General features: G+C 38.8%; 1 protein-coding gene across 5 annotated transcripts; it reads right to left on the minus strand.

The window, feature by feature from the left end:
* Positions 1-20,041: 20,041 nt before the first annotated feature.
* Positions 20,042-230,150, minus strand: LOC136877760 (aminopeptidase N). Of its 5 annotated transcripts, none has more exons than XM_068228637.1 (16): positions 230,023-230,150; positions 205,027-205,170; positions 188,238-188,660; positions 179,389-179,547; positions 173,138-173,446; positions 164,514-164,697; positions 150,368-150,515; positions 150,213-150,294; positions 127,676-127,865; positions 120,523-120,700; positions 118,029-118,279; positions 113,409-113,602; positions 76,097-76,261; positions 39,396-39,624; positions 32,712-32,778; positions 20,042-20,251 (listed from the first exon to the last, which is right to left on the minus strand). In XM_068228637.1, the coding sequence occupies exons 1-15, from the start codon at positions 230,037-230,039 to the stop codon at positions 32,719-32,721; spliced, it is 2,733 nt and encodes a 910-aa protein (XP_068084738.1). In that variant the 5' UTR covers positions 230,040-230,150; the 3' UTR covers positions 20,042-20,251; positions 32,712-32,718. The 5 variants fall into 5 exon arrangements, 3 of the variants coding, with proteins under 3 accessions (XP_068084738.1, XP_068084740.1, XP_068084739.1); XR_011018591.1 differs by lacking the exons at positions 20,042-20,251; positions 32,712-32,778 and adding exons at positions 56,593-56,717; positions 56,809-57,164 and having other exon boundaries at positions 39,522-39,624; XM_068228639.1 differs by lacking the exons at positions 118,029-118,279; positions 120,523-120,700.
* Positions 230,151-259,330: the final 29,180 nt, after the last annotated feature.

The following is a 259,330-nucleotide window of genomic DNA, read 5'->3' on the forward strand; positions in this document are numbered from 1 at the left end:
AAGAAACTATAATTCAAGTATTTATAGTATGTACCGGTAACATTGTTTTATTGACGAAAGTTATGCTACGAGCAGGTTTCTTACCGAATTCATAAAAATATCTCGTTATTTAAGATATACGTTACCTAGCATGACACTGATTTGTTAAGTGCAAATTGAATTTTGTAAAAATACCTTACTCCATTGATTAAGTAATTGTTATTGTTAATAAGTCTTAAGGAAAATAACAGTAGCAATAATAATTGTAGCCCAGTTCCTTGGCTGAATGGTTAGCGTGCTGGCCTTTGGTCCTAGGTTCGATTCCCGGAACGGTCGGGAATTTTAACCATAATTGGTTAATTCCGCCGGCACGGGGGTTGGGTGTATGTCGTTTTCATCATCCTCATCACGACGCGGAGGTTGCCTACGGGCATTAAATCATCTGGCGAGCCCGATCTTGTCCTCGGACACACCCGGCACTAAAAGCCATACATCACTTCATTTTTTTCAGAGGTCTCAGATTCGATTACTGGCTGAGTTTGGGATTTTAGTTAAATCTATAGCACAACACATACATACTACCAGACACTACAGAAACATGCAATAAACAATGCATTCCTCCACATACAGTTGGCGGCAGAAGGGCATCCGGCTGTAAAGCAAGGCTAAGTCCACGTGTGATACAGTTCACACCTAAAATCCCAGCAGAGAATGGTAAAGCAGCAAAAGAAGATGATACAAGAACAGAAGAGAACAAGCCTAGTTCAAGCTGAGGAACTTGCCTACATCTCCAGACACCAGCCTAAACCCGATGCATTGATGTTACCAGCTGGCACGCACGAGCTTCCTAGCATTCATGTTAGGAAATAAGCAAGCCCAGCGGTTCAAAAGGTCAAGTCATGATGAGCTCAAAGATCTTGGGCCACATTAGTGATGAATCCAGAACATCTGTGTTCAGTTCAACGCAGTTAGATGCTCATTGAACATGGATATTCTAAGTGAAGTTGAGAGTAAAATAAGAAATAAATCAAATGCATTAAAAAGTAATGGTGGGAAGAGTGAAGTATAGGAATGTTTTTATGTTGTTATTGATGACAAGAAACAGAAAACAGAATGTGTGTAAACCAAAATAGGACAGTAGCTCTTACAAAGCTCAAATACCAGCACATTAGCAAGCAGGGGATTAGCCAGGGGGGAGGGAGGGGGATTATTGGGGGTTAGAACCCTCCCCTCATGGAATTCTTACAAAAAGAAAATAAACAGAAACTGACAATGAACAATAACCAACACATCTGTAATTCACTTATATCAGTGTCATTAAAATGACAAGTCAGATATGCACCTTCATTGTGTTCTACCATAATTTTGTAACTATAACCACCCCACCCCATCGTCCGATTCTGGCTACGCTACTGATTAGCAAGGCATAATTGCACTCATTCTCTTTCGAGTCAGATGAGTGCTACATGCAGTTGAGTTACTCCTAGCTCTTGTTTGTTTGTCCAATCCTTGTTCCGTTTCTCTACGGGGTTGAGTAGGAGGTGAGGTGAGATGAATCTGTCATGGTAGGTTTTTATGACCGGAGATGAAATGAATGACGTGATATATGATACTAGAAAGGGAGAGGATGAAACCTGGTGCTGGCACGTAGCCTACTGTTGAATAGCACCAAGGGTTCTGCTCAAGGCTTAACGTCACCATCCGACGGACGAATCACCATCAACAGCGTCATATGCCCTCACTCCATATGAGCATTGCGGAGAGGTTTGGAATTTGATCCAGGCTTTTGGCACGCAATCTAGTGACTAGAAATTGTATAGCACCACCACCACCTCCCCTACCTTACCAGCCAACATTCTGATGGTGAAATTTTTTCGACCAACGGGATTCGAACCGGGTAACCTCGGTGTCAATCCGTTCAGACTTCAAATGAGCATGGCCACCTAGTTCTATAAAACATAAAATAACAGAGGCTTATGTTAAAATGTGTGCCTTAGATCTACGTCCTTTTAATGTTGTCTCAGATACATGCTTTCAAATGGGGCACAAGAATTAATGTAGGAAATTACTTTGGTAAAGTAAATGCGTCTGAGGTGCTACCGCACCAGACAACTCTTTTCCGGTAAAGTCATGAAGTGGCCGATGAGATTCGTTGCTCTGTAATATCGGAGTTTTGTGATGCAAGGCAATGTTGTTGTTGTGCTGTTACTACAGACATGTAGATGGATGATTACAAAAATAATCATTTTATTTCCCATATAGTTCACTACATTACTGTAGTGCCTTTGCTGGCAGGACCTAGTGTTTACAGTGCACTATGTCTTCTGGTATGGGCTAGAGCAATTTTGTTACTTTCATTGATCTGTCTCAGCTTTATCCTTAGCTTTGACAAAATGAAAGTGACTGAGGTATGAGTAATGCTAGTAATGCCATTCCTTCTGCAGCCAGTCCCTGCTATGAATGGTGTGAAAATATTGCTCATAGGGCCAGTTGGTGCATGCATTTCAGTGGGCTTGGCAGACTGATGTGTAATAGCAACTTCTGGCTCGGTGAGGAAAGCAACGGGAAACTACCTCACTCCTCATTTCCCTAGTACGCCTCTTCAGTGATGCCTAGGCCATCTATGACAGCTGATGGCGGAACTGTTGAGGATCCAACCAGCCTTCGGGCTGAGGACTAAACATACATACACATACACATTACTGTAATCAATGGGCAATAGGAAACAGAGTTCTTGTAATCTGCTTTTTCCCCAATACTCTGAAGTCTGGTGAAAACATTATGAAAGTATTTGCCACCCAATATACAGCATTATGAATTCAGCTGCCAGATTTACAAAGGGTTACATTTGAAACAGATCAAGGCATGAATATAAGAAAGGCCTTAACAATTCATGGAGTATTTATGCAAATACTTTGTGTAGGTCATTGCTTTAAATACAGTTTTGTGGCATAAATTCCAAGGTGATTTTCTTCATTCTCAGGTACAGAACGTATAATACATAATTAAGGAAACACAGAAAGCTGTGGCCTATTTAGTTAGTCGGGTCGAACATACTCTGTATCAGAATGTAGAAACAAGATGGAATACTAAGCTGATGATGCTAGAATCTGTACATAACAAATACTGCAAAATGATTGAGGTCCCACTGGCTGCAATTGTAGGCAAAATAAAAGAGAAAGTAAACAAAATGAGAAATAAACTGGAAGCAATCGATAAAGAACTCACGAGTGACTTGATTTACTTCCTTGAACCTTTCAAAGAAGCCACATGTGATTTAGAAGGAGACAGCAGACAGCAGTCCAAAAATACAAAATGTGCTCGTTTGGTTCCATCATCTAGTACCGGGAATTGCTTCAGGACAAGCATGAGGAACTAGAACACTATCCGGAGATTATGGTGGTGGTTAGTCTTGGTTATTAGAACATTATTTACAAAATTGTGACCTGAGTTGGGACAGCAAAGGCTTGAAGTCATCAAAATCTTATTTTGTTTTGTAAAATATTCATTAATTGTTTATTTGAGAATTGGACCTTTTGAACTGGAAAATTAGTTGAGTGTGAAATTATTTGTGTGGTATTTAATATTATCGTTTGGACTGGTGAAGAAGAAAATTATTTATTATTTGTACCTATAAATGAACATTGCAAGAATTATGTTCAAAGAAATGTTGGCTTATGTTGTTGGAAATCATGAACTGTAATGGACAATTTATATTGAAATTTTTTCTGGAACTTTGTTTCTACTATATCGCTCAGTTTTTTGTCTATGACTTTCACCATTATTTTTAGCCCATGTGATAATAGGGTTATATGTCTATAATTTTCACATTTCTTCCTTTTTCCTTTTTTGAACAGTGGTACAATGCTTCCTTGTTGCCAATCTTCAGGCATTCTTTCATCCTTCCATATGGCATTGAGGGCTCTGTATAGCCACTGTAGTCCAATGCTTTCTGCTGCCTTAATCATAACAGTATTGAATTCGTCTTTTCCACTTGCTTTACCTTTGATCATTGCTTTCACTGCCCTTTCAAGTTCCAACCATGTTATCGGGTTCTCTTCTTTTTCTCCATCTATTATTTCCATTTTCTTATCTCCTTCTTCCTCCGAGCAGTCATCCTCATTATAAAGTTTATCAAAATACTGTACTTTGCCATCACCTTCGAAGACCCTTTTCGTCACGTACTATGAATCCGTCTTCTCTCTCTAATGCCTTGATTTTTTCTTGATTTGTTCTTTTTGATTTTATTACTCTGCATAATAGTTTCTGATTTCCTCGACTATCTTGCTCAATTTTGTTGGTAAACTCTCCCCAACATTTCTCCTTTTCTTCTTTGATACTCCTCTTTATTGTAGTTTCAATCTTTTGTATTCCACGTGAACTTTTCTATCTTATTCTCATCCCTCTGGTACATTTTTTGCTTTTCCTTATCCATTTCTTTCTTCATCTTGTACCTTTCTTTTATTTCTTTTTTTATTTTCTCTGTCCAACATCGTGTCTCCTTTCCCTTAACATGTGCTTTTGTTTTCCTACATACCTCAATTGCTGCTTCCACAAATGTCTGCCTTAAATTGTCCCACTCTTCTTTTCCACTTCGTATTTCCGTGTTACGCAACTTCCTTTTTATACAATCTTGGAATGCCATTCTTTTAATCCTCCTCCAATTCCCAAATCCTGGTTTTTGGTTTCTTCTTCAATACAATTTTAGGGATTTTTACTTGTTTTAATTCCACAATTAATAACACTAGCCTGAAAAAAAAAAAAAAAAAAAAAAAGTGTGCGGTAAAAAGGAAAATAGGTGGGTTTTATGAATTTCTTAACGCAGAATTCCAGAAAAAAATTAGTTTTGGCGTATCGCGTCTGGTTTAGTGGCAATTTTACAAAATGTTATTTTGTTCTTACATAAAATTGTTGATACTTAGTATTAAATTTGATATATTAATGTAAATTTCAGCTTGCAAAATGTAATCATATTTTGCATGCATTATATGCACATAAATGCTGCTTTGTAAGCAAGTACATGGTTTGTATTATATTTTTAATGTATATTGAAATTCGTGAAACTGAAGCATAAAGCGCCTATTTAGTTTCAACTGTACATTTGCTTTTAAATTAATATAACCATACCTTGAATAAAAATGATATGGTTAAACATACATAGTTTTGTTACTTATGTTATGTGCGGGTTAGATTCACACCTTCGTCTTTTTCCATTTTCCGTGGAATTTCCGGGTTTTTTAAGTTCTTGAATGATCTCTAGAAGGGTCGTCTCGTGCAATCGTCCAACAGTAATCGGTCATCATATTCACATCCTAACGTCCCTGATAGCGTCGTTCTGCATCTTTGGGAAGCTGGTGAAACCTTTCACCTTGTTCTTCATTGACAGCTCCTAAATTTGGAGGGAAATAATTCAGATGCGAAGCTAAGAAATGAAGCTTTAAGGCTCATATTATAACCGAGTTCCTTAAACTTTACCAACATTTTCCTTACAATTTCTTTGTATTGAGGGTCCTTAATGTTGCCAAGGAATTTAGTCACTACATCTTTGAATGTGTTCCATGCCTCTTTCTCAATTTTGGTCATCGTGTCTGTGAAATTTTTATCCTTCATCAGTTTACGAATCTGTGGTCCATCAGATACGCCTTCTTTGATTTTTGCATCTGATAATGAGGGAAATTTAGTGGATAAATATTGGAAGCATAGGCTACTTTTATCTAATGCCTTGACATACTGTTTCATCAATCCTCATTTGATGTGCAAGGGTGGAAGTAGAATTTTTTCACGGTCAACAAGACTTACATTCAAGACATTTTTGGTTCCTAGTTGTAGTTGTTTCCTTTCTGACCAATTCACTGTATCCCAATGTTTATCCTGTGCCCTGCTATCCCACTCGCATAGGAAACAGGGAATTTTTTATAGGGCTTATAGCCTTTTTGTTGTCCCTGCAACAATCCAATGATCTTCAAATCACCGCAAATTTGCCACCCATGCTCGTGATATTTAATTTTTTCAACCGCCAACTTTAAAGTCTCGTATGTTTCAGACATTTTTGTGGAGTGTGCAAGTGGTACGGATGCCAGAACATTTGTATTATGAAGCAAAACAGCCTTTAAACTTATTTTGGAAGAGTCAATAAAAACACGCTGGTTGAAATGGCGTATGGCTTTTAGTGCCGGGAGTGTCCGAAGACATGGTCGGCTCGCCAGGTGCAGTTCTTGCGAGTTGACACCCGTAGGCGACCTGCGCGTCGTGATGAGGATGAAATGAAGATGAAGACAACACATACACCCAGCCCCCGTGCCATTGGAATTAACCAATTAAGGTTAAAATCCCCGACCCGGCCGGGAATCGAACCCGGGACCCTCTGAACCGAAGGCCAGTACGCTGACCGTTCAGCCAACGAGTCGGACAAACACGCTGGTTACTAGGATCATACTCTTTCTCTCCCAATTGAGGTAGATGATTTGAAACATCCGTACAAAATACAAGTTCATCTTCTGGAGCATAATACTTTTGGAATTCTTTGTCACGATTTCAGTACCAGGAAAATATAACACTGTGTGCCAACATATTCTTTTCACGCAATCTTGAACCAATTAGAAATAGGAAAGGATCTCCACCTATCAATACTTGTTTATTGCACTTATTATGCTACACGACCGGTTTCGACACTTTACATAAGGTCATCCTCAGCTGAACCGTGCATACATATCTATGTGATGAAGCTATGATTAAGATAGTATTGTCAAAGGAATGCCATACGATAAAAAAACATTAGGTGACATCCAAATGGGGCATGTCATAACGTGAACTGGCATATATGTCACTACGTACAACAATGCATTGTATGTCCAAAATAATATGTTTAAGATCTTAAAATTAGTTGATAAAACATATCTCACTTAAAACTAACATATATATGTGTACAAGATGAATACAATATATGGGAGCACTTCATGCACATGAACGTTCATGTCTTGCTTGTTGGCTAACTCCCGTGTTCAAGTCTTGTTTACACAGTTGTACACTCAGCTGCTGTTCCTGGAGTTTAGATGATATGGTTTGCTTGTAAAATTATATGAGTAAAACATTTTGTCTTCATGTATATACATGGAGTAAAACACTTTCCAATTTTAAAAAGGTGCCAGACGTATGGTTAAAATTAGGCTAAAATATGTTCAGCTCTGCTGTGTGTGTTGCCTTATGTTAAAATCAAATATGTTGTCCTGTGACGTCCATAAAATTTGAGTGACATTGGGTTCAAAGTAGTGGCTCCTTTCCCATTTGTAGCTGTGCAGTGATGTTATATTTATCTGTGGAAGATAAGATTGAACTATGAGTGATATTTATGTTGGAGGAATGTCTAAGGGTTGTGTGTGCTAATTTGAATATGTACTTACTGTTGTTGGTGTGGCTGAGATGTGTTTGATATGCGAGCTTGTTGTGTACTGCTTCGTGTTCTTCTTGGGCTCATACTAGCTGCTGTGAGGGGAAGGGAAGGAGGGGTAGGGAGAGTTGCTGTTGTGGGGATAGGGGTGGAGCTGGGTGTGTTGTTAGATGTTTTTCTGTCGCGTGTCGCGTTCTGTTTATCGATTATCTTAAGGTAAGAGTTTTTTAGGGCGGGGATAACTGTATTGAAGATGATGATAGTTTTTTCTGTGATTTCACATATGTTTTAATTTGGATTGGTATACTGATCTAGAGTGATGTAAAATTCTTCTGTTATGTTCTGTTCTGTTCTGTTATGGAACAGCAGCTGAGTGTACAACAGTGTAAACAAGACTTGAACATGGGAGTCAGCCAACAAGCAAGACACGAACGTTCATGTGCAGTGCTTCCATATATTGTATTCATCTTGTACACATATGTATGTTAGTTTTAAGTGAGATATGTTTTATCAACTAATTTTAAGATCTTAGACATATTATTTTGGACATACAATGCATTGTTGTACGTAGTGACATATATGCCAGTTCACGTTACGACATGCCCCATTTGGATGTCACCTAATGTTTATTATCGTATGGCATTCCTTTGACAATACTATCTTAATCATAGCTTCATCACATGGATATGTATGCATGGTTCAGCTGAGGATGACCTTATGTAAAGTGTCGAAACCGGTCCTGTAGCATAATAAGTGCAATAAACAAGTATTGATAGGTGGAAATCCTTTCCTATTTCTAATTGTGTAGTTCATCAATACGGAAATGAAGATTATAGATTACGATCTTGAACCAAGTAATTCACTTTTTTCTTTGGTTAGCTCTAAGTCCCTTATCAGATCATTAAATTCGGATTGCGTGAATTTGTCTGAAGGTGTGTCATATTGATGTGGCTTGAAATCTATTTCTTCATCGTCAGATCACAATGAACTGCTACTTTCCTCACTCAAGTGAGTAGGTGGAGTAGGTACAGGAAAGTCAGGTCCATGAGGAACTGGTCGAAGTGCTGACTTGAGATTCGGATATTTAATTTTGTTTTTACTTTCCTTATTGTAACTGACCACATGGGTCATACAAAAATAGCAGTCGTCTTGATGGTTCTTTTGCTCTCGCCATTGCATGGGTATAGCAAACGGCATTGAGTTTCGTTTGCCCTCACACCAGCAACGTAGTCCCTCGACACAGGTATTGCATGCAATATGAGGTGTGAAAGATTTGTCTTGATTCCCTACTTTCAATTTGAAGTAAGAAAAATAAAGTTTCTTTACAAACGAGTCTATTTGACGCACCTTGAAATCAAACACATAAACTCCCCAAATGTAACAAAACTTTTGAGGACTTTGTTTACACTGTCTTCTGTGCACCCCTGAAACACTAGCCATGATGGTGTTAAAACACTAGAACTTCACATATTAGTGATCAATTTGAAATTAAATTACATTAAATCTCGCGCACACGATAGGCCTACAATTAAATGAATGTGAACTTTACAAGACGCACTAAACACGTACCGGTACTTCTTGAAGCCCTTCTCAAGCAACGCTGTTATCTTTGGAAGGAAACTGCTTTATCAGTCCATCATAAACATTGCATAAGGGCTGGGGGCTTTTAACACGTCTGTTTATTCAAGTGGTCTAAGATGAAAGACAAATGTTCAACTGATTGTAGTTGTTTCCTTTCTGTCCAATTCACAGTATCCCAATGTTTATCCCATGCCCTGCTATCCCTTTCGCATAGGAAACAGGGAAGTTTTGTATAGCCTTTTTGTTGTCCCAGCAACAATCCAATGATCTTCAAATCACCGCAAATTTGCCACCCATGCTCATGATATTTAATTTTTTCAAGCACCAACTTTAAGGTCTCGTATGTTTCAGACATTTTTGTGGAGTGTGCAAGTGGGCGGATGCCAGAACATTTGTATTATGAAGCAAAACAGCCTTTAAACTTATTTTGGAAGAGTCAATAAAAACACGTCACTTACTAGGATCATACTCTTTCTCTCCCAATCGATGTAGAAGATTTGAAACATCCATACAAAATACAAGTTCATCTTCTTGAGTATAATACTTTTGGACTGTTATCTTTGAAAGGAAACTGCTTTATCAGTCCATCATAAACATTGCATAAGGGCTGGGGCTTTTAACACATTTGCTTATTCAAGTGGTCTAAGATGAAAGACAAACTCTCAACTGTCTTATCTTCAATCCTACATGCCTCGCGGTCTATTGTGTATCTGGGGGAGTTTGTTATGATTTACCAGGAAATCCCTAACTACAAAATGAAAATTTAGACAGCAATAAACCTATAATAAAATGCAAACAATAACAAATCAAATCACATAATTGTACTCTAAAAAATGTTGCGCGAGAACATCCCTCAACATTACATCTCACGAATTTATGCAGGTACTAAAACACCGAATTGCATCAAAACTAGACGTGATAGGAAAAAAATAGCATCAGGGCAGCGATTTCCATAAGAATTACATATTTTCTATTTTACCGCAAAATCATGTTGGCTAGTGTAATTACTACTGATGCAAATAAACTCAAGTTAACATTTTAATTTACCATTACGATATTACTTCACATACACATAATCAGCTGTTTCACTAACACATAAAATAAACAATCACTTTGTAGTGAAGGGACCTAAACTAATTTGAATTCCCACCAAAAACTTAATCTACACTGAATCTATGACAATAGGACAGAACTTTATTGCCTCAAACACACAAGCACATGAAATGATTTCACAACATCAAACACAAAGGTTGCAAATCAAAATTTGCATTGCCAAATGCACAGTAAAATACAAATCACATATGCAATAAAACAAAACCAGTCATATTCATAATTACAAGGAAAATCATGTTCATTGACCTGGTCGGGAATCAAACTACCGACCACCTGGATCGCAACATTACAATGACCTATAATTTCCTATCTTACAATGGACTATCATGAAATATTATTAAATCTTTAAACCTCAGTGTGCTGTTCCTAAATCATTCAATTGGAATTATATAACCAATGACATTTATTCTTTCATTTTATGACCCAAATCAATGCAGTTTAAGATTTTCCTTTAATATACATGCAGAGCAAGTAAGAACATCTTATCTGAGAACACGTCACTTTCATTTTTTTAACATGCACGGCAATCTTTCTGTCACCACAGACTGATATCTCTCCGTTCTAATTAACTTCATATGTTCCTTTCAAAAATTGTCTTCCATATAACCTAGCTCCCTTTGGGCTACAATATCAATTATTCATGAGCATACAACGCTTTCAATACACAATATTTATCTCACACTTCACATGTCTACTGGTGCAATTCTTACCAGGATTTATCATAACATATCGAGAAACATTTTACTTCATTTGCCGGCACTATATTCAAATATCTCATTCCATAATATCACCGGTTCATTACCTGCTATTAACGTTCGTATGTTAAAGGTCTTACTTCAAAACTAATCTTAACCAAATCACAAAAATGAATTATATGACAGAATATCTACTTCCTCATAGCACATTTTCATTTACTGGTCAAATGCATGTTACTTATTGATGAAACAGACTCTAACTATCCACTATAATGTGCATGACTGGTCACTGGTTCATATCTTCATGATGTCAATTAATTTTTTCTCGATGATTAAAATCATCCATGCAGCATGCCAAAAACTATCACTATCCTATTTCAATGACCATAAAACACATACTGATTGCCATCTATTCTTGATTAACATATTTACACACACGAATATCATGTTAGAAGACCACACGTTATATAACATCATAACACACGTTTCTTATTATTACAGAAGATCATATCTCAACACACGTTTCTTATTGTTATAGAAGATCATATCTCAACACACGTTTCTTATCCTACACATGTTCACTCCACAAGGCATCAGTATTGAAATTTATTCCCTATATCTAGCTAACCCTTGTTACGCTGAAAAATGAAATTGAACTTAATCATTTAATGCAAGAAAATTATTTACAAGTTTAATTTCAGCTAATCATGCATAGGTGAAAATAATATAAATCAGGAGGTACTTATCGAGTCCGATGTTGTTGCCTGGTCAGCCGTACAGCATTTTTGTTCTCAGGTAGGCCCCGTGATGTGATTCACACCATCATATCTATAGCATTAACGTGTGCATAAATGCCTTCCTCGATAACCATTTTTTTCGCTAGCGATGGTGCATTATCCCTAGTGAATGTGTATTGTTTGGCAAAACTGGTACCATATAATCCACTTTCACTGAAGGGGTCAGTGAAGGTGCACCATCACCAGTAAAGGTATACCTTCACGGAAACTACCGCTTCCACTAAAATATGTATAAGAAAACATAAAGGTACAATACTACTGTCTTGAGGAATTCCCCACTTAATTATTACAAGATCAGATAATGCTTCACCTTCTCTAATTCTCATAGTTCTATTTTCGAGAAATTTAACCACCCACTATAACCACTATAAAATTAATTATATTGAAATTGTCACATAGTACAATCATAATACATCTGAACAACCAACCTCAACAGTTTTACTACTTTCTCGTATACTTTATTGTAATCTATATGCATTTTAAATAGCTGTAATCATATCCCTCATATCATGTATGTAAGTCTGTCATATTTGTAAGTATAGACAAGAAATGTGTTTTTCCACCTGTTACGGAGTAACGCAATTTAAAACCTCCCCCGAGAACCTATTTTGAACTGGCAATATCACCATAGAAAATCTTAATCTTTCTATATGTCTAAGCGGATGGTTTCCCTCGTACTACTACGTGCTTTGGTGATACTCGTCAAACTTATTTATATTTCTTATTGAGGACTGATGGCAACGTCTTTGGATTATCACATTTCTGTATTGTACGGACTGTTTCATTTCTCTTCTAATAAGTGCTGCAATCTTCCACCAGACACCCACAATAAGTTTCCCCTCCCCAAGCGCTCTTCTACCTATCAGAGCGCGGCTACTTCCTGATGGAGCAAACCTCGCAATTTTGACTGCTGACAGTACGCGTGGGGAAGTCATGGCATGCGGTTGTGTTAATTGGATTCTTAAGATGTTGGCGTCATGTTGGAGTATAGACCCCGGCTGAGGGTCGTGAGATGTGGGTTTTAAACCCAAATTACTTTGTTTCCTGCATCGTCCTATTATGATACTTTTCAACTAATTCTGACCAGGGAAACCAAACTCATCAGCAAGCATCTGTAAGTATGTGAGGAATTAGCTCATCATGCCTGAGCGTCAGCTTCACCCAAGTAAGTGGCTTCATCATTTGGCAAGTTATATCCTGTGATTATGAAACTGCAAGGAAATTTGTGTGATTCGTGTCTTGAAAATTAACTCTTTCAAGGTGGAATTTCGTGAAAATAATTATTTTGGAAATTACTAAGCGGACGGACGTGTGGCTAATTCTAATAATATATCAAAATTATTGGTATGTAAAGACTACGAAAATAAACTTGCTTCTTCTATTTTTCTGGTATTTTATACTTTTGTGTTCCCTGATTTTATTTTTTTGTTTCTTGCCTTTGTTGTGCCTTGTACCATGATTGGTTTGCGGGCGTATGTTTTCGTTGCTATGGTAACAATTTGCCTTTGGGGGCGTGATGGTGATTGTTGCCTGTGGGTTTTGCGTGTTTATTGTGGAGCCTGAGTTTACTTAAGAATTTTCGATTTATGTGGAAGATTTCTTTGCTCCTCACTTGATCTCTTACGGTTTTCTTCCTTTTCCCCCTGTTTAACTGTGTGTGTTTTCCGTTCGCTAATCTTATTTGACCCCTCGTAGTTTATTAATTGGGCTAGAGTTCTATGCTCCTGCGAAGCCTCCTCTTATTAAGAAAGTTCAATGAAACTCGTTAATTGAGTGGCTTTCCCTAGGTTTAATATGTTAGTTTTAATTTCATTTTAGTAAGTCTAACAAACGGGCCCGTTTAAACCTTCTGTAAACAATTTAAGTTTTAATTCAAATCATTTTCTGTTATTATGGTAATGTTATCAAAGTGTACTATTTCTGGTAATGGATTTAGTGTCTTTAATTAGTACAATTTTCTGTTTTTAAGTTAATGATTTCCATCAGTATCATTTTCTGAAAAGGACTACGTTTTTCAGTTTCATCCGTGTATCTTCTATTATTCACTAATTGTTTTTTGAACTACTTAAAATACTTTTATTCCCTCAGATAGGACGATGTTCTTTTGGTTTCATGTTAAGTTTTCATTCTTTAATTAAAAGTTTATTTGATTGAAACCAGTGTCTCCTTTCATTGTCTGTGTGGTTCAGCGCCGAAACAAGGAATTTTTATCCATTTCCTCTGGGAGTTTTATTTGGGCCTTGCTGGGTAAGTAACTGTTGGATGTAATTTTCCTATTCTTGTGACTGATTTCCTTAATTTGTTTAATAAACATTGTTTATTTAACACCGGTTTATAGGTAGTACCGGCCAGTGCATGTTTGCTAACCGCTAGTGTGGTGAGTTAACTACGCTGGCGTTTTACACCAATCTATACTTAATTTATTGTAAATAGATTACACTAGTACCAGTTTCGGCCTTAACGGCCCTTAACGGCCCTTAACGGCCATCATCAGCTTGTCTAATGGCTGGAAACTAATCATGTACTAGCTGGTGATTGCCATTAAGGGCCGAAACCGGTACTAGTGTAATCTATTTACAATAAATTAAGTATTGATTGGTGGAAAAACACATTTCTTGTCTATACATTGAATCTATCAATACAGAAAAGGAAATTTATAAATAATAATATTTGTAAATAGCTATGTACTGTTCCCCTTGACATAGCTTAAGCTCCTGGGAACCTTTTCGATAGACAAATAAATTTTAATCAATTCTAGCTGTTATTTTTGTTTCTTTTTTGTTGTTTTTGCTTTCAACTCTTGCATCCAACAGTGGTACTAAGCATCAGAATGAATGTAATTGTCGTCAATTGGTGATTGTCATTGTACGATAAAAAAATGTTCATTATGATTTGTATTGACAGTAGTTGCTATTGGTTACATTGAATAGGTGGACCCTTTTTACCTACCAGTTGGTTATTGTTATGTTATACAGCACTGCTGTTATGGTTGAATCAGTGAAGTTGTATTTTTTGTGGGGCGGGGAAACCCCAATTATAATTGTGTCATCATGGACAGAGAAAAGTACAAGATTTATCTGCAAGGTTAAATCACTTAAATCCTGACAAAAGAGGGACGGCAACAACTACAAGTTTTTGAAGAGATATAATGTGCTGGAGGTGAATAGAATAATCAAATTAATACAACCTGTCACTCAAGATTAAGTACTATGTTTATGATGAAGAACTGTACGATATCATGAATGATGCTCATGTAATGACTGGCCATGGTGAATGCGACCAAATGATAAATTGCTTAAAGCCAAAGTACCATAATATAACATACAGAGATGTTCAGATTTATCTTAAGCTTATGCCGTACAAAGAGTTAAATTCCAGATGTCAAGTTGATCTCATTGACTTCCAATCGCAACCAGATGGAGACTATAAATTTGTAATGGTTTATTAGGACCATCTCACTAAATTCATTGTTCTCAGGCCACTGAAGTCCAAAACAGCCGAGGAGGTATGCAATAACATTACTGACATTTTTACGTTGTTAGGCGCTCCCTCAATGTTGCAGGCAGACAATGGTCAGGAGTTCATTAACAAAATAATCAGCAGCTTAACTGATCTATGGCCGAATTTTAAGATCGTACACGGTAAACCTAGATACAGCCAGAGCCAAGGCAGCATAGAGCGTGCAAATCAAGACAAGGAAAATATGCTAATTACATGGATGCAAGAGCACAACACCGCGAAGTGGAACCGTGCACTGAAGTTTGTCCAGTTAAAGAAGAACAGCATTGTACATTTTAGAATTAATAGGTCCCGTATAAAGCAATGTTTTGATGCCGTCCTAAACATGGATTTTTTTCCATTAAGTTTACCTCCTGAAGCATTGGCAAATGTTCACTCTGAGGACGACTTTGAAAATATACCGTAATTAATCAAGTGTGTGTTAGCAGTGAGAAATGGACTGAAATGTTGTAAGATAACGATCATAACAAATCTCCAGTGCAAGAGGATAACATATTAACAGGAACACAGGTTGAGAACAGAGAGAAATAATGTTTTTCAGACCATAATGATGAGTTAACTCATGCTATTAAAAAACACAGAACTGAGGTGTACAAATGTTTAGAAGAACAAGCACAAAGAATGCAGCAGTGTTCAGATCGTCGTTTGCCTACAGTGGAAAATGGATGTACAGTGAGAGTTCCAGTTACCGACTTCGGTCGAAGAGGAGGAGATGCAAGATCGATCCTGGGTGTCGTCCTTGAAACAATAGCTGATGGCTTCTATTTAATCGGGATGAGAGGTGGTGTGCTGAGTCAGCTTTATGCAAGGTAATAAACTGTTTTCAAACATTTGGGAAGGGATGATATGATATGCGACTATGACTGAGACAATATTTTGTTTCAGGCCCCAGTTCAGTACTTGCCCTCTTAGAATAATCTCAGAGGAAGAAGTTCCAACAGAGAAAACTGGTGCCTTGAGGGCAGTTGCGACGTCCCAGTCGATGGGAAGCGGCCAGGGATTCTTCAAATGCATCTGCCAGCACAAATGTCAGTCTGAGATGCTTTTGCAAAAAGAAAAATGTGTTGTGCAACTCTAAGTGCCATGCAGTAAATGAATGTTTAATTCTGTTCTTTTTTCCATAAACTAAAATGCAACTTTCAGTGCAGCAAATCATATTTTTCTGTTCATATCTCATACTTTTCATTTTATTTTATATAGCCATGACTATGTTTTCAAATTGCAGCTCATAAAATGCAACTTTTGAAATATGACTATATTTTGTTATTGCAACACCATACCTTACCTCTTGGGCGTGAAGGTATACCATCGCTAGCGATGGTGCACTATCCCTAGTGAATATGTATTGTTTGGCAAAACTGGTACCATATAATCCACTTTCACTAAAGGGGTCAGTGAAGGTGCACCATCACCAGTGATAGTATACCTTCACGGAAACTACCGCTTCCACTATAACATGTATAAGAAAACATAAAGGTCCAATAATACTGTCTTGAGGAATTCCCCACTTAATTATTACTGGATCAGATAATGCTTCACCTTCTCTGATTCTCATAGTTCTATTTTCGAGAAGTTTAAGCACCCATTCACTCACCATCAAATTAATTATATTGAAATTGTCACATAGTACAATCATAATACATCTGAACAACCAACCTCAACAGTTTTACTACTTTCTCGTATACTCTATTGTAATCTGTATGCATTTTAAATAGCTGTAATCATATCCCTCATATCATGTATGTAAGTCTGTCATATTTGTAAGTAGTTATGTACTGTTCCCCTTGAAATAGCTTAAGCTCTTGGGAATCTTCTTGATAGACAAATAAATTTTAATCAATTCTAGCTGTTATTTTTGGTTTGTTTTTTTGTTGTTTTCTTCTCTCAACTCTTGTATCTTTTTATAAATATCCTTATTATCGTAGGTAAATATCAGTACTTGCTTCTATAACTGCTCTACCTGGTTATGACCCGTATGCCAAACAACCTTACATACTGCTGACTAAATACTAATGCCTTCTCTAAATGCTCACATATATACTTCCCTTTTCCATTAACAATTCCAGGAATGTCCTTCCTGGAACCTGCTTTTGAAAGTTCCTGTATATACCTGTCTATTTTTCACTAAATTCATATGACGGCCAATTACGTTTGCTGTCATATTATGTTTAGCTGATTTTTTTGCTAAATTAACTTCCTAGCAAGTTTCCACAATAATTCCTAATTTTTCCTAACATGCCTTAATTTCTTTATTTCTGTGTTATAATTTAGTGGGTTTTGACCTTTACTTACCATCTCTAAAGTTACATACTTCATTTCACACTCCTGAACAATTGCTTTAAACCCATCCCATAGGTTGTTTACATTTTATTTATAAGTTTTTACTTATCATTCTTTTAAAAATGTGCTCATGCCTCTCTTATCAGCCATACAGTACTGCTTAACAGTCCCATTTTCATAACCTTCCATTCTATCCCATTTGTTTTTAACTACCACTAAAACAGCCTCCTGGTAACTTATACCGTGTTTTATTTTAGTTTCTCTACAGTGTTCCTCCAGTTTTGTCAGTGCCACGTCTAGAATATTTTTCCCTAACAGCCTCCTGGTAACTTATACCGTGTTTTATTTTAGTTTCTCTACAGTGTTCCTCCAGTTTTGTCAGTGCCACGTCTAGAATATTTTTCCCTCTAGTTGGTGCCATCACTTTCTGCTGATTCAGTGATTCGGGAGATAGTAGGTTCGAACCCCACTGTCGGCAGCCCTGAAAATAGTTTTCCGTGGTTTCCCATTTTCACACCAGGTAAATGCTGGGGCTGTACCTTAGTCAAGGCCACGGCCACTTCCTTCGCACTCCTAGCCCTTTCCTGTCCCATCGTCGCCGTAAGACGTATCTGTGTCGGTGCGACGTAAAGCAAAAAAAAAAAAAAAGCTGATTCAGTTGTCCTTTCCAGGTTAACCTATTTACCAAATGTTGGTCCTGCCTTCTGTCATTTTCATTGCCTTCCCAGTTAACAATTTATAAACTGAGATGTCCCACAAAAGTCACATTCCTTTCTGTGTTGCTCTCCCCCATAGCTGATTATCTTATCAAATAATTCCTCATCATTGTTACCCATTCCACGTCTGTACACCCCAAAAAATACCAAGTCGCCTATTACCTTTAGGGATGAACTTTCTCCTTGAATTTTTCATAGCTTAAAAATTCTTTCACCAGTATGAATACTCCCTATCCCTTTGGTCTGTCCTATATCTGTGATAAACACTCCAATTCTGAGAGAAATTTTCTTCATCTTTTATATCATTCTCAGCCATGATTTAATTCCTACGTCTTGTATCTGATAAATATATAATATCTCTTAAGTTACTTTATTCTATTCCATTCCTTACAATACTTCTACAGCTTAACAGTAAGAACTTCATCATCCTTTCTTGACTTCCAGCTCTGTACTTTCATCACTGGTCTGTAGTCCACCCCATTTCCCTGAATGTAGCTCCTTATAATACTTCTCAACAAACCTCCTAACTTATATAGTACGCGAACTTTTTCTTGAGCCCTAGTTCCCATTATGCACTATGGAGTTCAGGCCTCAAGAAAAGGTTCGCGTACTAACTATACATACCCTTGTGGTTCAAGAGTAAGCCATCTTGGCACAGATTGCTATCTCGTACTCACCCATTAGGATCTACAAATCTCACTCCCAGTTTCCCACATATGCACTCTAGTTCTATTCAAATCTCCAATCAACCTCCAGTCAGTATTCCTCCTACACAGCATCCCATTGATAACAATCTTTGCTCTCTTAAATTTCTCTTCTGTTGTTATAAGCAGATCTCATATATCTCTATGTTGCTTGTGTTTTGTTGTTGGTACCAACCCTCCTCTTTACATCAATTTTTGCTTTAACCTAATTCCTGGAAAACACTCTACCCTAGTTCCATTTCTTCCACACAGTTTCCCCCATGCCTAACAATAAAGTCTCCCATAACCAAAGCCTCAACCCCATCCACCCTCTGGTTTCCCTAATCTTCACTGATGGGCAGGCTTGGTAGCTCAGACAGTAGAGCGCTGGCCTTCTGAACCCATCTTGCCAGTTTTAACCTGGCTTAGTCCGATTTTATTTGAAGGTGCTCAAATACGTCAGCCTTATGTCAGTAGATTTAATGGCACTAAAAAGAACTCCTGTGGTATAAAATTCCGGCACCTCAAAGTCTCTGAAACTCGTGAAGATGTAGATGTAGTTAGTGGGACCTCAAACCAATAACATCATTATTATATCTGCGATAGCTACAAAACCTACTTTCTCCTCCCTTCTGTTTCTCTCATGCCTATTCTTCCTCTCTCTTCCTACCCACTACTCTAGTCTTCTCTTTACGTATACACTCCGCTACCTACCTGTTACACTTCCCTGTTTGCTATCTTCATTCTGCTGTTCTACAAGCAGTGACAAGCAATGAACTGCTGAACTTTCCCACCCTGGCTGTATCCTGTACATTGTTTGAGTGAGACCAACCTTCATCCGTGTTCTCTGTTAGAATCCTAATTATATTCCTCAAACTTTCCAACTCTTCCCTCATACTCCTTAATGCCCTCTCACACCTGCATCCTGAGCCATTCTTAACCCTTTTCACTGAAAGAAGAGTCGTTCTTCTTGGCAAATTTCTGTATTTGTATTTAATCTGGAATATGGTATTAAATTTCTGTATTGATGTAAAGTAAAAAGTTTTATTCCAGTTGTTACTTTTAAAAACTTTTCTATATTTCTGATAGATATAAAACCGACAGCTGTTTCTTCTTTTTTCTTTTACTATTCCACAGATTTATAAATCTGAATGAAACTGACAGTAAGAAGCATTGGAAACATGATCAGATATATTTTCTTTAACACTTTCCAAACTGGTAAACCTCTGGTTGGTTGGATATGGTACAATCAATAAGTAAAAATAGTAACAGCAGACTTCATTGAAAATATTTTAATATATACTTCAAAAGGCTGTAAACAAACATTTGCAGTACATATATAACTTGAACACCTAAAAGCATACAATAGCACCACTGTTAATGTTTCTTTCCATTTGAAGTTTTCTTCTGTAGTTGTGTTCAGTAAATCATAGGATGACACTGAAACAGGGTGTACTGTACAAATGTATGTCGAGTGAACTTCATAATTGGATGTAATTACCTGAAACAGAATGAAATAATCTTATAATTCACTTTCAAGTAGCTTCTTTTAATGGAGAGATTGTCTAAGGTGAAAGAATTAAATATATAATTGAACCTGAATCCTCTCATCTTCAGATGAATGGATTAACCAATTTTGCAAGATGTACACATATGAGGAAATCAGATAAACTCTCTGAAGTTGAATAGTTGTCTGTGAAGCAATCTGGTTAATAAAGACCAAAATATTGTGGCTCACTGCATTCTTTGAATTAAATATTAAGAAATAAGTGGACACAAAAGACATATGAATCCATTATCTCATAGCATCCTCCTCATATGAGGACACCTAGATTTTTTGGTAGAAGAAACTGTATTTGAGTTTTTATGACTGTTATTATGGAAATACATTAGGGCAACCTTTATTTCAATCATTATGAAGTAAACTATCAAGATATATTAAGTTTAAACACTTAAAATTATAAGCAAAGTTTCCTCATGACCTGTATAAAAGTGTTTTGTATGTTCTCATAAATTGTGGCATTTTTTCTTTGATTTATGTGTGCGACTTCTATACTACTAGAATATTGCAGACAAAGCCTGTAGTTTGTTAAGAAGGAAGCAATGTTTTCCAGCGTCGACTTAGTAAAAAGTAACATAAAAATTTTCCAGTCTGTCAAACACACAAATTTCAATATAAATTATAACACTATAAACATACCTGTAAAAATACACACTATTATACAAAGAATGACATGTTTTGTTCTACAAGAACATCCTCAGATTCCAACAAATAACTTAAATCTTGCGTATATATGTACAGTAATGTTTATGTTGCATAAACTTGTCAATGATAGAGAGTTAGGTGATAATATGAACAAGTATTAACAAATAATGATTGTATAAGTATTCAACAATAACTGTATAAATATAATGAAAAACTTCTGTACTTATCTGGACTGCCGAGGCATGGTTCGCTGTCTCCAAACACTGTTTTAGGACTGGTCATGGAGAGGCTAGTGGAAAGTTTTGTGGGCATAGCATACTGTTCCGCAGAGAGGAGAGGGGAGGCAGGGGAGAAGCGAGTGGAACGTTGTGGATTCTTCCTATTGGATAGGGGAGAGTAGGTTATTTCCTTCTTCATGTTATAATCTAGCATGCTGTACCGTGGAGAGGGGATGGGGAAGTAGGGGCGGAGCGTGGGGAGCATTGTGGAACCTTTTTTCTATCTACTGTATTTTATGTATCATTGATAAATGCAAGTTAATGATTTCGGGTTAAATAAAGTACGGAATTGAAATAGTATCTATTAAGGTGTTATTTTTATAATAAACCATATTCTAAAAGCTGTTAAGCACTAATTTAAAGAGTAAATGTTGACCAGATGTTAAGTAAGTAGAGCGAAGAGATGGAGAATTTTTTAAATGTGTATGGGAGTTTAGGTTGGTATTGTTAGCTTTTTTTTGAGATGTAAATTTCAATTGCTTCCGTGATATTCAGAGATTTACTTTTATTTTCTATGTGCAATATTTTTAGATCTGTGATGATGTCTGTGAAGTGGTGAGAACTGTCATATATGTGCTCTGCGAAGGCTGAATGCCGATTGTATCTGATCGCGTTTTTGTGCTCTTTATATCTTGTGTAGAAGGTATGTCTTGTTGGCCTGTCCCTTTCAGATCATGCACACACAATTGTGTGGGTTGTTATTTTATTTATGTCTGAGCATATTTGACGTTTATAAAAATATGTCTAGAGATGAAGCTCATTCCTAAGTGCATATCTATAAAAACTAAACCCAGAACAACTTCGGCTAAAATATCAACATCCCAGTCACAGTTATTATGGATCAGAAACAAAATTAAAGTTGTGCATTTGAAGAAACAGGAAAATAAACAAACACATTCTACACATTCATTTAAACCTAAGCGATTTCTGGCACCACACTCAATGGAAATCCTACTTCAACTTCTTACACGATTACATTAAAAAAGAATCAATCAGGAAACAGAAAGTCATTGACAATAAAATATGTAACCTAATCAATAAACAGAAAAAAAACAGAGAACAATAACCACGACAAACTCACTAATTTTCACCCTAGATTAATTAACAGATCAGACACTACCTTTTCAAAGAATGAAATAAATCTCCTAGAGAAGGGACTGAAATTCAATTGCCAGGAATGTCATAACGAAAATAACATAAAACAGCTAATCACTGACATAGAAATTACTTGCGACAAAATCCCCTTACCACAGAGAGAAATAATAAAAAACACAGCCATCGACGAAGCCCTAAAAATACTTAATCACACAAGAAAATTCCACCAAACAACCGAATTGTGTCACTCAGTACCCGGCACTAAAATCAATTAAGAACAAAATAAAAAACTACAACCTAATCATGACAAAAGCAGGTCACAACAGTCATAAAGAAAGACGAGTACATAAGGAAAGCAATAGAATTCATCAACAGCTGCAGAATTTAAGAACTACAACACGACCCAAGAAATAAATTTCAAAACAAAATTAAATAAGCTAACAAGGAAACAGACTTTATTCCCACAAAATAAGAAAAGAAAGCCTTACCATCAAAAATCCCAAACTCCCCACACTAAGAGCCCTTCCCAAAATACACAAAAACTTGTGTCCCATTAGACCAATAGTAAATTTTAAAGATCACTAAGTTACAATTTAAACAAACAACTCAACCAAATTCTAAAGGAGAAAATCACACGTAAAGAAGATTGATCAATTAAAAACAGCCTAGAACTAATTAAAGAACTAAATAAATTAAAAATAACAGAGAGCACACGTATGATATCCTTTGACATTACCAACATGTGCACCAATATATGGTAGATGAATCCATTAAATTTATAGCAAAACTTCTAAAAGAAAATACTTCAGTACAAGATTTCAAATAAATTATTAGCCTTCTTAGAACAATGTTAAACCAAAATTGCTTTACATTCAATGACAAAATCTATTGTCGAAAAGAAAGGTTAGCCCTAGTCTCACCATTGGCAGGTATAATAGCACATTCTTCTAAATAACTTTGAAAACATCTCCTTAACCGGCCAGCGTTCTAAAGGAGTCTTACACTGGAGCAAATTCGTAGATGACATATTGTGCAAATATGATAATGACATCACTAAAGCACACCAGTTATTAAACACACTAAATTCTTTACACAAGTCCATCAGGTTCACAATGGAACCAGAAACTAACAAGAAAATAAACTATTTAGACATCACAATCAGTAGGAATAATGACAACCTGTCATACAAAGTATACAGAAAGCCCACTCAGACGTCACACACTTGACGAGTCGAACCCCCCATACACACACAAAATAGCAGGACTGAATACAATGATACACAGAACTACAGTATTTCCATATCAATAAGCACAACAGATTTCAGTGAAGAGATACAAATAATTAAATAAATTGCAAAAGAAAACAACCATCCTCCAGGCACATTAGATAAACTATTAAATAAACATAAGAAAAATGCCCGGAAAACCACTACACGTGACGAGGAAAAGTACGTGGTTCTCAGCTACGTTAACAAGAACACATATAAAGTAGCTAATATTTTCAAAAAACAAAGTCTAAAAATAGCCTTTAGAATGAATAACACAGTGCAAAGATACATCAGCAAATGCAACCTAAACAAACAAACCTTCTCCAATGAACTAATAACCTTCTCTTCCATCTCCAGTAGATAGAAGGAAGCTTCCACAATGCTCCCCTCGCTGTGCCCCTACTTCCCCACATCCCCTCTCCATGGTAAAGTATGCTAGATTATAACATGAAGAAGGAAATAACCTGCTCTCCCCTATCCAATAGGATGGGTCTGCAACGAACCACTCGCTCCTACGCTGTCTCCCCTCCCCTCTATGCGGAACAGTATGCTATGCCCACAAAACTTTCCACTAACCTCTCCATGACTACAGTCCTGAAATAGTGTTTGGGGACAACGAACCACATTTCAGCAGTCTAGATAAGTACAGAAGTTTCTCATTATGTTAAAATGTGACGTTTGAATACTTTCACAATCATTATTTGTTAATACTTCTTCATATTATCACCTAACTTTCTATTATTGAAAAGTTTATGCAACATAAACAATACTGTACATATATATTGTACTGGGTAATTATCAGGGATCTGGACTTGAGAATCTTCACTTAGGGGTGGACAGCTCTTATGGAGCAGGTACATAGAGGCTTATGCAGAACAAATTAATAGTTGGGATTAAAACTCAATTTATTTAACATCATGAATTTATGGGCAATGTTTCCTATTATTCCTGCTCCTTTTGACAAAATATTTGTTTCGTTGGCAAATTATTTAAACATTATAGCAAGTTATTTTACAAAATTTTCATAATGAAAATATAAATAAAGTTCACCTTGATGTTTGCCTGATTAAATAACGTGATATCAGCAAAAGATTGTCTTTCTGTTGATGTTTTGAAATATATATTTTTTAAATCACCCTAAATTAATTGAAATGAGTGTATTTTGCTTGAAGATCAAATTCGAAGTTCAAAATATCAGAATTGTTTTCCCTACAGTCTTTTTAAATAATAAATTTCACTTGTTTCCTACAGTCTTTTTGAATAAAAATGAAAACCTACAACCTGTTTTCCAGTCATTGACCGGCTCAGGGATGGAATGAATGAAGCATGAATACTGTTAGTACGATGGGGTCACCACTCCCAAAGTGATTTATTAATGACTGATAGATGCTATGAAATGAGAATGGAGAGTGTTGCTGGAATGAAAGATGACAGGGAAAACCGGAGTACCCGGAGAAAAACCTGTCCCGACTCCGCTTTGTCCAGCACAAATCTCACATGGAGTGACTGGGATTTGAACCATGGTATCCAGCGGTGAGAGGTTGACGTGCTGGCGTCTGAGCCATGGAGGATCCCAGTCTTTTTAAATAATAATAAATATTCCTTCACTTTAAAATAGATGTTCTTTCACTTTCAAAGTTTGTGAAGTTCTTCCTAAAAGTTTTTATAAGTATGGAAAATTTAACACTTTGAAAATAACACAAACTAGAATAGTAAAAGTCTAATTTCCAATGAGTGTTGTAGTAATTGTTCGTAAAGCTGCTAAACGAAGTCACTGATTTTACTATTCCACTTGGCAAGGAAAAAGTTAGTTCTTGTGGAATTTTAAGCACTTATTTTAAAAGTGGTTTGAAATGCACTTCATATCACCTGTTTTTTACTGGAACTCAGGACTGGAATGTAGACAGCTGCTGGTCAGCGAACAGCAAGTTATTACCATAGGCAGCCGCTGTCATGAAGTAATCACCATAGCACCACGCTCCATATCCCACATTGATACCACGGTTCCGTTCCCTCGTTGACACATCACACGTCAACTCGAGATTCAGCTTGTGTAGCGGCAGGCCGATATGATAATTACGAGAAGTAAGCACTCGTCAGGATTTCACGCATCATTGGGTAATGCAGCGAACACGAAAAAGTTCAACTGCCTATCATTGCTTAATAGTGTCCTATTCAAAATAACTCATATTTGCCAGCTACATCTTATATTACTAATTCCAAGTTACCTTGATAAATAATATTAAATACTGCAAATATATCTACTATTTAAGCACAAGCTTATATTCACAAAAATTCAAACTGAATATCTTGAGAATCCTTTATATTGTGAATTAATGAACCACCACATATAAATAAAAGTGCCTAGCGGAAGCCAAGGCTTGGGCTAAGAAGTATTTTAAGGAGGCTTCTGTCGATATAAGATTCTTTGTATCATAAAAGTATGCATGGTATTTTGTTATGTGCACTTGTTCACTGTTCTTAACACTGCCAGCAAAATTATGAAAGCTCATTTATCGGAATAACAGTTCAGAGGAAAAACACAGTTCTAATATAATCATTGGTTCGAAACATGAAGAAAAGGTCTATTTACAACAGTAGAAGTGTTCTAAACTCATGAATGTTTGTATGTTCAAATAGTGTTACGAAGAAAAAATTGTCTAATGAGACACTGTCTTGTTCACCCGCAATGAATGTTTTAATGCTGTTTAGAGTTAATCACACTTTTATTAATTACGAATCTTTAAGCACTTTTATTGCGTTATTTGCTTTAACAGACTAAGTATACACACTTTTAAATTACAGATGTTCCAAGTTAAAAATAAATCTGGTGTGAGTACAAATTCTGCACACTCGCTTTCAACTGAGTTGAAGTTCAAATACATTATTCCACAGTTTAAGTTACTGTCACACGTTCTCAAAATACTCCTAGTAGTTTGTAAAGACTTAAGTTCGTATTTTAATTTTTGAAAAATTTCTAAGTCCAAAAGTAGCACTTTGAATACAAGTCATTTGACGACAATCACAGTAGAGTTCTTACTGGTGAACCTCACTTGCGGCGGCTATGTTTGAAGCTCGGCGTAGTCACTCATGAACAACATCGTGTTGTTCCTTCAGCTGCGAGTTATGAACTGATTTTTACTTGGCGAATCACTGTTCTTTTATACTATTCTGCCGAGTCAGACTCAGTCTCCTCATGGCAGAATTGATCTCCTTTGAGGTGGAAATACTCATAAATCCCTGGGCCGATTTACTTGAAATTTGGATATGTTTACCTTTGAATGATAGGCTACAAAATGACGTATTCCATTATTTGATAGCGCGACACAGCAAGGTCAGTTCCTTGCGTGGAGCTCATGATGTAGTTACTCGCTCTCTCAACACAAGTTCCAGCTGTGACTTTGTTTACGTTGCAATACCTCTCGCTGAATTAAATTATGTTCCTGACACTAGCGGTTCCTGGTACAATATGCACAATTAAAGTTATTTGTTAGAATCTGAAGATGTTCTTGTAGAACAAAACATGTCATTCTTTGTATAATAGTGCGTGTCTTTACAGGTATGTTTATAGTGTTACAATTTATATTGAAATTTGTGTGTTTGACAACCTAGAAGTTTTTATGTTACAGCCTCTATTTTGATGATGAACTGTTGTTTGCTTTTATTTTCTGCTTCTTTCTTGAGTCATAGTGATAAAAATATGAGTGTACTCAAATGAGGACACGGAATGCTCGGACAATCTTGGGCATTCTTTAGCACTGATGAGTGCTTGCTCATGCTGCAAATGTAAACTAGTTACTGCTTAGATTATCGCGTGTACACTAATACAGGTCTTTCTAACTGTCTTGGTTTGTAGTATAGTGAATTTGTAGGGACCTATGCGAGATTTCTCGCATGTTCATAAAGTATGTATTGGAGTGGCCCCCTGATGAGCTACTGGTGAACTAAGGAATACACAAATCAATACAGTATTAGACAGTCTTACTTATAGCACTTAATGTAACCTTTGATTTTTTAACATTTATGGTATCCACTTGAATAGAATAGAAGCAAATTCAAGTGCATTATTATACTGATGATTGTTCCGGAAGCAATTTTTGGTTTTACTATCTTTTCTTAACTGATAATTACAGCATATTAGAATGACATAAAACAGGCCTCCCAGCGGCCACAATGTGAAGTGGACAGCAATGATGGCGCATATTTTTCTGTAGCAACACTGTTTGCAAATTGCACACTTCGTACAATTTTTTTTAAACTCATTTTTTAAAGGAATGGTTGATCTATATGAAATGAGTGTGCAATTTGTCACTGCTAATGTCTATTCTCTTTCTTTTGAACGCTCATTTTTCTCGATCGATTACTTGTGAGCGCTGCTAAAGGGATCTATACTACTGAAATAATATACAAGGTGTCCGGGTTAAAGGAATAATAATATAAAATTTAATAACTTGAGGAGTAGTGGAGATTTTTACTCGCTGTTTGTTTCTACAAGTAGGGTATCTCAAAATGTTTGTTTACATACCTCATAAACCTCGATATGCACACCATTAGTTGCGTGACAGACATCTAATCGGTATTCCACTTCCCTCCAAGTGTTCTGCAGCATTGTAGGTGTAACATTTGTGATAGCTGCACGAATGCGATGGTGCAGATCTGGTTGATCACGAACTGGTGTCTGGTACACTTGATTCTTGACAAACCTCCACAGGAAAAAATCAAGTGGCGTAATGTCAGGGCTTCTAGGGGACCAAGCAATTGATGGACTACCTCTCCCAATCCAGCGATCTGGGAACTCACGATTCACGAAATCCCTCACAACTTCCGCATAATGGCATGATGCACCATCTTGCTGAAATATCATGTCACGAGGAAGTTGTGGCACAACATACAGGTCCAACATATCTAGGTAACGTGTTCCATTAACTGTAGGCTCCGCGAAGAAGAATTATCCACACCACACATTCACTTTTGAAGAGTCCCGTTCCAACTCTATCACTACGTGGGGGGGGTTCAGATCCCCATATGCGGCAATTGTGCTTGTTTACCGTGCCGGAAATATTGAATGCAGCCTCGTCCGAGAAACAGACCGAATCGAGGAATGCCTTGTTTCCACCAATTTTTGCCAGAATTGTCTCCGCAAATGCCTTCCGTAGCGGTCTGTCCTGAGGTTTGATTTTCTGACGAAGCTGCAGTTTGTACACTCGTAGGTGCAACCTTTTGTGGACGATATCATGTACTGTCAAACGAGGTAACTGTAACTGCCTACTTGCTTGTCGAATTGACTTGTGGGAACATCATCAGTTGGTAACAGTCCATACTCACGCCGAAATCTACGTTGTACTAGTGTAATGGATTTTATCTCCACGAGCAAAAACACACAGAACTCCTTCTGCTGTGGAGTCCACATGGTTTCTGGCGTGCTTCTCGTGAACAACGCAGTTATACGCATGTGGTACCATCGCCACTGCAAGCGAACACAGAAAACATTTTGAGTTACCCTAGTTGTAGAAACAAACTGCCAATAAATATCTCCATTATTTCTCAAGTTACTAAATTTTATATTATTATACCTTTAACCCAGACACCTTGTATATGATATTTCCATTCTGCATTTGTGAAGGACATTGTGATTCAATATATGCAGTGTGGTACTCTTGATATCAAATACTAGGATTTTTTTTTCATTTTAGTGAGTATTAAATTTTAATTATTTTAATTTTTTAATTAAATCCATTGCATTGAGTGAACAGGCTTTCTCTTTCTTTCTAGGACCGGATGGCTTGCTGAAGTTACCACTCAGTGATTGTGACAGAAGTAGACGATATGCTAAATGATCATAAATTCCACAGATATTGAGCTGTAATGAAGACCAAATAGATGTTATTTGTGCACGGGATGACATTGATTCTGTAACTGATGAAGATAAGGGACTGAATGATGTAATTGGAGTAGGATGTGCCAAGTCTTGTTGAATATTATTTTATTCTTTCTATGGAAATATGCTGTGAAAGAGAAGAAGAGTTGGTGGGTTCAAATCCCACTGTCGGCAGACCTGAAGATGGTTTTCTGTGGCTTCCCATTTTCACACCTGGTAAATACTGGGGCTGTACCTTAATTAAGGCCATCAAGGAAATACTCAGGACATGAAGTCAAAATCCTTGATGAGTCTTAATGTCTTTGGATCAAGTCCTTGTTCTTCTAAGATGTTAAAGAGAGGTGTAAGACAGGATGACCCCACCAGTGGACTCTTTTTCAACTTAGTGCTTGACAAATTCATTCGTCAAGTAGCTGAGAGGGAGTGATGATAATAATAATAATACCATGATTTGAGTATAGAACTGGAATCACAGATAAGGCTTTTTGCAGATTATATTATAGGCCTACTGTAAATAGTAATTAATAAGATACAGGATTATGAGCAACTTCGAAATGACTTCGTGAAAGTTATGAGTTTGACAGCAGACAGTGGTATGATGGTAAACAAAATGAAAAGTCAGGTTGTAAGCTTCTTTTTCAGTTTTGATGGAGTCAATATGCCTCATGGGGACTGCTGTAAGTACTTAGGTGTTAATATAAGGAAAGATCTTCATTGCAGTAATCACATTAACAAGTTGTACATAAAGGTTACAGAACTCTTCACATGGTTATGAGAGTATTTATGGTTTGTATTAAGGATGAAAAGGATGTAAAGAAGAAGGCATATAAGTTGGCAAGATCACAATGTATGGTTCCAGTGTGCTGGAACCTCACCATGATTTCTTGATTCGAGAACTGGAAAAGATCCTAAAGAAAGCAGAACAGTTTGTTCTGGGTGATTTAAGACGAAGGAGTAGTGTTATGAAAATGTTATGATCTTTGGACTGGAAAAATTTGGGAACAAGGAGATGAGCTGCTCAACTAAGCGGCATGTCAAATCAAATCGAGAAGAGTCCACCTTTTCAATACTACTATATTGTGCTATCTCTCAGAAAAAATGCACTTTTCTATCTAATTATAAGAACAGGTTTATTCCTCTTATATGGGAGATCTTCAGCTTGGAGAAGATATAAAATGTACAAAATACATACAAAATTGACAACAGACACACTAAAAAATAAAATAAATATTTAAAGTAAGTTTTTTAAAAATATTGTGCATTGGTAACACTGATCTTCTTTCTTGATTATACAGTTATTTTAATGCTATGTCCTTACAGTGGTAATGTTCAGTCATATAGAATGATGTTTATGTTATCATTAATAAATGGGTAATTAAACTTGACTCAAAATCTCTCCTATAAGCTGTCAACTTGTGCTTGATGTTGTGGTCATATTTGACCTAGCCAGAGAAACTCCTCTCAGTATTAAGGTGTTGTAAAATGGATGTTAGATAATGTTCCTTAAGGTACCTGTATTTAACGTTCATAAAATAGTGCACCCATTAGTAGATGAATAAGCTTGTGTGGGATCTTAATAAGTAGGACAGATAAAGTTGATTAAGTTGGAATTCAAAAGGAAATAATGGAGTACGTATACGTTCATAGGAAGAGGAATTAGGGATTGGAATAATTTACCGATGGTGATGTTAGATAAATTTCCAGCTTCTTTAAAATTATTTAAGAAAAGACTAAGTAAACAATAGATAAGGAATCTGCCACGTGAGCAACAGACCTAAATGCAGATATGGAAGAACTAGAAATAACTCTGGATGATTTGCAAAGCAAAACAGAAAATTTAAAGAAACTGAAAAACAAAAAAATTACATTTAAACCAAAAATAGGCAAATGGCACGCAATGAAAAGGGTATTTACAGATGAGGAAGAACAGAAAAGATCAGAACAAATGAAAATCTACAGGGCAATTCAGAAAGAAAATGTATCGAAGAAGGTGACCAGAAAATGATTGACTGAAGTTGTCCAATGAGGCTATAAAAATAATAATCGTATGGCTTCAGCTACCATGTGCAGACATTTCAATTTGACGCCATCTGGCTGTCTGCTTGTCAATTTTGACGTTCTGTTTTACTCTAGGCCCACTAGATGGCAAATAGAGTAAACCGGATCTCTCTTGGGCGTCTGTGGTTGAAATTTTAATAAATTTTGTCGGGTAAACACCAAATGTGTCACCAGAGATCTTTTACATGCCGACATCGTACGACATGGAGTGTCGAATGGACTTTTCTCCGCCCTTCAAAAATCCGACTACCTCTGCCGGGTATGAACCCGCTATCTTGGGATTCGGAGGCCGACACTCTACCACTGCTCCACAGAGGCAGCTAATGAGGCTGTAAAATAATCATAAGAAGAAGAAATCAATCAAAGCACTCCATGTCATAGTTGTTAGTATGCTATGAATCTCTGGTGACACAATTTGTGTCCATCTTACCAAAAAAATCAGCCCTAGGAGCTGTCAAGTAGAGTTCCAGTTTACTGTTACATGGCAGAAAATAGGAATGTCATAATTGGTATGCCAGAAAACCATCAGTCAGGTAGGTGAAATGATGTTGTTATTGTCATCATCATCATCATCATCATCATCATCATCATCATCATCATCATCATCATCATCATCATCATCAGGGGCCAAGATATGACATAAGGGGTTTGACCATCTAAATGGGACCTCAAAAGGGGAGCAGAGTATTAGATAAGTTAATCCACTTAATAATAATAATAATAATAATAATAATAATAATAATAATAATAATAATAATAATAATAATAATAATAATAATAATAATAATAATAATAATAATAATTGAAAACTGTAAAATAAAATAACCTTCTACAACCCTTATCTGAACTCTTTGGAAATCCACATTCCTAGAGCGTGACGAGACATTATAATTATAATAATTATAATTATTATTATTATTCAGGCCCTGAATTCTGATGACACATCATTGTTTAACTGGTGCATCATAAACATTGCTAACTTACATATAAATCCTGACCATGGTCTCCTGATTACAGAAATGTATATTTATTAGTCATTTTTCATCATTTCTACTTCTTTTTTAGATCTTTTTTTCAATTGTCCTCATCATTTTGTCCTATTAAGCAATTAATCACACAAAATTATTTTATTATAAGTATCGTAATTTTCTTTTGCCAAATAATGGCACATTTTCTCACCTGCTCTTCATTCGGGAGGGACAAATGGGGTTCCAGTAAGCCAGCTCAAAGTTAAGGTACACCATACCTGAAACACACATTTATTAAAAAATTAGGGCCTAATTATGGTATGATGAACCTTCCTAGTAGTTAAAGTGTTTCTTATTACTGACAAAATCAAAACTTACTTTAAATTACACTACTATTCATTGTCGTCATCGTCATCATCATCATCATCATCATTTCATAATTACTACTTAATCAACTGCCAAGCACAGTTCCACTTAACACCTTTGCAGTATATTCTTTGGTTCCCCTTTTTCGGTGGCCATAATCGTTAAGGCATCAATATTCTCTATGGTCTGACACTGTGTTTAGAGTCCTGTTGGTGGAAAAAATTCTCACCATTTGAATGTTGTCTGGCAGGGTAAGAGAGTTGGTGGTATACAATTTCTAATCACTAGATTCCTTGCTGAAAGTATGGATGCAATTCCATACCTCTGTGCAGTGTTCATATGGAATGAAGACATACGATACTGTTGATAGTGATTCCTTCATTGGATGGGGGCATTAAGCCTTGAGCAGACCTCTTAGAAGGAGAGATGTGAGTAGTGCTGACATCATCTAAACATGAAGATGAAATCTGTTTGCTCTCTTTGCAAGAAAATAATACGTGTATGTAGAGAAAGATTTAGGAATTGAAAAGCATGTGAACCATGCACACAAATTTAATATTTTGATGTAGAATATATCTATAGTTTCAGAATCATACTAGGGCCGGTAAGCATTGCAAAAACATGAAAGTTTTCAAATAAAAATAATTTCTAGACAGCAGGTGCAATGGCAGTGTTCAATAGTTCATTACAAGGAAGTAGGGCAAGTGTACCCAGCAACAAGCGTCTGACCTCAATATGACGTTATCGGATGATGCAATAGTGCCATACTTTTAACAATTAGTGTAGCTATGGACTCCGATGTGTTAGCACATTGTGTGAGGTGTCATTTGATTTGTCTCAGTAAGCAAACTAAAATGAAATAGTGACAATTTGAGAAAATTGTGGTGCAAAATGTTGCAACATATGGACAATAAACTGCTTTAAAATGATCAAAAATGCATTTAAGAAGATAGATTGGCTTGTCAGAATTCCATAAAGTCCAACATTACCAATTTTGAGTATCAAAAGGCTTATCAGGAGCATCTCGAAGTTTAGGAAGCTGAGCGTCATGAGGTAAGTTCCACACTACTGGAGATTCAGCTGAATACATCTACTGTCCCAGCAGTGAAAATGATTCAAACTCATTGTCTTAAAGGTGTGTATATCTGTTTATAATTAAGAAATAAAATGTCATCAATAAAATTTCACACCCATACTGACAAGATACCTTATATAGACAATATTTATCATGCAGTATGTATTCTATTTCAAAACTTACACCCATGACCATGACATTCAATTTTTTTTTGTGTGTGTGTGTGTTTGGCTCTTCTATTTTGTTTACTGTTTTAACAGTGTGAAAAACCCAACCTTATTTCACAGTTAATACAATTACTATGAATATGTAAGAGTATATAAAAACTAACATAAATGGTTTAGTTTATTTTCCGGGATGAACCGTGTTGTTGTTTTCTGTACATTACGTACAGTTTGCCGATGTTTCAAATACATTGCAGTATTCTTTGTCATGGCGACTGAAATACCCCTACTCGATCCGAGGTAATCAGTCTCCCAGGCAGCAATCACACGACAAAGAGTGGTTCCTGACCTTAGTCTATATATCCTGGCCTTTCTGGTTGATGTAAGCCCTCTGGCTGTCTTGTGAGAATTCTGGAAGGTATGTGTCACAGCTGGGTCGTGGGGCTTGCCCGCGCTGTTATGTAATAGGAGGTTTGACCTGCGTGTTTATGTTGCGGTCTGTAGTGTTTTTAATGTATGGAAGTATTGGTGTTTTCTGGCGGGTCAGTTCTGGTTTCCCGTTGTTTTCTCCTACGGTGGCTTTTTCTTTGTTTTCTTCTGATTTTCTAAAGACTCGTCAGATGTTATTGAGCGAGTAGCCATTTCTCGTATTTTTTGATTGATTGGTCCTTATTAGTAAGTTTTGACGTCACGTCACTTTTCACCAAGGTTTTGCTAACATAAGTATTTCTGCTATTAGACCAGAAACTTCCAGAAGACCTGTCAACACTAGCTAAAGAATGCCTAAATGCCACTTATTTCTACTTCAGTGGGGAGCTCTACAATCAGACAGAAGGGGCCACGATGGAGTCGCCGCTCTCTCCAATAATAGTAAACATGTACAGTATATGGAAAACTTTGAACAGATAGCCTTAGTCATATCCACCCTGAAACCAAAGTGTTTTCTCCGTTATGTGGATGACACATTCAAGATCTGGCCTCACGCAAGCAACAACCTGCAGCTATTTCTCGACCATCTCAACTCCATTTCACGTAAATATTCAGTTCACCATGGAAATCGAAGTAAATGGAAAACTACTGTTCCTGGACGTCCTAGTAAAACACAACATCAATGGGTCTCTGAGTCACGCAGTATACAGGAAACCCACACACACAGACAGGTACCTGCACGCCTCTTCTCATCACCACCCATCACAAAAGCAGGCTGTTCTAACAACACTGGTTAACAGGGCCATAGTGATATCAGATGCAGGATACATCAAAGAAGAGAAAGAACACCTCACGAGAACCCTCAAGAGAAATGGCTACTCGCTCAATAAAATCCGACGAGTCTTTACAAAATCAGAAGAAAACAAAGAAAAGGCCGCCGTAGGAGAAATCAATGGGAAACAAGAACTGACCCGCCAGAAAACAGTGATACTTCCATACATTAAAAACACTACAGACAGGATCGGCAAGATACTGGACAAATACGACATAAAAACTGTCGCCTGTGGTGGGACGGAGAACTGGAAATAAGCATTGTATTTCGTGAAATGATATTACTGAGTTCGTAAATGTAAACTATTTACCTTTTATTTTAAGAAACCTGAAGAATTTGGGACTCATGAACTTTTGAAAATCATTGATTATAGTATTTCTTAATATGTTGTTTTACCATTTTATTTTTCTGGACAGATCAAGATATTATTTGAAACTGTAAATGAACATTGCAAGATGCGAGAATTATTTTTGAAGTGACCTTTGTATTTAAACTTCATGTAGTTGTGTTTGATTGAATTTGGAAAAAAAGGTTGTGTATCATGTAAATTAATTTCAAGAAGATTCAAGAAAGATATTCTGAACTTGAAGAAAATTAATACTGTGTTTTGGTAAAACGCGTGCAGTACATAATTTTTGAACCAACAGGTACTGGCACGTGGAGGAAGTAGGTGATGAGTGTGACACGTACCTTTCAGAATTCTCATGAGACAGCCGGGGGGCTTATGTCAGACCAAGGTCAGGAACCACTCTTTGTCGTGTGATTGCTGCCTGGGAGACTATCAAGTAGGGGTATTTCAGTTGCCTTGACAAAGAATACTGCAAAGTATTTGAAACGTTGGCAAACTGTACTTAATGTACAGAAAACAACAACATGGTTTAACCCGGAACATAAACTAAATGGGCCGATTGCAGAAACGATGACTAGTTTTAAGCCTTAGACATCGTCTACCTAAACAACGTCTAAATCATTCACGATCTTCCATTGCATAAACAATGTTCAGTCGATGTTTAACTAGACATCCCTTAAAGTTTCAATTTTGGTTTGAAAATGGAGACAGAAGTATCTTTCATGTAACTCTTTGCTTGTCGCAACCAATGAAATTCGCCGGTGCGCGCCGAACGCCAGTCAGCTGTTTGTCTTCCTACACATTACTCAAATATGGCTGAGCATGACTTGCCCACAGATAAGAGTATCGCTTTCGGTGCAAATAAAATCTCATAATATTATCGACACTAAAGCGACACACCACGGTACAGGGAAGTGTAGCGTTCATTATAATGTTGTTACAGTGAGTGTAATCTACTCATATATACGGTAGCTTCGACGAAGGGAAGATGAAGCAATAGTAATGTGTAACCGAGTGTGTTGTACGGGCCATATAGATGTAGCTTGCATTCTGGAGATCGTAGATTCGAAACGCATCATCGACAGCCGTGAAGATTGTTTTCCGTAGTTTCCCTATTTTTACACCAGGCAAATACTAGGGCTATTATTATGGCCACGGCTCTTCTTCCCCAGTCCTCTTTAAACGATAATCACCACCACTTGCCTTTTCCTATCTGATAGTTGCCGAAAACCTATGCGATTATATATATAAAAATCCCATACAACCTACTTTTTAGTTTTCACTATTATGTGTGTTTACTTGGCAGTAAATATAAGTGAATCTCTCCCGGTTGATGTATGTGACAGCCCTCAGACGATCGGGACACGTAATTGTGATATGTATGTAGTCGAAGTGACCTATAAATCCATGGAAATTACCCCATGTATATAATAAAATATATCGATTGCCAAGAATTGTTCAAGTTGACAGTTACCGGACTGTCACTTTGTCAGTCTCAAGAAACAAGTCTCTCGTAAAGCGGAACCTTATTTTTTGATTATCTCCCTGTGCATGTCAAACGAATTGCTGCGATTTAGCAGCGGGTGACCCACAGAGAGGCCGTCGGACTAACCTTTCTTCCCGGAATCGTCTCAACATGATAATACAAATTACATATTTCACGGTACATAACCTCTGATTGTGATTCACTCCTGTCATTTGAGGTTAAACAGTGCTCTCGGCAGTGCTTAAACATGACCGGTTGAACATCGGTTTTAGACAGTGTCTAAGTGATAAATAACGTCTCTGCAATGCGGCAGTCATACTTAGGCATTGTTTAACCGTAGACATCGTCTAAATGCCGTTTCTGCAATCAGCCCAATAATTCTACACACCATGGAAGCTTCACCTCTAAACATGAATGGTCATTGAGTGTGTGAACCCTGGTTTAGTTGTAGTAAATATAATAAAAAGATGCATTTCTGTGCTTATTCATTTGCTTCCATAGACTGCACAGTTACGTATTATGAAATATGCCAACAGTATAGGAATTGTCAAGTGATTTCATAAAATTAACAATAATCTAGGTAGAATGATGATAAAAACTTTGTAAATAAATAAATAAATAAATAAATAAATAAATAAATAAATAAATAAATAAATAAATACCTTGGTATTAGAACAGCACATATTAACTAATAGTAATAAATAATAATTTTAATTATTAATCTGGTTAAGCAGAGCCATCAAGAAACCATATTGTTACTTTGAGCTAGAAAGTGTTCTATTCCTCAATGCTTCCTTGGTCCAAATCCAAGTGCAGAATGAATTTTTGAATTTTGAAGTCCATATAGCAATGAAAATTTTGATAATTTTTCATTTGCTATGCATGGCAAATCTGACGACCCTGCAGTCTAGGCGTAACAAGCCTGTCTCTTACCCAGAGGCTCCGGGTTCGCATTCCGACTACGACAGGAATTTTTACCTGGATCTGAAGGCTGGTTAAAGGTGCATTCAGCCTACATGAGAATAAACAAGGACCTATTTGATGGTAAGTTGCTGGCCCCCATCTAGAAAACCAAGAATAACTGAGAGGATTAATTGCGCTGACCATGTATCACGTCGCAATCTGTATGCCATTGGGCTGAGCAGAGGTCGCTTTCTAGGCCAAGGCCCATCAGGGCAGTAGTGTCGTGGGATTCGGGTTATGCATGGCAAATCCAACTTATTTTACAAATGAAAGAGCAAAGAAGAGCAAAAGGAAAAGTAAGATGCTTCAAGGAAAAGAAGTACATTCAGTTACAAACTATGGACTGTATAGTGTAAAACTGAACTCTAGATGTATATTTCTGTGGTAATAAGGTAATATACATAAATGTATAGTAAACAAAATTGATCATAAATTATCTTCACAATAAACAGAAACAGTAGAAGAAAATACCACGAGAGGATTTCTTCTTTGAGGCCTTGGATCACTCGTGCAGGAATCCTAGTTACCTTTGTGAAAATTTGAGTAATCTAGGGGTTTATAAAATCGTAATCAATTGGAATTCTCAAGGCACTTAGCTGAAGTGAATTTCAAGTCATTCTCTTTAGGAAATATCAGTAAAGGAAAATGATCATAATTGAAAATTTGTGAATACTGTATATGGCAATTGCATTCTAAGTGGAGTCTCAGTTTGCCAAAAAACAATACTTGATTGAAATCTTGCTTTGGTTCACACAGAAACTCTTGGTGTGTTTCAGCAATCACATCATGAGTCTTAAGGAACTAAAAACACAGGATTTAAAATGTAAATTAGAAAGTACTGATTTTTCTGAATTAAATTTTAATTGTATGTTTTACTCTGTGTTTTTCATGGAATGGAGAACCAAGTTCTTATGAAGATAAATGACCAGTATACGTCACTGGTTAGGGAACAGTGTTAATTCATATTAGAGGTTTGGAACATTTTCGGTCATCAGGCTTTCATTGGAGTTAAGAGTAGTATTACTGCTTTTCTCAGATTCAAAGTATCACATGTTAGGTTCTGGTTCATTTGGGTTTACTAATAATGAAATTAAATCCTTATTTAGGTTTGCATTGGTGACTTCCTCTTTGTTTAAAGAGGATTTGTTTTGTTCATGAATCTCTTTGCCTGAAATTCTGTAGAATTAATTTTCATTTAATTTTCCTTTTTGGGTTACCTATATTTTCATACCTCTGATATCTCGTTCTTGATACTGGGGATGATATTGATAGCAGAGGTGACAGTATGAAGGAGGTAGAGGTCTGCTGGTGGATAAGAGCCAGTGTACTTATTCTTCAGGAGCATCAGAATCTCTTCCAAAATATTCGTACTCACACGTCGTATACAGGTAGACCTGATAATTTGTGACCGCTCTGAAGAAGTCAGCCAATCACCATCGGTAACTACAGCTTCCATCAAGCTGTAAAATGAGGAAAATATTCTTAACAATTTATGGCAAGTCTTGGTTTAATTCTCTCCCATAAAACCATGTTTGGACATGTTATGAGGAAGGACAGAACGAGAACAGCAAAGAATTACTTTCATAGAGAAGTCAAAGGGGAGAGACCAAGGAATCGATGGATAGACACAGTGAAATCGCAGGTCAGCAAGAGGTACGTCAAGTGGAACAACATAGAGGAATAGAAATTATACTTTGGCAGGAAGAAGCGGTGAGCGCTTGTACACCAAATCTGGAAAATTGGAGCTGGAAAATGATGATGATGATGATGATTAAAACCACAACAACAAAAGTATTAGCACAGAAATGGGTGAGAAAAGAGTCCATCTACTTGAAATTGCCAGTGTATGGATATTTCGATATCGTGCTTGTCATTTTGTGTTTTCATGTTTATTCTTGTCTATTCTTTCTGATACTCCCTCTTCCTATACTGACCTATCACTTTGTTTATCCTATTATGGATTCATGTTTTTATCTCTCTATGTATGACTGGATTGAAATGTTTTGTTCCTATCCATAACTTATATATTCACACAGGGATCTTCTTCTCTTTCTGTGTTTGATAAAGAAGTGAAAGGGGAGAGGCCAGTAGGGAGGCCAAGGAATCGATGGATAGACACAGTGAAATCGGAGATCGGAGATCGGCAAGAGGAGTATATTCATCTTAAACTTGCGTCTCTTTTTTTATCCTGTGTTTTCCAGCGTTCTTCTTCTTATTATCCTACACTTCCCGCCTCTAGACCAAAGATCTGCCATGATGAACCTTCAAAAGGGTGTTGATGCCCACCTTCCTGATGAAGCAGAAATGAGGTCACCAGGAACAGAGAAGAAATGGATGTGCAAGGACTAGGTTTGATAAGGAGAGAGCCCATCAGTTTGATGTTGGCATCATATGATGAGGTGGAGTTTGTCTTTGTCCTTTTGTATTTTCATGTTTGTCCTTGTCTCCTCTTTCTAATGCACTCTCTTCCCACCCTGACTGCATTATGTTTTTCCCATTATGAGTACCTCTTCATGTTCCTGTCTCTCTCTGTATGACTTGATTTGACTTGTGTTTGTTCTTTCCCATTTTCAATACACTGCCTGACAAAAAAGTTAGGCATCCAGAAGGAGTGGTTGAAAGTGAATGGAACTACATATGCTGAAAGACCATATGCCTTTACTGAACTGATTACAATATGGGATGAAAGAGACAAGGCCGTTGGCTGTTACAGGTGGAATGTTGGCACCAGGTCAGTAGGGTGTCGCATCTCCTCTGCCCCCGGCCACAATGCATGTTCTTATGTGGTTTGGAATGGTGTCAAACAGCCTTTGGATCTTCTCCTGAGGTAAGTTCGTCCAGAGTTGTTGCAGCTATCCTTCCAGATCCCACAGGTTTATACTGGGACGGAGCCCCCTTCTAATGTCATCCCACAGGTGTTCAATGATGGAGACATCCAGGGATCTTGCTGGCTATGGGAGGACCTCAACATACTCTAGGCAGTCCATCACATGTGCTGTGTTTGGACGTGCGTTATGTTGTAGGAACACTGTTCCAGGGTGCTGTGCTATAAGGGATTGGACATGCAGACACAGAATGCCGTCAAAGTCTTCCGAAGTACTATTAGAGGTGAACACATATCCTATGGCTCCCCACACCATGATGCCAGGGATTGCACCTGTGTGTCTTTCCACAATATGGGCAGGATCTGCCCTCGACGCCATCAAACCTGCACATGATGGTCATCGGAGGTTATGGAGAAGCGGGACTCATCACTGAACATGATGCGATGCCAGTCGTCCTTTGTCCATGCCTCCCGAGCAAGGCACCACTCCAAATGCAGGCATTAGTGTTCTGGCGTCAATGGCAACTGACGTATGGGGTGGTAGGACCCCAATCCGGCGGATGCGAGTTGTCGAGGCACTGCAGGAACTCGTAGGATGTTATAAAGTCTCCAGTACTTGTTCACAGATGGCAGGTGCCGAGGTTATGGGATCCCACAATTCTTGGCACACCATACGACTGTCCTCCCTCGGTGTGGTATTTCTTGGTCAACCTGAACCTGCACGACGTGATTGGTTGCCGTCATGTACCCACTGAGTCCAATGTCGGGCCACTGTGACATCTGAATGGTCCGCATGCCTGGCAATTGCACAATACGACCAACCAGCTTCATGCAGTCCCACAATGCGACCTCTGTCAAATGCTATCAAGTGGTGGATAGGCTGTGTAACACGTCTGCGAGACATTGCGGGTGCTTCGTATTGTACGTAGTCCTCTCTGCCCCTTGCTCTTTAACATTTACACTAATGATCAGCCCATAATGGAACATACCAGGCTTTTCATCTATGCCAACAATACTGCAGTGGCTGCCCAAGGAAAGACATTTGAAGAGGTGGAGGAAAAGTTGACTTCTGCACTACATACTCCTGGCTCTTACTATGAAGGCAATCATCTAAAGCCAAATCCCAACAAGACTCAGGTGTGTGCATTTCACTTAAGGAATGGAGAAGCTCGGTGGGAACTGGACATTATATGGCAAGGCAAACGACTGGAACATTGTCCAACACCTGTGAATCTAGGTGTTACTCTTGACCGAACACTGTCCTTCAAGAAACATTGCCACAACACCAGGCTGAAAGTTAGTTCATGGAACAATATTTTGAGAAAGCTCACAGCCACCACCTGGGGAGCAAGCCCTCACGTCCTGAGAACCTCTGCTCTTGCTTTGTGTGTGTCTGCTGCAGAGTACGCTTCACCTGTGTGGAGTGCATCCACTCACACCAAGGAGGTTGACATTGCAATCAACGAGACCGTACGTATCTTATCGGGATGTCTGAAGCCAACCCCAGTTGACAAACTCTACCCGATTGTTGGAATAGCTCCCCCTGCTATCAGAAGGGCTGTTGCTGCTGATGCAGAGAGGACAAAGCAGACTAATGATTCTCGCTACCCACTGCATGATCACCAGGCTGTAGTCTGACGACTGAAGTCGAGAAAGAGCTTCATCACCAGGACTCAACCACTGGTTGAGTCTAACCGCATCACCAGGTGGAAGAGCATGCTGCCGCCTGATACTCCTGCAAAGGAAGAGCTAACTCCAGGAAATGACCTGCCCTGCCCTACCCTATTTGGAGATCACTTAATCGTCTTAGGATGGGCGTACCTCTTTGCAAGACCAACATGCAAAAATGGGCCATACTTCCAGCTGATGGAGACGCATCCTGCGAGTGTGGTGTAACACAAGATCCGAACCACCTGCTCATCTGTCCCCTACTAGAACATCCCTGCACTACACAGGACCTGATTGAGGCAAACAACAAGGCCATCGGAGTTGCTACATTTTGGAAATGCTGACTGGACACGGAATGATGATGACTTAACTGTCTGACTCACAGCAGTTGACTGGTAACAACTTATCAACAACAGGATGGTGCCACCACGAATGCCCTCTGGTGGATGTTCCACACATTGCAGATCCTTGTAAATCTGGTCATTTACTCACACATCAATGGTATGCATGTATACCGAATGGGATAACATTGGACCACTCCTTCTGGGTGCTTAACTTCTTTTGTCAGGCAGTGTATATTAACCCTCGAACTGGTATTCAGCTATCCTGTAGTGATAGGAATATTTTACCGGCATTGCAGTTTTTAAGTATAAATTCTGCCAAAAATAGTTCACTCACAATACAGTACATCATTTTATTCAGGAAATTACAAGGAACAAGAAGATAGCGCTATTAAACCAGTTATTTATGATCCAAATAGTTTAGACTAAAAAACTATTTACTTTGTTTAAATTATTTATTTTTGCAGAACTTTCACTGTAGTTTATGCAGGAGTGAAGCATGAGGGGAGACAGGGTCAACAGCGTGTACCCTTATTATTTTGTGAACGAAATATTGTCTAGTTAATTCAATTTTTCTTTTAGAACATTAATTCTATCCACATTTGTGACATTATTGTATTCCCCGCTTTACTTATTTTCATCTCACTGTGGCAATGCTAGCGCTCGCGTCATTTACACGAAGCACATTGGCAAAAGTAGACGCTGTCCATTCTGTGTATGTTCCCTTTGATTTTCAAAGCTTTCAGATAGAGCAACACTAACGCTATCTGTAGGTGCTGACTGTGGAACTATGACTTTCCTACAGCGAGATTTCTCCGTCCAGTAGACAGACTTAACAGCGTCTCTTCTTGCTCTCATTGGCTAGTATTTGGATGTCAGTTATACAGGTGCTCTTATTGACTACCATTCCAGACATGCTTATAATGTAATTAATTTGAATGTACTTTATTATAAGACACGTCTAATAATAAAATAATATTCAGATACAAAGCATAGCAAACTTACACCTAATAAATGAATGACAGCATCAAAACTCTTCAAGTACAAGCATTTTCTTGCCCGCCAATATTAGTTATGGTATTATAACCCCAACAAATATTGGCTTACATTCTTAATAATGAACTCCAGAGGGTGTGTACGGAGACAACAAAATTGCTTAACTTGATGCTGTCTATTCCGTTAATGTCAGTTTCTAGTGAACGTGCTGCCAGGCTACATGGCTAAATGGTTAGTGCCATGGCCTTTGGTCCAGAGGGTCCCGAGTTCGATTCCGGGCCAGGTCGGGGATTTTAATCTTAATTCCAATGGCTCGGGTGCTGGATGTGCGTGCTATCTTTATCATTAGAATTCATCATAGGTAGGGCCCCATCCTCACAGATGCACAAGTCACATATACGGAGTCAAATTGAAAGACCTGCACCAGATCTCCCCAGAGGCCACATGCCGCCATTATTATTATTATTATTATTATTATTATTATTATTATTATTATTATTATTATTATTATTATTATTATTATTATTATTATTACCTTAAAATGAATTAAAACCTATTTAAGGAATCCGATGACCAACCAGAGACTGTCTAACATGGGAACTCTAGTATAGAGAAGCAACTGCTGTGGCATCTTAGTAAGACGCCTGACTTCAAGACGAGAGTAATAGATATGTTTGCTGAAATGAAGGACAGGCGGGTTTAACTCATTTACAAGAATATTGTTTATGGTGACTTGTACGAAAATCGATTTATTTCTTATTTCTTCTATTAAATCTACGTAACAATGAAATACGAGGGTTGGAACTTAAATAGTGGCAACACTGCTGTGGAGACTCTATGCAATGGAATCTAATATTGTTGCTGATAGCACACATTGGTTACATACCTACCGGTACCTTACCTCGGAGCAAATGGACTCGCCCTTTCCACATAACCTGCGTGCGCACAAGCGAGAGAAACGCAGTCACGTGTTTGCTAGCGATCTAACGTAATGTTGTCATTATGTTTTCCAAACAGGAACAACGGAGTTGGTCTAAGATTGAATGTGCCAGAGGTCGTACAGCACGACAGTGTCATTGAGATCTTCAAGAGGCTTGCGGGGAATCTGCATTCCTTACAGAGCAGTGGCACATTGGGTAAAAGCCTCAACGATGGTCGGCAAACTGTGGCGGACATTCATTGGGCAGGTCGCCCTACGAGTGAAGAAGAAGTGCATGCTCTTGCCGCGTTACTGGACAGTGATCGAAACCAGGCGATTGTCGAGCATTCGCTTCAGAACGGTTTCAGAGATTCGACAGGCAGTAGACCGCTCCATTCGCACCATCAACAGAACAGGCTCTGCTAAAGGTATACTAAGACTTCCACATCGCTGGCAACAGGTTATACACAATGCTGGTGACTACATTGAAAGACAGTAAAGGTTGCTAACATGTAACTCTTTTGTATCTGTTGTAAATAAATAGTTGCCACTATTTAAGTTCCAACCTTCATATGCCATATTGCTATTTTTAATTCTGAAAGTATGTTGTTATTTTACAATGACCCGCTGCCTATTTGGTCTATGTTTAAAAATTAAACGAGTGAACATGGGGTTATAGGTTGTTATAGGGTTTGTCTTAGTTTCAGAGTCATTAATATAATATTGAATATAGATCTGCATTCGTTGAAAACAAAATTCCATATACAATATGATTAAAATAGTTTAAATAAAAAAATCTCTGTCTACTTCCTTACTTAGTTCACGCTTCGCCATTGACTGTATGTAACATTTTTACATTTAGGCAAAATTTAAAAGAATGAGATATACAAAAGGAGCATTGTTTTAAAGCAAATAAAAATATTTATATAGTTTATTGCACTGTTCACAATTGAAACATGAGCAGTTCATTAACCAATTGTATATCATAACTTGTGCACTTCACTCAGAGTTGCTTGGGTAGATCTTACATTTTCCTCCATGATTGTCAGGCCTCTGGAAGTGTACTAGTTTATGATGATTGAATCCTGTAACTGAGATGGATTACACGACACAAGAAACAGTAATAATAATAATAATAATAATAATAATAATAATAATAATAATAATAATAATAATAATAATAATAATAATAATAATAATAATAATAAAAGGATTTAAACTTCATGAGATTTGGAACACTTTATGGTAAACGAAACACACACACTATTAAAACTCCAGAAATAGCGTAGAAACATAAATACCAGGTTAACCAACATGACGACTATAGGAAAGGAAATGGAAAACAGGCTGGAAGCCCTACAAGGTTCGTAAAAGGTAGTGCGTTGCAGGGAAAACGAAATCAACGGTGATCACTTTCTGAACACTTACATTTACTGGTTTACAAAAGTAGATTTAAGGTACAAACAAATTAATTAGCAAAACAGCCAAAATACCATATCGAAGAGAAATCAGGTAATTTTTTTTTAACCATGAGGTTCACATCAGTAACATTCAGATCTTACAATTACGTACAATAAATCGTGACAGTCAGTCATCGGGATTCCAGCTGATGTTTTCTGAAAATTATACTTAAGAAAATGAAATCAACATGAAAATTATACAGTTTACCAAGGGTTTGAAATTACATTTAAGAAAATGAAATCAATGTGAAATTATACAGTTCACCAAGGAGTATTCACATATGATAAATGAAATTAAGACAGGGCATGTTGGAACATTTACTAAGAGAAAGATAGTTGCAAGAATAATAGAATTTAATGCAGAGGCCAATTAAGTTGCTGCCTTTCCTAAAACACTTCAGTAAAAGGCACATAGCTTCAACTGGTGTACGTTAAATTGATGCTGAACTAGATTTAGAATTATATGTATTGAACCTCACAGGTTTCCACCCAATGCATGGTTCAAATTTGGTATAGCCTGAACAACATACAACGAAAAACCATCCAAATAAAATAAACTGACAATAAAGGGCAATCATTCCCCATATGCACTGCCATATGGCCATGATCAACCCTTATTAGTGATCCATAAACCTTGGTGTGCAATGGGCATAAACGATTAAAAAAAAAAACCAGGGTAAATAACCAAAACAAAATAATAATAATTGTTACCGTGGTTGGTGGATCAGCAGAGGTGAAAGAAGGTGCCGGGGTGAATGGGTCTAACTACTTTGTCAAGAAAGAATTTAAACTGAATTGGAAGGTTATATTTTCGAAAAGCAACAAGTTAACAAATTCTCACTTAGTGAGATAACAATTACATAGCAAATTAAAAACAAGATTTTAGAAAAATCCAAGACTTCAAATCCTTAACACGCTTGGGCTACAAGCCCTTAGTTTTACAATTTTTGAGCTTCCAGATCAAACTTTACAGAGGAGCATAAATTTACAAGGGGCAGAAATCCCCTAATATCTGGAGCACTTGCTCCCTAATTTACAATATCAAGCCTCCTAGAGGCACTTTTCCAACACTTGAAAAGAGCTGACACGCTCTCAGTTTTTTCAAGCCTATTTAAGGCAATATCAGACGTTACAATGCTTGCAGTCAAGGCACAACTCACAAAAATGAAACAGGGGTATCTCGTACCCAACCTACAGGGCCTTCGTGTAAAAGAATTAACAGTTAAATAAATGGCCCAAACAAAAAATGAAAGGAGGCGAATGCTTGCACTCCTCTATGTAGTTTCTTAAAACCTAAAAGGCACTAGACCGAAGAAACAGGGGCTATTCCCAAACTATGGTGGTGACCCGTATAAGAAAGAAATAAGGAAGAGAAGAAAATCAGTTACCAAAACGTAGTCACCTCAAACCAAAATGAAGGGGAGCTCGAGAGGGTAAATCACTCTCTATCCCCGAATTACAGTTACAGATTTTATGAAGTTTTTATATAAACCAGCAGAGAATTACATGTTTAGAAAAGTAGGTTGCATTGTAAAGGTTTTGGACCTTTCCCGCGGGTTAAACTGCTGAGCTAGCAAGAAATAAAGATGTTAAACGGCCATTACCTTGCTGAAGACCTGCTGCTTGATGAAAGAGGTGCCTCCCGCCTCCTGCTTCACGTACACGCACTTAGTTAGCTGTTGATCAAGTGGCCAAGAGACGTGAAAATCAGCAGTGTATAAACCCTCGGGGAAAGTTCGAGACCTTTCATGAATAATCAAGCCACACCCTCTTACTTTTATTGGTTAGCTTAAAGTTACACACCAAATCGAAGAAGCCTGTGATATGTTGAAAATTAATTACAGAAATTCTGAATTGGCTGAATTCAAAACTGGCAGAAAGGAAAGGTCAATATTGCCAACCCAAAACTGAATGAATGAAATTTAGTAAAGAAAAAAACTTACGAGTACAAAATTTCTTCAAAAAAGTTCCTTAACTTCACACCAGGGTGCATGATCATAGTTTTTTTTAGCAGAGACATCTATGAGAGAATGTCCACACTTGTTGAAGAACAAAACAAGTTGAAATTTACACAGTACTCGCAACTTCATAATCACAAAATTAAGGTAGTGACATCTTCTGAGCAAAAGTTTAAGGAGGTCTAGTTTTAAGTTCAGAGTTTCTCATGTAGAGGAGTTTTATTTTACTTTACAATGGCGAAAAATGAGAGTATCCTCCTATTCAATACGTCATATATTCCGTCATTAGACGGAGCAAACAAATTCAGACATGTTTCAGCTCGCTTGAGCCATCTTCAGTGAAAAAAATTAGGGGGGTTTTCTCATTCCCTTGTTTCTTAGGTTAACGCAGTTTTTAGTATCAATTATTATTTCAAATTAACACCTGTATCACTGAATTTTGTCGCAATAAGTTGTTTTTTGCTCTGCATATTGATGTAAATATTGTATATTTGTGCTAATTTTGTTTCCATCTAGGCTCTCTTTTGTTTGTTTTTTCATTTGCTCTTTCATTATGTTTTTTAGCATTTTTTCAACTTATATTATGTAAATTATTCCAACCCCCCTAATTTTTTTCACTGAAGATGGCTCAAGCGAGCCGAAACATGTCTGAATTTGTTTGCTCCGTCTAATGACGGAATATATGATGTATTGAATAGGAGGATACTCTCATTTTTCGCCATTGTAAAGTGAAAACCGTCAATACGGAATGATTCTAATATCTTGTAATAGAGGAGTTTTATTGGCGCAAGATTTAAATGTGTGGCGTAGAGGTGTACCTCCCGGTACAATAATAATAATAATAATAATAATAATAATAATAATAATCAAGGAAAAGGAAACATGATTCTCCTTGGACATACCATGAGGTCCTTCGGATACTCCGGAAACATAACCCCCAAGATGCAGGTCACCACAGTAGTCATCTTCCGCCCCTCATGGCATGTCCAATGTCAGCGACCTTCTTGTCCCTCCTGTCTTGTCACGCAAACCTTTGCGCATTTCATTCCTCACTTGACCCACTCTGTCTAGCTGATTCAAGCCTTACATCACCAGCCGCTTATGTTGCAATTTAATCCTTACACTACTACACTCTGTTACAGTTATCATATCTCATCATGCTTAATCTCATTTAAATACTCAGCCATTCTCCACCTTATATTTGACATTACCAACTCCATAAAATAAACACAATCACACTTCCTATAAACAAGCACCACTTATCAAATCTCCTCCCTCTCAGCACTTAAATTCTGCCATTGTATTCCACCACTTCTCCATAAACATTTCAACGTATTCCCTCCATACAGATAACGTTATATCACTAACATACTCTCTCCAACATTTACCGACTCAATAATATATACCTTCCGTTCCACCTCATCCTCACCCTCTCTCTCACAATGACACACCTCCAAAACACATTTCACCAATACTTTCACCTGGTAACAATTTCATCATACTTCCCAGACACATTTAATCCATATTTTCACCATAAACCACCGATCACTTATCAAATACAGCTTACTGAAAATACCAACACCTACTTCCATAAATCATCAGTTCTGCCTCATTCTCATCCTCTCTCTAACCATAAACACATTTCACCAACAATTTCATCATATCCACTATACTCAAAATACAAACACCTACCTCCACCTCACTAATATCATCAATTCACCATTACTTCGAAATCACAATTACCATCCATGTGCCACTCTAAACACACCTCCAGAGCACATTTTACCAACAAATTATCATCACCTCATCCTACTTTCACCATAAACCATCGATCACTTACATACCATAGTCACACCATCATATTCACTATAACCTCTCCTCCAAACATATTAACTACAACTACTTTCTAACATTATTAGAGTTTTTGCTTCTTGTTACACCAAGCTCGATAGCTGCAGTTGCTTAAGTGTGGCCAATATCCAGTAATCGGGAGATAGTGGGTTCAAGCCCCACTGTCGGCAGCCCTGAAGATGGTTTTCCGTGGTTTCCCATTTTCACACCAGGCAAATGCCGGGCCTGTACCTTAATTAAGGCCACGGCCGCTTCCTTCCAATTCCTGGGCCATTCCTATCCCATCGTCGCCATAAGACATATTTGTGTCGGTGCGACGTAAAGCAAAATAGCTTCTTGTTACAATGCCCTCATCATTTCTTTTTTTTTCCCGTAGGTCCCTTAAGCTCTTGTTCCTTCCTAAGCCCGACTTGCTTCCTCTGCTCAAACACAGTTCAGTTCTCTGCCTGAGTACCTCTGCATTGTCCTTTTCACTCTGCACATCCCTTACTTCAGTGTATTCACTTCTCTGATTTTCCTCTTCACTTGCTGTGCCCGTAGCTGTATCCCTAAACCTTCCTCTTCCTACCCCATTGTCCACCCCTCTTCCCTTTTCACTATTCACGATCACACTTTCACTAGGCTCCACTCTCTGTCTTTCTTCATTCACCTTCCTGTTTTCCTTGGTATTTTCCTAATAACTTTGTCCGTCTTCTCCAACACTGCTGTGTATAACTTGCCTTTCTACCACTCTCTTCCCCGTACTTATCTTCTTATCTTCCTCCTGTGTCATCTTTTCCTCCAGGTCCAGTAATTTGGTCACGGTCCAAATCCTTTTCCAGCAGCCATTTGTCACTACAAGTTCCTGTCCCCTGATAGAAGCTCCCAAACCTTGGTGTCTGGCCCAAATCATATGCTTCTTAAGAATTTTGACATTCCTGATCCCTTCACTTCCCATGTCTCTCCTGATCCATATTTTTTCCCTCTGTATATTACCCGCATTTTCCATCAATATATCGGCCATCAAAGTAGAAAACAGTTGCACTTTAATCAGCCTATTTCCTTTTACTTTCCCTATTCTCACCACATCGTCTATGTCTACTTCACTGAAATTAGTTTTCATTTTTCCCTGAACTAGGTCTACCACTTTATAAATTGTAACCAGTTTGTCCTCCCTCTTCTCCTCGGGCACACCTTATATAAATAGGCATTTCTTTCTCTGATTTTGTGTACTGATTTCTACTTCTGATTTCAGCTTCAGCATTTCCTCTTCTAATCTTCTTATTTTCTCTTTTAATGATGCCACTTCTTTGTTGTTGTTTCTCACTTTGGCTGTTGTATCATCTGCCTTTTCTCGAAACCATTTCTTCATTTTCTCGAATTCCTTTGTTTGCTCTTGAATCAAATTTTTAAGTTGCTCAAATGGGCACACCTCTTCAACCACCTCTTTTACAACTCTTTTGATTAGCTCCACGTCTTCCAACTCATACTTCCGCTGGAGTTCGGCCCGGGGTTCAATTCAACTCCTCTGATCCATCACATTACTACAATCACCGCCGCTGTCAGCATCATCTCTCCCTTCATTCCCAATACCATTCTACTCCCTCCTAATTTCACTTCTTCTTTCTTCTTGCTCCCCAGCCATCTTCCTATTACTGCCCTGTATTGTTCAACACCAATCATCTTCTTAAAACTCCTCACTTCTTTCTTACACTCCCCTTCAGCACTCCCCTCCTTCACTACCGGGACCATCTACTCAATACGTCCTCGCTTGTCGAGCGCTTAGGCTATACTGATGCTGAACTACCAGAGGCTACCCCATGGTAAATTAAAACTTTACACATTACTTACAAGACGTGAAAACATTACATTTACATTTGATTAGAATTTTCAAATCAAGAAAAGGGAATTGCCTCTGAAGATAAAACTGTTATGACTAGCTGAAAGGGCTAAGTCATTTTGAAGTAAAAAATTGGCGAATGCGGAGTACTGTGGGCAAACTCCGGTGCACAAATTAAAATTTACATTAAAGTTAAAAGCCAAAAAGATAAACAGAAACAGTGCACACCTAGAGGGCCAGTGATACCATCACAGGACAGACGGCAAAGACGTCTGCTCCCTTCGCCGGTCAGAAATATATACTGTATATATTTTTTTGGTAGTTGCTTTATGTTGCACTGACACAGATAGGTCTTATGGCGATGATGGGACAGGAGAGGGCTAGGAGTGGGAAGGAAGCGTCCATGGCGTTAATTAAGGTACGGCCCCAGCATTTGCCCAGTGTGAAAATGGGAAACCACGGAAAACCATCTTCAGGGCTGCCGACAGTGGGGTTCGAACCCACTATCTCCCGAATACTGGATCCTGGCCGGACTTAAGTGACTGCAGCTATCGAGCTCGGTGGTCAGAAATCAAAGACACACAAACTAGAGACGCTCTCACAGAGCTGCTTGTAGTCGAAAATGGGGCAATCAGGAGATAACCAATTAAGGCACGGGAGTACTCTTGCGATTCTTGTATTCACCAATAAGAAAGTTCATTCTTCTAACCTATCACAGAGTTTTACTAGACTGTTCATTCTGCTGAACCAGCAACTTACCGGAAATTACAAGAAAGAAGCTTTTAAAAATAACACATGACAGTTCACACTGCCAAAGAAGTTAGTTACCAATATTAAATGCACCGTTACACAACATTACAAAATACCTTCAAACCATCATCCATCAAAATCAAATTGCACCTTCTTCATAGGTCGAAACTTCTTCATAATTAATAGTTCATATTGTCTCTTTACATTTCCAAATTTAGAAAAATATATAGATGTCAAAGATTTTAATGTCCTTAATGTCTTTCTTGAGGCTTCCAAAATTAAATAAAATGATACACAACATCTTTCAGAATACAATGAAACAATAAAACGCAACTGTTTGGACTGGTGACAAATCCCACCATAATGCCCTGGACACCAGTACGTAGACTTTTTCTTCATCTTCTTTTCTTCCAAGCGGACAACACACAGGCGATTGTTATCTCTGGCAAATTTTGGAGGAATGAGATGGGTATCCTGCTTGACCTGCTGGCCCCACGACTGGTATAGGAATTGGGATGGGTTCATTTATCAATCCTCTAACTATGCTGACCATGAAGTCTCATCTTGGTAAAGGCTTATTGGTGTTATTTGTTTAATAGTATGTTTGCATGAAATAATGCCATATTAAAAAAATATTTAAAAAATTGCTCTCTGTCTTCTAATCTGTCTGGAACAGGTGTGGCAATTGGTAAATGCATTTATTTTTGTTCTCTTTCGATTGACACGTAATTGACATCTTTCAGTGACTAATAGTTCGACTATTGCGATAAAATAAAGAGCATGTCCAAATGCCTGATATGCCACAGGAGGAACAGACAAAATGCCTGATATCGGGTGTTTACCAGTTTGAGGGTTAACTCATAGGAAGTTGTTAGGTTACTTCACGTTTATCACTGTAAATAACTGTCCATGTTTCCCAAGTTGCTCAGGAAGTGCATGTTAATGTATGGAAGCTCTGGATTCTTCATATATGATACCAGGTACATGTACAATATTCTAGAGGTTTCTAGAGATCTTAGGTTATGTACCATAGTAACAAATTTGTTTCAAGACAATTTTAGAACAGGTAGTTACAAAGGATTCTTCAATGTTAGTGTAGAATCTTCCAGGCATCTTGTAGTAATACTATGTTGTAAGAAAGCAGAATTATCTAGAATCATAGCCTGTGTGTATATAAAGAGTGTTGAGTTCAGTTAGGTTAGTTGAGTTAGGGGAGTGAGTGAGTTGTTGAAGGAGAGTTGTGGAGTTGTGTTGCTGATACTGCTGTGGCAGATCAATTGTGGTTTAGTAGAGTGATGTGTTAATAATGTGTTGCATACTGACACTGCAATGGCAGGTCTTTCATAAACTACTGTGTATTTGATATGTGATCAGTTCAGTGAACAGCTTATAAATTCAGACAGTCAGTTCTTCATATGGCATGTTATCACAGATCAATTGTACCATACTGATACCGTACTGTTTTGCAGATCGATTGTAATTAATTGTGTATATATTTCAAGTGTAATCTTATTGTATTTGTGTTGAGTGAGTATTTATGTATATAAATAAATACATGTAGTCAGTGATAGTAGTAGTGTTATTATTTTTTCTATATCACTGCACTTATGTCAAACACTTGTTATTCATATCTTTCTTTAGCAGACATAGACGTGACTGTCACACAACGCGAAAGATTTTGGTTGCAAGATGAGTGATCCATAAGACTCCAGGGAAAACAGTGCTGACTCTCTGTTGTTGCACTGGAAGTATGTTGATTTGTGTTGTCTTGGAGCACAAGCACTTTTTATGACAGATTACCTGGACCACCTTCTTTGCACAATTATTGAATCACGCCATGTTGTATTAATTTGGATGTTGTAACAATTAAAACACAAATCTTGCATCGAAGTTTTCCTCTATTTAGTGGACAGACTTCACATTCTGAGCTTTTACTATAAACACCAAACCATGCAGTGCTAGCACCTCTTGGCTGTCTTGTCAGTTATTTACAGTATTGCCAGCTCTGTCTATGTTTCAATTGAACAACACGTGGATTCTTAATAAACAGCTATGGTGGTTGTTAGCCTACTGTCGTAGTATGTAGGGTAATGAGAATTTTTAGTTATAGTAATAGTAGATAGATAGATTAAGCATACAAGTGGTAGAAGAAGAAGCACAATAAATAATAATAATAATAATAATAATAATAATAATAATAATAATAATAATAATAATAATAATAATAATTGACCAATAACGACAGAAATGTGCAGTGTAAAGGAACTAGGTCAAGAGAAAACAAAAAGTTAACAGTGTAAATAACATATATATTTAACGATAAATAAATGAGTAATTAAACATTTCTCAACAAGATAGTAAATGCCAGACAAGAGATTGTTAGACAATAAAATATATATCAGAAGACAAGAAAAATGTGCCACATTTACAATATAGAATACCATAAGTACATTAAGAGCTGTATGAATAAGTATTAAGTGTACAATAAAGAGTGATAAAACTCCAATAAAAGGAAGCAACCTAAAGATGAAAAGAAAAGCAGATACAAAAAGAAAGGAAAGGGGAAATGGAAGTAGGGATTGAAATGGGGAAAGGATTCTCTTTGCCGGGTGTAGTTACGCTTCAAGGTGTCTTACGATTGCAGTAAGTAGCATTAGTCCTAAGAAGCAGACGATGTGAGATCAAGGTTCCATTGTCCGAAGTACAGTTTGCGTTTAAAAAATTTGAGTAAGAATAAAGTCTTGCATATTTAAGTTTGATGCCAGAATAAGCTGGTGAAAACAAAGTTCAACCGGGGCAGTTGGCCCAATGAAGAATCTAATGTCAAAATAACATTATAATGGTCTTGCTCACCAAATAATCTGAAGAATTATAGTCCAGATGGTAATGACTATATAAACGTAGCACAGTTGTTCGGTGCTCCACCACTCTGAGATGAAGGCAGACTCAATTTAGAGAGGTGGAGCCTGGGAATATAAAGCAGTATAGAAGTGTTGAGAAGAATAGAGAAGTTGAAAGCCAGCATGTTCCAGAAATAAGAAGGTCATAATCACGTGTCCGATAGAGGTTAGCACAAGCACACACAGCAAGAGGAGAAGGCCGATGCGTGGAGGAGATGACGACGTCAGGTCACGTGATGAGCGGAGTAGCAGATGGCAAGTAAGCAGAGCAGTAGAGTAAGTGAAGCAGCAGCAGCGTGGTCGGAGAAAACGCAGCATGCGAAGGTAGGAGATATACGTAGTAGAGGTCTGCATTATCTCTGATTTTTACCGGTGAGTCTCGCTCGCCTCTCTGACTCTCGGGAGTATGCGGTCGAGCGTCCTATGCAACCGGTTGCAAGCTACCGATCGCCAGCGACTGGCCGAGTGCGCCAAACGCTCGGCCGGTCTCCAGTAACTGGCGGACGCAGTGCCAGCCAGCCAGCGAGCTGCGCCACACCGGACTCCTTGAGATCATAGGCCACTACTTTACATTAACCCTCACCTATTTCTTTTACAAATTTCTTTCATTTTTTACTATTAGTTTTATAACCTAAATATTAAAATTGTATATGTTACATTTGAAGTGTGTTAATATGTTGCAGATTATTGGATTTTAGTCTTTGAGGTAATCATGTATTCCAGTAATTGTAAAGTTATGAACTGTAATGTCTTCATATAGTATTTTGTTCCGTTCGCTAGAAAAACGGCGACACAGTAATAGTGTAGCCTATCTCCAGACTCGGCCACATATGCATTGTACTAATATCGAATGCAGGATCAAGAAGGAATGCAAGATTGTTTTTAAACGTAATACTCACCAATTTTCTTTTTACAAGAGTTAATTTATAAACAAATCATGACCTGTAAATAATGTTGCATGTGGATCATAACTATACAATTCATTTTTCGTCACTGGTGCTCCCTGATACACAGGAGTCATTTGTGTTCCTGGAGCTACTACTACATCTGGCGGTTTGTAATTCTTCCTGTGAAGTAAATGAAAGTGGAATCATACATTTATAGAGTTTGAGGAATGTTTCCTTTCTTGTGATTACGTGGTATGTTCGGAATACTTACGAAATTGTGATGGATCAATAAGAGATCATCCACCTTGTCTGATTCCAAGCACGATCTTTTGCTAGACAGCAGGTGACCGGCCTGGCTAAAATTTCTCTCTCTGGCAGCACTAGCAGCAGGAATGCAGAGAACTTTTCTGGCTGCTACCGACAGCCTTGAAAATAACTCCGCGTGCATTTTTCACCACTTCAAAATTTGTCCTTAGGCACAGTTTCAGCCGGATGTGGAGAGTGAAAGGTACCTGTCGAATTTATTAGCAGTAATTGTATGTCCATCTTCGTCGTCCTCATCCGAACTCCAGTCCACCTTGGACATTTTCATGGGAAGAACTTGGTCACTGTTCGCCTGAATGGGCTCTAAAAATAAATGAAAATATCCGTAATGTATTCCTGTCACTTTTAAATGTGTATAAATCTTAGTTGGGATTATTGGTAACTAAAAACTATATTTCCAGTAAATTCCCACATATATCGCAAAAATTACATTAAAACGCATTGTGGAATGTTTAGTCTGCGATACCCTTCCCAAATATTGTACATTTTAGACGACATATCTGTTGATCTAACGAAAGGTGGAAGATTAGGCAAACAAACATTCATTACTAATTTGTTTCAGGCAGTTCGGAGCACAATCGTCGAACTTCAGCATACGCAACTTGCTTTTCTTCTGCTGTGAGTTTCTTCAAATGACGCCGTGATGGCTATAGAACCGTTACAATGTAATGGATAGCCTCTGATTTGTACTTCTCTCTGATGAAGTATGCTGCTCTTTTTTACTTTCATCCTGCACTGAAAAGGATAAACAATATATATATATAATTTCATTCTGCAGTTTTATAAATTATCATACCTTATAAAAAATTTCTTACTTCGTTGTCACTGTCTTCTAGTTCTCAATGATGTAACAGACGCGTGTACCAAGGCAGCACACGTACCAGCTCTGTTATTTTTGCACTTTCCAAATCCAAACTCGCTTCTTTAAAGAGGGTTAGAAAAACGAAAACTTCTCATATGCACTCTTCATGGAAAGTTTCTAAGAGTTTCGATTGCCTGCGGGAATCTTGTAGATCTCGAATATTGCCGATTTGACTTATGATGGAATTGAGCATTAACAGTATACAGTTCCACCGCGTTACAGCTTCTTGCTTCACGGAGTGCTGTAGACGCCCCGAGTGACCCGATCTCTTCAGATAGCCTACTATAGCTCTTGCTGATAGCTAATACGACAGGATTTCAGGAGTTATGTCTTCTAAACATATGTCTTGAAATGTGTGATGAAGCGCAGTCATCAGGCAGTGATCAAAGCAAGGCAAACGGTCGTAAGATTCAAGTGCCTTCTTCAAATTAGCTCCTTGGTCGATGACAAAGTAACATTTTGTAACATCATTCTTGTTAATTGCTAACTCAAGCAAAAACGTTCTTCAATTTCGAGCCGAATGTTCTCTCCTGTCTTAGATATGTCCGGAAACTCAGTTGTTAGCAAAACAAGCGTTTCTAGCTGCCACTCTTTGTTGACATAATGTGACGTCACAGTCAAAAAATTTCTCTTCTTGTAGTTATTAGACCACAGATCAGCGTCTAAAGCGCACATTTTGTCATTTAGGGCACATATTTGCTTGGGCACCATTGTCGCCCGCATTTTGCCTGCCTTTTCTTTAACATGCCGTGATACAGTGGTAGGGTGCGGAAGAACATCTTCTATATTGACTTTGCCGTAAGTGTCGCCAACACTGATGAGCTCCTGCGAATAATTCTTGAAGCCAATCTTACTACAAGTATTTAACGGTAGCAAATCTATTCCACTCATATCGACCAACTTATCAACAACAACTTTCTTTATGCTGGCTAGGTACTGCACGTGTTCGGTGGAATTCTGATCCGCAATTACTTTTGCAGTGACTGGTAAGAAGGTACAATGTCACATGTGGCACACTCCACGAAACCAGAAGAAGCCTGCGTGACAGGATCTTCAAGTGCAAATGATTTCCAAGCTTCGCTCTTCGCCTCCTCTTCCGACATATCTTTCTTCTACTTCAGGACTAACGAGCCGCTCCTAATTCTCTCCAGAATACTTCTCTTCGTTTCTTGAATGCAGCATTTACAACCTATACTTGGTTGATCCATAACGCTGTCTGCACTGCTCAAAGCCCAGTCACCAACTGATTTTACACACGATTTCTAATGCAAATCCGCACTGTTAAGCATGCGGCGGTTTTACTGTCACCAACCGAGATTATGATTACGCTTGATCGCTGGGCAGTGCTCGACAGTTCTACTGATCACTGAGAGGTGAAGGACGGCCGGGCACATAGACAGCCACAGCCTTATCGCAGCGTGGGCTTTTCCCAGCCGTCGAGCAGCGGCACGAACTGGGCAATGCTCGAGCGGTTGTTTTCTTCCAAATGCAGAGCTCTAATACGTAGCATGTAGAGGAAATTGTACCATGGTGGGGGCCATGCGACTCAAATGAAGGAGGATAGGTCACCTGATAGGATATGGTGGGCCTCCTAGTTGGTAATGCCATCTCTTGGGCCAGGGAGATTTGTATTAGTGATGTAATTTTCAGGGAAGGGTGGTGGGTGCAGCTATGGCCTATAACAGGAACTGTCCTGGCATTCCCAGTAATTTTACTAGCCTTGCAGCTCTACATTCAGGAGGTGGAGAGGCTGGTCCTATCATCGGCTGTCTCAAGACTGGTTTTCCATGGTTTTTCAAACAGAAGCTGCTGTTGAGCCAGAGTCCACTCTACTTAGAAAAAAAAAGTATGGGTAAAGGCCTAAATATCTTGAACAGAATGTTATGATAGGACATATTCAGCTATTGCCAATTTTTCTTGCTGGTTGAGATATCTTTTCTGCTCCTTGATGCAAATCCCAAAGGAGTAGTATGTTTGCCAGGGAAAATCTTGCTACAAATATATGGAATTTCATACACCTTAGGATGCAGTAATGGGGTCAGTCTTTTTTTATTTGAAACCATACTTAAACTCATTTTGAGAAAAGGTAAAAAGAAATAGCTTTCCTGCTGTGCTCATGGAGTGTTTCAGTAATTTCATCTGTGGGAGATCTCAGCCTATATAGAAGATGTGGTTTTAGTAGAGCAATAAGTGCAGTAAAGAAAACATACATAGCTCTGCAGACAACAGTGTTGAGGATGAGATTTTGTATAAACTAGCTGTCATACCCACTGTTGATAAGTTAGTGTTTGGATAATGGCAGCAGCAATGCCATCTAGCAATCACTAGCAGCAGAAGAGGCAGAACACACCTCAACTAAAAAGTTTTAGGGATTCAGGACACTGTAAGCCATTGCTTATTAAAGTCTGTGAACCTTAGGCTTCCAACCCTGCTGTTTTATGATCCCTTTACCCTCATTCTTCGAGTAATTGTCTCTTCACGTTGTACTCTACTCTTTTCGATAGTCTGCTCACCTTTGTTGACCTTGGTAATGAAAACATAAAATCAATTTACTTCCATTATTAAGCTTGTACAATGAAGCTGTATCAGACATAAAAGACACTGCAAAATAGATTTTCTATAATTGTTGTTATGTACTGCTAGAACTAATATTTCTGAATATATTTGGAAGTTTGTGAATACAGTGAATCCTCTCTAACATGGACACTGCTCAGATGCAAAAATTTGTACTTCCTTACCTTTGAGGTGTCCATTAATGGGTGGGGATGCTTACATAAGCAAAATTTATTCCTTGCAATGTATGTACAATACTATCTAACTGATATTTTAGAAGATAATTTAGTACAATATGTAGTTTTATTGTATGTTAACAGTTGAAAAACCTTTCATTGGAGTGAACTGAAATTACTGCTGTATACGGTTGAACTTCAGTTACATGAAAAGGGAAGAGAAGACTTTTAGTGTACAACTAAGAATTACTTATAAATCAGCTTTAGGCTTAATGTCATATAATTATTGTCCACTACTTGCATACATTTTAGCGTACAACTAAGAATTACTTTTAAATCAGTTTTAGGCATTATGTCATATAATTATTGTCCACTTCATGCATACATTTTACTTTCTCATCTAGCGTGTAACTTTTCTCTTTCCCTTTTCCATGGCTGACTGATAGCAACAAACAATAAACTTCTACTGATAGAACCACAGTTTTTCTAACTCTCAGCATCATTTTAATGTGTCTTATTTTCATAACTTGCTTACAGTTAAAACGGAAGCATATCCTATTTCCCAAACACGTATCTTGTAATCTTTCTATTTTAATTTATGCCATGTGGTCCTCATAACCTTCGCTTCACCACCGCACCACTCTGACATCTGCAGCTTAAGTCCCACCGCCATCAATCCCAACTCTTATGTATTACGTTTCTAATTCTCCTGTATTTCAGTAACAATAGGAATTTCATATGTTTATGGCATTATTTTAACTATGTTACATACAAATCCACTGAATTTTCATCTTTCTCTTTTAGTTAAATGTCATGCGGTCATCTTCCATGACCTTTGTTACACTATTGCACCATATCCCGCCAACATCTGCAGCTTAAGTTCCACCTGCAACAATGCCAACTGTAATGTATCATGTTTTTAACTCACCTATGTTTTGATCAGAGGACATTGGCGACATTATCTTAACTTTGTTACGTACAAATAAACTGGATTTAATGAAAATTAACATGCATAACACCAATAGGTTATGCACAACTGAAGTTTAATGAACATGATTTTTTTTTTTAAGGTTATATTTTGCCCAGTGGCATCTGCTGGGATCAAGACGCGGGCTGCCACTAGACTTAAGTTACCCTTTTTCGACTGTTGATTTAGTGAAGGTCAAGCCTTAAGCATTTTGAGCTGTAGTCAACAGCCAACGGAGAAGCCTGCTGTGTTGTCAAGGCTGCTTCACAAGCTACTGCCCTGGTCTCTGCTACTGTCAAAACTCAACACCTGATCAGTGGAGTCCAGCTCCATGGCTAAATGGTTAGCGTGCTGGCCTTTTATCACAGGGGTTCCGGGTTCGATTCCTGGCAGGGTCAGGAATTTTATCCATAATTGGTTAATTTTGCTGGCACGGGGGCTGGGTATATGTGTCGTATTCATCCTCATATCATCCTCATCACGGCGCGCAGGTTGCCTACAGGAGTTAAATCAAAAGACCTGCATCTGGCGAGCCGAACTTGTCTTTGGACACTCCCAGCACTAAAAGCCATTCGCCATTTCATTTTTTTACCTGATCAGTGGAGATGGTAGCCTAAGGTTTAGCAAATTAAAGTCCAGCTTTGTGGCCAAATGGATAGAATGCTTGCCTTTTGTCTGATGGCCCCGATTCAATTCTCAGAATCAACCCCGTCGTGCTGTTAATTCCCCTGTCTTGGGAACTTGGTGTTTATGACACCAATGCCACTCATTTCGTCCTCATTATGTCACCACCAAACCTATGCAGATATCATGCACCATTATTATTATTATTATTATTATTATTGATGATGATGATGATAATGCTTGTTGTTTAAAGGGGCCTAACATCGAAGGTCATTGCCCCTTATTATTATTATTATTATTATTATTATTATTATTATTATTATTATTATTATTATTATTATTATTATTATTATTATTATTATTATTATTATTATTATTATTATTATTATTATTATTATTATTATTATTATTATTATTATTATTATTATTATTATTATTATTATTATTATTATTATTATTATTATTATTATTATTATTATTATTATTGAAGCTGTTCTTTCAGGATGCTGAACAGAGATTGACGATTAATTGAATCATAAGCCTTCTTGAAATCTACAAAGGTACAGATGATAGGAAGGTTTCTGAGGGCCCTGAATTTTAGAGTGGTTTTGAGGTTGAAGATCTGTTCAATGCATGATCTGTGAGGGTAGAACCCAGCTTGATTTTCACCAATCTTATGCTCTAGTTGTTCTTGTATTCTTTTCAACAGGCATGCAGAGAAAAGTTTGTAGCCGACTTCAAGGAGGGAGATTCCCCTATAGTTGTTGACATCAGTTTTGTCTCCTTTTTTGTGAAGTGGGTGAATCAAGGCACATTTCCAGTCTTCTGGGAGTTTTTCGTTTTTCCAGATTTTCTGTATGATTTTTGTAAGTTCCTTGAGTGAAATTGGACCAAGATTCTTAAGGAATTCTGCAACAATCCCATCTCTTCCCGAGGTTTTGTTGTTCTTTAGTCGTTTAATGTGGCTCTGAATTTTTTCCTGCTTTGGTGGAAGTGATTCTGGGTGAGTGAAACTGGATGCTTCTTCAAGAAATCTTTCAGTGGGTTTGGGGCAGTTAAGAAGTTCTGAGAAATACCGTGCAAGTTCTTGGCAGTTTTCTTTATTAGTAAGCGCCAATTTTCCATCTTGTTTCCTGAAACATAAGTTCTGTGGAATGTATCCTCGGATTTTTTCTGTGAATGCTCTGTAGAAATCCCTTGTGTTGTGGTTTCTAAAGTTTTCTTCAATTGAGTCCAGTTGTTCTTTCACGTGCTTTCTTTTTTCTTGCCTGATGGTTTTGGATACTTGTTTTCTGGTCTCATAAAATTCTCGTTGAGTTTTCGGGGATTTTCTACTGTTGTATTTCTGAAATGCAGATTTTCTTATCTCTAGGGCTTGATTGCATGTTGAGTTCCACCAGGGGTGTTTTGTATTCCTTTTTAAGGGTACCATTTCTCGTGCCTTCTGTATGATTTTTGTATGGAATTCTTCCCATGTTTTTGCTGGTTGATTTTCCCATGCTTCTTTTAGATCCATAACAGGAATTCTTTTATATGTCAAATTTCTGTTGTTGGATTTTCTTGGGGTGGTATTTTCTTGGAGTAAATTTTACTTTAACTCTTGTGAGATAGTGATTAGAGTCGATGTTTGTTCCTCTTCTCACTTGTACATCATGTACCTCTTTCTGTAGCGGATATGAGATAGCTACGTGATCGATCTGAAATTCGCCAATGGATTCATTGGGGGACCTCCAGGTTTTTTGTTTCTTGGGATGCTTCCTGAGGGATGTGGACATGATTTTGAGGTTGCACTGTTGACATAGTTGAATGAGTCTTGAACTGTTTTTGTTGGTAAATTTGTGCGCCGGGTAGAGTCCGACAGTTTTCCTGTGTTCCTTTTCTCGACCGATTTGTGCATTGAAATCGCCTAAGAGGATTTTGACATCATCCTTTGGAATTTTTGACATTACCTTTTCAAGTTTGTTCCAAAATTTGTCTACGTTTTGGGGATTCTTCTTGTTGACTATATTTGTAGGGGCGTGTGCACACTGAATCCTCGTGGTCATTAGGCGATTATTGATGGAATTAACTTCTTGGATTGAGTTCAGTATACTTTTATGTACTACGAAGCTCATACCAAATAAAGGGGTCCTATTTCAAATCTTTTGGTCTGTTTTACTTTCGAATATATGGTAATTTCCATTATCCAAGGTGGCATCATCAGCAAATCGAGTTTACTGCAGGGCAAGGATAAGAATTTTTTGCCGATCAAGTTCTGTGACTAAATTTAGTAATTTTCCTGGTTGTATCAAAGTGTTGATATTGAATGTACCGATGTATGTGGGGGTTTTATGGGATAGTTTACCAGAGAGCTCCGACTCTCTCCCATGTTTTCGTGGTTGCCCAGGCTCCCCAGAATCCGAAAGCCTGGTTCCCGTCTCAATGCGACGGGTGGATTGGGTACCACCTAGGGTAATGTTGTTACAACGCTCACGAATCATGTTTGGCTTGTAATAGGAGATCCAACAGTGCTGGGTGCTTAGAACCAGGGATTGTTAGTTCCTGAAGCTTGGTATTGCTGCCGTACCCACAAGGTGTCAGACGCGGACCAGGAAGCCGGTGGATACCACTCAGACGCACTTGGATTTTAAACAGGCTTTTTATTACTGTACCAAAAAGCAAGGGTGCCTCTTCCACCAGTTCTGCCATACCAATGATCTTCATCTCCGCCTTCACTGCCGTTGAGGTCTTCACTCGTAACCCTGAGCTGGGACCCTTACCAGATGATACACACCGGGTCAGTGTGCTCTAAGACTCACATAGGCAGGAGCGCCATTCCCTGGGCAGGGCTGCCTCCGAAGAGGGTCCCTACCTGCTACCTAGTTATTATTATTATTATTATTATTATTATTATTATTATTATTATTATTATTATTATTATTATTATTATTATTATTATTATTATTATTATTATTATTATTATTGAATATGGGATTGTTGCATGATGGAAAGATGGGTGCATATGTGTGTGTACTTCTTATGTTGAATTCATAAGTAATTAATGATATGCGTCACTAGAAGTTGAGCTAGAATATTCTTCTAGTACCTGTAGTATTGTTTTACAACTTCATCAAATTATTTTGTCGACTTGTAGACAAATTAATTGTGGATAAGTGTTTCATCATTCAGGATTTAGGTTATAAGTTGCTTTCAAGGAATATACGACATCAAAGAAAGGATCCTTCGCCGCCGCAGCTCAGTCACGGCCAGTTAGATTCCTTTCTTGCATGATGACGGAGGCAGAAGTTCAGAGAGATTCGGTAGAGCTCTCTCTTTCGTGTCAGAATAGGAGTGCAAACGTACATGAATGTGCCAGTATTGGGACACAGGATATGACGAAAGTGTCTAATGGGAGGAGTGAGGAAATAATAATGGAGGAACAGCGTAAAGAGGAGGAACATCTTGAGATCGCTAGGGCATTGGTGAAAAGCATTCTAACTATTCCACTTAAGAACCTTAAGTTGGAAATCCAGAATGGATTGCGAAAATTGGAGGAAGCTCTCAATGCTGGAGCAGCATGCAGGACATCCTGGAAGAGAGCTAGGGAAAATCTAAAACGGGAACAAACCACCGTAGAGATAAATGAATTGCCTATGACACCATTAGTGACGAACGGGGAGGAGAAAGATAAGGAGAAATGGGTTGAGATTTCCTATAAGAAAAAATCAAGAAGAAGGAAATGAAGGAGGATAAAGATATCCAACCTTTAACAGATAAGGTAGATTCTGGCAGAATGGAGGTCATTGATAGTGGGAAAAAACAAGATAAACGGACCCATTTAAAATCAAGGGATCGTTCTGATGCTGTCCTTATCAAACCAACAAATGGCAAGACTTTTGCAGATGTTTTGAAGGGTATTCAGAGTAAAATAAAACTGGAAGACAGAGGTGTGAGTATTCAATCTATTCATAAAACTCAGACCAGGGCGATTCTTCTCGCTTTTAATAAAGACACACAAAACGAGAACAGGGACAATTTTAATAAATCTTTAAGGCATGTCCTTGGAACGGATGGCGATGTGAAGACTTTAACTCCCCGCACTACCTTGGAAATTTGGGACATGGACAGTATCACCACTGCTTTAGATGTAGAAGAAGCTGTAAGACAGGATCTTCAGAATTTCGAAGGAGAATTGAAAGTCTCAATTAATAATCCGAACAGCAGAGGGCAAAAACTTGCTATCATTGAGATAGAAGATAAGGAGGCCCAGAAACTTTTAGATTATGGGTAAAATTAAAATAGGATGGTTGGATTGTAGAATCCGAAAAAGGATCGTGGTATCTCGCTGCTTTCAATGTCTTTCGTATGGACACCATGCACGAAACTGCATAGGTGCAGATAGAAGCAAAATTTGTTTTAAGTGCGGAGAAGCCGGGCATAGGGCGGTAGGTTGCAAAGCAAATCCGAGATGCATAATTTGCACAGACATTAACATTGACGAAGCTAATCGAAGTCATGTACTTGGCTCAAAAGCCTGCACAGCGTTTTGTGAAGCTCTCGAAAATGCTAAAAATAGCAGTAAATGATGAAGGTTATTCAGGGAAATTTGCACAGGAGTAGAACTGCCAATGATCTTTTGACGCAGATGACCTTTGAGATAGGAGTAGACGTATTTCTTCTTAGTGAACCTTATCAAGACAGAGACCACCCAGGACGGTTCGTGGATAATTGTGGGACAGCTGCAATTTGGATACCAGATTTGGGTGGATGCCCAGTATCAAACCAAGGATGCGTAGATGGCTTTGTTTGGGTCTGCACTGGTAGTTATACTTTAGTGAGCTGTTACTTTACGCCAAATGAGTCAGTATTTGAATTTCAGGCTAAGCTGGACGGCCTAGAGGACATATTACAAGGTTTTGACAACGGTTTAATCGTGGCTGGTGATTTCAATGCCCAAGCACTAGAATGGGGTATGCCACAGTATGACTCTAGAGGGCGCCGAACTATGGAGATGGCCGCTAGGCTGGGTTTGACAGTCATTAATATTGGAAATGTGCCAACTTTTCGACAACTGGGCTGTAGAGGAACCATACCGGACATGACTTTTGTATCTGAGGACATCATGTCGAATATCAATGACTGGTGGGTGAAACTTCACAGATTAATATTACATCGTATGAACCAACGCAGTGGAATATAGAAAGTATGGACAAAGAAAAATTTCTTGCTATCCTAAGAAATGAATATTACATCGTATGAACCAACGCAGTGGAATATAGAAAGTATGGACAAAGAAAAATTTCTTGCTATCCTAAGAAATGAAATGGATAGTATAGCAGAACAAATATGTTATTATAAAAGGAAAGAAGCCGCTGAGAAATGTGTTGAGCTCACCTTGGAGCTTATTCGGAGAGCATGTGATCTTTCCATGTCTCGTAAAACATCACGAAACAAGAAGCGTTCAGCATACTGGTGGAGCAAAGATATTGCTGATCAGAGAAGACGTTGTCTGCAACTTAGACGGAAGCCAAGAAGACACCTCACTCACAGCTGAGTATAAGTCGGTGAAGAAAGAATTGAGAAATGCTGTCAAAAAGAGTAAAGTCGACAAATGGTGGAAAATGGCTAAAGAAGTGGATGACGATCCATGGGGTTTAGGATACAAGATCATTATGAAGAAACTTGGAAGTTTCTCGAATCTGATCATGGACTCAAATGCAATGAAGGATATTGTGGATACATTATTCCTAGATCATCCTGAGAGGTCTGCTGATGATGATGATGATGACTTCATAGATGATGTGCCACTTTTTACATGAGAAGAATTGACGAGAGCGATTAAGTCCCTTAGAAATAAAAAGGCCCCAGAACCAGATAGTATTCCAGCAGAGATATTAAAGCTGTTAGCGGATTTCTGTCCACAACTACTGCTGAAAATGTACAATAGCTGCCTGCTATCGGGGGTGTTCAGTGTTCGCTGGAAAACAGCTTGGCTAGTTTTAATAAGCAAAGGAAAATCTGGGGGCTATAGGCCTTTATGTATGCTGGATACTGCTGGTAAAGGATTAGAGAAACTTCTGCAGTCAAGAATACTTTCAGCAGTTCAACTAGCTGGGGACCTCTCTGATCGTCAACATGGTTTTCAAGGAGGGCATTCGACAATCGATGCAGTATAGGAAGTGTTGAATACAGCTAAAAGGGCACAAATGGGTAATCGTCACTCTCGAAAAGTGACACTCCTTGTGGCCCTTGATGTTAAGAACGCTTTCAACTCGATCAGTTGGAATGACATATTGAAAGCACTTCAAAATACTTTCAAACTACGGGAGTATCTCGTGCGCATAATGAGAAATTATTTGAAAGATCGTACTCTAGTATATCATACAGAAGATGGGCAGAGAGTGAAATGGCTCACAGCTGGTGCAGCACAAGGGTCCATCCTTGGCCCAAATCTGTGGAACATAGTGTATGATGGATTGTTGAGGTTAGAGATGCTGGAAGACACAATGCTAGTGGGCTATGCTGATGATATAGCTGTTTTGATAGTTGCTCGAAATTTGGAGTTGGCTCAGTTTAAGCTAAATCAAGTAATGCGACGGGTGAAAGATTGGATGGCGAATCACAGATTACAGCTTGCAGATCATAAAACAGAGATTGTTCTCTTGACAAGAAAAAGGACCACGACCGTCATTCCAATGTATATTGGACAAACAAAAATCGAAACATCTAGAAGTATAAAGTATCTCGGAGTGACACTTGATACCAAACTTACTTTTTGGGATCATATCAAACGGGTGACAGATAAGGCGGTGAAAACAACGATTGCGCTGAGTAGATTAATGAGCAACGTTAAAGGTCTGAAGTCTAGCAAACGACGACTTTTGATGTCGATAGTTCACTCGACACTTCTATATGGTGCCGAAGTCTGGGCTGATTCTCTGAAGTTTGAAAAATACCGGCGAAGGATAGCTGCGGTACAGCGGAGATCAGCTTTGCGTATTACAAGCGCATATCGCACAGTATCCAAACCTGCGGTCCTTACGATAGCAGCGGTTTACTTGCCTTAGAGAGACAGGAAGTCTGGCGAACTCAAGGAGAGCTCGGAAAGAAACGCACTAAGGAGCTAGCTTATAGGCAACAAATGGACCGGTGGCAGCAAAGATGGGAGGAAGATCCTCGAGGAAAATGGACTAAGCAGCTAATACCGCACCTAGCTGATTGGGTTGCCTGAGCTCATGGCGAGGTTAACTTTTACATTACGCAACTATTGATGGGTCACGGATACTTCTGGAAATTTCTACATACGAAGTGTGTTCAAAAAAAGACCGAACTTTGTAAATTGCGCGCAAACCGCAACATTGAGCGAGTTGTGACTGTGGCGGCGCCTAGAGGCAACTTCTGACAACAGACCGCTGCTTTCCGCATTCCATTGCCTGAATTATCAGTTGAGTTAGAGCCACTGAAGTGATTGCGTGTGTCACATGTTCGTCGAATTCTATAATGAAACAGCTTGAGGAACAACGCGTGTGCGTGAAGTTCTGCTTCAAAGTTGGGAAAACGTTTGTGGAAACATTTGAAATGTTGAAGCTAGCATACGGGGAGGAATGCATGAGTACGGTTACGATGTCGAAACCAAAAGGCAATCATCACAGTGGGTGGGGAAAGGTTCTCCTCGACTGAAAAAAGCATGAATGAGTCGTTCAAACATCAAGGTGATGCTGAGTGTGTTTTTTGATTGGAAAGGCATTGTCCATCACGAGTTTGTACCCCGAGGCCAGACAGTGAACAAAGAACTGTACCAGAATGTTTTAACGCATTTGAGAGATGCTGTGCACAGGAAGAGGCCTGAACTGTGGGAAAACAAATCCTGGATGTTGCACCATGACAATGCGCCAGCACATGCCTCTCTCTCAGTCCGCAGTTATCTGGCAAAACACCAAATTCCTGTTGTGCCCCATCCGCCCTATTGTCCTGACTTGGCTCCAGCAGACTTTTTCTTATTCCCCAAATTGAAAACCACCTTGAAAGGACATCGTTTCCAAGACATTGAAGAGATCAAGGAGAATGCGACGAGGCAACTTCGCGCCATCAAAGAAAGTGCATTCCAGGAAGCATTCCAAAAGTGGAAGAAACGTTGGCAACACGCTGTTGATAGTGCAGGGGACTATTTTGAAGGGGACAGTCTGTGAAATGATGTAAGCTACATAATAAAGTTTTTCTAGCCACAGTTCGGTCTTATTTTGAACACACCTCGTAGAGTAGGTAGAGTGAGCAACTCGGCGTGTATTTATTGCAATGATATAGATGATGTATTTCACACATTTTTCGTATGCTATCATTGGTCAACTCAGAGAAGATATTTATATACTGAGCAAGGAGAGTTGACGCCAGAAACTATTGTGCAGGCGATGCTACGAAACCAAGAATCTTGGGATCAGATAGCAGTATATGTAGAAGGCATCCTGCGTCAGAAAAAGAGAGATATGAATGTTCATGAACGGCAGTAAGGAGAAATAAGGAAGAAGAAACCTGAGAAATTAGCACGACACCACCCTAAAGTAATGCGAGAGCGGTTCCGGGGCGGAGATATACGTCGTGGGAAAAGGGTGTGTGGGTTTTAGTGAGTAGGAATCTCACACGCTTGTGGAGTGTGGACCCCCACAAGTGTCTAATGAAAGATTTCCCACACTTCCCTCGAAAAAAAAAAATAAAAATATTATTATTATTATTATTATTATTATTATTATTATTATTATTATTATTATTATTATTATTATTATTATTATTATTAATATGATTATTAAATGTAAATTTTGAATTTTACAGCATTACCAGCTGTTGTACCCATCATTCACTGGTTTATTAGCTTCCTCGGGAGATCAGTGGTGCTGTCCTACCCATGATCACGGGTTTGATTCCAACCAACAAAAGAGAACACTAAATATGAAATATTGTGTTTCATTTTAGAAGATCTACCTATAAAATGAAAGCTATATTACTCCTATAACAGCAGCCCTGCAGTGTCTTCCTAGAAGGATGTAGAAGTAAATGGGAGTGAAATATCAGCACTCTGTTATTTATGAGTATGAGGTGAGGAAGTATATATGATGAGGAATGCATGGCTGTTAGTTAGCAGTGGTGATCTGACAGAGCGAAGCCTAGCTCAAGTAGCCCCCCTGACCCCGCACCTATCAGACATACATCAGCAAGCCACGCAAGATGGGTTGAAGGGAGAGGGGTGCAGAGCCTGGGCTGCAAGATCTGTCTCCAATGCCTTGCTGTCAGAAATACGTGCAACGATTTTTCTCATTGCTTTGAACTTTTGTAAATGGAACAATGTTTCAGATGCTTACATTATAATGTGCTTTAGATTTCCATCATTCTCATCTGGGGTTTGGGCTTCACTGATAGCCTTGGTAGCCCTCAGTATATGCTACTGATTTTGCCAGGACCTACAGAAATGTATGTATAAGACAGAATTGCGTAGAACTGAGTTACGTATAAATCAGTCTCAATTATATTGCATTTCAGATCACCAACTCTCGCTGTTTTATGATGCATTTCACTTACAAAACTCATCAAGGCTGGTTTGTCGAGAACATTTCATGTTGAATATTTTTTCTCCAGAATGGCCTGCAGTTGTATTGGCTGAAGGCTTTCAGCATCTCTGCAATGAAGAGCAAATGCCTTCATTTGTTCTATCATTTAATAAGCTGAAGCATAATCGACGTATCTAAACTGGACTTTTCTTCTTTACCATCTTCTTCCTCACTTTCGCTACAAGCACCAGCTTCCAGTTCTGTTGCTTGCACATCCTTTACCATTTTACTAATATCCCATGTATTTTCCTCAAACATTACACTCCTATTAAACAAGGATAATTTCACTGGCATCAATATTTTCATACTGTGCTTGGTTCAAAAGACACTGGATCAAATCTTGTAGTTCTTTTTCCTCTTGGTTTTCCAAGTTCTCTTCAGTCCCATTAGCACAAAATTCTGCCTTGAAGAAACAGTTCTGAATTGTGTCCTTTGTTACAACTTTTCAAGCCAAGTCAATTCATCCTACTGCACCCAGTATGGTGACAGATATGGTAAGATCACTGGCAGAAGATGCATAGTCAAGGTTTGCCTATGAACCATCTCAATATTTGCTGTCTTTACTGGTCTTTGAAAATGTGAATGATGCCTTGATCAACTGGACATTTTTCTCAGGATGGGAGGTCAGATTGGCTAGAAAAGTAAAACTTATTTTGCTAGTGATTCAATGTCAAACTAACACATTGAAGGTTTTCGGTGATACAAGGATGGGAAAGGGCTAGGATTGGAAAGGTAGTGACCATGGTCTTAATTAAAGTACAGCCCCACAATTTGCCCGGTATGAAAATAGGAAACCATGGAAAACCATCTTCAGGGCTGCCGACAGTGGAATTTGAGCCCACCATCACCCAAATGCAAGCTCATAGCTACGTGACCCTAATCGCACAGCCAACTCGCTCGGTAAGTAAAACTTTCCTCTGTTTTGGTTCTTCATTTTCTTATCAAAAGAAACAAGGCACTCAGGCATAATTTCTCACATCATCTAAGCTTTTCTATTAACTCTTCATTCCCTTCCCAACTTCCTTATATCCAGTCCTTTAAAACAACAAGGATTTGGAGCCTTTCTAATAACAAGAGGTTGTGATGTTTCCCCTGCCATATTTGAGCAGAGTAGCACACTAACATGCTCTTTAGAAATATTTCCTCTACCATATTTTTCTCTCCAAGAGCACAAAAAATTAGACCAGTTCTGTCCACATTATAAACATAATCTTCCTTATAACCTGCAATAATGGAGGACACTTTCTCTTTCCACTGTTAAGTTTGTGGGCCAGTGACATCAGGAGAATCCTCACACACAACTAATGTTGTGTCTAACTCAAAATTGTTGCAGTCAACCATTCAAAGCTTTAAAATCTTCATGGCAAAGTTCTCTTGTTACTTCCTTAGCCTTTTCTTAAATAATAGAACTGGAGGTGGAATGCTTTTGCTTCTTGCAGCTGAAACCACTCAAAAATATTAGCAAGATCTTGATTTTTAGGAAATTTGTTTTTTCCATTGTCATTACCGTTCTTGTAACACTGTTTTAATATGCCATCTTATTGTTGGAGAGTTGAATTTATTTGTGTTTTTCCCATATTGAATTTATCTGCAAGCACATGCACACTAAGCTCGTTTTCTTTCCCATGCACTCGAGAACTTCAACCTTTCCCCAAACTGTTAAAATTTTCCCTTTCGATGACATAGCTACGTACCGAAAGAAAGCAACTATACATTTTTTTCTATTTGCTTTACGTCGCACCAACACAGATAAGTCTTATGGCGATGATGGGATAGGGAAGGGCTAGGAGTGGGAAGGAAGTGGCTGTGGCCTTAATTAAGGTACAGCCCCAGCATTCGCCTGGTGTGAAAATGGGAAACCACGGAAAACCATCTTCAGGGCAGCTGACAGTGGGGTTCGAACCTACTATCTCCCGAATACTGGATACTGGCCGCACTTAAACGACTTCAGCTATCGAGCTCGGTGGCAACTATACAGAACTACTGGGCTGCTTTGTTGTCTAGCCTCAGTACTCCACTGTCAACACTAAGAGAGGACTTTCTTGTGTTGAAATGAAGTGTAACAGATTTATCATACACCTTTCCAATCCCTACTAATGTCACTGTAATTACTGAGGTTCAGAAGGCTGCCACATAGAGTCTAGGTACACAAACATTTCCAGAAAATACCTGTAGTGCACTGCATTTATTTGTATTCACAAATCTTTTGATATGTATAAACCTATTCTATCGTGCAGTTCAATCTTCACTCTGTTTGCGTCCGTAGTGAAGAGGTAAAAGCATAATTTGGGACTGTAGAATAGTGTCCGAGTCAGTACCAGGGAGTGTCCTCAAAGGAGAGATAATGCTATTGTAGGATGTATGTTGGAACACAAAATTCTGTCCAGATTTTAGAGGTGTCCATAAGGAGAGGTTTCACTCTAATCTCAAAAATCTCTGTTATTGCCCTTCATATAGTAAAGAGGCATGAAACATTATAAAATCTTAATTATTAATTACATTTTTCACAACTTTTATTATGTACAGTATTCACATGCAGCTACAGTAATTTAGCATTTGTCATTTTGGTCCCGTGAAAGTGCTACACCACTAATAATATATAGCCTAATGTACACTCCGACTATCCCTGAATCTATTGTGAATTAGAACAATTATTTAAAGAACGTGAGATGTGATCTCCTTTTTAAAGATACATTGGCTGGGATGTGCACAACATGTTATTTGAATGGAGGAAAATAATTGTGAGAAAAAATGACCTTTCAAAAACCTATGGATTAGGAAAAAGGAAAGACTTCAGCTATGCTGGTTAGATGATGTAGAGGGAGATCTGAATGTTCTGGGAGTGAAAGGATGGAACAAGATAGCATCAAGGAGAGATACGTGGAAGAACGTTCGTGAGGAGGCTGAGACTATAAGGCTGTAATGCCACACATTGTGAAAATGAAGGCAGAGAATATAGGGGACTTGCAGAAGGTGGCAATGTGGGCAAGGCTAAGCAGTGAGCAAAACAACAGCTCTGACAAATTGTTGGCCGAAATCCTATGAAGATGAAGGAGGCTGGCTAGTATTGGAAAGGTGCCAGGAATGATTTGGAAACAGAAACTGTGGGATACTTTCTCGAGAATCTTCTGCAGGCCTATATAAGTGCAAAACTAAGAGAGCGCAAGACAGTCTTAACTCAGTCGCGAGTGAATACGAGTCTGTAATAAAACAGCCACGAGTTGGTGACGAGTCATTCGGGAATGTGTTGGTGAAGAGTAAGACAGTTTTGATTACACCTAGTGCGGAGAGTTGTGGAGTGAATTTTTCTGAAGATGACACTGCATTGTGAGAGCCTGTGATGGAAAGCAGGAGTTCGACGCAACAGAGGGCTCTGTGGTGAATGAAACGTGTGAAGACATACTGCGTGAAGTGGAAACCTCAAACTCGAGTACATGTATAAATAACTGTAAACAGCATTGAAATAAATTTAGTTACTAGTGAAACACGCTACCTCTCTGAGTTTGTCATTCTAGATTTAATGACCCTGACAACTCGTCTCAGTATAATATTTACAGGAAAACATTAATTAGCTAGGGATGAAATTCCGTTATCATACAATCAGTTCACACATGCTGATGACCTGAATGTGATAAAAGTCTTTTGTGTTAAAGACTGATAAGAAATGTACATCATGCGATTGAAAATTAGTAGGATGGAAATTATTTCATACAATACAGTATTCTTCCTCGAAGATTGATGTTTAATTTAGCTATGCTTAGCTCTATAAGCTGTGGTGAGCTTTGTTAAGACAAGAATGAGTTTCAGAGCATTAATTATACAACTTCCTGGTCTAGAAAGCCAAGAATAATGGCCGAGAGGATTCGTCACGCTAACCACATGACACCTCATAATCTGCAGGCCTTCAGGCTGAACAGTGGTCACTTGGTAGGTCACGGCCCTTCAGGGATGTTGCGCCATGGGGTTTGGTTGTATACAACTTATTTTTAATTTGTACTTGGAAAGTGAAGTTGCAATGGTATGTTGTGAGTAATGACTTGTGGATTAAACTATTGGCTGGCACATGTATATAGCTTGAAGTGAGTTGGTAGGATTTTGCTTTTTAACAGGTCTAGGAAAACAGATGCTTAGCTTTTTTTTTTATGTAACTATTTATAAATTATGACCTAAGAGACTTAATTATTTTACATGGAACATAACAACACAGATGTGGTATATGGTGAAAAAACTGTTCCTGAGAGGTTTAGCTACAGATCATGCAATATGTTGTAAAATTTATGCTGTGTATAGAATAAAAGAATCATGAGGTGTTACTTGAAGAGTCATAGGATCATAAGCTATAGTTCGAAGCGTATGTGTGGAGTACAGAAATACAGGGTGAAACAGGAAAGAAACATGTTTTAGATATTATGTGGTGTAATGGTCTAACACTTTCTGAAAGCAAGGAGCATATTATAAATTGTGTTATCACCCACCTGCGTATTAACTCTCTGTGCCCTGGACACGACTGCAGATCAGATAAAAATTCTTGACGATACTGGTTCTTCTTTGCTTCATTCCAGATGAACATTAAATCTTCTCCCTTGGATTGTTTATATTGTAGAGCATAGCAGATGATGTGTCCCAGTCTGCTATCAATGCTGTTAATAGTAAAGCAATGACACCATCATCAGAAAATTTGTGTTACAAGGAAATATTTTTAACAAGTTCTGGTTTTATGAGAAAAAAATAATCAGTGTTCAAAACAAATTGCATTAGGGTTCTTCAAATAAAACATAAACAAAGCTGTCAACACTGGTAGTGTTCAACTGGGCAGCCAAGAGGTGATAACACTGCATGGCTTAGTGTTTGTTGTAGCAGCACAGATTGTGGTCAGAGCAATTTAGGTGTCTGCTGAGAAGAGGAAACAGTTGAACCAACAGTGGTGTGTAATACATATGTTCAGTCTAGAACAACAGAGAATGTTTCAATTCTTATAAAAAGAAGGTGCTTTGGCAAGTGAAATATTTGGTTAAATGCAAGCCATGCACGGGAACTCATATATCATATGAAGCAGTGTGTCCAAGTGGTATGTCAAGTTTTAAGGTGGGCGGGTATGCACTGCAGACCTCCCACAACCTGAAAGGTGCCTGTACTGATGCAGGAGAAGGTTGCTGCTGTGGACATGGTGACGAAAGATACTCACCATATCATCAAATAGGAGCTGTCAATGGCTGTCAGCCTCAGTGTAGGGTCCATGCACAGAGAAGTGAAGTATTGAGAAGTATATTCTGAGTGAGTATCCAGACATCTCACCAATGAACAGAAAGCCTTATGGATGGAGTAATGCTCAAATCATCTCGTTACCGGGCGAGTTGGCCGTGCGCGTAGAGGCGCGCGGCTGTGAGCTTGCATCCGGGAGATAGTAGGTTCGAATCCCACTATCGGCAGCCCTGAAGATGGTTTTCCGTGGTTTCCCATTTTCACACCAGGAAAATGCTGGGGCTGTACCTTAATTAAAGCCACGACCGCTTCCTTCCAACTCCTAGGCCTTTCCTATCCCATCGTCGCCATAAGACCTACCTGTGTCGGTGCGACGTAAAGCCCCTAGCAAAAAAAAAAAAAAAAAAAAAAATCATCTCGGCCGATGCCCCACATACAGACAGCATTTCTTCAAGCAAGTTACAAGTTACAATGATGACAAAACAGGATGCCACCATTTCGAGCTGGCAACAAAGACGATAAAACAGGAATGGATACATCCTTCATCACCAAGACCAAAGAAGACAAATTTATCTGCTGCGTTTGACAAGGTCCTTTGATGTTAAGGGAGGATGTTTGAGTGGCTACCAGTTGATGCCACAATCACTGCTCAAAGTTACTGCAACATCTTATAGAAACTCAGAAGGGCCATCCAAAAGAGAGAGGTGTGCATATGCTCCACAATAACACATGCCCACATGCTACCAAAGCACCACTGGATACACTGCGTTGCTTTTTTTTTTTTTTTTCTGTTGGGATCTTGGGATCATCTGCCTTACAGCCTAGATCTTTCTTCCTTGGTCTGTTGATGTAGACCTTGGAGGGTAAGTGTATAACCACTGATCAAGTAGTTTGTGAAGCTGCAGAAGAATGGTTCCACTAGCAATCAACATCCTTCTTTGTGGAGGATATAGAGAAACTTGTTCAGCATTAGGACAGGGCCTGACTTGGGTACACATTGTTGATTATCTGTAGACTCTCGGCGATATAGTGTATGTTGTCCAATATATACAGTGTTTGTTTCTTAACATCAGCCCATATTTCATTTGAACAACCGAGCGAGTTGGCTGTGCGGTTAGAGGCGCACAGCTGTGAGCTTGCATTTGGAAGATAGTGGGTTTGAACCCAACTATCGGCAGCCCTGAAGATGGTTTTTGATTATTTCCCATTTACACACCAGGCTGGCGCTATACCTTAATTAAGACCATGGCCACTTCCTTTCCACTCCAATCCCTTTTCTATCCCATCATCGCCATAAGACTTATCTGTGTTGGTGCAATGTAAAGCAACTTAAAAATTAATTCTTTTCCATTTTCTTGGTGTCACTTTGTTGCACTAGAGATGATTAATTAGTACACCCCCTTCCTATGTATTAAATGAAAATCCCTTATTAAGCACATTAAAAGAGAACAGAAAACAAAATACAACACAAGGCTCTTTTTCAAGAAGATATCTCACACTGTGCTACTTGTCCTTTCATATATATTATTAGGGACATATCTCTTTATCAATGCACAGAAGTAAACTCACATAAAACGTATGATTTATTTTTTTATTTCTATCAGGTAGTTCATAAAAATGAGCAATTTTTGAAGGAAAGCATAAAAGAGGATAATAGTATTATAGAGTACATAATATTGTTTTACACAAAATGGACTACTTCAGCATCTATATATTACTGTCTAGGTTTTATAAGTGATTCAGTACTAGTTCAGAAGATGTCTGGATCCCTGGAAGAAAGGAAGTTCCACAGCCTACATACCATTTTTTCCTGAGAATCTTGCTTTTTGGGTTATTTTATGGATGCATGAATAGGACAAGAGGTCAACATAATATTATGGATATAGGAATATTTCATACCTGAATTTGGCTTTAATCCAATCAAATAGGGGATCTAAATTTTGTATTGAAGTAGAAGGCGGTTGTATCTAATGCTCCCTCCCAATGGATTGGAGTTCTAGAACATGTTCTTGATATGCTCTCCTGTACTAACAGGTGTCTAAAAGGAACAACAACAATGACTACTTCTTCCTGGCCTTTTTTCCAATTTATTTGGGTTAACTTACTGTAGATTTGGCCCAGTTTCATGGCCAGATGCCCATCCCGATGCCAACCCTATATGGAGGGATGTATTCACTATTGAGTATTTTTTTTTTAATAGTTGGTAGCGTAGTGCATTGTATGTAGATTAACTGCCCTGTGGGTGCAGGTGGTAGAATAATATCCATGGTATCTCCTGCCTGTCATAAGAGGTGACTAAAATGATTCCCAGGGTCACTCAACTTAGGAGTGTAGGTTGGCGACTACCAGGTCCTTAGTTGAGTCCTAACACTGCTTCCACTTACTCAGTGTCAGGTCCCTCACTCTTGCTAAATCTTAACTGTGCAGATTTACAAGGGCCCATTGTTTTGAAAACCTGGTGATCCAGTAATATGGGTGCGATATTTTCAGTGGTATCTTTCATCGGTCCATGATAGTTTAATTGACCCACTCTGTTTTCATCTTACTGACTGTCTAAACAGTCATAACTCTCACTACTGGAATGCAGAAAATCCTCTTGGTTTCTATGAAATTGCTCACTATGATAAGGAAGGTTGGGGTGTCGTGTGCTGTTAATGTAAGAGTAAGAATAGTGTCAATCTTTTACAAGATGGCAGTAAATGCACAGAGGTACTGAAATTACATTTTGATGCCATTCTTTCATTAGTTGACGTAAGAAGAAAAATCACTAGGATGGTTTCAATAAGATTCAGCCACTGTGTATACAGTGTAAGAATCCCTTCATACAATCTCAGAAGTGTTTGCAGACTGAGTGATCAGTGTTGGTCTCTTTCTCCCCCTCGCTCCCCAGATCTAACAATGTGTGATTTTTCACTTGTGGGGTAGACTGAAAGAAAAGGCTTATCTGACAAATCCTCATACATAGGAGGAAATGAAAACCTGCAACCTGTTTTCCAGTCATTGACCGGTCAGGGATGGAATGAATGAAGCCCCCATTTTGCAGCGAGGATAGGAATTGTGCCAGCTGCCGAAGCATGTCGCACTCCTCTGGGGCAATGATTAATGACTGACAGATGAAATGATATTGGAGAGTGTTGCTGGAAAAAAAGACGACAGGTAAAAGCGGAGTACTCGGAGAAAAAGCTGTCCCACCTCTACTTTGTCCAGTACAAATCTCACATGGAGGGACTGGGATTTGAACCACAGAACCCAGCGGTGAGAGGCCAACGTACTGCTGCCTAAGCCATGGAGGCTTCTACATTGGAGGAACTAAAATAAAACATTGCAAACAAGATCAGAAACATTACAGTGGAAGAACTCGCTCATGTCAGTCAGAATATGCTTTCCAGATGCAATGCCTATATAACCCAATTCAGTCCCTACTTGAATTGTGATGCTGGAAGTGTCATCTTTCGTGGGTGATAGATGAAAATTTGCATGAATTTTGTCTAGCTTTTGTCTCCTTAAAATTGTTCATTTACACTTGCATTTCTTGTTTTCCCCTGAGCCAGTACTGTCAAATTTATTTACAATATTGTAAATTGCTGTTCTAGAAGGTGGCACTTCACCAAGAAAGTTCCAAAGAAATTTAACACGCACCCAACTACCTAATTCATATTTTAAATATCTTTTACACACAAAGATGTCTTGCTGTAATGAAAGCATCTTTGCTAATGATCAGTCCAGGGCTTCAATCTTTGACTGAGCACTCACCATTGCATGCTACAGACCGGCTTTCAAGGACAGAACCAGTGCTATCATATGCCTGATAGTGGAGAAGGAAAATGCTCTGGCATTGGTCAAGAGTTAAAAAATAAAGCCCTGTATGAAAAATTGATAAAGCACTTCCCTGTTGAACTCCTAAATTTGTATAAACCAATTTGGTCTTCCATTCCCTATTTGGACACAGCTGCAGCATTTCTGGTAAAGTATGTTCACTTTGGAAATTATGGAATGTGGCACATTCGTATCTTCTAGGTATTTTCATATCCTCTTTTTCTTTATCTTCAGCATTTCCAGATCTTCTTCATTGCGATATTGTTATAGGGTTTTTCGATGTCTGTAAGTACCATTACCAGGTTCTTCCCATATTTCCAGTATTTCTCTTCTAGCATTCTCATGGCCATAATCAGGTCAGTAGTGCTTTGGTCCTTCCTGAATTCATGTCTTTCTTTTTGTAAGAGTCATTCAGCTCTGTTTCTCAGGTGTTTCTTAAATATCCTTTTCAGCAATTTCATTGTGTGTGATAGAAACACGATTACTTGTACGTTGGTGCATGCATCCAGCTCCATGGCTAAATGGTTACCATGCTGGCCTTTGGTCACAGAGGTCCCGGGTTCGATTCCTGGCAGGGTTGGGAATTTTAACCATCATTGGTTAATTTCGCTGGCACAGGGGCTTCATCATCATCCTCATTTCATCCTCATCACAACGTGCAGGTCGCCTACGGGGGTCACATCGAAAGACCTGCACCTGGCAAGCCGAACATGTCCTCGGACACTCCCGGCACTAAAAGCCATATGCCATTTCATTTCATTTTCTTATTTCTTGTTTTGTACTGGGAGAAGATGACACCTCTTGTCTAATCTTATGGAATTCTGTTCTCCTTTCAGTTGATAGAGAGTTCCCTGGACAGCTAATTTAGACCTGCTACTGTTGCTCCTGCTTTTATCATATCCACTGTGAGACCATCAAATTGTGGGGACTTCTCAATTTTCATATTCTTTCATGTTGTCTACTACCAGCCATGTTAACAGATGTTGTATCTCATGGTTTACATCATTGCTGTTATTGCTGTGGTTGATTTTATCTTTTTATTTAATAATCCACTGAAATAGTTCTTCATTTCACCTCTGATTCCTTTCTCTGCCCTCACCAGGTTTCCATCTTCTGTTACTAAAGCAAGGATATTGCCATGTTCATTTCTTCCAATTTTCACTACCTACCTTATACAATAGCTTCTTGTTGTCTGTACAATCTTCCTGCTACTTTGTAGTGAATTCATCCCAACACTTATCTCTTTGTTCCTGGATCAGCCGTTTTACGAATAGCTTCTTGCTCCTGTATTCCTGGTCCATCCTGTTGTCTTCTTGTTCTTCATGATCTAGCTACATTTTCAACATATTACTTTATTTCACAGCATTCTTGACCCTCTCATGGCATGTTCATATTATTTTGCACACCAAAGTCTATCAGTTTTCCCCCTCAGATTTCTACTGCCATAACTGTGGAGGATATCTTCTCACCTTTTCCTCTCTGTTCCTACTTGAGCATTCAGGTCACCCATAATAGTGTTTTCTTCGGCAGGTCACCCATAATAGTGGTTTGTTCGGATATCAGGTCCTCTAGGTCTATGAGAACTCCTCTTTCTCTTCAGTAGGATAACCTACTTTCAGTGCATACACTTGAAAGAAGGTATACAGTAGTTCTTCTGTTTAACACGTATTCTCATCTTGATGATTCTGTCACTCACGTAGCTAATGTCCTCGTATCTATATTTTTGTGGAGAAGGAAAGCATTTCCATTCTTGGCTTTCCGCACCTTTCTGTTTCAGTAAAGAACATAACCACTGCAGAGAGTCTTTTTCTATGATCGTTTTTACTTGGTCTCAACCCTAAAATCCCAAGTTTGTTCCTGTCCATAAAGTCTGCAAATTCTTCAAATTTGCTTATTAGGGTGAGGATATTGAGTGTTTCAATTCTTGGTTGTTTCTCCTTGGGTGATTTTTGTCTCCACCTGCATCTCCAATGAGTTTTGGGATGTTAGCTGACATAAATTTTGGAGTTATTTGTGGGAATGTCATGTTCAGTATTTGTATTTCTTTTATGTATGAGCCATATTTTAGGTTTCAAAGCAACACAAAAGTACTCTTCAATTATTTTAGGGTTGATTGAGAGCAAATTGTAAGGATCAGGGAAAAAGTACACCTAAATAGAAACATAAACAGATCCTACAGAATAAATAATGGACTGCTACAGGGTTCAGTTTTCATTCCACTTCCCTTCAATCTTTACCGTGCAAATCTTCCATATACTGCTTGTAGAAAGTTTATATAATATAGCTCCGATAGCTCAGTACACAGACTTTGAGATCGCTGAAGCTACTTTCATGCAAGATTTCCTAAAATTGGATAGATACTTCAACACCTAGTGATTGAAATCCAATGCAAACAAAACAGAGGTTAGTACGTTACAGGAGGGCCCATTACATTCTCCAAGTTTAATTCAGTGGCCAACAGCTAGTTTAATTCAGAGGCCAACACCTAAAGGCCTGTGCTCATCTAAAATTCTTGGGTATTGTGCTGGACCGTTCTTTGACGTATAAATAACACCTCTGTAGAACAGCAGCAAAGGTTAGAACACGTAACAGCATCTCTCACAAACTCAGTGGCACAAGTTGGACAACAAATGCTACTGTCCTCCAGACGACAGCTCTTGCCTTAGTATACCTAGTTGCAGAATATTACAGGCCTGTATGGATCAACAGTGCACACGCAGGAAGAGTTAAGGTTCAGCTGAATGATTCTATGAGGACAGTGTCTGGCACTCTCAAATCCATGCCTCTTAAATGAGTACCAGTATTAACTAACACATATCCTTCTGCATCAAAGAAGGAATGGTTAAAATGCACTGCAAATGAACTCTTACTGATTCATCAAGACTGCAGTCCACAGAAGCAAAGGAGATTCAAATCCCTCGTGCTAACTAGGTAAGAGGCTCATTGAATCCTAATACAACATGGATGACACTGGCAGAGAGAGTGTGCTGCATGAAACCCTGGAGAGCAAGGGTTGATCTCCAACCCTCGTAAGAACTAGATTCAGCTTGGCAAGAAGCATGAGGGATGTCAAGATTTTTAATCTTCCTTGATTCTGTGGACTGCAGTCTTGCATGAAACAGCAAGAGTTCATTTGCAGTGCATTTTAACCTTTAACCATTCATTGTTTGGTGCAAAATGATAGATATTAGTTAATACTGGCAGTGATTTAAGAAGTATGGATTTGAGAGTGCCAGATACTGTCCTCATAGAATCATTCAGCTGAATGCCTAACAGTCCGGACTGGTTTTGGAAGATGAAAATTCTGGCTCCACAAGTAGGGAAAACTTCCTGTACTCTCATAACTCACAAACTCATTTCATGTCACTACAACAGCTGACTAACTGACACTATTACACACTGACTTCAACTAGACTCAATATTCTTTATATGTATTTGCTGGCTATGATTCTGAATAATTCTGCTTTCTTGCAACAGAGTATTAATACAAGATACCTGGAAGGTTCTACAATTAACATCCAAAAATCCTTAATAAGTTCCTGTTCTAGAATTTTCTTGAAACAAGTTAGTCATTACAGTGTATTACCTAATGATTGCTAGAAACACCTAGAATACTATACAGATGACCTTTGTGGATCAAGGTTCCAGAGTTTACTTTTAAGTCAACACACATACCACTAGCAGTAGCGGCGATTGGGAATTAAAAGTGCGGGGTCAAAAAATATACAGACAACAAACAGTACCCCGGTTTGTGGGATATAGCGGGGGAGGGTGTGTGTGTGTGTGTACATCAAAACTTAAAAAAAAAAAAAGGCCACAAAATGGTAAGTTTATCATGCTCTCTCAGCGAATTTCGACAGAGAGGTAAAGATTGACAGTTTACCAACTTAAATGCAGTAATAACTTTTTTTGAGATTTGGATTCAATACTATACTATAAAACTTTCACCAAAGCAACAATATTACACATTTCTTACAATTAAAAAGAAATACGGCATCATTATACAATTAAAATCATTTAGTATTTGACTATACACTAAAAAAACTAACAGACACAAAAGAGAGTGCCAGACTGACGAATGCACGTGGCAAGGTTGCTGAATCATACCTCATTGTCTATGACCTTAGCAACAAAATATAGCCCTGGTACACTTCCTCCTAGCACAGGCAAAGTCTCCACTATTTGCTGTGGCGCTATACATATTGGTTAGCCGGGACGAAGGACATTTTTTGAGTATTTCCACTAATAATTTTAGTAATGTTTAAGGAAAATAAAGAAAAAAACTGATAAGACAACAGGGCTTGTACAAATGGCTTTTCCTTTTAAATACCGACAATCCCTATAATTCCTAGTTTCAGCCAGCTAAAATGGAATAAAAATGTAATATTATCTTCAAAAAGTGTGGGGCATTGCCTCGCCCCCCCCCCCCCCCCCCACTCGCCCCTCCTTATCGCCAATACTGATCACTAGAAGTTTCCTGGGCAACTTGTAACATGAGAACAATTATTTTACAAGTGATAAGCATGGCATAACCATAATTCAGAGTTCTCAGTCAACACATATACAACTAGAAGTTTCCTGAACAACTTAGATTACATGAAAAATGATCTAAACTTGATAAACATAGTCTAAGGCTATAATATATGAGCTAAATACACATGATCTCAGTCTATCCTGTTTATCATCAGAGTCTATTTCTGTTTTCCTACTATATTCTGTTGCTGAATGACACTACATTACTCCTCCTATATTTTCTCAAATATGACTGTTACCATTATAATGTTCATCATTTCCCTTTTCCCTCCTTAGATTTTCTCCTAACTACCTAAAGGATTTTCTGCTGTCTGATCTAACATTAGCCAGTTATTTTGTAAATCCTTTCACAGTTTCCTTTTGGACTATTGTTTAGGTCTCTTTCTTTCCTCTGAATAATATTACTTATCTACAATGCCTCTGTACCGTATATGCCTAATAATGCTTTTTTTTTTTTTTTCGTCAACACACAGCTCGATAGCTGCAGTTGCTTAAGTGTGGCCAGTGTCCGTTATTCGAGAGATGGTGGATTCAAACCCCACTGTCGGCAGCCGTGAAGATGTTTTTCCGTGCCTTTCTTTCACTCTGGTTAGTGTTAAGAGAGGATGGTTCCCCAGGTTTACTCCCTCTTAAAACAATAACCCCCTACCTACCAAATTAGCACTAATACAATAGTTCCTGAATATAAAGAAGGCCTTGAATTGGAAAATATTCTTGATGCCTACTCTTGTTCCATAGTAATCAGTATCCATACTCTTAGAACATTTTATTAAGCCTCTTGATGTTATCCATTGTCAATGAACTCACTGCCCTTATGGATATGTTTAAATTTTGACTGAAGAATAGCAGATATCCTCAAGACAAAAGACAAAACTGTCTAGGATTTAGAAGGCTGCAGTGCCATTTCAAATAAATACAACTGAGAAGTTTGCTTCTTTGACTAAAAATGACATTCCATACATAGAGTAATATCTCAAAGTTGTTGTTAGGGTCATAAGTTGATAAACAGGTTTGATGCAGGTGACCATGCCACCCTCACCTGTGCTAAACTCTTTCTTTCTCAATACAATTTCATCCTTCATCCACTCTAATATATTGGTCCTATTCATGCCTCAAGGATTCCTCTATCATCCCTATGTGCTATACTGCCATCCAAAGATAACAGAACAAGTCCTGGGTGTCTCAAGATGTGTCCAATCGATCTTCCTTAAATTTTGCCAAATTGTTATCCTCTTACCAACTTAATTCAGTATCCTTTATTTTGGATGTAATGGGAGGTAATGTGTTCTCCTAAGACTATATCTATATGTTCTTTTATTCTAGATTAAAACCCTGGCATGATTTTTAAAAGTGTTAGAATTTTCCCCATCATTCTCTGTCCTGGGCTGCTTCAATATTAACTTTTTTTTTCTGTCAGGTCTTCTCACTACAGGTCCATTTACCTTTTCCCCTCATCTTGCATGCATGAAATTGTTTTGACAATGTAGTCATTGTGCCTCCATATTAGTTCGCCAAACCAGCTTAATCTTGTCTTGTTAATCTTTGCCCTGAAGTTAGTAGTTTTCAGAGTGCCCAGTACATGGTCATTGTGAAATTGATCCTTTCTGGTGAAACCACACGTCCATGGAAGCATCCTCATCTCTGCTACTTCTAACCTGTTGCTATTGCTCTTCCTTAGAGGCACCATTTCAATGGCATAGAGGATAGCTGGTCTCATAGCTGTCCCATAAATCTTTTAAGTTTTACCAGCACCTTCCTATCACAGAGCATTCCTGACATCTCTCTCCAGTTTCTCCATTCTGTCTGGGTTCTGGAAGATACTTCCATTGATATATCTGCAGCCTATTCTATAACTGATCCCAAGTAACAAAACTCAGTAATTGACTTGATACTTGCAATTCCAGAGCTTGCATTTGTTCTTCTAGCTTACAGTACAGATATAGTAGGCAAAACTTTTCTTGAGCCCTGAGCTCCATAGTGCTGAATGGGAACTAGGGCTCAAGAAAAGGTTTGCGTACTATACTTGGTTTTATGTTGGTTCAACTTCATGACAAATAGGAAGGAAATTAGGGCTGACCCTTAATGCATTCCAATCTTTACCTCTAGGCTATACTGAACAGCTTCTGAGTTCGATTTGACCATTCCTGTACATTTCTTGAGTCAATCGAATGTACTTCACTGGCACCATTTCGTCGTCGGCCGCTACTCGTTTCTGAGAATATGTTTTTCTCTTGCAGTTCCTCTTAGTCTGTTGGCTCTGTGGAGATGTTGCTGATAATGGATCAAGCCAATCTTTGCATGAAACATGCGGCCATACAAGTCACATCTAAAGGTGGGTGGAGGATGAGGTTGGATCTTACGTAGTTTCCACTTTTCATGTGTTTCAATTTCTTGTCTGTGATGTGCCTGCTCAAACAGTAAGACGCCTTCTGCAGTAGCTTTGCGCCAGAGAACACAGTTTTGTCTAGTTGTTGCCCAGGTGTTAGCATTTATGTTGGTGCTATTCATAGTCTTCTTAAGCTGGTCTTTATAATGTTTCAAAGTAGCACCTTGAGGCCTTTTGCCATGACTAATCTCACCGTAGAGAAGTTGTTTAGGCAGTCTGCTATAATTCATATGCGGGATGTGACCAACCCATCTAAGCCGATGAGTGATGATGAAGGCTTCTATGCTGTTCTTATGTGCCTTGTCAAGAACTGCTGCATTGCTTATGTAGTTATCCCATTTGATGTTCATGATGGATCTAAGTTTCTGCTGATGGAAGCATTCCAGTTTCTTTATGTCATGACGATAAAGTGTCCAGGTTTCACATACATATAGTAATGTTGGTATGACTACAGCTTGGTACACCATTATATTTTGAGATCCTTATTAAAGAAAACTTGGTGGGAGAGGCAACCGTAAGCTGCATGGGCAGAGTGTATTCTATTTTTCACATCCCTTTCTTTGTTGCAGTGTGTAGTTAGAATATTACCAAGGTAGGTGAATTGGTCTACTTGTTCAAGAGGTGTTCCTGCTATGGTGATATTTAGTTCAGGGACTGTACCACCTGGTGCCGGCTGTGCAAATACTTTAGTCGTATGGGTGTCGATAGTCAGACCAAGTTGTTCATAAGCTTCCTTAAAACAGTTGATGGATGTTTTTTTTATGTTGCACCGACACAGATAGGCCTTATGGTGACAATGGGATAGGGAAGGGTGAGGAATGGGAAGGTAGCAGCCATAGCCTTAATTAAGCATTTGCCTGGTGCAAAAATGTGAAACAATGCAAAACCATCTTCAGGGCTGCCGAGAGTGGGGCTCAAACCCACTATCTCTCAAATGCAAGCTTACAGCTGCCACCTCTTAACTGCATGGCCAACTCACCCAGTGATGGATGTTTGAAGCTCCTCAGGTGTTGCATTGTCATCAGCATATTGAAGCTCCATTATCCTAGTGTTATGAGTCAATCTCTGAGAATGGAGTCCGGTTTGGTTGAAAAGGGTAAGGGCAAGCACGCAGCCTTGCTTGAGCTCATTTGTGATAGGAAATTCTTCTGATAGCTCATTCTGGTGAAGAACTCATCCAACCATTCCATTATAAAGAGGCTGGATTAAGCCAACAAAATGGTCAGAACAGCCAAAGTGCTGTAATACCATCCACATAGCTTCTCTAGGAACAGAATCAAAGGTCTTTTCCAGACTGTAAAATAATAAAATAAGCAGGATTTGCTGTTCTCTGCATTTCTCTTGGATTTGTCTAGCATAAAAGATCATGTCAGTGGTATCTCTTGAGGCCTGAAACCCAGATTGGGACTCACAAGAGAACATTGGCTATGGTTAAGTCGCCGATTGTGATGAAACTTGGAAAACACATTGAGGTACATGTAAAGAAGATGTCGGCATCAATTTTGGGTGCCAACATTCATTAGGGCGTTAACTAAGGGGCCTAAAAGTTGCGACATTTCAAATTCTGCGCGAACAGCGATGAATACCTGCTGGCCAATGCTTAGCCGGCACACTGTCTGCTTTGTGCTGCACCTCTGCACCTCCTCCCCTACACACATCCGTCCCTCCTTCTGGTTCGCGATCACACGTTTCCCTTCTCCCCGCACCTGCCCGTCTTCTTAGCTGTCGAAGAGAACTGGTGCTACACTTTGCGTAATCTATCAGCCTTCTTCATATCTCTCCTTTGCAATTTCCACATTGTATTAGTCAGTTTACGTTTTCTGAAATGTTTATGAAAACGTTTGCACCGGGCGAGTTGGCTGTGCGGTTAGAAGCGTGCGGCTGTGAGCTTGCATCTGGGAGATAGTGGGTTTGAATCCCACTGTCGGCAGCCCTGAAGATGTTTTTGCGTGCTTTCCCATTTTCACACCAGGCAAATGCTGGGGCTGTACCTTAATTAAGGCCATGGCCGCTTCCTTGCAACTCCTAGGCCTTTCTTATCCCACTGTCGCCATAAGACCTATCTGTGTCGGTGTGGCGTAAAGCAATTAGCAAAAAAAGTATGGTGCCTGTTGTTAATTGTGTTTTGTTTTGGTTTTCTTTTCACTATTTTTTAATGTTTCGAATAGACCAAAGATTGTTGGGAGTTTGCCTGATGTAATGTATACAGAGTCATTTATTGTGTTGCCTTGTAACTGTTTGTTGTTGTACCAGTTCGTACAATAGCCATTTAACTTTTTGCGTATGTGATTGCCATTATACCCAAAAGACTGTAGTGTGATATTTTAATATCGGTACTGGTTGAATACATAGACCTTCGTCAGCTATAACGCAAAAGTACCGGTAAAGTAAGACTACAGGTCTTCCTGTGATTACTGTATATCTACTGGATATATAAATGCACATCTTCTTTATTTTTCAAGGCTTTTCTTATTACGTCAAACTTTACTACATTCCATGTCATACTCATATCAAAATTGCCTATGCATTACATTTATTTATATTCGACAACCATTGCTGCAATTGAAATGTGTTGTGCCTGTCACTGCAAAACATAAATAAATCGTTCAATACAAGCACAAATAAAAACATTCTACCAATAGGCCTATTCCTTATACCAGAGTACACAATACGGAAAATACCAGTAGTTTCAAACTCGGAGTTTATAATTGTTGTTGTTGTCGTCGTCTGCGATGGCGTTTTGTTATGACACAACTGATAGCGGACACAAAGTGGGTGGAGAGGTGGGGGAAGGGGACATAAAAAGAAGATCTGGACCTATAACCAGGTTTTGATATTCCAAGATACCGCATCTCATTATATTCATTGAGATCCTCTGCCCGAGCACGTAATTTCTTTACATAAAAAGGTATTTAACTTTGTTTAAAGGTGGGAGATTTATTTAGTGGTGGGTGATTTAATTTAATTAATTTCATATGTATGTCCACTCTAAAAGACACTACCGACAGCATTAAGGTGTTTTAGAAGTAAATAATAATTTAAGCGTAGGTAGGACGCGGTACCCCATCCCACGTTTGACCATGCCCGGTGCTACTTAACTTGGAGTTGTACCCACGAATGTGACAACTCACTGGAATTAGCAGGAATGAAAATATAACATTTGAATAAAATATGGATATATTATTTTAGATTATTTTTTATTATTATGTGTGAAACAGAACGTTATTTAAAGGATTTCAATAATTATAGTACGAAAAGAAGCAAAGTATAGAGCTGGTCCTGTTCAACAGCTAAGCAGCCGGCAAGTGCGGGGAGAAGGGAAACGTGCGGTGGTGAACCAGTTGGAATGGGAAGGGGAGGAGGTGCAGAGGCATGTCTCCAGGCACGCAGTGTGCCGGCTTAGCATTGGCCAGCAGGTATTCATCGCTAATCACGTGTAATTTGAAATGTCGCAACTTTGAGGTCCCTTAGTTAATGCCCTAATGAATGTTGGCACCCAAAATTGATGCCGACATCTTTTTTGTGTGTACCCCAATGAGTTTTCCAAGTTTCATCGCGATCGGCGACTTAACCATTGCCGATGTTCCCTTGTCAGGGAGTACCATTTCAGAGATAGTCTGAAGACGGTTCAACAAAATCCTTGTCAGAACTTTTCCTGCTATGGATAGTAGGGAAATATCATGATAATTGCCACAGATACCTTGATCACCTTTTTCATGTCAGCAGGCACCTTCTGTGTTTTCCAAATTACTAGAATTAGGGAGAAAATCCTGGTCTTCAAAGATAGTACTCCGCTTTGAATAAGTTCTAGAGGGATGTTATCTGGTCTGGGAGATTTTCTTGCTTTCATACTTTTGAGGGCTTTGGTGAATTCATGAAAGGTTGGTTGGACTGCCATCCACAGTTACAGAGGATGTTGTGGCACATATTGGAGGAAGTCTTCGGCAGTAAGTTGAGCTTAGATTTAAAAGTAGGCTGAAGTGCTCCTTCCAGCGTCTTAATATGTCTTGACTGTCTGTAAGGATGGTGTTATTGTCAATGGCTTCCGGCGCACCTGATGAAGAGCGAGAGGGCCCAAAAATTTATTTTAATTTTTCATACAAATTCCGAAGGTCTCTGGTATCGGACAAAGTCTGGAATTCCTTGGCTTGCTGCTACCACCATTCATTTTTCATCTGTCTTCTATCAGCCTGATATTTCATCTTAAGCTCTTGGAAATGTGCTTTCTTCACTACACAGGATGGGTCTTGTGTAAGGGGTAAGTAGGCTTTCCTTTTTTTTTTTACTAATTAGTTTCAGAATGTTTTCATTATTATCATCAATCCAGTCATTTTTCTTTCTTTTCTCGTAGCCTTTTCTTTTTCTGCCGAATCTTTGATGATAATTTGAAGTGTGGCTCATTCCAGCTCCACATCCTTGATATAGATTGGATTGGAAGTCAGCTGCTCTGTTATGGCATTTTTGAATTCTTTAGCAAAGACTTCATTTTGAAGTTTGGAGGTATTAAATTTCTTTCTTGAAGGGTTCGTGAAACGAGTATGTGGTTTTCAGCGCACCAAAATTCTAAGTCAGCTGATAAGAAGTCTATAATCCGTCCAACTGTCATCGTTGTTTCTAGCTGTCTTTGTGATGAGGCCATCTTTCTAGTCGCGTTGTCAGGTTATGACATAATCAATGAGGTGCCAGTGTTTTGAACGTGGGTGCATCCATGTAGTCTTGTACCTGGTTGGTAAACGGAATTGTGCGTTGGTGATGAAGAGTTCACACTCAGCACAGAGGCCAAGAAGAAGTAATCCATTTGCATTACATTTTCCTATGCCTTGATTAGCCATGGCATTACCCCATAGCCGATTATCTCTACCCACTCTAGCATTGAAGTCACCAACAAGTAATAATAATTTATCCATGGTGGGTACTTAGTAAAGAATTGTATTCAGTTGATGGTAGAATTGATTCTTAGAATTTTCAGAGCTGTAATGAATTTATCTCCAGAGAGTGGTATGCGGATGGTCATGAGTCTTTCATTATTAATTGCAGTAGGTCTTAACCTAAGCATGTTTACCAGTTTAGTTTTCACTGCAAATCCAACACCATGAATTTGATTTTCACCTTAATTTTTCCCTTTCCAGAGGATGGTGTAGCCTGAACTAGATTCATTAAGTTTTCTCTCATTCAGTAATGAAATTTCACTCAATGCGGCAATGCTAGGACATGAGTGACAAGAGCCATTCATCTTTCAGGTTTGGTATCACTGTGTAGATGTGGTGCTGGTAAAACTAGATGTACTCTATAGACAAACTGAAGTAATAGATGGTATACGTGATCATGAAGCAGTTTTTGTCATAGTTAAAAATAAATGAGATAGAAATGAAGGTTGTAAAAGTAAGACTATTATGAAGTACCACATGATTGATAAGACAGGAATGAGGGAGTTTTTTACAAATTAATTAAGATTGGTGGCCATGATCGTTATGGCATTGAAGTCTAAATGGTTTGACACCGTGGTTAGGCAGAATGAGTCCCGTTGGTTGAAAAATATTTCATCATCAGAATGTTGGCTAGCAGGGTAGGGGAGGTGGTGGTATACAATTTATAATCACTAGATTGCGTGCCAAAAGCCTAGATTAAATTCCAAACCTCTTTGCAGTGCTCATATGGTGTGAAGGCATATGATGCTATTGATGGTGATTCATCTGTCAGATGGGGGCATTAAGCCTTGAGCAGACCCCTTGATGCTATTCGACAGGAGTAGGCTATGTGCCGGCAGCAGGTTTCACCCTCTCCTCTCCTACTGTCATATATCACATCATTCATTTCATTTCATTAACTCCTCTTGAGGTTGACATCAGGAAGGGCATCTGGTCATAAAAACCCTCCACAACAGATTCATTTCATCTCATACCTGACCTGTAGAGAAACGGGACAGGAGTTGGACAAACAAAAACAATTAAGGTTGGTGGAAAACGGTCAATAAAAAAGTAAACAGTGTGTGGGATGGATTTAAAGCAATTTTTAAGGAATGCGAAACCAGTATGTACCTTTAAAGGCAGTAAGGAATGGTAAAGATCTTCCAATTTATGAGAGAGAAGTAAAGAGACTAAAAGGTGTAGGTTGGAAAGAAATAGTGTTAGAAATGGTTGAGGATAAGGAGAAATTGAAGGAACTTAATAGGAATATGAATCTAGCAAAGAAGTGAGCTAAGGAGAACATGATGGTAAGCATAATTGGAAGTCACAGAAATTGTAGTGAAAAGCTGGAAGAGCATATATACCTAAGTACTTTAAGGCAGAAATGGGTTCCATGAAAGACATTCCAGGAACCATTAATGAACAAGGGAAGTGTATACATGAGGGTTTACAGAAGGCAGAAATATTCAGTCAGCAGTATATAAGATTGTTGGTTACAAGGATAATGTCCAGGTAGAGCAGTCAGTGGAAGCAATTTTCTGCTCCTGTTCATGTAAAAACTTCTGTTGCTCTGTAGAATGGACCAGAAAATAAAGATCAAGGAGGAACCAGTTTGGCCTGAAGGAACAGCAAGTACATCCAACATGAAATATCAGGAATTTTTTGACCAGAAGATCTGTGAAATTTATTTAATATTCTATTTAGAGAGTTGTGATGACATGAGAAACATTGAAAGATAAGAATTTCATTATGGTCCTTATTGAACTGAGATCACAATTAAAATTAATAAAATTATGTAATGGTTCCACATTTTCAATACATTTAAATTTAGTAATGTAAGGTTACATCATTTGTTAATCATGAACGGTACAGGTTTTGACCCAAATTCTGGGTCATCATCAGCCGATCACTTAAAAACCGGAAAAAAAAAACCAATGCACAGGTAAATAACCAGTAATGTGTAGTTTTTTCACCAGATGTAAGTTTGTGTGGAGCAGTGTAACACATGTGACTGTGGCACTGTGTTTTAAAAGTTTTTATAATCTTGAATAGAAGAATAAATATCTCAAGGAAACAATCTAGTAATCGTTACCAGACATAAGTTCGTGTGGAGCAATATAACACCTATAAATATAGCACTGTTTTTAAAAAGTTTTTAAATCTTGAAGAGGAGAAGAATAAATAGTTCAAGGATCAATCTTGTAATCGTTGCCAGACGTAAGTTTGTGAGGAGCAGTATAACACGTGTGACAGTAGCACTATGTTTTAAAAGTTTTTAAAACCTTGGAGAGAAGAAGAAAAATAAATAGCTCCAGATTTTCTGGATGTATATATTCAAATTGGAATTTTATGTTTTTATATATATATATATATAAATGATATGAGCAAAGTACTGGAATCAGTGGATGATGTTTTACTGTATAGCATAATAAATACAGTAAATTAAAGATTGTGAGCAACATGAAAAAAGACCTAGACAAAGTCGTGAGATGGAGAGCAGCTATGGTATGACAATAAGCAGGGTGAAAAGTCAGGTTGTAAGTTTCACAAAGAATAAAAGTCCTCTCACTTTTAATTACTGTAGTGCACTGATGGGGTGAAAGTTCCTCATTGGGATCACTAAGTATGTAAGTGTTAATATAATGAATGTTCTTCACTGGGGTAATCACATATACAAGATTGTAACTTAAGGGTACTGATCTCTTCAAATGGTTATGAGGTTATTTAGGTGTTGTAGTAAGAATGTGAAGGTGAGGACAATTAAGTCTCTCATAAGACCACAATTACGGTATGGCTCCAGTATATGAGACCATCATTAGGATTACTTAATTCTTGAACTGGAAAAAATCCTAAGAAAAGCAACTTGATTTGTTCTGGGAAATTTCAAAAAAAAAAAAAAAAAAAAAAAGTGCTATGAATTTTTTTTACAAACTTTGGGCTGGGAGGACTCGGGAGAAAGGAAACAAGCTGCTTAACTAAGCACATGTTCCGAGCTGTTAATGGAGAGATGGTGTGAAATGACAATTTTTAGTGACATTTTTAAAAGTAGGAAAGAAGATGATGATAACGTTGGAGTTCAAGATGACAAATTGGGGCAAATATTCATGTATAGGAAGAGAGTTAGTGATTGGAATAATTTTCCAAGGGAGATGTTTGATAAATTTCCAAATTCTTTGAAATTATTTAGAAAAGCCTAGGTAAATAACTGATCAGGAATCTATCACCTAGGTGACTGGCCTATATGCAGATCAGTGGTGATCAAGACAGCAGGAGAGTTGTTTCATAATACTGTCAGACTATTCACCTCTCCTTCTAACAATGCCAGGACTCTATTCAGGAGTGACTATGAAACATTTACTCTTCGTGATGGTAGTGGTGTTTATTGTTTTGAGGAGATCACAATCCTCCCTGTGGAGTCTACCAAGGAGATCCCATATCACCTAAGCTACTCGTTTGTCTACTGGAGGATGTATTTCAAAGATTTAGACTGTGTTAAAAAATACAGCATTAACATTAATGCAGAAAACTTCTCAACTTGTAATTTGTAGGTGATATCCTGTTTTGAGAGCATCACTTGGAGATTCAGTTTATGTTCAGTAGCTTGAATGATTTAAAGTTAAAAACTTCATCACTGATCCGTATTGAACTAATAGTTACAATGCTAAAAAGAGAAAGATGTTCCACCTATTCAATACAATAACACTGTTGCACGAATCAATGTAGCAACATATTTCATTTGTTATGGGACCGGTTTCGACATATGTCCATGTCATCATCAGCCTACACGAAAATGGCAAGAAGTCAACACAATTGTAACACTTATGACACTTTTCTTGAATTAAAAATAGTTCATGTAGAGGTTCTTGAGCTCTCTTGCTGATCTTTTTTAACCTAAAGATCTACTATTCATGATGGTAGTGGTGTTTATTGTTTTGAGGAGATCATAATCCTCCCTGTGGTGTCTACCAAGGAGATCCCATATCACCTAAGCTACTCGTTTGTCTACTGGAGGATGTGTTTCAAAGATTTTTAACCTAAAAATCAGCACCACGATCATATCAGATTCTCCTCAAATGTTGAAGTCGCTCCAGTATGAAGCAGATACTTTAGCCTTGTTATTGACTGTATCAACATTTTCACACTGAGTTTCTGCAGGGCAATTTTGGCAATGGTACTGATGCTCCAGGTCTTGGAAAGCACTTAAGTCACAGGCACCATTTAGGGTATAGCCCCAATTTTTAGGGTGGCCATACCAACTCTCATCCTATTATGCATTCTCCATACTGGCCATGGTTACGAAGTATGAGTTAGAATTGCCTCTATTGGCTTATTCCGGTCCAATAGAGTTCAGTACTCTTTCCTGAGAATGCCTGGCTTAGCTGTTGCAGGCTTGATGTTCATAAAACTCTTCTGTGATCTGAGACGTCTTACTGCTTGGTGGCCATGCAGAGAATGCCGACTGTCCGTCTCTTGTTTCAGGTTTTCAGTTTCAGCTGCTCTTGAGATTGAATAGAGGGTGTTGCTGTACCACATGTGTTGTATACCTTCTTGAAATTAGTTGATCTGAGGCATCCAGAGACAATACGACACATTTCATTCAAGGCAGTATCCATTTTCTTGGAATACACAGAGCTGGTTTTGCACAGTTGCTGGATGTGTTCCCCAGGTGGACCCTGTTAATATCCCTAGTAAGCATTTTTTTTTTTTTTTTTTTGGCTAGTGGCTTTACGTCGCACCGACACAGATAGGTCTTATGGTGACAGTGGGATAAGAAAGGCCTAGGAGTTGCAAGAAAGCGGCCATGGCCTTAATTAAGGTACAGCCCCAGCATTTGCCTGGTGTGAAAATGGGAAACCACGGAAAAACATCTACAGGGTTGCCGACAGTAGGATTCAATCCACTATCTCTCGGATGCAAGCTCACAGCCCCACCCCCCTCATAAGCTGTTCCTTGCTCTAACCTTCATGCCAACAGAAAGGTAGAGTCCTCTGCATGTGAGTGACTGATAAAGTTTAACTCCAAGGTACTTGATGGCTGGGAAGAACTCATGTTGTCTTCCTTCTCAACAGATATTCGGTTTATAGTTTGCAGCATGGTTGTGAAGATGAAAGAGTGTGACCTGTGTTTTACTAGGATTTTATTTTAGAAAGTTATCCTTTTAGTACTTAGACAGATCACTGAGGCAAGCCTGCAAGTCTTTGTCCTCAAATGACTTGGACTCTGCTCCAACAATACAATCTTCAGTGTGTTATGTTCTGCCTGATAGGTTAATCATTTTTGTATGCATCGAAAAGGATTGGTGGAGGGACACTACCATGTGGGAGGCCATTCTTATGGTCCCTCCAATGGCTCCCCTTATCTTGGAGTGTCACCTGTTACTTTTATTCTGCAGGAAGCATTGAAGGATTCTTCTGAGTGTAAAATCTTCTGTCAATTTAAACAGTTTGTGTACAAGGACTTGATGGTTAGTGGTATCATAAGCAGTAGTCATATCTATAAAAGTAGCACCAGTTACAAGGCCTCTCTAAAATCCATCCTCAGTATACTGGGTATGGTTCAGTACTTGCTCAGTACATTAACATCATGGTCTGAAACCCACCTGTTGTTTAATCAATTTAGTCTCCACAAATGAAACAATCCTTTAAAAATGAGGTGTTTGAAAAGCTTGAAAAATGTGATTCAGAAAGGAGAATGGACTGAAATTTGTTGATTGATCTGGTGTGTTACCTAGTTTCAAGTGTGCTACAATTTTGGCCTGATGCCAATTCTGAGGGATCCTCTCAGATCGAATACAGCAATTAAAGTTGGTAACCCATGCCAGGGCCTTGAAACCAAAGTTCTTGATCTGTTCATTTCTGATACTCTCCATACCAGCAAACTTCCCTGTTTTAAGCTGTTTGATGGTATTGGCAACTTCCACAGAGGTAGGAAGTTTGAGAACTTGCTGGTTGGATTAGATGAATTCTTAACAACAAGGATTTGTTGTGCTTCTCAATCTGGATGAGCGGATTGTCCGCTTGATTTGACGTAACATTATAGTGGCCTCAGTAGTGTTTACTGGTATTACTGTAGATAAGCAGTGAAATGTGGTCCATGATATCTGGCTGTTTTGTGACATATTGATCTTGGAGACAGTCTTCTGTCACTGTTCTCTATTTCTTTTACCAGTGAGCTCATTGAGATTATTGAAGAACCTTGTAACTTCTTCAGAGAAAGAGTTTATGCAGTAAGCAGCTTGAAGTTCATAACACACCGATTCTTCCCCCTAAATTAGGTCAGGAATGTAAATTTTCTATGTACCCGTGGTTATCGTCTTCTTTGAGATTTCACAAAAGACATCTATGAATCCTTTGTCTCCTTCACAGGTGACTGGGATATTTTCAAAGCTGAGCCAGCTGCACTCGGAAATCCTCCCAGTTAGATTTATTAGGTTTGTTCCAACATGATTTCAAATCGATTCTGAACTGTCTGCTCATGCGCAGTAACTTGATGGACATTCCAACATAAATGAGAATCGGTTCTGAACGGTTCTGAATTCCCAGCTTGCTGTTCCAACATAATTCGGTACTGATTCGTAATGGTTCCAAACCGGTGAAAACGATTCTTGGTCTAGAGCGAGAACTAGATGTTCTGGTCATCCGCACTAAAGGGTTTGTTCTAATAAGGGTTTGGAAGGCAATATGAGCACTTAAACCCTCATGGCGGAGATAACCCTACATTTCTTGAGATATTGGAAAGTAAGGAAAATGCATGATTTTTTTTTTTTTGCTAGGGGCTTTACGTCGCACCGACACAGATAGGTCTTATGGCGACGATGGGATAGGAAAGGCCTAGGAGTTGGAAGGAAGCGGCCGTGGCCTTAATTAAGGTACAGCCCCAGCATTTGCCTGGTGTGAAAATGGGAAACCACGGAAAACCATCTTCAGGGCTGCCGATAGTGGGATTCGAACCTACTATCTCCCGGATGCAAGCTCACAGCCGCGCGCCTCTACGCGCACGGCCAACTCGCCCGGTAAATGCATGATTTAGATGGTGCCCGTGACCTCTATGAGGTAAGCTTAAGTGATGAGGGTGAGTTGGATATGAACATACTGAGGAAAAAGAATGAAAATTATTTAGGTACGGTAACTAACAATTCAAGCTTTATAATTAGGTTAGGCCTATAATATTAAAGCCGAGGCTACAAATAGTGGAAGCCTTCACCTTCCACCATTCCAAGGGCCTTCATGGAATGGCCTAGATGACTTTGCTATAATACTGAATATTTTAACTTGATTGCACAATGGTTTTTTCTTTTTCAGGAGATTTTAATCCTAATGTAAACATATCAGTATAGGTACCTTCGTCCAGGCAAGTATTGCGATTTTCTGAGCTCCGATAAATGTCTCGCTTTCAGCCAGATTACGATCACGCATCTATGAGTTTGCATTCAGAAGTTAGTGGGTTCGAACCCGCACTGTCAGCAGCCCTGAAGATGGTTGTCTGTGTCTCCCATTTTCACACCAGGCAAATGTAACTTACTTTCATTAAGGCCATGGCTGGTACCGGTACCTTTAAAAAAATAAAGAAATTCTGCCTTCTGTAAATACTCTCATGTAAACTTGCCTTGTCCATTAATGTTCCCTGGAATGTCCTTAGAACCCGTTTATGGAGGCCCACCAAGATAAGATCTCAGATCGCTGGATTCAGAGTCCAGAGTGCTAACCATAGTCGCTTACCCAATCAACTATATCTATGCCCACTTTCAAGCGCTAGATGCTCTGGTAATGTGGGTTGGACCCTGTCTTGAATTTTCTTTTTGAATTGCCCAATTGTGATGCTGAGGGGATGTTTTTCCAAAAGTGTATGATATTTATAGGAGGAATAGGGGAAGCAGGGGTGCTGGGGTTTTCTTATTAGATATAAATAATTTTACAAGTCATTAAATATTAAAATGTAATAAAAATGAAATTTTATGTATTAGAATTCATATCAACAACACAAGATTTTCTTGAGAGTAAGCTAGTGAAAGGGGGACAGCATTGAGAAATATGTACAGCTATATTAAAACACAGAAGGGGGTGAAAAAAAAAATCCAGACCTAAAATGGGAGACAGGAGAGCTCAGGATGTGTCAGAGGTATTAGACAAGAGTGAACAGTTGGGTTGTATAGCAATAGACTTATTTAAAGCTTTTCACAGAGTATACCATGGTACTCATCAAGAAAATGAGAAAAATAAGACTGGATAGGAGGCAAATGGGTCATTAACAGAACCTCAGAAAGTGGGGAGGGGTATAGGAGAGGGCAGTAAACTGGCGCCTTTACATTTTTGTAATTTTTTTGAACAGTATGCAAGAAGGATTGAACTTGCAAATTGTATACAGAAAAGTGAACTGTTTAGATGAGTTTAAAATATTGCAGGAGGTCCTGGACAAAATATATACTGTATCTGGACTCAGAAAAATGGGATGAAAATCAATGTTGAAAGGAGTCAAGCAGTTAGTTTCAGGAACAAGACATACAGAATAGTGCATAATTGCTAAATTGGAGGGGGAGGGGGAGGTGGATTTTGAAGATAATTCTAGATAATTACGGGTCACACCAGGCAGTGGTAAATCTCAATAGGGAAGACATATAAGGTATGTAGTCAATAAAGCATTTAGGTCACTGCACACTGCAATGCAGATATTAAAAGGAACAAGCAGGGGTATAAAAAAGATGGCATACTTAATACTTGTAAGACCTCAACTGAAGTATGCTTTGCGGGTAAGGGATCCTTATCAAGAATTTTTGGTAAAAGAATTGGAATGGGTACAGAAGAAAGCACGTTAGGTATGTGATGAGGACCACAGAATAACCAGCAGTGTTAGTATCATGCCAAGGAAACTTGGGAGGGAAAGTTTGAGAGAAAGGAGCTTGAGAGCAAGAATGGAGGGTATGTACCTGGCATATACAGGGGAAAGTGCTTAGGAGGATAATGGAAAGATTAAAGACTGAAGGTGTTTATAGAGGTAGGTTCGATAAAGAGTTCAAAATAAGGTTATGCCAATGGCATAATAACCGGGGGAAATATTAATCTGTAGGAAGGGCGGAAAATAATGGAACAGCTGAGGAAAGGACATTTTAATCATTTCCAAAAATATGTGCATTCATTCAAATGTAGAATGAGGTCATAGCAGAAGGAAGTAAGAAAATACCCCATTTGAAAATAAATTTTCTAATTCTTATGTGTTTACACCATGATTAAATTCTGGTGAAAAAGGATCATAGACTTATTGCTTATACCTTCATATTTTCAGAACAAACAGTCCCTCAGTATGAAGATGATTAATTTTTATAACATTTTTGGGTCACTCGAGCAGTTGCTGAGAAGATTGCTGAGCAGATTCAGCAAACTCCTCAGTTTAAAAGGCACTAAAAAAATGGGCAGTATGGAAAACTATCAGCTCTAAGTCAGGTCAGCAGTGGTAATTTATAGTTGGCTACACTTCGTGCATTCATTTCTCAGCAAAATGCCTATACATATTATCTTTGGCATTATACATGTGCATTGCTAATTTCAGGTTCTCATATTTCTGTGGTTCATAGGGCATCAAACTGCAAGTTCCAAATATGTTACTGACAGATTTGATGTTACCATCAGCTCCTTACACAGGGTGCTCCAAAGAGTTGTTCCATTTTTGAGCTATCTATCTATCTATCTATCTATCTATCTATCTATCTGCCCAAATAATCACCAGCCTACAGAAGTTGAAAAAGGGACAAAGAACTACATTTCAGAAAAAGAGGGTGTCCAGGTGTTATTGGAGTCATCGATGGTTCTCACATAAAAATTGACAAACCAAGAAATGACCCAGATTTCTATATAAATACCTACAGGTATTTTGTGTTCCATCCATGGCTGTATTGGAGGAGAATGGCATCGACATTATTGTGGAAAGGGCCTTGCCTCAACAGGAAATAGGCGAATTTGAGGACGATGACGATGATGACAATAAAGGATTCGGAATGACATTGTCAGTACATCAAGAATGTAAACATAATTCATTCCTTATCTCCTCATTACAGTAATCAAGTACCCACCAAATAAATGATTTGTTTCTCCTGCTGTCACTAGATGATGTTGATTTCGCACGGAACGGTTCTATTTGTGTTCTAACACACTGCAATAACGAACCGGTTCTGAACGGTAATCAGTATGCGCTTGCGCATTCACAGTTGTTGGTATCGGTTCTGGACGCGTTCCGAACTCATTCCGAACTGTGTGTTGGAAGAAACCTATTGAAGTTAAAATGAGTAGATGAGTACAAGGGCTGAATGCCAGGCGTAATTTCAATCATATAATGGAAACAAGAGAGGTCCACCTATTCAATACCATATAATGTTATAAGAAAAATTATAACATTTTATTACACACGGTACCGGTTTCGATGCTGGTGTGCATCATCATCAGCCAAAAATAAGAAAAATGTACATAGACAAAGTCACAATAAACAATGCATAAAGTACATACAAATTTTACAAAACTGGCAAGATCTAATTAAAAACGGGATACATAAATATTAACCTATGACCTAAACTTAAAAAATAGCACCAAGTGTCTTAAAAATTTGAATGTACGTCCTCTTGATAAAAGTCCTCTGAATCTAAAAACATTAAACCATGTGCAGACAAAGACCAATGTTTCACTATCATAAAAGTCCAAGAACATAATTTTAATTTTGTTAGAACATATGTGTAAAAGGTTTACTTGCTAAACATTCACGGAGTATAAGAGTAACCAGTGCAAGAATTAAGAAACCATTTTTCCATTGGTTAAAAATGGCTGTCATTAAAATAACACAACCAGTCAAAAGACGTAACTTCCTATTTTGCATGATAAAACATATGTCTTCTCTAACATAGCCGCTTTCTTTAAGTATTAGATAACAAGATCTTTTTAATGAAAAATTTTTGGTGGACGCCATGTTTCCAGGGTACTGTTCTCGGTTCAAACTAGGACCTGAAGCAAAATAAAAAAGAAAAGAATATCAAGAAAGGCTTTTTAAAAAATCTTGTCGTAAATTTTTTTCGTGAATAAGAGACTCACCTCTGGGAGCGTATATATTATGTGTTATTAGACGTTAGGGAAGACACTGAGAGCCGCAAGACACCATGACCAATGCACTCGCATTGGAGGGGAAGGGAGGGGGAAGCAAAACAAGGGAGGCACTGAGAAGGAGTAGGAGGGGCCCGGAGCCAATGGCAATGAAGGAAGGAGAGAAGAGGGAGGGAAATTATGCAGGGCAATGCGGCGAGAGGGCGTGGCGTGAGAACGTTTTTTGTATGCTATGAAAAACTAATTTGCTATTAGAAGCTTTTCTAAGTCTGAAAAACGCTATCAAAAAATCTTGGTTTGTCAGAAATATCATTAAGATTCAAACCAGCATTAAAGTATTGGTCCAGGTGAATAAATACGGAATAAACATGAAGTTTTTAAACTTGAATGAAACAGCCAACCAGGCAAAAGTAACAGCCCATCAATATATGGGTTTAAAGATTAAAATTGGAAAAATAGGCAAGGACATTGGATTTATTAAGCAATGTATAAGGCTTAATCTTACCCCTAATTTTTTAAGGAATACATTAAAACCAAGCTTCCTACCCTTTCATCGGCGTAATCTTTACTTTAGGACTAATAAACTTTGGTTAAGAAACAAACTAAAATTTTTGTATCGGAAAAAATCTTTCCTCAATTACCGTTTATATGAGTCTCACCTCAGAGCTACTGTTTTACTTACTGAAGCCCAGTGGAATTTATTTCAAGAACAAGTTTTTGCTAAGTTATCAGATATACTAGCCACAAAACAGTCCACACTGGACAAAAAACTTGAAGTACTTTTAGACAAAGCTAATTCAGTCAAACAGACTGGAAATCGGGAACCAAAAAACGGTCTCTTGGCTCAGTTCCATCCTCCTTTGATCAATCTCTCCAACATAACCTTGGATGAGGATGAAAGGGCTATTCTCGAAAAAGGTCCTAAGCACAACTGGCCATGTCTAAATTCCGTCAATACAGTTACAAAACTTGTCATTGAGTCAGAGATGGCTATTAGTAAAATGCCACATGACCTCCAAGGGGAAGTCAGATTTGATGTTAAAAAGCAACTTGAAAAAACTTTTCTTTCTGATAAACGTGCATTAGCCCCTAATAATAATAATAATAATAATAATAATAATAATAATAATAATAATAATAATAATAATAATAATAATAATAATAATACGGATCCTTATACAGTAAATAAGAAAATTCAGGACCTCAAGAGGAAGGTATCTGCTAATAACCTTATCATCACAAAGGCTGATAAGGGCAATACTACCGTAGTTATGGATAAAACGGAGTATACACAGAAAACCAAAGCCTTTTTTAATAATGGTTCTTTTTCAATTATAAAGAAGGACCCTACACAAATCATTCAAAGACAGCTAAAACAAATCCTGAAGGATTCTTCCTTCCTTTTTACGGAACAAGAAAAACAAAAGTTAATAACCATGAACCCGAGTTTGCCGACAGCGAGATCACTTCCCAAGATTCACAAAGCCGGTGTCCCCATTCGGCCTATTATAAATTACAGGCCTAGTCCTCTTTACAAGCTAGCGCAGTTTATTCAAACGTTTCTTGCTAAAAATTACAAGTTTTCTTCGAACAACTCGATTAAGAACACCACGGAATCAATTAATAGATTGGATAATTTAGTTCTTCGTCCCTATCACACTATGCATTCTTTCGATATAGTTAACATGTATCCCAGTATAAGTACCAAGGAGCTTCTTCCTATCATCAAGAAGAATCTTCTTGCCAATAGTCAGCTAAGTAAACTGGAAGTTTTAAATTTTATGAGTCTTCTTAACTTGCTAATTAATAATAATTACTTTACTTTTGATAATACCATTTATAAGCAGAATGGTCTGGCAATGGGGTCACCGGCCTCCGGGATTTTGGCAGAGATTTACTTAGACCACTTAGAAAATAATGCTATAAGTAAAAATTTAACCTTCAGTAATATTTATTTCTGGGCCAGATTTGTGGACGATACCTTTGTAATTCTAGATGAACGGTCCACAGATGCAAAAGCTACTCTTGACAATCTTAACAGTTTAGATCAGAATATAAAGTTTACCTTAGAATCCGAGAATAATAATCGTTTAAATTTTTTGGACCTAACGGTTACTCGTTCACTTTCTTCCTTTTCATATAATATCTATAGAAAGCCTACTCAGACTGCTATCACCATCAGGAACGATTCTTCCCATCCGCAGGCCCATAAGAATGCCACATATAATAGTCTGGCTGACAGAGCCTTTAGAGTTCCTATGTCAAAAAAGAATCTGAATAAAGAACTAAATTTAATCCGGGCGATAGCTAGAAACAATGGTTTTAAGAATGCTTTCATTGATAGAATTGTTAACAAGTTTAAGTACCGTCCTAATACCACCCTTTCGAGAGAAAAACCCAAAGTTAATAATTTTTCGACTTTTACCTTCACAAATAAAATACACAGCATCACCAACATCTTCAGAAAACATAACACTAAGATTTCTTACAGAACTAATAATAGAAGTATTGACACCCTGCATAACTCCACTTCATTAAATAGAAATAATGTTTTTCATAGTTCTGGAGTATACAGATTATGCTGCCATGACTGCAGCAGTTCTTACCTTGGACAGACAGGGCGTAACTTTAAAATTAGATACGCGGAACACGTTAATGCCGTTAGGTACAATAAGTTTTCAGCAATGGGGCAGCATATGAAAGATTTTCAACATAATTTTACTAGCATTGATCAGGATCTCACAGTTTTACAGGTTATTAATAAAGGTACTTTACTTGACATCACTGAGAGCTGTTTTATTCACCTGGACCAATACTTTAATACTGGTTTGAATCTTAATGATATTTCTGAGAAACCAAGAGTATTGTTTGATTTTTTGATAGCGTTTTTCAGACTTAGAAAAGCTTCTAATAGCAAATTAGTTTTTCGTAGCATACAAAAAAGTTCTCACGCCATGCCCTCTCGCCGCATTGCCCTGCATAATTCCCCTCCCTCTTCCCTCCTTCCTTCATTGCCATTGGCTCCGGGCCCCTCCTACTCCTTCTCAGTGCCTCCCTTGTTTTGCTTCCCCCTCCCTTCCCCTCCAACGCGAGTGCATTGGTCATGGTGTCTTGCGGCTCTCAGTGTCTTCCCTAACGTCTAATAACACATAATATATACGCTCCCAGAGGTGAGTCTCTTATTCACGAAAAAATTTTACGACAAGATTTTTTAAAAAGCCTTTCTTGATATTCTTTTCTTTTTTATTTTGCTTCAGGTCCTAGTTTGAACCGAGAACAGTACCCTGGAAACACGGCGTCCGCCAAAAATTTTTCATTAAAAAGATCTTGTTATCTAATACTTAAAGAAAGCGGCTATGTTAGAGAAGACATATGTTTTATCATGCAAAATAGGAAGTTACGTCTTTTGACTGGTTGTGTTATTTTAATGACAGCCATTTTTAACCAATGGAAAAACGGTTTCTTAATTCTTGCACTGGTTACTCTTATACTCCGTGAATGTTTAGCAAGTAAACCTTTTACACATATGTTCTAACAAAATTAAAATTATGTTCTTGGACTTTTATGATAGTGAAACATTGGTCTTTGTCTGCACATGGTTTAATGTTTTTAGATTCAGAGGACTTTTATCAAGAGGACGTACATTCATATTTTTAAGACACTTGGTGCTATTTTTTAAGTTTAGGTCATAGGTTAATATTTATGTATCCCGTTTTTAATTAGATCTTGCCAGTTTTGTAAAATTTGTATGTACTTTATGCATTGTTTATTGTGACTTTGTCTATGTATATTTTCTTATTTTTGGCTGATGATGATGCACACTAGCATCGAAACCGGTACATGTATAATAAAATGTTATAATTTTTCTTATAACATTATATGGTATTGAATAGGTGGACCTCTCTTGTTTCCATTATATTCTCGGTTCAATACGGAATAAACATGAAGTTTTTAAACTTGAAAGTAATTTCAATCAATCAATCAATCAATCAATCAATCAATCAATCAATCAATCAATCAATCAATCAATCAATCATAATTGATATGCATTGAGTGCTGTCAATCAATTATTTTACTAGTTTCTTCTTTAAAAAATTTAAAAGGACTTGGAAGTTTACCAAAAATTTCCCTTGATATATAATTCCAATCCCTAATTCTTCACCCTGTAAATTAATATTTGCCCCAATTTGTCCCTTTAAATTCAAATATTATCTTCATATTTCCTTCCCACCTTTAAAAGATTTACTCAAGCTTATTCATCTACTAATGTTATTCCACACCATATCTCCACCTGGAACATACCACTTAGTAGAGCAGCTCATCTCCTTATTCCCAAGCCTTCCCAGCTCAAAGTTTGGAACATTTTTCTAACACTACTCTTTTGTCAGAAATCATCCAGAACAAATCATGCTGCATCTTTTTGGATATCTTGCAGCTCTCATATCAAGTAATCCTAGTGTGGGTCCCATTCACTGGAACCATACTCTAATTGGGGTCTTACCAAGGGCTTACACACTCTCTCCTTTATATCCTTACTACAACCCCTAAATACCGTAAAGAGATTCAATTCTTAAAAAAGAATTTATTAAATAGATCCACCTATTCAATACTTGTCGTGCTAATTATATTAACAGTTCATTTAAAATACTAGAAATTTTGGCCTTTAATTTTGGCCATCTCCAGCTCTAATAAAAATTGATACAAACACTTAAAGAAGTGAAACATTATTTACAAAGATACCCTATTAAAAACATGCATAATAAAAAACATGCATAAATTTTACAATTCTTTCAATTTTTGAAGTGTTTATATCAATTTTGATTAGACCTGACGATGGCCAAAAGTAAAGGTCAAAAGATGTCCTAGTACTTTAAAAGAACTGTTAATATAATTAGCACAACAAGTATTGAATAGGTAAATCTATTTAATCCCAGAGTACTAACATTATTCACAAGCTGCCCCATACTAACATACATCAAATATACATGCATGTCCATATCTACACTAAAACAACAAAAAAACTCCACATTGTTGCTAGAAGTAATATATTATTTAAGAATTACAAAGTATAGTTTGCATTATGTTGTTAGTAAAGAATATTTCTAAACATCTAAGTGGATGAGCTTCTTCTTTCAACGTAGGTCTTTGACAGATATGAATTATGTTCTTTTTTTTTGTTTTTTTTTGTGTATATTCCTGTGTTTGAATCAGTTGTTTCCAATATATGCCCATCCTTACCAAAGAGTTTATCCATGTCACAGTCAACAAAAAGCTGTTCTAGAGGTTTAGAGGCTTAGGCTGAGTTGTTTGAAGTAGTCGCTTCTGTTATTCTCTTCCTAGTTCCCTTTTGAGATTTCTCTTTCGATGGCCACTCAATTTGTTGTATTTCAACAGAAACTCGTAAATCTGGGCCACAGTCGAGATTATTTTTAGAACCATAGTCACTGGGTGAATAGTTTGGCTCATCATCAGTGAGTCATCGTTCTCAGATTTGGTTTCTAAACGGTTGTTTTCCCCACTTTCATCTTTATCCAGCTCATCAAGAATACATCAGATGAACTCGTCCTATTTCACTCTTTGTTTATCCATTGTGCCCAATAACTATAAAGCAACCATCTGGAATGAGCAACTTACCTGAATATGACAACATCCAAGTATCTAATAATACATACATTTTATGTACCAACGATAATGCATTAATACTAACAATACATAAAAAAAGCACAGTGACTTACCATAAATGAACTCTCCTGGTATTTGCTGCTCGTGCAGTTATATAACGAATAGATGTTAATTTTATGTATGTAATAAATTCTTTTTTTTTTTTTAAAGAATTGAATCTCTTTATGTTATATTGTCAATATGGAACCATTATGATATTTTTGAGTTGTAACCCCTAAATACCCTTATAACCATGTGAAGAGATCTGTTACCATTCTTTACAACCTCGTTAATGTGATTACCCCAACAAAGATCATTCCTTGTATTAACACCTACGTACTTACGGTGATTCTCATGAGGTACTATCACCCCATTAACAGAGTAATTAAAACTGAGAGGACTTTTCCTCTTGATAAAACTTACAATATGATTTTTCATCCTGTTTATCATCATGCCATTGTCTGCTGTCCATCTTACAACAAAATAGCCTTATTTGTGATTCTAGTCCAATAGCCACCGGGCGAGTTGGCCGTGCGCGTAGAGGCGCGCGGCTGTGAGCTTGCATCCAGGAGATAGTAGGTTCGAATCCCACTATCGGCAGCCCTGAAGATGGTTTCCCGTGGTTTCCCATTTTCACACCAGGCAAATGCTGGGGCTGTACCTTAATTAAGGCCACGGCCGCTTCCTTCCAACTCCTAGGCCTTTCCTATCCTATCGTTGCCATAAGACCTATCTGTGTCGGTGCGACGTAAAGCCCATAGCAAAAAAAAAAAAAGTCCAATAGCCCTCATTTTAATCATTAAACTCCCATAAAAAACCCTATTGAAAGACTTGAACAGGTCAACAGCGATACAGTCCATTTCACCTTCTGAATCTAAAATATCTGCTATATCTTGCTGGAATCCTACAAGTTCAGCCTCACTGGAATAACCTTTCCTAAACCCAAACTGCCTTCTATCAAATCAGTTAGTTACTGTGCAAATGTGTCTAATACAATCAGGAACAATGCTCTCCCAGAGCTTACAAACAACACATGTCAAGCTGACCAGTCTGTAATTATCTGCTTTATATCTATCGCCCCTTTCCTTGTACAATGGGACTACCCTCCATTCATTTATTATTGCTCCTTCATGCAAATAGTAATCAAATAAGTATTTCAGGTATGGCACTGTATTCCAAACCATTATCTTTAATATACCCCCAGAAATCTTATCAATCCCAGATGCTTTTCTAGCTTTCAACTTTTGTATCTTTTTGTAAATATATTTATTATCCTAGCTAAACTTCAGTAATTCACCAGTGCCAGGCTGAGTGGCTCAGGCAGTTGAGGCATTGGCCTTCTGACCTGAACTTGACAGATTCGATCTTGGCTCAGTTGGGTGGTATTTGAAGGTGCCCAAATACATCAGCCTCATGTCGGTAGATTTATAGGCACATAAAAGAACTCCTGCAGAAAAAAAATTTGGCACCTCGACATCTCCACAAACCATCAAAAAGTAGTTAGTGGAACGTAAAAGAACAATAAAATTATTATTTAATTCATCAGTATTAGTTGCCTGCTCTATCTGGACATTATTGCAACCCAGTTACTCATGAACGGGAAGATTAAAGGTCGGAGTACACGGGAGCAACTGGAACGAACCCCAGGAAGTGAGAACCATAATCTCCAAGAACCCTTCACCTTGAATGAACTAGAGTCTGTCATCTCCACCTTGAAATTAAATAAGGCTGCTGGCATCGATGATATCAGAGTAGAACAGATCAATAAATTCGGCAGGACTACTCTGCAATGGCTGCTTACAATGATTAATGAGTGTGTATATAAGCTTTATATTCCCAAGCTCTGGAGGAAAGCTCGAGTGGTTGCACTACTTAAGCCTGGTAAGGAGCCAAACGATCCTAAAAACTTTCGCCCAGTATCATTGTTATGTCATTGTTTCAAGATCTTCGAGCGCCTTATCCTTTACCGAATTAGTGGCATCCTCGAAGGAAAGTTCATTCCTCAACAAGCTGGTTTTCGACCTGGAAAGTCATGCTGCAGTCAAATCCTGAACCTTACTCAACACATCGAGGATGGTTTCGAACAGCGTAAGGTAACTGGAGTTGCCTTTGTTGACTTAACAGCTGCCTATGACACCATCAACCACAGGAAGTTAATGAGGAAAATTTACCAGCTCACTAAAGATTATCAACTAACATCTCTTATTGGCATTCTTCTGCAGAATAGAAGATTCCAAGTCTCTCTCCATGGTAAGAAGAGCAGATGGTGCGTACAAAAGAACGGTTTACCTCAAGGCAGTGTGCTAGCCCCTGTGCTCTTTAACATTTACACTAATGATCAGCCCATAATGGAACATACCAGGCTTTTCATCTATGCCGACGATACTGCAGTGGCTGCCCAAGGAAAGACTTTTGAAGAGGTGGAGGAAAAGTTGACTTCTGCACTAGATACTCTTGGCTCTTACTATGAAGGCAATCATCTAAAGCCAAATCCCAACAAGACTCAGGTGTGCGCATTTCACTTAAGGAATAGAGAAGCTCGGCGGGAACTGGACATTATATGGCAAGGCAAACGACTAGAACATTGTCCAACACCTGTGTACCTAGGTGTTACTCTTGACCGAACACTGTCCTTCAAGAAACATTGCCACAACACCAGGCTGAAAGTTAGTTCACGGAACAATCTTTTGAGAAAGCTCACAGCCACCACCTGGGGAGCAAGCCCTCACGTCCTGAGAACCTCTGCTCTTGCTTTGTGTGTGTCTGCTGCAGAGTACGCTTCACCTGTGTGGAGTGCATCCACTCACACCAAGGAGGTTGACATTGCAATCAACGAGACTGTACGTATCTTGTCGGGATGTCTGAAGCCAACCCCAGTTGACAAACTCTACCCGATTGTTGGAATAGCTCCCCCCACTATCAGAAGGGCTGTTGCTGCTGATGCAGAGAGGACAAAGAAGACTAATGATTCTCGCCAGCCACTGCATGATCACCAGGCTGTAGTCTGTCGACTGAAGTCGAGAAAGAGCTTCATCACCAGGACTCAACCACTGGTAGGAACACCTGAGTCTAACCGCATCACCAGGTGGAAGAGCGTGCTGCCGCCTGATACTCCTGCAAAGGAAGAGCTAGCTCCAGGAAATGACCTGCCCTACCCTATTTGGAGATCACTTAATCGTCTTAGGGTGGGCGTACCTCTTTGCAAGACCAACATGCAAAAATGGGCCATACTTCCAGCTGATGGAGACGCATCCTGCAAGTGTGGTATAACACAACATCCGAACCACCTGCTCATCTGTCCCCTACTAGAACATCCCTGCACTACACAGGACCTGATCGAGGTGAACAACAAGGCCATTGGAGTCGCTACATTTTGGAAATGCTGACCGGACACGGAATGATGATGATGATGATCCTTATATCCAACTACCTTTACATACTGCTGACTGAATACTTCTGCCTACTGTAAGTCCTCACATATACACTCCCCTTGTTCATTAGTGATCCCTGGAATGTCTTTTCTGGAATCTGTTTCTGTCTGAAAGTATCCTTTCAGTCCTCTCTAAAATTCACAGAGCTGCCAATTATGTTTGCCATCATGTTATCCTCTAAATTATCTTCTAAATTAAATTATCTACCACTGATCCACAGAGGGAACTTTGTTGAAAATTGATGTTTCTTTATGTATCTTAGCTGATTTGTTAAGAGACAGGTCTAGTTTTTCCAACTCCCCGAGTATATGATGCCAGAAAAACTTCTTTCCTAAGCAGCTTATCATTACACCAACTCATACAGGTTTTGGTGACAATGGAACTGGAAAGGCTGGGACTGGGGAGAAGGTGGCTGTGGCCATGGTCTTAATTAAGGTACACTAGCTTCTACCTCATCTGAAAACAGAAAACCATGGAATCTTCAGTGTGGTGGGGTTCAAACCCATAATCTCTTGAATGCAAGCTGACAGTTGCACAACCCATACTACATAGCCAACTTGCACAGTTGTATGGTTTTTATTTTCATCTTATCTGCTTGTACTGAATAAACTGAGATGGGCTGCAGGAAAGTGTTTAGAAAATTTATTTTCTTTCCATGTTCCTTTCAATCTCGCTGGATCATCAATTGTTGTTCAGTATTGTTGCGTAGTATTGAGTTTGTAATATTGAGAGTGCATTTGGCGTTATGTGAACCAAGTTTCAAAAGCACTTACCTGATATTTGAAGAGTTTGTTTGATATGTTTTGAAGTGGTTGTATGCATCTTCAATGCAATCAGGTGACACTGAATAATCGCATGCATAACTGATAACCCTTTCCCATACTGGTGGTGCATTCTTCGATAGGATGTCTAACGGAAAACCTTTTATCAATTTGTAAAAGGATTTTGACAACTCCATGAAGAAATTCTGGAAAGAAAGAGTACAAGTGTTGATAAAGTGAGTCATGAATACTAAATCTGTGGACTGGAATTGTGGGTAAAGTACTGATGAAATATGAGATAACAACCTTTGAAACTAGATTATAATTGAAGGGTACAATATAAATTAGTAGGTCTGAATTTTGGATATCTTAATTCTGGATGAAGAATATGCTCTCATTTATTATTACAGTAGCATGCAAGTTAATCTGAACAAGATACTGAAACAAAAGTCATAAGAACTACTGAAAATCAGTTCTGCAATTACATAAAGTCATGTGACCTTTGTTCTTCAAAACAGCATTGATGTGTTTTGGCATGGATTAGACCAATTTTTCACAAATATTCTTGATCTCTTCATAGTGAAACCACACCTTGATAAGAAAGCATATCATGCTATCTTTCATTGATCTATACAGTTTTTCCATTCTCTTTTTACAAATGACCCATGAATTTTTGATGGGATTGATATCAAGTGAGTTGCTGGGCTAAGGGAGCACTTCAGTGTTTTTTCTTCAAAGAATTTCTTGACCTTTTTGGATGTGCAGCATGTTGCAAGATCTTGTTGAAAAATATTTTCACTATCAGGAGAGAGTTTTTGTAACTCAGGCACTACCATCTTTCAAACGATTTCTATCTTACAAGTGACAATGTCTATGTACTGGTCATTGTTCACCATACCCTTAAAAGGGGATTAAATGTCCTGGCTTTTGTAGGTAAAATAACAGTTCTGGAGGATGTGTAGCAGCTTGTTGAATAAGTGATGTTTTCTCTGATGTTTCTTTACGCACATAAAGAACATGCTGACCACAAACTTTTAAATAGCTTTCATCTAAAAATACAATCTTACACAGTCCATTCTTTATGTAGTTTAGTTTTGCACATAGTATCCATCATAACCTGTTTCTTTGCTGGTGTGCGCACTCTTCTTCCTGGCTCCTATTGTCTGCAGTGAACTTTTGTAATGTGAACATTTTGCCCATTCTGACTTAAATCTCAGTTTAGGTCAACAGCTGAGAGCCTGGGGTTTATTTTATTCTTCCTAATGACTAAATGGTTTTCTTTTGGTGTAGTCTTGCATTTCCAAACACAGTGATAAAAAGGACCCAGGTTCTCGGTATTACTTCAAATTGAATTTACTATAGCCACACCAACGAACCAATTTGTCTTTGTGTCATAGAATATGCTCAGCTTCTTCTTCTTTTTCTGCACCTTGTTCCTTATGTGGGGTCAGCAACACAACTGTGCTGATTCTAGAGCACCCTGTCCCATGTATCCTCAGCAGTGAGCTTGAGTTCTGTTATATCCAATTGATCTTCTGATCCAAAGTTAGTTTGGGTCTTCCGCGGCCTCTTTTTCTTCCCCTCTGCTACCCCATTACTCCCTTGAGCAAGTGCCCTTCTTTGTACATGGCCGTACCAGAAGAGTCTCCTGTCTCTTAAGAGGTATGTACAGCTAATGTTACAATTTTTTAATGTATCAATAATAATAATAATAATAATAATAATAATAATAATAATAATAATAATAATAATAACAACAACAACAACAACAACAACAACAACCATCATCATCATCATCATCATCATCATCATCATCATCAAAAACTCGTGTCCTCATCCTGAGGTTGTGGAGCTCTTTTCAGGCACACCCCCGTTGGAGGTGAGCTGCATGTACCATTTTAACCACATACCAACCCTCCTGCCATTCTTAAATTCCTGGCAGTACCGGGAATCGAACCCGGGCCCCCGAGGACGGCAGCTAATAACACTAACCGTTACGCTACGGAGGCGGAAATAATAATAATAATAATAATAATAATAATAATAATAATAATAATAATAATAATAATAATAATAATGTTATTGGCTTAAAGTCCCACTAACTACTTTTATGGTTTTTGGAGACTCCGAGGTGCCAGAATTTAGTCCTGCAGGAGTTCTTTTACGTGACAGTAAATCTACCGACATGAGGCTGATGTATTTGAGCACCTTCATATACTACCAGACTGAGCCAGGATCAAACCTGCCAAGTTGGGGTCAGAAGGTCAGCGCCTCAACTGTCTGGGCCTCTCAGCCCGAATTTTAATGTTTCTATTGTTTCAATTTGCAGTCAATAACACAGCACAATACTGAAAACGTATATGATCATACCCAGAGATATTTCATTTAATTACTGCATTCCAATAATGTTAATACTAATACCACCATACACCTGCAATGGAATTAGCCTGAAAGTGGAAACAGTATTTAGTCGGAATGCATGATTTTTCAAATCAAATAGAGTTCCGTTAATCCGAACCCCGTTAATCCGAAAGTCCGGTAAATCCGAACTGAAATATGCATTTTAAAAGATATCTTTATTGAAATGAAGGAACTTATTATAGAATGAAGATTTACTTGCATTTTGTTACTCATATTTTACTAGAATAACGTAATTGAAACATAATTACTCATCATAAACCACCAATCACTGGTCATTTATCTTTACAAAGTCTGTTAGTTTCTTTTGTCGTAGAGATTGGAACCTACTCGAAGATGCAGTGTTAAACCATCGTCTCATAAACATCACATCAGTAACCGCTAAAGAATGGACATTTCAATTTACAGTATGTACTGTACTGTATTGGTAGAAACTATTTTCCTCAGACGGTTGAGGCGCTGACCTTCTGACCCCAACTTGGCAAGTTCGATCCTAGCTCAGTTCGGTGGTATTTGAAGGTGCTCAAATACGTCAGCCTCGTGTAAGTAGATTTACTGGCACGTAAAAGAACTCCTGCAGGAGAAAATTCCAGCACCTAGGCGTCTCCAGAAACCGTAAAAGTAGTTAGCGGGATGTGGAAACAATAAGATTATTAGAAAATAGTTTCCGGTTAATCCGAAAATTTCGTAATCCGAACAGACTCCGGTCCCAATTAGTTTGGATTAACGAGACTCTACCGTAGTTACAAATAGTATTAGAAATGACTTTGTTCGGATTAAATTGCATGCTACTGTATACTTCTGCCTCTCAACAGAGGCAGCCCTAAGGAATCAGTATACTCTCCTATAATAATAACTGAGAGGTGTAGTATTGAAATATCTATCTATAACCGAAATTAGATCTATGTAGATCACTGATGTGTCACTTGTGATAAGTATTCACATAGTGTGTCTTACGGGTGAGGGTGGTAGAATGCATCCATGGTGTTCCATATCTGGCAACTAAAAGGGGACCTAAGTAGCTCTCAGCTTGGAGAGTGTGGGTTGGCGATCACAGAGTCTACTTGAGTCTGACATTGCTTCCACTTACTTTCATCTATCCTATGTGACATTCCTTGGTCAACTTTTGTTCCCTTTAGATCCCGATGGTATTAGGTTCGTGAGGCCTAGTAATTCTTTCATTTTGATGTCCTTTGTGGCCCTTTTCTTTCTCATGCAAATACCTTCAGTCTCTGGAAGTTCAGACCTCTTCCTTTCTCTGTTTTGATTAGTCTTAATAGAGGACAGTTGCCCAGTTGTATTGCCTCTTAAAACAATAATAACCACCACCACCACCACCACCACCACTCAAATGGTGGAATAAAATCTGACATGATCCCTTAAATTTTTCACTCCAGCATAGCAAGAGTGTAAGTACAGCCTTGAGGACAGGAACCTGGGCAGCTGGCCTTGCCCACAGTATGGAATACTTCCCACTCTCCACTTAATCCCTAATCCCATGGCACTACAGCCCTGAAGGGCCTTGGCCAACCAAGCGACCGCTGCTCAGCCCGAAGGCCTGCAAATTACGAGGTGTTGTGTGGTCAGCACAATGAATCCTCTTGGCTGTTATTCTTGGCTTTCTAGACCGGGGCCGCTATCTCACCATCAGATAGCTCCTCAATTCTTATCACGTAGGCTGAGTGGACCTCGAACCAGCCCTCAGATCCAGTCCAGTGCCACAGATCTAACAGAAGGATGGGAAGATTTACATGAATGTAAATAATCTAAATATATGCAATGATGAAATATATGCAATGATATTTGGCTGAATTTTACATACAGTATAGATTAAAAATTTGGTCAACCTTCATTCCTGTCCTCCATTAAAAGCCCAATTATCTACCTCAAACTCTCTACTTCTTCCCTCATCTTCCTTAATTCTCACTCACACTCAGAGTCCCCACACCCGCTTCCCTCAGTCATTCTTTTATCTCTTCAAAGATCCATGATATGAAGAACAGAAGAAAGAAGAAAGGGAAAAAATGTTATTGTTCCATTACTTTTTTTTTTGCTAGTTGCTTTACATCACACCGACACAGATAGGTCTTATGGCGACTGTTCCATTACTAGATATATATCTCTGTTACCATTGTACGATTCTTTTGTATAGATAGTATCATTTACATCTCTCATTGAGAAAAGCAATGTTTACAAGTACTGTTATTTACTTACAGAATCGAGGTCTTCATTGAAGAGGAAAGCCTTGATTGTTATAAACCATGGAAAAGGGCTGGTCTCTTGCACAAGATAGCTTGTCATATTCATAGCCAACTCTGTATCAACTAGTTTTAACTTCGTTAAGACAAGAATATCATCCAAGAGTTGGGCACGATTCATGATGTCAATTTTATTGAAGCTATCACTTTTGAGGAAATCTGCCAGCATCTGCCAATTCTGTTGGTCATAGGTGACCCGGTAGTAGCCTACACATAAATATATTATTTAGCATCCAGTAAAATTAACTATCACCAGTAGAATAATGCCAGTCCAGTATACTTTGAAGATTTTTTAAATTATCTTATGCATTCATATGTACAGGTCTATAGATACACTGCAGAAAAAAAAAGAAAAGAAAAAGAAAGAAAACGTGCAGCATCCTCAAGGACAAGGTAATTTTATTCATAAGCGATGTGACTGGTAGTTCATCATTGCAGGAGTATATGATTACAAATTCAGACCAAATTAAACACTCATGTCACAGTAAAGGGTGCTCAAACAGTCACATCAATACACAGTGAACTCCCCTCTGGTGGGAATGCAGGTGCGCATTGGCACATACAAATTATCATAAAGGTGCCGAATGGCATCCTGCGATAGATTGTCCCAAGCATCTTGAACCTTTTGATACAATTCGGCAATGGCTCTTGCAGGCTCTGGAGGACATGTAAGTTCGCACTTCATCATGTCCCATACATGTTCAATTGACGAGAAATACGGTGATCTTAATGGCCAGAGCAGTTGTTGTACACCATGTAGAGCACATTGCATCACAGCAGCTGAATGTCAATGTCCATTGTCTTGCTGAAAAAGCATATCACCTTCCTGTTCAAGAAATGGCAGTCATATGGGGGACAACAACGTGTGCAATGTAGCAGGCACTGGATACGTTACCCTGCAGAAACACCAATTGTGACCACAAATTGTAACTGATGGCCCCCCACAACATGAAGCCTGGGTGTGGTGGTGGTGATTTTTGTTTTAAGAAGAAGTACAACTAGGTAATCACGTGAGTGAACGCACTCTGGAATAGGCTGCTCACCAGATGTACGCCATACAGGTGTACGTCCATCACTTACATACGGACAGGTCCTACTCTCATCACTGAAGACAACAGAGTACCATTCCCCTCACCAGTCGACTCTTTCACGACACCAGAGTAGCCATGCTTAGCAGTGTCGTGGTGTCAGTGGTAGCCTGGCCAGATGCACATGTGACTGTAATCTTGCTACAAGTATATGGTTCCTAATGGTCTTTGGTGACACAGAAGGTGCAACATGTGACTGGGTTTTGTTCTTGCATGATGTTCGGTCGGCCACTGCTGCTCTTACAATGCATCGATCTTGACATGCGTCTGTACTACGTGGATGTCCAGAGCCTGGTCTACAGGGTGGGAATGTTCCACAGACCACTGTTGAAAGCAGTGACACACCACCGATACATTGTGCCCAACATGTGCAGCAATCCATCGATACGTCCATCCAGCTTCCCGCAGGCTCAAAATGCGACCCTGTTCAAATGGCTGCAGTTGTTCAATAGGAGCACATACTCATCAGCAAGGCAAGGTTGTATCTTAGAATTAATGTTGCAAACACTCTTTATCTCTAACCTCAGCACAGTTACTGCCTGCAGAGTCAAAACAGAGTGTGAAACGACAGGTCTACCGAACGCTATCTGATTGCTGATATCCGTGACAAATGAATCACTAACACAACAAGCCCTCAGTATGCCACTGAACACAGTCCATGAGGATGTTGCATGTTTCTTTTTTTTTTTATCTGGCTGTGTATTTAAGGATGCATGATTCTAATTCTTGCCACTAAATATATTTTTTATTTACAAACTTTGTAGATATCACTGTGCCAAACTTCTAGTTGGAGCAATATTATATAATAAACAATAAGTAAAACCTCCAAACTAATAATTGTTTACAATAATATCTTAATTACTAAAGGCACATGTAAATCTATTTATACACAAAATGCACATAAAGACAAAGTGTATGGCAGAGTCTAAATATTAGAGTTACTTTGGTGAGATATTTGGGCATTGACAACTATGAACAAGGTAAACAATATTTTATCCATAGAATCATGGAGACAAGGAGCTCTAACAAAAGAAAGAGAAGAACTAACTTGTACATCTTAATACTTTATGTCAATTGTTTATATTCAGTTTGCACCAAAATGTACCAGAATCTGAATTAGTTCCACTATTCCTGTCTATACCTCAGTGACATGCCTAAAACTACAGTAGGCTCTCTCAAGTATCTGAGAATAATGCTTGTTTATAGCTATGCTTCAAGTACATCATTATGTGCCTAGAGTAAATGAATGTATTCTTACATGCAGGACTCTTAGTAATTAGCACATCACAAATATTTTAAACACTAAATAATATAAATCAAGTAGAAGTAATTTTTACCAGTCTGCCTCCTTATGTTTCTCACCTGCCTGACGTATATTGAATATTATCCACTCGTCGTGGCTGGCTACTCCTGTCATGTTGATGCAGGTGTCATTTGGTGAAAGCCATAACTTAGGGCAGGTGACATTGAAGTTGAGTTTACTTTGAGTTGTATATGAGAGAGGCACCCACCATCTCTGCCCTTTTGTTTCAACATCTTCCTGCCAACAAGCAGTCACATTAAATTTACTAAGTTTGAATGAGGGATGTTGAATTTGTAATTGTTCAGTTTCAGTCAGAAATATTTCAGTCTTCTTGAAGATCTCTGTCATAGTTAAAAGTCACAGTGAGGATTACTATGCACATTTTTTCAAGTTGAAAATGGAAAATATAAATACAAGGGCAGGACTGTGACAAAAGTAAATTATGATATTGGATATCACCATGACAATACTATTTAAAAGACAAACAGTTTTCATTTATGAACTATTTTTCAATGCATACATACCAAAAAACTTGTTTTTTGATATTTATCTTATCAAACTCCTTTTTTATTATTAATTTTTTTTTTATGCTGCTGAGACCTTAACAGTAAGTCTTCAACTTCAACACAATTTTGGGACTTCATATTTATTAAATTGTGTTGTGACTTCGCGCCTGATAGTATATGCAGGCTGGCTCACTTAATTGTTCACCTCTTCTTGTAAACATTTTGAGGCACAATGCCGAACATTGCGTGTGTTGTGCTGCTCTTCAGAAGATTGCGCCTTACTTCATATAAGTGACTGACCTTCTACTTCTTCTAGATTTTACGATTTAAAATCGTGCAGTGCTAATCCCCATTATCTTATATTGCTTCTTCAACTGTTTTTGTGAAAGACTCATCCTTTAATTTCTTGTTTTCCTATGCATTGGTTTTGTATTTTTATTCGGCTGATGATGACCCAGATTGGTGGTCGAAACCGGTACCGCTTCCGCTTCTGCTTATAATTAAATAAGAATGTAACACTACATTTCCTATTTACTTGTATTGAATAGGTTGAACCATGTTATTTGTTATTTCAATTTAATTCTCACATCAGTATAGTCGATTCTAGAGGCTAGTTGCTAGATATGGAGTCTTTTTAGTAATTTATTGATAGAATTTCAATGATAATGACTAGTGACTTTTCTTGAGATTTTAGGAGCCATTTGGAGACAATTCTGACTAATTTTAATTTATCTCAGTATAAATAAAATAAGTCAGTACATTGCTCAGAATTTATTTAGAATGATATTTCTGTACCGGTTGTGATCACAGTAACAAGGAGAAATGCATGTTTTAATTTTCCATAATGTCTGTCTGTATGCATGTGTGTACGTACGCGCATCACGAGAAAACGGCCGAAGATAATTTAATGAAAATCAGTATATAAAGTCAGGGAATAAGTTGCTACAATCTAGGTCATAGACAACTGTGTTCATGCTGAGTGAAATGGTAGTTTAGGGGAAGGCCTAAAATGTTATTCTCACTTATTTATGTTATTATTGGCCCTATCGATAAATACTACATACTTAAAGTGATATATTATTAAATTTCCTATCATTTATGTCTTATACATTTTTACCATACCGGCTATGATAACAGAGATATTCATGAATTTGGATTTTTGTTGCTAAGTCCATATCAGCGCCCAGGTACGAGAAAATGGGTGAACAGAATTTAATGAAAATCGGTATGTTAAGTCAAGGTATAAGGAACTACAGTCTATGCTATAAATAATTTTATTCACCCTGTTCAAAATAGTAGTTTAGGGGAAGGTGCCAAAATTTAATTTTTAATTACCTATCTAATTGGTCATATCGAAAGTACTACATAACAAAAGTTATAGAGAGTACAATTTCTGATTATTTATGTCTTACTCAGTTTTACTGTACCAACTATAACAACATTGTGAAGATGAATATAAGAATGAGAAAAAAGTCATGGAGGAACGATCGCTTGAATAATAACACAGGAGGGAGTCGTAAAAGAAAGGAGGACTCACTATACATTAGATGCTCTAATATCACAGAGTCAGAAGAAAACTAAATGTGAAGGCCTCCAATATAGACAGCTCATAAAATTGATCAACAATAACATTGCATTGACCATTGTTTGTTGTGATGTGCTTTGTGTATTCTGCTGCCATTTTTTTCTGAAAGATGGGATTACTGCTGCGTACCTACAGTAGTTTAACAGCCCACCTGAATATTGGCGGGAAGTAGCTGGGGAGTTAGATCTCTCTCTTCTTTAGCATGTCATCCCTCTGGTTCATAAATTTTTTGATACTACTGGTACATAACACACTGGATCAGCATAGTATTCCAGCTATTTGATCCCTACTCTGAGGCATTGATTGGAATGAGCAGTATGCACACTTAAATGGAATAACCACGAACCTACCTACGTTGGCTTTCAGGGGGAGAGGTAATACTACCACGTGGTGCATTCCAGTTGGCGGATAGGAGGTCCTAATCAGCTTGCCAGCGGACTTGGGCAAAATAAAATAGCTCTCGTGGACCAAACACACACCCCTCTGTGGGTGGGGGATGCAGGCAAAGAATACACCCACAGTACCCCTGTCTGTTTTAAGATGCGACTGAAAGGGGCGACCTATAGATGTTCAAATTAGAACCATGAGACTACTTATAATTAGTACCACTACTCTGGGTCGCTTTTACTTGGGCGTAGTACCACTATGTTAGGTACACAATAGATTTGTGATCAGTAGCGACAGTGTTTGAATCAGGGTGAGTTTTACAGTACCAGTGATTAGTACCACTCTATGAGCGACACCATGGATCTGCCTTGCCTATAATTAGTAGCCACTATGTGAGGAATAGCACGTTTTGAGTTCTGGTCAGTGGATGATTTTGGACTTTTAAATTGTCATTACATTTCATCTCATTTTGTACCATTAAGGGCCGATGACCTAGATGTTATGTCCCTTTAAACAACAAGCATCATCTTAAATAGAATAATGACACGGGAGTGTTTGCGGCTGTCTGCGGCCTGGTCATTCTAGCTCTGGAACTTTGAGCTGTTAGATCGATACTGTGGTACTTAAAGTCAAATAATAATAATATTAAATTATAAATTCCACCTGTTCAATACATAAGAGTTTTTTTTATTTAAATTTAAGAAATATATATATATTTAAAAAAAATTATGAAAACTAAAGTCAGTCAGTCCGGCCATTCTCTCTGGTCGATTTTCTTCATTTTTTTAAAAACTGAAAGGTATTAATGCACAGATTTGTCATCCGGTACTATAAATCACTTAACTTCCACCTTCCTCAAATTATTCGATTGCTCAAAGAGACAAAAAATTGAAAAAATCACATCTTTGGGTCTAATTGAGGTATGGAGTTTGTTTTGACCTAAGAACACTCAGTGGATCAAGCTCTTTCATCTCAGTTCTTAACTATTCAAATTGGTTGATTCTGAGGAAAGTTATGAGTGCACATTCAATTTGACATCTCATTTCTTCAAATTTTTTTCTCATTGAAGCAATCATATCTTTCGTTCTAATTGAGGTACGCAGTTAGTTTTGGTTTAAAAACACTCAGTGGATTAAACACTTTCTTTGGAGGTAATAACTACTTAAATTGGTAGATTCTGAGAAAAGTTATGAGTACATTTGTCTCCATGATGAAGATCTTTGTAGGACTTTTTAACTGTTAGGCGCGTTGTGTTGTTCCAAGGAACGTTTAATTCAATTTCTTGGTGTGATGTATTTTCAAGTCTTTTGTTGATATAATATTACATTCAATTACCACAGCAGATCATGTGCTTTATTTCATTAACTCAAAACTTTGCAAATACATCCGTGAGGATAGTAACGAACAACACCATACTTTGTACATTGCGGGCGGAGCCAGCGGGAAACTGCTAGTAGTTCTTAACATATTAGATATAGGGACATGTTTCACCCATAATGAGGGGCATCATCAGCCTAAAAATCTCATACCTGAAAGAAAGATAGATCAGGATCCTGACTGTTCTTATACCTAAATAAGAGGATACTGTTTTAGGTATAAATGTGTATAAAATGACTAGCAAGTAGAATATAGTACTTATAAATACTCTTAAGACAAAGTCTTATAATCAATCCTTATTGTAGATCTTTACAAATATCTTGTTTTTTAAAAACAAAACAGTATCCTCTTATTGGTATAAGAACAATCAGGATCCTGATCTATCTTTCTTTCAGGTATGAGATTTTTAGGCTGATGATGCACTAATTATGGGTGAACATGTCCGTATATCTCATATGTTAAGAACTATTTTTTAAATTTAATAAAAAACTCTTATGTATTGAACAGGTGGAATTTATAATCTAGTATTATTATTAGATTTTAAGTACATTTCAATACAGACCATAACATGAGATTTGTAACATGTACTGTGGTACTTCTCTTTAAAAGTGAGAAAATGTGCTATTTTTCATTTTATCAAATATTTCATATGACAGCATTACTTTTAATCGTGCTATTCATACTGACATCATTGTAATGACCAATGTTGACTTCAGTTGGGAAAACTATAAGGACAGTCTTTCTGAGAATTCCATAGCGAAGCACGTGTACAACAGCTAGTTATTTGATACAAATAGCATTGCGCTTCGCATAATCGCACGGGCGCTTGATGCAATATATTAATCTATGCATTTGCTAAGTAACGGCATTTAAGTGCATGACCGATTCATATGTGTGGAGCATGAGTTCATACTATTTTCGGAAGGCTTATCAGAGACCGATCATCTCACTCACATACTTCCTGTGAGGCAATAAAGGTGTGTAATTTTCAGCCTTGTAGCCTCATTATATCAACAGTTGGGCTTTGAGACAATAAGTGTTAATAAATATATCAGAGTATTGTATTGTGCAAGACATGTAGAATAATCAGTTTTGACCTTGTATCTCTTGATTTCTCCTGATTTTTTTCTGATTTTCATATCAAAATCTCCCAATTTTTGGTTTTGTAAAATTGCCAGGTATGAAATAATCAAAAACTTGAAATCAAACACATATAGATAACTCTAAAACTACATAATAGATCATAAAATATCAATCAACATCTCAAAGGTATTCTATAAAAATTCATTTCACACATAATTAACAGGCAGTACAAATATTAAAGGTAAACTTTAAAAACTTTCCGGACAACACCGGGTACTACATCTAGTGTGTTTATAAATCGTAATCGAACATTCGAGTTTGATCTATTCCAATTGAGAGTCCAGTCGATTTTTGCGCCTTGTATGTTCGGATGTGTTCCATTTAGTGTTGCAAGAACGTTTCCAGAAGTCAATATTTCTAGACTGTTTATCGAACAGTATACGAGCTGACAGTCAGTCAGACAGTGACAGAGACAGTGCAGTAGAGTGTAGCTTAGAGTGAGCTGATATCTGTATTTGTCAGAATCGACTTGAGTGAGAGGGTAGTCACTGTTGCCTTGTGATGGCAAAGTGAATATAATCAGTGTTTAGACTGTTGATATCTGTACTTTTCAGAATCGATTGTATGATGGTGGAGAGAATAACCAGTATGAGAATTTGTTGATATCTGTACTTGACAGAATCGAAAGTAAATTGCTTCAGTGTGTTTCCCTTAGTAATGTAGTATTATGTATAACTGTGTGTTATTAAGGAATAGACTTAGCAACAAAAAAGTGGCTTTATGCAAGGAAGTGAACATATCTCCTGTTAAATTTATTTACACCAAAATAAAATTGTAGTGAGAACGACAAGAAGAAATCATATGATTCATATTAATGTTTATCAAAGTGTATAAAGTACCTACTGGGTATTGGAGGAAAGATTGACTCAGAGAAGAGAGAAAAAATCAGAAGAAGCAGGATATTCAGCAGAACTACTGCAATTTTAAAAGACTGGTGTCATTTATAGTAACTAATTAGGGACTATATTATATAAATATTCCTTCAATGGTTTGAATAGTTTTTGTGGAAGCGTTTTTATCCCTTTCTTACATCAAGAACTCTATTGCAAATCAGATATCAAGGACCTTTGGTAAAAAGTAGGATTCCAACATGGAATATGTTAACCAGATTCTTTGCTTTTCTGTTTCCATTTTCAGTTATTTTAAAAGTGATTTTTTGATTCCTATAATATTGTTGCATAATTATGGTTTAATTTATTTTCTTTTGTGGTAAATTTCCCATATATCTGTTAGCTTATACCCTTCCATGAGAACGGGTATATTGACTCATTATCATGAACATTGATTTTACCTTACAGAGCAAATGCTTTTAAAATGACTGTCTTTCTAAATATTTTTTGTTTCTCCAGACACATACTGTATTCTGTAAATAGGACATCCACCATTTCAAGTATGGGTATTAGCCATCACTTGATAATTTGTCTGTTAGTGCCCACAAATGCCATATCTCACATACGTAGAACAAAGGTAACAATTTTACGACATCAGAAGAATATGATCAAACTGTATGGTCAAACTGTGGGACCATTATGGATGAGAAAAGTCTATATATATTTCAAAAAAGAACAGAAATAAAACAGTGAAGGTTCATAAAACTGAGAAAATATTTTTGACATATTATAATATGATCATTATCAATATTATGCAAGATTTAGCATTCAATGCAGGCGGAGAGTGTGATATGCAAAGAGCAATGCTCTGCTGTAGCAGATGACTGCGCCATGATGTGACTGCATTGTCAGGTTAATGTGATGAGAGAAAGAACTAGTTAGATATTTCTTCCCCCAGTGGGTGGAAGTGGTAGAATATACCCATGGTATTCCCTACCTGTCATTAGAGATGACTGAAAGGGGAACCCTACGGGTTCTCAACTTGGCAGCATGAGTTGGCAGCCATGGGGTCCCTAGCTGAATCTGACATTGCTTCTATTTAATTGTACCAGGCTCCTCGCCTTCATCTTTCCCATTTTCTGTCCAACCTTCCTTGACTGACTCTTATTCTCTTCCAATCCTAACAGTATTAGGTCAAAGTCCTACACTTCTTTTTTTCCAATACCTTCATTCTTTGAAGTGTCAGACCTCTTCCATTTTTCCTCTGTTTAATGTTAAGAGAAGATGGTTATTTCCTTTTCAAACAGAATTTACCACCACCACCACCACCACCACCACCACCACCAGTAGTTAGATATTTCAAACTTGTGAACCATATACCTACCTGACACACTGTCACCTGGCCAGAGGAATAATCTCTGGTAACAGTGACTATTGGGTTCCTAGTCTGTGAGAGCCATGGTCTCATAATTTCCTCCATTCCTATCCCAGGAGGCAGACCATGTGATGACATCTTATTAGCTGCAGCATCCAGCTTCTCGAAGAATTGTTGGGCTGAAGCAGCCTGATAAGAACTGCCAACAGATACATAATCTGATTAAACAGCATAGCTGGAAAAAAAAAACTGGTGACTCAAAATCACAATAACCATGAGAATTAGTGAAAGTAATGGTGACAATGGTAAAAATACCCAGGGAGAAACTCAATCTTCATGTAGAGTTGTGACAAGCTATCTGAAAGATAAGTAGCAAGACTACAGTAAGAATGTTGTATGTCAATAACATTCTTTAACCGACACAATTTTCTGTTAGATTTTTGCAGTGTGAATGAAGTGGAGCTGAGCTAGGTATGTACCAAATTCTAATCCCCAGAAATGGATAAGAGGATGTCCATTATCTAGGGGGTCAGATATAGCAAGGCAAACCATGGGACTAATATGGATAATAAATGCCCATATATACAATCATTTTTATGGGTTTCTCATCACAGAGCTAAGAAGTGTTATGAGCATGGGTGTTACGTTCATTTAAAACCTGCCCGCCGGGCCGAAGCCGCGATGGGTCCCCTTGTGTTATCCCCTCCGCTCTGAGCAAGGGAGGTAGGTACCCAATGCCGAACATCTGCATCGAAGGAGACGCAGCCATGCGGACCACGACACTCTTGGTATTTAGGAAAAAGAACATCTCTCTGGCATTCCAAAAGACTACAAGGGTCCAGAAGAAACTGGCACAAATATAAATACCTAAAATTACATTTCCTATTTATAATCTGATGACAAAATACATTAAAAGGTGTCATACAAATGTATTGCAAAATACTTAGTGAATCTTTCAGAATATTGTTACAGATGTCATCTAACTCATTTTCAGTGATGCAGAGTACTTTCAGGATGACTACCAAGTACTTGAAAGCCATTCCCCGAGCTGCAAAAAGAAGACCTTTTACAACCCATGCCTTTGCATTCAGGTTATCTCACTGAAGCGAGGTGTGCATGTTTGGTTGATAGCTTTCTGCTTGCTGGTTGTCATTCCATTTGCACTGCTGGGTTTAAAATCATCCTCGTTTTACTTTCCTGTTAATTCAGATGAATTATTAAGAAAAGAATATTCATTACGACATATTCTCTATGGAATATTGTACAAGTGTTTCCTTGACGACTGCTTTCAATTGTAGAAATAATTTATGTATTTTCTCTTGAGTTTTTTGTTTGTTTTAATGTTGTCAATCTTATGTTAATTTTAAGGACACTTCCTCTAAAGCATTACTTTGTCAATTTATGTATTTTTCATCTAAACAGTGTTATGTGGCTGAAGATGTTGATAATATATGAAACATGTACCACTTTTAACCATTAAATTGCCTTAAGCAATCATTGTATCGACTAGGTGGAAAATAAATAAATACTTAGTTGTGAATCTATTGAAGTGTGATACGGACCATGAAGCTGATTTTATGTAATTGAAGATGATGAAAGTTTCTCACCAATTCACTTTTAGAACACTCACTAGTGCATGACCCAATGTCTCCAGTTCTCCACATCCTGGGTGTCTGCACAAAGTTGTGTGTTGGTTGCTTCCAGGTACTGCTCTCACCGCTGAGATGTTTCAGGACATCTTGATGGAATTAGCCCATTGGGAAAAATAAGCCTTTCCTACTGCTCATCCATGAATTAATCTTGAGATGTTGCCCATAAACTTCAAACAACTCCTTTTCCTTTATGAGAGAATTTGCATCATGCTTCACAAGATCGTTTCCTCATCTCATTTTGTATCCAACGCCCAGACTTCGATGTCATATCCTCATTGAATGGAATACCCAGATATTGCAATATGTTTCCTTTCTTGTCTGAAGATCTCTGCAGATGGTCAAATGGTCATCATTAATTCAGAGCAGCCTTTGAGCGATGTTGAACTGCTGTATATGAGCTTCCTACTCGGCCTTAAGTAAACCCAACCCTATTATTATTATTATTATTATTATTATTATTATTATTATTGTTGTTGTCGTTGTCGTTGTCATTGTCGTTGTTGTTGTTGACGACAATTGGCCTGCAGTGAGAATTGATGGTAGAATGAGTTTTTGGTTCAGGGTACTTACAGGGGTTAGACCAGGCTGTAATCTTTCAACTTTGCTGTTTGTAGTTTACATGGATCATCTGCTGAAAGGCATAAAGTAGCAGGGAGGGATTCAGTTAGGTGGAAATTTAGTAAGCAGTCTGGCCGATGCTGACGACTTGGTCTTAATGGCAGATTGTGCCGAAAGCCTGCAGTCTAATATCTTGCAACTTGAAAATAGGTGCAGGGAGTATGGTATGAAAATTAGCCTTTTGAAGACTCAATCGATGTCAGTAGGTAAGAAATCTGAGAGAATTAAATGTCGGATTGGTGATACAAAGCTGCAACGGGTAGATAATTTCAAGTATTTAGGATGTGTGTTCTCCCAGGATGGTAATTAGTAAGTGAGATTGAATTAAGGTGCAGTAAAGCCAATACAGTGAACTCACAGTTGCGATCAACAGTATTCTGTAAGAAGGAAGTCAGCTCCTATACCAAATTATCTTTACATCAGTCTGTTTTCAGACCAACTTTGTTTTACGGCAGCAAAAGCTGGGTAGACTCAGGATATCTTACAGTATTCACAAGTTAGAAGTAACAGACATGAAAGTTGTGAGAATGATTGCTGGTAAAAACAGGTGGGAACAATGGCAGGAGAGTACTTGGAATGAGGAGATAAAGGCTAAGTTAGGAATGAACTCGATGGATGAAGCTGTACACATAAACCGGCTTTGGTGGTGAGGTCATGTGAGGCGAATGGAGGAGGATAGGTTACCTAGGAGAATAATGGACTTTGTTATGGAGGGTGGGAGAAGTAGAGGGAGACCAAGACGATGATGGTTAGACTCAGTTTCTAACGATTTAAAGATAAGAGGTATAGAACTAAATGAGGCCACAGCACTCGTTGCAAATAGAGGATTGTGGTGACATTTAGTAAATTCACAGAGGCTTGCAGAGTTTGCCGAAGTGTGAAGTAACCAGCGTTAATGAAGAATGGAAGGCCTTCAAAGACACCTTTGTGGGAGAAGCCAAAAACCTATGTGGAGTTACAAGTTCTGTCAAAAGAAAAAAGGAGACACCATGGTGGAATGATAGAGTGAAAACAGCGGTGAAAGAAAAAAACCAAATAAAGAAGGCACTGGACAAGGAGAAAAAAAAACAGGGACAAGAACGAAATGAACAAGAAATACAAAGACTTCAAGGAGTATACAGGAACGAGAAACTTGCTGTAAAGAACATTGTAAGGGAAGAAAAAGAGAAGAAATGGAATGAGTTTGCAGACAAACTGGAAGAGGACAGTAGAGGAAATATGAAATTGCTATACAGAGTAGTGAAAAACAAGCGAAGGGATCAAGAGACCATAAAAGCAATAGAACGTGATGATGGAACTCTGGCACAAGAAGAGGGAGAAATTAAACAAGAACTCAAGATCGATTTCGAAAAGCTGCTGAATGGAGATACAGAAAACATAACAACGGATAGAGGAGAGCCAAGTCGAGGAACCACAACTGAACCACCAATTACATGGCTTGAGGTTGAAAATGCGCTCAAGAGCATGAAGAAAGGAAAGGCAGTTGGCGTAGATGAACTAAGTGCAGATATGCTGAAAGCAGCGGGAGTTCCAGGAATCCAATGGCTCTATAGACTGCTCAACAAGATATGGGAGGAAAATACTATTCCTGAGGACTGGAAGATGGGCATCATTGTACCTCTGTTCAAGAAAGGAAGCCGACGAAAATGTACTAATTACCGTGGTATCTCACTACTGTCTCATGTCCTGAAAATATTGGAAAAAATAATAGAGACCAGAATCAGAGATATTGTTGAACCAATTTTGGAAGAAGAGCAGTATGGTTTCAGACCAGGAAGGTCAACTACAGACCTTATATTTGCAATTAGGATGCTAATGGAAAAATACTGGGAGAAGAACAAGCCTTTATTCCTAATATTTTTGGACATTGAGAAAGCATACGATAGTGTACCAAGGGAAAGAATTTGGCAATGCATGAAAGAACTTCAAGTGCGAGACAGCCTCATAGACAAAGTGAAAATGTTGTATAGTGGGAACAGAAGCTGTATTCAAGTAGGATGTGGTTTGTCGGACTGGTTTGAAACAAAGAGAGGAGTGCAGCAGGGCAGCTCATTGTCACCACTTCTATTTATTATTGTAATGGATGTAGTAATAAAATCTATTAAAAGGAAAGAACATGGAGATATCAAAGCCTTCACATTTGCAGATGATGTTGCGATCTGGAGTGACTCAGAAGATGAATTGGGAGAGAGAATACAAAGCTGGAATGAGGAGTTTAAGAAATATGGTTTAAACATCAGCAAGACCAAGACGGTGGTGATGAAAGTGTATGGGGAAGGAGCAGAACCAATAGTCATGTTAAATGAAGCTCAACTGGACAGCGTTCCAGTTTTCAAATACTTGGGTAGCGTTATATCAAATGACAACCTAGCAAAACATGAGGTGAACAATTGAATCAATAAGGCAACACAATTCTACCACCAGGTAAGACACCTGCTGTGGGATGAGCAAATACCCATGAAAACAAAAATGACATTGTACAAGTCCTATTATACACCAATTCTTACATACAGTCTCGAAACCACAACACTGACCAAACTTCCAAACTTCAGGCAGCTGAAATGAAATTCCTACGCACTATGATCCAGAAAACCAGGAAAGACAAGATTAGGAATGAGAAAATTAGAGAAGAAGTAGGAATAGACAATTCTCTCCTAAATACGATTCAGATATCAAGACTGAAGTGGTTTGGTCACATGAAGAGGATGCCAGGAAACAGAACTGCAAGGAAGGAATTTGAGAGAAAGGTAGAAGGAAGACGACCCGTGGGAAGGCCACGAAGAAAATGGATAGATTTAGTTAAGAGCGATGTAATGCTGAGAGGTCATGATTGGGACAAGTTGGTGGAGGAAGAATGGTACAAGGACAGGATGAGATGGAGGAGGCTCGTATGCCACACCCGGGAAACTGGAGATGGTTTAGGATGATGATGATGATGATGATGATGATGATGATGATGATGACAGAGGCTTGCAGACTGAATGTTGATAAGCATAATGGTCTATAATGATGATGCATGTGTGTTATTATTATTATTATTATTATTATTATTATTATTATTATTATTATTATTATTATTATTATTATTATTATTATTATTATTATTATTATTATTATTCTTGCATTCCGGCCTTCTAAGGACCACGTTACAATTTCAATTGTTCCTCCTTAGTTGTTCTTTCCTTTTCTTCCAGTATTCTTTCATTGTTTCACTGTGTTTCTTTTTCCTGTCTTCAGTCCACTTTGTGCCTGTTTTCTTTTCCTTCCTCCCTTGGAATCCTTCCATTGGTAAGACTTTCTTCCTAAAAATCTTTCTTTCCAATAATTCTTCTTCTCGTATGTTGTTCCTTTCCAGGTCTTTCTTGACTTCTTGAATCCAGGTGGTAGTTGATTTCTTTTCCCAAAGGTACTTGAAGTTTCGTTTAATTAGTCTATTGTCATCCATTCTGTAAATGTGTCCAAGAAATAGCAATCTCCTTTTTCTTATTGTTTCTGATATGTTTTCTACATTCTGGTAAATTTCATTGTTACTTCTTAATTTCCAAAACTCTGCAATTCTTGGAGGACCTAATATTTTCCTTATAATTCTTCTTTCTAATATTTCTAATTTATCAAGCTTGTAGTTCAGTGCTACACATTCGCTGGCATAAAGGCATTCTGGTTTCACTACTGTGTTGTAGTGCTTTATTTCAAGTTTTCTTGATAAGCACTTTTTGTTGTAAGTATTCTTAGTTATACCGTACGCTCTTTCCATCTTTTGTATCCTCTCCTCTATAGCAGATTTTTCTAAACCATTTTCTTGAATTGTCTCACCCAAATATTTGAATTTCTTTACCTTTTCTATTCGACCAATATCCGTTGCTAAAAACTTTGGGGCACTTTTTATATTCGTCAAAAATTTTGTTTTCTCGGCAGAGATTCTCAAGCCTGTCATGTTGGCTGTCTTTTCAAGGAGATTGACTTGCATTGCTGCATCTGTAAGGCTTTCTGAAAGTATGGCAAAGTCATCTGCAAATGCTCAGCAATTTATTGCAACACCTTTGTTCTTCTTCCCCAGCATGAGTGGCAATATTTTAGATTCTTTCAGTTTTTCATTCCAAATTCTTACAATTTTCTCCATGACACAATTGAAAAGGAGGGGAGACAGACCATCGCCCTGCCTGACACCTATATTTATTTTGAAAGGTCGAGATACTTCACCCATAAATTTTACTTTCGAGATAGTGTCTGTAAGTGTTTCACGAATTAGGTTTGCCAATTTAGTTTTAACTCCAAATTCACGGATTACTTTATCTAGGGTTTCCCTATCAACAGAGTCAAAGGCTTTTTTAAAGTCAATAAATGTTACAACTATGTCTTTGGAGTTTATTAATCTGTGTTGAATTATAGATTTCAGGTTGAAAATCTGTTCGGAGCAAGATCTTCCTTCTCTAAATCCACCTTGATATTCACCCAATTGACTGTCCAGTGTCGATTTTACTCTATTTAGTAGTATTGTTGAGAATATCTTGTAAGCAACTGGCAAGAGAGATATACCTCTGTAGTTGTTGACATCCTGCTTGTTACACTTCTTGTGTAATGGGTGTATTAGAGCCACTTTCCAATCCTCTGGGATCATTTCTGTTTCCCAAATTTCTTCAAAGATTATTTGTAGATCTTCTATAATTTTTGGTTCAGCCCATTTTAAAAGTTCAGCTGTTATGGAGTCTTCCCCACTAGCTTTGTTATTTTTAAGATTTTTTATTGCTTCCTTTATATCTTCCGCTGTTGGAGGTGAATCAACTTCTAGATTTTCCTGAATTTCTGAAAATTCTAATTTATGATTTGGCTCAGGGCAATTCAGCAGGTGTTCGAAGTGTTTTGCCAGAATCTCACAATTCTCGGCATTGTTAAGGCCAGTATTACCATTTGCATCTCTGAAGCAAATGCTCTGGGATTGATAACCTTTCAGGTTATTCTTAAAGGTCTGATAGAAATTTCGGGAGTTATTTCTTACAAAATTATTCTCAATTTCTACTAGCTGCGATTTTTCAAAAGATCTTTTAACCTGCCTTATTATTCTTGTTGTTTCCTTTCTTTGTTGTTTAAATAGCTCATAGTGTTCATTCTTTCCGCAACATTTCCATTTTTTCCACTTTTTCACTCTTTCCATAAGTGCTTCCTCACATATGTTATTCCACCATACTTTCTTTTTAGTTTTAACTTATCCAAATACTTTCTTCGCTGCACTATTAATCTGTTTAGATAATTCTGGCCATTTGCCATGCTGAGTTATTTTAATTTCTTCCTGAAAGTTTTCTATAGTTGCTTGTGTAATGTTGAGCCTACCTATGTTGTATTTCATTAATTTTCTTGGCATTCTTTGATTCCTGCGAGGTAGAAGCTTTAGCTTAATTTTAGAGAGGTAATGATTGGAGTCGAACTCCCCACTTCTTATTACTTTAACATTCATAATTTCCTTAATACTTTCTTGAAAAATAGCTACATGGTCCAACTGAAACTCACCTAACATCGGATTTGGGGACACCCATGTTTTAGCCTTTCTTGGAAGTTTCTTAAAGAAGGTCGACATTAATTTTAGGTGAAAGGATTTACGGAGATTAATTAGTCTCATGCCATTTTTGTTTGTTCTTTTGTGTGCCGGATATGCCCCTACTGTTTTGCTGAAAACTTTTTCTTTGCCTACCTGTGCATTAAAATCACCGAGTAGAATAATAACATTTAATTTTGGAATTTTTGACATTTCATCATCTAGAAGACTCCAGAATTCTTGTTTTACTTGGGTTCTTGCTATTATCTTCATTTACTGGTGCTTGACAGTTAACAAATGTATACTTTTTGTTCTTGCATTTAAGTGTGAGAAGAGATAACCTTTCTGAACCAGATTTGAATTCCATAACATTATGAACTATTGCTTTATGGACATAAAAGGCAGTACCTAGTAGTGGCATTCCTTTCATAATTTTGATTGCTGGTTTACCTTTAAAGATTCTATAATTTTTGGTTTCTGTTACATTCTCATCCATAAACCATGTCTCTTGAGCTGCTAAGATCTGGATTTCATGTCTATCTAAGAAAATTTCCAGTTCTTTCTGTTTGCCGGTTTTTAGCAAGGAATTTACATTAAGAGTGCCTGCAAAGAATTTCCTCTTAAATTTAAGTCTGAAAGGATTCCAAGGATGCTCCGACTCACCCTTATTGCAGATGTTGGGACTCCCCAGAACCCTAGGTCCCGATGCATTGCATAACGCAATGGTGGATTTCTCTTCCGAGCTACCACCTGGGGTAGTGCTTTCATTCAGCGGACTTTCCATTCTGCAATTGAAATTGTACATTGTACAAGGTAGGAAATTAATTCCAAGATAAGATCGGATTGTTAGTCCGAAATGATTTTTTATTCGTGCTTTACTCCACTAGGTTCTTCCGCTCTCTCCGCCGTTGGGACATTAAATTCCTCATCCGCCTTGAAGACCGTTGACCAGGTTTCACCTGTAACCCTAGGCAGGGGCCCTTACAGGGTGCTACCATCCGGAGCCAGATGGACCCAGTTTTTTTTTACGAGGTTGTTTCTCCTCCCCCTCCTCCTTCCCCATCACTTGCAAGATGGGGCCCCGGGCTTGGGACCGGCAATGGCGGAGTTATTATTATTATTATTATTATTATTATTATTATTATTATTATTATTATTATTATTATTATTATTATTATAATATAATATAAAATTGGAACCACTGTGTGTCTATACATTGACTATTTTGGCGAAATTTCTGGACAGTTATCCGTTTCATGTGTAATAATGACCATCTGGATAATTTTTAGCTTTGGTGTCTGTTTGTCTGTCCTTCTATAACTTGAAAACTATTGGATATATTTCCACCAAACTTCATACTTAGAATCCACCTGTACTTAGGTAGGTTTTAGGGCAAATATTGTTTCTAAATCCCTGAACTGTCTGGGGGTTTATACAAAACCGAAACCATGATTTTGCACTCCCTCAAAATATACACAATCAAACTTAATGGAAATCAACCTGCCTTAATGAAAATTAATTTATAAACCCTTTTTCTCATGTGCATCATTTCAATACCACGATTAATACGGGAGATATCATTAATGGACCGTTTTTCTGTACAAGTCCCACCGGATTTAACGCAAGAGCGGGTGCGTGTAAAGCGTATTTCTTATAACTTGAAAACTACTGAAGATATTTGAACCAAACTTTATATTTAGCATCAATCTGTCCAAGAGTAGGTTTATTTGGTGTCTGTTTGTCTGTTTGCCTGTTTGTCTGTTTGTCCGTCTTTCTATAACTTGAAAACTACTGGATATATTTCAACCAAACGTCATATTTAGAATCCACCTGTCCTTGGGTAGGTTTTAGGGCAAATATTGCTTCTAAATCCCTGAACTGATTGGGGGTTTCTACGAAACCAAAACCGTGATTTTGCACTCCCTCAAAATATACACAACAAAACTTAATGGAAATCTACCTGCCTTAATGGAAATTAATTTCTAAACCTTTTTTCTCATGTGCATCATTTCAATACCAGGATTAATAAGGGAGATATCATTAACAGACCGTTTTTGGGTACAAGTCCCACCGAACTTAACGCAAGAGAGGGTGCTTGTAAAGCGCATTTCTTACAACTTGAAAACTAATGAAGATATTTGAACCAAACTTTATATTTAGCATCCACCTGTTCAAGGGTAGGTTTCATGGTCAATAACATTTCAAATTCCTGGAATGGACTGCGGTTTTATAGGGAACGAAATTGGTGATTTTACTCTCCCACAATAGATAAAGTACAAGACCAACCTGACTGGAAATCGACCAAACTTGATGGAAATCCAATTCTATTTTTTTCTCATGTGCATTTTTTCAACGGGAGGATTAATAAGGGAGATATCATGAAAGGTCGGTTTCTCAGGCTAAGTCCAGCGGACATAGCCCAAAAGGTGTTACTTTACAGAGGTGAAATAATGAGTGTATCCTCCTAATTCAATACATCATATATTCCATCATTAGACAGAGTAATTAAATTCAAACATGTTTTGGCTCATTTGAGCCATCTTCAGTGGAAAGGGGGGGGGGGGGGTTGAAATTATTTACATAATACAAGCTAAAAACTACAAGGATAGATTTTCTGCCTGAATTTTCAACAGTGATTTCATCCTGTTTTGTATTGTTACAAAACAAATATTTTATAAACTAAGAGGTCCGCAACCTCACTATGTACACTTATTGTTGATATCCATCTGTATAATTTGTTTTCATTTCTTTTCTTCTTAGGTTAACACAGTTTTAGTTTCAATTATGTTTTGTATTAACCCCTGTTTCACTGAATTTTGTCGCAGTGAGTTGTTGTTTGCTCCACATGATGATGTAAATGTATCGTTTTTTTTTGAAACGACACATGTCAAGATTTTGCCACAGTTGAGTTAAGGCAAGTAATACAGTCTTTAAGTATAGATGTATCATTTTCTGCAGAAACTACACACGTCACTGCATTGCTTTATCTGGTAGCTCTGCCTGGTAATAATAGTTAGTTGGAGAAACAGCACTTGTCTCTGACGTGTGCACGTTTTAGGTGGATATCTCCTAACTAAGATTTATTGACATGTGCTGTTTCAGAAAAAAATGATTCAAATATTGTATAATGTGGTAATTTTGTTTCTATCTAGGCTCTCTTTTGTTTTTTCATTTGTTCATTCATTATGTTTTTTGGCATTTTTTAGCTTGTATTATATAAATTATTTCAAACACTCACCCCCCCCCCCCCCCTGCATTTTCACTGAAGATGGCTCAAACGAGATGAAACATGTTTGAATTTTATTATTCTGTCTAATGATGGAATATATGATGTATTGAATTAGGAGAATACACTCATTTTTTCACCTCTGTAAAGTGAAAACCGTCAATACATAATTATTCTAATATCTTGTAACAAAAGGTGTTATACGTGGAGCAGATTCCTTATCTATCTATATATAAAACTGTAATGACCGTGTGTCTGTACATTGACTATTTTGGCAAAATTTCCATACAGTTATCCGTTTCAGGTGTAATAATGACCATCTGCATAACTTTTAACTTTGGTGTCTGTTTGTTTGTCTTTCTATAACTTGAAAACTACTGGATATATTTCCAGCAAACTTCATATTTAGAATCCACCTGTCCTTGGACAGGTTTTAGGGCAAATATTGTTTCTAAATCCCTGAACTAAATGGGGGTTATGAAACTGAAACCATGAATTTGCACTCCCTCAAAATGTACACAACCAAACTTAATAGAAATCTACCTGCCTGAATGGAAATTAATTGCTAAACCTTTTTCCTCATGTGCATCATTTCGATACCAGGATTAATAAGGGAGATTATCATTAACGGACCGTTTTTTGGTACAAGTCCCACCAAACTTAACGCAAGAGAGGGTACGTGTAAAGCTTATTCCTTACAACTTGAAAACTACTGAAGATATTTGAACCAAACTTTATATTTAGCATCCACCTGTCCAAGGGTAGGTTTCAAGGTCAATACCATTTCAAATTCCTGGAATGGACTGGGGTTTATAGGGAACCAAAATGGTGATTTTACTTTCCCACAATATATAAAGTACAAGACCAACCTGAGTGGAAATCGACCAAACTTGATGGAAATCCAATTCTAATTTTTCTTCTCATGTGTATTTTTTCAACAGGAGGATTAATAAGGGAGATATCATGAAAGGTCTGTTTCTCAGGCTAAGTCCAGCGGACATAGCCCAAGAGGTGTTATACGTGGAGCAAATTCCTTATCTATCTATATAAATAAAATTATAATGACCATGTGTCTGTACATTGACTATTTTGGCAAAAATTTCGTACAGTTATCCGTTTCAGGTGTAATAATGACCATCTTGGTGTCTATTTCCCTGTTTGTTTGTCTGTTTGTCTATAACTTGAAAACTACTGGATATATTTCTACCAAAATTCATATTTAGAATCCACCTGTTCTTGGGACGGTTTCAGGGCCAATAGTGTTTCTAATCCCTGAACTGACTGGGAGTTTATACGAAGCCAAAACCGTGATTTTGCACTCGCACAAAATATACACTACCAAACTTAATGAAAATCAATTTCTAAACTTTTTTCTCATGTGCATCATTTTGATATGAGGATTAATAAGGGAGATATCATTAACGGACCGTTTTTCGGTACAAGTCCCACCGGACTTAACTCCAGAGCGGGTGTGTGTAAAGCGTATTTCTTATAACTTGAAAACTACTGGAGATATTTCAACTAAACTTCATATTTAGCATACACCTGTCAGTATGTAAGTTTTTAGGTCCATACCATTTCAAATTCCCAGAATGGACTGTGAGTTTATACGGAACATATACAGTGATTTTACTTTCCCACAATATATACAAAACCAATCTGACTGGAAATCGACCAACCTTGATGGAAATCCATTTCTAAATTTTTTTCTCATGTACATTTTTTTCAGTAGGAGGATTAATAATGGAGATATCATGAATGGTCTGTTTTGCAGCTTAAGTCCAGCAGACATAGCCCAAAATGTGTTTTTCTGTATAGCATAGCAGATTCCTTATTTATATAAATAAATTCAAAATGACCATGTGTCTCTACATTGACCTTTTTGGCTAAATTTTCGTACAGCTATCTGTTTCAAGTGTAATAATGACAATCTGCATATTTGTTAGCTATAGTTTCCTGATAGTCCTCATTTTTAATCCCCTCCCCAAAATCACGATTGAGGCACAATTTGCCAGACGAGGAAAATTGAAATTTGGCGAAGTTATATGTCTTAACCTGTAATTGACGGAAAGCTTCCAAGATCCTTAAATATTTGTTTTTTTTTACCCCCAAAAAATATTGGAATATTGAGGCAGTTTTAATGACAGTGCAGACCTTTGTTCCGAGGTATTTCGTAGCTAAACCGTAAGTCGTATCACAAAACGGATTTTACAATCTCAGTTCAATTTGGAATGATCTACAACTTTAGCCCTATGATGTTTCATCGTATCTCTATTCCTTATATGTTAGATTTGCCTCTATTTCTCGATTATACCTACAGTTTGCTCTTTGTACACATATAATTTGTAGCACAAATCACTTGTACGAAAGATAGAATCAACTAATTCTACATGAGCATGGGCTACCCAGTACCCATACGTGAGCCAAATTCTATGTTTTTAGCTGTCACATTAGTACCCAAAAGTAATGCACTGAGAGAAAACCTCACCCAAATTTCACCCTATTCAATGTTTCTAACTCAATTTCACCCATAAATATTTGAGACAAGAGAAAATATCTTAAGACCAGCCATTTAGACTGCTAAATGAGGCATTTTATAGTACAATCTGTTTTCCGGTGTGATGTATCGTTTAGCAGCAATTAATCTGTAAACGAATGTTTGCAATATATTAAACATGCATATACTGTACTTTGTATGCCCATCTATATATATTCATTGAAGTCGATTTGTAGCGATGTAGAAAGGGTGTGTTTGCCATTATAATTAATATTTTACATTGATAGTGACTCTCAGCAGGAGGGCGTCTGCTATTGTAATCATTACTCTCCCCATGGACTTTGACTGGCAGTAGGAATGGGATCCAACTCCTTTGTATCTAGCATTAGTAACAAGGGACTACCTTTATAAATAATAGTTCACTTCTCGATTTGACAGCCATAAGTCAAGGGAGCATGCAGTTTTGTTTAAAACTCCCCTAACCGATTGTGTTTGGGAGTAGGCAAGTGTGGCCAACATTATAAACAAATTTACCCATCTGAAATGTGACTGGTATTAGACACAGTGTTCTGGCTATTATAATGGAAACTGACCAACTGGGTGTGACTCTCATTAAGACAAGTGGCCTGTCATTATAATGATAACAGCACAACTCAATTTTGACTGGCAGTAGGGAAGGTGCCTGACTTTATAGTAAAAACTCCTCAACTATAATCTGTTTGGAAGTAGGAAAGGCCAACTCCCAAAATTGATTGTGACCGCGCGGTAGGTAATGGAACCTCCAATTATAATGAAAACTTTCTTACTCTACTGTGAATGGCAGTAGGCAAGTGAGCCTTCCATTATCATCACAACTCTGCAACTCACACTTTACATTGAAAACAACATATCCAAACCTCCCTGTGCTGTTTCTGGATAACGCTAAGTGGCATGCAAATTAAAAAATCTCATTCACTGCATGTACAGTAATTTACTTCGATATCTGTATACAATGTAGAGTACTGTAGTGAAGCACGGATACATTTGCTAGTTGTTGTTGTTGTTGTTGTTGTTATTATTATTATTATTATTATTATTATTATTATTATTATTATTATTATTATTATTATTATTATTATTATTATTATTATTATTATTATTATTATTATTATTATGATTATTATTATTATTATTATTGCCTACGTGATGGTAAGACGTGTGAATATCTATGTGTGCTATATTTTAAGATTTGATTTATTGTAGTGATTATTTGAAATTATTATTTATTGTTTTCTGTGGGTTTATGTTTTCTATATGTGAATTTTGGAATTATTTGATTTTCATATGGCTTCAAGATTGTTTCTTGTCATGGGAAAAATAGAAGTAAAATGTAAAAATTTTGGCATATACTGTAGTACACGCGCTAGATTGTCATGGGACAATTCCTGAGTTTCCGGTTTCATCATATTGCATTAATTTCAAAGTTTCTGGATGCTACGCAATGTTCTTTATCAGCACTAATTACTGGTCCCTAATTGGTTATAATAAAACTTGTTGTGATTGGTGGGTGAAGGAAAAAGAACGGACTCTCATTGGTTGTTTTACGATTTCCTCATTTCTGGAGAGAAGCGCTTCACTAGAGCCAAGCTCTTCCAAGGCGTCTTTGAATCGTGACCATTAAAGGGAAAGGTTGCCTTCTGTGGGTGACAGGTCTTCTTGGCCCCTCCAACAGGTAAGCATTTGGTTTTTCTTTTATCTTTCAGGTTATCTTCAAAAGTAGTGTTCCGTTTAATATCTTTTGCCAGAGCTTACCCGTTTTTTTCCTTCAATCGCCAAAATTTCAGTAAAATGACTTAGCCTACCGGCAAGTCATATCAGAGTTGTGTTAAGAGACAGTTCCCACTTCTTTTCTTGATTTTATAAATTAGATATTCAACGCCTTTTGATGTAATCATAAAACATTCTGTAACCGTTCTGGTATAAACGGCTACAAGTCATAATATGAATAATAAAGATAAGAATATTTGCTACCATTGTGCAACTACCTTAAATGTCAGGTCAGGAGAGATCCTGCTACCGTATGCGACAGTAGACGGTACTACCTGCGACTGTCTGGCCGAGGGTTGGGTGGCCGATACCAAACCCAACAAACTAGGGGAAGACCAACAGCTACGGTTGGGGGAGTTTCCCCTAGAAGGTTTGATGTGACCCTTGTGTAGGAAATGACACATAAATTCATCAGCTGCTGCCTTGCAGTGAGGTAGGGGACTGCCAAAGGCTAAGGGAGAATACCCCTGACAGAAAATTCCCAGCAGTGTTAGGCTTAGCAAGTCAACTGAAGGGTTATATTGATTGCTTTCAACTACAAAACGAGCCTCGGATCGCAAAACAAATACCGGATAGACACATCTTCTCAAACATCTGCAACGTATGATGACCGTAAGGCTGATGTTCAAGTACGATGTTTGGAGAAGAAGCCCAAAAGAAAAAGTCCAAAACACAGAATTGGAACATTAAATATCCTGACCCTGACTGACAGAAGCGAGGAGCTGATAGATATGATGGAAAGGAGGAACCTCTGTATTCTTGGCCTGAGTGAGGCAAAGTGGAAGGGAAGAGGAACAAGAAAGCTAAGAAAAGGATACAAACTACATTGGAATGGAAACAAAACAGAAGCCAAAAATGGTGTAGGTTTTATATTAAGAGAGGACATTGATGTCATCAGTGAGGTAATTTATGTTAATGAAAGAATTATTAAGTTGAACATCTCTCTTAACAAGAGTGTGCTGACAGTAGTCCAGGTGTATGCCCCACAGACTGGCTGTAACGAAGAGGAAAAAGAACAATTCCGAACTGATTTAGAAGAAGCTATAGAAAGAGAGGAAAATATCATAGTAATGGGAGATCTAAATGCTCAAGTTGGATCAGACAGGCTTGGATATGAATATGTACTAGGTCCACATGGTTATGGAGACAGGAACCCAGAAGGAGAAAGTCTTCTAGATCTATATGTAAGGAATGGCTTGAGAATAAACAACAGTTGGTTTCAGAAGCAGCTAAGTCATAAACTAACAAGATACAGTTGGAATGGAGATACTAAAACTCTGATAGATTATTTTATATCAGACAATGAAACAGGAAAGACCATATGTGATGTCAGAGTTATACCAAGTGAAAGCCTGGACAGTGACCACAGACTTCTCCTCACAACAATAAAGTACATTCAAATTTACAGACCTCAGAAATACAGGAAACCAAAAATCAAGACATGGGAGCTAAAGAAGGCAGAGGAACAAGCTGAATACACAAAAAAAGTGACCAATAAATTACCATCAGATGCATTACAAGAAGGCAACATCGAGTGGACTAGATTCAAAGAAAGCATTGTCGGAGCTGCATTAGAAGTTTGTGGTAAAACTAATAGCAAAATGAAGGCAAAAGAAACTCCTTGGTGGAACGATCGGGTGAAGATTGCTGTGAAAGCGAAAAATGTAACCAGGAAAGCCAGAGACAAAGAAATGCAAAAAGGAAGTCAAAGGACTGAATCTAGAGTAAACGAACTGCAGCAGAAATACAGAGATCAGAAGCTACGAGTAAAGAAAATTGTGGCCGAAGAAAAACAGAAAGCTTGGACTGATTTCACAGATAAACTAGAGCAAGACAGCAAAGCTAATTCTAAACTACTTTACCGAACAATACGAAATATAAGAAGAGACAATGAATACATAACAGCAATAGAGGAACCAGATGGTAACATAGTCAGGGAAGGGACAGAAATAAGGAAGATCATGAAATCCTATTTTAATAATTTATACAAATGTACTTGGAAAGACTCCAATGATATAACCATGCAGGTCAGTTTAAGCTGCAATGATGAGGCTGACCAAGAGAGCCCGCCAACATGGAAGGAAGTAGAGACTGCCCTTAATAGTATGCCCAAAGAAAGATCAACAGGATTTGATGAAGTCAGTGCAGATATGATCAAAGCAACTGGCGCAATAGGAATATGGTGGCTTCATAGAGTAATTAATGCAATATGGAAGGATAGGAAAGTCCCAGATGATTGGAAAAAGGGAATAATAATACCTCTCTTCAAAAAAGGAAGCCGGAAGAAATGTAGCAATTATAGAGGGATCACTTTATTGTCTCATGGTTTGAAAATATTTGAGAAAATACTTGAAAAAAGGCTAAGGAAAATAATAGAACCACAACTACAGGAAGAACAATATGGATTCAGAGAACACCGATCAACTACCAATCTCATATTTGCACTTAGAATACTGTTAGAAAAGCATTCGGAGAAGGGCAAAGACTTAACAATAGTGGTTTTGGATCTCGAAAAAGCATTTGATAGTGTTCCAAGGAAGACTATATGGGAATGCTTAAGAAGGAAAAATGTACCCAAAGGTCTTATCCAGAAAGTTAAAATGCTTTACAAAGACTGCTGCAGTTGCGTACAGATAGAAAACGGTAATTCTGATTGGTTCCAAACCACTAAAGGAGTGCAACAAGGCAGTACCCTTTCACCCTTACTTTTTATCACTGTCATGGATGAAGTCTTGAAAGAAATTAAGCAGAAGAACAGTATGGACATCAATGCATTTGCATTTGCAGATGATGTAGTAATTTGGGGAAATACAGAGAAGGAAGTCCAAGAGAGGCTGAACACCTGAAATGAACATTTGAAAGCACACGGATTAACAATAAATAAATCGAGAACTGTTACTATGTCTGTCAACAGGCAGAAGAAGAAAGGAAAAATAATGCTGGAAGGTACACAGCTGGAAACAGTAGACCAATATAAATATCTTGGGTGCATCATTTCAAGTGATAACAGAATACAGCATGAGATTAACAACCGCATTCAAAAATCAGCTCAGTTTTACCATCAAGTTCGGAACCTCCTCTGGAACGAACAAGTTCCCTTAAGATCAAAGCAGATTCTATTCCAATCATACTTCACCCCCATACTAACATATGGCCTAGAAACCTGCACAACAACCCAACAAGTGGATAGCAAACTACAAGCCGCAGAAATGAACTATGGTACAGAAGACAAAAAGGGGCAGGGTAAGGAATGAAAGAATAAGGCAGGAAGCTGGTGTGTACCCATCCCTGAATGAAAAAGTGACAAGGGCCCGTTTGAAATGGTTTGGCCATGTCAAACGATTGGACGATGGAAGGACAGCAGAACAATGGCTACACACAGTCGTGGCCGGAAAACGACCGGTAGGAAGACCTAGGAAGAGATGGCTGGACCAAGTGAAAGAGGACATAGGAACAAGAGGAGTCAGCTGGGATGTCGTCTTGAGTGAAGAGTGGTACATGGACAGACAGAAGTAGAGAGTGCTCGTAAACCACACCCGGGCAACTGGAGTGGAAAACTGATGATGATGATGATGATGTGCAACTACCTTGTTGCACATCAACACCAATTGACGCAAAGAGACGTGATAATGATATGTATGAAATTGAAACCATACGCACATTAAGCACAGAAAACAATAACAAACAGGTTAACCAACATGATGGCTAAGAAAGGATAATTGGGAAGCGACTGGAAACCATATCCAGGCGATGAAAGGTATTGGCAATGCTGAAGAAGCGAAATCAATAGTGATTCTAAATTCATAAGTTTACTTAACAATTTATTTTCAAATTACAGCGCAAATAATCAAACAAAATACCTTTAAAAAAATCGAAAATGCTTATTAAAAATAATTACAATTTACCCCGAGGGTAAAATTTTACTTATTTAACTGTAAGTCTGAACATCTCACACAACGTTCCACTGTTCATAGCGAAACATTTAAATCACATGAGTATGTACATGTAAGAAAGGGAAACAACATATAAAATGTATATTCTAGTGCAGGGCACCTTTAGGAGGCAACCCCCTCAAAAACACTTCTGTGAAAGGGTGCCCATCCTAAATGGGAATACACTAAGATGAAATGGGATAAATGAGCCAGCCCCAAGGAGAAATTTACATTTTACGATTACATCGAAAGGCGTTTAATATCTAATTTACAAAATCAAGAAAAGAAATGGGAACTGTCTCTTAACAACTCTGATATGACTTGCCGGCAGGCTAAGTCATTTTACTGAAATTTTGGCGATTGAAGGGAAAAAACGGGTAAGCTCTGGCAAAAGAAATTAAACGGAACACTACTTTTGAAGATAACCTGAAAGATTAAAAAAAAAAAAACCAAATGCTTACCTGTTGGAGGGGCCAAGAAGACCCGTCACCTGCAGAAGGCAACCTTTCCCTTTAATGGTCACGATTCAAAGACTCCTTGGAAGAGCTTGGCTCTAGCGAAGCGCTTCTCTCCAGAAATTAGGAAATCGTAAAACAACCAATGAGCGTCCGTTCTTTTTCCTTCACCCACCAATCACAACAAGTTTTATTATAATCAATTAGGGACCAGTAATTAGTGCTGATAAAGAACATTGCATAGCATCCAGAAACTTCGAAATTAATGCAATAGGATGAAACCGGAAACTCGGGAATCGTCCCATGCCGATCTAGCGCGTGTACTACAGTATGTGCCAAAATTTTTACATTTTACTTCAATTTTTCCCACGACAATGAAACAATCTTGAAGCCACATGAAAATCAAATAATTCCAAAATTCACATACAGAAAACATAAACCAACAGAAAACAATAAATAATAATTTCAAATATTCATTACATTTATCATTATCACCATATTTAATTAGAAAGTGAGTACATTTAATGTTATAATATTCATATTCTTTATTTCTATTTGTGATTATTACTTTTGTTAGCTTCCTAATTTTAAAAAAAAAGTACTTGATCAAGTTGACTTGATTTATAGGTTATAAGGTTGGTTCAAAGATCGTACAACATAATAGACAAGACTCATAATCGTGATGATACAAGTCACGGCGAGTTAGAATCCCTTGTTGGCATGATGCTGGATACACCGATTCAGTATGATTCAGTGGAGTTTTCTTGAACTTATAGGAAAAGGTCGAGCAACGGTGACAACAGGGTTGAATATGATGATGGTGAAATAGGGAAATATATAAATTGCATGGCCGTTACAAAAATGGAAGTAGACAGTGAGAGTAATGATGTAATGGATTTAACACTTGATACCAATCAGCAGTTAATGGAATTTCAGTGTAATGAAGGAAGAGCAGCTCGAGATTGCTAGGGCTTTGCTGAAAAGTCTCCTGACAATTCAATAAAAGAATTTGAAGTCGGAAATTCAGCACGACTGGAAGAAATTGGAAGAAGCTCTTCATGCCAGAGCATCATACAAAACATCATGGAGAGAACTATGGAGATGCAGCATATGACTTTGACTATTACAGAGAAGAATGAACTACCCTTGGCATCGTTAGTGGCAAATAAAAATGCCGATGAGAAGGGATGTATGCAGACTAAATCTAAGAAGACTAAGATAGAAGAGAAGAAGAAGAATTTTGAAGAAATTTCATCTCAGCAGGATGGACTTGAAACAAAATTATGGAGTATTAAGAAGTCGTCCAGAAGCAGTACTTATTAAACCTAAGAATGGTAAGACCTACTCGGATGTTTTGAAAGATATCCAGAGCAAGGTAAAGCCGGAAGATAATGGGATGGGCATTCAATCAATTCGTAAAACTGCAGCTGGAGCAGTTCTTCCTGAATTCAACAAAACCAAGCAAAAAGATAATAGGGAAAATTTTAATAAATCTCTTAGATATGCTCTTGGAGAGGACAGTGACATGAAGGCTTTAACTTCATTTACTACACTAAAAATTCAGGATATGGACTGTGTCACTACAGTAATAGGACGGTGTAGAAGAAACTGTAAGGTGAGATCTTGGAAGTGCTAACATAGAATTGAAAGTCTCAATATTATTATAATAATAATTGGATATCATACACTTCTACAATTTTCGAAGATGCCAAGGTGCCAGATTTTTGTCCCATTGCAGTTCTTTTATGTGCCAACATGGGGCTGATGTATTTGAGCACTTTCAAATATCACCAGACTAAGCCAGAATCAAACAACTAATAAAATCACAACGTAATGTACCTAATGTCTCTTTAATTATGAATGATTTTAAGAGATGCTGGAATTGCTGGAATTTTTTTCTAACGAAGGTTTCTTTTAATATTACAAAATATCTGCTGATATGCAACCCTAAAGGAGTGGTTTGTGGAAAGGCTGAAATGTACAGCACTTAGAAACCACAGCCAGGAAACTGGAGTGGGAAAATTCTGTTGATGATGATAACAATGATGACTCTTTAGTTATAAGGGTTTTTCAAATGAAACAAAACAAATACTGTACGTGTTGGACAACATACACTGTACACAACAAAATACTGATGACAGTTTGAGGGAGTCTACCCATCAGGCACCTGTGCAAATGCTGAACAAGTTTCTCTACAGCCTCCGCAACGAATGACACTGGTTGCTGTTTGAAACACTCTTCCACAGCATCAGGAACTGCTTGATGTTGGTGAAGCGCTTACTCTTCAGGGCTTTCTTCTGCAAACCAAAAATGTGATTGTTGCAAGGTGGAGAGATCTTGGCTTTAGATTGAGGGTCAGAAAATAATTACAGGGAAAACTGCAACTGTCCATTGTTGAGTTGGCAGCACTGATGTGTACTACCATGAAGCACAAGCACACTTTGTGACAGCTTTCGTGGTCAAAGCACCTTTCTTGACCGAATCATGCCACGTTGTATTCATTTGGACGTAATTATTAAACATGAATGTTGCTTCACTGAGCGAGTTTGAACCCCACTATTGACAGCCCTATAGAAGGTTTTCTGTGATTTCTCACTTCGAAAATAGGCAAATACTGGGGCTGGACCTTAATTAAGGCCACGGTTGCTTCCTTTCCAGTCCTAGCCCTGTTCCAACCGATTGTCGCTGTAAGACTTTTCTGAGGCAGTGTGACATACAATCAGTAGCAAAAGTTCTGAGCTATTAATGCAAGTGCCATTGTTGTCAGCTTTGTCTGTGTTTCATTTGAACAACCCTTATGTAATTCTTACCTCATTGAAGATGTACTTACTAGGCCTTGAGATAGTCTCTGACACCAGCCACGAATATGTCTCTTGTCAGAATATGTTCCATCATCCTTATCAGCACTGAACCTGTACAACAGTCTGTGTTGTTAATGTACATAAACACTTGGATATATCACAGCACTTGTGACCATAGTCTTACCTGTGTCATAGGTTCTCATATTGTACTTGGATCTCAGTTCATTCCCCGTGTTGACAACCTTGTTTAGTATAGATGGATCACCAGAAACAAGACTTCTATGCAGCACATTTACTTGGTAGTCACTTTCCATTTCCCAAGTTGGCAGCACCTGATATAACATATCTGTTGTTATTTCTGTATTTGGACTGATATTGTGGAAACACTGATTTTTGCTTTATGTCAAAGGCTACAAAATTATCGGCATTTACTTTAGATTGAGGGTCAGAAAATAATGACTAAGTAATTTAGAAAACAGATCTTTTATAGATGGGATACATTTCTGATTCCTTCACTAGAACTATTTTAACTTGATCCTTGCGATTCATACAAATTCTCATAGCATCTCGTTATACCAAAATATGATGAGCTCCATTAGCTATATTATATGATCAAAGGTATCTGAACACCTATTCATAACTGTCCTCTACTGTTCCTTGGATATACTGCCTGGTAATGGCACCAACCCTTGGCCTATATTACAGCTCAAACTCTGTCTACCAGGTGTCGGAACATCTCTTGAGGAATGGCAGGCTGTTCATCCTGCAGTGCTGAAGCAAGAGTAGTTAAATTCTGCTTATGGAATTTGTGAAATGTCCCTGAGTAAATGAGTCTTCTGCACAGGCAACATTATAGATGGCTGTTCCAATGGATAGTCATCATGAAAGGAATAGAGTGGAAGAGTAAAATAACATGCAGTACTCTTTACGCCACTGAATGTGACGCTTAGCGTTCACCAGCAAAATGTGCAATTTATGCATGGGTACCTGAGCCTTGAACCCCAGTCCTTGTACCTTCCAATGTACAGTCATGGTGCAAGCTACACAATCAGTAACACTGGGGAATTCGTGAATAATGGTATCTCATGATGTCATACGACTTTCCGGTATCACCCTCTTCAATGCTCAATTGTCCCTGTACACTTGTGACCTACCTAAGTTTACTGTGGTTATGTTTTCCAGTTTTCACTTCACAAACATCTCCCTAACAGTCAACTTGGCGAACCTGAGGAGGGCAGAAATGGCCCCGAATTCTTACTAATGCAGTAACTGATAACCATTCCATGTTCAAAGTCACTCTGCTGTCTTGTTCCACCCATTCTGCAGGTATTTCATAACACTGAACAACAATAGCCTTCAGCTTCCTGTTAAAGCAACAGCAGATGGAGCTGAATGTTGTTTGTGCGAAGTATGTGAGTAGCCAACCACGCGCCTTCTCCATTCCATAAATATGTGTCAACAAACGACTAGGGCGTTCATTTCTTTCATTTGTACTGAGGTCTATTTTGATGCAGTATAACATAATTATAAAGGAAACGCATTCTGGCATTGTATGCAGCGGTAAGTACACAAATGAGTCTGCTAAGTACAGAAACTGACGGCTACTGTAGATTCATTTACCTGAATAATAGAGGCATGCATTATTCAAACTCGAGATGAGGCAAGATGCACCTTGCTGCATATGCAACCACCATTACATATGAGTGGAACGTATAACCTAAAATGCCTGAGTTTGCTCCAATTCTTTTGACAGGTAGGTGTACATCGTTATCAGACCCCCACATTCAATATCATATGACCACTGCTTGTGTTTACCAATATTTTGGTGAAGAAGGATATAATTTCTTTGCTTAATTTAAAAGGATCATACTGAGTTGTATCTCTTTTCCAGATTATAATAATTGATGTAAGAACTATGTACATATCAGTTTTCATAAAAATTTTGTAACAAGTGTATTTTTGAGAGGCAGTGATGTAAACTGCTAAAACTTTACATACTTCTCCTGAAAAATCATGAATTTTGAATAGTAACCCTTTCGTTCTTGGCCATTGACATGCACTGTACAATATACTTTGTAATAGAAATAACTCTCTCATTAATGTAACTTATAACTTATTATGAAACTATACCATATATGCTCCACACATTTACATTATTTTTGTGCAAGCAATCTGCTCTATGGAATTAATATATATATATATATATATTACAAGTTGTTTTACGTCACGCCAGCACAGATAGGTCCAATGGCAACGATGGGACACAAAATGGGTAGGAGTGGGAAGGAAGTGGTCATGGCTTTAATTAAGGTATAGCCCCAGCATTTTCCTGGTGTGAAAATGGGAAAAAACAGAAAACCATCTTCAAAGCTGCCGACAGTGGAGTTCAAACCCACTATCTCCCAAATACTGGATACTGGCCGCACTTAAGCGACTGCAGCTATTGAGGTCAGTGGAATTAATAAATATTAATAGTAATAATGTATGCCGAGTGGGTGCCTACGGTAAATACTGAGAAATGCTCGAGTTGGAGGGTTCGCCTAACAACGTAACCAGCAAATCCTACTCCCTAAGGAGATGGGTGAGGGCGAGTATCCGGCGCCTTAAAACGGGATGTTCTCGGCTATGGTATGGTAACCCAGAAAGAAGGTTCCCTGGTCCTCCAGGTTGGGGGTTGTGCGCAGGGCTAACACCCCAGCCACGTGAAAAAAAATCTTGTTACAAGACTTACCTACAGAGATAGCCGGATGGATAAATTGATGACGACTAAGCGAGGGAAAGGAAAATGAGATGTTATTTTTGGAACCTAGAATGTGCTAAGCCTGCACCGAGAGGGAACCTTTAGGAATCTGAAGGAAGTTTTAAAGAATTATAAGGTGTCGATTGCTGCACTGCAAGAAATCAGATCGAAAGGTGCAGATATTATGGACTCGAGAAATTACACCATCTTCTTCAGTGGGGGTGATAAAAACCAGCTGGTAACAGGATTCATGGTAGCAAATGATGTGAAGCAAGCGGTTCTGGGATTCAAACCCATGAATGAGAGACTGTGTGCCCTACGCTTAAAGTTCTCCCTGTTTAATATAACAGTATTCTGTGCTCATGCTCCTACGGAAGACTCAAGCATAGATGTGAAAGATGAATTCTTCAGTGTACTTGAGAAAGAATATGATGCAGCTCCAAGACATAATGTTAAGAATGTTCTCGGAGACATGAATGCTAAAGTAGGAAGAGAAGAAGAATTTAGACCAATGGTTGGACTGCATAGTATCCACATGGAAAGTAATGATAGCGGACTTTGGCTCGTAGACTTCGCAATAGCACACGAGATGACTATCTCTAGTACGTATTTCCCACGGAAGAATATTCACAAGGTAACATAGAAGTCTCCCGATGGAGAGACAGAGAATCAGATCGATCACGTTCTTATCGACCGAAGACACGGGTCAGGCGTTATGAACGTCAGGACAAAGAGGGGGGCAGATGCAGACTCGGACCACTATCTTGTGATAATGAAGTACAGACAGAAAATAGCCAATATCATGAAGACACAGGGAAAGAAGGCTTTGAAGTTTGATGTACAGGCACTGCATAGAGATGACATGAAGAAAGAAAGCTATAGGGAAGTGGTTGCTGAAAAGCTCAGAGGTCAAGAGCAAGAACTAGAAGGAGCTACAGTGACTCAGCAGTGGAAAGTATTACATGATACGTTGAAGAGTGCAGCTGCAGAAATGGTGGGATTTCAGAAACCTGTGAGGAGAACGGAATGGTACGATGATGAGTGTCAGGCAGCAGTCTTAAGGCGTAATGAAGCAAGAGAAAAAACACTGCAGTGAAGAACATGAGCGAGCACTGAGAGATTCCAACAAGCTAGACGAGAGGCGAAGAAGGTACTGAGAAAGAAGAAGAGAGAGTGGGAAAAAGAGAAGCTACAACAGATTGAGGAAATGCAGAACAGAAAGAAGGTCAGAGCCATGTTCCAAGGAGCTAGGGAAATTAAGAAGGGATTCCAGCCAAGGACAAAATGTTGTAAGGATAAAGTAGGCCACTTGATTGGAGATGAAAATGGGATAATGGAAAGGTGGGCAGAATATTTTGAAGCCCTTCTGAACCCTATAGGGGAGAAAATTCAGGAATTGCAAGAGCAGGTAGGAGATGGTCAGTTGGTTGCAGATGGCGAGGAGGAAAACGTGCCTGAAGTGGCCTTAGAAGAGGTGAAGGAGGCAATATCCCTCATGCATAATAACAGAGCACCAGGAGAAGATGCAATTCCAGCAGAGCTTTTCAAGTATGGTGGGGAGGAAGTTTGTAGGAAGCTGCATAATCTCATTTATGCAGTGTGGGGAAGCAAAGACATACCAGAAGATTGGAACCTACCGGTCATCTGCCCCATCCATAAAAAGAACGACAAGACGGTATGTAGCAATTACCGTGGGATCTCCCTTCTCAATGTGGCATACAAGATCTTCTCAAAAGTGCTAGTAAGGAGATTAGAAGCATATGCAGAGAAAGAACTGGGTGAATACCAGTGTGGATTTTGACAGAACAGGTCAACAATTGATCACATCCTGTCATTACGACTAATTCTGGAGAAGTGCCACGAATATAACGTCGGCGTGCATCAACTCTACGTTGATTATAAAGAGGCCTATGACAGTGTCCATAGACCCAAGCTACGAATGGTGTTGGAGGAAATGCAGGTGCCAAGAAAGATCATCAATCTTGTGGAAATGACATTGAGGAATACCAGAGCTAAAGTGAAAATCCAGGGGAGGCTGACCAGGGAGTTCCCAGTGCGAGGAGGGCTTAGGCAGGGAGATGCTTTTTCGACGACCCTCTTCAATCTTTGCCTGGAGCATGTAATTAGGAAAATACCACTGAACTCTCAGGATACCATCTACAACAGATCGCTTCAGTATATGGCATTTGTGGACGACGTTGTCCTTCTTGGTAGGAACACAAGAGAGTTGACGGAGGCACTACGGTGCATGTGTGAAAGTTCCAGACACCTGGGGCTGAGAATTAATAATGAAAAGACAAAGTATATGGTGAGCATGAGGGAGAAGGGAAGGTTCAAAGGGGTGAGAGACCTGGAATGGGAAGAAGGACAGCATGAGAGGGTTGCAGAATTCAAGTACCTGGGTGTCATGGTAACGGAAAACAACTTAGTCAGTGCAGAGATACAAGCACGCATCGCAGCAGGCAGTAGATGCTTCTATGCATTTCACAAACTATTGAAGTCCTCCAGTCTATCTAGAAGGCTTAAGCTCACTGTGTACCACACCATAATATGGCCAGTAGTTCTTTATGGATGTGAAGCCTGGACGCTTATGGAAAGTGATAAGAACAGGCTCCGAGTATGGGAAAGAAAGGTGCTGCGGAAGATCTATGGGGCTGTATGTGAAGAAGGCGAATGGCGCATCCGAACAAATCAAGAAGTGTACCAGCTCTGTGCTGCAGTAGACCTGCTTGCAGAAGCGAAGAAGAGATGCCTGAGCTACTTGGGGCACGTGGTGAGAATGGAGAAGGAGAGGGTTCCCAAGAAGGCCCTCGAGCAACACCGTGAAGGCAGAAGGAGGCAAGGAAGACCTAGGAAGAGGAAGTGCAGGCATTGGGAATCCGGAACTGGAGAAGGTGTGCGGCAGACAGAGATGGTTGGGCGACAGCTGTAGGAGAGGCCAGGGTCCTGCATGGACTGTAACGCCAGGAGAGTGAGTGAGTGAGTGAGTGAGTGAGTAATATTAATAATGTGAGCCTCTTCATCATAATGCAAATTAACTAGACCTTCTCAGCCACCTAATTCTTATTAAAATATATATTTTTGGCTACCAGCTTCCCCTGCAACATATTTCTATGTTTATTAATAGGAAAACCAGTCTTGGAAAATATCTGTTCACTCAGAACTGATGTAGCCGGTATGGAGAGGTATTTCCTGGCTAAAACACACAATGCGGTATATCTGCTCTCGTTGCAGTGCTAGATTCTAGAGGATTGTCTGTACGCTGAGCATAGGCTTCTCCAAGGTTACACTATATCCATAGCAGCATCAGCTGCAGTGTTATGGCTTCTGTTTTTTGCTGCTGTTATTATGGCATCACATGATGCCCATACCAAAAATACATCAGATAATGATGGTATGCATTGCTCACTGGTTGAAGTATGTGATACACGACTCAATGTATCGGTCAGTATAGCCGTACATTCTGTTGTCAAATACTCCACTGTGCTTTTCACATGACGTGCATCTGTGAAAGGAACGTTTTGAACTGAGGGTCGAGAATGGTCGCAGTGACAAATAGGAGATTGACTTCAGGGTCACCTAGCTTTTTAGTTACAGATTTCCTGTAAATAATTCATGAACTGCCATGCTATGTCTGTTTTCCAGTCTCCCCTTGACAGCAATAAACAAAGTTGCTTATGTTGTTTGTTGAAAAGAACTAAAATGCGTCGGCAGAAATACTTTCGGGATGATTTGGCACTTGAAAACACATACTATCACAAAAGGAGAATTGTTACAAAGAACACCCCCAGCCCATTTTGCATCACAGGAAGCTATGCTTTCAACAACAATTGCGAGGTATCCAGGTTGATGTACATCCTATCTACAGTTATTAACAAATATTGCAGGGTTATTCAGCTGACATGACCACCTCAAATAAGTTGTGAAACGTACGATGTCAGAATGTGTATTTTTTGTAATTATGTTATACCTATTGCGTCAATAATAGACCTCTGTAGAAATGAATACTGACATGTATTTACATAAGGGTGAAGGCCCGTGGTTGGCTACTCACATACTCTGCACAAACAACATTCGGCTCTGCCTACCTGTAGCCCTATGACATGTTGCTCAACACACAATACGGGGAAAACGCTCTCGAGATCTCTCGACATTTCTTGTGAGGAACAGTTGTTTACACTAGTCTCAAGAAATCTCCAGAGCCTGTCTCAGACTGCCATCACTAAGCTCAGTTAAGGCCATGGCCACTTCTTTCCCAATTCTAGTCCTGTTGCATTCTTGCATTACTTCAATGTGTTAGTGGTGGAACATTAAACCACAAAAAAAACACACACACACATGTCTCAAAGCAACGGTTGTAATACAGTATATCAGCATCCTTTGGCTATTTCTGTGAAAACATCAACCATCTATGGGCGGTCATCTTGTAACAGGTTGCAGATGCTATAATTTCCAATTGATACCTTTCTGCCATCTGTCCATTCTTGCAACCATGTCCGAAGAGAAGAAGGTGAGTGGGTTTCACATAGACATAAGAACTCAATTTGCGAGACAATATCAGACACCATTATTTACACCCAAATGCTTCAAATATAACAGTCTTAGAAGAAGATGTATGACAGAGAGAAATGAAATGAAAATCCACAGCCTGTTTCTAGTCATTCGACTGGGTCAGGAATGGAATGAATAAATGAAGCTCCATCTAGCGGCGAGGATAGGAATTGTGCCGTCTGCTGAAGCCTGTCTCATGCCTCTGGGGCAATGATTAATGACTGATGGATGAAATGAAGTGATATTGGAGAGTATTGCTGGAATGAAATATGACAGGGAAAACAGGAGTATCCAGAGAAAAACTTGTCCTGCCTCTACTTTGTCGAGCACCAATCACACATGGAGTGACCAGGATTTGAACCATGGAACCCAGCGGTGAGAGGCCGGCGCACTGCCGCCTGAGCCATGGAGGCTCTATCACGAAGAGAAAGAAAATCAAATATTCCTTACAGCAAGTTATCAAAAATGTATAATGCAATAAGATTATAATCACAGAGTTTTACCAAAATGATTATCATAAAAGATAACTATTATCGTGGGATTGTGATTTTGTCAGAAATCTTTACACCTTAATGAACCCAAATGGGTTAGTAACCAGCAAACTTTTTAAAATGGTTTGGTTTGATTGTAGATAGATGGATTTGATTAAGATAAGCATAAGATTTTGGGACTAACACCAGAACATGATGATAACTGAGGAGTGGTAAATATAGAGTAAAATGGAGAGAATCAATATTTGCTCAGACTTAGCTGCATCTGAGTAAAGATAAGATGGTGATTGTCATCATCATCATCATCATCATCATCATCATCATCATTATTATTACCACCTTTGATAGTCAATAATGCAGTCTTTTAGGAAAATAATTCCACCGCCCTGTCCAATCAGGCTTCAGGAGAAGGCTACTTCAGATTCGGTAGGTAGCCAATTGAGAGACAGCATTGAGTCGGAGCATTTGCAACCAACTAAACTTAAGAGGATTAAACATCAACAAATTAACTACATTGCAAGACACAATATTAATTCTCTCTGTAAAATTGGAAGACATAAGACTTTTACAGATGAATTAGATAAACAAAATATTCTAATAGTGGGCCTTCAAGGAATGAGAAACACGATGGAAGAACCTTTTGAATCACAAGGTTATAGAATTTATAATGGAATACCAGACCAAGGAGTTAAAAATCAATGTCCCCAATTTGGAACAGGATTTATAGTGAATTTAAAAATATGGTAATAGATTCTATAATTGATTTTCAAGCAATATCACCAAGAATTGCAACTATCACCTTTAAAACAACAACAAAAATTTATAGAATAATAAATGCCCATGCTTGCAAGAATGGACAAGATGGGCAAGAAATCAAACTTGTTGATAAATTAAAGTATTTAGGAGAAATCATAACTTATGGTCTTAAAGAGAAACCAGCTTGGCATAACAGAATAAATAAATTAAACAAAGCAAATTATATTACCAAGACTACATACAATAAAAAAAAGCTTATCGATAGCAGCAAAATTAAGACATTATAAAACAGTCACACATCCAGAAATAACTTATGCTAGAGAAACCATTTTTAAAACTACTAATACAGCTGAAACAGACAGAACACTTAAGACAGAAAGAATAATAATTAGAACATGCATAAATAAACAGTATCAAGTTAATGGACAATGGAGAATAGCATCAAATAAAACAGTTTATAAGGAAATTGAGCCAGTCTTGAGCACCATTAGGAAAAAACGTATATAATTCTTTGGACATCTTATCAGAACAAGAAATGTCAAGAGATCTCGAGAGCGTTTTCTCCGTATTGTGCGTTGAGCAACATGTCATAGGGCTACAGGTAGGCAGAGCTGAATGTTGTTTGTGCGGAGTATGTGAGTAGCCAACCACGGGCCTTCTCCCTTATGTAAATACATGTCAGTATTCATTTCTACAGAGGTCTATTATTGACGCAGTAGGTATAACATAATTACAAAGGATACACATTCTGGCATCATATGATGCAGCGGCAAGTACACGAATGAATAGGCTAAGTATAGAAACTGACGGCTACTGTAGATGTACATTGTTATTTGACCCCACATTCAATATCCATTTGACCAGTGCTAGTGTTTACCAACATTATGACGACAAAGTAAAGAATTCCTTACAGAACATCTGACACCAGAATTAGCAGAAGAATAATTGAAAATTATGGAATAGCATGACCAAGATTAAATGGATCACAGAAATTAAGGAGGACGTTAAAGAACTAGAAATAACAATAGACAATCTCAAAAACAAAACAGAAAAGGTTAAAATACTTCAAGACATACACACGAGGCTTCAGACCAACATCAATAAAAGGTCCAATGGGAATGTATTTTCAACAGAACAAAGGAAGGCTGTATCTCTCAGAATGAAAAAATATTGGGCTGATGGAAAATAAAAAAATCCTTTGTATTATTGACTAGAGTGGTCCAATGTAGGCCATAAAATGTAAAATTAAAAAATTATTATTTATTCATCGATCCTCCACTTCAGCAGGCTGGGTGTGCAAATGAACAAGCCTCCTCCTAAGGGTTGTTTTATGATTGTTGAAAAGTAAGTTCTCTAGAATGATATCCATCTTATCCTTCAGCTCAGGGCCTCTCAAACGCCCAAAATCTCATGCGTGCAAACCGAAGCGCAGAGGTTTTGTGCACCGTGCATCGGCCCGACTCAGTTTGGACCAGCGTTTTGTCTTGGGGCGACTCGGCTAAGCTCGGCTCAACTCTGCTCGGATGGTGGAAGCTGCAGAGCAAGTGAGGAAGGGGGAGAGAGGCGGAGCAAGCGAGACAGGCGTAGCGAAGGAGAGAAACAGCGCTATTGCTTAAAATCCAGGAGTGGGGTTCTGCACTCTGGTCAACCTAGCGAAGTCATCTTTTGCACCTTGCGCTGTGCAATGCACCGGTGCATGCACCCTGAGAGGCCCTGCTACAGCTGAACACTGTTACTTTGAATTACCTAGATTAACTAACGTCTAATATGATAGAATAGTGCAGTAGATTAAAGCTCTACGAATAAGTTTCATCTTTTTATTAGAACATGGCAACTTTATCAAATTTTAATTTACAAAACAGCACCCCACCACTAATAGAACAACTCTTTTTTCCACTTGTGTTGACTTGCTATGCCTAATACAGTAGAGGGATTTTCTGTCAGGATAACTCCCTTAGCCATTAGCAGACTCCTACTTCATCTACAAGGCAGCACGTTGATTACTAAAATGCCTCACTCATCAACTGTGCTGTTCCATAGAGGTCTCTTTCTCCACCAGAGCTGCCAGTAAGGACTTCATCGTAACCCTGGCAAGGGGCTCTCACATGGTGCTACCAGCCAGGCCAGTTGGACCAAGGTTATTTTAAAAAGGTGTTACTCCTCCATCACTTGCCTTTTGTTCTAGCTTGTGACAGACAGCACCTGGCCTCCCGTATACTGGCAGTGGTATTATTATTGTTCTTTTTTCTTAGATCTTGGCCTGCTGTGGTCCATGCGAAGTAATTTCATGATTTACTTCCTCTCCTTGCCTTCCTTCCACCACGGCACTTAACACTCTTGAAAGGGCTTTGGCCTTCCCATAGACCGCTGCTCAGCCCAAAGGCCTGCAGATTACGAGGGGCCGTGTGGTCAGCACGACGCATCCTCTCGGTCGTTATTCTGGGCTTTCGAGACCGGGGCCACCATCTCACCGTCAGATAGCTCCTCAATTCTAATCACGTAGGCTGGGTGGACCTCAAACCAACCCTCAGGTCGAGAGAAAAATCCCTAACTGGGCGAAAGGCAGGCACGCTACCCTTACACCATTGGGCCGGCCCTTGCCTTCCTGGCTTTCCAATATTTCTTCACTTTCACTATATTCCCTCCTTTCTTCCATCCAGACAGGTTTCCTTTGCTTCCTCTCTTTCTCTTGGAACTCCCCCTAACTCCTTAATCCTATTTCTGAAAATGGCTCTATTGAATTTCTTGTTTCTTGAGATACCCAGTTCATCCATATCCTGTTTAACTTCAATGAACTGTTGGATTTGTGTTTTGGGATTTTCATGGCCTTAAAAGGTAATCCTCCTTTCTCTGATATGGTCTGAAAGCTTTTCATTTTTCATCTTTCAAAATAAAGTTCTCTATTGTTCCTTTTCCTCCATTCATTTTCATCTTTCTTCGGACCAAGAATTTTTCTTAGTCGTTCTTTCTTTTCTAATTTATCAGTTTCTCTATTTTTGTTTTAAGACAAAATATTCAGCTACATACTAGCACTAGAGTTTAATGACCACGTTGTAATTATGAAGTTTTGCTTTTATTGACAATCTATTTTTTATTGTCTGAGTTAATTGATAAGTTAGTTCCACTTTTTGTGGTCTTGTTTTGTTTGTTTTATATCAAGACCATTAGGCTGAATTATTTCTCCAAAGTACTTACATTTTTTACTTTCCTAATTTTTCCATATTTCATGTTAAGATATTTAGGAGCATCTTTAATGTTTGTCATGTATTTGGTCTTGTCAAAAGAAATTTGTAGCCTTGCTTTCTGCTGTCTCTTTCAAAAGGTTGATTTTTTTCATTGCAGCACTTGTATTGTTTGACAGAACAGCTACTGTCCAGTGGGGATACTTGGAACTGGAGGGAAACTTGGGACACTTTTGGGTAGCCTATATTTATGTTGGTTGAAATTACCTACCCTGCATATAATGCTAATAGTGTTTTTGTTTTTCTCAGCTAAAGTGAATGTTTCAGGCACACTGTCTAACCTTTTTCAAGCTTTATAAGTTGAGATATGTACTACATAGTTGTGATTTAGTTTCATTATTATTTCTGTTTGCTTTAGTAACCTTCTAAAACTGTGTATACCAAGGAGAGCTAAAATCACTAAAATCAGTTTATTAGTGTCCCATCTAACCTAGAATTTATTAAATGTAACAACAATGTATTGAGCTCATATCTGACAGTCTATAGTATATAAGTGAGATTTCATAAACAAATGTATGATGTGGGATAACTTGGGACACCTTGAATTATTTTCCAGATATTTATCACCATGCCTAGAAAGAATAAACAAGAGAATGGGAGCAGAAAATACCATGATTTTACCCATGAGACTTTGGAAAAAGCCATAAAATATGTAAAATTTGGACATATGTCATTCAGGAAGGCATCAGAGTTGTTTAATATACCGAAATCTACTCTACGTAGGAAGGTGGCAAACAAAAATTGTATGAGTTATGGTCGCCCTCGTGTATTGTCATCAGAAGATGAGAAATCACTGACTGATGGACTTATTGTAGCTAATAAGTGGGGTTTCCCTTTCACAATTTTTGACATTCGCTTCCTGGTGAAAGCCTTTCTGGTGAAAGCCTTTCTGGACCAAACTGGTGCTATGTAACCACGCTTTAAGAATTTCAAATTTAGGTTTAGTACCATGACTAATATGGAAAAACTGACACTTAAATATTTCATTTGGGAAAGTTTATATTTAAAATAGGAATGTAATCATCACCATCGCAAACAATGAATAAATTTACTTGTTTTAGTATAATAAACCACAAAATAGCAGTGTAACCAAAACATGAAAATTATACCAATTTGAAAATAAAATCTATTATGGTGAACTTAAATTAGATTATGTTGATGACTACATAACTAAAATCAAGGAGAAACCTATTCATAGGTGTCCCAAGTTTGATTCATAATGGTTAACATGATGTTTCTGTGCAATTTGTATTACTGTCCTTTTTAATTAAATTAAAGCATTTTAAATAATATTTTCACAGGGTTTATTGCACAGATGTTGACAGCCAACAGAGACCTGTTCACTGTAATTAATTCAAGTTTGTATGATTATAGTTTAGCGTTCTATAACAATTTGAATTTTAAAACTGTCCCAAGTAACCCCACTCGACGGTAAATCATCTGCAAACGCTTAACTGTTTAATTTAATGTTGGAAGTTTTTGTATCCAAATTCTGATTGTCGTAGTTGTTATTGTTGTTCAAAGGCCTATGAAGATTGGATATCAAGGTGGGAAACCTAAGAGGAGTAAGCTAACCAAGGCAAGAAAGTGAAAGATACACATATAGTGAAATACAGAGTGGTGCAGAATTTTCGCAGGAGCTGAAATACATACTAGCACTCAGGTATAATGACCACATTGCAATTATTAAGTTTTGCTTTGTATCCACAGTGATATCCCTTTTCTGTTTTGTAGCATTCTAAAGGACACCTGGGAAAGTAACTATGCAAAAGTTGAACACTGATCAGCAGACAGAATTGATTAAATATTACTTTACAAATCAACAGTCTATTATTCTGCCACATCTTCAGATTTGACAGCTTTGGATTTTTTCTTTTATGATATCTCAAAGAATGTAACCTTTAAGCTTTTCAGTCTGTTGGCACATGAAATATAACAGTTGGAACACTATAACACACCTGTAAAAGAACACATTAATAACAGAATGGCATGTTTCATTCTACAATAACATACTCAGATTCTATCAAATCAAACATGCATATATTTTTACAATATTGTTTATGTTGCATAAGATTGTCAATGATTATGAATGGGTAATATTATGAACAAGTGTGACAAATTATATGAATGCTGAAGTCTATTATTAACACTTAAAAACAGAAAGAAAAAAAAGGAGATATCTCAAAGAACACATCTAAATCAACAAGCCAGCAACCAATGTGGAGCTCAAGAACAATATTCAAGAAGAAATTGATGTGTTACAGCCAGAAACTCTGGACAAACTTATGAAATTGCTTTGATTGCTTGTCTTTGTCAAGAAGGGAATGGTGGTCATTTGAAAAACATATTTTTCAGAAGTTGTGTGCATACGTATATTTATTGTTTGTTGCAGAAATATTGGCATTTCTTTCCAAACAAAAACTTTAAAAAAATTATTATCAGTATACTGAAAGTCAGGAAAAGTAGAGGAATTACGGGTAAAATAATTGTGCCTAGTCTACATCAAACTTGCCCTCCCATGAATGTTATTTGTTTTATGGTATATATTACCTTAGAAGTCGCATAGAATTGCATATATCGAGCAAAGCCTTCCTTGAGCCACAATTCATTCCAAAATTGAGGAGTGACCAAATTTCCAAACCAGTTGTGAGAGAGTTCATGGGCTAAAACATGAACCATTGTACGTTTCTGCCACTTTGAGGCTTTACGTTCATCAAATATTATATGGGAATCCCTGAAAATAATGATAAAATCATTATAATTGTAACAACTTCAGTAGCATTTTATTAAAATCTCTATAAATGAAATGTATGTTTTGTCCATACATTATAAAAATTATCTTTTTTTTCTCTTACTAACAACTTTTAAAGACCTTAGAGACAAATGATTCAGTTTATATATTGAACCCTTTGGTCCAAAGGTCATGGGTTCAATATGTATGTATATATGTATGCATATAAGTACTGTATGTATGTATGTATGTATGTACGTATGTATGTATGTATGTATGTATGTATGTATGTATGTACATTCATATGCAAAACAAAGAAAACTGGGCGAGTTGGCCATGCATTTAGGGGCGAGCAGCTGTAAGCTTGCATCTGGGAGATAGTGGGTTCGAACCCCACTGTCAGCAGCCCTGAAGATGGTTTTCCATGATTTCCCATTTTCACACCAGGCAAACGCTGGGGCTGTACCTTACTGAAGGCTACAGCTGCTTCCTTCCCACTCCTAGGCCTTTCCTATCCCATCGTCGCCATAAGATCTATCCATGTCAGTGCAACGTAAAGCAAAAAAAAAAAAATTGTACACCATGAATGAATCGTGTGAGTACAATGAAGGTTGTCACACAGTATGGTCCTACGCTGACATGCAACCCATTTACATTTAATGCTGATTTCTTGCACATAAGTGCCACTAAGGGTGTACAAGTCCCTCCCTCATTTACAGTTGCAAGACGCATAATAAGGCCTAGTAGCAGCAAGTTGAGTGATCAAGCAGCATGTCCTGACAGAACATTTGACAAACCTAGATGAGTTTGAGTTTGTCTGGCCGGTTCAGTCCGCTATGGTAATAGAGTAGAATGTACAGCCACCGACTCTGCACCAAGTGTCAGGCGGCGAGAAATAACTCAACCCCCTAAGAGAACCAAAGGCTTTGGGCGGATGAGTTCTTTTAGGTGGGGTGATGGTCACCTCAGTGTAGGAAATGACACTGGAACGCATCAAGCAGTGTCTGACCTCAGATTAGGGGCGGCTGCAGAAGGTGTCTGTACTCCATGTGATGCCGGGCTGAGTGGCTCGGATGGTTGAGGCACTGGCCTTCTGACCCCAACTTGGCAGGTTCGATCCTGGCTCAGTCTGGTGGTATTTGAAAGTGCTCAAATACGTTAGCCCTGTGTCAGTAAATTTACTGGCACATAAAAGAACTCCTGCAGGACTTAATTCCAGCACCTTGGCATCTCTGAAAACCGTAAAAGTAGTTTGTGGGACGTAAAGCTAATAACATTATTATTATTATTATTATTATTATTATTATTATTATTATTATTATTATTATTATTATTATGTACACCATGTTTAGGAGCAGCTTCATCACCTGCTGGCAACTAGTACATAAATTTACGATCATTTTTGTGATAACCAGAGGTTTCTAGCTTAAAAACAGGTATCTTTATGTTTTTCAAGATGCTTCACAAAGAATAACAACAAATACTGTTATTGCAACATCTATATTGATGTTATAATACATAATAGTGCCACTGAAGATAATTAATTGAATGAATAAATACATAAATATAATTATATATTTCACACTCAGATTTTACTGTTTGTTAGCTTCTACTGCTGCCTGCTGTCATTTCTTGATGGATGCAGTACTTTTGCATCCATCTCTTGGCACAGGCCAGAGCAAGGTGTAGCTTCCACTGAAGTCCCGGTCTCATCAATGGCTGTGACAATATGGAAGCTGCTGGGGTATGGGTGGTGCTGAGTAATGGCATTCAGAGTACAAACAGTGCGTCTGAGTGTTATGAAAGGTGTTGCTCATAGGGTCAGTCGTGCTGCAATAGCACTGCCTGGCCCAGTGAGGAAAGCAATGGCAAACTACCTCACTCCTCGTCTTGCCTAGTACGCCTCATTTTGGTACTGCCATTGGTTTTTGAGGATCCAACCAGCCTCTGGGCTGATGACCTGACAGACAGACAGCTTCTACTGCATGGGTCATGTGGCCAGAGTTGGGACAGCAGTGGGGAAATGATCCAAGCCTCTTTAATTATTGTGTTGGAAAATTCATTCATTGTTAAAATTATTTGTATAAGATATTTCTTTTGGAAGAATTATGTTTTTGGAATTATGAATATTTTGAACATTGTAAAAATTACGTTTGGAAAAATTTTGTATTTAAATTATCATGTTGCGAGTTTAAAAAAAAGTATCTAAATTTTGAGGCAGCGTGTACTTACACGTGCCACTTTTGGTAGCAAAATTAATGTTGCGTAGTGTTGCGCAAAAGAAAGATCTTGAACATTAATCTGCGGAAATGAAGAGAACACTGATTGGTAGGAATAACAAAAATGTAATTGGTGAATGTGAAAGTCGGGAAAAAAATTCTATAGCCTGATTGGTTACCTCATGCTTGCATCATTTCCGGCTTTTCGATTTCTTCTGCTCCTTGTGGGAGTGAAGCTTGCTATCGCGTCTTTTGCTTCTGACTAGCCTAGAGGGTGGATGCACTCTAGCTGTCCCGTTATGGGATACCTGTCTCGGGGTAAGCATTATTTATTCTTGGTTTTTCGGACATGCCATTAAGTCTCGGGTTAACCCCAGGAGACCACCAGCAGGAAGGATCATTTCATTGTGTGACAGGCTGTAAGCGCTCCATCGGACCAAAGGCAAACATTCTATCCATTTAGCCACAAAGCCGGACTTTCATTTGCTAAACCTTAGGCTACCATCTCCACTGATCAGGGGTCGAGCATTGGCAGTAGCAGAGGCCAGGGCAGTAGCCTGTAAAGCAGTCTTGATAACACAGCAGGCTTCTCCGGTTTTTACTGGCTGCAGCTCAAGACGCTGAAGGCTTGACGTAACATAAGTTTAGTGGTAGGCCATGTCTTAATCCCAGCATACGCCACTGAATATGTCCAGAAAATTATATGACCATGTATGCTTCCCTTCCTGGTGCAGCTCAACAACCCTATTTTCCAGCAGAATAATGTCCAGCCTCACATACTATGGGTATTTCTGGTCTGCTTTTATGATTTTAACATGCTTCCTCAGCCAGCAAGGTCTCCAGACCTCTTCCCCCATTGAGAACATTTGGGACCAGATTGGATGGCAACTTTGGCCAGTGGCAACTAGGGGAGATTTGGAGGATCAATTGCACCAACTGTGGCAGGAGAATATCTGACATCTATATGCCTCCAATCCCACCAATATCACCATCTGTCTATATGCTATGGATAGTCCATCACCATAATAAGTGCATCTCGCAAGTATCTGTTATTTTGCAATGAATGCTTGGTATATTTTGATATTTTTTAAATATTATTGTATTGTGTGCCTGTACCCACTTGGGTGGTCCTGCAAAGGCTCTTTCATGGAGTGCAATTTTTGTTGTTGTTGCAAATGAGTTTATGCATGTATGTATGTATGTATGTAGGCTTACATATGTTGGTTTGTACAAGTATCATGTGAATGTGGTATAAAAGCATGTATGAAACTCGGAATATATTTTATGATTGCCTTAAATTAGATGCTGGGATAACTGACATTATCAAAGGAGAAAGGGAGCTGAAAGAGGGGTTGGAATGGTTTCTTGGTGATATTTTGAAATCAGACAGCTTTATTTATAAATGATTCAAACAAAATTTTCTTTAAATTTAACTTTGAACATTTTATGTCGTGACAGTTTTTCTGATGGAATTATACCTGACTGATATATTGTGAATACATACATACATACATTATCATTAAAGACTGTTAGGCCTTTCAGCGTTCAGTCTACAAGCCTCTGAGAATTTACTAAATGTCGCCACAATCCTCGATTTGCAACTAGTGTTGTGGCCTCATTTAGTTCTATACCTCTTATCTTTAAATTGTTAGAAACTGAGCCTAACCATCATCGTCTTGGTCTCCCTCTACTTCTCTTACCCTCCATAACAGAGTCCATTATACTCCTAGGAAACCTATCCTCCTCCATTCGCCTCACATGACCCCACCACCGAAGCCGCTTTATGCGTACAGCTTCATCCATCGAGTTCATTCCTAAATTAGCCTTTATATCCTCATTCCGAGTACCCTCCTGCCATTGTTCCCACCTGTTTGTACCAACAATCATTCTTGCTACTTTCATGTCTGTTACTTCTAACTTATGAATAAGATATCCTGAGTCCACGCAGCTTTCGCTCCCGTAAAGCAAAGTTGGTCTGAAAACAGACCGATGTAAAGATAGTTTCGTCTGGGAGCTGACTTCCTTCTTACAGAATACTGCTGATCGCAACTGCGAGCTCACTGCATTAGCTTTACTACACCTTGATTCAATCTCACTTACTATATTACCATCCTGGGAGAACACACAACCTAAATACTTGAAATTATCGACCTGTTCTAGCTTTGTATCACCAATGTGACATTCAATTCTGTTGAATTTCTTACCTACTGACATCAATTTAGTCTTCGAGAGGCTAAATTTCATACCATACTCATTGCACCTATTTTCAAGTTCCAAGATATTAGACCGCAGGCTTTCGGCACAGTCTGCCATTAAGACCAAGTCGTCAGCATAGGCCAAACTGCTTACTACATTTCCACCTAACTGAATCCCTCCCTGCCATTTTATACCTTTCAGCAGATGATCCATGTAAACTACGAACAGCAAAGGTGAAAGATTACAGCGTTGTCTAACTCCTGTAAGTACCCTGAACCAAGAACTCATTCTACCATCAATTCTCACTGAAGCCCAATTGTCAACATAAATGCCTTTAATTGATTTTAATAATCTACCTTTAATTCCATAGTCCCCCAGTATGGCGAACATCTTTACCCGCGGTACCCTGTCATATGCTTTCTCTAGATCTACGAAACATAAACACAACTGCCTATTCCTCTCGTAGCATTTTTCAATTACCTGGCGCATACTGAAAATCTGATCCTGACAGCCTCTCTGTGGTCTGAAACCACACTGGTTTTCATCCAACTTCCTCTCAACGACTGATCGCACCCTCCCTTCCAAGATGCCAGTGAATACTTTGCCTGGTATACTAATCAATGAGATACCTCGATAGTTGTTGCAATCCTTCCTGTTCCCTTGCTTATAGATAGGTGGAATTACTGCTTTTGTCCAATCTGAAGGTACCTTACCAACACTCCACGCTAATTTTACTACTCTATGAAGCCATTTCATCCTTGCCTTCCCACTATACTTCACTATTTCAGGTCTAATTTCATCTATTCCTGCTGCCTTATGACAATGGAGTTTATTTACTATCCTTTCCACTTCCTCAAGCATAATTTCCCCAACATCATTTTCCTCCTCCCCATGAGCTTGGCTGTTTGCAACACCACCATGATGATTTCCTTTTACATTGAGAAGATGTTCAAAATATTCCCTCCACCTCTCCAGTGATTCCCTGGGATCTATTATGAGTTCACCTGAATTACTGAAAACACTGTTCATTTCCTTTTTCCTTCCCTTCCTAAGATTCTTTATTGCTGTCCAGAAAGGTTTCCCTGCTGCTTGACCTAGCCTTTCCAGGTTATTACCAAAATCTTTCCATGACTTCTTTTTGGATTCAACAACTATTTGTTTCGCTCTGTTTCTTTCATCTACATACAACTCCCTGTCTGCCTCGGCCCTTGTTTGGAGCCATTTCTGATAAGCCTTCTTTTTACGTTTAGAGGCTGCTCTCACTTCAGCATTCCACCAAGATGTTCGCCTTTTCCCATCTTTACACACAGTTGTTCCTAGGCATTCCCTTGCTGTTTCTACTTCAGCATCCTTGTATGCCACCCATTCACTTTCTATATCCTGAACCTGCTTACTGTCTACTGTTCGAAACTTCTCACTAATCATATCCATGTACTTCTGTCTAATTTCCTCGTCCTGGATATTTTCTACCCTTATTCGTTTGCAGACAGATTTCACTTTCTCTACCTTAGGCCTAGAGATAATTAGTTCACTACAGATCAAATAGTGGTCTGTATCATCAAAAAATCCGCAAAAAACTCGTACATTCCTAACAGATTTCCTGAATTCAAAGTCTGTTAAGATATAGTCTATTATGGATCTGGTACCCCTAGCCTCCCATGTGTAGCGGTGAATAGCCTTATGCTTGAAGAATGTATTCGTAACAGCTAAACCCATACTAGCTCAGAAGTCCAGCGAACGCTTCCCATTCCCATTAGCTTCCATATCTTCCCCACATTTACCAATCACCCTTTCGTATCCTTCAGTTCTATTCCCTACTCTCGCATTGAAATCGCCCGTTAGCACTATTCTATCCTTGCTGTTGACCCTGACCACGATGTCACTCAATGCTTCATAAAACTTGTCAACTTCATCCTCATCTGCACCCTCACATGGTGAATACATGGACACAATTCTTGTCCTAATTCCTCCCACTGACAAATCTACCCACATCATTCGCTCATTTACGTGCCTAACAGAAACTATGTTGCGTGCAATGGTATTCCTGATAAAGAGCCCTACCCCAGACTCTGCCCTTCGTTTTAATACCCGTCAAGTACACTTTATAGTCACCTATCTCTTCCTCATTATCTCCCCTTACCCGAATATCACTTACTCCTAGCACATCCAGATGCATCCTCTTTGCTGACTCAGCCAGTTCTACCTTCTTTCTTCCATAAGCCCCATTAATATTGATAGCTCCCCATCGAATTCTATTTCGCTCGCCAAGTTGTTTCCAAGGAGTCCCTCGCCTGTCAAATGGGAGTGGGACTCCATTACTCCCATAGGTCCGAGGCTTGCTTAAAGTGTTCTGAGCTCGGTAAATTCATGAAGCAGGATGCTACCCTACTTACACATAGTCCAAGTGAGGATCTCTCCTCTAACGGGTTATGGACCACCGGTGAATTGTATAGTCCTAGCCGCCTGAGCACAAGGAGGGCCACGACTCAGAATATGTCCGAGATGCCCACTCCCATTCCGTAGCAACTGGTATCCCGACTCTCAGGACCACTTACTAGGCCACTCAGCCGTTGCCCATGGTTCACGAACTAGGACGTGACTATAGTAACCCACATGATATATTGTGAATAATCTACGAAATGGTACCGCTGTTTTGAACCTTAAATCTTGGGATCTGGGCCCATTCTGGAACTAATAAACAGTAAGTTTGAACTGACTGACTATTGTTACTTAATGTGTAAGCTGTCTTTTCAGCTACTACTCACCTCCAATAGGTGGTATTAGTGCTTCAGTTGTACAAAGACTAGCCCGTTGTAATCATTCGTGAGAAAGTAGTGATTTAAATTCATATAATACATGCCAGTGTGACACCACTTCTGCCTGCCAATCCAAGCTGGTTTGAATCTCACTGTCATATGTTTAGTTCATAATCAATTTATATTTTGCCATAATTGATATAAAACTTCTGCAAACAAAGATTTTATTCATAGCTAGTTCAGAGGAAAATCAAATGGGCATAAATAATTCCACATTATAAAAATGTTCAAGTTTAGGAATCAATTAATTCTGTGTTTGAAGTTTTTTGAACCTTCAGTTTTAGTGCTAAGCTCAATGAACATGTCTGAACGAGTACAAATAAAGTAAGGAATGGTGAGCAAAAATTTCTTCCATGACCTGAACATGATCCCAGTGCAAAATAACTCAAGTCTGTAGGCAAAACGCTACCACTAGACCACCCATGAAGAGCTGGCTGTGGGAGTAAAATAAGAATACAGTTCCTTCATACATACATACCATTTAGCTTGCCAAATTTTATTGTTATTTTCTTGCAAACGGTAGAGAGGAATGCTTTATTACTTCAGAATTTTGTTATACCTAACATCTGCTATTAATAAATGTAATATCAATAAAATCTGTGGCCTGAATGTCTGAGGGTCTGGTTATTAGACTCAAGAGAGGCTTCAAAAGAGCTCCTTCTACCAACAAGAGAGGACTTTTCTTTGGGATGCTAATATTTTAAAGAAAGCAATGGGAATTTCAACAGCTACTGCATACCGTTCTTGACTTATGATGTCAAAAGATGCAACGTAATGAAGAGAGACTCATTAAGACTGCAGGCATCAGAGTTGAAGCCCCTAAGATCCACTATCCAGGAAACTAGGATGTACATGTTAATAAATTAAGTGATGAGGCAGGAAGTTGGGATTAAGACATCTCTATTGGACAGAAGTAACACATACAGACTATGATGGTTCAGAAACGTGATGAGATGGGAGCCGATGAGAACAGCCCAAGTACACTTAGAAGGAGAGGTAGAAGAAAAACATCTTGTTGGAAGACTTAGAACTAGCTGGATGGAGAGGATCAAGACTGATATAGCATCAGCCAGAGGAAGGGCGCTGGATGATGTCATGAAGAACAAGACATTCATGTGTGTCTGTGATGCAAATAGGTATGAGTTTCTCAAGATATACAGACAAAAATAATTTGATTGTGGTGGGGAAAAGAGAAAGTAACGTGACACTCACGTGTATGTGATGAGACCCCAGTTCTCTGTCCCAAGTATTCTGGACATACTTGCTAGTGGTGGAATGGCAATGTTATCCAGTTTAGGCAGCATAAATGGCAGACCAGTGAACTTTTCCAGTTCTGCCAACAAGGGCAGCCCTAACTCCACCATCAAAGAGGCTTCAGCTTCCTTTCCTGGTTGTACCCATACTGAGAAGTTCCTAGCCCCATGTACACCTACCAAGTTTGACACTACAAAGCCTACAAGATATGTTGACATAGGAACAGACTCTTGGAAGCGGCTCCACACCCATCCAGGATGGTCAGACCTGTAACAAGACAGAAGAGGGACAACATGTACAGTGGTTCAATGTTAGTGGGGAAGAGCTTTGTCTCTAAAGTTGCTTCATAACTGTTGAGATATCTCTAGTATAAAAGCCATATAATATAAAATCTACTCCTCTTCAAGCGGCTAAAATTATCTTGTAAAAGTTCATAATATCTCCTTGAGTATAATATAAATTTCTTGTACAGGGTCTTTATTTCATAACTGTGCAGCAGCACCACTCAATCCGTGGCAAGTTGCTACGATGACATTTGTCAGCTGGCCGGTAAAATGTACTCCATATGTGTATACTACTCAGCATCAAATAAAACTCATGTCTGGTGAAACTAAGAGACTAAAAACTTACTTGGCATTAAGGGAAATGTTGAAAGTGAGCTCTCAAACACATCTGGCATATCACTGAACAAGTTTGCAGATGCTTGGTGAATCTCATCCTTTGAGGTGTTCCATATGGCTTGCTGAATATTCTCCCATAGTTTTTCTCTTATGTGGGGATTGCTGACGCACTTTTCCTTTCAACAGCTCTTACAGATAATAATCACGGAGATTGAAATTGAGATATCTAGCAAGCCAGTTAACCACACAATGCTCAAAAATGCCCCTTGTTTTTACCATAGATCAATTGTCAGAGAATACTATTACATTACTGTATTTCTTTCTTCATCTCTCATCTCTTCAAATGAGGTCTATGTGTTGGTCAGTTTTTTTAGTTAAATGGAAAAATATAGGCCCTGCAATCCTGTGGGAACTAATTGCACACTACACTCCAACCTTGAAATCATGAACCTGTCGGACATGAAGACAGTGGAGATTTTGTGCATTTCAGTAGCAATTGTTCTAACTATTCATACAACCACTGAAATGAATCCATACCTCATCAGTAAAGAATAACACAAGGTAGCTTTAAAAAGTAAGGTTGCAATAACTCACATGGAGAAACTTCAGATTCAAAAGGATGCGTAATTTTAGGGCACTGATATACAGTACTATAGTACTATTCAACATAGTTATCATTCTCGTCCAAAGATTTGTTCCAACAGTACACCAAGACATCAATGCTGGCATGGAAGAAATCTATGTCCAGTCCCTGAAGCCACTTTGTGATGGCATGTTGAATGGCTGCATTGTCACTGAATTGCTTACCACCAAGGTGATTCTTCAACAGTCTGAAGAGATGTAAATCACTGCGTGCCAAGTTGGGGCTGTAGAGAGGATGATCCAGTACCTCCAACCAAAAGCACTGTGAAAATTCATGCATGCTGTTGGCTGCATGGGGCCCGACATTGTTGTGCAGCAACTCAATGCTGCTGAGAGAAGTCCTGATCGTTTTCTGCAAATTGCTACCTGAAAATGCTCCAGTGTGCTGCAGTAACTAGCAACATTCACTGTCACTCCCCTAGTGAGAAAATCAACCATCTGGACCATAAATCACAGTTGGACTTGAATATAAGATAGTTATGTATTATTAAATACCGAATTCCTATTTGGACAATAGATGCCAGGAAATTTGTGAATGAATTGAAACTGGTTCTCCTTGACAGATGTATACAGATGAATACTTCATATAGCACTCCAAAATGAAAACACGTTTTCCTAATGTAAACATCACTTTTTAAGCAGCATTGTCATACAGAAACAACACTGCCAAAATAAAATGTATCAACAGTAGAGCAATGGTAATGATACTGAACTTTTGCTTAAGTAAATAAGGTGACTTCATTTATCAATCCCAGGTATCAACAGAATATCACCCTTCTCAGTTGCCAGTCTGAGACTGCAAAAACTTCCAGTATCGCAGCTGAGCATGAATAGATCGCCATATGACTAGTATTGCATCTACCTTGCACAGCTTTATTATAAAGACCCTGTATAAACTATTTTATATCAACATTAATACTATCACTAGGTATAGAAATGAATTCCTCTTCTGCTGCAACTTTTCCTACTCCCTGGCGGGGTTATGAGTGCAATCTGTGTGGCACATATTTACTTCCTGATGCTAACTCTATGTAGAAGAATGTATTGATTACCGGTACGTGCTTCTATTGTGGTTGATAGTGTGGTGAGTTGTGTGAAGAGGTGTGTATTAAGACAAACATCCAGTTCCTAAGCCAAAAAACTAACTAGACCACAGCCAAATTCCTTATCCTGGCAGGAAATCAAACACAGGGCCCTCTGAACTACACTAAATCAAAAGCAAAGATAATAAGATGTGGGCATCTTAAATGATTGGACTAACTATCAAAGAACAGTAAGAGAATGGTCAGAGCTAGAACTGTGCAGGAAAACGGTCTAGAAAACAACACTAAAAGGAAGAGATGGAGCAACGGTATGAAGCAGAGTATAAAGAAAAGAGTTACAGAACACCAGATAACCCAAGACAGGGAATTCTATTGGACAGACAGAAGTGTACAGTTAAAAAATAAGTATTCAGAAAGACTCCACAATGTGTCAATCTGGACCATTCAGCATCGGCTTTAGAAACATTTGCAACTTTCAACTCAGAGTACTGCCAAGAAATCACTTCTCACTGAGGTAATGGAGGACATATCAACACTGGACATCAGAGGATTGGAGGAAGGTAAAGTTTTTTGATAAAAGTACTTTTGGGCTGGTCATACAATGGGTCAGATTGATAAGAGGGCCAATTAATGTTTTGCTGTACAACCCAAGGTGTACCGTTAAGACTGTTAACACATCCTCTGTCCTGTGAACCACATGTGGCTCACAAAACGTGGCACTGAGATATCTTACTATGCTTGTGAACCACATGTGGCTCACGGGATGCTTAAAACTCCTATGGCTAATATTTCCATAGAACTCACTAGGATTGCACAGTATTTGGTGAGGACTTGCTTGAACGGTAATGAAGTAAAAAAAATAAAGTGGGACATACGGAAAAGTGTTTTTATGTCTTAAGTAAATTACAAATTTAAAAATATGAAAAATTCAACGAGGTACATACAGTACATGTATTGTGTTTTACATATGTTTCATCTGGAAGCAAGACAATAATAATATGGCTTTATGTCCCACTAACTACTTTTACAGTTTTTGGAGATGCTGAAGTGCTGGAATTTAGTCCCACAGGAGTTCTTTTACATGCCAGTAAATCTACCGGCATGAGGCTGATGTATTTGAGCACCTTCAAATACCACTGGACTGAGCCAGGATCAAACCTGCCAAGTTGGGGTCAGAAGGCCAGCGCCTCAACTGTCTGAGCCACTCAGCTCAGCAGGAAGCAAGACAGGCAATATACTTTTTTTGCACATAATACATTCAGTGTCAATTTGTTTTAAATTTTTTAGTGGCATTTTCCCAACTTTCATCATTTTTTCTTCGGTTGTCATAGCACCCGGAGCAACGTTTCCTCATAACTTTACAGTCTTCTTTCCTCTCTATTTTAGTTAGAAAATGCTGTGTTCTAACCGATGTAGATGGTCTTGAAGCTGATGTACCTGCCGCAAGTTGATTGCACAATTGCAGGAATTCTCATATTATTTCTTGCTGTGCCTGCAGCATAGTCAATCTTGATTTCCTATTTGCAGTTGGATGTAATTGTTGATATAACAATGTGGCATTTGTTACTGACGTACATATCACTACATCAAGTGCTACTTTTTTCTACCATGTTAAGGACTTTGGATCATAATAGCTTGAAAACTGATCAGACACATCTATGCCTTTCTTACAGCCATTGTAGTCTACCACAGCCTTTGGTTTTAGGTTTTGGCTGACATCTGCATCTCAATCCCATGGCAAGTTGAAATCATAACAACATCTTGCTTGTCTTTCCATTTCAAGACAGTTATATTTTCTTTCTGACGTGCAGTAACATAACCTATTATGGGGGCCATCTTCTTTACTTTTATGGCCCATAGGAGGTCTGTTCTATTCATGTGCAGAGTGCCACACAGATCTGTCTTTTGCTGTAGTAGATATTTAGCTAATCCAACGGTATTGTACTAGTTATCACACACTGCAATCCATCCAGCTTCCAGCAAATCATCGCACAAAAGAACTACTACACTTCCTGGCTCATCTAAATAGTCAATTACAGGGTCACGTCCTATATAGATACGATAATTCCATACATATCCATCTTGTGTGCACAGTTTATAGATCTTGAGACCATATTTGTGGGATTTTGACAGAATATATTGGCGGAAACATATTCTACCCCTCAAAGGCATCATAGATCCATCAATAGACTCTTCCAGTTGTTGACAACAATGTCTAGTAGTGGCTTTATTTTGTACAGGCGATCAGTCGGATCTCTGGGAAGTGTATTATCGGCAAAGTGCCAACAACGTAGTATGGGTGAGAAATGGCTGTATGAAATGTTTACATTATGAAATATTGGATGATAATGTATCAGATCTACCTTCCAGTATGATTCTAATGTGGGAAACTGCACAATGCCCATCAACATATATAAGCTTATCAATTTCAGTAGTTCCTTTCGTATCACATCTGTCAACCTCTTCATGCGGCTATACCTAGCCATGTCCATCTTTTGCTTCTATTGGAACGTATACAAGTTAGTCTGTATTGCCATAAGGTCGAATACTTCATCACTCAAAATTTGCCGATAAATAGACACAACAGATTGTTCACTTTGGATATGAAGGATTGGCCTTTTGTCACACTGTTGACATGACAATGATAATATTACATCACACCTTCCATATTTTTTATATATCCTATTTATTTCTTCACGGGATTGGCACATTACCTCTTTGGCTGTCCAGTTTTTGGGACCAGCAGACCATGTGAATGGATCTTTGGGACTACTCATACCTGCTGTAGATTCTGCTGCAGATGGTTCCACAACATATGACACATTACTATCTGAATGTGGAATTTCACCAGCATTGAAATTAGGATTGGCAATATCATAACACAAAAGAATACTTGCTTCTTGGATATCGCTGCCATCTTCATTTGAAACAGATTCATTGTCACTGAACTCAAAATCACTCTCCTCCAACATCCGCTGCAATTGCTCAACTGTTACTTTATGAGGCATCTTCACAAGAACATAATAAGAGACACTATAACCTTCCTCTAAGCATACTTGACTCAGTGTTGCCAGTAATGTAACAATGTAACAAACGAAGAATCGGACTGTGAAACACACATGATTCACAGATGTGCAAGGACTAAAAGGTCTTACCACGCCCATGAGCCACATGTGGTTCACGGAAGTTATACTGATGTATCACTGTCAAATTTACTTTTTTTTCTTTTCCGTCAGCTGCGATTATGGCACTATGAAAGGACCTTCATTAGTAAAAGTCATTTGGACTTACTTGGCTGTTTTCATGTTCTGTTTTGGACAGGGAATTTGTTAAACATCCCGATATTGTGACGGTGTGGGGATTTAGTGGTTTTTATGTTCGGGGATGGCAAAGAATCTCACCATGAATGGAAGCAGGTAACTAGAGGTTTTGGAAGATCATTCGCTGAATTTTTATCATATCAATTAATGTCACCGATTCATTCATGCTTGAATGGCCAGGTAACTTTGGAACCACCTGAAATATAAGATTCAAGAGGTACAACCATTAAACATCAAGGAGCTACAAGAGGTTCTGAAGAAGTTATGAGTGTATACAAATAAACTGGAATATTCAATGCCCAGATGACTACATAATACTGTAAAAGTGAAGGGAAACATGTGAGTACCATCAGGGAATATTTGTTGTTTTTATGGTATGCTTCTTCGTGTAGAGATTTCCATTGCAGCTGTGTATATAAGAATGTATCTCTATATTTTTTTTAAAAACCTTTATCTTTGCTTTTATGAAAACCAAATGTGTGAATCTATAGGCTACTTCATACATACTGTACTGCAGTATAGCAGGCTATTATAAGATGATTTTCTTATAAGAAGTAAATTAAATGAGAATACTATTGTCTTACACTGGTTCTGAAGCTTCCATCAGAGGCATGTTGGACAATGCATGCTTGCCTGGTGGAGTTGCTATACTGATACTAAACCGAGCCTTGAAGCTAGGCTCATCGAAGCAGGGAAATGCATAGCGTGCTCCATTAGGTTCAAAATGAGTCAGCAGTATCCATCTAAAACAAAATTAAACAGATTCTTACCTTATTTCAATACCATAGTCAAATGTAAGATAAAAATCTTCTGAAATGAATAACATTTAATAACATTGATGACATGAATGTAGATTGCTTCAGGCTATATGAGTGTTTGAAGATTTGTTTGTATTTATATTCATCCTCTGAGTTCTCCTTGTACACTTTAAATATCCACCTATCTTTTCAAAGAACATATTTATTTTTATATGCTTCTCCCTCTGTGCCTGTTATCAGTACTAAGGTAAGGTAAGTTAAGGGTGTACTCTGCCCGAAAGCAGGTCCGAACCTCCGCAGAGGTGTGCCTGAGCCAGAGTTTACATACGGTAGGGTTGCCAGTTCCTTTCCACTCCTCCATTCCCTTACCCCCACCAACAGCGCGTGGCAACCCATCCAAATCATGACCACGCCCAATGTTGCTTAACTTCAGAGATCTCACGGGATCCGGTGTTTCAACACGGCTACGGCCATTGGTTTTATCAGTACTAAGTCTCAAATATTTTATATATTCGAACTATAAAACTACCGATCAAGCTGGCTGCATGATTTGGGTCACATAGGAGTGAGCTTGCATTAGAGAGATGGTGGGTCCAAACCCCACTATTAGCAGCTCTGAAGATGGTTTTCCATGGTTTCCCATTTTCCCATTTTCCCATGCTGAGGCTGTATCTCAGTTAAGGCCATGGTCACCTCCTTTCCATTCCCAGCACTGCCTTATCCCATTGTCCCCATAAGAGCTGTCTGTTTTGGTTCGACATACAACAGCTAGCTAAAAATAACTTTAAAGTTATAGAACCATTACATTAGTGATGTGTGTAACTGGAGTAGAATACAAATTTTGAAGCAAAAGTTCTGGTAAATATGTTATTACATAGGTTAAAGCAGTCTTGCACTGAAGAAACCCTTGCAGAATGTGAAACAGTATATTGACTGCCAGATGGTTCTTCATAATCATCTTCATCATAGTAATTTTTTCGCTCCAGCAAGCCGGGTGCGGTTGTGTACGAGCATCCTCCAGTTTGTTCTATCCATCCACAGATGCTGCTCATATGTGCGACACCAGTTCACATCTCTAATTTCAAGGTCCTTCATTATCTGTTTTTTCCCAAACATCACGAGGTCTTCCTCTTGGTCTCTTCTCAGGAACATTGTGGTTAAAGTATGTTCGAATAGTCAATTGACCAGGAAGTGGATCACTGGTAAATTCACTTGTTGCCATACCTATGTTGAAAATAAAAGAAAGGACTAAAAGGGAGGCATGCACCGAGGTAAAGCATTCAAATGGCAAAATATGCTGAACATTATAAAGCAAAAGGCACACAAACCAATCCAAAGGAATCAGGCAGTGAACACGTCCTATTAAAACTCTTTCACACACCCACACATCCACGGACCCAAAATATCAAACTCAATGACTGAAATGGCAATATGGTGACAAAACACATCCAGTCGGTCACCACAATGATCACAAAAGTTGAAATTTCAGCGAAGGTTCCACCTGTTCAATACAAAGTGTATATTGTACAAGATAGTGTTTACAACATGTTTTTATTCAAGGGACCAGTTTCGACACATTTCTGAAGCATCATCATCAGCCTAAATTACAAAACTAACAAGATACATAATAGGTTATGATAACAATGTATAAACATAGTGACACAAATTTTTTTGACAATTCACATTTAAAAATTGTGGGTTTTATAAAATATTTAACATGTTTTTGCAACGTGTATGCACACGTAAATGTCTTGTGTGAATGTCATACATTCAAGTGTGGCGATATATTTTTACAATTAAAGATAAAAATTTCATTGTTCCGTATTGAAAAGTATCACAGTTAAATTGAAATAATAAATATGGTAGTTCAACATATTCAATACAAGTAAATAAGAGATGTTGAGATTACATTCTTATTTAATTAAAAGTGGAAATGGTACCGGTTTCGACCCCAGTCTGGGTCATCATCAGCCGATTATAACTCGAAAAACAATGCATAAGTAAGAAAGAAGTTAACAGTCAATTCCACACAATATCAGTTGAAGAGGCGATATAAAAATGACGGGGGTAGGCACTGTTACATTCAGAAAAAGTGGAATGTAAGTCACTTAAAAGAAGTAATGCGTAATCTTCCGAGCATCAGCACGGCACACGCAATGTTTGGCACTGTCTCACAATGTTCACGCATTACTTCTTTTAAGTGACTTACATTCCACTTTGTCTGAATTTAACAGTGCCTACCCCCGTCATTTTTATATCGCCTCTTCAACTGATATTGTGTGGACTTGACCGTTAACTTCTTTCTTACTTATGCATTGTTTTTCGAGTTATAATCGGCTGATGATGACCCAGACTGGGGTCGAAACCGGTACCATTTCCACTTTTAATTAAATAAGAATGTAATCTCTACATCTCTTATTTACTTGTATTGAATAGGTTGAACTACCATATTTATTATTTCAATTTAACTGTGATATTTTTACAACACGTGAATCATGTAATAGTCTTCTTTGGATGAGGCACTTTCAAGTGCTAGGTAGAGGATGTGATAAAAACTTGGTGTATACTTTGAAAACTTGTTGGACACATAAAACTACTCCTCTGTGTGGTGTCACTTAAGGACCAAATAGCAGTGCTGCTGTTGTACCCAGCAATGTCTTCCAATACTTTTGTTACAGGTACTATAGGCTAAGGTTTTTCAGTCCAGCATGGAATTGTGAGCCTTGCTTGCCGTGCTGTGTAGTTTACCATGTGGAGAGGAGGTATACCTGCTCTGACCAGGCCTACACACTTTAGTTTGCATGGTATTTGCATGGTAAACTACACAGCACGCTAAGCAAGGCTGCACAATTCCATGTTGGAGTGAGAAACCTTAGCCTACAGTTAAACAGCATACCACCTAATTACATGCCTGTAACAAAAGTATTGGAAGACGTTGCTGGGTACAACAGCAGCACTGCTATTTGGTCCTTACATGACACCACACAGAGGAGTAGTTTTATGTGTCCAACAAGTTTTTAAAGTGTAGACCAAGTTTTTATCACTTCCTCAACTTAGCACTTGGAAGTGCCTCATCCAAAGAAGACTATTACATGATTCACGTGTTGTAAAAATACATCGCCACACTTGAATGTACGACATTCACACAAGACTTTTACATGTGCATACACGTTGCAAAATCACGCTAAATATTTTATAAAACCCTCAATTTTCAAATGTGAAACTGTTGTTAAAAAATTTTTATATGTCACTATGTTTATACATTGTTATCATAACCTATTATGTATCTTGTTAGTTTTGTAATTTAGGCTGATGATGAAGTCATGAAAGAAATTAAGCAGAAGAACAATATGGACATCAATGCATTTGCATTTGCAGATGATGTAGTAATTTGGGGAAATACAGAGAAGGAAGTCCAAGAGAGGCTGAACACCTGGAATGAACATTTGAAAGCACACGGATTAATAATTAAATCGAAAACTGTTACTATGTCTGTCAACAGGCAGAAGAAGAAAGGAAAAATAATGCTGGAAGGTACACAACTGGAAACAGTAGACCAATATAAATATCTTGGGTGCATCATTTCAAGTGATAACAGAATACAGCATGAGATTAACAACCGCATTCAAAAATCAGCTCAATTTTACCACCAAGTTCGGAACCTCCTCTGGAACGAACAAGTTCCCTTAAGATCAAAGCAGATTCTATTCCAATCATACTTCACCCCCATACTAACATATGGCCTAGAAACCTGCACAACAACCCAACAAGTGGATAGCAAACTACAAGCCGCAGAAATGAACTATGGTACAGAAGACAAAAAGGGACAGGGTAAGGAATGAAAGAATAAGGGAACAAGCTGGTGTGTACCCATCCCTGAATGAAAAAGTGACAAGGGCCCGTTTGAAATGGTTTGGCCATGTCAAACGAATGGACGATGGAAGGACAGCAAAACAATGGCTACACACAGTCGTGGCCGGAAAACGACCGGTAGGAAGACCTAGGAAGAGGTGGCTGGACCAAGTGAAAGAGGACATAGGAACAAGAGGAATCAGCTGGGATGTCGTCTTGAGAGAAGAGTGGTACATGGACAGACAGAAGTGGAGAGTGCTCGTAAACCACACCCGGGCAACTGGAGTGGAAAACTTATGATGATGATGATGATGATGATGATGCTTTAGAAATGTGTCAAAACTGGTCCCTTGAATAAAAACATGTTGTAAACACTATCCTGTACAACATACACTTTGTATTGAACACTTTTGTGATCTCAGTTCAGTATGGAACCATACTTTAAACACCACTATGAGCAACATCAAGCAATGCGCTCGTAGTATTCTTTCAAACAGTGAACCACAATGCAATGAGAGGTCTTTCAACAATCAACATCATTCTATCACCAAAGACTTACGGAGCCACCACAATAACACATTAAAATCAGACCTCTAGGCATGAGCAAATATCATTATCACACATGTAGGACCCAGATCTGCTCCACCACACACACACACCAAAATAACAGGGCGTATACCTCTGACAATTCCCATAATCACAAGGGAAATAAAAAGACTCGTAGAAAAAAAATAAACAAGATGAAAATCCGGCTAGAATCAGCCAACAACAGTAAAATATGAACCAATCAATCATAAAGTACAAGATAGCTATGACAAACATATCAATAACAAAATAGGTTAAGATTACTTCACCTTAAGATGTTGCAGGAGATGAAATGAAATGTCGTATGGCTTTTAGTGCCGGGATATCCCAGGACGGGTTCGGCTCGCCAGGTGCAGGTCTTTCTATTTGACACCCGTAGATGACCTGCGCGTCGTGATGAGGATGAAATGATGATGAAGACAACACATACACCCAACCCCCGTGCCATTGGAATTAACCAATTAAGGTTAAAATCCCCGTCCCGGCCAGGAATCGAACCCGGGACCCTCTGAACCGAAGGCCAGTATGCTGACCGTTCAGCCAACGAGTCGGACGTTGCAGGAGATAAATAATATGAAAAGCCAGAAGTAGGCAACTGCTTGCATAGAACACATTTAAATTATGAAAGTACCATCAGTAAGTTAAGGAAAAGGAGCGAATACAAGTAGCCTCTATTTTCATATAAACAAATCCAGAGAGTGAAGTCAAGGTAAACAAAAGGTCAAGGCAAGGCGAGAAAGAAATACGTTTATGATAGATATGTGTGCATCTGTCATTAACAGGACTAAATAAAGAATCAAATACCATATCATGAGTCTGATGAAGCCATTAATGATCAAGATACAGTAGCTCCAGGCCAATATGCTCTCATCTGCACAGAAATAGCTGCAAAGGCCATAACACTGGCTCACAACTTTCCACAAACACAACAAAGTCCTTCATAGTCTGAAACCAAGAAAGGCTCCCAGACCAGATAACATACATCTAGAACTCATCCTAGGGCAGAGGCCAATCTCTGAAAACCAGGCTCATCTTTTTGATCTTATTAATATGGGAAACCCATAAATTACCTGCTAACATGAAAAATTCCACCATTGTCACAGTCTTCAAGAACGGTAATTGAAGCATGTGTGGTTAATATCATGACATTCCCTTGCTCTCCACAGCAAGAATTTTTGTTGTTGCTAGAATCCTGGTTGAATCACTCCAAACTGTCTCAGAGTACATACTTCCAGAATCTCAGTGTGGGTTTTGTGCATCTAGAAGCACTATTGACATGATATTTTGTGCAAGACAACTGCAGGAGAAGTGCAGAGAGTAACAAAAACCTGGGATTTTAGCATTCTATGATTTGTAAAAGGCCTTTGATACTGTGCCTAGATACCTAAATTGTATTAAGGTGCTTTCTCTGCCATGAACATTTTGTACGATTAGTCAGAGCACTTCATGATGTCCGACTCGTTGGCTGAATGGTCAGCGTACTGGCCTTCGGTTCAGAGGGTCCCGGGTTCGATTCCCGGCCGGGTCGGGGATTTTAATCGCTTATGATTAATTCTTCTGGCTCGGGGACTGGGTGTATATGTCCGTCCCAACACTCTCCTCATCATATTCAGACAACACACTACACTACCAACCACCACAGAAACACGCAATAGTGCTTACATCCCTCCATAGAGGGTTGGCGTCAGGAAGGGCATCCGGCCGTAAAAACAGGGCCAAATCCACATGTGCGACGCAGTTCGCACCCGCGACCCCACAGGTGTGGGAAAAAGCGGCAGGAAAAGAAGAAGAAGAAGAAGTCAGAGCACTTCATGATGGTATAGTTAGACAAGTTCTGTATCAGAATGATATAACAGTGGAATTCCCAATTACTAATGGACTTGCAGTAAGCAAGCCTGTGACCTTGCTCCTACACTTCTTGCCCTGTACCTTACAGCTAGGGTGTATGAGACGTCATCAGCTAACAACATAGGTGTGGAAATCAGATATCTTTTCAGTGAAGAACTTTTTTATCAAACCAGGTTCTGTTCAAAAGGACTAACCAAGCTCACCTGGGTAACTGAATTACAATATGCAGACGATGCTTCTCCAACTGATGAACCCAATTTTAACACACTGGGGCAAAACGCTGGCAACCAGGAATGAATTAGCCGGAAAATTTATAATGTACAATGACGGACCAACTACATTGGTATTATAAATTTACTCATTCGGGACAAATATTTCGGTTCCCTATGGGAATCAACATCTACATCATCTCCAGCTCACCGGGCAAGTTGGCCGTGTGGTTAGAAGCGCGTAGCTGTAAGCTCGCATCCGGGAGATAGTGGGTTCAAACCCCACTATCGGCAGCCCTGAAGATGGTTTTCTGTGGTTCCCATTTTCACACCAGGCAAATGCTGTACCTTAATTAAGGCCATGGCCACTTCCTTCCCATTTCTAGGCCTTTCCTGTCCCATCATCGCCATAAGATCTATCTGTGTTGGTGCAACGTAAAGCAAATAGCAAAAAAAAAAATAAATTTAAAAAACCATCTCCAGCTCATGCAACTATCAGTCAGCTGCTTCAAGAATGCATATGAAAGGTTTAGTCTGACTATAAACATTCAAAAAACCAAGGTGCTTGCACAACCTGCTTATGGAACTACGTTCCAAGATCTTAAGAGTGCCATTTCAGATATGTCTCAGGAACAAGTACAACATTTCTCACCGAGCAGTGACCACGTGGTTTGGGGCACATAGCTGTCAGCTTGCAATCGGCAGATAGTGGATTTGAATCCCACTGTTGGCAGCCCTGAAGATGGTTTTCCATGATTTCCCATTTTCACACCAGGCAAATGCTAGGACTGTACCTTAATTAAGGCCACAGCCACTTCTTTCCCACTCCTAGCCCTTTCCTATCCAATTGTCACCATAAGACTTACATGTGTTGGTGCAACGTAAAAAACAAAAATAACATTATTTCTTCTGTCTTGGAATTATCCTCTCAACATGGTGTACTTCGGAAAAAGACGTGGAAGACTGAATCCTTGCTGCCCATATAGCTTTTGATTTTTCTGAATAAAGATCTGAGTATATGCACCAAGCTGTTGTCATTTTGACATTACTGTATGGATGTAAAACCTGGGCCCTTTACTGCTGTGACATCAAGAAACTGGAAAGCTATCACCAGCAAAAGGTATGGACCATTTTGAATATTAGATAGGATGAACAACAACCGACTACCTTGGCAAATCTTGTACAGTGAATTTAGCACTGGCAAGAGGCCTTACGGTGCTCCTCTGAAAAACTACAAAAATATTCTCAAGAAGATCATGATAAGCACGGGAATAAGTCCAAATACCTGGCATACTCAGGTAAATGACCACACTCGCTAGCGCACAAATATCTCAGCTGGCGTTGTACAATTTGATCATGACTATATGATGATTGTTATTTAAAGGAGCCTAATACCTGGTTCATCAGCTCCATTGTATAATTTGAAGAAGTACATCAAGAGAGCCGGCCCCATGGAGTAGGGGTAGCGTACCTGCCTCTTACCCAGAGGCTCCAGGTTCGATTCCCGGCCAGGTCAGGGATTTTTTGCTGGATCTGAGGGCTGGTTCGAGGTCCACTCAGCCTACATAATTAGCATTGAGGAGCTATCTGACGGTGAGATAGTGGCCCCGGTCTAGAAAGCCAAGAATAACGGCCAAGAGGATTCGTTGTGCTGACCACACGACACCTCGTAATCTGTAGGCCTTCAGGCTGAGCAGCGGTCACTTGGTAGGCCAAGGCCCTTCAGGGCTGTAGTGCCATGGGGTTAGGTAGATCAAGAGAAGAAACAGAGACTCGTGAAAAATGGAAACTTTGCCAAATCCAGCCCCGCCCTATACTTTCCGTTAGCTGCAGCATATGTTGTTCTATGCAAGGACTGGCCCACTAAGTTATCAATGGCACCATCATAGATGAACAAAAGGAACAGGCATGAAACATACCTTTGAATACAAGTATCGGCTGACAACAATGGCAAAAAGCTACTTTTCTAACAACCTAAGTTGGAGCAAACCTAAATCAAAATCAGGATAAAATAATCTACTGTACAGTGCATTTTAAAATATTATTGAAGTAGCATGAATAATCCACAAAACAGATAACCCATCATAAATAATTAGAAGTTTAATGTGGATTCTTATACCTTCTAAAACATTCCTATTATAGATCATGAATCATGAATACTACAAATTTTACTGGTCTTACCTCTCACCTGAATCATCATAACTGTGCTTCAGGATGCCAAGCCGTGAGTTTGTGATATGTCCAGTGAAATTGTTGATATCCACTCTGTACACTTCACCCTGATGCAGCTCTGATGCCAGCAAAATGATGAACCACTTGTTCTGTATCTCCTCTTCTACATCAGATATCACCACTCTCTCGCCTGTTGAATTCCTTGTTACTGAGATCGTTGACTTGTCGAGGACCAGTTTCTCAGCATGAAGGGTGATACTGTTGGTGTCATGAAACACCTCCACAAAGAGGCTCTCCTGTCCGGTGAATGTACAGTGCTGGTAATCAGGGATAAATTCCACAGCATAACTAATTGGCTTCACAGCAGGAGACAAGCGCTTAGGAACTGGTACTGGAGCATTCCATAACTGCAGTAAGGCCCCAATGGAAATGCTGCATCATTCAATCAAAAACACTAGGTATCATACTTTTTATAATACTAGTTATTAGGCACAAGACATGGATATAAAATATGTAATTACTGTATGTATTAAAGCACAAATGAATATCTAACACCACAGTCAGTAAGTACATGGAATAGCAGTTAAGGTGTAGGCAGTCATGCAAAATGCCATATTCAATTTTTATGTCTGCCAACATTAATACACCTGAAAGATATTTGCAGGAAGATCTTGTACGGTTGTTATGGTACATTGATGGTGGTGATTGTTGTTGTAAGAGGAAGGGAAAAATGGAAGGGGTCTGACACTTCAAAAAATGAAAGTATCTCCACAGAAAGACAAGAGCCACAAAGGGTGTGAAAAATGAAAGACTCCCTAGGCCTCATAAACCTAATACCGTCCAGCTAGGGGAAAAAACAAGAAGTTACCAAGGGAGGTCAGATAGGATAGATGAAACTGAGGAGCCTGGCACAAGTAAGTGGAAGCAATGCTAGGACTCAGCTAAGGGCCCATGGTCACCAACTCACATTGCCAAGCTTAGAGCTCCTGGGACCCCTTTTAGTCACTTCTTAGGACAGACAGGGGATACTGTGGGAGTTCGCTATGGTACAATATGAGATAAGTATGGAGGGTGTGGCAAAATGGTGTTACTAGTTCCTCTTGGACAAACACAGAGTAACATGTAGCAGTAGACAGTTCTTCCTAAGCCATAACTCAGAATACTTGCAATGAACAGAACTGTGTAGATATGAAGGATTTCCTTGTAGGTGTTCTTGTTTATAGTTGTTCCCTGCAGGTTGAACTCCATATGTACAATTACTAATGAGTCAAAGAACAGTTCAAACATCACCTTGCCATTTGACCTGTCTTATCACATTCTTTTTTCTGCCATGGCAATATTCATGATTTCCAGGTGGCTGATTATTACTTCAGTTGTAGATTGTACAGAAAATTCCACATTTCCTCTCCTGTTATGATCTAGTTGAGAAATGTCCCATCATCATCAACGTTACCAACCAGGTCCCCACAAATGTTCATGCAATCATCATGTTGGTCTTACGTTAGGACGGTGGCACACTGTCATCGGTAACAGATGCCATGTTCAGGTCTTCTGACAGAATTCTGTGACGTGTTCCAAGCTTTAAAATACTGGAACACCCTTTCTCCAGTGGTCACAAATATGGAGGGCCCAAGCTCAGGGTATGGGTGAAGACCCCAACGACATCAGTGGCGGAGAAGGTGGACATCCATATGGCATCGGTGGCAGAAGAAGGAAACTTGTAGCATCTGCACTCCAGATGAGCGGCTAGGAGAAGGTGTCTGTTCTCCAATGGAGTGACCTAGAATAACACCTGGCAGTAGGTATTTAAAAAAATGGTACCGAGATCAATAGCTGCAGTCGCTTAAGTGCATACTGTATCCAGTAATACCAATATAAATGGTCCGTTATTGGACATTATAAATTTTCTAGCTAACTCATTCCTGGTTGCCAGCATTTCGTCCCAGTGTGCTAAGTTGGGCTCATCAATTGGTAAATAGCGCACCCACCAAGACACATGACTAGTGCATACCGTGAAGGCCTTCATTCATTCAGTCAAATAGTTATTTCATTCCTGCCCAGTAAGGGGCAGGCGGGCCACCAGCTAAACATGTAGCTCTTTGGCCAGTGAGTGAGTATATAAAAGTTGAATTTTGGAACCTATACGTAGAAGTATGTCTCGCACATACTGAAAACAAAACAAAGTCAAATACAGAGTGAGACTGAGAAAATGTGAAACATACACAAGTATATAACAAGGAAATATTATGTGATTTCTTCCATGTCAGTCTATTTTTCATTGATTTCAGTTGGCACACAAAAGAACAGTCTCGTGCCGATGATTACGACACTTGATATAAGCACTATAGTCATAACAGAATTATGAAGAGACTAAAGAGAAAATGAATAGTAACTAGTATAGGAATAATAATAATAATAGTAATAATAATAATAATAATAATAATAATAATAATAATCATAATAATAATAAAAGATAAAAATGTAAACACACAACACATCGTACTGAGAGAGAAATGTCTTCAGTTCATCTTGACCTATGATACAAAAAGCACTATGGTGGAAGCAGAAGGAAATGAACGAACACTAGTGAAACAATGAGGACACGAAAAACACAGAATGATGGAAAATGAACACGGATAGAGATGACACTGGTGGTGTCGTAAAACACTCAGACACAGATATTGGAGGCCGGTACCACTGCCGCGAGGAACATCATAATATCCAGTAAAAGAAAAATTTAGAATAGTGAAGGCCACTGCGTACGCTACTTGGAGCCACCGTGCCAATGCACTATGAGAGACTTTGTCTCATTACCAAAATTTGATGCCTGCCTGGCCATCAGATGATATAGATGTTGATTCCCATAGGGAACCTGAAATATTTATCCTGAATGAGTAAATTTATAATACCAATATAAATGGTCCATTATTGGACATTATAAATTTTCCAGCTTACTCATTCCTGGTTGCCAGCATTTTGTTAGCACACTGGGGCAAAATGCTGGCAACCAGAATGAGCTGGAAAATTTATAATGTTCAATAATGGACCATTTATATTGGTATTATAAATTTACTCATTTGGGACAAATATTTCAGGATGTGAATCAACGTCTATATCAGCATTCAGTATTCGGGAGACAGTGGGTTCGAACCCCACTGTCAGCAGCCCTGAAGATGGTTTTCCATAGCTTACTATTTTCACACCAGGCAAATGCTGGGGATGTACCTTAGTTAAGGCCATGGCCGCTTCCTTCCCACTCCTAGCCCTTTCCTATTCCACCATTGCCATAAGACCTATCTGTGTCGGTGCGATGTAAAACAACTAATAGAAAAAAGGTATAAAATGCCTTTGGGAGTGGCAACCCCATCATAATAATAGTCTATATATGGTATGGTACTAGGAAGTCAACCTCGGAAAAGGCTAGGGTGTCCCCAGCTTAAAGCAACCTGCAGTTCTCAGGGGACTGGGGGAACTGTGAGAAATGGGCGAGCAGTAACCAACATTAAGATAGCAATAGTAAATCTTATGACCCTGACAGGAAAGGCGGAGGAAGTAGTAGATTTCATGGAGAAGGAGAAGGTGGAAATGATGGGGCTGAGTGAAGTGAAATGGAAAGGTAACGGAAGGAAGAATTTGATGATGATGATGATGATGATGATGATGATGATGATGATGATGATGATGATGATGATGATGATGATGATGATGATGATGATGATGATGCTTGTTGTTTAAAGGGGCCTAACATCTAGGTAGGAAGAATTTGAGGAAAGGATACACATTATACTAGAGTGATGGCCAAGAAGCAATAAATGGAGTGGGACTAATAATTTTGAAGCAACTGGAGGAGTATGTTGAAGTGGTAGAATGTGTTAGTGACAGAATCATGCAGATTAGACTAAAGATGAAGAATAAAGTGATAGACTTCATACACGTGTATGCACCACAGACAGGAAACAGGGAAGAAGATATTGAAGGATTCTTGAAGAAAGAAGAAAGAGAAATTTCAGGTGTGAAAGTGGTTATTATGAGAGATCTGAATGCACAGGTCAGAAATGAGAGACAAGGAAAGGAAGAAGTCACTGGACCATATGGATATGGGAAAAAGAATAGTGAAGGAGAGGAACTAGTGGACTTCTATGAAAGGAATGGATTTATAGTGGGGAATAAATGGTTTTGAAAGAAAAACAGCAGGAAAATTATGAGATATGGGTGGGGTGACAGAAGAACAAAATTGTAATTGACTACTTTTTGGTAGAAAGGACTAATCGCAAGATGTTGATGGATGTGACAGCTTTACCAGGAAAAGCATTTGATGGTGACCATAGAGTCATGGTGGCAAAATTATGGTTGGGAATAAATGGAAAAACTAAAAGAGATAAGAGAAAGCAAAATAAAAGTATGGAAATTGAAATACAAAAATGTACAAGAAGATTTTCAGGAGAAATTAAAGCAACAAATCTCAGTTACTGAAGTGGAAAATGTAGAAGAGGAGTGGACCAGTTTTAAAAGGGCATTTGTTAGTACAGCAGAGAGTGCTTGTGGCAGGACATCTACAAGAGTGAAAGAAAAGAAGACACCGTGGTAGAATGAGGAAGTGAAGAAAGTTGTGAAAGAAAAGAAAACAGCCTGGTGAGAATGGAACTGAGATCAAACAGAAGAAAGCAAAAGGAAGTATCTCAACAGCAAACGGAGATGTAAGAAGGTGGTAGGAGGAGAAGGGTTGGGAAGAATTTACACAAAAAATGGAAGAGGATGTAAGTGGCAGTAAAAGGATGCTGTATGGACTTATAAGAAGTAAGAGGACAGAAAGAGTTACCACAAAGTTAGTGGAAAAAGAAGATGGGGAATTGTTAACACACCCAGAAGAGATAAAGAGAAGATGGAAGGAGTATTTTGATAAACTATTAAATGTGAAGGGGAGATAGAAGCAATACAGTGTGAGAACTCAACAGAGAATGATATAACAATGCGGGAGGTGGAGTTAGTTGTACAAAAGATGAAGATGGGAAAAGCAACAGAGATGAATGAAATCAGTGTGGAAAGGTTGCTGGACCTGTTGGTATGCAATGGTTGTACTGACTACTAAAGTGTATGTAGAAACACAAATATGTACCAGAAGACTGGAAAAAAGGGATAATAATACCAGTGTTTAAGAAAGGGGACAAGAAAGTTTGTGGTAACTACAGAGGAATCACACTTATATTTCAGGTAGTTAAAATACCGGAAAGGATATTACAAAGAAGAATGAGAAGAAAGACTGAAGGAGAGTTACAAGAAGAACAATATGGCTTCAGGAGTAGAAGATCTACAGTGGACCCAATCTTTAGCATGAGACATCTGATGGAAAAGAACTGGGAATATAGAAAGGATCTGGTCATGACTTTCATGGATAGATAGATATAGAAAAGTGTCCCCAGAGAGAAGGTTTGGGAAACCATGGTTAAAAAGAGACTCAGAAGAGAAATGTTAGAAATTTTGTGGGAAACCATGGTTAAAAGAGACTCAGGAGAGAAATGTTAGAAATTTTGCAAGCAATATACAATAACTGTGTTAGCAGAGTACTGACCCCACTTGGAAAGACAGAATGGTTTAGGTAGTCACCTCTTTTGTTTGTTATGGTCATGGAAAAAATTGTAAAGGAAACAAAGGAAGCCTATGGAGATAAAGAGATGAAGATACTGCTATTTACAGATGATGTAGTGATCTGGGAAAAGAACAGCAAAGAAGTGCAACAACAACTAGATGTACTGAATGAAAAATTTGAGAAATATGGCATGAAAATCAGTACAGAGAAAAGCAAGACTCTGGTGATGTCAAGAGGGGAAAGGTAAGGAAAGGGCACTGTGAAAATTGGAAGTCAGAGTCTGGAAATTGTGGACAGCTTTAAATAGCTAGGAAGGGAATTAATGCAAAATGCTAGGATGGACATGGAGATTAGCAGGAGGGTACAGCAGAGTAATGCATTCTACCAAAGTGTAAGAAAACTTGTTTGGAGCAAAGAAGTACCAAGGAAAAGTAAAGAGATAATGTACAAAATGTACTATGTACCCATACTGACTTATGCAGCTGAGACTTGGACTTTGACTAGAAGGCAAAAGAGTAGAATTCAAGCCAGTGAGGTGAAATTCCTAAGAAGTAAGATAGGAAAGACAAGGAAAGACAGAGTGAGAAATGAAAATGTTAGGAAGGAAGTTGGGATAGGAAAGCTAAATGAGAGAGTTGAAAAGAATAAACCCAGGTGGTTTGGACATGTAAAGAGGGTGGAGGAGAATAGAATTCCAAGACAGATGCTCGAGGCAAAGTGTGAGGGCAAGAGAGCAAGAGGAAGATCTAGAACAAGGTAGATTGAATCAGTGAAGATCAGCATAAGAAGATGAAATTTGGACCGGGACAAGATCATGGAAGAGGAATGGTGGAAGGGAAGAGGAAGATGGAGAAGTGTCATAAATACCCCGACCCAGCAGAAGCTGGATAAGAGGAAATGATGATGATGATGATGATGATGATGATGATGATGATGCTTAATCCCTGCTGCTGCTGCAAGATTGCCTAACGTTTAGGTGCAGTTGATATGTACTGTACCAGTAATGCCGGTACAGCATTTATTTTGTGTTAAAATCATGAAGTATTTCCACCGTGTGAGAACACGTCAACTAGAGTACCTCCAGCATGGAGCTAGTGATGTATGCCACGCCACTTCCGGCTACAACAAGGACACATCATCCAGGCTCAGCTGATATTACATTTGATTTAATATCTCCAATAATAATTGTAATACGAAGGAAATGACAATGGCAACACGTGTATTTTAGTAAAGCCTACAAGACCTACTAATTTTTACAGCAGTTGAGACATTATTGTGGCATTTATTAAAGATTAAGCAAACTGATGCAATCAGTGTGACATTACTCACAGGACACAGCTCTCAACTATATGAACTGAGCATAAACCACACTCAATATCCAGTCTTTGATCCACAGCAATACCATGCTGGCCAGCTGTTGGATTAGATCAGACATACTGTACACTGTTAAGTGTGTGGACTTAGTTGTTTTCTACGCTGTGATGATACTTAAACTTTCTGCAATCTCATATTACAAGTCAACACTTCTATAAACACTTCATGTCAAAAACTTTAGCCCTTTTCTACACTGAGACAATACTTAAACTGTTTACAATCATGTATTACAAGTGAACACTTGTGTAAATACTTCATATTAAGGAAGTTGTTTTTGTGCAAAGACATTAATTCTTGGTAGTGTTCAAATTTCTTCATGTGTTAAAACAAATTAGAATCTGAAATCCTAACTCTAGAATAAATGTTTGTCTTTGTTCTTCATGACAGAACTTATAATTTTTAGTGTCAGTGATTCTTCTGAGGCAGTGCTCGAGAACTTAAAAATAATTTTAAAATGTTCAGTTCATTATTACATTTAGGAACTTTTAAATATTCACTCTTCATACAAATTTGAAGAATTTTTTTGTGTCAGCAGTATCTCCAATGGCAAGTGGCCTCCAATTTATTTTCATGTCAGTATCAAAAAACTTCACATAAAGGGACTTACCTTCATTTCTACGTCTATAGATTTTCATTGCAACAAATTAACTTTGAAATTTGCCCAGTGAAAATAATTAACTTCTCATTTCTGGTGTTTATTTCAGAACTTGTACTTTTACTTTCAGCATAATATCTGCATAAAGTCTGCACCTGTAATCCTAACTTTGAAATACAAGTGAAAGTATTTCACCTTCAAGAACATCCATTGAAAGAGCCTTATCAGGATATGTGGTTCTGTGGGGATTGCATCAGAATACATGGTTCCATGATGATAGCAACAGAATGTGTGGTTCCATGGTGATGGCAAAAAGATGTATGGTTTCATGATGATGGCAAAAAGATGCTTGGTTTCATGGTGATAGCAACAGGATGCATGGTTCAACGGTGATGGCAACAGGATACGTTATTCCATGGTGATGGCAACTGGATACGTAGTTCTATGGTGATGGCATCAGGATACGTATGGTATGAAGCCATCACGAATGGATCTTGGAGTACGCATTATCCCAGAAAGCTGCTAGTTTGTTATATAGGTGATATAAATCAAAACTGAAATAAAATCAGAACTTAACAACAAGATTAATGACGATTTTTAAAAATAAAAACTCTCTTTGTATCCACTCCAATGGTGAACTGCTCATGCTCTTCAAGCTAGCCTCAAGTGCAGGCATTTCCTGGTACAGTACCAAGGTTGCAACACCTTCAATTGTGCATTCATTTCAGCTTGTTCATGACCACCAGTAGGCTCATCATGCCCCAAACTGTTTCTCTCCTGCATAAATCATTGGTGTCACTTAAACACAGCTATTGTCACTGTACACTTGCTTCAACATCTGAAATATGTTGCTAATGGATTTGCCTAATTTGTTTATAGAACTTGATGTTTGCCTGTTGTTCAAACTGCAACATTCTCAGGTTCCACTGCCTGCTTTCAACTACTCTTCATGTCAGTGTAGTTCTCCTTGTACTCTACGCACACAACTGTCTCTTGCTGGGACAAGCAAAGATCTGTCATGGTACCATCATGTGGTACAAATGCAGCCAGTCCATGAACTTAATGACCCTACTACACATGTTTGCTTCTCAAGAGACAATGACTGTAACACATGACGTGAGTTAAGTAAAGCACTTCTTATACTAGGGTCTTTCATGTCCAGTTCAGCTTCCATTAGTCAACTTTTTCCTTTTGATATTGGTTTAACATTGCACTAACATATCAAAGGTTTTTAGGGATGACAAGAAATGAAAGAGCTAGGGTTGGTAAGGTAGCAGCTGCAGCCTTAAGTAAGGTACAACCCCAGCATTTGCCTGATGTGAAAATAGAAAAGCACAGAAAACCATCTTCAAGGCTGCTGATGGTGGGATTCAAACCCACTATTTCTTAAATACAGCCCAAACAGCGTGGCCAACTAGCTTGGTCCGTAGTCAACTCTTGTTCTACTTTGATTCAAATTGTATAACATTTTTGATGTCTAATGGGTCCTTAAATTTTGTGCTTTTTGTGGCCCCTGCCACTCTTTTAATGATGGCCTCATTCTTTGATTGTTACTCTTCCTCTGGAAATGTTACAGGGGCTTATAATCTTATTGTTCTCCCTCTTTCCTTATGACAGCTACCAACACAATCAAATATGCAACCAGAAAACAAAAAAACAAAAAACAGTAGGCTACTCTTCAGAGCACTGGCAGATTAGATTTTTCTGTAGTACGTGAATCCTGAGAACCAGTTGATATTCCATATTCAGCTTTCAAGGCCATTGCTCATGACATGTACTATCACTTTTACTGTGCCTAAGTTCCAGACAGGAATACATGTTTCAGTATATGATGAGTCCAGTACAAGCAGGGATTTCTTTTGTATATTTTGCAAGGAGTCATATTGTGGACCTTTGAAAGACAATAATTCTAACAGAGAACTGCTACCCATACTGGACATGATGCATTGAAGGTGTATAGTTTAGGAAAGAGAGGTCGTTTGAATATTACCATATTGCTAAACCAAATCACCAATGCTGTTATCACTCTGGAATGGGTGTCACATTTCAAGTACCTAGGATCTCGCTATCAAAAGAATTGGATCCTGATGTAGAAATCAAAACCAGAATCGACACTGCAAGAGAATTAAAACATTTTGTGTGGAACCATGATCTCTGATTCGAAACTCATTGGTGCATCGTGAAGTGTCATTCAAAACTCATTGGCGTGTTGTGCTTTATGGTGTGAATGGATGGACACTAAATACTTCATGAGTGAACCAACTGCAGGCCTCTGAAATGTGGATGTATCACAGAATGTGCAACATCCTATGGGTAGACCACCTTGCCTCAGAAGAGATACTCCGTCCTAGCAGGGAATCATGCAAAGTCTTAACCCTTCACAAAACACAGAAAAGCAGCCTGTTTTAGTCACATCTTCAGAAATGACAAGCACAGCCTGATACAGCTGATCGTAGAAGGAAAGATGGGTGGAGAATATTATCCCTGAATGTGGAAGCTCCGATAGTGTTTCGACATTCACGATACACCAACTCTGATCCGGGAAACAAAGAATAGAAAACATTACTCCAGGATGGTCGACAACCTTCTGGGAGGAGGAGGAGAGGAGCAGAAGAAGAAGAAGAATGATTGATAATAACAAGAAGAAGAAACCTATCAGAATCAACACATCACAAGAACAGCAGTGGTAGGCCATCTGGCTTCCACAGCACAGATCACAACCATGTGGCACCTGAAATCAACATAGGCCATCGGAAATCATTAACTTGCAGCAGGACTGTACAAGTTCACCTCTCAACAGTAATCACCACCACCTTAGACTAGATTTTCACAATAGCCCTCAACACTATTTGGATAACTTATTTCTTTAAAAGCAATTGTTTCTCTCTCATACATGGACAAGGACAAACTGTCTTCCACTGTTATATCCTAGCATTTACAAAATTCTGTAAATCCATGATAAAGTTTTCATTGGGTAAACATGCCATTGGATAGGGACTGCCCAGATCCATCTCTGGTGAAACAAAGTGTGCAGAGCATACTGTGTCTCCTGGTATGGACTAGATCAAGTTTATTACTTTATTTTTCTATCTCAGTCTTGTCTTATCCTTGGCTCTGACAATATGAAAGTGACAGAGGTATGAACAATGCTAGTAATGCCACTCCTCATGCAGCCAGTTCCTGTGATGAATGGTATGAAAGTGTTTCTTTTACAATTTTGCTTTATGTTGCTCTGACACAGATAGGTCTTACAGTGATGATGGGATAGGAAAGGGCTAGGAGTGGGAAGAAAGCAGAGTGGTCTTAATTAAGATACAGTGCCTGGTGTGAAAATGGGAAACCACAGAAAACCATCTTCAGGGCTGCCAACAGTCAGGTTTAAACCCACTATCTCCCGAATGCAAGCTCACAGCTGTGCGACCCTAAACGCATGACCAACTCACTCAGTGAAAGTGTTTCTCATAGGGTCATTTAGTATATGCATTAAAGTGGGCTTGTTTGACTGATAGTAACAGCACCTTCTGGCTTGGTGAGGAAAGGAACTAGAAACATATCACTCCTGTGACACCTAGACCACCTATGACAACTTGTTTCAGAATGTTTTAACTCCAGCCCATACAAAGCATAATGTTGTAAAAGATGTGAATATATGCGAGATTTCCAATATTTTAAAGAGAAATTGTATAGCCTCAATACCTGGAAGAGTAAGTTCTCATCACTTTCTCTTTCATTTTTATTTATTTTCAAATTTTCTTCCTGTCATTCTGTGGCAAAATGAAATGAAATGGCGTATGGCTTTTAGTGCCGGGAGTATCCGAAGACATGTTCGGCTCGCCAGGTGCAGATCTTTTGATTTGACATCCTTAGGTGACCTGCACACCATGATGAGGATGAAAGGATGATGAAGATGACACATACACCCAGCCCCCGTGCCAGAGAAATTAACCATTGATGATTAAAATTCCCGACCCTGCCGGGAATTGAACCCGGGACCCCTGTGACCAAAGGCCAGCACGCTAACCATTTAGCCATGGAGCCGGACATTCTTTGGCAATATTGTTCAAAGTGTACAAAACAAACATTTGGAGTCTGTGTTCAGTCTCTTTTTTGCCTCACTGTTAGCAGAGGTATGAATGGAACAATAGAACTGTCCATGTCGCATTGTCAGTTTGCAGTTACCTTCAGGTTTGAGGCTCCAATTACAACAAGGGCATTTGAACTAAGAACCAACTGCACAGTATTTTTCCTGTTAGTGAGCACATCAACTGTTGCTGTGTTTCACCACAGTTCAGCAGCGGTGATGCAACTGTGCTCCAGCATTATATACTGTTTTAAGAAGTTTGTTACTTACAAGATGCTGAAACTGCCCATATTTTTGGCAAATGGTACTATATATCACTTGCTGTACTACTCTATTCACCTGGAAGGACTTTGTATTGATTCCCTATCAGGAAGTTAATAAATTCAGAAGTGAAACTTCCACTTAGCCTACATCCCACTCACTACTTTGATGGTTTTTCTCATTATGGAGGGACATTTCATGTATATCAGCATATCTGTTAGCACTCTAATAAAGATTATTTTGCATACTCATATAACCATGGGGGTGGAGCCAGGCCTTGCCCAAGAAAAATATTAAATTGAGGGTCCACCTCATCACTGCATACATTATTCAGATTCTTCTTCCTTACCTTTTCCCAATTACCTGTCGCCAGCACTTTGGATGGTTTTAGTCCTGTTTTACAGTTGGATGCCTATGTGGTGGTTTGCATGTATTGATATGTATTGAGACAAGCACAGACACCCAGCCTCTGAGCTAGAGAGATTAGCTAGACGAGGTTAAAATCCCACACCTTGCCGGGACTCGAACCTGGGGCCTTCTGAATTGAAGGCCACTATGCTGACCGTTCAGCCAAGGAGCTGGACTACATATTATTCAGAATCCACTGACAAAATGTTCACCTATGTACAGGATCACCTGGTTGAGGAGCGTATGTCACAGCTATTTTATATAGTTTTAATTTCAACAATTTTGCAGCCCTTTGCTCAAGCCATAACCCTTTCAGACCGAGTACGCACAATTGTGCGGGTTCGTATTTTAGTTATCCCTGACCGTATTTGATGTTTTTTCAGCGCTACACCGGACTGCAGTGATTGTGCAGGACACGTGGCATGTATTTCAATTGATTTTAGTATGCGCTTGACCGCCAGGGCGAAGGAAGAAGAGTTTAAAAAGCACAGTTGATCGGCGAGATGGCAGGAAGCAGTAGTGCCGAAAGTAAGTATTTATTTACTGCGTTTATATTAATCTAGAAGCTTTACTGAATACCGGAATATATTCAATGAAGTGTGTACATTGGTTAGTGAACGTAAATTTTGAAGCTACACCATCGTACGTGATACAACGAGGTTTTGAATTTTGATACGCACAATTGTCTGGGTCCTGTTTTTAGGATGTTAGTTTTTATTTTGTAAAATAAACTATTAATATGTGTATTGAGCAGCATTTTAGTTAGTTCTTGACGTACAAACAAAAATTCACACCTCCAGTTTTCTTTCAGGTCTGAAAGGGATAAGAAATTCTTACTTCTTGTGAAAGATGCCTAAGGGAGGTTTCTTTTTGTTTTTGTTGAGAATTTTCCAAATGATGACCAATGTCATCTATATTTTCTTCAGTGAGAATATGCTGTCTGTTTGGTTTCTTAGTCTGATCAATTTCTGTAGCCTCAAATTTAAGGAGCATGGAATGCTATAGGACCTGCAACTTTTACAGCCAAGAATCCTTCTTGAAATCATGTTTGGACTTGTTAGACTGACTGAGCTAACTTATATGAATCATAAATAAACTCTTGTTGTGCAGTAGTAGATAAATTTAATACATAACCTGAATGTTACACTAAATCAAAACTTTCACTTAACAATCGTACTCATAAAATTACAAATGATATACGATATATAAGCTACCAAGTGGAGTGGCCATGTGTGTTAATGCACTGCAGTTATGGACCCAAGTTCTGCATTCGGTTAATGACAGGTTTGAAGCCTACAGTTGGCTGTCCTGAGAATGGCTTTCTGTGGTTTTCTAATTTCATTTCCAGGCAAATGCTTGGACAGTCCCTATTCATAGGCCACATTCGATTCCTTCCACCTCCTTGCCGAGTTTCATTCACCATCATTCATCATTACCTCCTCAACTGAGGTCGTCAGGAATGTCATCCGGCCATAAAAACGTGCCATATAATTTCACTTCACCTGGTATCAGGAAACGGGACTAATGGGGATTTTCTTCTATATACATGAGAATGTCTCATAAAAATTTAATTTAGCCCTTATTTTGCAGGAACCCATATACAGGGTCTCTCATATAAACTCAGTCAGAATGAACGGTGTTTGTACTATACGCTACAGCAGCAGCCTTAGCCGAAATTATGTCACGTGCGGCCGCCCTGATGCTGGAAGTGTCGTCCTTCCTGGGTTGTACAGGCATTGTATCTGGTAACCACATTCTAGCTGATGTGAGTGAGTTCTGCCACTGTAATGTTTCTGATTTCATTCATAATATTTTCTTTCAGTTCCTCCAATGTGTGAGGATTTGTTCGATACACTTTTTCTTTCAGTGTACTTCTAGGCAGAACGAGGGGGGGAAATTGACCAGCACTGATCACTCTGTTTGCAAACACTTGCAAAATTGTAAGAAGGGAATATTCTGCTGTATGAACAGGGGCTAAATCTTGCTGAAACCATCCATGTGATTTGTTTCTTCCGTTAACTGGTGGAAGAAGGGCGTCAAAATGTCATCTTGGTACCTCTCTGCATTTACTGTTGTCCCAAATAAAATAGGCCCAATTATTCGTCTTGCACTAGCAGCACACCAAACACCAATCTTCCTATCATAATGAGGGACTTCATAAACACCAGTAGGATTTTCTGCACCCCAATAGCGAGAGTTATGACTGTTCACATGACCATTAAAATGAAACCAGAAATTTTACATATAAAAATACCATGTTGCAATGATAACTGTCTCACCATGTTAACAGCTGGGATTCAGACTGGCGACTCATGCTTGCCAGGTGGAACATGTGCAGGCTGCTTGCAAGGTCAAGAACTATGTGCGTGTCTCCCATCCTGCAGCTGCCATAGCCCAGAGTACAGACCGCGTGCGTTCGATCTGGGTTTATATGAGATACCCAGTATACTGTACTCTACTTTGCATTTTACGGCAATTTTTTTTTTTTTAATTAGAAAACCCAGGTGGGTTGGCCATGTGGTTAGAGGCGCGTGGCTGTGAGCTTGCATCCGGGAGATAGTGGTACAGTTAACTGTATTTTTAATGTCATCATGTTATAGTATTTTAAGAGTTTCATATAAAATCCTACAAGATGACTGAATTAAAGCAAACCGAGCTCGATAGTTACAGTCGCTTAAGTGCGGCCAGTATCCAGTATTCGGGGGATAGTGGGTTCGAACCCCACTGTCGGCAGCCCTGAAGATGGTTTTCCATGGTTTCCCATTTTCACACCAGGCAAATGCTGGGGCTATACTTTAATTAAGGCCACGGCCACTTCCTAACCACTCCTAGCCCTTTCCTGTCCCATCATCGCCATAAGACCTATCTGTGTCGGTGCGACGTAAAGCAACTTGCACACACACACACACACACACACACACGAATTAAAGCAACTCAGCACAAGACATTTAATGGAATTTCAGTTAACCAGCAGTTTCTCAAAAACATTAATTTTAATGCAATGAGGGTAAGTTTGCCTTTGAGGCAAATATTTTACTGCCCTACCTCAAGAACTTCACCTCACAAAATTTCTTCGATTATAAAAATATGTGATGTATTTAACATAGTATCTAAAGAAATCAGACAAAAAGATGTTGCTTTTCCATTCCCTTTATTTTAAAACAATATTTACATGGTTTATTGGAGGAAATAGATTCTACAATGAGGTAGAATGTATAGGCTTATATTACCAATAGTTATTTTTATCAGTTAAGCTTGTGTGTATTATTTTCTCCTCTCCTTTAACCCTAGACTGGACGCGCTAGTTGTTTTTGTCAACCAGCTTGCTATTTGACGCCGTAATTCCTAGAACTATCAGCCTTTCACCACCTCGCAACTAATATCTTTGCTCTCACTCTTGACCTTCAGTTCAGTCCAGTTTCGACAACAGTTGAAGCGATACGTGTGTAATTATTTCGAGCGAACTCTTGGAACCCGAAGCTGGTTGACAAAGTCAACCGCGCGCCTGGTCATGTAATTTAATGTTAAAACTTCATAACTGGTCCGTATTGAAAAAGGATTTACAATTAAGAGATGAAAGTATATGATTTTCCACCTGTTCAATACAAATTCAAATGTGATATACATTGAAATGTCACATTTTATTCATAAATATTAGGGACCAGTTTCGGCATATTTATGCCATCATCAGCCTAAAGTTAGATAAACAAGGACACAGGTAAATTACATACATGTCAATAGACAAATAAACTTTCTACCAAATTGGCAAATCATAATAGCATTGATGTGTACAAAATTTTGAATGTATGAAAACTCTCATATATACATCTTATAAACTTTATGATAAAGGTAAAATTGATCTATTTACAGTTCTGTGATATCTATTACCTGGTGATGTCTTGTGTAACAATTGTGTGTAAAATAACAAAAGACGTCTTTTAAAATACTTCTGTCTGAACAGCTTATACACCTAAAAAAATTAGGGGTATTGACATTCTTATAGTATTAAAATTTTTAGACGTTCTATCATGTGAGAATACTCATGTAAATAAAATTAGTAACAGTGTCCAGTATTGTTATATTATAAAAGAGAACACTATTCGTTATTTAATGTTTGTTAAAAATAGTTCCTCATTGGATTATAGGCGGTAGGCCAAGTTAAATTGGTTGGCTTTAAGAATCAAATAAATCTTGCTTGAAATATAGCGGTAACTTAGTTGTCAGGTTGCAAGATGGTTTTAAGTTTCTAAATCTCAAAAGTACAAAGAACATGTGAGTGGCTGAGACCGTAGTTTGACGAGTGTGAGTTCACAAGACACTATGTCATCAGGTGGTCAAATGCAATTCTAGAGGGATCTTGATTCAAAACGGACCTCATGCACCACATAACCAGCAGAAGGCTAAAGAGGAACTCAGTTATGACAGAAGCCGTACTAACATAACAATCATGAATACACCAGAATTCTCATCAACAGAATGAGATAGTACTCACCAAGCATGGACTGCAGCAGCTACTACGATGGGCCATGGGCTGGAGCTTCCATACTCTGTAGTCCCTGTTTTACCTTCATCTATCTCTTCACACCATACCAAACACACCCATATCCAGCAAAAGAGAATGACATAGTAGTGGCTCCTAGAAGAGAAGATAACACCGCATTCATTCAATACGGAGAGAAGAACTAAAGTTAACCTGGATTACAGATTATTCTATCATTCTATGTGTAGGATGCTAGCAGTTACTTCCCCAGTATCTTATTAACAACAGTGCCCTATAGATGACAGTGTGTGTATATTAAATTCAAAAAATCACTGATTGCTTGAGTTAGTGGAAAGGCTGACAGATGAAGTGTTTGTTGAGAAAAACTGTTCCTTGGTAAACTGATGAGTAATGTAGACATTCATTGTTGTTATTTCTAATTATTATAGCCGGCCCCATGGTGTAGGGGTAGCGTGCCTGCCTCTTACCTGGAGGCCCCGGGTTCGATTCCCAGCCAGATCAGGGAATTTTACCTGGACCTGAGGGCTGGTTCGAGGTCCACTCAGCCTATGTTATTAGAATTGAGGAGCTATCTGACAGTGAGATGGCGGCCCCGGTCTAGAAAGGCAAGAATAACAGTCGAGAGGATTTGTCGTGCTGACCACACAACACCTCGTAATCTGCAGGCCTTCAAGCTGAGCAGCGGTCACTTGGTAGGCCAAGGCCCTTCAAGGGCTGTAGTGCCATGGGGTTTGGTTTTGGTTTTTCTAATTATTATAATGAATGCATTCTAAAATGATGACATTAGTACAATGTATAATATGTGAATTGATTGTTCCACTCCTTTACCACTGATTTATCAGAGGACAAATTCTAGAGTCTTACATGTTTCTCAAAAGGATAATACAACGCTCTTACATGAGCTTGATCACTTCTTTCAGTTTCTTTTAGTAGTTATTATCTCAGAAATTATATTTATTTGCAGACTAAACACTGTAGATGTTTGTATTTTTATGTCTTGTTCAGAATATGAAAAGAAAGAACCTTAATTAGGATGAAATACTGTGTATACTTCAGGAGGAAGACATACAGTAAATGCCCCATCACAGAACATTAATATTTACATTTCTCCACCTGAGAATGCTACTACAGAACACAGCAAGGTAGATACAAGTGTGAACATCAATAATCTTTCAGGTAGTCATATTTGAACACCGGCTTCTGTGAGGGGATTAAGTGTGTGTGGCTAGTTCAAATATGCCCTGCTATTCAAATACATAGCAGTCATTGCAACCAGGCATTTTGCATCCATCCTTGAACCCAGATTGCATAAAACCCACTGCCACTGCTTAAGAGGTAGAAGATATTGACATGACAGTCAAAGGATCTAAATCCACAGCGGCCTGACTAGATTCCTGTGGAGAAACTTTCACGTGAAAAGTGTCCAGTAGAGTGGTTTGCCTCCTCATTTATAATTACTCACTTCTGAAACAAAGGAATACATTGCATGGAAAAACTTATGGGTGATGTAAGTGAGGAGGAAATGAAATGTGTCATTAGTATACTGCTTCTCAGTGGATTAACAATTGAAGTGAAAAAATTCATCTGGCACTACAACACTCTCTTGAGAACGATTTGATTTCATTTGACGACATTTACATTTGTATGATGTAGAGAATTTTGGTAGAGAAGATAACTACATTAAAGTAAACTCGTGTCCTCATCCTGAGGTGGTGCAGCTCTTTTCAGGCACACCTCCATTGGAGGTGAGCTGCATGTGCCATTTCAACCACCTACCAGCCCTCCTGCCATTCTCAAATTTCTGGCAGTACCGGGAATCAAACCCGGGCCCCCGTGGACGGCAGATAAAAGCACTAACCGTAATACTACAGAGGCGGACATGACCTCTCCTGAAAATACTGAATGAAAAGTTCCAGTATTTTGCTCCACATTCAGAGAATCACAGCATAGCTGAAGGTCTGTTGCCTTATTATGGCCATCATGGCTGTACACTATCAAAGGGTAGAGAAAGGTCCACCTGTTCAATACCATCATGGCTGTGGGCAATTCATTAGAAATAAACCCATATGATATGGTTATAACTTTGGATAGAGACCACAGACAATGGCTCCATAATCTTGTTTGAGCCATACCAAAGTGCATCAGCTGTAATAAAGGAAAAATATTGAGAATATGGGCTTGGATGAAGTGTCCCAATGATCTTGAACTTTAGATCACAATGCCATATACCACTTGTATTTTCACCAGTATATCATTGCTACTTGCACTGACACTGTGGTAGAAACAACTGTAATGAAGATAAAGATTACAATGATTACAAGACAGCTGAAGAAAAGGAATGCTACGAGAATAATAACAGAATCGTTTATGTGGTTTTGAATGCTGTTCCTATACTACCATGCCAATGTGTCACGAGGCAGGACAAAAAGGAAATACAGGTGAACCAGTCTTGACTCTTCCCTGTTTACCGCAGACATATGGGCTGTCTAGAACACTCTGATCAGAACATCTTGCTGTTTCAGATATCCATAAGGGGCAAAAAAGAAAGAGATATTACCAGTATCTGGTATTAATGCACTATATAGACATGGGTGATTCATACACGTAACTGGGGCTAGCTGGACCACCTTGCTTTTAGGAGATGAGTAACATCTGCAGACTACTAGAAATAAACAAATAAACAACAGAAATGAAGGACCCCCTAAGACGGAACATACTGACTCAAGATTTGGCAGGTTGGATCACTTGCCGATTCCACAAGATGTTCAGATTAGATGCTGTCATAGTCACCATAAGACAACTCCTGCAAAAAGTGTGATGTTGGATTACATGTGTAATGTTGCATAATGTACCACACTAAAGAATGAGGAAATGTGCCTTGATAAGTGTTGTGCAGACTATTGTAACATACTGTATTTCTAACCTGTTTAAATTTTTTACTTAATATAGTCATTCAGTATAAAGATAACACTGCAGTTACCTGAGTATTAGTTGTAAATAATTAAAGTATTTGAACATATCTTCACTTATTAGTACAAAGGTTGTTTGTTGGTATTATCCTATCATCCTATATATGGTGGTATATTTTGTAAACTGTAATATATACACTGACTGACAGAGCAAATGCAACACCAAGAAGGAGTGGTCAGAACTTTATGCCAATTGCAGGGTAGACTGACGTCACTGAGGTATGCTCATGATGTGAAATGCGCCGCTGTGCTGCACACGTAGCGAACGATAAATGGGACACGGCGTTGGCGAATGGCCCACTTCGTACCGTGATTTCTCAGCCGACAGTCATTGTAGAACGTGTTGTCGTGTGCCACAGGACACGTGTATAGCTAAGAATGCCAGGCCGCCATCAAGGGAGGCATTTCCAGCAGACAGACGACTTTACGATCGGGCTGAGAAGGGCAGGTTGGTCGCTTCGTCAAATCGCAGCCGATACCCATAGGGATGTGTCCACGGTGCAGCGCCTGTGGCGAAGATGGTTGGCGCAGGGACATGTGGCACGTGCGAGGGGTCCAGGTGCAGCCCGAGTGACGTCAGCACGCGAGGTTCGGCGCATCCGCCGCCAAGCGGTGGCAGCCCCGCACGCCACGTCAACTGCCATTCTTCAGCATGTGCAAGACACCCTGGCTGTTCCAATATCGACCAGAACAATTTCCCGTCGATTGGTTGAAGGAGGCCTGCACTCCCGGCGTCCGTTCAGAAGACTACCATTGACTCCACAGCATAGACGTGCACGCCTGGTATGGTGCCGGGCTAGAGCGACTTGGATGAGGGAATGGCGGAACGTCATGTTCTCCGATGAGTCACGCTTCTGTTCTGTCAGTGATAGTCACCGCAGACGAGTGTGGCGTCGGCGTGGAGAAAGGTCAAATCCGGCAGTAACTGTGGAGCGCCCTACCGCTAGACAATGCGGCATCATGGTTTGGGGCGCTATTGCGTATGATTCCACGTCACCTCTAGTGCGTATTCAAGGCACGTTAAATGCCCACCGCTACGTGCAGCATGTGCTGCGGCCGGTGGCACTCCCGTACCTTCAGGGGCTGCCCAGTGCTCTGTTTCAGCAGGATAATGCCCGCCCACACACTGCTCGCATCTCCCAACAGGCTCTACGAGGTGTACAGATGCTTGCGTGGCCAGCGTACTCTCCGGATCTCTCACCAATCGAACACGTGTGGGATCTCATTGGACGCCGTTTGCAAACTCTGCCCCAGCCTCGTACGGACGACCAACTGTGGCAAATGGTTGACAGAGAATGGAGAACCATCCCTCAGGACACCATCCGCACTCTTATTGACTCTGTACCTCGACGTGTTTCTGCGTGCATCGCCGCTCGCGGTGGTCCTACATCCTACTGAGTCGATGCCGTGCGCATTGTGTAACCTGCATATCGGTTTGAAATAAACATCAATTATTCATCCGTGCCATCTCTGTTTTTTCCCCAACTTTCATCCCTTTCGAACCACTCCTCCTTGGTGTTGCATTGTCACTGTCAGTCAGTGTATATTTGTCATTGTTGCTTTAAATAAGATAAAAATATATGCAAAAAAAATCCAACTTTTAAACTTTCCAATTCTGGATAATCTGAGTAAATCATATAACCAGCTACCACACACACATTATGGTGCTGTATGGCGTGAATAATTTGGTGAAGGAACCAGTGATGGTTCCTGGCTATTCAAATACTTGTAAGTGCACACCTGAATTAGTTAACACGCATCACATTTACTTTAAAGTAAAGAACATTCAAGAAAGTACAAGTTTGTGACAATGGTAACTATGTTTTCAATTTTCTTATGCTCTCCCCACTGCTACTGTCACTTCTCATGAGCATGTTGTTTCCTAGTAGAATTGAAACGTTGGGTTCATGCAAGTGGTCCTGTTAATTTGTGGAACCTAAACTGCTAACAGATAGCAGAGGGTAAAACAGTCCTATTAAGGACAGTTGGAGACGAGACTATGAATTGTGACAGGTTCAGCGAGTGCACTAGGTGATCCATCACTGGCTAACATCAGGGTGCAGCACTTCTGGAGATCCTAATTACTTACTCACCCCTAGTCAGGTACTTTACTTGCACGTGCTAGACCAGGCAAATTTAGTGAAAGGTGTGTTGTGGTTCAGAGCCTTTGCTGCCCCACTACTTGCCCATGTGCTGATCTCTTTTGTTTATAATAATAGATAAATTTTCTAGGAAAAGGAACCATAGGATGGACGTAATTCATCGCAATGTGGTCCATACCATTAGATGGGGAGTATCTCTGGCTGATGGAATATGTGTGTATTTTGTATTCGAGAGAGAGAGAATGAGAAAATATTGCACACCCATTTGAACAGACCACAAGCCACCCAGTAGAAGTGATTGGAAGTGGGGGGGATGGCAATCGCCCCTCCACTTTCTGGAGAGACCGAGCTCGATAGCTGCAGCCGCTTAAGTGCAGCCAGTATCCAGTATTTGGGAGATAGTGGGTTTGAACCCCACTGTCGGCAGCTCTGAAGATGACTGCTTCGGCCGCTTCTTCCCCACTCCTAGCCCTTTCCTGTCCCATCATTGCCATAAGACCTATCTGTGTTGGTGTGACATAAAACAACCTATAAAAAAACTTTGTGGAGAAAACATTACATTTTTATTCCATTTTAGCTGGCTGAAACTAGGAAATATAGGAATGATTTTAAAAAAGGCAATTTGTACAAGTCCTGTTGTTTTATCAGCAAATTCTTTCCTTTATTTTCTTTCATTATTAACAAAATTATTAGCTGAAACACGCACAAAATGTCGTTCATCATGACCAACCGATTTGTATAGCACCAGAACAAGTAGTGGAGACTTCGCATACGCTGTGAGGAAGGGTAGTGTTTTTTTTTTTTTTTTCCAAGGTCATAGACACTAAGGTATGATTCACCCTTTTGCCGTGCATATTCGTCAGTCTGGCAGTCTCTTTAGTGTCTGTTAGTTTCATAGTATGTGTAGTCGTACTCCTATTTAATTGTAATACATGTGAAATATTGTTCCTTTGATGAAAGTTTTATTGTATGGTATTGAATATAAATCTCAAAAAACTATTATTACTGCACTTAAGTTGATAAACTGTACATCTTTACCTCTTTGTCAAAATTTGTGCAGAGAGCATTTAAAACCTTACCATTTTGTAATGTTTTTAAAAAGTTTTGATATATATCCGCCCCTCTGCTATATCCCACAAAACCCGGGTACTTTTTGTTGTCTATAAATTTTTTGCCCCCCACCCCTGCACTTCTAATTCCCAATCACCGCTACTGGAGCCACCATTGGAAGGAACTTGTTTTTTTTTTTTTTTTTGCTATTTGCTATTTGCTTTACGTCGCACCAACACAGATAGGTCTTATGGCTATATGGCGATGATGGGATAGGAAAGGCCTAGGAATGGAAAGGAAGCGGCCGTGGCCTTAATTAAGGTACAATCTGGTGTAAATGGGAAACCACGGAAAGCCATCTTCAGGGCTGCCGACAGTGGGATTCAAACCCACTATTTCCCAGATGCAAGCTCACAGCTGCGCACTCCTAACCGCATGGCTAACTTGTCCGGTGGAACTAATTTTCAGTCAATAAACCAATCAATCTTTATTATGTCATTAAGCATAAAGTATGCAATAGATCAAATCACATACAGTATATTTGTTGTATACAGATAAATATAAATTATATATGCCATATATATTAGGCTACAATTTTGATACATAATATTTACAGTATTTTGCAATTAAATAGCATTTATATCCATTTCCAAGAACTCCTTTGTTTAATAAAAAGGATATTGGAACAGTCATTGCTATAATATAATTTTAATATTATTTGGAAGAACCTGTACCGTAGTTGGTAATCTGTTGAAGAGCTTCAATAGATAAATAAGATAACTTGCTTTTCTTTTCTGTAATCTGCAATAGAGGTAAATCAACCTGGTTTCAACTCCTCATGTTGCAATTGAAGAAGTCATTCCAGTATATAATATCTACTGTATGATATGTTTTACTTTACATAATGCATCAAAAATGAACAGAATTAACTACAGTCAGAATATAATAGGATATTTGAAGCTTTTTTTATTATTTTTTTATTACAAGAACCCCCGAGATTCTACTGCAATTTCCCCACAGTAAAATTCCATATTGCATAATGCTATGAAAAACTGGAATGTATGCATTTAACAGGAATCACATTTGAACTTAATCAGTAAGGGCTCTTAACAAAATACAGTACCTTTGACAATTTTCATGTGATAAAATCAGTATGTGAACCCCAAGTGGTTTTCCCTAATTCTATTACACTTCTTAATAATTACTTGCCATGCTGCTTTGCATTTTCCAGCAGTAACATTCTCATTGGCTTCCTACTTTAATTACTGCTTGTTTATATTATTTTCTTACATTCTTGTATAAATTTACATACTCTTTACTCCCATTCTTAACAATGTTTACCATATTATGATGCGTTTCCTCATCATATTCTCCACCTCTACTGTATAAGCCTACTAGAGATTCTTGAGAGGAAAGCACTCTTCAAGCAATGTTAAAAATATGTTGAAAAAATAATCAAATTTCTGCCTTTGTTAATATTTTGAAATCCACTCATCAACCCCCACCCCCCAGTCCACATAATTTAACCTTGTTATAAATTCTAGCCTTTTGTCTTTCAAAAACATTGCATGAAAACTGATTCTTTGGCAAGTGTTCTAGGTATAGTGTTTCCTAGCTTCAACAACAAGGCTTGATGATTGGAGACTAGTCCAATCATGGTTGTGTCAAGTGTACCAGTGTTAAAAGGCTTTACATCAATATTTGTCAAAATATTGTTAAGGACTGCTTTCCCCCTTGTAGGACTATAGTCAGCACAATAAAAATGAAAAGAATGTAGCAAATTTAGAAAGTGATTACTTTCTTTTTTTTTACATCGCATCAACACAGATAGGTCTTAGGGCGATGATGGGATAGAAAAGAGCTAGGAGTGGGAAGGAAGTGACCATGATTTTCATTGAGGTACAGCCCCAGCATTTATAAAAATGGGAAACCACAGAAAACCATCTTCAAGGCTGCCGACAGTGGGATTTGAACCCAGTATCTCCCGAATTCATGCTGACAGCTATGTGACCCAAACCATGCTTCGATTTGCTTGGTAATTTTTCTCTTGTCTTGAGTGATACCAAGATTGATGTCTCCATAGATGCACTCCTCAGAATCATCATATGAAACTGATTATAGCAACAATTTTTCCATCTTTTTGGATATAAAGGCCAAAGGCAGGCATTTATACAAGTAGAGGCACATGCTTCCCCTAGTGCACCGTCACTGCATTGTCCTACGGAAGAGGCTTGCAGTGTGTCTCAACGGCGCACTACACACCAGCATCTTGGAAAGGTGTAGCAGTCCAACTGATGAGCACACTGCTACACTATGGCAAAACGCTGGTAATTTCACGATTAAAAAAGCCTAGAGAGCTTAAATGTTTTTTACATTTTCAATTGATGACAATAAATTATGGTTTCCTTCTAGGAACCCTATTTTTATATAAAAGCCAAAGGCAGGCATTTATACAAGTGGAAGCTCATGCTTCCCCTAATACACTGCCACTGCTAACTCAGTGGCCTCCACGGTATGCAGTAGCCATGTGTCTTGGTAGGTGTGCTATTAACCAACTGATGAGCCCAGCTTAGCACACTAGGGCGCAGCGCTGGCAACCAGGAATGACTTAGCAGGAAAATTTATAATGTCGAATAACGGACCAACTATATTGGTATTATAAATTTCGGGACACATATTTCAGGTTCCCTATGGGAATCAACATCTATATCAGCGATGGCCATGCAGGCATCAATTTTTGAAAATGGGACAAAGTCTCTCACAGTGCATTGGCACTGCCAGTGGCTCCAAGTAGCCTATGCAGTAGCCTCCATGGACTTAAAGACTCCAGCCAAAGAAGAGGCTCAACAAAAACAACAAAATAATTAACAAAATTGTAAATAATTCAATGTAAATGTAAATATGTACAAAACAAAGATTTCAATAAACGGGGGATAGCAGGGGAAAACTGGGGTGGGGGGGGGGTCCTCTCCCTGGGTTGGTTCCCTTGGTGGTCCAGCGGTCTCTGCGCCAGAGTCAACAACAATTAAAAACGTATGTACAACACATACAAACCCAGTTAAAAATCAAATCATCAATAAAATTAACAATAAAAGGCCTAAGAGCTACTTACAATAGAGTAAATTAATGTATTATTTGGGTCCACCTTTTCGATATACAATGTAAAGAGTTTAAATTACATAAATGGTTAGGGACTAGTTTCGACCTAGTACTAGGTCATTGTCAGCCTAAAGCAAAATTAAAACAAATACCAAAAAATTTAAACATTGTAAAGGCACGTAAGGTCTCTTAAAAGTACATGCCATGTGATATATTGTGCAGCACTATGTTAAAAAGTAACTCTCTGACAGAGATTCATAAAAGTCCAGTGCACATTAAAAAGCTGTTATAGATAGGAATCCTTGAGTTTCTGGATAAGGGGATTATAATATGCTGGCTCCTTTAAGATGCAGGTATCCAACTGAAGAACCACTCAGCCGAAGTTACGCTGTTTATTTACGATTAAAGACCAGTGCGCCGTATAGCATTAAAAAGTTGATAGGGATAGAAATTTTTCAGTTATGGGTCAAGGAATTCAACATATGCTGGCTTCTTAAATTTGCTGCTGTATATTCAAAGAAGAATTGAGAAGAAGTTACGTCGTTTTTCAAGATATTCATAGACGTAAAAACACATGGAAGCTGGAAAGGCTCTTCAGTTTTTTGGAACTTGAAGGAAGGTAATTGTTGCACGTGGAGGCTTAAGAATCCAGAGATACGCTACATTATGTTAAAAAATAGATGCATAAAAAGGTCCAGTGTGTCGTATAAAAGTAACATGTTGTGAAAGTAATCCTTAAGTTGGTGGTCATGGAAATTGAAAAAGGTTGGTTTTCAAGCGATGCTGCTATTCATTCAGAGATCAATTGAAATTACAGTAACATTGTCTTCACAAGATGTTTATAAACTTGAAATAAATGTCGATGCAAAGTAAGATGCTAGAAGAAAGTTCTTCTGTTTCTAGAATCTTAAGGACGATGGATGTTACGCGAGGAGGATTAACATATATGGAGTTAAATAAAGGTGGATAGAAATTCGCAGTTCAATGCGGACCACACGTTTGACTCTGAATAAATGACAGCAAGGAAAGAAAGAAAGAAGGAAAGAAGGAAAGAAAGAAAGAAATTTGGTCAGGTGGAAGAAAATATTTAAATAAAATATGTCATAAGGGAATTATTGCGTGTTGTAATAAGCTGAAGAGAGAATTTTGGGTAGGTGAGGTTCAAAGGAAATCTTGAGGAGGTGAAGGGAAAAAGAAAAAAAAAAAAAAAGAATGGAAGGAGAAAAAGGGGAGGGGGAGAGGTTATTAAGGCGGGGCTGAGTAATGTGGGAATATGGAAGATTGTTTAAGAAAAGTACTATAAATAGAATGAAAAATCGGACCTTTAATATTTGATTTTATTTGTCTGAAAAGCTGAATGAGCAGGTCAAAAAGAATGTTCGATTTTTCGGAAATGTCATTAAGATTGAAGTTTGGATTAAAATATTGGTCTAGATTTCTAAAGAAATTCTCTGTTATGTTAAGGAGGGGTCCGTTATTCATAAATTTGAGAATTACTATATCATGTTTAATGTCTGTAAATTTATGGTTATAATCATTCATGTGTTGACCAACTGCTATACGGCGCACTGGTCTTTAATCGTAAAGAAACTACGTGACTTCAGCTAAGTGGTTCTTCAGTTGGATACCAGCATCTTAAAGGAGCCAGCATATTCTAATCTCCTTATCCAGCAACTCAAGAATTCTTTTCTATAACTTCTTTTTAGTGCGCACTGGACTTTATTCATAAATAAAGGACGTAACTTCGGCTCAGTGGTTCTTCAGTTGGATACCTGCATCTTAAAGGAGCCAGCATATTACAATCTCCTTATCCAGCAACTCAAGGATTCCTATCTATAACATCTTTTTAATGTGCACTGGACTTTTATGAATCTCTTTCAGGGAGTTATTTTTTAACAAAGTGCTGCACAATATCTCACATGGTATGTACTTTTACGAGACCTTATGTGTCTTTACATTGTTTAATTTCTTCGGTATTTGTTTTAATTTTGCTTTAGGCTGACGATGACTTAGTACTAGGTCGAAACTAGTCCCTAATCATTTATGTAATTTAAACTCTTTACATTTTGTATTGAAAAGGTGGACCCAAATAATACATTAATTTACTTTATTGTAATCACAGTTCAATACAGATCTATCATTATGAAACTTATTTCATTTAATTACTAAGAGCTACTTGTTTAGCTGATGGCCCGCCTGTCAAAGGACAGGAATGAAATAATTTCAGTCGTTCGTTCGTTCCTCCACGGCCCATTCCCATCCAAACCTCTTCCGCCCACTCCTCTCCATCAAACGTTGTACTGTCCGCCATGCCCTCCGCCTTCCGTTCACCTACCACACTTCTGATCTCTTTAACATCTTCACCTTTCCAAAACTCGATACCTACGTCCTCACCCATTTCCAACGTGCAATCCAACGAGCCCTCGCCTGAGATCAGCCCATCCTGAACCACCTCCTTCGCGGTCCACCCCCTCCCTCCTTGCACTTCGTTCAGACCCCCTATCACCTATTTCGTTCGCTCCCCCCACCCTAGGGTGGTGACCATGCAGAGAATGTGACAGACATCCTAAAACTGATTCCTGACCACCCCTACACTCCTACACCCCTACACTCGAAGTTTCATCAAACATTTCCAACAAGCGTGGGTGTCCAGGGCATCATCCTCCCCGTTCACCTCCCGTATCAGAACACTATGCAGTTAATTTATTCATTTCAATTATAGGTCTATCCTATGTCTACTCTATCCTCCTTCTCTTCACAGTATACATCTTACATTGCTATCCGATGTGGATATGTCATCTGTTTATCCATTATTTCAGTACATATTTGATAATGATTCTTTTAGAATATTATAATCACATTACTAATTTATTCTGGTTTATTTATCATCTTCATTATTTCCCTGGTTTATTATAACTTTTTTATTATTATATGATATTGTACTTGTAATAATAAAATGTTATATGTATCTATTACTAAGAATATTTATATCTTGTAAACCTTATTATTACTACAATAATACACTATATTTTTAATTCTCCACTTGCATTTACAAAAAAAGTTATGCATCACTTTATTGTAAATATTATCATTCTACACTTGTAAAACAAAAAGTAAAGAAAATCACATGCAAAAAGCAAACCAAATATAAAAACAGGGGGGAAAAAATCCTTCACACATGTCTCTCTCCCTCACTTCAAATTCCCCTCTTCCTAATGCTATTGATCCTTCCCCAACCCGTCAAAACTCCTGGCCAGGGCGAAGGCGTAACCTTCAAGGTGGCCCACTTCTCCCCCTCATGGAGGGGAATGAAAACTTAGGGGGGAAAAAGGCCTCCACAGTATGCTCTAGCCATGTGTCTTGGTAGGTGTACTATTTACCAACTGATGAGCCCAACTTAACACACTGGGGCAAAACATTGGTAACCAGGAATGAATTAGCTGGAAAATTTATAATGTCCTATAATGGACCAACTATATTGGTATTATAAATTTATTAATTCGGGACAAATATTTCAGGTTCTCTATGGGAATCAACATCTATATCATCTGATGGCCAGGCAGGGATCAAGTTTCGAAAATGAGACGTCTCTTATAGTGCATTGGCACTGCCAGTGGCTCCAAGTAGCCTATGCAGTGGCCTCCATGAGGGGAGGAATGGTGGATGCAGAGTGGGTTTCGGCCCTTGGGTTTTGTCCCTTAAGAGGCCACGGCTTGCCCGTGGTCCAACAGCTCTGTACTCTGACCGGCCAATGAGCAGAGGAAAGTTGGCCACGGCTCTACCATGGCTCTACGCCTCTGCACTCGGGAGATGGGCCTGGAGCACAGTGCCAGACTTCACGCCTGGCCCCACCTGTCGGCTGTCCTGAGAATAGTTTTCCGTGGTTTTCCATTCTCCTGCACTAAGGCGAATGCCAGGACAGTTCATAGTATAGGCCACGGCCGCCCACCCCCTCACCTTCTCCGCACATCTCCCTCACCGTAACAAATCTCCCAGCCTGAGAGACGGCGTCACCGTCTAAGAGGCCCACCTCCCCCTTCAGGGGAGGAATGAAAACGGTTAGTAGTGTAGGCTCCACGGTGGGATCACCTCATCCTTCGCTGAGGTGAACTCCATCTAGTGTGGAAATGTTAAACCTCTGGAAAGTCCAATGGTGCCCTACACTCAAAACTGTCATGACAGCTCATTGCTGTTTGAAAAAGTGATCGGCTCAGGTAGACTGACGTGCATACGTGGGGTTTCACCCCAGGACTTTTTCATCGTGTATTAGTGAAACACTGACCTTTGGTCCAGGTTCAGCAATTCTGGTCTGACTGGGTTTGCCCAAAGGCCAACGAGGGATCAGACAGGCAAAAGCACTTCTAAGTGATCAGCAATCTGAGGGCCTTATAAGGCCAGGTTTGTGTGAACTCATCATCCATCCTTCGCCGTCCAACAGTTTCTCTACACCGTAACTCAGGCACACAGGGCATTCCCTGTTAAAAAAGTGTTCTGACCAGGTGTACAGAAGAAATTCCAAGATGTATCACCTCAGGGCGAGCTCATCATCAGTCGTACTGCACTTCCTCAGATGACCGTAACACCAATCTTCGGCACAAGACGTCCCATCATTTATTCCCGTTTGCTTCAACCTACCCCCACAGGAACGCATTCATTTCTACTCTCCAATCCTGCCCCTGAGTTCCAATCTCCCAATGCTATTTTCTCCACCCTGCTCAGATTTAATATGCACCATGAGGATATAGCGGACATCCGATGAACAACAACTGGAGTCATCATTCAAGTTAATGGAGACATCATGGCCACTCAACTCACCACTGCAATAGGAGCTCACCAACTTGGATCAACTACCCCTTTTCAACTCCTCTCTCCTCAACCCATCAAAACTCCTCCGTCCCTACCACACTACCGCCTTCTCAGCTGTGTAATACGAGGTGTTGACGCCTCTATTACAGAAGAAACAATAATCTCCGAACTTCATGTGGAAGGCATCCTGGTCAAGAAGGCATTCAGAATCAAGAACTCCACGGGTCCCATCTATATGGTGAGAATTCTTCTGCCATCGCCCGAAGATGTCGACCGTGTTTTCGCCAGCGAGGTCTCTATACATAGACACCACCATAAAGTGGAACCATCTCATGCCCCACCACCACAAGCGATCCGGTGTGAGCGCTGTCTTATCTACAATAATCATACCACCATTCAGTGTACCGCCAAGACTCCTAAATGTGGACATTGCAATCAAGATCACTCTACACCCAGATGCCCCAACACGCATCAACCCCCGCAATGCCATACCTGTGGAGGTAATTGCACAGTGTATTCTCGCCGCTGCCGTCGCCGCCCTGCACCACCTCAAAATCAACCAGAACTCATAGCCCCTATCAGAACCATTGATCCACCTACATCACCTAGCCGTTCCCTTTTTCAAATACCTACAGTAGAGGATCTAATTCGTTTTGTCACTATTTCGTTACTAAATATCCATCCCTACAACCGTCCCTTAGTCCTCACTCACTTACAAGCTGCAGCAAACCAAACATTCAATCTTCATTTTCTCACAACCCATTTCGGCCTAAATTCGCACTTCAACTTTACTCCCTTAGAAACCCTTGTCTGAACACATCCCCAGCCCCCTCAGCTCATGCACCCACATCATAGCATCGCATTCTCCCACTATTTTTAATCACTGAAAACACTTGCATCCTGCTAAATGTCATCTTGTGAGTGCATCACGAATTTAATGTTACTCTTCACTTATTGGCCCCTCTATCTTCAGAAGAGATGATCATGCCGAAGGAATCAATGGAAAATTTCTAATCAGTACTTTAGAACTTCATACATGACTGTAAAGACAAAACTCATTATTTTATGTTAATATCCCAAGTACTGTCAAACTGTAGACCATATTTATATATCAATGTACATGCAAAAAAAAAAAAAGCCCTCCCCCATATACTATAATAAAGTTATCCCGCTTTCCCTACCCCGGAAATTACAATACCATTCCCTCCACCTCACCTATCCATCACTCCTTCCATACCACACCATCTCTCATGGCCAGAGAGAGGGTGTTGCCCTCTAAGTGGCCCACCCCACCCCTTCAGGGTGGGAAATGAAAACATTTGAAAAAAATGAACTCATCTAACTTGTACGTAGCACAATAGATACCATTTCTACAAACTGTGCCTCCACTAGTACCATCACCATCACCACCACAAATGCCGCCAGTTCCAACATCTACAGTACTACAAGCACCACTGCTCATCGCTCCATTATGTGCTCCACCTCCTTGTCACCTACTAGTTCAGCCAGCCCCAACACAAAGGGACTCTACTCTTGTACAATACAAACGTCTTCATCCACATCACCTTCAGAATCTGAACCACCAGGAAAACTGGCAGTCACCTTTACTCTTACTCCAGGCTCGAATCAAGGTTTACCACAATTCATCGACAATCTGCCATCAGCAGGACCCTATCAAGGTCTACATTCCATCACTGATAACTCCTCTATAACAGCCAACTTTATCCAGGAGCAGCGCTCAATAGAGACAGCGCCAATTTCCCCCAACACCTCTTCAACCACTGACTTTCCCACCCTTCCCCAAGCTCCTCACCCGATCTCAAATGCTAGATTCCTTCAACATCGCCCCCAGGTCACCCATAGCTTTCTCGTTAAAAACGTAGCTGCCCAGTGCTGCTCTGCCCAAGCCATATTCCGCATCCTACATTGATAACGCATGAAGAAAGAAGAGATAGCAGACATCAGACCTACCTCCAATGGATATATCATTAAAGTCAATGGTGAGGAGGCCGCCTCTCAACTAGACAGTACCATAGGGGCTGCACAATAGGCTCATCCTCCCCTTTCCAGCGCCTTTCCCAACCCCACATAAAGACTCCTCCCCCACCCCCCAGACACATTCTTTTTAGTTGCGCAATCAGGGGAGTCGACCTGGAACTCACCGATGATATAATCCTCTATGAACTTAATACAGAGAATGTCCCAGCATGGAAAGTCTTCCGATTTAGGAATGAGTTTGGGCCGACCTTCCTGGTTTTCATCCTCCTCCCTACCATGGCGGACGTGGATAGATTGTTAAATATAGGAGTCTCTATTTCTAACAACATTACCGAGTGGAACCATCCAAGGCTCCCCCAACTCAGCCACTACGTTGCGAACACTGTCTTAATACAATCAACACAGCACTGCTCAATGCTGAGCCCAACAACCAGTCTGTGGGTACTGCACCCAACCTCACCCCACCAACCAATGTCCAAACACCCAGGCTCCACCTGTCTGTAAAACCTACAGTCAACCTCATCCCACCTACTCATGCCTATGTAAAGCTCACCCTCCCACTCCTGAAAACCATCCCGAACTTGTTGCTCCCATCAGAACCATCGACACCCGCACTCCTTCATCCAACTCCCAGTTTGTTCCCCCATCAATAGAAGATATTGTCCAATTCTTTATCTTATCTCTCCTCAACATCTTTTCTTATCACCACCCCCTCATCCTCACACACCTTCAAGCTGCTGCCAACCAAGCCCTAAGCCTCCGTTTTCAAACAACCCACTTTGGTTTAAACTGTCATTTTCAATTCTCCTGCCTCAAAACCCTTGTATGATGGATAATACAACCCAAAGTAGAAAACCCTCCCCTCTCATCTCCATCGTTTTTCTGAACATTCAATCCTTTAGGAAAAAATGCCTTTACTTCCAAGCTCTTCTACACCAAAATTGCGCTCATACCATCTTACTCAATGAAACCATGTTCCATCACTGCCAACCTGCTCACTTACCTGATTTCACCCTCCACAGAGTGGACCATCCAGATGGGATTGCTTGTGGGGTGCTGCTAACACCGTCCATACCTCCCTCCCAACACGCATCCAACTCCTCCCTCCCCCTCACTCATTTCCCGAATCTCTTATCGCAACTATTTATTTCAAATCCAGAATCCTTTATCTAGCCACAATATACAACTGATTCCACAACCTTCTTCTGACAGACTTCCTCACCTATCTCCATAACTTATTCCGACATTTCATCCTCCTCACAGATCTCAACCTACATAGTCGAACAGCCACCGAATTTAATAACTTTGACACCTTCCTACACAGCTTAGATTCATCCTTCATTCCCCTCCCAGGACCATCACACCCTTCCTCACAAACCACCCCTGATGCCGTTATCACTCATGATTTCTTTATAAATATCTTACAAGTCTCTTTTCACCCCCAGCATACGGAATGACCACCTCCCTATCCTACTCCAAATTCTAAACCATGGCTCTTACACCAACCCCACCTCGCGGCGTGTAGTCACTAATTTTTCCAAAGCCAACTGTCCAGGCTACTGTGTCCACATTAACCAACCCCTCACCCAACCCCCTCCTCGTTCCACCAACGCCCAATCCGTAGAAACCGAAGCACATTTCATCCATACTACAATAACTTCAGCCTCCAATGCCAATATTCCCACCTCCCTGTACACATCCCATACACTGCGATTCCCACCTAAATTCCGCCATCACCAGAAAGTATCCCAACGCTACTTCTCTGAATTCTCCTGAACCCCTGATCGTTACTTTCTCCGTCTCCGTCACTAAACCAACCGTACAATTACCAACTATCTCCATGCCCACAATCTTCGATCTTGGTCTGCCACCTGCACTTCTCTAAATGCTCAACATGCCTCCTTTTCCAAATTCTGGTGTAATCTCTTTTCCTTTCTTGGCCAACACCGCACCCTGTCTTACCCCATCCTTCATCGATCTCCAAGTAACACTGAGGAAAAACTGAAGATCTTCTCCTCTCACTTTCACCAACGCTTTACCCCACTATCCGCCATTCCATAACTGACTCCAACTTTTCTTCAACACCTATCCTCGCCCTACCTACAACAATCCTCAACCCACTCCCTCACTCCCCACGTCTTAAACACCCCAATAACAGTCACAGACATTGCAGACACCCTATCCCAAACCCAAGACACCACTCCAGGCCCCGATCGCATCCATTACCGACACATCCGCCAAGTCCGACCTGGACTCCTTATTCTACTGGCCACCTTATATACGTTCATCCTCACCTCCAGTTTTTATCCCACCAGTTAGAAACAGTCCACCATGCTCCTCTTCCCTAAACCTGGAAAAGACCTGTCAGACCCTGCCCTATTTGCCTTATAACCATCCTCGCCAAAATCCTGGACAAGGTCCTAATTTCCGTATTCACCCCTACCTTCAGTTCCACCAACTTCTACTACCCTCCCAATGTGGTTTTCGTCCCGAACTTTCCACCTCACATCAGCTCCTCTGCCTCACCCAGTTTATTGCCGATAATTTCAACTTAGCCCACCCCAGCCTTATCATTACCTTTGATTTTAATACGTTTGGTAACCTGCCCTAATTTACAAGCTTCATCTCTTCACCCAACCTCACTGCTTCATCCAATTCTATATATCTTACCTACACAACAGAACCACCTGCATATCCATACAAGGCCAGCTCTCAACCCTTCCTGATGTCTCTGGGAGTTCCTCAAGGCTCTCTGCTCTCTTCATTGCTTTTCATTCTCTTTGTAGCTAATATCCTCCAACCACCCTCCCCTGTCCAGCTCCTCCAATTCGCTGATGATATAGCAGTCCTTGCCCCCCTCCTATCAGTCCAAGCCATGAACCGAATCCTTCAACCCTACCTGAAATCCTTTACCTCCTGGTGTAAGCATTGGCATCTGTGTATCAACCCCTCCAAAACCCAATCCATCTAACTCCGACCCCATCGTGGCCCTCTATCCGCCACCCGAAATTACGAACACCTCTCCTTCAAAATCCATAAGACCCCACTTTGTCCGCAACCAACTCTGAAATACCTAGGCATCACCATCGATCAACACCTGTCCTTTCTTCCTCACTTCCTTACCACCAAATCCAAAGCCGCCCGCAGGTCCCAGCTGCTTCACCGACTGGCTGGCACCAGCTGGGGTCTCAACACCAAACTCCTCCTCCTTACCTATAAAACCTTTATCAGACCCGTCGTTACCTATGGTCACCCTGCCTGGGCAGCCACCGCCTATTCCCATCCCGCTCACTACCAACCTCTTCTATCCATGGAGCATTGCCTGGTACGCATTGCTCTCAGTCTCCCACCTCTGTATCATACCAAAGACCTCTATAACAAATTCCCCTTCCCCAGACGAGACACCCACGTCTAGAGCTGGGAGCAGAGAGAGTAATACCGATGAGTAATCTGGTTGTAACAGTAGAGCGCACCACCAATCCCCTCTGCTTACAACTGCAAGTACTCGCGGAGAATCAGAGCACAGTGTAGCGCACGACACATATTTAACACGTTCGCGGCCGATGACGACACATATGCATCATGACTCCACTTGCACTCAGTGCCGATGACGACGTACGTGCGTCACACTCCGCGCCAAATATTAAAGCTCGTATTTCCGCCAATATGCATGTAAACTAACAGACCTCTTATCTGTGCATTGTTATGGTGTTATTAAACATATGTGCCATCCGGGCATCAGATCAATTGTTAGTTACAATCTCTGTAGCCATTACAAGTCGGCATACGTTTCTGCGATGTCAAGAGAGAACAGTGAAGTTTCAGAACCTTCTCACTGGAAGAAACCCTGTCTTAGCGGGATAAACAGGTGATTTGCAATTAATGATGATAGTCTGGAAGCTCTCCTGAACGCTACTGACAGTGACAGCATTGATAATGACGACAGTGATGACAGTGTGGGATGTGACTGTAGCGACCTGAGTGAGAATCTTAATAACGGATGTGTGTGTCGAGTGTATACTCCCAATTCTCACATTACAGAAGAGGAGGAAGACGTAAGTAATATCTCATCTCCAAATCTCCCGCCAAATAACATGGGCAATATTTCAGGTGTCATTTCTTGGAGTTCAGATTCGTCCTCAATGAAACAAATAAACGTTATTGGTTGGTCGGGAATGAAGGTTCCACAGCCAAGTGACGCGAAACCCATCGGTTATTTTCGCTTGCTTGCAGATGACAACTTGCTGAATAACATTGTAACTGAATGCGAGGAAATGTCACTGAAATATAGCCCACTGTATTGACTAGTTACATTGTACAGCTTATGGAGTAGGCGTAATGTAAGTATACATTGTTCACACAGCAATAATAAGATTCTACTGCACAGTATCTTTGTGTGAAATGTTCAAAAACTTATTTTTCTGTTGTAAAGAAGTTCTACATTCGAACAAAACATTAGTTTCCTCGTTTCACTTCATTACCAGTCATGATGCACATGCTGCGTCAAACGGCACAGAAGGCGAAAAACTCATCGGTAGTGCCGCTGACGCAGCGTGTGCGTCATGGCTCGTATGCACATAAATAATATTGAAGTAATTAAAATAATAATCTAAAATGCATAAGGACACAGAAATGAAGTCCTTTAAGCAAAAAAAGTATTACGGTACCACGGTAATGGTTGCCGATATCCGAGCGGCCGCGAACGTGTTAACAAGGGAAGACCACGACGTTCGGATCATGGATTATCTTCAAACTTTGTACACTTTTAGTAGTTTGTTAGGACAACATACTGTGCAAGTAGTAAGGCGTACTACTAAGGTGTTTTCGAGAAAATCACACGGAATTTTTTGTGTCAAATATGTGCCAGTGTGTTGCAATCATGACGACGAGATGGCGACGGTCGAGTGATTAGCGTTCAAGCTCTATAAACGCTTGATCGAGTCCCGCTCATTGCTTTTTTGTTTTTCAACACTGGTCATATTCTTTCATATATATTGCAGATCAAAGCGTCCAGGTGCAAAGCAGTTCCAGGTACCTTACCTGATTTCACTGTCAAGTATGAGGGATTTCGCAAATCATGACAGGCATACATTTTCAGGAAAACTTTATGCATTTGGTCATTTACTTGTTGATAATTATAAATAATATATTTTATTGTAGACCGCCTCTGTGGTGGAGAGGTTAGTGTGATTAGCTGCCACCCCCAGTAGCCCGAATTTGATTCCCGGCTCTGCTACGAAATTTGAAAAGTTGTATGAGGGCTGGAACGGGGTCCACTCATCCTCGGGAGGTCAACTGAGTAGCGGGTGGGGTGAACTCTCCTCAGCCATCCCGGAAGTGGTTTTCTGTGGTTTCCCACTGCTCCTCTAGTCAAATGCCGGGATGGTACCTAACTTAAAGCCACAGCCACTTCCTTCCCTCTTCCTTGCCTATCCCTTCCAATCTTCCCATCCCTCCACAAGGCCCCTGTTCAGTATAGCAGGTGAGGCCTCCTGGACAAGGTACTGGTCATTCTTCCCAGTTGTATCCCCAGACCCAAAGTCTCGCACTCCAGGACACTGGCCTTGAGGCGGTAGAGGTGGGATCCCTCACTTAGTCCAAGGGACACACCGACCCTGGAGGGTAAAGAGATTAAGAAAAAAAGAAAGAAAGATAAAAATTAGTAAAGAACCAAATAACATTGGAAGTCCAATGAAAGTTCATGCAAATACACCTTTTTTCATTATATTACCTTTGAATTGTAGAAAGAATATGACCAGTATTAAAAAACAAAACGATAAGCGGGACTCGATCCAGCGAACCACCGATTACGGAGCTTGAATGCTAACCACTCAACCACGGCCATCTCGTGATCGCAACGCACCAGTACATATTCAACACGAAAACTTCTCTTGCAATTTTCTCGGGAACGCCTTAGTAGTATGCCTTACAGTACTACATGCACATTATCTTGTTTTAATGGACTACTGAATGTGTACAAAGTATGAAGATACTCCGTGATCCGAACGTTGTAGCCTCCCCTTGTAAAAGTATTGTACCGGTATTAAGTCTGTGCTTATCAAATTTGCATTTATATTTCCTCCACTTGTTGCATTTTTTAGATAATGCAAAGTACATTTGATAATAATTGTGGTATTAATTAAATTAATTAAATGGTATTCATGTTTTAGAATATTTAAAGGAATTTAATATATTTTTACAGAAATTTGTACCACAAATGCCACGAAAACCGTCTGATGCATGGCAGTTCTTTGAAATTACAGATGATAAAAATAAGCAAAATGCAAATTTTGCAGCCGCATTTACGCTACGCGTGGTGGTGTATGAAATTTGTGGGATCATATCATGAGGCATCACAAGGATAAAATGAGCAGTTTGGCTTCTGCAGCAGAAAACAACATTGCTGTATTAAGCAAAACAGTTATGTTGTGAGAAAAGGGCATTGAATAGACAGGTGAAATACCTTTATGTTGTCATACCAATAACGTGTTTAAACGTGCCTCTACAGTACATTCACTTGGTAGTTCACTCTGTACAACCGAGTGATGATGTCACAACAAATGCTCCGCTCCACACCGCTCCGTCCCCACCACTACCCACGTCTCCCTCCTGTTCCAAAGATTACTCGATAAAGCCCTGACCCAACAATCCCATCACGTCCCCATTCTGGTCATTACCCTTTAAGACTCCTCGACATACCCTATCCCCGCTCTACTTTTACCACATCCTCATCCAACCCACAGACTGGCCACCCCATAGAGAAGACTGTGTATGGGTACCCTACGCACTCTCTCTACACCAATAGCTGCCTAGTCCATCTCGTAGGCCTGTCTTACTCTTTCATATTACGGTCCCTAAGACACAACATTGACCACTTTACTATTGACCATGAAATAGAGCTATCCTTTCCAAATTGTATGATATATAACTAGTCTAGATCAATTACCGAGCTCGATAGCTGCAGTCGCCTAAGTGCAGCCAGTATCCAGTAGTCGGGAGATACTGGGTTCGAGCCCCACTGTCGGCAGCCCTGAAGATGATTTTCCATGGTTTCCCATTTTCACACCAGGCAAATACCGGGGCTGTACCTTAATTAAGGCCACAGCCACTTCCTTCCAATTCCTAGGCCTATCCTATCCCATTGTCACCGTAAAATATATCTGTGGAAATTCTAAGTTCCCATGGAGGGAATTAGATTCTTTTCCACCAATAGAGCACATCCCACTCTGAAGAGTCTAGTGTCAGACCTAAGACGAAACGCTGGTTAATAGAGCAAACGCCGGAAAAGCTATCCATCTAATTTTTGATCTGAAATATATCTGTGTCGGTGCGATGTAAAGCAAACAGAAAAAAAAATGTTTAGATCAATTTAATTTTCATTTTTTTCACATTCCGCTGGACTTCATTCCTTTAGCAATCAATTAATGTAATTTCATATTATTGTATGTGGCAGTAAGCTTACTAGACCTACTTATTTAAAACCTCTCATTTTTCATACTAGAGAAACTTGTAAAATATCTTAGTTTAAGCAGTTAAAGAAGTAAGAAATAAGCCTGTATTTTTGTATTGTTATATTTTGTGTATATATGCAACCAAACAAAATATTCAACACAGCTAAAGCACCAAACTAATTTAGTTATAAAGAAATAAAAAATAAAGGGAACATAGAGAAAAATAGCCAAGACGCCCACAATCATATCTCCCATTCCCATCACCTCTATTTACACTCTCCCACATATAGCACATCACTTGTAACCTCCCACAACTTTCTTGGCCAGAGAGTAGGTTTTTCCCTACTAGGTGGCCCACCTCCCCCCTTAGGGGTGGAATGAAAGCTTAGATAGATAGCCTCCACGGTATGCACTAGCCATGTCTTGGTAGGTGTGCTATTTACGAACTGATGAACCCAACTTAGCACACTGGAGCGAAACGCTGGCAACCAGGAATGAGTTAGCTAGAAAATGTGGAATGTCCTATAACGGACCAACTATATTGGCATTATAAATTTATTCATTCGGGACAAATATTTCAGGTTCCCTATGGGAATCGACATCTATATTATCAGGCTTCATATTGAAACACCTGAAGCACCAGGCCTCTCCGGAGGTCACACGCCATTAATTATATTTTCCAGCTAATTCTCTGCTCTGTGTATTCCCTTCCTTGAGATCAGAATGAGGGGTAATTTCACCTCCAGAATACTTCATAATATGTCTATCTAGGGATGTGATAATGTGGTAGTTCCCATTGCTTTCCACATGAGCAGCAAGCTACCCAGCCGGGCTCAGCTGCCCATTCTGGGTCAGACACTGTTTGTATTCACTTCATTGGAGAACAGATACTGTAGAAGTTCATCTTCTGCCACCTCTATCTCCGAGTTCATATAATCCTCTTTTGCCTTCAGAGCTGTTGACCCTGCTCATCACTTTGAATTTAAATGATATAAATCTCAATAATAGCACAGTATTCAGTCCATCAGTTATATCACATATTTAAATTATGACGATAGCATTAGTTGCACAGTCCTCAGTCAGTCAATTACATTATAAATCCTGCTATAAATCATACTAGTTATTTATTCTCTGTTATGTTCCATTATCACCTGAAGATTTGAAAGGACATTGCAGTCTACAACCTAATTGAAATTCAATTTACTAGTAACACTGGGTCACCAAATATTACATCAATACTGGAAGTTATCAAATTGGCACTTCAATTGGATATATTTATTGACAAGAAGGAATTAGATAAAGGAGTCCTATTTATCAAGTAATATTTAAAATTCTAATTGATTTTTGTATGAACTTTTGGTTTACCTCAAGCAATATATAGAGAAACTGACTAAATTGATATTTTAATAGAAGTATAAGACAAAAAGTGAAATTTCTTCTTTACTTTACTCTCAGGAGATCTGAAATGTCAATTATCTTCCATATGAATAGAAATAAAATATTTTTTCTGACCTGAGTAATAAATTCATGGCTAGCTGGACCCCGACTGACAAAAATACAATTATTTGGGGGTCAAGGAAGTAGGTACTGGCTAAAATGACGTATTCATTTGACCTCAAAGGCCATGATACCAACAGATAATAAGCATAGTATCAGGCATATTCTTTCAACATAAATATGATAAGATACCATTAATGAAAGGAAATGATATTAATTGGAATGCAAAGTTGATGAAATATTCAACATGCTTAATGGACTGTGGTGAATTTTTAAAGCTGAGATTTTCTTTTTGTAAATTACAGACAAGTGAGGAGAATAATTGAAATGCTCTGTTACATTTCATAAAAGGAATTGTTTTACTTGTAGGTTCCTGGGTCTTTGTGAACTTACACAGCATGTAAGAATTTTGTCTGAATTCCTGTATCATTGCAGTGTCTACTTCACAAATAAAAAGTCTTATATAATCTTCCCTTTCAATACAGCAGCAGACTTTTTATTTGTAAAGTGATAATCATCAATACAGAATTAAATTTATAACATGCAACTGCAGTGTCTATGTTTATCAATATTCATAATTTTCTGGTGCAAAGGTTGTGAAGGAAAATAGATTCTGTGTATTTGTCCAGAGTTGCAATGATAAACAACACAGGACACACTTGTGTCATCTAAATTTGTTTGCACGATAATAGCTTGGCAAACCATTGAGAGCAGTAGTCTGATTCCTTTCCACTGTTTCAAAGTCTACGCTTAGTGAGGCCAAAGCAAACTCATTATATGTTAAAGAGAGTTGCACCCATTTCACTTCCTAGGGGTGGCATGTGTTGTCAAAGACCTACCTCTATATTGGTCAACTGCAGAGTTTTGCAATAATAAAAATGACTTTTACCATTGAATTCAGAGGTGTCCCAATGATGTATAACTGATTAACTGGTGCTATTTTGTTTGGTCAAATAGAAGGGTATTCCTTGTAAGATGAAAATATGAAGAGTTGTTCTTTGTTCTTATCAAGCACAAAATTAAACAATATTTATAACAGAAAGTAAATTAACAAGTTTAAAAGTAAATGATTTTTCAAAAGTTTTAACATAATGCTCCATTTTTAAATCATAAATTCACAATTCTATTGATGTCTGATAAAGGTAAACATTAACACTCACAAAATATAAAGTTCATGGAAGAACTTCCAATTAAATATCAAAAGTTATTTTAGTAGAAAAAGTGAGGATCCGTGCCCCTCTTGAAGTAGGGAATGCAAAACTGCATTGTTCTAATGATGATCCTGCAATCCTTTCTGTAGCCAGAATAGATGGTTACAATATTGTATTCCCCTACGGGTGTATTCAAACAACAGCCATCTAAGAGCCCAGACCTCAGTGTGCTAGATATTGATTTCTTGAGTTCTATCTAGTCCTTACAGTTACAGAGTCGTTGTTGTCAGGTGTTACTCATTTCGGAGTATACACTTTCTCCAATAATTACGCTCATTGCTGTTTGTACTTGCACTTCTGATGACTGAACAAGTCAATCCTAGCATGAAACATGCATCCACAGCATCCACACAGATGGCACTCGATTGATGGGGGAGGACTAGGCTGCGTCTCATGGAGTACACATGTCTGTTGTTTAGACTCTTCATACCTGCGACACTCTTGCTCAAATAGTTCAACAGTAGTAGAGGTGGTTCTGCATCAAAGTGAGTGATCCTTGGCAAGTATGCCTGAAGTTTGAGGGTTGATGTTTATGACCTTCATGGTTTGTTTAAGCAGATTTACTCAAATTTGAATTTGATCAGAATCCGTGTGTGTCATAGAATCTTAATATAGCAAACAAAATCATATAGTGTTCATAGGTCAGCTGTCCTGAACAAGAACAACATGTTCAGAAAATATTTCAAGAACCGGACTGATCATAATAAGGAACTATACAGGGTTGCTAAAAAACAAGCAAACAAAGTTGTTACAGAAGAACGAGAGAAGTGGTTGAACAAGTGGAGTGATGAACTGAAAGAGGATGTTAATGGTAATAAGAAAATGTTATATGGGATGATGAAAAATAGAAAAAGAGATAAAGAACACTCCAAATACCCAAGAGATGATAATGAAAATCTGATCACTGAAGATGAGAAGATCAAAGAGACTTGGAGGACTTACTTTGATGAATTACTAAATGTGAACTGCATGCAGCCTACACAAAAAGACAGTACCGGTACTACCTCCCGCAAGTCTGCCTCTGACAACAGGTTAGAATTAACATGGAATGATGTAGAATATGCCTAGAAATACATCAAAACTGGAAAATCAGCAGAGGCTGATGAAATTAATGGAGAAATGATTAAGGCAATGGGCATTTCTGGAAAACATTGGATCTACAGACTCTTTTGTAAAATCTGGAAATAAGGGGACATACCAGTCAATTGGAAAACAGGCATCATAATTCCATTCTTCAAGAAAGGAGACAGAAAGAAATGTTCGAACTATAGAGGCATCACTTTAACATCTCAAGTTGGTAAACTTTATGAAAAAATTATAGAGCGTAAAATCAGACCCCTTATTGAAGAGAACTTCTTCGAAGAACAGTATGGATTCAGGAAGGGGAGATCAACAACTGATTTAATCTTTACAGTCCGTCAGTTAATGGAAAAATACTATGAACACGACCGAGATTTGTGGTTAGCCTTTCTGGATATCAAGAAAGCATTTGATGCAGTGAATAGAGAGAAGGTGTGGGAAGCACTGAAGAAAATTGGAATGCAGGATGACATGATACACCGGATCAAGAATTTGTATGAAGATACCCGAAGTAAAGTCAAAACACCTGTAGGAAACCTTTGATATAAAATCTGGGTTAAGACAGGGTGGTGTTCTGTCTCCTCTTCTTTTCATCACTGTGATGAACGAGATCCAGAGAAAAGTTCACCAAACCATTGGAGGTAAGAAAATGAAAGTTATATTGTTTGCGGATGATATATGCTTGTGGGGAGACTCTAAAGAAGATCTTCAAGGACAAATAAACTCCTGGGCAGAATCTGCTAAAGAATATGGACTCATCTTCAGCCAAGTGAAAAGTGAGGTTATGGTCATGAAGAGATACGGCCAATCAATGGGACACATTGAAATGGAGGGGAAACAGCTACAGATGAACGATCAGTTCAAATATCTTGAATGTTATCTCTGATGCTGGTTCTATAGATAACGAAATTTCCCACAGAATTCACGCAGGTAGCAACTTTTACAAAATAGTTAAAGACATAATATGGAACAAGAAAATACCAACAAAATGTAAGAGAGTCATATATGAAACTTATTACGTACCAATCCTGACCTATGGTTGCATAACATGGACCATGAGAAACAAAGATGTTAGTAGAATCCAGGCAGCAGAAATGAAATTTGTCCATAGCATGATCGGCAAAACATGGAGGGGCAGAGTCCGTAATGAGGAAATCCGCAAGCAGGCTCAAGTTGTAAGACTGCAGGACAAAATAACAGTGCAGCGACTGAGATGGTATGGACATATGCGACGCATGGGTGATAACAGATTACCAAAAAAAATGTACGATCTAAAACTTGAAGACAAAAGACCAAGAGGCCGACCAAGACTCAGGTACAAGGACATGGTGAAGGTTGACATTCAACAGAGAGGACATACTTTGGAAAGCATTGAAGAAGGAGACAAGTTCAGGGACTGCAACTGGTGGAGAAGCCTCGTTTGCCGACCCATCGCTTAAGATGTAACGACGTGGGATATGTATGTATGTATGTATGTAGGTCGACTCAGTCTGTGCAAATTACTATTTGTTACTTTTCTTGTTGACAGTTTCATTTAAATAGGGTATTGTAGTTACTAGAGCCTACAGACAACTTGAAATGGGGTTCCAAAAAATAATGCTGGACATAAAAAAGATACAAGCGGCCAAACAATATCCGTATAAAATTCTGAACCCAAGAAAGCCAAGGTTCCCCAGAGACATACCTATAGAAACCTGGGAAAGGCATATCTGTCAAGTACTGCAGATCAAACATACTCGTCCACTAGAAATACAAGCAAGAGAAGTGATTGAGTTTCTACCAATAACAGCAAAGGATATTGTACTGTATATCATACAGGTAATGGAAAGGCTTGTGGACCAGATCAGACTTACAACAAATATCTGAAAGCAATGACACCAATAATAAAGGAAACCTGGTCATAGCTGATATATGAATGCCTCAGGAGAGGTAAATCCTAGATAGCTGAAGGAGATCTGTTATCGAAATGCTGTACAAGAGCAGGGAGAACATGAGAGACCCAGACGAATATAGTATAGAGCAGAGGTGCTCAGCTGGGCGGCCATTGAGGCTAGCCCAGTGCAACCGGGCTGGCTGATGTAAATGCGGGCAGTTTACATAGCAAGCACGTGTCACAGTGAAGCGAGAGAGTGAACAAATTTTGCAAGAAAGTGGAGCAGTGACGTTCGACTGTGACTACGAAGTTCTCCTCCACTACTCAGAGAAATGTTGATTAGGGTACAATATTTTCTTTAAAGATGCTATAATCGCAGAGAAGCCAACCTTTTCAAGATATTCCATTTTGATTTATACTGCGCTCGATGTAAACAGTCAATTTTATTTTCGTATATTTATACATTCAAAGAAAACTGACATGTTAAAAATTTTGTGTTACAATTTACAAAGATACGGGGTTTAAGCGTACAAGCTATGACTTACAATTCTTTGGATGGGAAAGACAGTATTTCAATTTTTTTAAATTCCTGTTAATCATTCAGCAAACTGTAATATATTTACATAATTCAACAAATTTATTGCTTCATTTTGAACAGTGTTGTGGTGTTATGTGACTTTCCCTGTTTACCAAATTTCTGAAAATAGTATTTAAAACTCATCAGGTGTCCGATGATTATGGCGAGGAGTTTCATCACGAGTGAGGGCATAGATATTTACTATTCAAGATTAAAGTACAGCAATGTAAACGCATCTACCAAATAGATATACAGTACATCTTCATATAAATAACCTAATTGATGTTATTTCCCGTAAGCATGATTGGATTTTTGGTGAATCTATCAGATAATTTAAACCCAAGTAACCACAAGCCACAGCTTATACACCTTAACTCTGTATTATATTAGAAATGATTTTAAAGCACATCTTAAAATATAATAGTGAAAATTGTAATTTAAAAATATTTGGGATTGTAGACTTAACCCTTTATTGTATCCAGTCAAAATACATAAACTGCCATGAACAGAAATAACTATTTCTTACAACATAAATTGAAAATGATGTTAATTTCTGCCCTTTTTCTTAAATTATTATCTGCCACCATTTCAAACTCTGGTATCACTGCAGTGATTGAGAGTGACTGGGAGAATTTCGCCCAACCTTCATGGCCTGTGATGTAACCACATCACTGTGATTGAATAACATATGCTCGGTATTGCATTAAATGAATTTCATTGCAAAGCCTGTACTGTCGATAGTATACTTTTTAAGGTATCGAGCCTAACCTCTCTTCGGCAGACAAAGACAAATATTCAACTACAGCACAATCTTTCTCCGTATGTGCGCTTACAGTCAAATATTCCACCTGCCTCATAAACTCTTAACCAAGAATTATCAACAACACGCCAACATAAGAAGAGCTCGATCATCGAATTTCAATGGGACTATTACTTGTGTTAAGCAATTTTATCTTCATTTCAAAAGAACTAAAAAGCTATTGAGCTCCAGTATTTTAAGAACATACTTAGAATTTTATAATGCATTTTAACTTCACGTATTCAGTAAACCGAATCGTATTTTAATATTTATTTGTGACCTTGTCTATTTTACTCATCTTACAAGTATTTTTGGCTGATGATGTCCAAAAAAAGAAGGACGAGACATGTCTCGACACTTGTTAATTGCTAATTAAAGAATTTTTTTTTAGTATTGTAAAGGTGGAACCTTTGACTGTACCTTAAAAAGCACCTTAAAAAATAATATACACTCATCGCCTCACTACCTGCCCACTCACATACAATGCTGTGCACCCACAGAGTGTAATCACCTCTGGTATAGAGGTATCGCACTTGAATGTAATCTTCCCAAGGTGATAACCAAAATCCTTACCGAGAGATTAACGGCACTTGTAGACCAACCTATGCCAGAACAGCAGATTGGTTTTAGAAGAGGTAGATCCACTCTACAAGAAGTGCAGTGTTTGCAACAAGATACTGAGGAGGCATAAAGAATACCAGGTGGGAGGAATTTCCAAAAATATCCATGTCCTGTTGGAAGCTGTGTAAGGTAATAGTTGACTTCACCATGAACCCTTTCAACCCAGATATCCAAGCATGGTATCAGTCGCTTGGTCCATTTACCCCGAGGGTCACTTTCCCATGTGAGTTGCCATCACCTCATCCATTGACTCGATTTGTTCTGGGCGATTTCTGACAAAAGAGTAGCATTACAAAAATGTTGCAAAGTTTGGGCTGGGAAGACTTGGGAGAAAGGAGACGAACTGCTCGACTAGGTGGGATGTTCTGAGCTGTCAGTGGAGAGATGATGTGGGAGGACATCAGTAGAAGAATAAGTTTGAGTGGTGTCTTTAAAAGTAGGAAAGATCACTATATGAAGATAAAGCTGGAATTCAAGAGGAAAAATTGGGGCAAATATTCGTTTATAGGAAGGGGAGTTAGGGATTGGAATAACTTACCAAGGGAGATGTTCAATAAATTTCCAATTTCTTTGCAATCATTTAAGAAAAGACTAGGAAAACAACAGATAGGAATGCCACCTGGGCGACTGCCCTAAATGCAGATCAGTAGTGATTGATTTCTTGGCAGGCTTCTTTGCGCATTTCTTTCCCAGCTCTCTTTGGGTATGCCAGATTTCTTGTCGCTCCAATGCAGTAGATCTATTGGGGCTATTGCTGCCACCATGAGGATTGCAGGTTCAGAAACCATGCGGTATGCACATGCAATATGTAAAGCTGCTCTCCATTGTACGGCAGCTATTCTTCTCCGATACCAAGCAAACCTCAAGGATTCAGCCCAGATTTCAGAGCCATATAGGAGCACTGACTTAACCATAAACATGAGAAGGCATCGTTTACTGGATTTTGGACCTTTAATATTTCCCATCAGTCTACTAAGTGCAGTCATGTATTTTACTGCCTCATCTGCTGCTCTCTGAATATGATTCCAAAATGTGAGCGTAGAATCAAGTGTCACTCCTAGATATTTTGTGCTCATAGATGTTTTAATCACTAACTCTCTAACAGTCATTGGCGCAAGAGTCTCGATCCTTTTCCTCGTCAGAAGAACTATCTTCGTTTTGTGTTCTGCTTGTGTTAGCCTGTGACTAATCATCCATTCTTTTTTGCACCGCATCACTTGGTTCAGTTTGATTTGAACCATCTCAACATTACAAGCCACTATCAAGGTGGCCACATCATCAGCGTAACACACAAGCTTTGTCTCCTCTGGCATCTCCAAACATAACAAGCTATCATACATTATGTTCGAAAGATCTGGGTCAAGGATCGATCCCTGCGCTGCACCAGCCATCAGTCATTTTGTCCTTTGACTATCTTCTGTATCATATAGCAGAGTGTGATCCTTGAGATAGTCTCTCATTATGCGCATAAGATATTGTGGTAGCTTGAAAGTTTCTTCAAGAGCTACCAACATGTCGCTCCACCTTGCCGAATTGAAAGCATTCTTCACATTCAGGGTCATGAGAAGTGTCAATTTACGGGAATGTCGATTGCCCGTTTGTGCTCTTTCTGCTGTATTCACCACCTCCCATACTGCATCCAACGTCGAGTGCCCTCTTCGAAATCCATGTTGGCGAACAGATAGATCCCCTGCTAGCTGAACTGCTGAGAGGATTCTGGGCTGCAAAACTTTCTCCAGGCCTTTTCCAGCCGTGTCCAGCATACATAAATGTCTATAACCACCATGTTTTCCTTTGCTGATCAAAACCAATCGAGCCATTTTCCATCAAGGACTAAAAACACCCACTTTCAGGCAGTGATTGTACATATTCAGCAACAGTTCTGGACAGAGTTCTGATATTATCTTTAGCACTTCTGCTGGTATACCATCTGGTCCTGGAGTCTTGCTGTTTCTAAGAGAGCTAATAGCTCTATTCAGCTCTTCTATTGTGAAGAGGGGTATATCATCCAGTTCTTTTTCGTCGTCACAGTCAATCCTCTCTGGATGGTCTGGGAATAGTGTATCCACAATTTGTTTAATGGTTTGTGGATCCATACTTGGGGTTGAAAATGTCCCGAGTTTCTTCATTACAATCTTGTAACCTAGTCTCCATGGATCATCTTCTACTTCTTTAAACATTGCCCACCATTTATCGGCTTTACTCTTTCTATCGTAATCTATAATCTTCATTTCCGTATTGACGTATTGCACAATTAAAAATAGGAGAGGATTTCCACCAATCAATACTTATTTATTGCATATATTAAGCTACAGGCCCAGTTTCGACCTCATATACAAGGTCATCTTCAGCTGAACCATACATACATATTTATATAATGAAGCTTTGATTAAGATTGTGTTGTTAAAGGAATGCTATATGATGATGATGTACATTTAGTCACATACAAATGGGGCAAGTCTTAGCGTGAACTGGCGTATATGGCATTCTGTACAATATTGCAACTGTATGTCTAAAATATTATGTTGAAGGTCTTAAAATTAGTGTATAAAATATGTCTTTACTTAAACTAACTTATATATATATATATAAATATGTACAAGATAAATACAATATATAAAAGCACTTCATGCATATGAACATTCGTTCTTGCTTGTTGGTCAATACATCGACTAACTTCCGTATTTAAGTCTTATTTACAGTTGTACACTTCAGCTGCTATTCTTGGAGTTTGTAAAATTGCATGGGTAAAAGATTTTGTGTTCATGTGTATATGTGGGATAAAACCCTTTCAATTTTAAAAAAGTGCCAAATGTATGGATGAAATTCAACTAAAATATGTTCAGCTCTGCTGTGTGTGTTGCCTTTAATTCATGTTGTCCTGTGGCGTCCGTAAATTTGGATGACATTGGGTTCAAAGTAGTGACTCCTTTCCCATTTGTAGCTGTGCAATGATGTTATGTTTATTGTTGTTGGTGTAACTGAGTTGTGTTTGACGTGCGAGCTTGTAATGTACAGAAAAAAAAAAAGAAAGAAAGAAAAAAATTTTCTTCTCCTACCTTTATTTTTCTTCCTTCACCTCCTCAAAATTTCCTTTGATCCTTACCTACCTCCATTTCTCTTTTCAGCTTATCACAAAAAAAAAAAAAAAAACCTTTTCTTCTCCTTCCTTTATTTTTCTCTCCTCAAATTTTCCATGCAGCTCACCTACCACCATTTTCTCTCTTCAGCTTTTTACAACACGCGTACGGCGCACCGAACTTTACTTAACTTCCGCTCAGTGCTTCGTCATTTGGAAGAGTTTTTAATATATTGCTACTCAATTTCCCACATGGTATGTACCTTTAAAAAGACTGTACTTGTGTTTACATTGTTTATGTTTTCTTTATTTACGCTTTAATTTACTTCAGGCTGATGATGACCTATTACTAGGTCAAAACTAGTCCCTATGTAATTTAACTATTTTCATTTTGTATTGAAAAGGTGGACCAATAATAACATATTATTTTACTCTATTGTAAAAAAGAATATAGTAAAACCTCGTTAATCTGGACTAATTAGGGAGATAAGCTAACCGGATTAAGTGAAATTGCCTGAAAGAATGAAAAATGTATTCAAAGTCCGTTTCAAGCAACAAAATATTTTTTTAAATGGTAGATTTAAAGGGCATATGACTTTTAACCTTTTCACTTGCAAATTCTTTTCAGCCTTATGCCTGTGCCATATCAGATTTTTCTGGATGTTTAGACAATGGTTGAGATAGGCTAAAAATACCTTGTATTTACACAGCTAGGAACAACAACATTAGCAATAGTTTTCTCTTGGCTTATTTACAAGAACTTGACAATGGCATGATAAATGTTTCACTATAACTTATCTTCACCATACTCATAAAAGTCAGACACATCATCATTCCCTAAAATTTCTAAAATATATTCTTCCTTCATGCTTTCGTTACACTTCTGCGCACACATCTCAGAAGACAGCTGTGAAAGAAAACATAACTATCGTCAAAATACGGTGAGGTGATTTATAAATCTTTCACAATTAAGTATTTATTTATTTTCCACCTAGTCGATACAATGATTGCTTAAGGCAATTTTTAATGGTCAAAAGTGGTACATGTTTCGTATATTATCAACATCTTCAGCCACATAACACTGTTTAGATGAAAAATATATAAAATTGACAAAGTAATGCTTTAGAGGAAGTGTCCTTAAAATTAACATAAGATTGACAAGATTAAAACAAACAAATAACTCAAGAGAAAATATATAAATTATTTCTACAATAGAAAGCAGTCGTCAAGGAAACACTTGTACAATATTCCATAGAGAAATTGTCCTAATAAATATTCTTTTCTTAATAATTCATGAAAAAAGATCAATTTATAAATTAAAAATTATCCAATTTATAAGTAATTATCGAAATGAAGAAATCCTGATATCACAGTGCGGCTCTTATTATTAATGTAGATGAAAATATAACTAATTCCTAGTTGTCAAATCTTATTAAGCCTGCTTTCCTTTGGAACAGTAACTCCTGTCATTCTTTCACAGTTTTGCGCCGGGTGTAATATTGATGATGCGTTCTTCCTTGCTCTTGCACCTGAGGAGGTGGAGGAGCGGGGGATATAGGTGTGTCAAGAACTTCCTTGCTGTCACCTATAGCTTCAACTGAGGAGGAATAAGTTGTAGGGCTATCTGTAGGTGGAGAAATTCCAATTCTTTTTTCTTGATCCTTCTCAAGCATTTTCAAATATACTAGAATTTGATAATATAATGGATTCTTATATTCTACAGCCTCATTAAGGTTATCATTTTTCTTTACCAGTTGGTCTAGATGAATGTACAGGTCTTCATATGTGTTCATTAAGCTGCCCTTTTTTAATATTTTTATGATGGTCAGGTCTTGTTCTATGTTGGTAAATTTATGACCTGTGGCAGTCATGTGTGATCCCATTGCTGAGAATCTTCTATGTTTTTCAGCATTCACATGTTCCAAATATCTAACTTTAAAATTGCGGCCAGATTGTCCTATGTATGTATTCTTACATTCAAAGCATGTGAGTTTATATATACCGGAATAAAAATTTTTATCTTTTTCCGAGAGATTTATTGTATCATGGTTGAAAATACTATGTTTCATGTTGTTATTGGTGGAAAATGCAATTTTGAAATTTTTTCTCTTAAATAAATTTATTACGTGAATGTTTGGATTATTATATGTGAACTTGATAAATTTTTTAGTTTTACTAGGTTCGACTGCTAATTTAGATTGTTGCTTCTCCGAAAATTTATTAATTATTTTATCAATCGTGTTATTGTTGAAACCATTCAAGAGGGCTTGTTGTCGGATAAACAACAGTTCTTTATTCCTTTCAGATTTGGATAAAGGAATACTAAACGCTCTGTTAACGTAACTATGATATGCTGATCTTTTCTGTGCCTCAGGGTGTAACGACTTGTTCTTGATAGTGGTCAGTGTGAAAGTGGATTTTCTGTGTATTTTGAAAGAAAATCCTTTTTCTTCTCTTGTTGTGACTATGTCCAGAAAATTCAGTTTTTTTTCAACTTCTTCTTCTAAAGTGAATTTTATATTGGAATCCAAATTATTCAATATATTTAAAACTTTATTGCTATCGGTGAGTCTGTTATCTATTATAGCGTAAACATCGTCCACATAACGTGTCCAAAAATCCAAACCCTCTTTCTTCTTTCTTCTTTTCCTGCCGCTTTTCCCACACTTGTGGGGTCGCGGGTGCGAACTGCGTCGCACATGTGGATTTGGCCCTGTTTTTACGGCCGGATGCCCTTCCTGACGCCAACCCTCTATGGAGGGATGTAAGCACTATTGCGTGTTTCTGTGGTGGTTGGTAGTGTAGTGTGTTGTCTGAATATGATGAGGAGAGTGTTGGGACGAACATATACACCCAGTCCCCGAGCCAGAAGAATTAATCAGAAGCGATTAAAATCCCCGACCCGGCCGGGAATCGAACCCGGGACCCTCTGAACCGAAGGCCAGTACGCTGACCATTCAGCCAACGAGTCGGACAAAAATCCAAACCCTCTATTTGATTAATAATTTCCGTGTGTTCCAAATAGTCTAAGTATATATTAGCCAATATTCCTGATGCTGGGGCTCCCATTGAGAGTCCTTTTTGTCGGTAAATTTTATTATTAAACGTAAAATAATTTTGATTTAACACGAATTTTAAAACATTAATAAAATCTTCAATTTCTGGTATGCTTACTAATTTGTTCTTCGTTAAATTCTTCTTAATGATTCTGATAGTGTCTTCTATTGGAATGTTTGTATACATGTTGGTTATGTCAAACGAACATGTCGTGTGAGATGATCCAAGTTTAAAATCTTTAACTAGATTGCAAAAATCCACTGAGTTTTTGATAGGTGTTTTACAATGAAATACGTATTTACTTGATAAGAAATTATGTATAAATCTAGAAGTTTTATAAATGGGGCTATTTTTGAAATTTATGATAGGTCTAATCGGTTTTCCCTGTTTATGTAATTTCGGTAGTGCTCTCGCAGTCGGGAGTCTAGGGTTCATATTTATTAATGTTTGCACATCATGTTCATTAAACAAGAAAGACGTGCTTTTTAATAGTTTTTTAAGATCCCTCTGAATACGTGATGTCAGGTCTTTATCAACTGTACTAAACGAATTGTTATTTAAAAATGTTTCTGTTTTTTCAATATAAACATTTCTATCTAGGGCTACAACTGTTCCTCCTTTATCTGCTTTTGTGATAATTAAGTTATTTAGTTTGATTTTTTGTTTCAAGTTATTAACCGCCTTGTTGCTGCCTCGAAGTGATTGTAAACCTTTTACTAAAATAGGAATTTTCTTCTTAGCTTCATAGCTTATGTCATTCTGTAAGTCTACAGGAAGATTCTGTATTGCTGTTTCTGTTTCAGCTAATGTGGTGATTAAATCATAACTTTTGTTTGAACTTGGCCAATTGAAATTAGGGCCTTGACTTAAAATAGAGGTTTCTTCTTCATTAAATTCTATCTCAGACAAGTTTTTAATTGGAGGTGGATAAACACTATCATCAAATGTAACATTAGGAACTAACCTTCTTTCTCTATTAGATGCTAAATTTTTCAACTTAAATAATTTATTATCCAAAATTTCTTGTTTCATTTTAAGTGTGTTCTCCATTTTTTCATTGATATGTTTCTGGAAAGAATCCCATTCCAGAGGAAGCAAGTTCAGTGGTGCTGAGAGGTGCGCGAAGTACATTTTCTCATTAAGAAGTTTCTTTCTTTTATACATAAATTGAATTTCTCTTTTTAACCATATTTTATTGACCTTCATTTGAGTAAACTTATGATGATTAGAATGTATAGTTTTTCAACCATGATACAATAAATCTCTCGGAAAAAGATAAATTTTTTGATTCCGGTATATATAAACTCACATGCTTTGAATGTAAGAATACATACATAGGACAATCTGGCTGCAATTTTAAAGTTAGATATTTGGAACATGTGAATGCTGAAAAACATAGAAGATTCTCAGCAATGGGATCACACATGACTGCCACAGGTCATAAATTTACCAACATAGAACAAGACCTGACCATCATAAAAATGTTAAAAAAGGGCAGCTTAATGAACACTTCATCTAGACCAACTTGTAAAGAAAAATGATAATCTTAATGAGGCTGTAGAATATAAGAATCCATTATATTATCAAATTCTAGTATATTTGAAAATGCTTGAGAAGGATCAAGAAAAAAGAATTGGAATTTCTCCACCTACAGATAGCCCTACAACTTATTCCTCCTCAGTTGAAGCTATAGGTGACAGCAAGGAAGTTCTTGACACACCTATATCCCCCGCTCCTCCACCTCCTCAGGTGCAAGAGCAAGGAAGAACGCATCATCAATATTACACCCGGCGCAAAACTGTGAAAGAATGACAGGAGTTACTGTTCCAAAGGAAAGCAGGCTTAATAAGATTTGACAACTAGGAATTAGTTATATTTTCATCTACATTAATAATAAGAGCCGCACTGTGATATCAGGATTTCTTCATTTCGATAATTACTTATAAATTGGATAATTTTTAATTTATAAATTGATCTTTTTTCATGAATTATTAAGAAAAGAATATTTATTAGGACAATTTCTCTATGGAATATTGTACAAGTGTTTCCTTGACGACTGCTTTCTATTGTAGAAATAATTTATATATTTTCTCTTGAGTTATTTGTTTGTTTTAATCTTGTCAATCTTATGTTAATTTTAAGGACACTTCCTCTAAAGCATTACTTTGTCAATTTTATATATTTTTCATCTAAACAGTGTTATGTGGCTGAAGATGTTGATAATATACGAAACATGTACCACTTTTGACCATTAAAAATTGCCTTAAGCAATCATTGTATCGACTAGGTGGAAAATAAATAAATACTTAGTTGTGAATCTATTGAAGTGCGATACGGACCATGAAGCTGATTTTATGTAATTATAAATCTTTGTCGTCTGAACAGAGCATGTGAACAGTATCAGATTGAACTCGGAAGTGGAGAAGAGTGCACTGATTGAAATCAGAGTTAACTCATGTTTGGGACAATGGGAGACATGTTGACACCCCTGTTAACTCGGGCATGGGATGGGAAAGGTTAAAAAATATTCACTAACTTATGTCTTCAAAATCTGAGAAGTCAGCCTGAACTTGCCAGACTTTCCGCAGCAGCTTGAATTTCAGTTTCTCTGAATGCCAACTCACTCCAACATAATTATGTAACTGACTTGTACCTAGCATCATCTAAGGTTACGTAATTGTGAGTTAAACCTTAACCTCGTGTTACACAATTTTAACTCTGAATTTAATTTTTTCAAACAATCTGCTTTTACCTCACACCGACACAGGTAGCTCTTATTGCAACAGTGGAACAGGAAAGGGCTAGGACTGGAAAGGAAGTGACCATGGCATTAATTAAGGTACAGCCCCAGTGTTTGCCCGGTGTGAAAATGGAACCACAGAAAACCACCTTCAGGACTGCTGACAGTGGGGTAATTCTGTTTTATAATTCAAAAGTAAAATTCAAAGAATAAGATGCATTTGATACATCAGCTTTGTAGGAAGTGATGTGCGTATACATAACAATGGGCAAACATTCCTAATCTTCAAGGAGCTATGTGATGAATGTAATTGTTGACTTCCAGTCTTCTTTAAAATCTTGCATTCAGCAATTGAGTCGTATGTGCAAACAAACATCTATGTTACATTCCCTATATATTTAGAAAAACGGCAATAAAGATGATTGTTGACCACGGGACATGGCAACGCAAGAGAAGTAACATGGACTTTTGTTCCGTAAACCAACAGGTTAGATGTGCATGCGCTCACTCATTCGCGCATGACTGTGGTGTCGATGAGAAACTAAATAAACTCAGTAATATAAGACTGAACACACCAGAACAATCTCCAGACTAGAACGTGTTCATTACATTGCATTCAATTCGTGACATTGTCGAGTGCTCGCACGGGAAACGATGTAACATAGACTTTTGTTCCATTATTTTTCAGGTGCATTTCTCTTCACAATTTCCAGAATACTATAGCCATATGTTGAGATATGCTCAAACTATCTGCAAATAGAGATCCAGGACAAATCATAGGTGTTTGTTCCGTGAATATCTCAAATGCCACAAAAATGTAACATAGACGTTTGTTCGCGCATATGACTCAATTCACAAATTTCCAGATTAAGTGAAGTCTGGTTTATTGGGGTCTAGATTATGAAAGATTTACTGTCTTCCATAAGCAATATAAGCAATTATATAATTATAATTCTAGGTGTAAGGGTCATTTCTAAAGATAATAGGCAACTTGATATATTTGGAGTGTACAGATCGGGAAAGGGTAGCACTGACGTGGATTCGGAATTATTTGGTAGGATAGTCAGCTATGTGGGAAATGACATGGAAAGAAATGTGATTGTAGCGGGAGATCTGAATTTGCCAGATGTCAATTGGGAAGGAAATGCGAACGACAGGAAGCATGACCAAAAAATGGCAAATAAGTAAATAAGTTAATATGGGAAGGACAGCTGATTCAGAAAGTGATGGAACCAACCAGAGGGAAAAATATCCTGGATGTGGTGCTGATAAAACCAGATGAGCTCTATAGGGAAACTGAAGTAATAGATGGTATTAGTGATCATGAAGCTGTTTTTGTGGTAGTTAAAAATAAATGCGATAGAAAGGAAGGTCTTAAAAGTAGGACTATTAGGCAGTACCATATGGCTGATAAAGCAGGCATGATGCAGTTTCTAAAAAGTAACTATGATCGGTGGAAAACGGTAAATAAAGATGTAAACAGACTCTGGGATAGGTTTAAAGAAATTGTTGAGGAATGCGAAAGCAGGTTTGTACCTTTAAGGGTGGTAAGGAATGGTAAAGACCCACCTTATTAGAATAGAGAAATAAAGAGACTAAGAAGGAGGTGCAGACTGGAAAGAAATAGAGTTAGAAATGGCTGTGGAAGTAAGGAGAAATTGAAGGAACTTACTAGTAAATTGAATCTAGCAAAGAAGGCAGCTAAGGATAATATGATGGCAAGCATAATTGGCAGTCATTCAAATTTTAGTGAAAAAATGGAAGGGTATGTATAGGTACAGTATTTTAAGGCAGAAACAGGTTCCAAGAAGGACATTCCAGGAATAATTAATGAACAGGGTGAGTGTGTATGTAAGGATCTTCAAAAGGCAGAAGTATTCAGTCAGCAGTATGTAAAGATTGTTGGTTACAAGGATAATGTCGAGATAGAGGAGAAGACTAAGGCCAAGGAATAATAAAATTTACATATGATAACAATGACATTTACAGTAAGATACAAAAGTTGAAAACTAGAAAAGCGGCTGGAATTGATCAGATTTCTGGAGATATACTAAAGACAATGGGTTGGGATATAGTACCATATCTGAAGTACTTATTTGATTTTTGTTTGGTCGGAGGAGCTATACCAGATGAATGGAGAGTTGCTATTGTAGCCCCTGTGTATAAAGGAAAGGGTGATAGACATAAAGCTGAAAATTACAGGCCAGTAAGTTTGACATGCATTGTATGTAAGCTTCGGGAAGGCATTCTTTCTGATTATATTAGACATGTTTGTGAAATTAAAAACTGGTTCGATAGAAGGCAGTTCGGTTTTAGGAAAGGTTATTCCACTGAAGCTCAACTTGTAGGATTCCAGCAAGATATAGCAGATATCTTGGATTCTGGAGGTCAAATGGACTGTATCGCGATTGACCTGTCTAAAGCATTTGATAGGGTGGATCATGGGAGACTATTGGCAAAAATGAGTGCAATTGGACTAGACAAAAGAGTGACCGAATGGGTTGCTATATTTCTAGAAAATAGATCTCAGAGAATTAGAGTAGGTGAAGCTTTATCTGACCCTGTAATAATTAAGAGGGGAATTCCTCAAGGCAGTATTATTGGACCTTTATGTTTTCTTATATATATAAAAGATATATGTAAAGGAGTGGAATCGGAGGTAAGGCTTTTTGCGGATGATGTTATTCTCTATAGAGTGATAAATAAGTTACAAGATTGTGAGCAACTGCAACGTGACCTCGAAAATGTTATAAGATGGACAGCAGGCAAAGTTAACGGGGTTAAATGTCAGGTTGTGAGTTTCACAAATAGGAAAAGTCCTCTCAGTTTTAATTACTGCATTGATGGGGTGAAAGTTCCTTTTGGGGATCATTGTAGGTATCTGGTTGTTAATATACAGAAAGATCTTCATTGGGGTAATCACATAAATGGGATTGTAAATAAAGGGTACAGATCTCTGCACATGATTATGAGGGTGTTTAGGGGTTGTAGTAAGGATGTAAAGGAGAGGGCATATAAGTCTCTGGTAAGACCCCAACTAGAGTATGGTTCCAGTGTATGGGACCCTCACCAGGATTACCTGATTCAAGAACTGGAAAAATCCAGAGAAAAGCAGCTCGATTTGTTCTGGGTGATTTCCGACAAAAGAGTAGCGTTACAAAAATGTTGCAACGTTTGGGTTGGGAAGAATTGAGAGAAAGAAGAAGAGCTGCTCGACTAAGTGGTATGTATGTCTCAAATATTATTACAATATTATAAGTCCACCTGTTCAATACAATACAATATGATCCACTATTTCATATGGTCAAAATTTTATACATAATACATAATGTAGACGAATAAGTTTGAGCGGCGTTTATAAAAGTAGGAAAGATCACAATATGAAGATAAAGTTGAAATTCAAGAGGACAAACTGGGGCAAATATTCATTTATGGGAAGGGGAGTTAGGGATTGGAATAACTTACCAAGGGAGACGTTCAATAAATTTCCAATGTCTTTGAAATAATTTAGGAAAAGGCTAGGAAAGCAACAGTTAGGGAATCTGCCACGTGGGCGACTGCCCTAAATGCAGATCAGTATTCATTCATTCATGATTCAACAATGGTACAGAAACTGCCTAAAGAATACTAAATGTTACCCAGGACCAGACATTTATTCTGACCATATATTAGATGTAGCAGAGGTACTAATAAATACAAAATAACATGGAAAGGAAGGAAGAGAGAAGAAATATTGAGAAACGAAAGACAAAGTTAAGTGCAGAGAACTAGAGGGTGAGTATCGTAACAATAACAAGCTAGGAAATGAAAGAGAAAATGTAGAAAGGAGATGGGAAACTTTTAAAAATGGGATAAAAGAAGCAGCTAAGAAAACGCTTGGAGTCAAGGAGAGGAAAAGGACAAAGAAGGAATGGATAACATCAGAAATGATAAGCAAAATGGAGGAACGTAGGAAATGGAAAAGAGTAAATACAGAAGAAGGAAAGCGTAACTACAGGAAGTTAAATAATGAATTAAGAAGAGAAACAGAAAAGGCAAAGAAGGTTGTCAGAGAAGTGTGATGAGATAGACCAACTGGAGAAAGAATGGATATATGACTTGATGTACAAACAAGCAACAAATACAGTATTCAAAGAAAAGAGAAGGAACAACAGAAATAAGGAAATAGAGGCTACAGATGGCACAATGGTATAGGAACCCCAAGAAATAATGAAAAGACGAGAAGAATACATAGAATGGCTATATGATCGGGACAACTGACCAAATGAAAAAGAACTTGAATTAGAGGAGGAAGATATGATTAAAGGGGATGATAAAGGGGAAACCATACTGAGAAGAGATACTGAAGTATCACTGAATGAGATGAAAAATGGAAAGGTGTAGGCCGCCCCTATTGGACTTAACTGAGCTAAAAACTGAAGATAACCAATCTTTGCCGAGAGAGAAAGGCGGCAGAAAAAGTAAAGATGGAATGAGCTGTTTTTGTATATTTGTGTAACGATAATTGTGGTGCAAAATTAAAGTGTAGCTAAGGTGGAATTAGTGTGTTGTGTACTTCACTATGTAATTTGTGTACTTCACTACATAATTGGTGACACTGACGTGATCCAGTGATGGAAGTGCGTAATAAACATCGTGAAGTGCATAAGTGTAGTGTAAGTATGAAGAACAATGGATGAAAACAACACAACGGGTACGCCGACGGCAAATGAATCTCATTCAGGACACATGATGGGTGAAGCTAACAAGGTAAACATCAAGATCCCTCCTTTCTGTATAGAAAAACTGAAAATATGGTTCTTTCAAGTGGAAGCTCAGTTTTCTATCTCAAGAATTACCCAAGAGGACACTAAATTTAACTACCTCGTGTCTCAGCTCGAACCTAAATATCTCAAAAACATTTGGGACATTATTAAAAGTTCGGAACTGAATAAATATTCCATGGCTAAAGAACGCCTTCTAAATATCTTCAAGGAAAGCGAAGATACACAAATAAAATGGTTGGTAACAGGCCTAGAATTAGGCAATCTGAAACCTAGTCAGCTTTTAAGGAAAATGCAGTCCTTAGCAGGCGTGAATGTTTCCGAAAAAATGCTTTGTACCTTGTGGCTTGAAAAATTACCGGACTCTAGCAAACATGTTCTAATTGTATCTGATGAAAACTTGGAAAAAATCACAATTATGGCTGACAAAATCATTGAAATGAATCCCTGCAGTAAACTTTACAGTGTAGAAAATAGTGGTACTGATGCGTCCGTAAGTAACAACGCCATCACGAAACTCTCTGGACAGATAGCCACCCTAGAGCAACAGATAGCTTCAATGCGCACTTTTAGGCCCCACAGTCAAAGTTCGAGCCAAAACTGAAGCAAAAAGAAGTACGATCCAAATGGAAAGTACTGTTACTACCACTTCAGATTTGGTAATAAGTGCTTCCCTGACTAATGCAAGCCTCCATGCTCGAGGAAAAATTTGGAAAATGCCAACAGTAGTAGAGTTGGAAGCAAGCTCTATTATTGAAAATAGTAAGGTTTGGTGTAAACCCCATTTATTTGTACATGACACAAACACGGGTTTGCACTTCCTAGTGGATAGTGGAGCCAATGTTTCAATAATCCCTGTCACTTCCAGTAACAGAAGCTGTGACCCAGATTTTCTGATTTTCTGAAGAAGTTCAACTTACTAACTGACCTAAATAAAAAGCAATTAATTGATGGCGAGACTAAACTCTCTGTCATGGGTGAAGTAACAGCCATCACAGCTGATAATATTGTTAGCACAATGTCAAAAGCCCAAAAATTTGTCGATCTGTTATCCAGTTATCCAGATTTAACAAAACCAAATTTACTACCTACTCAAATCAAACACAACATTCAACACTTCATCCCAACCAAAGGCCAACCAGTATATTGCAAGCCCAGGCAGCTGGATCCTCGGAAGCTAAACATCGCTAAATAGGAATTTCAGTTTATGCAAAACAGTGGAATTATTTGACCATCAAAATCACAATGGGCTAGTTCTTTCCAACTGGTCCTCAAAAAGGATGGAACTTTTCGACCATGTAGTGATTACAGATGACTGAATGCACAAACTATCCCAAACCGATATCCAATTCCTTGGATTGAAGATTTTCAACATATTTTGAGGGGTAAGAAAATATTTAGCAAGCTCGACCTCTTGAAGCCATATTTCCAAATCCCTGTAGCAGAGGAAAACAAACCTAAAACCGCTATTATCACTCCGTTTGGGTTATATGAATTTAACATGATGCCATTTGGACTCTGGAATGCACCAAGCAGTTTCCAACATTTCATTAATGAGGTATTTAGAGGCCTAGACTTCATTTTTCCATATCTTGATGAATGCCTAATTGCTTCAGCGTCAGTAGAGGAACATCATTAGCATCTTAATATTGTGTTTGAGAAGCTACATGAATTTGGCCCCTGAATTAATATTTCCAAGTCTGTACTTGGTGTAGAGCAAGTGAAAGTTTTGGGACGCTTAATCACCACGGAAGGCTCCAGACCCTTACCAGATAAAGTGAAAGCGATTGTTGAGTACAAACTACCACAGAGAGTTCATGACCTTAATGTATTCTTAGGTACTGTTAATTTCTACAGACATTACCTCAAGCATGCAGCAGAAACGCAGTCTCTTTTGCATGCTTATCTGAAAGGTGCTAAGAAATATAAGTGACAAATTAACTGGACACCAGAAGCTATCACAAAATTTGAAAACTGTAAGCAGGACTTGGCAAATGCAGCACTGCTTACATTTCCAGACCCAACATACCAGCTGGCCCTGGCAGTAGATGCAAGTGACTTTGCAGTAGGAAGTGTCCTGCAACACCATGAAGAAAGAGGATGGAAACCTACTGGATTCTTTTCGAAGAAGGTAAGTGACACAGAGAGCATATAGCACCTATGACCGTGACCTGTTAGGAATCTACCTCTCTGTCAAGCAGAAAAAAACATTTTTTCGAAGGAAGAGACTTTATAATATATATGGAGCACAAACCACTCACTTTTGCATTTAATCAGAAAAATGAGAAGGCATCTCCACGGCAGCTGCAACATCTGCAGTGCATCTCCCAGTTTACAACAAACATCCAACACATTAGTAGCAAGGACAATATCGTTGCAGATAACCTATTATGGATTGAATGTATGACTGTCATTGATTACAACAAAGACGTTGACAGCCAACATCAAGACAGTGAACTTAAACAACTTCAAGAGGAAAGTCAGCATTTATGTTCAAGAGCTACCCATGCCTTCTGGAAAGTTACTATGGTGTGATACCTCAACAGACAACATAAGGCCATACATTCCAAAAGAATTTCGCAAACAATTCTTTCTTCAGATCCACAACATGGTGCATCCAGGGATAAAGACTACTGTTAGGCTGATGACTTCCAAGTTTATCTGGCCTGGTATTAAGAATGATGTTAGAAAATGGACGCAAGCCTGCATGGGATGTCAAAAAGCAAAATAACAAGACATACAAAATTGCCAGTCAGCCATTTTCAAAAACCTGATGAGAGGTTCAGCACTGTTCACATAGACATTGTTAGCCCTCTTTCACCTTCTGATGGCTATCTCTACTGCCTTACATGTATAGATCGCTTCACCAACTGGATGGAAGCAATACCATTGCAAAATATAACAGCAGAGACGGTAGCAAAATCATTTTATGATCATTGGGTGACGCGGTTTGGAGTCCCAGCAAATCTAGTTACTGACCAAGGCCGACAGTTCGAAAGTCAGCTCTTTAAGAATCTTTCTGATTTGTGTGGTGTGAAGCTTAAACGTACGACACCCTATCATCAGCAGAGCAATGGTAAAGTTGAACGTCTGCATCGAACATTAAAAACTGCTATCAAAGCCCACAACTCTATAAAGTGGACAGAGCCCCTTCTGACTGAGTTGCTAGGTCTACACGCATCACTCCGGGAGGACTCAAACAGTTCAGTTGCGCAAATGGTATATGGCACGCATATTAGGCTTCCAGAACCTTCCATCTCATATCGAACCAGAAACTTTTGTCTCCAAACTTCAGCAGCACATGCAGCAACTCAGATGTGTGGAAGTTAAGCACAAAACTTCCTGAACTGTGTTCATCCATAAAATAAAGACTTCTACAGCTCGTCATGAAGAATGACCAGGTGTCTTGCAAGGACTCTGCCCCCCTGATGGATCAACAGTGGATTCCCAGGACAGGCCCAGCAAGGAGAAAGTGGTAATAAAATCATGTAGTGGAAGGACAGTCAGGTTTCCCATTCGCTATTTAGATTATGTTGCATATATTTAATATTTTTGTAATTATGGTATTTTTTCATGTTTATGTTGTCTTTGTATCGTAACTTGGTTACTGGAGGGGGAGCGGTGTACGCCGCCCCTAGTGGACTTGACTGAACTAAAGACTGAAGATAACCGATCTTTGCCGAGAGAGAAAGGTGGCAGAAAAAGTAAAGATGGAGTGAACAGTTTTTGTATATTTGTGTAACGATAATTGTGGTGCAAAATTAAAGCGTAGCTAAGGTGGAATCAGTGTGTTGTGTACTTCACTATGTAATTTGTATACTTCATTACAAAGGCAATGGGAATAGATGAGATTAGTCTTGAACTGTTAAAGGCGTTAAATAACAAAGGAAGAAAGAGTTGATTGGATTATGTAATCAGATATACAAGACAGGAAAATGGCCAAAGGACTTTAGTGAAATCATCTTAATCCCTATGGAAAAGAAAAAGACAGCAAAAAATGTGAAATATATAGGACATTGAGTCTAATTTCACATGCAGCCAAATTCTTACTGGGGACTATCAACAGAAGGATATATGGAAAGCTGAATAACTTTATAGGTGAAGAACAGTTTGGTTTCAGGTGAGGAGTTGGAACAAGAGATGCCATTGGGCTACTGAGGATGATAGGAGAGAGGTATATAGAGAAAAACAGGAAGGTTTATGCTGTATTCATTGATCTTGAGAAAGCTTTTGACTCTATCAGATGGAACAAATTGACGACAATCCTGAAGAAACATGAAGTTGATTGGAAGGATAGAAGGCTAATAAAGAATTTGTATTTAAACCAGAGAGCAAGAGTGAGAATAGGAGATGAGATAAGTGAAGAAAATGAATTAGGAAGAGGTGTAAGACAGGGCTGTTCTTTATCACCAACGTTGTTCAACGTCTATCTTGAAGAAATAATCAATGAAAGTTTTAATGGAAAAAGTGGAGTTTGTGTTGGAGGTAGGAGAGTAGAGTGTATAAGATTTACAGATGGTAAGGTTGTGACGGGAGAAAGCGAACTTGAAATTATACAAATGTTAGTTAAACTCAACATGAAACTAGAAGAATATGGAATGAGAATTAATAAGACCAAAAGTATGATAATTGGAGGAAGAGGTAGAAGTTGTCGTATTAGTATAGGGGGAGAAGAAATAGAGCAAGTCAATAACTTTAAGTATTTGGGAAGTATGATCAGAGATGATATGTACTGCATGACAGAATTTAAGAAAAGGATTGCCATGGCAAAAGAAGGCTTTAAGAGAAAAATGAAATTCCTTTGTGGGCCACTAAATAAAGATTTGAAGAAAAGACTTGTTAAGTGTTATATCTGGTTCATAGCGCTGTATGGCGTAGAGACGTAGACATTGCAAAAGGAGGATGAGAGAAGATTGGAGGCACTAGAGATGTGGGTACGGAGGAGAATGGAACAAATGAAATGGGAAGACCGGGTAAGGAATGAGGAGGTATTATGAAGAGTTGGAGAAGAACGAAGTATGTTGCAAATCATTAGAAGGAGAAAAATGAACTGGATCGGACGTTGTTTGAGGAGGGACTGTTTACTGAAAGAAGGAATAGAAGGAATAGAAGGAATAGTGAAGGGCAAACTAGGAAGAGGAAGGAAAAGATATCAAATGTTGGACAATATCAAAGGAAAGAAATATTCGGTCATGAAAATCTTGGCACAGGACAGGCAAAAGTGAAAGAGGTTCATCCCATGACAAGACCTGCCATAAGGCAGAATACCCAGATGATGATAAGCAAAAGAAAAATACTGAAAAATTACATGTTTTACCTTAAAACTTAAATGTCTCCTATTATTCTACTGAATACATAACTTTCAGATTTCCAAAATTGAACAATGATTAACTAAAGTATTGTGATAAAGTACTTAACTGATCCATTCAAGAAATACTTTCTGAGAATAACTCGTGAGAAGTCTCCTAAGCACACAGATTTCTGTTCACATTAAAGAAATAAGCCAGATTACAAAGAATGAACAGTACTTCAATACAGTAGATAACTCTCAAAACTCTACATCCTTCCGTTAGGATACACCTGAGGCTTAATGTGCTTTTTAAAAGCATAATTTAAACAAAAAAATAAAGTATATGGCACAGGAAGTCGTTAGATTAACCATGCGACATGTCATTTAGGTAGGCAGCAGTCATCTTTAGGGCTGTGTGGACCAAAACTTTTAAAATTTAAATACAGGCATCAAACAATATTCACAACTAAAAAATGAATCACTAGTTATAATACAATTTTCATGGGATGTAATTAATCAATAATTGCAACTTTAACATGTTAAAATAACGAAGGTACATTTTACACTCAGTTCTTATTACTTTGTTGCAATTCTTAAATAGCAGCTAAAATGAGTAATGCAGTTTTCATATATTTATCATCATCGTCATCATCATCATCATCATCATCATCATCATCATCACCATCACCATCACATACCTAATGAATTGGCTCAATTTTCATGTTCACAGTAGTTTCTAAAAATATTACTTTTGTACAACTACCAATGTTTACCATATTTTACGGACTCCAAGACGCACTTTGTTTTCTTCAAAAAATGACCTCCAAAATTCAGGTGTGTCTAATACTCAAAACTGTTTGTTTGTCCAACCCTTGTCCCGTTCCTCTACGGGGTCGGGTATGAAGTGAGATGATTCTTTTGTGGCGGGTTTTTATGACCGGATGCACTTCCTGACATCAACCTCATCAGGGGAGTTAATGAAATGAAATGAATGATGTGATTTAGGACAGTAGGAAGGGAGAGGGTGAAACCTGATGATGGCACGTAGCCTACTCCTGTCAAATAGCACCAAGGGGTCTGCTCAAGGCTTAACGTCCCTATCTGACAGACGAATCACTATCAACAGCGTCATATGCCCTCACCCTATATGAGCACTGCGGAGAGGTTTAGAATTTAATCCAATCTTTTGGCATGCAATCTAGTGATTAGAAATTGTTTACCACCACCTCTCCATCTCTGCTGGCCAACATTCTGATGGTGAAAAGTTTTTTGACCAATGGGATCAGAACCGGCTAACCACGGTATCAGACCGTTTAGACTTCAAGTTAAAATTCTAGTATATGACAAAGGCTGGATGGATAAGAGTGGGATAATATTATGGACTAACAAAGTGTTGGAGAGGGAAAGGCACTTTATTGAAGAGGACTTCACAGCTTCGATCAATATTAGCAGTCATTTGAAAGATACTGTCAAAGAGAAATTGAGACACGGAAATACAGAGTTGCTGTTATTCCAGGAGAAATTACATGGCAACTGCAACCTCAAGATATCTCAAGAACTAAATCCTTTAAAGAGTATATGAGAGATGAATTGAGCAAATGGATGGAAACCAATATAAATTCATGCATAAGGGTGTTTTAAAATGGGTCTACAATCGAACAGGAGTGTCAGTGGGAAACTACAATCATGGCCTAGAGTGAGTGATGACTTTATTTTGAAGTCCTTCACGAAATGCATCTTAAGTAATGCTCTCTAATTCAGTGAAGACCATATGCAGGGTATCCCAGGAGGAATAGACAATATTCATGGATATGACTGGAACTATCATTTGAAGCAAAAAGTTTCACATGGACATATGCCCCATTCTGAATGGTTTCTAAGATAGAACACATTTAATGTGCTGGTGGCATACATGAACAGTCAGTCAGTCGGTCGGTCGGTCGGTCGGTCGGTCGGTCGGTCGGTCGGTCGGTCGGTCGGTCGGTCGGTCGGTCGGTCGGTCGGTCGGTCGGTCGGTCGGTCGGTCGGTCGGTCGGTCGGTCGGTCGGTCGGTCGGTCGGTCGGTCGGTCGGTCGGTCGGTCGGTCGGTCGGTCGGTCGGTCGGTCGGTCGGTCGGTCGGTCGGTCGGTCGGTCGGTCGGTCGGTCGGTCGGTCGGTCGGTCGGTCGGTCGGTCGGTCGGTCGGTCGGTCGGTCGGTCGGTCGGTCGGTCGGTCGGTCGGTCGGTCGGTCGGTCGGTCGGTCGGTCGGTCGGTCGGTCGGTCGGTCGGTCGGTCGGTCGGTCGGTCGGTCGGTCGGTCGGTCGGTCGGTCGGTCGGTCGGTCGGTCGGTCGGTCGGTCGGTCGGTCGGTCGGTCGGTCGGTCGGTCGGTCGGTCGGTCGGTCGGTCGGTCGGTCGGTCGGTCGGTCGGTCGGTCGGTCGGTCGGTCGGTCGGTCGGTCGGTCGGTCGGTCGGTCGGTCGGTCGGTCGGTCGGTCGGTCGGTCGGTCGGTCGGTCGGTCGGTCGGTCGGTCGGTCGGTCGGTCGGTCGGTCGGTCGGTCGGTCGGTCGGTCGGTCGGTCGGTCGGTCGGTCGGTCGGTCGGTCGGTCGGTCGGTCGGTCGGTCGGTCGGTCGGTCGGTCGGTCGGTCGGTCGGTCGGTCGGTCGGTCGGTCGGTCGGTCGGTCGGTCGGTCGGTCGGTCGGTCGGTCGGTCGGTCGGTCGGTCGGTCGGTCGGTCGGTCGGTCGGTCGGTCGGTCGGTCGGTCGGTCGGTCGGTCGGTCGGTCGGTCGGTCGGTCGGTCGGTCGGTCGGTCGGTCGGTCGGTCGGTCGGTCGGTCGGTCGGTCGGTCGGTCGGTCGGTCGGTCGGTCGGTCGGTCGGTCGGTCGGTCGGTCGGTCGGTCGGTCGGTCGGTCGGTCGGTCGGTCGGTCGGTCGGTCGGTCGGTCGGTCGGTCGGTCGGTCGGTCGGTCGGTCGGTCGGTCGGTCGGTCGGTCGGTCGGTCGGTCGGTCGGTCGGTCGGTCGGTCGGTCGGTCGGTCGGTCGGTCGGTCGGTCGGTCGGTCGGTCGGTCGGTCGGTCGGTCGGTCGGTCGGTCGGTCGGTCGGTCGGTCGGTCGGTCGGTCGGTCGGTCGGTCGGTCGGTCGGTCGGTCGGTCGGTCGGTCGGTCGGTCGGTCGGTCGGTCGGTCGGTCGGTCGGTCGGTCGGTCGGTCGGTCGGTCGGTCGGTCGGTCGGTCGGTCGGTCGGTCGGTCGGTCGGTCGGTCGGTCGGTCGGTCGGTCGGTCGGTCGGTCGGTCGGTCGGTCGGTCGGTCGGTCGGTCGGTCGGTCGGTCGGTCGGTCGGTCGGTCGGTCGGTCGGTCGGTCGGTCGGTCGGTCGGTCATAGAATGTCCCAGTGAGCTAGTGGCTCAAGGAGGGACTACCCTTTACAATCACAGCTTGGCAGCTTTTAGTTTCAGTTAACAGATAAGGCATAGGCCTACATGTATAACAAGAAATGTTTTACAAATATTGATTTACATCATAATATCATTATTTTACATGGAGAAAGAAGATTTAGTCTCCAACATACTGTTCAAGGAAGTACCTGTGTACTTCCTTTTTTTAAATCTGTACAACTTATTGATTTGTTTCAGTGTTGGAGGTACAGATGTAGATTGTTAAAGGCTGTGCTTGCTGAATAAGAAATGCTTTTAACACCATATTTGGTAGTGTTTGTGGAATATTTGTAAAACTGGTTTGCTGGTCTTGTGTTATGGGTGTGAATATCTTTGCTGTATCGTAGTTCTGTATTAACAGAAATCATATTATTTTTATACCTGGACATAAATAAACCATGAGAGTATTTAATCTGGCATTGTACCAGTAATATGTTTGTTTCCTGAAAACTCCCACAGATGGTTTTAGTGAATCATATCCATACCGTACATAATTTTTAAAGCTCTCTTTTTGAGTATTTCTAGTTCCTTTACCGCTTCCTGTGTACAATTTCCCCATATTATATTCATGTACATAAGGTGTGAATGTATGAGGGAGGCATATATGTTTCTTATGTGTTGGTTGTTTATACCATAGTCCTTCAATCTTTTTAGTACTCCAATAACACTAATAATGTTTTCTTTACATTTGAGATATGCTCATTCCAACTTAAGTTATTGTCTAATTCCAGGTCTAAATATGAAAACTGCTTTACACTTTTAATGGGCTCATCGCCAATTTGTACTACATTACAGGTATTGATAATTTGTGTTGGTTTATGGA

The sequence above is a fragment of the Anabrus simplex genome, chromosome 7 (genome assembly GCF_040414725.1).
Source record: "Anabrus simplex isolate iqAnaSimp1 chromosome 7, ASM4041472v1, whole genome shotgun sequence".
Classification (NCBI taxonomy): domain Eukaryota; kingdom Metazoa; phylum Arthropoda; class Insecta; order Orthoptera; family Tettigoniidae; genus Anabrus; species Anabrus simplex.

What these genes read in the sequence shown, in the direction of transcription:
- LOC136877760 (XM_068228637.1), bottom strand. An exon ending in GCTGCTGCAGTCCATGCTTG is followed by an intron (nt 188,661 to 205,026) that starts GTGAGTACTATC and finishes TGAATGATGCAG; the next exon opens with CATTTCCATTGGGGCCTTAC. An exon ending in TGGGGTCTCATCACATACAC is followed by an intron (nt 164,698 to 173,137) that starts GTGAGTGTCACG and finishes CATTATTTTCAG; the next exon opens with GGATTCCCATATAATATTTG.